Source organism: Oryctolagus cuniculus, chromosome 9 (genome assembly GCF_964237555.1).
Source record: "Oryctolagus cuniculus chromosome 9, mOryCun1.1, whole genome shotgun sequence".
In the NCBI taxonomy this organism is placed as follows: Eukaryota; Metazoa; Chordata; class Mammalia; order Lagomorpha; family Leporidae; genus Oryctolagus; species Oryctolagus cuniculus.
Window position 1 is genome coordinate 90,890,944 of NC_091440.1, and position 288,358 is coordinate 91,179,301.

At 44.6% G+C, this 288,358-nt stretch overlaps 4 protein-coding genes, 1 non-coding gene and 1 pseudogene across 29 annotated transcripts in view; 3 read left to right on the forward strand and 3 right to left on the reverse strand.

The window, feature by feature from the left end:
* Positions 1-14,650: 14,650 nt before the first annotated feature.
* ZMYM2 (zinc finger MYM-type containing 2) lies at positions 14,651-124,509 on the forward strand. 21 transcript variants are annotated; one of them, XM_070049122.1, is made up of 27 exons: positions 14,701-14,847; positions 15,943-16,011; positions 28,948-28,993; positions 51,804-52,305; positions 52,567-52,660; positions 58,709-58,994; positions 61,006-61,171; positions 61,818-62,030; positions 72,558-72,629; positions 77,320-77,470; positions 77,909-78,024; positions 81,288-81,404; positions 83,951-84,101; positions 86,833-87,005; positions 98,070-98,235; positions 98,803-98,837; positions 105,824-105,953; positions 106,655-106,770; positions 107,645-107,816; positions 108,957-109,082; positions 110,085-110,179; positions 111,724-111,892; positions 112,104-112,255; positions 118,975-119,089; positions 119,960-120,211; positions 120,510-120,630; positions 123,650-124,509. In XM_070049122.1, the coding sequence occupies exons 4-27, from the start codon at positions 51,814-51,816 to the stop codon at positions 123,840-123,842; spliced, it is 3,873 nt and encodes a 1,290-aa protein (XP_069905223.1). In that variant the 5' UTR covers positions 14,701-14,847; positions 15,943-16,011; positions 28,948-28,993; positions 51,804-51,813; the 3' UTR covers positions 123,843-124,509. The 21 variants fall into 21 exon arrangements, with proteins under 21 accessions (XP_051706025.1, XP_051706026.1, XP_051706028.1 ...); XM_070049119.1 differs by having other exon boundaries at positions 14,844-14,965; XM_070049118.1 differs by lacking the exon at positions 14,701-14,847 and adding an exon at positions 14,996-15,134.
* LOC127492195 (U6 spliceosomal RNA) lies at positions 108,096-108,203 on the forward strand. Its single transcript, XR_007921355.1, has one exon. It is a non-coding gene; the product is annotated as a U6 spliceosomal RNA (small nuclear RNA).
* A 41,200-nt stretch (positions 124,510-165,709) lies between the features above and the next one.
* On the forward strand, positions 165,710-167,748 carry LOC138843623 (ubiquitin-conjugating enzyme E2 variant 2 pseudogene; annotated as a pseudogene).
* A 13,186-nt stretch (positions 167,749-180,934) lies between these two features.
* On the reverse strand, positions 180,935-198,010 carry GJA3 (gap junction protein alpha 3). Of its 5 annotated transcripts, none has more exons than XM_070048415.1 (5): positions 197,503-198,010; positions 197,166-197,225; positions 186,214-186,290; positions 184,412-184,455; positions 180,935-183,376 (listed from the first exon to the last, which is right to left on the reverse strand). In XM_070048415.1, exon 5 carries the CDS (start codon positions 183,357-183,359, stop codon positions 182,034-182,036), a length of 1,326 nt encoding a protein of 441 aa, XP_069904516.1. In that variant the 5' UTR covers positions 183,360-183,376; positions 184,412-184,455; positions 186,214-186,290; positions 197,166-197,225; positions 197,503-198,010; the 3' UTR covers positions 180,935-182,033. The 5 variants fall into 5 exon arrangements, with proteins under 5 accessions (XP_069904516.1, XP_069904517.1, XP_051706033.2 ...); XM_070048416.1 differs by having other exon boundaries at positions 197,462-198,010; XM_051850073.2 differs by lacking the exon at positions 186,214-186,290.
* A 33,207-nt stretch (positions 198,011-231,217) lies between these two features.
* GJB2 (gap junction protein beta 2) lies at positions 231,218-236,031 on the reverse strand. The gene is made up of 2 exons (XM_008259938.4): positions 235,897-236,031; positions 231,218-232,496 (listed from the first exon to the last, which is right to left on the reverse strand). The coding sequence occupies exon 2, from the start codon at positions 232,472-232,474 to the stop codon at positions 231,794-231,796; it is 681 nt and encodes a 226-aa protein (XP_008258160.1). The 5' UTR covers positions 232,475-232,496; positions 235,897-236,031; the 3' UTR covers positions 231,218-231,793.
* A 38,741-nt stretch (positions 236,032-274,772) lies between these two features.
* GJB6 (gap junction protein beta 6) overlaps positions 274,773-288,358 on the reverse strand; it is a 14,529-nt gene continuing 943 nt past the window's right edge. Inside the window, exons 2-4 of the mRNA XM_008259937.4 lie at positions 287,565-287,634; positions 286,695-286,861; positions 274,773-276,278 (exon numbers count right to left, since the gene is read on the reverse strand). Coding sequence (XP_008258159.1) covers positions 275,478-276,263 — 786 coding nt within the window. The 5' untranslated portion in view covers positions 276,264-276,278; positions 286,695-286,861; positions 287,565-287,634 and the 3' untranslated portion in view covers positions 274,773-275,477. The remainder of the gene's footprint in view (positions 276,279-286,694; positions 286,862-287,564; positions 287,635-288,358) is intronic.

Genomic DNA, 288,358 nt, shown 5'->3' on the forward strand with positions numbered 1-288,358 from the left:
CTCTTTCTCTCTGTCACTGTCTCTGTCTCTCTGCTGCTTTGCCTTTCAAATAAAAACAAACAAATAAACATTTTAAAACAGGAATATTTATTCAAGTGTTTTTGCCCATTTTAAAATTTGAGTGCATGTCTCTTTGTTGTTGAGTTATAGGAGTTCTTTATATATTCTGAATAACAATCCGTTATCAGGCATATCATATGTAGATACTTCCTCCATTCTGCAAGTTATCTTTTCATCTCTTGATAATGACTTATGATGCACAAAAGGCTTTAATTTTGAAGAGGTTTAAATTGTCTATTTTTTCTTTTGGTGCCTATGCTTTGGTGTTACCTTAAGAAATTATTGCCAAATCTAATGTGAAACTTTTCCTTGTGTTTTCTTCTGACAGTTTTGTAGTTTTATATCTTCTATTTAGGTCTTTGATTCACTTTAAGTCACATTTTGTATATGGTGTTAGGTAAGGATCCAACTTCATATTTTTGAATGTGCATAGCCAGTTTTGCCAGTACCATTTGTTGAAAACATGAGTTTTCATTAAATGGTCTTGGCAGTCTTGTCAAAAAGCAGTTGACCCTATGTTAAACTAAATTCAGTAGGATATTAAAAGAGTTGTATGACTTGACCAAGTGTGGTTGGTTCCTAGAATACAAAGTAGGACAGAAAAATTGACTAATGTAATTTTAGCACATTAACAGAATAAAGGAAAAAAACTCACATCATCATCATCTCAACAGATGCAGAAAAAAGTGTAGCAGCATTTAGCACCTTCTCACACACATACACACAAAATCTCATATATATATATATATACACACACACACACACACACTCATATATATGGAATAAAAGAAAAGTGCTTTGTTGTACTAGAAGCTATAAATGATAATTTAAAGCTATATAAAACTCAGTGGTAAAAGATTTAATGCTTTTCTTTTCATATCAGGAACAAAGTTAATAAATGGATTCAGAAAAGTAACAGGATACCAAATCAACACACAAGAACATTTACAATTCTATATACTCACAATTAATACACTAAAAAGGAAATTAAGAAAATAATTTCTGGGACCCTCACAGTAGTACAGTAGGTTAAGCCTCTGCCTGGGGAGCCAGCATCCTAGATGGGTGGCAGTTCAAGTCCTAGATACTCCACTTCCGATATAGCTATCTGCTAGTGTCCCGTGAAAGCAGCAGAAGATGGCCCAACTGCTTGGGCCCCTGTACCCATGTGGGAGACTGGGAGGAATGTACTGGCTCCTGGCTTTTGATTGGCCCAGTTCTGGCTGTTGTGGTCATTGGGGAGTGAACCAGCAAATGGAAGACTTTTCTCTCTGTCTCTCCCTCTCTGTCTCTGTCTGTAACTCTGCCTCTCAGATAAATAAAAATAAATCTTTTAAAAAAATTTTTGTCATTATAATAGCAACAAAAATGTTAAATAGGAATAAACAACCAAATAGGCAAAATATTTAATACTGAAAACTGTAAAATGTTGCTAAAATAAATTAAAGAAAACACAAATCAATGAAAGGATATGCTGTGTTTATGGATTCAAAGACTTGGTATTGTTAAGATGATAACTGTACCCAAAGGGAGCTACGAATTCAATGCAATCTCACTTTCCCATTGATGTTTTTGCAGGATTGGAAAATCTATCCTAAAATTCATACACAATCTCAAGAGACCCTCCAAAAATACAATTTGTTTTGAAAAAAACATATTTGGAGGACTTAAACTTTCTGCTTTCAAAATTTACTACAAAACTACATGAATCAGGACCAGCGCTGTGGCATAGAGGGTAAAACCACCGCCTGTGGTGCTGACATCCCATATCAGAGCCAGTTCAAGTCCTGGATGCCCTACTTCCCATCCAGCTCTCTGCTATGGCCTGGGAAAGCAGTAGAAGATGGCCCAAGTCCTTGGGCCCCTGCAACCATGTGGAAGACCCTGAAGAAGCTACTGTCTTTGAATAGGTGTAGCTCTGGTGGTTGTGGCCATCAGGGGAGTGAACCAGCGGATGGAAGATCTCTCTCATTCTCTCTGCAACTCTGTCGTTCAAATAAATAAATAAATCTTTAAAAAAAAAACCCTGCATGAATCAAAACAACATGATACTGGTTTATAGATAGACATTTAGATCAATGAAATAGAATACAGAGTCCAGGTGTTTTTTTTTTTTTTTTTTTTTTTTTGACAGGAGGCAGAGTGAACAGTGAGAGAGACAGACAGAGAGAAAGGTCTTCCTTTGTCGTTGGTTCACCCTCCAATGGCCGCCGTGGCTGGCGCGCTGTGGCCGGCGCACCGCGCTGATCCAATGGCAGGAGCCAGGTACTTCTCCTGGTCTCCCACGGGGTGCAGGGCCCAAGTACTTGGGCCATCCTCCACTGCACTCCCTGGCCACAGCAGAGAGCTGGCCTGGAAGAGGGGCAACCGGGACAGAATCCGGCTCCCCGACTGGGACTAGAACCTGGTGTGCCGGCGCCACAAGGCGGAGGATTAGCCTAGTGAGCCACGGCGCTGGCCCAGAGTCAGGTTTAAACTCTCTTCAGTACTAATATGGCCACTTGATTTTTCACAGTGGTGCCAAGACCATCCTTGTAATTTTTAACAGAATTTTTGTGACTTAAAATTCTTCCAAAATTGATTTTAAAATATCTATTTATTTGAAAGGCAGAGCTACAGAAAGGTAGAGACAGAGGTAGAGAGGGATCTTCCATCTACTGTTTCACTCCCCAAATAGCAGAAACTGCTAGGGCTGGGCCCAGCCAGAGCCAGGAAGGATCTTCTTCCTGCCACATGGGTGGCTTGGGGCCATCTTCCTCTGCTTTCCCAGTGTATTAGCATGGAGCTGGTGAAAGTAGAGCAGCCAGGACTCATACCGAACTGGCACCCATATGGGATGTTGGCATCGCAAATGATGGCTTTACTGGCTATGCCACAATGCTGGCTCCCCCGAAATTGATTTTGACTGGGGGAGAAGCCAAGTGCCCTGTGCTAATTTACTATTGTTTTTAAAGGTTTATTTTATTTATTTGAAAGACAGAGTTACAAAGAGAGAGGGAACTAGGGTAGAGATCTTCTATCCACTGGTTCTCTCCCCAAATTGCTGCAATGGCTGGGCCTGGCCAAGCCAAAGCCAGGAGCCAGGAACCTCCTCCAGGTCTGCCACATGGGTGCAGGGGCCCAAGAACTTGTACCACCCTCTGCTGCTTTCACAGGTACATTAGCAGGGAGCTGGATCAGAAGTGGAGCAACTGAGCCTTGAACCATTGCTCACATGGGATGCCCACATTGCAGGCGGCACCTGAACCTGCTGTGCTACAGTGCCAGCCCTGCTAATTTACTATTTTAACAAAAACCCAGGTATAATTTGTTTTGTTTTATTAGCTGGTTTGCATCAAAAAAGCACAAGGTCAAGTGAAAACAATTTCTGATTCTTTAAAAGCTGATCATCTACAGCACAATTTAATATTATTTTTTTACTTTAAGACATTGCTGAGTAACAAATATCAGCTTACTTAATTTTGTGAGGCATATGATATCCTCTACAATGGTTAAAGACCTCTGTGCTATGAGTGAAATCATTGCTTCTTCTTCTTCTTCTTCTTCTTTTTTTTTTTTTTTTTTGTTGTTGTTGTTGACAGGCAGAGTTAGTGAGAGAGAGAGACAGAGAAAGGTCTTGCTTTTTCTGTTGGTTCACCCCCAAAGTGGCCTCTATGGCCAGCGTGTTGCGGCTGGCACGCTGTGGCCCAAGGACCTGGGCCATCCTCCACCGCTCTCCCAGGCCACAGCAGAGAGCTGCACTGGAAGAGGAGCAGCCGGGACAGAATTTTGCTCCCCAACCAGGACTAGAACTCGGGGTTCCTGCACCGCAGGCGGAGGATTAGCCTAGTGAGTTGTGGCACTGGCCCATTGCTTATTTTTTAAGATTTTATTTCATTCATTCATACATTCATTGAAGGCATAGCAACAGAGGGAGAAGGAGGGAGAAGGAGATCTTCCAGCCATTGGTTTATTCCCCAAAAGGCCTCCGCAGCCAGGGCTCGGCTAGGTCAATGTCAGCAGCCTGGAATCCATTTAGGTCTCTCACATGGTTGCAGGGACTCAAGCACTGGTGTCATTTCTACTGCTTCCCAAGCGCATCAGCAGGGAGCTGGATTGAAAGTGGAGGAGCCAGGACTCCAGCCAGCACTCCGATATGAGATGCCGGCATCATGAGTGGTGGCTTACCCACTGCACCACAATGCTGGCCCTGTTACATTTCTTGACTCCATGGTCCCTCAGTCACTTCAGCTCCTACACTGAGAGTTTCCTCACCATTTTTCCAGGTCAGAGTCGCTGCTCAATAACATGTAGCAATTCTTCCTGACATAAGATACAGAGTAACTTCCAAGGAAGGATTTTCCCATAGTCTTCTAGTTTCAAAGATCTGTTCAAGTGGCTGGCATTGTGGCACAACAGGTTAAAGCCCCAGCTTGCAGTGCTGCAGCCAAATGGGTGCAGGTTCAAGTCCCAGCTGCTCCTCTTCCGATCCAGCTCTCTGCTATGGCCTGGGAAAGCAGTAGAAGATGGCCCAAGTCCTTGGGCCCCTGCACCTGCCTGAGAAGCCTGTAGGAGGCTCCTGGCTTTAGATCAGCTAAGCTCTGGCTGTTGTGGCTATTTGGGGAGTGAACCAGTGGAATCAAAGACTTCTCTCTCACTCTACCTCTCTCGCCTTCAAATAAATCAAATAATTCTTGAAAAAAAAGGTTGTGGTCCAGAATTTTTTTCATGGAAATCAGAAATCACTTTATTATAATGGGTAAACAAACACCAATAAACTGTGTGAAGTGCCAGTTTCACCCTCTCCATAATCCTGTCAGCCTCAATCAAAGTAACAATAATTAAAAAAAAAAAAACAGTATGAGAGACTTTTTTTTCAAGATTTATTTATTTATTTGAAAGTCAGAGTTATACAGAGAGAGGAGGGGAGGCAGAGACAAAGAGGTTTTCCACCCACTGATTCACTCCCCCAAATGGCCCCCAAAACTGGAAAGAGCTGACCCGAAGCCAGGAGCCAGGAATTTCTTCAGGGTCTCCCACGTGAGTGCAGGAGCCCAAGGGCTTGGGCCATCTTCTACTGCTTTCCCAGGCCATAACAGAGAGCTGGATCGGAATTGGAGCATCCAGGACCTGAACCAGCTCTGATATGGGATGCTGGTACTGCAGGTGGCAGCTTTACCTGTTTTGCCACAGCGCCAGCTCCTCAAGGGTCTTTAAGATGACTTGTACTTGTTAGCTGGAAAGGGAGAGAGTTTCTTGCTAGCAATAAGAACATTTTTGAAGATCTAACTCTCTTCATGGCCTTTTAATCAATTTCCCAAGTAGAGCATATAAATGATACAACATCCAAATATAAGAACCTCTTTATAATGCTATTTTCTAAAAAGTAGCTTTTATCACCAGAGTGTTCATTTCAGACTTTTCCAGAATTAAAGGTTTGTGTGGAATGAGAATTTTTGACATAAAATAATCTCATAGCATGGACCTTACAGACAATAAACACTTTGGTTCATAAAATATTTTATTCCTTTCTGGTCATTTAACCATGGATAGTACTATTTGGAAACTTATTTTTAGAAGTGAATAAACCTAGAAACCAGGAAAAAGTACACCCTTTTTTCAAAAGTTGAGAAAAAAACTTAAAAAGAATAAATTAATAATCACTTAGGAAACATTTTCCTTCATTTTCTTTCCTAATATACTCATTGTACAACTTTACAGGTTTGCTAAAATATACTAAATGAGTTAGTATAAATATCCTCTCAGAAATACATGTTTTTGGATTCATACTATTTTATTAGTATTTGAGAGACAGAGAGAGAGAGAGCGAGAGAGAGAGAGAGAATCTCCCTTCTGCTGGCTCACTCCCCAGATGCCTGTAAGGTCCAGGGCTGGGCCAGGATGAAGCCAGGAGCTGGGAGCTCAATCCAGCCTCCCATGTGAGTTGAGCCATTACCTGCTGCATTCCAGGATATACATTAATTTGAACCTGGAATTGGCATTTGGAGTCAAAACTTGAAACAGTGATCAATTCGCTCACTATCATCTAAAAGGCTTTCAACTAACCATAAATTCATTCACTTAATTTATTTTTTTAAGATTTATTTGAAAGAGTTACACAGACAGGAGAGGCAGAGAGAGAGAGAGAGAGAGAGTGTGTTCTTCTATCAGATGGTTCACTTCCCAATTCGTCTCAATGGCTGGAGCTGCACTGATCCAAAGCCAGGAGCTGGGAGCGTTTTCTGGGTCTCCCACACAGGTGCAGGGGTCCAAGGCCTTGGGCCATCTTCTACTGTTTCCCAGGACATAGCAGAGAGCTGGATGGGAAGTGGAGCAGCCAGGTCTTGAACTGGTGCCCATACGGGTTGCCAGTGCTTCAGGCCAGGTCATTAACCTGCTTCACCACAGTGCCAGACCCCCTTATTCACACAATTTAAAATGACACCTGGGGCTGGTATTAAGGCACAGCAGGTTAAGCTGCCATGTGGGATGCTGGCATTCTGTATAAGTCCTAATACGCTCCACTTCTCATCCTACTTCCTGCTGATGTACCTGGGAAAACAACAGAAGATGGCCTGGTGCTGGTGCTGTGCTATAGTGTGTAAAAATGCCTACTGCAATGTCAACATCCCATATGGGCACAAGTTCAATTCCCAGTTGCTCTACGCTTCCTTCCTTCCTTCCTTCCTTCCTTCCTTCCTTCCTTCCTTCCTTCCTTCCTTCCTCCTTCCTTCCTCCTTCCTTCCTTCCTTCCTTCCTTCCTTCCTTCCTTCCTTCCTTCCTCCTTCCTTCCTTCCTTCTTCCTTCCTTCCTTCCTTCCTTCCTTCCTTCCTTCCTTCCTTCCTTTCTTCCTCCTTCCCTCTCTCTCTCTCTCTTTCTCTTTCTTTCTAAATATTTATTTATTTGAGAGGTAGAGTTACATACAGCGAAAGGGAAAGGCAGAGAGAAAGGTCTTCCATCTGCTGGTTCACTCCCCAGATGGCCGCAACAGCCAGAGCTGGGCCAATCTGAAGCCAGGAGTCAGGAGCTTCTTCTGGGTCTCCCACATGGGTGCAGGGGCTCCCTCTCTCTCTGCAACTCTGTTATCAAATAAATAAAATTAATCTTAAAAAGTCTGTGGAAAAATAGAATTAAAAGATAAAATTGTTTTTGACTAGCTTCTGTCTTTGTCAAGCTTCTCATCTTGCATAAATTGATCAGATTTGCTAACAATTTAGTATCTGAAACTTTTTTTGTGTCTAAATCTTAAACTAGGTCTCACATGTTTAGAAGCACCTTTCTCTGTGCCCTGTGTCCTGCCATCATTAACTCCAATTTCCTCCCACCCCCCACCTCTACTGCTACCACCTCATAGGAGGCCCCAACATCAATTCTTGCTCATTCCACTCAACAGCTTTCCAAATTCTACTCTTGCTATTGCATAACAATGTGGCCAGAGTTATCTTTACATTATATTGTGCCTTTTTTTTCCACTTAAATCTCCTCTTTATGGCTTCTTCATGTACTGTAGCAAATTTCTCACTCCTTAGCCTTGCCTACAAGGCCCTCCAGGATCCATTTCAGTGAATGTCCCTTTCCTGCTGTCCAGTACTGCACACCCTCCTGATTGCCCTTCACCTCCCAGGAGAAGGTTAGTTCATGATGCCTACTGCCCAATCCATTATTTCTCTGACTCTTCTTCTTCTTTCTCTTGTCTTTCTCCTTTTTCTTAAAAATGTATTTATTTAAGAGAGATAGAGAGAGAGAGAGAGAGAGAGTTTTCAGTCCAGGCTAAAGCCAGGTGCTCAGAAGTCCATCCAAGTTCTCCCACGTCAGTGGGCGGGGCCCAAGCACTAGGGACATCCTCCACTGCTTTCTCAGACACATTAGCAGGGAGATGGATTGGAAGTGGAGCAGCTTGGACTCTAACTGGCTTCCACATGAGATACAGGCATTTCAGGTGGCAGCTTAACCTGCTGTGTGTGCCTCAAGACCATTTTTATGTCACATCATGTAATGAGTAGTTATTATCTAATGTTTTCATTTTCTTACCTAATATGAGAATGCTGCCTATTCCAAGAATGTCACTTTTACATGGGTGGGTCCTTAGATTTGACTTCTTGAAGGAAGACTTCGCTCTCTGTCTCTCTCTCACTGTCTATAACTCTCTCTCTGTCTCTCTCTCTCACTGTCTAACTCTGCCTGACCAAAAAAAAAAAAAAAAAAAACAACAAAAACAAACAAACAAATAAGATTCGACTTCTTATCAATGTTTTAGTGGTAGATGGAAGCAAAAATGAAATTCTTTGTGTGGCTACATATTACTGGCTGCTTTATGTAACTCTTGTTAAAATTCTCTTACTTACATACAATAGCAAAATGAAGATGATCTCTTTATTCTCAAAGAGAATTTTATTTTTCTAGATATAATTAATTCTTATTTTTAAAAGATTTACTATATTAATTTGAAAGGTAGAGTTACAGAGATAGAGTAATCTTCCATCTGCTGGTTCACTCCTAAATGGCCACAGTGGATGGGGCTGGGCCATGCTGAAGCCAGGAGCCATGATTTTTTTCCGGGTTTCCCAGGTGGGTGCAGGGGCCCAAGGACTTGGGCCATCTTTCACTACTTTCCCAGGCAAATTAACAGGGACCTGAATCGTAAGTGTAGTAGTGGAGACTCGAACCAGCTCCCATGTGGGATGCTGGTGTTGCAGGCGGTGGTTTAATCTGTTACATTATAATGCTAGCCCCTAGATATCAAATGGGACCATCAGTTCTTTATAGAATCTTTTCTTTATTCCATGTAATAAAAAAATTAGCAAGATTTGGTCCTTATGTAATGAAAAATGTTAAAAATATTCTGTAGATGCTGTGACATAGTGGGTAAAGCTGTCACTTGCAACTCTGACTTTCAATATGGGTGCTGGTTCATGTCCCAGCTGCTCCACTTCCAATCCAGCTTCCTGCTGATACACCCCAGAAATCAGTGGGCAGTGGCCCAAGTGCTTGTGTCCCTATACCCATGTGGGAGACCTAGAAGAAGCTCTTGGCTCCTGGCTTTGGCTTGATGCAGCCCTGGCCATTCTGGCCATCTGGGGAGTGAGCCAGCCGAAGGAAGCTTTCTCTCTCCCTCTCTGTCACTTTCTCTCTGTAGTTCTGACTATCAAACAAATGAAATCTTTAAAAAATATTCCTTAGAAGCCGGCGCCGCGGCTCACTAGGCTAATCCTCTGCCTAGCGGCGCCGGCACACCGGGTTCTAGTCCCGGTCGGGGCACCGGATTCTGTCCCGGTTGCCCCTCTTCCAGGCCAGCTCTCTGCTGTGGCCAGGGAGTGCAGTGGAGGATGGCCCAGGTGCTTGGGCCCTGCACCCCATGGGAGACCAGGAAAAGCACCTGGCTCCTGGCTCCTGCCATCGGATCAGCGCGGTGCGCCGGCCGCGGCGGCCATTGGAGGGTGAACCAATGGCAAAGGAAGACCTTTCTCTCTGTCTCTCTCTCTCACTGTCCACTCTGCCTGTCAAAAAAAAAAAAAAAAAAATATATATATATATATTCCTTAGAGGATAAACAGTTATATCAAAATGTTTATATTGGTAAGGAGATGTCCCATACACCTATTAGAATAGTCAAAATCGAAAACACTAACAATACCAAATGCTTTTACCATACGATATGGCCTATTTGTGCTTCTTTGTATTTACCCAAATAAGTTGGATGTTTATAGCAGCTTTACTCATAATTGCCAACACTTGGAAGTAGCCAAAATGTCCTGCAGTAGGCAAATGTACAGATAAACTTTCCTTCAAGTGGGCAAGAGATATAATTCCTTAATTTTATTGAGGAAGAAACTGAGGTTCAAACTGGTTCTGGTTCACTGCCGTGGTTTGAATGTTTGTCCCTTCCAAAATTCATGCTGAAATTTAAATTGAAAAAATTATTTCAGAGGTAGGCAGACACAGAGATAGAGGCTACATTTGTTTATTTGAAAGGCAGAGTTACAGAGAGGCAGAGAGAGAGAGAGAGAGAGAGAGAGAGAGAGTGTCTCCCTTTCACTGGTTCACTCTGCAGATGGCTGCAATGGCTGGAGCTGGGCCAATCTAAAACCAGGAGCCAGGAGCTTCTTCTGGGTGCAGGAGCCCAAATGGAGCAGCTGGGACTTGAACTGGAGCCCATATGGGATGCCGGCACCGTAGGTGGTGGCTTTACCTGCTATCCCATAGCATTGGCCCCTGTCCTGGATCTTGGTGTTCAGTATATACCCTAGTAGTTTTCATGGCCAAGAAAGTTGATAAGCCACTGCTTTAGAACATTATTTAGTGGTTGTATTTTGAATTACCTAGGTATATGTTTAAGATTTGTGTTAAGAATGAGTTGCTAGAGAGGCAGCTTGATAGTGAAACCCGTTCTGGGCATGGATCTTGTCCATGAGTGCCCCTGACCACTTTCTTGCCATGTGACCCTGGGGCAAGTTCCTGACCTGTCTGCTTGCTTTCTCACTTGTTAAAATGTGACAGTATTATTGACTGCTTTGTAGAGTGACTATCATAACGTTATTATATGTTATTATTAACAATGAATACAGAGCATTCCCGCCACATAGTAAATACAATAGGTGTTAAATAAAACTTTACAATTGACTCATACTTAATTTATGAGGATGTTACTCTTTCTTCACCATGAACAAAACTATTATGATTTGTGATTTCTGCAGTACAAAATATTATTCAATATAAATTAGCAAATGTCAAGTATAATAAAATTAACTATTTTAAAATGTTAATTTAAAACATCTTATGGAAAGCACCCTAACCCAGGGGTGCTGTTTTTATTTTATAATAAACCATGTTAAGCTTGTCTCAGTCTCTGCTTCCTTTCCCCTAGAAATTTTTTCTCAGTGCTTCAGTGATTAAAATGTTCTGCTCTCAAATCTTCAGCCCCCAAACCATTCTTTCATCTGAACTTCTAGACTATATTGGGAAGGTGATAAAGATTACACTAAGCCCCGTTCCAAACAAAACAATACAAAAAATTCCAAACTTTGATTTGAACTACATTTCTTCCAATAGTACTTGATTGGATATGTTTATTGCAATTATTATTATTGTGTTTTGGATTATGCACTAGCACAGTATTGGTAGAGGATATGTTCATATGATTTTCACAAAATATGAGAAAGACTTTTACCAATATTCTGCTAATTGTGGATAACAAAAACTAGTATTTATTGAGTACTACAAAGTGTGAGATGCAAGCTTTATATGTGTATGCTCATTCAATCCCACTAACTCTGAGAGGAATTAATTATTATCTACATTTTACCCATGGTGAGCCTGAGAGTTAAACAAGTTGACACATGCCTAAAATCACCTAGCTGGTTGTGGGAAACATTAGAATTTAGACCTGGACAATCTGTGCTCGGAATCAATTATTGATGAACTTCTGGTTTTCAAAAAGGCAATTTTACTCAACATTTTAATATCACCCTCACAGGGTTTATTTGCAACAACTCTGTTCCTATTTTATTTTACTGATAAGAAAAGAAGTTTAGAGAGAAGGTAACTTTCTGAGGTTTTGAGTGGTCAGATAAGTATTTGAAATATGTCTTCTGCTCTGGTCTCTCTGTTACCTCTCTACCATGCTTAATATGCTTTCGTGCTTGGTGAGTAACTACACACACACTCTTTAAGTTACAGGTTTATCAAGATACTGTTCACATTCTGTGCAGTTCATGCAGTTACAACAACGTGCAGTTTAAAGTTTTGAATGCATTCAGGGTTGGGTGGTCATCAATTCAATCCATTTTACAACATTTCCATGTCTCCATAATGAAAACCCCTACCTTTCAGCCATTATTCCCTACTTCCTATTCCCCTGCAGCTGGCAGTTGCTAATCTGATGTCATCTCATACTTGCCAACTTTGGGTATTTCACATGAGCGGAATCATGCTAAATATCATCTTTTGTGTGTGGTTCCTTTCACTTAGGATTGATGTCTCCAAAGTTTGTCTATGCAGTAGGCATATGTTAGAACTTCATTCCTTTTTATGGCTGAATGCTATTCTACTGTATGGCTAATATCCCATTTTGTTGATCCACTTATTAGCTGATGGACATTTGGGTTGTTTCTACCTGTTGGAAATCATGAATAATGCTGTTATGAACATGGAAATGTTTATTTAAAAATACTTTTATATAAGATTAAGTCTAATTTGTATTTAAATTATATCACAGAAGCATTTTTTCCTTTTTAAACTCTCAACTAAAAATTTCTCTTATGTCAACATACTGGTTAAGTTTCATGGACAAATGGACTTGAATGAAGAAATAATGTGAATAATAAATACTTCGATAGTTAGTGTTATTGTTGCTAATCAATTACAAATCATGCTGAGATAGCAATATAGTGTCCTGCAATTGAATAGCATGTTGAAACTTATCACTTACATGTGACATTATTTTAAAAATTCTATTAATATAAAGATGAGTTCATGTAATTCATAGATACAATTTTAAACAGATTGTGTATCTCCAATTTATTTAATTATAAACATAATGAATAGAAGCTATTGCAATAGTTCAGGGTGGCAAAAAAAGGGATGGTGTAAGTTTATTATTACAATGTTAGCTCATGGCAACGTTCTGTTGTGATGACAGATACACATCAAGTATGTTCATGTAAAACAAAATATGTACCATAAAATCTTGGGATAGTTTAGTGTCCTGAAAGCGGAAAAATCTTGCAATTATGAAATAAAAAAATTTCTCGAAAGACAAAAGTGGTTTTTAAATTTGAAAATACATATGGGGGCTATTGTCCCGTTAATAAAAGCAGCATATTTGTGGTATTTAGTCCCAGGTGGGAGGATTTTTTTTTTTTTTTTTTTTTACTTATTTGAAAGGAGGAGAGACAGAGATATCTTCCATCCTTGAGTTCACTTCTCAAAGGCAGCAACAGCTAGGACGGGGCAGAAACCACGACCCTGGAACCAAGGGTGGCAAGGACTCTCTTGAGCCATCATGTCTGTATCCCAGGGTGGACATTAAGAGGAAGCTGGATCAGGAGCCTTGCTGAGACTCCAACCCCTGCACTCAGGCATCGGATGCCTGTTTCTCAAGAGGCATCCTAACCGCTGCCCCAAACACTTGCTCCTTGATTCAACTTTTATTGATAACGAATGAATCTCAAATTGCACTAGATTACGTTGCATTTATTAAATTTACACTTCAGTCTTCACAGAGTCCTTTATGGATGGTTAGCTTCATTAAAAACTTGATGTTCATCAATATTGTGTGAAACTTCTAAGTTGTAACATCACATGTCTATTAGCAGCCAGCGGTGTCAGACAATCGTGAAATTGAGGTCCAATTCCTGCTTCCACTTGGTGGAAAAGTAACCAACGCCACCACTTGTAATCCCACTAACAACCGCCAGGGAGAGACCAAAGAGGCATCACTTTCATCTTTACGTGGAGTCTTGGAAATCTCCAGCACCATGACGTCCCCCGAAGACGTAGGTGTAGACGAGGAACAAAAGACCCTCGTGGACGCGGCCCTAGGTCCGCCTCCCTCGGGCGCCGTCTGTCCCTGGCCCGGCTCCCGGGGGAGCGCGGGGGCCGCACTGGGTGGGCGAAGCGATGGAGCCTCCATCAACCGTTGAGGACAAGGAGATGGTGGAGAGGCCGAGGGAGGCCGGGGAGGGCCAGCGCACGGGTGTGCAAAGAAGACGGCAGCGCTGGGGGCGTCCCCAGGGCAGGCCTGGGTCCCATGAGCGGGCGGGAGCCCAGCTCCAGGGGAGCCCGCAACTCCCTCCATCTTGGTTGATGGAGGCGGGGAGCGGCGTCTGGGTCTCCCCACCGTCGCGCCCGCGCCCACCCCCCGCCACGGCCACGGGGCCGCGGCCGCCGGAAGCGGGGGCCGTTCCCTCGGCCGAATGGCAGAACCCAGTGCGGGCCGCTCAGGGCCAAGTTTCTGGGCCCCACGGGGTTAGGATTTGAAAGGGTCCCAAGTTCCCAGAGCAGTTCCGACAAAATGGAGGACGTCGTCTCCTCCTGCTGCAGCCATGACGGGAGGTGGGGGGACTCTTCCCCACGGGGGCGAGGCGAGGGTGGAAGTGTCCCCCTAGCCCTCAGAGCCTCTGGAGTCCCCTTATTCCGTGGCCCGGACCGCGCCCTCGGCCTCGCTCTGATTCCTTCCTGGGCTCGCCCCTCGCGAGGGGGATTCAAGGGACTGGACAGGGAGGGCGTTGGGGCATCGAGGCCGCGTACGTCCTCGGGCAGAGTCGTTAGGAGCCGCGGCGGCCTGCGCGTCCCGGTCCAGGCTAGGGCAGGCGTCGCCGCGTCAGCCCTCGGGCCGTCCCAGCCCCGGAGAACCCTCGGGTCCCAGGGGTCGAGCCGCGGCCCGTGCGGCTGGCCACGAAAGTCGGGCTCCTGACCCTGGCGGCCCCGGGGGTGGGGGCGGGGGCTCCGAGGGGAGGGGACGCGGCCGCCAGCCGAGGGCCGGCGGAGGGGGGAGTGGAACGGCAGGGCCGGGGGTGTGGCTCTCGCCAGACAGACAGGCTTTCGGACCACCCCACCGAGGGGGGTCTTGAAGGAAGGCGGACATATCCAATGGCAATCTCTCAAGCTCCTTGGCCCACCTCCGTCGCCTGCCAATGAGCGCGTGGAGGGCGGGGCCTCCCCGGGCTCGGCCGCGCTGCCGCCGCCTCCGCCTCCTCCTCCTCACCAGCGCTAAAGCCGGGACTGGACCGAGCGGAGTTGTGCGTGTCGCCGAAGGGGGGTGGGCCGGGGGAGGGGAGGTTCGTTCCGCGGAGCCGCAGCCAGAACCGGGTGAGGCTTCTCCCCGCTGTCTTTCCAGTCCAGGGCCGCCGAGAGTGGGGGTGGCTGGGAGCAGCGCAGCCTCCGGAGGAGGAGGCGGAGGCGGAGGCGACTGGGGAGGCGGAGATGGGTGAGGGCAGCCTCCGGAGCCTCCCACCGACCCGGGCTTAATACCCCGCGGCGCGGCCGCCGTCGCCGCTGCCGCGTCGGGGCCTCGGGGGCTGCTCGGGGCTGCGCTCATGTCACGGGCGCCTTCGCGTGCGGCCCGAAGGCTGCGCGGGCGCGGCCGGGCGGGCTGGGTGAGGCGGACGCCGGCGGCGGGGGTCGCCGGGCCGGCGGGGCCGCGGGGCGGGGGGTGCGGGCCGGCGGGGCGGTCGCGGGGTATTTTCCTTTCTCTCCTGCGGGGGTGGGGGGGAGGGGCGCCGGTCGGCGATCGCGCTCTCGGGGCTGCGCGCCCACCCTGTCGGCCCGAGCTGAGGTCTTCAAGTTTTTTCGGGGCGAGGGCTGCTGCCTGTGGCCCCGCCGGGTCCCCTCCTTCGCTCTGCTCTTCCCCGGCGCTGCGCTGCGCGGCTCTTGCTCCTCACGTATTGTTTGGCTGGGTCTCTAATGGCGGACGGGGAGGCAGCGCTGCCGGTCGCCGACTGCAGGGGGGGGCAAACCTCGGGCCCAGGGCAACAGCTTGGGGCAAATATGGGCGATATCTGCCCAGCAGTGACGTGAGCCGTCCCTACTTCCAAATTGGTGCTGAGAGTGATGGGAATGACGCTGGGTGGGCGAATTTAGGAGGGAATGCACATCCCTGGCTGGCATCGAGGCAACGTTTGCCCTTCCCCCTCCCTTTCCAGGAGCGGGCTTGGTGCCCTCGGGCCACTCTCTCCCCCAGATCTTGGCTTTCACGTGGATTATTGGCCCCCAATACATATTTTTGCTGCTGTTGCGCCCCACTTACGTTGGAAGGGGCTGTTTGCAGGGTGGGGGTAATAATAGAAGGGCCGTACTTCCTTGACCTCTTATTGCCTTTTCTGCCTCCTTCTGGCGAAAAAGGCTCGGTGTTCCCACCAGGTTGGGTATTCTTGCTCCATTTTCCATTTTTTCTTTTCATCCCAGGACCAGGAATCACCTACAGCCCTGTCTGGTGCATCTTTGGCAGAAAGTGAGGAGGAAAACACCCCCATTGTGAGTCCTTTGCTCCTGATTTTGCTGCTCTGTAAAGAGGATGTTGTCAGGTTGTAGAGGTTCAGCCTTGGGACTTGGCCCTTCCCGTTGTTTTGAGGGGGAGGAGCTTTCCCCTTGGGTGGCAGCTGCCCCCGGGGCGAAGCCCGGGTAATGGCTGTTGAGGCAGCTGGGAGTGGGCGCTGCTGTTTGCACCGCTGCAGACATCGCTCCTGCTGCTGCAATACCAACCTCAGCAACCAGACGACGGGCTTCTGCAGCTGCTCACGTTACTGGAGAGGAGGGGTGGTGCGAAGGAGGGCATATTTCTGGTGCCCTCTAGAGTTCCAAAGTGGGAATTCAAGTTACTTCATTTTAAATGCTATGTATGTATCCATTTTTGACATCCCCCCCCCCCCAATGGATCACTGATTTAAAGGATTGGGAGCAGTCTTTTAACTTTTTGGTTATATCCTGATCTAAAATAGAAATGTTATGTCCTGATCTAAAACACAAATTTTGTCTCTTATGGTTCATGAGTTACTAGATCTTTTTCATATTTTTGCTTGGGAACGGGCATGGAGGGCTGGCCTCTGATCTGTAGTGTCTTAGATCACCAGCTTGTATGCTGGTTCGACCAGTATACCGATCTAGTTACCTTTTCTCCCATCTAACGTGTTGGTCATTCTTAAGACGCATTCTTGATTTGATGCTTGTAATTTGCTGTGCAATCTTGGAGTGTGTTAGACAGTGAGATAAAGGTTACTGGTTAAATTGTACTTCAGTTCCTTGAAACTAGTTACAGAGTGTCAGTGAAGTCAGCACTCTGGATACATTATATCTCTTGAACCTGTTTACAGTTGATACTGTGACTTTCAGGGCTCTGGCAATGGTGGGACATAAGTGTAGTAGCTTATGACTAAATGTTTTGTCCAAGTGGGTCAAAAGATACTGAATTCAAGATAAGGAATTGTCTAATACAGATTGTGAAAGCTGATATGATGTTGGCAACTTAAATTGAATACACACTATTTTAGGTACAGTGGGACACATTTATGTGTTAATTTCCTTTAATCTTAGCAAGTATTGTGCAGAGTAATAAAAGCATTTATTGAGCTGTATATACCAGCCCAATTGTAAGCTTTTAAAAAAACTTTATTGTGGAAGCATTACAATTCCTAAGTGAGAATAGTATACTGGATGTCCATACTTCATATTCTAAAATTAACACATGTCCAAACCAATCTTGACATGTATTAAGTAATTTAATCATAACCCAATGATGGAGAGACTGTTTTTATTGCTAATTTGTAGAAGAGTAAACAGACATAGGGAGATACCCAACAAGAGTATTCAGTAGAGCGAGGATCTGAATTTAAGCAGTTTCTTTACAGAGGCTAAGTTCAGCAGCTACACTCTACTGTTTTAAAGTACATTAAATGCTTGTTTTACAAATTAGAAATTTAGACAGTGAAAAAAAATCCAAGGTTAGTCTTCTCAGTTTATTGTCTTTCTACTTAGCAAATGGTGTATAAACAAATAGAAAGTACTGTGCCTCATTGAGTACCTTTTTTTTTTTAAATAAGAAAGCTATAGTTATCAGTTACTTTTTAAAAAAAGATTTTACTTACTTGAAAGGCAGAGTTAGAGGGGGTGAGAGAGAGAAACACAGACCTTCATCTGTTGGTTCATTCCCCAAATGGCCGCAATGGCTGAGCCTGGGCCAGGCCAAAGCCTGGAGCCAGGCATTTCATATGGGCCTCCTGTGTGGGTGACACGGGCCCAAGTACTTGGGTCATTTTCCACTGCTTTTCCCAGGTGCATTAGCAGGGAGCTGAACTGGTAGTGTAGTAGCTGGCACATGAAGCAGTACCCATATGGGATGCCAGTGATGCAGGCAGCGACTCAACCCACTACACCACAGTGCTGGCCTCATAGCAGTTACTTTTTCATGCTAACTCACCAAATGCCTGCAGCAGCCAAGGCTGGCACAGCTGGAAGCCAGGAGCTGGGAACTCATTCCTGGTCTTCCATATGGGTAACAAGGGCCCACCTACTTGAGTCATCACTTCCTTCCTCCAAGGGTGTGTATTAACAGGAAGCTAGAATAGAGGGTAGGTCTGATAACTTGAACCCAGCCACTCTAATAGGTGATGGGTGCATCCCTAGTGGTGTCTCAACTGATAGGCCAATTTTACTGTGTCTGTATGATTTAGTCTGTAGTTTCCTAAATAATATAACTTGAATGAATATATGTTCATTATTTCTCTAATGAGTTTAAACTCTTTAGGCATTAGATCATCCAAATATGATAGATCAAGGATCACATCTTTTCAAATGGATGGACAGTACTTATTACCACATATTTTAACAAATGATTTATCTTTCCAGGATTATTTCTTTTGTTCTTGGTTGAATTGTTGATGATTGGTTAAGTTTGGTAAGAGATTTGGAGATGAGGGACTTAGAAAATGTATAGTTAGGATTTTTCTGAAATATCAGCATATATATTAATGGAATACAATGATTTTTTAAAAAACATCTATTTCTTTTGAAAGAGTTACAGAGAGAGAGGGAGAAACAGAGAGAAAGAGACTTTACATCTATTGATTCATTCCCCAGATGGTCTCAGTGGCCAGTGCCAGGCCATGGTGAAGCCAGGAGCCAGAAACTTTGTATGGGTCTCCCATGTGGATGGTAGGGACTTAAACATTTGGGCCATCTTCTGCTGCTTTCTGAGGCCATTAGCAGGGAGCTGGATTGGAAGTGGAGCAGCTGGGACATGATTTGGCATCCATATAGGATGCCAGTGCTGCATACAGAGGCTGTACCTGCTGCACCACAACACTGGCTCTGATTCTTTTAAATAATACCAAAATGTGGTTCTCATTTTGCTATTTAATGACTTAACTAAGAATTAAAATTTATTAGCAATTCCAACTGGTGGTGTTTTATTACTATATCTTATAGTAAGATGAAGATAACCTGACAATTTTTAATTGACCTTAACTAAATAAGTTGCCTTATTAGATTAGCATTTATTGTACATTTAATGTGAAGTGAGTGCTTTTAGATGTATTCACAAAATATTTTGACTTAAAAATACATTGTACACTTTTTGTGTCTTAGTATATTCTTTTTTTTTTTTTTTTTTTTTTTTGACAGGCAGAGTGGACAGTGAGAGAGAGAGACAGAGAGAAAGGTTTTCCTTTGCCGTTGGTTCACCCTCCAATGGCCGCCACGGCCGGTGCGCTGTGGCCAGCGCACCGCACTGATCTGATGGCAAGAGCCAGGTACTTATCCTGGTCTCCCATGGGGTGCAGGGCCCAAGCACTTGGGCCATCCTCCACTGCACTCCCTGGCCACAGCAGAGAGCTGGCCTGGAAGAGGGGCAGCCGGGACAGAATCCGGCTCCCCGACCTGGACTAGAACCCGGTGTGCTGGTGCTGCAGGCGGAGGATTAGCCTAGTGAGCCGCGGCGCCGGCTTTAGTATATTTTTTTTTTTTGAAAGATTTATTTATTTATTTGAGAGGTAGAGTTACAGACAGAGAGGGAGAGACAGAGAGAAGGTCTTCCCATCCACTGGTTCACTCTCCAAATGGCTGCAATGGCCAGAGCTGGGTGTATCCGAAGCCAGGAGCTTCTTCCACTGTCTCCCAAGAGAGTGCAGGGGCTCAAGTCCTTGGGCCATCTTCTATTGCTCTCCGAGGCCATTAGCAGGGAACTGGATCAGAGGTAGAGCAGCCAGGACTTGAACTCACCCTTATGGGAGCCGGCACTGCAGGTGGCAGCTTTACCCACCAAAATGTCAGCCCCTCACCTATCTTTTTAAATAGCTGGGGGAAAGATAAAAGGTGATCTTTACTTTCCCATGTTCTGCTTTTCTGAAACCTCATGTGCTGGACTTTTATACCTCATTTGGTAGGACAACTCTGAATCAGTTATCACACAGATCCTGATATAAATTTTTTACTTTTGTGTTGATGTAGAGCTTGTGATATCATTTGTAAATCATTATTCATACTTTTAGATATCTCCTATCTTTAGGCATTGATATTGATCACCACCATAGTTGACAATATTAGCATAATCTTACATTAAGAGACATTTTAAGAAGATTTTGGCATAATTTTTTTAAGATCTATATTTATTTGAAAAGCAGAGTTAGAGACAGAGTGAGAGGTCTTCTATCCACTGGTTCACTACCCAAATGGCAACAATGACAAGGGCTGGGCCAGGCTGAAGCCAGGAGCCAGGAGCTTCTTCCAGGTCTCCTATGTGGGTATAGGAACCCAAGCACTTGGGTCATTTGCTGCTTTCCCAGAAGCATTAACAGGGAGCTGGATCTGAAGTGGAGCAGGCAGGACTCAAACTAGTTCCCATTGTATGAGATGCTGGCATTGCAGGCAGTGGCTTTACCTGCTATGCAACAGTGTTGGTCCCTGGCATAATAACTTTAATGTGTTTTTTTCCAAGAGATGCAAGAAAAGCCCACATTAAAGTGTTTTCTCACATTGGATTCTCAGATGATCTTAAGTTAGGAAACAGAGATGGCTTTGAATTCATTTGTTTTCCTTTTTTTTTTTTTTAATTTCAGTTGATTAATTTTTTTCTATTGCTGTCCCAGCATAGACTCAAGATTTTAGAATTGTATAGACTTTTGAAGTTTTCAAATCTAAAACAATGTGTTAGACTCATAAAATTGTCACTAAGAATTTCTGTCAGATAAATCCATAACTTTGAACTATAGGGTTCTGCATAAATATTGCAGTTCATTTTTGTGTTTTATTTTGATTGTATACCAGTCAGGAAGTAATGTATTTGCAACCTGGTTTTTAAGTAAGTCACCTTGTAATCTTAGATTTCTTATAAAGGTGGGAAGAGGATCTTTGTGGAGGCCAGCAAAAAATACTTAGGTGATATGGAGATGAATTGTGTTAAAATTTGGATTATAACACTTTAGAACATGTCTGTTACTTTGTTACATATTTTAGGATATATTAAATTTTTGAAAGATTTATTTCTTTATTTGAAAACCAGAGTTTTAGAGAGAGAGAGGGAAATAGATTTTCCAACTGTTGGTTGATTCCTCAGATGGCCGCAACAGTTAGGACTGGGCCAGGCTGCAGCCAGGAGCCAGGAGCTTCCTCCAGGTCTCCCACATGTGTGGCTGAGGCCCAAACACTTGGACCATACCCTGCTGGTTCTCCTAGGCTATTAGCAGGGACCTAGATCAGAAGTGGAGCTGCAGCGAACCAGTGCCCTTATGGAATGCTGGCATCCCTCCTGGCAGCTTTACCCTGTATGTCACAACACCAGCCTAGGATATATTATTTTTTGGATCAAGTTTTACCTAGAACTTGAAGCATTTCTGTTGGACTGTAAAGTAAATTTGTGTAAATCACGGAAAAATCTTCTTTAAATAATGTGTAGAGAGGTTAACAAAATCACTTGGTCACGTGACTTTGGGTTGATTCTATTTTATTTTTAACTTAAGAATCATTGAAAAATGGAAGTAATCAAATTGAATAAAAATGGTGTTTAATTTGAAAGGAGGGATTGACTTGGATTTTTAAATGTTATTGAATTGATCAATATTCTGTTAAGTATTTGTGTTTGCTATTTTAAGAAGGAATTTGAGAGTAACCTTTGGATATTTAAAAGTAAGTAATGAAAATTTAATAGGTCTGGCTTTAAGAAACTTGCATTTATGTTTTATTAGTACCAATTATCTTGCTTTTGTTTGTTCTTTAAATACTACCAGATTATTGCTAGAGAATTTAGGCTGCTCAGGATTAGATTTTCTCTTACCTCTTTAGAGGGTTGAGATTTTTTTTCTTTCTAATGTTCCTAGTAAATTGGAGGGTCAGATTTCATTTTGTGCATTTATAAATTAGTCTAAAGGTTTAAAAATATTTTATCCTCAAATTATTATATTTTTAAGTATGATTTTGATTTTAAGGTAAACTTCATTTTTCCAGATAAATTTAGTAGAAACAGAATTACTACAACTTCGTAAAAAGTTGAGAAAGATCTGTTGCTATTCTTGCAGTACACTTTTTTTAAAAAAAGGTTTTATATGAAAAAGTTACAGAGAGGGAGAGAGAAATTTTCTTTTTAAAGATTTATTTATTTATTTATTTGAAAGTCAGAGTTATACAGAGAGGAGAGGCAGAGAGAGAGTCTGCCATCCACTGGTTTACTCTCCAATTGGCCACAACCACTGGACCACTGGACCACGACTGGAGCTGTGCTGATCCGAAGCCAGGGGCCAGGAGCTTCTTCCAGGTCTCTCACATGCGGGCAGGGGCCCAAGGACTTGGGCCATCTTCCACCACTTTGCCAGGCCACAGCAGAGAGCTGGATCAGAAGTGGAGCAGCCAGGACTGCAGGCGGTGGCTTCATCTGCTACGCCACTGAGCAGGCCCCAAGAAATTTTCCATGCATTGATTCTTTCCCCAAGATGGCTGCAACTGCCTGTGCTGGGCCATGCTGATATAAGGAGCTTCATCCAGATCTTCCACTGGAGTGGCAGGGCCCAAGTACTTGGGCCTTCTTCCATTGCTTTCCCCAGGCCATTAGCAGGGAGCTGGATCATCAGTGGAGCAGCCAGGACTCGAACCAGCATCCATATGGGATGCCGGGGATGCCAGTGTCACAGGTGGCAGCTTTACGTTTTATGCCTCAGCACAGACCCCAGTAAATTTCTTTCTAATCATACATTTAGATTTGATAAGTAAAGTAGTTAGTCATTTTTAAAAAAAGATTTATTTATTTATTTGAAAGGCAGAGTTACAGATAGAGAAGGAGAGACAGATTTTCCATCTGCTGGTTTACTCCCCAAATGGCTGCAACCACCTGGGCTGGGCAAGGCTGAAGCTAGAAGCCAGGAGCCAGGAGCTTCTTCTGGGTCTCCCACATGGGTGAATGGGATCAAGGACTTGGGCCATTCTCCTCGGCTTTCCCAGACACATTAGCAGGGAGCTAGATTGGAAGTGGGACAGCTGAGACTCCAACTTTAGCTATGATAACACAATGCTAGCCCCAACAAATTGGATATTATAACACCTACTAGATTTAATTTCAGGTAGTCAGAAAAGATATGTTCTGTTAATGGTTGGCTAATCAGTTTTTTTGGCTTTTTTATAGCCAGGAGGAGTATTTCATTTTGACTTTTGATGCTATACTATACAGGATCCTAATTAGGAGTTTGTAAATTTTTGGTTTTGCTCAATAATTATCAGATTAACTGTGATTCCATTTCTATAAAACTAAGTAAAGGTTTGAGTAGAAGTGAAGCTTTAGGGGCCAGCATTGTGGCGCAGCGGGTTAACGCCCTGGCCTGAAGCGCCAGCATCCCTTATGGGCGCTGGTTCTAGTCCTAACTGCTCCACTTCCGATCCAGCTCTCTGCTGTGGCCTGGGATAGCAGTAGAGGATGGCCCAAGTCCTTGGGTCCCTGCACCCATGTGGGTCGGCACAGTTCTGGCCGTTGCGGCCAACTGTGGAGTGAACTGTTGGGTGGAAGATATCTCTCTGCCTCTCCTCTCTCTGTGTAACTCTGACTCTCAAGTAAAAAAAAAAGAAAAAAAAGAAGTGAAGTTTTAGGTTAAATGAATTTTTTATTTTACCCTCTTTTTTTCTTTCAAGCATATCATATTTTGTTTGAATTATTTTGTTATTTTAATTGTTTTTGGCCCCAAAATGGTAAAGATTGAACATCCCTAAACTGAAAATCAGAAATCTAAAATGCTCCAAAACTCAAAACCTTTTTAAAAAAAGATTTATTTATTTGAAAGGTAGAGTGACTGAGAGAGGGAGAGACAGAGAGAGAGAGAGAAAGGCAGATGTTCCAGCCAGTGGTTCACTTCCCATGTGGCTGCAATGGCCAGGGCTGAGCCAGGCCCATTCCAGGAGCCTGGAACTCCATTCTAGCCCATCCTGAGATAGCAAACTGATAAATATTAGGGCAACACTTTTGTTTTGTTATAAGATTTATTTATTTATTTGAAAGAATTAGAGAGGAAGAGATAAATCTTCCTCCTGCTGGTTTACTCTATATGGCCACAATGGCCAGCATGGGGTTAGGCTGGAGCCAGGAGCTTCCTCTGGGTCTCCCATGTGGGTGGCAGGGGCTCAATTACTTGGGTCATCTGCTGCTGCTTTTCTCAGGCTATTAGTGAGAGCTGGATTGGAAGTGGAGCAGCAACCCACATGGGATGCCTGAGTTGCATGTGACTCGAGGTGTCACAACACCGGCTCCTATAACTTTGTTTTATTGTTAACAATTTCATTGAGTACAATTTATGTACAGTAAAATTTATGTTAAAAGCTTCATAAATTTTAATAAATGTATATGTTTGTTCAGCCAATACCACAATCTAGTTTTAGAACACTCCATCACCCAAAAGGTAGACTAGGGTAGATTTGGAATCTGTCATGTGAGAACTTTTTTGGGCAGAAAAGCTCCAAAATTAAGTTTTTAGCCTTTTAACCTCCTTCGTTCTCAGTAGTCCCTTTTCCATGTGACGTTCCCACCCACATCCCATGATCGCAAATTCAGAAGTTGTTACTAACAAGAAAATTCACCCTGAGAGCAAGGTATAAGTAGACTTTAGGACATAGGATGTGGTAACAGATGTTGTGTGGTCTTGTTAAAAATACAAAAGGAATGGAAAGGAAAAAAAATACTTAAGTTTAGGGAGAAGATAGAGAAACAGCCAGGTAAGGCCATTAAGATGAAAGGTCTGATATACAAATGGAGAGAAGATGGAATAATTTAAGTCAGGTGCATGTGTCATGGAAAACAAACAATCAAATAGAAACTTCTCAGAGCAGTGTAAAGCTATTTGGAGATATAAGATGAAATTACATAAGGCAGGATTAACACTTATTTGGAAACAGGAATGTACAATATGAAAATATTAAATGTACAATATGAAAACAGTATTTGATACTCAAAAATTGTAAAACTAAATTTCACAGTAATGATTTTGTGGATCTGATTAAGAAATGGGTGACAGAGAATCATGAACATAGGAGAGTTCAGGGACAGCTTGAGTACCCTGATCCAAAATGCTAGGGGCAGGTGCTGTGGCGCAGCATAACACCCTGGCCTGAAGCGCTGGCATCCCAGATGGGCACCTGTTTGAGACTTGGCTGCCACTTCCAATCTGCCATGGCCTGGGAAAGCAGTAGAAGGTGGCCCAAGTCCTTGGGCCCCTGCACCCATGTGGGAGACCTGGAAGAAGCTCCTGGCTCCTGGCTTCAGATTGGCATAGCTCCGGCCGTTGCAGCCAATTGGGGAGTGAACCACTGGATGGAAGACATCTCTCTTTCTGCCTCTCCTCTCTCTGTGTAACTCTGACTTTCAAATAAATAAATAAATCTTAAGAAAACAAAAAAAAACAAGACAAAATTCTAGAGACCAGAAGTGTTCTAGATTTCATATTTATTTCAATTTTGAAATATTTGCATCTATATACTAAGGTATCTTGAGTATGAGACAAAAATCTAAACATGAAATTCATTTGTGTTTCATATATAATTTTGTATATAACCTGAAAGTAACTTAGTGAATTATTTTTAGGGTGTCTGCATTTTGACTGTGATCCATTGCATGAGGTCAGGTGGGAAATTTTCCACCTGTGGCATTATGTCTGAGTTCAAAAGTTTTTTGGGGGAGCAGTGTTGTGGCACGGGGGTTAAGCTACTGTTGGAACACCAGCAAACTATATCAGAGTGCTAGTTTGAGTCCTGGCTACTCTTGCAATGCAGCTCCCCTTGGAAAAGCAGGGGATGATGGCAAGTCACTTAACCTCTGAATTTTAGTTTACTCTTTTAACAAATAAGTATAGTAATACATGCTTTCCTGAAATTGCTGACATAAACACTTAAAATTGTATAGGGTATGTGACTGGCCAGTAACTAGTTGGGTATTCAGTTAATAGCAGCTGCAATTCTTAACCTGTCTGTATTGACCAAACATGATGCTTGCTGTGGCTTCTGATACAGTAAAGGCAACATGTGCTCATCTAATGGTGGCTAGGAATTCTGTCTTTTGACCAACGTGTCTCTGCATGCTGTTACTAGTTTATCAGTATGCCAAGTGATCTTTCCTTCAGCATCTTTTTCATGCTACTCTATTATATATTTTTCCCATACTTTTTGAAAGACATTCACCATTCACTGCCAGTTTGTAATCTGTCAATGCTATACCAAATTTGCTCTTTTTGAAATCACTGGTACATAATTGCCAATTCCTTAACTGCTGATTTTTGGTTTTAATTTGGTAGTATTTGAAATTAATGTTTCAAATTTAACTTTTATTTAATTTTATTTATTTATTTATTTTTCATTTATTTGAGAGAAATTTTCCGTTCACTAGTTCATTCCCTAAATGGCTCCCACAGCCAACACTAGGCCAGCTGGAAGCAGGCAGCCGGGAATTCCATCTGGGTCTCCCATGTGGGTTGCAGGAGCCCAAGTACTTGGACTGTTTTCCACTGCTTTCTTAGGTGCATTAACAGGAAGCTGGATCAGAAGTGGAGCAGCCAGAACTGGAACCGGTTCTCTAGTATTTAGGGTACCTTAATCTGCTGTGTCACAACACGAACCTCTCAGATTTAACACTTAAACTCTTAACTTCTGGCACTTTGATTTTTTTTTTTTAAGATTTATTTATTTGAGAGGTAGAGATACAGACAAAGGGAGAGACAGAGAGAAAGGTCTTCTGTCTGCTAGTTCACTCCCCAAATGGCTACAACGGCCCAAGCTAGGCTGATCCGAAGCTAGGAGCCAGGAGCTTCTTCTGGGTCTTCCATGTGGGTGCAGTGGCCTTTCCCAGGCTGTAGCAGAGAGCTGGATCAGAAGAGAAGCAGCTGGGACTCAAACTAGGGCCTATATGGAATGCTAGCACTACAGGTAGAGGCTTAACCTACTACTTCACAGTGCCCGCCCTGGCATTTTGATCTTAATGTGGTCTCCTACTGCTGACCATCTTCTGTATTGCCTCTTCTTAGGGTGAAATGTTGAGATTTTTAAGTATCATTATTTCTTTTTTTTTCTTTCTTTTCTTTTCTTTTCTTTCTTTTTTTTTTTGACAGGCAGAGTGGACAGTGAGAGAGAGAGAGACAGAGAGAAAAGTCTTCCTTTGCCGTTGGTTCACCCTCCAATGGCCGCCGCGGCTGGCAGAGTAGACAGTGAGAGAGAGAGAGACAGAGAGAAAGGTCTTCCTTTGCCGTTGGTTCACCCTCCAATGGCCGCCGCGGCCGGCGCACAAGTATCATTATTTCTTAAGGTAGTATCTTTAGATCTCTCCTGTTTTGCTTTGTTCTTGAACCTTAACCCATTATGTTAGGAAGCAGGGAGTTTATTTGTAACGCAGTTTTCCTGTGGTCCACAGTCAGATAAATTTTTCCTAAAGCCCAGTCTGATCACATCACTTCCTTGGCAAAAATGTGAGGGATTCCTGTGGCCAGCACTGTGGCGTAGCTGGTAAAGCCTCTGCCTGCAGTTCCGGCATCCCATGTGGGTGCTGGTTCAAGTCTCATCTCCTCCACTTCTGATCCAGCTCTCTGCTATGGCCTGTGAAAGCAGTAGAAGATGGCCCAACTCCTTGGGCCCCTGCACCCACCTGGGAGACCTGGAAGAAACTCCTGGCTCCTGGCTTTGGATCAGCTATTGCAGCCATTTGGGGAGTGAACCAGTGGATGGAAGACCTTGCTCTCTCTACCTCTTCTTCTCTCTCAGTGTAACTCAGCCTTTCAAATAAATAAATAATCTTTAAAAAAAAAGTGAGGAATTCCTGTTGGCATATGAAACAAAATGCGAACTAAGCCTGGACTTTAGAAAGAAGAATTCAACTAGGAAGTGTGGTGTGTGTTTTTTAGGTAAGTTCGCACTACAATTTGGCAAGATAGTTATATAAATGAATAAATATGAACAATGAGGTACGGTTGGCAATATATAGAAATGAGTAACTATATGCATATCAGAAAAGGATAGTTATAAAAGACTATTTTGGTTCTAAAATTGAATATGATCTTAAACCTTCAAGCAGTAAAAATATGTGACAAAAATCAAAGTTACCCCATAGTCTCACTCTGAGGCCAGTTTTAAATAGTCTTAGAATTTTTTCCCAGATTTTTATACTCATTATATATATATATATATGATATGCTATCAACAATTGACATACTTGACAGTTTGACATTCTTATAATTCCTGTCCATATGTTATGAAAGTCTTCAGCTAATTGTTTGAATTCTAATGGTCAGTTCATAAGGCTCAGTTCTATTTGAGTAGGAGACATGTGATATAATGAAAAGTGTGTGAACTTTAGGTACAAACTCTGGGTCTGCCACTTAGCAACTGTGTGCCATAGGAAATTTGCTTGATTATATAGTGTATTCATTTGCAAAATGATATAATATATTTAAGAAACAATATTTCAAGGTAGTTGTGATTAAAGTGGTACCAAATGTATCTTTTATGAAGTTGGTAGTTTATGATCTTGTTAGATGTAATGAAATTCAGAGACAAAAAGTAGAACTCAAGGGATTGAATTGAGGGATTGAATAAAGGGAATAAGTAAATTAAAACTTAATATTTTCTTTACTTCAGATTCATTTTAAAGAATTTTAAGTATTCACTAGGTAAATAAATAAATTGGAAATCTGTAAATGATAGGGTAGTCTGTTTACTTTTGAAATTTGTTTATTAATTTTGTTTGATGTACTCCATATTCTCTTCCTTTGAATTTTGAAGGCATTTAGTGAAATACATGAGGAACACATCTCAAGGAAAAGATGGTATTAAACATTGTCATGGATTTTGAATCTTATGAAACATTTTATTTAATAACTGCATTAGAGAAATAGATTCTTGGTAGCTGAAGTCTAGCCTTTTTGAATCTGTGGTCTCATTTGCTTATTGATGCAAGTGTTATTGTTTCTTTAGGTTAGATGAGGTCTAATCATGGAGCATTTGAAGTCATGTAAAGAAGGTAAACTTTTTGAGCCCTCTATTCCATCATGTTTAAACATTGGGGGAGAATTTGTAATCAAAACATAGATTTGGGACACAAGTAGTCATAAGAATAAATTAATGTTTTGATGATTTGTTTCCAAATTAACATATGTAGTGGAAGTTTATTTGTGTTGTAGTTTTTTTTTTTTTTCTTAAGATTGATTTTTATTTATTTGGAAGGTGCAGTTAGAGAGAGATCTTCCATCCACTAGTTTACTCCCCAGATGGCGGCAACAGCTGGTTCTTGGCTCGTCTGAAACCAAGAGAAAGGAGTCTGGGTGCAGGGGCCCAAGGATGTGAGCCATCTTCCACTGCTTTCCCAGGCATGTTAGCAGGGAGCTGGATTGGAAGTAGAGCAGCCAGGACCCTAACTGGTGCCCATATGGGATACTGTCATAGGCATAACTGCTGACCTCATAGCCTTAACCACTATATGACAATGTCTTCTCCTTCCCCTTTGTTTTAAAAGATGTATTTTTATTTATTTGATAGGCACAGTTTCAGAGAGAGGGAGGGTGGGAGGGATGATAACCATTTAAGGGACTAAGATCGTATTACTAAGTGTAATTATGTAAATAATAGAGAAGTAAAGATAGTAGGACTGAGATTCTTATTTTAGCTTATTTCCTGTTTTATAATGGGGGAAACAAAGGCTCAGGGATGAAGTGATTGTACTGTGGAACACAGGAAAGTTTGAATTAGAATTCAGTGGGCTAGGGAAGAATTAAAAAATAAAAAACACAGAAAGATTATTCACTTTATTTATTAGGAAAAATATTCAGTAAATATTTATTTACTAGGACTTTTAAGTTTAGGGGATACAGCAAAAGACAGTAAAAACACAAGTCTTTACCCTCTTGGAATATGCAGTCTAATGAGGGATACAGATTACAAATTAATAAGTAAACATAATTACATATTAGATAAGTATAGTTGGGGAAACTATGCATTTTGATGTGAGAGTAGAGCAGGAGACCTAATTGAGATCAGGGATAGGTTAGTAGAGTGTTTGGCACAGAATAATCTTTGAGACTAAATTGATACTTTGGAAAGAATCCTGAGACAGGAAGGAACTTGGGCCTTTCCTTGAACCAAGACAGTATAGCTGAAGCTTTAGTAAGCAAGACAGAGAAAGAATAGTGTTGAAAGTGAACCTGGATTTTAGGCAGGGATCAGATGAGGTAAAAATCTCACATGTTGAGGGAAGAATCATGTTTTCTCTTAAGTGCTCTAGAAAACCATCTACACTAAACAAAGTAAATGGTGTAGTCTGATTAAATTTTTTTTTCTTTTTTCTTTTTTTTTTTTTTTTTGACAGGCAGAGTGGACAGTGAGAGAGAGAGACAGAGAGAAAGGTCTTCCTTTGCCGTTGGTTCACTCTCCAATGGCCGCCGCGGCCAGCACGCTGCGGCCGGCGCACCGCGCTGATCCGATGGCAGGAGCCAGGAGCCAGGTGCTTTTCCTGGTCTCCCATGGGGTGCAGGGCCCAAGCACTTGGGCCATCCTCCACTGCACTCCTTGGCCACAGCAGAGGGCTGGCCTGGAAGAGGGGCAACCGGGACAGAATCCGGCGCCCCAACCGGGACTAGAACCCGGTGTGCCGGCGCCGCTAGGCGGAGGATTAGCCTAGTGAGCCGCGGCGCCGGCCTGATTAAATTTTTTAAGAGTTCTTTAGGTATGCTAGGGACTAGAGTAGATAATGTCATTAATCCAGCATAAAAGTGGTGGTGGTTTTCTAGGGGTAGAAAGCTATCTGTAGAGATAGGTAAAAGTGAAGTTTCAAGATCTATTTTGAATGCTAAAAAAAAACTTCAAGAAAAATTTTACTTATTTATTTAAAGACAGAGTGTCAGAGGAAGTTTCAGAAATCTTTTATCTGCTGGCTTACTTTACAAATGCCTGCAGCAGCCAGGGCTGGACCAGGCCAAAGCCAGGAACCAAGAACTCCATCTAGGTGTTCCTTGGAGGTAGTAGGAACCCAAGTACTTGGGCCATCATACATTGCCTTCAAGGTATAGCTTAGAAGGACATTAACAAGAAGCTGGATCAGAAGAGGAGGCAGGATTTGATTCCAAGTACTCTGATAGGGGATAATAGTCATCCCAAGTGGAGCCCAACCAGTTGTGCTACAACTCCTGCCCCTTTTTAAACCTTTTGATCTTTGTCAATATAAGAGAAAATTGGTGGCCTTTAGAATTCGCGATTTTTTTTGGAGCAGGAATTAGCTTAGCAGCTAGGACTCCTGTACTCTACATTGGAGTGCCTGGCTTCCATTTCTGGCTCATGTTTCCTGATGTCTCCTGTTTGGAGAACTTCCAGACTGAATACATGGAAGTTTCATGGAGTGGTGTCTCAAAGAGGGCATGAGAACTCCTATCCTTTCTCACAAGCCCTGTTCTATGCATCTGATAATTTGTATCTTTTGTAATATTCTTAATGATAAATCAGTAAATGTAAATTAAGTGTTTCCTTGAGTTCTGTGGCCTGCTCTAGCAAACTGAAGTGAGATTTTCAGGAACCTTGATTTATTGGTAGTCTATCAGAAACACAGATAAAACAACAAAACCACCTGTGGCTTGCAATTGGCATCTGAAGTGGGAAGTCAGTCTTGGGACCAGGCCCCCAACCTGCGCTGTCTCCAAGTAAAGAATGTCTGGGAAGGGAATTAGAGGACACCCAGCTGATACTGGCTTTAGACTGGATTGTTTGCTTGCTGTGTAGTATTTTCACCTATATGGGTAAATGATCTTAAATTTCCTTTCTTTTTTCCTTTTTTTAAAAAGATTTTTATTGATTTATTTGAAAGAGTTAAATAGAGAGAGGGAGAGAGAGATCTTCCATACTCCGTGGTTCACTCCACAGATGGCCAGAATGGCTGGGGCTGGGTCAAGGTGGACCCAGGTGCCAGGAGCTTCTTCCAGGTCTCCCACATGGGCAACATGGACCCAAACACTTGGGTCATCATTTGCTGCTTCTCCCAGGCCTTTAGTGGGGAGCTGGATCAGAAGTGGAGCCTCTGGGACTTGAATCTGCCCATTTGGGATGCTGGCATAACCCTCTATGCCATGACACTGGCCTTTTTTTTTCCTTTTTAAAAGAAATTCTGGTATAAATACTAACATAAAATATACCATTTTTAAGTGCATACAATTCAGTGACATAGTGTTTTGCAAATATCACCACTACCCATTTCCCAAACTTTTTTGTTTGTTTAAAGATTCATTTGAAAGGCAGAATCACAGAAAGAGGGCAAGACAGAGAGAAAGGTCATTTCCCAAACTTTTATCATCCTAAAAGGACACTCTTGTAGATAAAAGAATCCCAGTCTCCCAGCCCCCTGTTTTCTGGTAACTTCTGTCTTTTTGTCTCTGAATTTGCCTGTTGTAAGTAGTGGAATAATACAATATTGTCCTTTTATGTCTGGCTTATTCACTTAGTATGCTATTGTCGAGGTTCATCTACATTGTACACATGTATAAAAATTCGATTCATTTTTGTGTGTGGGGAAAAACACTGAGTAATATTCTATTTTTTTTTAAAGATTTATTTGAAAGTCAGAGTTACACAGAGAAGGAGAGGCAAAGAAAGAGAGAGGAGAGAAAGAGAGTTTTTTCATCTGCTGGTTCACTCCCCAATTGGCCATAACAGCCAGAGCTGCACAAATCCAAAGTCAGGAGCCAGGAGCCTCCTCTGGGTCTTGCCTCACAGGTGCAGGGCCCCAAGGACTTGGGCTATCTTCTACTGCTTTCCCAAGCCATAGCAGAGAGCTGGATTGGTGGTAGAGCAGCCTGGACTTGAACCAGCACCCATATGGGATGCTGGTGCTACAGGCAATGGCTTTGCCTGCTACGCCACAGTGCTGGCCCCAGAGTAATATTCTTTTGTGTATGTATACCAACATTTTGTTTATCTATTCATTTGTTGATAGATACAGGTATCTATTGGAGTCTTTACTTTCAATTTTTTGGGGTATACAGCTTTCTATGTGACTAATTTATTTATTTGACAGATGGGGAGAGACAGATAGAGGTCCTCTCTGCTGGTTAACTTGCCAGATACCCCCAATGGCGAGGGCTAACTCAGGCCAAAGCAAAGAGCCAGGACTCCATCTGTGGTGTCTCCCACATGGGTGGTAGGAACAAAACTAGTTGAGCCATCACCTGCTGAGCCACAGGGTGTATATTACCGTAAAACTGGGATGGAGAGTAGAGTGGGGACTCAAACCCAGGCACTGTGATATGGATTGCAGGTGTCCCAGCTGGTGGCTAACAGCTAGGCCAAATGCCTGACCCTATATACGACTTTTTGAAGAACTGTCAGGCTATTTCCCACAATGCTATACCATTTTTAAAATTCAACCAGCTGTTCACAAAAGTTCCATTTATAGACATCCTCATCAGTATTTGTTATTTTACTTTGCCTTTTTTTTTTTTTTTTAAATTTATTTGACAGGTAGAGTTACAGACAGAGAGAGAGAGACAGAGAGAAAGGTCTTCCTTCCATTGGTTCACTCCCCAAATGGCTGCTACGGCCAGCGCTGTGCCAATCTGAAGCCAGGAGCCAGGTGCTTCTTCCTGGTCTCCCATAGCACTTGGGCCATCTGCCACTGCTCCCAGGCTCTTAAGCAGGGCGTGGGATTGGAAGTAGAGCAGCTGGAACTTGAACTGGTGCCCATATGGGATGCTGGCACTGCAGATGGTGGCTTTACTCACTATGCCACAGCGCTGGACCTTCTTTACTTTATTCCTTCCTTTCTTTTCTCTTTTTTATTTTTTTAAGGAAAAAATTCAATTATTTGAAAGTTAGTGTTACAGAGAGGAAGAGGGAGAGACAGATCTATCTTTCATCTGCTGGTTCATTCCACAGATGGCCAGTGCTGGACCAGGCTGAAGCCAGGAGCAAGAGCTTCATTTAGGTCTCCCATGTAGGTGGCAGGGACCCAAGCATTTGGGCCATCTTCCACTGCTTCCCCAGGCCATTAGCAGGGAGCTGTATCAGATGTAGAACAGCTGGGACGTGATCCAGAGCTATATGAGTTATGTGTGTTGAAGTGGCAGGTTTGGTGGCTTTACCAACTACTCCACAATGCCAGTCCCTCCTTATTTTTTATTTCTAATTGTAGTTTAAAAAAAAAATAGGGCCAGCACTGTGGTGTAGTAGGTTAAGCCTCTGCCTGTGGCATTGGCATCTCATATGGGCACCAGTTTGAGTCCTGGCTGCTCCACTTCGATCCAGCTCCCTGCTGATGGCCTGGGAAAGCAGTAGAAGATGGCCCAAGGGCTTGGGCCTCTGCATCCTTGTGGGAGACTCAGAAGAAGTTTCTGGCTCCTGGCTTCTGATTGTCTCAGCTCTAGCCTTTGTGGCTATTTGGGAAGTTTACCAGCAGGTGGAAGGCTTCTCTTTCTCTCTCTCCCTCTCTGTAACCCTACCTTGCAAGTAAATAAATAATTTTTTCTTTTCTTTTTAGAAAAAAGGACTGAACATTTGGCACATAGGTTCAAATTCTGCTTGGGAGGCCTGGGTCCCTTGTTGGAGTTCCTGGGTTAGAGTCCCACCTCTGCTCCCCATCCAGCTTCTTGCTAAGCATCATGGGAAACAGCTGGTGATGACTAAAGTACTTGGATCCTTGCTACCCATATGGGAAACACTGAGGGAGTTCTTCGCCTTGGTTTCATCCTGGCACAGCCCCAACTCTTGTGGGCATTTAAAGAATGAACCAGCAAATGGAAGATCTCTGTCTCCTTTTCAAAATAAAATAAAAATAAATAAAAAAGAAAAAAGAAATTTACCATCTTAACCATTTTTAACTGTACAGCAGTGGTAGCGTTAAATATGTCATTGTAACAGATCTTCTGAAATTTTATGTCTTGAAAAACTAAAACTCCAGGCTGGCGTTATAGCATAAGCCTGTAATGCCAGCATCCCAAATGGCTGCAACAGTTAGGGCTGTGCTGGGCTAAAGCCAGGAGCCAGGAACTCTGTGGAAGTCCATTTTGGTCTTCCACAGGGGTGGCAGGATTCTAAATATTTGGGTCATCTTCTGCTGCCTTCCCAGGTCCGTTAGCAGAAAGCTCAAATAGCTGGGACTCCAATATGGAATGCTAGCATTCCAAGTGGTGGCTTAACCTGCTGGGATACAACGCTGGTCCCTGGATTCTGTTTTTTTTTTTTTTTTTTTTTTTTTAAACAATATTTTTGATAGCTTTTTATGAGAAAGCTTTTGGAAAATCATATTCTTTTTTAATTTATTTGAAAGGCAGTTACAGACAGGGAGAGGCAGAGAGTGAGTTTCCATTTACTGGTTCACTCCCCAAATGGCTGCAATGGCTGGAGCTTGGCCAATCTGAACCTGGAGCTAGAAGCTTCTTCCAGGTCTCCCATGTGGGTGGAGGGGCCCAAGCACCTGGCCATCTTCTGCTGCTTTCCTAGGCCATTAGAGAGCTGGATCGGAAGTGGAGAGCTAAGACTTGAACCAGTGAACATGTGGGTGCCACAGGTGGGGCTTAACCTACTACACCACAGCGCCAGTCCTGGATTTTTTTTTTTTTTTTAAGATTTATTTATTTATTTGAAAGGCAGAGTTGCAGAGAGGCAGAGGCAGAGAGAAAGAGAGAGAGAGGTCTTCCATCCACTGGTTCACTCCCCAGTTTGCTACAATGGCCGGAGCTGGGCCCATCTGAAGCCAGAGGTAGGAGCTTTCTCCCACATGGTGCGGGGGCCCAAACATTTGAACCATCTTCTGCTGCTTTTCCAGCAGCAGGGAGCTGGATCGGAAGTAGAGCAGCCTCCCCCTTCTCCCCACTGTTTTTTAATTGTACCTGTCAGTCTCTTTTATAGGAGAATTTAATCTGTTTACATTTCAGATTTTGCTATTTTTTGTATGTCTCATGTTTTTTCTTCCCATTTCTTTTTTGTGTTAATTTTTTTCCTATTATCTTGATTCCTGTTTCTATATATTTTATTTTTTTTTTAAGATTTATTTATTTATTTGACAGAGTTACACAGAGAGAAGGAGAGGCAGAGAGAGAGAAAGATCTTCCATCTGCTGGTTCACTCCCCAATTTGCTGCAATGGCCAGAGCTGCACCGATCTTATGCCAGGAGTCAGGAGCTTCTTCCAGGTCTCCCACGCGGGTGCAGGGGCCCAAGGACTTGGGCCATTTTCTGCTTCTTTCTCAGGCCATAGCAGAGAGCTGGATCTGAAGTGGAGCAGCCGGGACTCTTAACTGGCACCCATATGGGATGCCGCCACTGCAGGCAGTGGCTTTACTGGCTGCACCACAGCGCCGGTCCCTATATATTTTATTTTATTGAAGATTTACTCCATTTATTTGAAAGAGTAGCAGAGAGAGAGAGAGAGAGAAAGAGATCTTCATCTGCTGGTTCACTCCCCAAATAGTTGCAGCAGTCATAACTGGACCAAGCTGAAGCCAGGAGTCAGGAGCTAGGAGCTTCTTCCACGTCTCCCTTACGGTGCAAGGGCCCAAATACTTGGACCATCTTCTGCTGCTTTCTCAGCCACATTAGCATGGAGCTAGATTGAAGTTGGAGCATTAGGGACTTGAACCAGCTCCCATATGGTATTACCAACACAGCAGGTGGCAGCTTAACCTTCTTTGCTACAGTGCTGGCCCCTCTGGAAATGTTTTAATTTCTCTTTATTTCGGGAGGAGTCTTTTGATGGATACAGGATTGTTGGTTGACAGATTTTTTTCTTTCATTATAGAAATAACTGACAATGTAAATTACCCTTTTGAGAGTCCTTTATATGTAATGGGTCACTTCTGTCTTGCTGCTTTCAAAATCATTATTTTTGGGTCCACAATATGTATCTCTAGACTTTATCCTGCTTTTTGAGTGAATTGAGCTTCTTGGGTGTATGTATCTTCAACATGTCTGGAACGTTTCTGACCAATCTTCAAATATTTTTTCTGTTCCTTTTTATTTACAATGTGGATGTTGGGAGCACTTGATGGTATCCCACAGGTCCTACTGGCTCTGTTCACTTTTTTTCTTTTTTTGTTCATTTTTTCTTTCTGTTCCTCAGACTGGGTAATTTCAGTTATGTTATCTTCAAGTTTAGGGATTCTTCTGTTTTGATCTTCTGTTAAACCCTGCTAGTAACATTTTCATTTTGTTATTGTACTCTTCATTCCCTCAAATTTTTGGGTTACTTTTTATAATTTTATTTATTTATATATTTTTTATTTATATTGTTCATCTTTCTGATTTCTTTTAGTAATTTGTATACATTTTCCTTTAGTTTGTTGAGCATATTTAAGATAGTGCATGTCTTTGGTAATTACAGTGTTTGGATTTCTCAGAGATGGTTTTCTTTCAGTCTTTCATTTCTGTGAATGAGACCTTTTATTTTTGTTTTCTTTTTATGTTTTGTAATATTTTTGTTGAGAATTAGACATTCTAAATATTATTATGTTTTGGTAGCTCTGTAAATCTGATTCTCCTAATGTATAGTTTGCTGAATTTTACTTAAGAAATTCAGCCACTCATGTGACTTTTTTTCCTAAACTATTTTTTCTTGCACAGTTTGTATTTTTTTAAAAACCTGACATCTAGAATGTGAGCCATTTTATATTTATTTATTTTAGCTATTTGTAAGGAGAGAGAGAGAGTGAGAAAGAGAGGAGATACAGAGATTTACCTATTGATTCATTAGCAGGAAGGTGGAATCAGAAGCAAAACTGAGACTTGTGTACTTCAATACAGGATATTGGTGTCCTAAGCAGCATCATTCCTGCTGTGCCAGACTTCTGCTCCACATGGTTTATATTTCTTGTTTTTTATTTTATTTATTTATTTATTTATTTTTGTGGTCATTGCAGTTTCTATTCTATTATTGCTGACAAAGATTTTCTTAAATGTCCAGATTGGGGAAAAAAAAAAAAAGATGGGGAAAAAAGCATTATGTCTGGTTAAATCTTCTGATAGATGCTCCAGGGGAAGCAGCTGTTGCCCAGAAGGCTGAAACCACGAGAAGTATTGGCGCTAGATCAACCCAAGCACACAATCCCAAATTTTGGTAGAAGATCTCACAACTGCTAGCCTTGTATCCAATCAGCTGCTCTAGTAATGTAGAATGAGGTGGAGTAAGGAATGGGAGCTGATGTCTGGGTTGTGCTAGTTTTATGAATAATCAGCAGCCTCTTTGCCTAGTACTCACTCGCCTGGTTGTTGCAAGTGTATTTAGGTTTCAGGATTGAAAGAAATTGGATCCTATTACTTTTTCCAACTTAATGGTTGTTTAGCTGGAAGTATCCATAACTAGAATTTCTCACTTCATTGTTTTGCCTGAAGTCTGTCTTCATCTAATTTTTGTGTGTGTTATATTTACAAGGGCCTTGCCAACTCCAAGATTATAAAAAATAAAGTATCATTATTTTCTTGTGATTTTTTTAATCCATTTTTGCCTTGTTTAAAAACAATTTTTATATTGAGGTTTTTTTAGTTGTTCAGCGCCAGCCCCCTTCAAGGTACCATTTTCCCATAGCTTCTTGTTGTTTCATAATACTTTACTGAAGAATTCATATCCCTGTTAAAATCACCATTGGATACTAAGTGTCTTCATATATTGAGTGTAAAGACTTTCTTATGTATTTTGCCTGTGGTCCATTTTCTGTACCTTTTATCTGTTTATTATAGCTTTATAATATGCTAATTCCTTCTAATATTAATTTCCTTTCATAATTTTCTTTTTCCTGCTTATTTATCTATGTAAATTTGAGAATCAGTTTATCTAATTAAAAATTTTGGTTATTTTTATTAGGATCAAAGTAAATTTGAAGATTAATTAGGGAAAATTGATATCTTTTATGTTATTGAATCTTCCTTTGTAATTAGAATTGCTTTTGGTGGTATTAGATCATAATCAACTCATGGATTTAAACAAATTCGATGCATTTTATTCATTGCAGTGATTTTTTTCTGCCATTCTTTCTTACTGGCCCATTTGGAGCTTATTCATATTAGCCCTGGAGTCCTTTAAACCTTTATTCCAACCCCCATCTCTGCCTCCAGTAATCACAATAGTTTATGTTTTAGGCTCATCTTGTGCATTTCTGGTCTCTGACCTGTAATAAACCATTTCTTCAAGGAGTTCTTGCTTTTTTAACACAGAGGAATAAGTTTTTCCTCTAAATATTTACTTTTTTTAAAAGTGTATTTATTTACTTGAAAGAGTAACAGAGAGAGGGAAAGGTATCTTCTCCCCAAATATCTGCAATAGCCAGGAATGAGCCAAACTGAAGCCAGGATCCCAGAACTCCATCAAGGTCTCCCATGTGGGTGGCAGGAACCCAAGTATTTGGACTGTCATCTGCTGCTTCCCAAGCTTATTAGTAGGGAGCTGTCTTGGAAGTACGGATTTGCCTGGATTGAAACCAGGTACTCTGGTATGGGATGCAGATGTCCCAAACTGCTGCTTGACAACCACTGCCTCACAACAGCCCCTCCATCCCATCCCCTGCATGTGCCGCATTTGTGTTTTCATGAAGGTAATCGTTCATACTTTTTCTTAGTTGATAATCCTTGGTTGTCTGTTCATAATCAGAAGTGAACTCCTAAGAGCTGTCTGGATATGCTAAGCCCTTGAGGGGAGTAAGGGTACTGTTGGATATCTTACTCCATTATAGATGATCTGAGTGTGTGTTTGTTTAGAAATCCCCATTTCTGGTATCTTTTAATGTTGTAGTGATGTTTCCCAGAAAAGAGTCTGCTTCTCAAGTGGAGAGATTTGTGGACTGTGATTTTATTTTTTTAGCTTTTATTTAAAAGGCAGAGAGATGGCCAGAGACAGATAGGAGGCCGGCTCCGCAGCTCAATAGGCTAATCCTCCACCTGCAGCACTGGCACACTGGGTTCTGGTTCCGGTCGGGGTGCCGGATTCTGTCCCGGTTGTTCCTCTTCTAGGCCAGCTCTCTGCTATGGCCTGGGAGTGCAGTGGAGGATGGCCTAAGTCCTGGCCCCTGCACCTGCATGGGAGACCAGGAGAAGCACCTGGCTCCTGCCTTTGGATCAGCGTGATGTGCTGGCCGAAGTGTGCTGGCCTCGGCTTCTATTGGAGGGTGAACCAACGGCAAAGGGAAGACCTTTCTCTCTGTCTCTGTATCTCTCTCTTCTCACTATCCACTCTGCCTGTCCAAAAAAAAAAAAAAAAAAAAAAAAAACACAGGGAGAAGGTTTGTTTTATATCCTACATTCAAATGAAATAAAGTACTTGGCCTTAAACTGCCAAAGTCCTTCTTCCTTCTTGTACTTTCTCAGTAGATTAAACCTCTGGCTGTACTTGAATGGGAAGGAAATATAGTACCTAATGACTTTTCAGCTACTTTTTACTTACTGCTTATGCAAAGCTCTAGTAGGGATATCATCTCCTTTGGGTCTTCTTTCTCTCTTTTTTTGGTTAGTTAGGCCAAAGATACATCATTGTTTTATTTTTTCAAATAACTCGCTTTTTGTTACCCTGATCTTTTGTAGGTATTTTTTTTTTTTTAAAACAACTTTTCTTTTTTTTTTTATTTTTTTTTATTTTTTATTTTTGACAGGCAGAGTGGAGAGTGAGAGAGAGAGACAGAGAGAGAAAGGTCTTCCTTTGCCGTTGGTTCACCCTCCGATGGCCGCCGCTGCAGCCGGCGCACCGTGCTGATCCGATGGCAGGAGCCAGGAGCCAGGTGCTTTTCCTGGTCTCCCATGGGGTGCAGGGCCCAAGCACTTGGGCCATCCTCCACTGCACTCCCTGGCCATAGCAGAGAGCTGGCCTGGAAGAGGGGCAACCGGGACAGAATCCGGCGCCCCGACCGGGACTAGAACCCGGTGTGCCGGCGCCGCAAGGTGGAGGATTAGCCTATTGAGCCATGGCGCCGGCTCTGTAGGTATTTTTTTTTGTTTCAATTTTGTTGATTTCTTCTCTAATTTTAATTATTTTATTTTCTCCTACTAGTTTTGGTTTAGGTTTGATGCTGTTGTTCTATATCCTTATGATATATTGATAGCTCATTTATTTGTTGCCTTTCCAATTTGTTAAGGTATGTACCTATTACTATAAACTTTCCTCTTAAAACTGCTTTTGTTGTATCCCATAAATTTTGATATGTTCTATCGCCATCTTCATTCGTTTCCAGAATTTTTTTGAGTTGTCCTTGGATTTCTTCAATGGCCCACTGTTCATTCAGGAACATGTTCAGTCTTCATATGCTTACATATGTTCTGGAGATTCTTGAGTTGATTTACAGCTTTTTCCCATTGTGGTTAGAGAAGATGCATGGTATGATTTTGAAGTTGAGACTGTACTGTTTGAAGACAACTTTTACTGTTAATTCTCATAGTACAGCTCATTAAGGACGGAGGTCCTACATGTGGAGCAAGTACACACAAGTGACTCCTGTTATTGATTTAACAATTGACACTCTTATTTATGACATCAGCGATCACCCGAGGCTCTTGTCATGAGCTGCCAAAGCTATGGAAGCCTTTTGAGTCCACAAACTGTCATTATTTAGACAGGGCTGTAAGCAAAGTGGAAAGTCTTTCCTCCCTTCAGAGAGAGATATCTCCTTCTTTGATGGTCCCTTCTTTCTCATATAGTGTCAGTTAACTCTGTTGTTCCTTGCTGAATTTCTTTCTGGTTGAGCTGTACGTTGTTGAAAGTGGAGTATTGAAGTCCCCCATTATTATTGTATTGGAGTCTATGTCTCCCTTTAGATCCATTAGCATTTCTTTTTGTCTGATACTAGGATGGCTACACCAGCTCTTTTTTGGTTTCTGTTAACATGGAATATCTTTTCCCATCCTTTCTCTCTCTCTCCCTCCCTCCCTCCCTCCCTCTCTCTCTCTCTCTCTCTCTCTCTTCCTTCCTTCCTTCCTTCCTTCCTCTTCTTCTTCCTCTTCTTCCTCTTCCTCCTCCTCCTCCTCCTCTTCTTCTTCCTTTTTTTTTTTTTTTTTTTTTTAATTTGACAGGCAGAGTTAGACAGAGAGAAAGGTCTTTCTTTCACCCCCCAAATGGCTGCTATGGCCAGTGCGTTGCAATGATCTGAAGCCAGGAGCCAGGTGCTTCCTCCTGTTCTCCCGTGTGGGTGCAGGGCCCAAGCACTTGGGCCATCCTCCACTGCCATCCCAGGCTACAGCCTAGAGCTGGACTGGAAGAGAGGCAACCGGGACAGAATCCGGCGCCCCAACCAGGGCTAGAACCCAGGATACCGGTGCTGCAGGCAGAGGATTAGCCAAGTAAGTTGCGGCGCCAGCCCATCCTTTCACTTTTAATCTGCATGTATTGTTGTTGGTGAGATATATTTCTTGTAGGCAGCAAATAGATGTGTTTTTGCTTTTTAATCCATTCAGCCAGTCTGTACCTTTTAACTGAAGAGTTGAGCATTCAAGGTGACTGTTGATAAATAACGACTTGGCCTTGCCATTTTCCCATAAATATTCCTATTGTTTACTTTCATTGTCTTTTTTATTTTTATTGGGAGTTTTTCTGGCTTTACCTTCTTTCATAGTGATGACCATGTTTCTGTGTATAGCACATCCTTAAGCATCTTTTGTAAGGCTGGACGAGTGGTGAGAAATTCTTTGTTTCTGTTTGTTATGGAAGGTCTTTATTTCTTTTCTTTTCTTTTTTTTTTTTTTGACAGGCAGAGTGGACAGTGAGAGAGAGAGAGAGAGAGAGAGAGAGAGAGAAAGGTCTTCCTTTGCCGTTGGTTCACCCTCCAATGGCCGCCGCGGCCGGCGCACCACGCTGATCTGATGGCAGGAGCCAGGAGCCAGGTGCTTTTCCTGGTCTCCCATGGGGTGCAGGGCCCAAGCACCTGGGCCATCCTCCACTGCACTCCCTGGCCACAGCAGAGGGCTGGCCTGGAAGAGGGGCAACCGGGACAGAATCCGGCACCCCGACCGGGACTAGAACCTGGTGTGCCAGCGCCGCTAGGTGAGGATTAGCCTAGTGAGCCGTGGCGCCGGCCTTGAAAGGTCTTTATTTCATCTTCATTCATAAATGTGAGCTCTGCAGGGTACAGTATTTGGGCTGTTTTTTCTCTTTAGACTTGGACTATGTTTTGCTATTCTTCCTAACCTGTAGTGTTTTTGATGAGAAGTCATCTGTGAGTCTAATTGGAGATCCTCTGAAGTTAATCTGATGTTTCTCTTGTGCACATTTTAGAATCTTTATGTTTTTCTGTGGAATATCTGACTACTGTGGGTTGTGGTGAAGATCTTTTATGGTGATGTCATTAGGAGTTATATGTGCTTCCTGTACTTGAATGTCCCTTTCTTTCTCCAAATCAGGGAAATTTTCTGTAGTTATTTCAATTAAAAAAAAAATCCCTCTAATCCGTTTTGTCTTTCCATGCCTTCAGAAACTCCCAAGACCCATACGTCGGGTCATTTGAAGTATTCCATAAATCTCCAGCACTGTTTTTTAGTTTTCTAATTTCTTCTTCCTTTTTTTTTTTTTTTTTTTTTTGTTTTTGGTCTGACTGTAAAATTTCCAGAGATTTGTCTTCTAACTTGGATATTCTTTCTTCTGCCTAACTGAGTCTGTTCTTAAGGCTTTCCACTGTATATTTTAGTTGTTCTGTTGAATTCTTCATTTCCAGTATTTTGTTTGTTTCTTTTCAAATTCTTAATTTTGTGGAAAAAATTTTCATTCATTCCATGTATGATTTCTTTAGTTAATGAATTTGCTTCTGATTACTTCTAAGTAATCCACAAGTTTTTGAATTCCGTTTCTGGTATTTTGTCAGTCTCTTCATCTTCACATTCTGTTATTGAAGTGTTGTGTTATTTTGGGAGCATCATGCTATCTTCCTTATTCTTGTTTCTTAAATTGCTGTGTTTATTATTAGGCATTTGTGGTGATACTTTTTTTCTCCTGTGATGGCTTTTATCTTTGGACTATGCCTCTGTAGCTTAGTGGAGTGTTTGCTGTTTCAGTGAATACCAAGAGTCTTGTGCTGTGTGTTGTCTGGTCTGGGAGTTCTGTTCAGTGCCCTAGAGTGAGGGGAGTGTCCAGAGTGGCATCCAAGTTGGGTGTGGTAAATCTCTTTTTTTTTTGTTTTTTAACAGAGGGGAATTTTGTTTTGTTCTGTTGGTGTATTCTCCTGATCACTTCCTCTCCTCAAAGAAGACCAATGCCTGGACACTGGCTCTAGTGTGTAGTTTTCATTGGCACTGCTGTTAAGAACCACACGAAGGATCCGTGTTGTCTTTGCTGTGAACACAGATCCTGCAGCAGTGACCTTCACCAGGGAAATCAGGAGTTCCCAAGCATATGGAGCTGCCTATGGTGACTGCCCAAAGTCCTAGCTCCCACAGTCAAGCGCTCCCAGTCCCCTGTCAGTTCTCCCAACCAGACTTAGTCATCTCCTCTTGGCTGGTTGCTGGGTGCAGGGACATAAGCTGACACAGCTGTCGCTTATGTTTAAAATGGCACTGGCTCTCTAGTTACAGGACATTGGTGATGGGTGGTCAATGGGAGAGAAATGTATCCCTTCTTTTTCCCTCTAGGTTGGCAGGTATAGTGTCTCCCACAGGGCTTCAAGCTGGACTCAACGCCAGCCTCTTCCCTCAGCTTTGTCACCAGTGGCTTGGGCTGCTGCAGTCTGGTCTCAACCTTACTCCAAAGCTGGTGCTGAGGCTTTCTGCTGCTGGGTTCCTGAGTTGTGTGCTTCCACACCCTCTACATAGTGTCCCTCTAGTTTGCTATTTTCTTCCAAACTCATCCCTGAGATTCCTCTCTCTCCACTTTTTTTAAAACTACCTTTCCCCTAGACAAGAGCAGTGAGCTCCCTCCCTATTCTGCCATCTTGAAAAACTCCATCAGATACATTTGTAAGTGAAAAAATGTTTTTGTCATAGAGCTTTGAAGTTTTTTCTTTGTAATTTTCTTTGAAGATTCATAAACTGTTTCAACAATTAGTATTTTCTTGTTATAAATACATCATTTATAGATTTATACTGCAACTGCATTGCTTTTGATGAGAATATCAACTGTTAATTGATTCTTATTGAATCAAAATTGAAAGCATTTATGATGAAGGAATATTACAAGTTAACTTAAAAAGTATTTGGAGATTTTCTGAAATCCTGTGGTACAGGAAAAGTTGCCTGGTAATTCTTTTGAAAGGAGTATGTGAAGTGGTGCTTTCATATCCAGTTATGTCTTTGAATTCCAAAAAAGCCTTGTGAATCATTTTTACATCATTTACTGTAGGAAAAATTGAAGCTGAGAGGTGATTTTTTTTTTGTGGCCAGTTTTAATAAGTAATTAGAATTTATTTGAGGTAGAAAAGTAGCTAAATTGAGTAGATTTTACTTGGAAAATAGGGAAGTGTCTTTATAGGTTTGTGGTTGAGATATAGTCTCAGTAATATGAGAGGTGACCAGATTTATAGTCTTAAGCTTGAAAACAGATGTCATCGTTGAATGGCTGTTCTGTATGAGAAGTAGGTTACTGCAGTGCGCAGTGACTGTGGTAATAAAGTCCTGCTATTTATTCTGTGCCCCACTGTTTTCTTCTGAGGAGACTGAATATACATGAACCAACCACCAGAGGGCACTGTGAAGCCAGTTCTGGCTTTTCTGTCTCATATTTTCTCCCCAGTAGGAAGTATGCTAAAACTTAGAAGGATCCAGAGAACTCACACATTAAAAGCATATACATTTTGTAATATTAGTAGCTGTTGCCTCATTTCTGTGAAAATGGTTTTGTTGATTAGAATATCTCTTACCTTATGAAAATGCTTAGCCACAAAGTTCAACTTTTTATTTTTTACTTTGATGATTTATTTATTTATTTGAAAGTCAGAATTAGGGAGAGACAGAGATCTTCCACGTGCTGGTTCACTCCCCAGATAGTCTGCAATGGCCAGGGCTGAGCCTGGCTGAAACCAGGAGCAAGCCAGGAGCTTCATCCAGGTCTCCTGTGTGAGTGGCAGGGGCCCAAGTACTTGGGCCATCTTCTGCTTTCCCAGGTGCATTAGCAGGGAGTTGGATTGGAAGTGGAACAGCCGAGACTCAAATTAGAACTCATGGGATACTGGCGTTGCAGGTGACAGCTTAACCTGCTGTGCCACAGCATTGGCCCCACAAGTTCAACTTTTAAAATTTTTAAAAATTTATTTATTTGATAGAATTAGGGAGAGAGTGCTCCCATCTGCTAGTTTGCTTCCTAATGGCTCTGTGCTGAAATTGGGAGCCAGGACCTTATCTAGGCTCTTCATGTGGGTGGGAGGAGCCCAAGGGTCCCTATCAGTGGAAATTGGGAATCAGAAGCTGGAGCTGGTGCTGGCACTGTGGAGTAGAAGGTTAAGCCTCTTCTGCAGGGACCCATGTGGGTGCGGGTTCAAGTCTTGGCTGCTCCAATTCTGATCTAGCTCTGTACAAATGCACCTGGGAAGGCAACGGGAGATGGCCCAAGTATTTTGGGCCTCTGCATCCACGTAGGAGACCCAGAAGCAGCTTCTGGCTTCTCCCTGGCCCAGCCCTGGCCATTGCATCTATTTGAGGAGTGAATGGGATCTCTCTCTCTCTCTCTGTGATTCTACCTTTCAAATAAAATAAATCTTAAATAAATAAATAAATAAAAAGCTGGAGCTAGGTATTGAAACAAGGTTGTATAATGTGGGGTATGGACTTCCTAACATCTTAAGTGCAAGTCAGTTGCCCATCCCTAGTTTATTAGTTATTGATTTTGAAAGGCAGAGTGACAGAGAAGGGAAGGGGGAGGGAAACAGATGGGTAGATATAGATTAGTCTTCCATTTGCTGGTTTACTCACTACCCAAATGGCTGCAACAACCAAGTCTGGGAGAGACCAAAGTCAGGAGCCGGGAACTCCATCTCCCATGTGTGTGACAGTGTCCAAGTTTTTGGACCAAGCAGAAAGCTGAATCAGAAGTGGGGTAGGTGGGACTCCATAGAATTTTGGCATCACAAATGGTGGCTTAATCCATTGCACACTGGCTCCATCTCATTATTTTTTACAATCTTTTAACTTGCCACTTTGGGCTTGATATTCCTTTCTTTTGAAGCTTGTATGTTTTGAATATTGATTAGGTTATTTAATTGAATGGCTGCAGTTAAAAGGTTGTATTATTTATCTTATTTAATACTTAATTGCAGGGGCTGGTGCTGTGGCTGCAGCCTGCAGCATTGGTATCCCACATGGTCACTTATTCAAGTCCTGGGTATTCCACTTCAATCCAGCTCCCTGCTAATGCACCTAGGAAACCATTGCAGGATTGTTCAAGTTCCTGGGTCCCATCATCTACGTGGGAGGCCTGGAAGAAGCTCCGGGCTCCTGGTAGCCGTGGCCATTATGGCCATTTGGAGAGTGAACCAGTGGCTAGAAGACCTCTCTCTCTCTCCCTCTCTTTGTCTGTAACTCTACCTTTCAAATAAATAAATCTTTAAAAAAAGTACTTCATTGCGTAATACATAGTAGTTATGAATATTTAAATTCTGACTTTGACTACTTCCTGGCTGAGGTCTTGGTAAGCTTTCATAACTTTTGAGATCTTTAAAAATAAAATCTGTAAATAGAGGTAATATTAATTCTGCTTCATGAGGTTGCTATAATGCTTAACTGTCTTGAATATTTGGCTTGTAAAAAGCATTATTTAAATGTTAACTATTATTAAATTGGCTGTACTCACATTTAAAACACCATTTTAACTGAATTGGTTATGAAACTTTTAAATCAATGTTATTTGATGTTTCAAATTTCTATAGCAGTAATATTAAAACATTTCACCTTATCTGAAGGTTTCACCTTTCATCTTATCCTTATTTCTAAGGATAGGAATGCTTCCTTGTTGTGTTTACTGATTTTTTTCCCCGTGTGTCTGAAAAGGTGTCTGTGCATACTAGGTGCATTATAAATCTGTTGAATATAACTAATGAATTTAATTGTTGGTCTGGGTGAATTTTTCTGCACCTATTTTTCCTTGTCATCTCATTCTCCTCTTCCCCTCCTACTATGTTCCCACCATATTGACTTTATTCTGTTGCTTAAATTGGACAACTTCATTTCCTATATATTTTTTTTTAATTTTAATTTTTATTTGAGAGGTAGAGTTATAGACAGTGAGAGAGAGAGACAGAGAGAAAGGTCTTCCTTCTGTCGGTTCACTCCCCAAATGGCTGCTACAGCCGGCACTGCACCGATCCAAAGCCAGGAGCCGGGTGCCTCCTCCCAGTCTTCCATGCCGGTGCAGGGCCCAAGCATTTGGGCCATCCTCCACTGCATTCCTGGGCCACAGCAGAGAGCTGGCCTGGAAGAGGGGCAACCGGGACAGAATCCGGCGTCCCGATCGGGACTAGAACTCGGTGTGCTGGTGCTGCAGGTGGAGGATTAGCCTATTGAGCCGTGGCGCCGGCCAGTCTTTATCATTTCTGTTTTTGAAAATTTAAATTTAGAGGCCCATGCTGTGGCCCAGTGGTTTAAACTGCATCCCATATCAGAGTGCTGGTCCTTCCTACTCCTTTCTGATCCAGCTTCTTGCTAATGTGCTTTGGAAGCAGCAGAAGATGGCTCAGATTCTTGAGTTCCTGCAACCTACATGGTAACCTGGAGTGGAGTTCCTAGCTCCTGGCTGGCCAGCCCTGGCTGTTAACAGATTATTTTGGAGTGAATCAGCAGATGAAAAATCTCTCTCTCTCTCTCTCGCTCTCTCGCTGACTTTCAAATATGTAATTCTTAAAAAAATTAAATTTAAAGGCAGGTGTTTGGCTTAGCTGTTAACTTGGGACACCTACATAGCATATTGGAATGCCTGGATTTGAGACCCAGTTTCTTGCCCTCACTTCCAGCTTTCTGCTAATGCACACCCTGGGAGGCAACAAGTGTTGGCTTAAGTATTTGGGTCCCTGTGACCTGACTGGTAGACTTAGATTCAGTTCCTGACCCCTGGTTTCAGCCTGACTCAGCCCTGGCTATTGTGGATATTTGAGGAGTGAATGATGGATGGGAGATCTCTTTGTGGCTCTGTCTCTAAGCGCTTCAAAATAAATTAAATAACTTTAAAGATTTAAGTTTATTTAAAAAATAGATGATAAATCATGTGGTCTAAAAATTAAGAAAATGCTTTAAGATAAACAACATTTTCTCTACTCTATGACCCATTAATCATAGTTTTTATTTATATTAGCCTCTCTCTCTCTCTCTCTCTTTTTTTTTTTTTTTATGACAGGCAGAGTGGATAGTGAGAGAGAGAGAGACAGAGAAAGGTCTTCCTTTTTGCCATTGGTTTACCCTCCAATGGCTGCCATGGCTGGTGCGCTGCGGCCGGCGCACCGCACTGATCTGAAGGCAGGAGCCAGGTGCTCCTCCTGGTCTCCCATGGGGTGCAGGGCCCAAGCACTTGGGCCATCCTCCACTGCCCTCCCGGGCCACAGCAGAGAGCTGGCCTGGAAGAGGGGCAGCCAGGAAAGAATCCGGCACCCCGACTGGTACTAGAACCCGGTGTGCTGGCGTCGCTAGGTGGAGGATTAGCCTATTGAGCCGTGGCACTGGCCTATATTAGTCTCTTTCTAATCCTTGTGAAGGGTGTTTCTTTTTTAAGTAAACATCTTTTAATTCTATTTTTCCATAAATTACTATTATTACTTTTTAAATATTTATTTATTTTACTTGAAAGCCAGAGTTACACAGAGAAAGAAGGAGAGGCAGAGAGAGAGAGAGAGAGGTCTTCCATCTGCTGGTTCACTCCCCAATTGGCTGCAATGGCTGGAGCTGCACTGGTCTGAAGCCAGGATTCAGGAGCTTCCTCTGGGTCTCCCACGTGGGTGCAGGGGCCCAAGGACTTGGACCATCTTCTACTTCTTTTCCAGGCCATAGGCAGAAAGCTGGATCAGAAGTGGAGCAGCAGGGACTCAAACTGCCACCCGTATGGGATGTGGGCACTGCAGGCGGCGGCGGCCTTACCTGCTACGCCACAGCGCTGGCCCCTGGCTCAGTGTTCTTAAGCCAGTGTTTAAGATCTGTAAAAACCCTGTTTCCTCACCTTCTCAATAATTTACTCTATGAAAATGAGGCTGACTTCCATTTCCCATCTTTCCATCTATGAATTTGCCTACAGTGTATACTCACTCTTCATTTTTTTCCTTTTAATTGTTTTTTTCCTTCTCTTTTAGTCTGTGAAAACAAAGTGACTTCAGGTCAGTGTTAGTCATACTGTCAGCTGTGCCCATTTAATATATTCCCTCCATCTGCTGGAGAACTTTGTTCCAGGCTCTTTGGCTTCAGCATAGCCTGGCACATAGTAGGTATACAGAAAAAAATAGATGAATATAGCAGAGTGATGAAGAGTTTGAACTTTTTGAGTTTTAGAGACCTTGGTATTCATCCTAGCTAGCATCTGAAGCTAAAATTTCTTATCATTAGCATGAAACAGAATTTATACCTATGTCAAGGGTTGTTTTCTCTCATAGTTTTGGAGGATAAAATCTATTTCATTGGGATCAGTCAAGGTGTCTGAAGGGTCATGCTTTCTTGGGAGGCTCTAGGGGAGAATCTGTTCTTTGCTTCTTTTCTGTGTTCTGGTGACCACCAGCATTCTTTGGCTCCAGTTAGCCCCCAAGGTCACATCACTTCTCTTCTTTTTGTAGTGTAGTCTTCTACATCGATCTTCTCTCCTCTCCCCTCGCCTCCCCTCCCCTCGCCTCCCCTCCCCTCCCCTCGCCTTGCCTCCTCCCACCACACCACAGCATTGGCCCCTTCTGTATCTTTCTTACAAGGGTATTTGTAACTGCATTCGGGGTCTACCCAGAGAATCCCAAATGATCTCTCTTTAAAATCCTTAACTTAAATCATATCTGCAAAGACCCATTTTCCATGTAAGATTACATTTATAGGTCCTAGGGATTGAGATGTGATATTTTTGGCAGCTTTGGTATAAAGCACACCGTTTAGTGCATGGCAACAAAGGATTTAGGCTTTTTAGTTAGGGTCAAGAAAGATTTTATGAGGTGGGCATAGTGATCCAGTGGGTTAAGCAGCTGCTTGGGAAACCGGCATCCCATATTAGAGTGCTTTGGATTGAGTTCCACTTACTCTTCGAATCTGTTTTCCTACTAAAATGCCTGGGAGGCAGTACATGATGGCTCAAGTTCCTGCTGTTCATGTGGGAGACTCAGGATGGAATTCCTGGCTCCTGGCTTTGGCCTGGATCTGCTTCTGGGGAGTGAACCAGTAGATGGAAGATCTGTTTCTGTCTCTTTGTCTCTCTACCTTTCAAATAAATAAATAATTTTAAAAAGGAGCAATTTCAAATTTTCAGAAAGATTTGATCATGTAGTTACATGGGAGCCTGGAGAAATGAGAAAAGGAGATTACAGGAAGATAGAATTTGGGAAATTAGTGATTAGGCTGAATCATTTTTTTAAATATAATGAATAAATGGGATAATATTATCAAAGTGCTGATCTTTATTGTTATATTTTGGTTTTCCTATTCAAATATGTAGAAAGATTTACTTATGTTTTTAGTGTTAATGTTTTTAAATAGTGTACTCTGGGAAGGAGGTGTGACAGAATATATTGCATATGATTACTGGCAATTAGATAACTGCCTTTCTTGTTATCCTATAATGCATGAAATGATTAATGAATGAGACGATCACAGAATGTATGCTGTATATTCCCTGGATATTAGATAAGAATTATTTTAATTTAGAATTAAAAAAAGAAAAGAAAATTGCCTTTTAAAAAATGGTTTCATTTGAGTAACATGAAATGTCTTATCCTGACATTTTTTTCTTTTTTTTGACCTCCTTCACAGGTTCTTTGGCATGGATACAAGTTCATTGGGAGGATTAGAATTGACTGATCAGACTCCTGTTTTATTGGGGAATACGGCCATGGCAACCAGTCTCACGAATGTAGGAAATTCATTCAGTGGTCCACCTAATCCTTTGGTGTCTAGATCTAATAAATTTCAAAACTCATCAGTGGAAGATGATGATGATGTTGTTTTTATTGAACCTGTACAACCTCCCCCACCTTCTGCACCAGTGGTAACTGATCAAAGAACCATAACATTTACATCTTCAAAAAGTGAAGAACTACAAGGAAATGATTCCAAAATCCTTCCTTCTTCAAAAGAGCTGTCTTCTCAGAAGGGAAGTGTAAGTGAGACAATTGTCATTGATGATGAAGAGGACATGGAAACAAATCAAGGGCAAGAGAAAAATTCCTCCAATTTTATTGAAAGGAGACCTTCTGAAACTAAAAACAGAACCAATGATGTGGATTTCTCCACTTCCAGTTTTTCAAGAAGTAAGGTAAATGCAGGAATGGGTAGTAGTGGTATCACCACAGAACCAGACTCTGAAATTCAGATTGCTAATGTTACAACTTTAGAAACAGGTGTAAGCTCTGTGAATGATAGCCAATTAGAAAATACTGACGGCCGAGATATGAACTTAATGATTACACATGTAACATCACTGCAGAATACCAACTTGGGCGATGTCTCTAACGGACTGCAGTCAAGTAGTTTCGGTGTTAATATACAAACATACACCCCATCTTTAACTTCACAGACCAAGACTGGAGTAGGACCTTTTAATCCTGGTAGAATGAATGTGACAGGAGATGTATTTCAGAATGGAGAATCTGCAACTCATCATAATCCTGGTAAGCAGTGAGAGATATTCTACCTCATCTAAGTGAAGTTAAAACTTTTGGCTGAATTTTTTTTTTTTGTAGTGATTGGGGCTACCTTGTTAAGTGTCTTTGACATGTGAAATATGCCAATTCTATGGACTTTGTTTTAAATTTGTCATCTTAACTAAAAGTTGTAAAACAGTGTTTAGTATTTCTGTGAAGACTGTTAGACAATTAATTACAAAGTGATTTATGTTTAAAGGATTAAAAAATATTACTCTACATTTGGTACCACCAATGTCTGATGGTTTCTTTATTATCTTGTTAATGTTTTTACTAGTGTTGTTTTAATATGTAAATTGGAGAACAAAAAGATTCATGACACCTGTAAAGAAAAATTTAATATTATATGATAATTACATTTGGCCTGGTTGTTTGACATGCTGGTTAAGATGCCTACATACCATATCTTAGTGCCTGGGTTTGAGTCCTGGCACCACTTCTGATTCCAGCTTCCTGCTATTGTGTGCCCTGGGGGTAGCAGGTGATGGCTGAAGTGTTTGGAGTCTGGACGGAATTCCTGGCTCCTGGCTTCTACCTGGGCTAATCCTGGCTGTTACAGGCAATTGGGGAGTGAACCTAAAAGATCCCTCTCTGTGCCCCCCCCCCCCCCCCCCCCGTCTGTCTTTCAAATAAGTAAATCTTAAAACAAATCAAAACAAAACAAAAACTAGGGGCTGGCATTGTGGTGCCTTTTGTGTCATTACCATCCCATATTGGAGCACTGGTTTGAGTCCTGGCTATTCTGCTTCTGATTCAGCTTCTGCTGATGTGCCTGGGAGGGATGTAGATGATGGCTCAAGTAGTTTGGCCACTGCCGCTCATGTGGGGGACCTGGAATGGGGTTCCTGGCTCTTCACTTTAGCCTGACCAAGTCCTGACTGAACCAGCAGATAGAAGATCTCTTTCTCTGCCCTTCCCTTTGTGTCACTCTACCTTTGAAATAAATAAATATTTTTTAAAGTAATGCACATTAAAAAAATTTGATTCAGATTACACTTCTGCTGTTTTTATAATTTTTATTAAGAATTTAAGGTTTTATTTTTCTTACTTTTGAAAAAAAGCCAAACATTCTTTTTAAAAATCACTTTACAGTTATGATCATGATGTAAAAGGCTGTGCATACTTAATTGCATACAGTTGTATGAGTTTGGAGTTCCTGTGTATATTTTTGACAGCCTATTTATATTTTAGCTTTTAATTAACATTTTACTTTTTTTTTCATTTTTGAAGATGGGTAGATTTCCTGCTTGTTTGAAAAATTTTTTGTAATCAGCCTTGGTCTGAGAAGACGTTACAATTTAGAAAATAGGGGTGAGTGAATGACTTAGTGGTTAAATTACCTGCATCCCATATTGGAGTACCTGGATTTGAGTCCTGACTCCATTCCCAATTCAAGCTTCCTGCTGATATGCAACCTGGAAGTCAGTTCAAGTACTTGAGTCTGCCACACACATGAGAGAACTGGATTGAGTTCCTGACTCCTGACTTTGGACTGGCCTAGATTGGTTGGTTGTTGGCATTTGAAGAGTGAACCAGCAAATGGGAATGCGCACTCTCTCTCATTCCCTGTTTGTCTGTCTTTTTGCCTCTCAAGGAAACATTTTTAAAAGGTTTAAAAACGTAGAAATTATAAGAACTATCTGGCTTTTTCATGACTCTGTCTGTGTCTGTCTCTCTTACTTCCCCACCTAAATCTGTGCACGCATGTGTGTGCATGCCTCTTTCTCATATACCTCTCCATAAGCCTATGTTATTTTTTCATTCTAATAACTTTATTAGCTTAGGAATTACAGAGAAGTAGGTAGTAACTAGAATCTAGGTAGTATAGAATGCTCTTTTGAGTGCTATTTATTTATTTAGACAATAGTGTCTAATTATTGAAAAATGTATAGCAGGTAAAGCCACCGCCTGCAGTGCCGGTATCCCATTTGGGCATTGGTTCAAGTCCTAGCTGCTCCACTTCAGATCCAGCTTCCTGCTAATGTGCTTGGGAATGCAATAGAGGACAGCCCAAGTGCTTGGGCCCTTGCAACCATGTGGAGGACTCAGAAGAACCTCCTGGCTCCTGGCTTCAGACCAGCCCAGCTTCACTCAGTGTGGCCATCTGGGAAGTGAAGCAGCGGATGGAAAACCTCTCTGTCTCCACATTCACCCCAACACCCGCTCTGTAACTCTGCCTTTCAAATAAATCTTAAAAAAAAAAAAGAGGGAGAAAATGCCATGTAATTTTACTAAGTAAAAATGACTACTGTTATTGCTTTCAATTTGTTTCTATATTTTTTAAGTTAATTTTAATTTTTAATTAGTTTTTAACATATTCAATGTGATTTGCAGATAAAATTCTAAGAACATAATGGTATTCCCTTCCTTCCTTCCTCCGTCCCTGTTTCTGTATTCTTTTAAACCTTGTACCCATGTCCCATATTTTGCTATTATAAGCCTGTGATGAACCCATCAGTTCACTTTCTATTTCTTTAGAATATATTCCAAGTGGTAAAAGTTACTGTACCTGCATTTATTTGGAGATTTTTATTTTTGAATATAACTGGTTTTTAGTTTTAAAAGAATTAGGCTTCTTATTAATCAGTCTTGAAATTTCTCAATATGTATATGTATTTGTAGGTATGTAGAGATATATTTGTATGTATATGGGTGTTGGTGGGTGTATGTATGAGTTTGTATGAGCATTTCTAACTTATAGAAATATATTGTGATGTTGCTTTCCAGAAGGTTCTTAGCAATATATATTGCCACCAGCCATTCATTAGAATGTTTTTAATTATAACTTTCTACCTTTGTATAAAAGTCTAAAAAATGATAATGTTTAAAGTAGTTTTAAAATGTTGTGTTTCTAATAAGAATACCAAAATACTAGAGTATGAAGAAGAAAATGACAGTTTCAACATTGAAAATTAATTACTTAAGGGTATGCATTCAGTTCTAACTTGAGATTATAATGTAGGTACAGTTTTGCAGCCTCTCCCTTCCTGCTGGTCCTTTACCTAACAATAGATCTTAAACTTTTATCCATATCACACATAAATGTGTGAAATCTGTTCTCTGTTTAGCTCAGTTACAGTTTTTCATATTTAAATACCTCTTTGAGAGTATTCTTGTGTGTATATATATTTTGGGATATTCAATTCCTTAGAAATATTGCTGGGTTAGAGGAGCTATATCATCATAAGAAATATGTTCCTGTTAAGCTTTTTTTTTTTAATGTATTAGTTTATTTGAAAGAAAGAGTTGCCCAGAGAGGTTTTCCATCCTTTGGTTCACTCTCCAAATGGCCACAATGGCCAGGGGTTGGCCAGGCCGAAGCCAGTAGCCTGAATTATCTGGGTTTCCCACGTAGGTGGCAGGGGCCCAAGCACTTGGTCCATCATCTGTTGATTTCCCAGGTGCATTATTAGGGAGTTGGACTGGAAGTGGAGCAGACAGAACTAGTATGGGATGCTGACATTACTGGCTGTGGTTTAACACACTGTGTCACAATGCTGGCCTCCTATTAAAACAAGGGAATCTATAGGCCTCATCAGAACAACTGAGAGCAAGCAGACATACCTCTTGTTCTAAACATTTATGAAGTGGCTCTTATGTTTATGTGCTGTTTTTATTTGTAATAGAGAATACAGTTCAAGAGTTATAAAATTTTGGCTAAAAATTTTCTACTTGTTATTAGGCTAATTGTAACTTGGGCAGATTTAAGTGCTATTCTCTTAATATCTTTTGTACGTAATTGGGGATTTAGACAAAATGATTAGGTGTCTTTTCTTTTGACATTGGGAGAGGTGAAAGGATGAAAATAAGGGAAAAGTTAAAAATATAGTTATTATATAGTTAATATTATAAAATATGATAGTTAAATGGTATATATATATAAAAGTTAAAATATAAATATAGGCCTTTATTTATACAGGGCCTAAATTGAATCAAAAAAGTCAAGGTGGTTGGCTGAAATCCTTAAATTTAAATAGTCTTCTTTAAGTGTATATTTAAATGTGAAACCTATAAATCGAAAATCCTTTGGAACTGGTATTTTTGTTGCAAAAAGCTATTCTTCCAGCATTTTTCAAACATAACGTTTGATTGAAGACCCTGTTTCTTTCATAAGATTTGTTTTCTTTGTTGATTTGTATTTTTACCTGTTTATTAAAACTCATAATAGCAAGATACCAGGATACCAGAATGTACTGTGTGTAATGTGTGTATAAAGTCTTGCTTGTTTGTTTTAATTGAGGGGTTATATGGAGTCAGGTAAAAATCTGAATAGCTGTGTATGTAACCCCTTAAAAAATCATTAGGTTCATGGAATGAATGACTCTGAACTAAGATATTGCTGCCCTCTTCAAGGTTTTGATAGTCATTTCCCTAAGCTCTGTTGTATTTGTATTTTTTTTTTAAAGATTTATGTATTCATTTGAAAGAGAGAGAGGTCATCCATTCACTTCTCATATGGCTGCAATGGCCTGGGCCAGGCTGAAGCCAGGGGCCTGGAGCCTCTTCCAGGTCTCCCCCGTGGCTGCAGGAGCCCAACACTTGGGCTGTCCTCCACTGCCATCCCAGGCACATTAGCAGGGAGCTGGATCAGAAGTGGATCAGAAGTAGCTGAGAATTGAACCAGCACCCATACGGGATACCGGAGTTGAAGGCAGTGGCTAAACCCACAATGCTGCTGTGTAGTGTTTATGTATGGAAGTTCAAAACTCAGAAGAAATTGAAAGGAAATTTTTTGAGAGATGGTAGTAGAAATTAGAAGTAGTGATGTGGGGGCCAGTGGTGTGGCATAGCAAGTGAGGCCACTATCTGCAGTGCTGCCATTCTGTATGGGTGCCAGTTCAAGTCTCAGCTGCTCTACTTCCAATCCAGCTCTCTGCTATGGCCTGGGAAAGGAGTAGAAGATGCCCAAGTCCTTGGGCCCCTGCACCCACGTGGGAGACCTAGAAACCCAGAGGAAGCTCCTGGCTCCAGGGTTTGGATCGGTGCAGCTATGGCAGTTGTGGCCATCTGGGGAGTAAACCACTGGATGCAAGACTTCTCTCTGTCCCTCTCTGCCTCTGCCTTTCGAATAAGTAAATAAGTCTTAAAAAAAAAAAAGTGGTGGTGTGGAAAATTTTAAAATGAAGAAAGTTTGTAATATTGTAACTATTACTTGAAGCTGAAGACATCTTGTTAAGTACTAAAGAGCTTAGAATGAAAGAGAATATCTGAATACTCTTTTATTAATAGTTACACAAACTCAATGTTGTGCAGTGCCTCTGTAGTGGTAGTAACTTGCAGAATAATGTTGGATTGGTCAGTATTTGTTACTGCATCATTTCTGTGTAATACTCTTCTGTGAGATTATGCAGTATATTTAGAGGGTCTAGAACTAAATGTATATGCAAAAATTTCAAAAGCTGTTTTGGAAATGATATTTTTATACAAATTTGTATAATCTGTGTTTGTCAAAAATTCTATTTGGTCAAGATTTTGTTACATGTTGATGTGTTCTTTGCCAAAAATAATATTCTCTAACTTCATGCATGTCATTGCTTTATTACCTGTATCATCTCATTTATTGTTTACTATTCATAGAGATTAGTACCATTTCCAGTTTAGAGAACAGTAAATTATAAAGTTGAAGTAGTCTCCCAATCTTGTAAAAGTGATAGAGCCAGAATAAGAACAATCTTTTTTAAATTAATTTTTAAATTTTTTTTAGAAAATTGACTGTTTATTGTATAAAACATGTTTTGTAATATATGTGTATATGTATATAGTGGAATAGCTAATCAAGCTGATTAGCATTTGCATTATCTTATACTCAGCCATTTTCAAGACTAGAATACTGGGTTGTGAAACATGTTTTTACTGTGAAACTTGTGCTATATAACTTTTTGCTATATGTTGCTGATGCTTTAACATCTTAAATTTACAAGATGGGAAATTAAAACTATTCTCCGGTATAAAATTTACTATGTGTAAATACCTGTTTCAAATGATTTTTTTTTTCTTGTACGTTTTGTTTTTAAGATTCTTGGATCTCCCAGTCAGCTTCATTTCCCCGTAATCAGAAACAACCAGGGGTGGACTCATTATCACCAGTGGCCTCGCTTCCTAAGCAGATTTTCCCGCCTTCAGCCCAGCAGCAACCCACTAAACCAGTTAAAGTCACCTGTGCAAACTGCAAAAAACCTTTACAGAAGGGACAGACAGCATATCAGCGCAAAGGATCTGCTCACCTCTTTTGTTCTACCACCTGCCTTTCTTCTTTTTCTCACAAACCTGCTCCAAAGAAACTTTGTGTTATGTGTAAAAAGTAAGGTTTGCCTCTCAACATTCCATATGGTTGACTATTGGTGACATGAAATTTTAAGAAAGTTGTTAGTAAGTCTCTTAGTGGTGATTTTCTTGTATTTTAAAAATGAGTAAGCAAGCTTGAATCTTGAAGCCAAACTTATAAGAGATAGCAATGGAAGTTTACCAGTCTAGGTGTTAATGGAGAAGAGGCTTCCTGTTTGGTTAGGTATTGAGGTTGATTTAGATAGGTCTTTATATCAATTTTATTGTAGTCTCCATTGCACTCTTTGAATTTATAAAAATATGTATTTATTTACTTCAATTGTAAGGTTTTAGTTCTATCTAGATAGAAATATTAAACATGAAATGCTTACATATAATTATCTCTGTGTTAATGCTATCTTCAGATTGAGATTATTTAAAATCAGCAACTGTGAATTTTATATATGTTTGTTTGTTCTGAACATTAAGGCACTGGTAAAGACTCAGGTATGATTTTTGCCTGCCTTGGAAAAAAGAATCATCTCTTGCCTCTTTTTGGGTCTGGCTACACTGGTTAAAAATAGCTGGAATGGTATATCATATGCAAGGTCAAACAGGGTGGATTTTCTATACCATGTCTTGAAGTAGCCAAGTCTGTGAAGTTATGTTTAGATCTTGGTAAACTCTGGAAAGGGCTTAGTGCTCTATACATGTTTATTACAGTTAAATATTAAAGCAATTGTTTTATAGGTTTTTGATTGCTTTATTAAGGTAGTTGACTTAAACACTGTAGTATGTAATCTTAAAATTCAGAATTAAAATCTTCATAGATTTGAATATTATTTCCTAACATTTCTAACATCTTTCTAGGAATGATGTATAGAATGGTGGTTGACATTATTTTGGGGTTGGATGGCAAAGAGGGTGGATTTACCTTTAGGCACCCCTCTGGGATGCATGCCACATTCCTGTGACCTTAGGTGTCTCATGTTTTCTGCTTATCTAGGAGCAAGAGGTGGGTGGAAACAAGGGATGAGGGAAATGAACAGGTACAAATTGAGAATCCCATAACCCTGAAGACCAGAAATCTGAAATGTTATAAAATTCAAAACTTTTGAGCACTAACTTGCTACAAGTGGGAAATTTCATATCTCACCTCTTGTGACAGGTTGTAGTCAAAATACAGATACTCTAAAATATTGTATAAGGTTATTTGTGTATATAAGGTATATGTGAAACAAATAAATTTCATGTTTAGACTTGGGTCCCCTGCCTAAGATATCACATTATGTAAGTACAGATATTCCAAAATCTGAATTCACAGTCAGAAACATTTCTCCTTCCAAGTGTTTTTGATAAGAGATATTTACCTGGATTATGCATTTATACCTCAATAAAATAGTTCTCAACATTAACTCCATATAGTTAATAACTTTTTTTTTTTTTTTTTTTTTGACAGGCAGAGTGGACAGTGAGAGAGAGACAGAGAGAAAGGTCTTCTTTTTGCCGTTGGTTCACCCTCCAATGGCCGCTGCGGCTGGCGCACCGCGCTGATCCGATGGCAGGAGCCAGGTGCTTCTCCTGGTCTCCCATGGGGTGCAGGGCCCAAGCACTTGGGCCATCCTCCACTGCCCTCCCGGGCCACAGCAGAGAGCTGGCCTGGAAGAGGGGCAACCGGGACAGAATCCGGCGCCCCAACCAGGACTAGAACCCGGTGTGCCGGCGCCGCAAGGCAGAGGATTAGGCTAGTGAGCCCCGGCGCTGGCAGTTAATAACTTCTTGTTTGATGTTTATGGGATCTGTAAGGAAGCCTTATTGAATTTCAAGATAGGTCAGGTAGTGGCAAGGATTTAATAGTATGAAATAGTGTTGCTTTTCAGTCTTTATTGCCAAGAGTTTCTCAATAGTAAAAATGATGTATTGGATCCAAAGATGGTGTTTAGTTTCCAGGATTTACTCTGTAGAGGTGAAAAATGTCAACTATTACTCTTAGATTTTAATTCTTTTAAAATGAGATTTTACTGTAAGTTGTCCATCTTACATTTCAGAGACATAACTACAATGAAAGGAACCATTGTTGCTCAAGTGGATTCAAGTGAATCCTTCCAGGAATTCTGTAGTACATCTTGTTTGTCTCTCTATGAAGACAAACAGAATCCTACTAAAGGAGCTCTAAATAAATCAAGATGTACAATCTGTGGTAAACTAACAGAGGTTTGTATTTTTTCAGTTGGTTCTATCTAAGAATCTTCTAAACTGTATTTAGCAGTTATTACCTACTCTATAACTATCCTACTATGTAATCACTTTCCCCTCTAGGGAGAGTGATTAAGAAAAATCACAATGTTAATTGCCTGTTTTTTTATGGAGGTTGTTGGGAGCACTAACAGATAAGGTGATACAGCACATGGTTGATTTTAGTCTAGAATGTTTATACAAGTAGGTCACTATGCAAGAAAGCCAATTTTGCTGAAAAGTTGAACAAGTGTATGCATAATGTCATTTGAATTATTTATATTATTTCTTTGGAGGAGTGTACTTTACATGTCATTTAGATTTGTCTGAAGATTTCCAATCTGTTTATGAAATTTAATATTAACACTAACTAAACTTGGTTGTTTTTCTACCATTTTTGATACCTCTAGAGAAATTTGTAGTTATGTAATTGGTGGAATTTTCTTTTTCTTGGAGCCATACATGGGTTCTGTGTGTATAAAAACAGTATAAAATAATTGTGAAATATATTTTGTTTCTCCTTTTCCTCAAACCAAATTGGGGCATCTTTGTTTCTGTTTGAACATCTGGATTTTTAGCTACTTTGTCAGACTGATACTTTTTTTGTTCATTGTTTTTCTTTTAGATTCGACATGAAGTTAGCTTTAAAAATATGACTCATAAGCTGTGCAGTGACCACTGCTTTAATAGATACAGAATGGCCAATGGTCTAATAATGAATTGCTGTGAACAGTGTGGAGAATATTTGCCCAGTAAAGGTGCTGGAAATAATGTTCTTGTGATTGATGGTCAGCAGAAGAGATTTTGCTGTCAGAGTTGTGTCAGTGAATATAAGCAGGTAATTCATATTCTGATCAAAATTTGGCATTCTTTGAATGTATTGGAAAGTTCTGTAATAGTTTTACGGTAATATTTTATTAACCAAGTGTACATTGAAATCTCATTTAATTCTATTAAATGTAATGTCATGGGCATAATCTACTTGAAATAAATGCTGTATGTAGATTATTGGAAATAAGGTTTTTGAATTTTCTCTTTTGACAGTTAGGGGTTAGGAATAGAATTTTTCAAACTGTTGAAACTTAGCTTGGCAATGATTATCTTGTTTAAATTTTAAGGTTAATTTTAAGATTTTAAAATTTATTTTTGTATTAAAACATGGGATTCAAAAGTAAACATATATAGAAAGCTATACTCAGAAAAGTTTAATGGGGCTGGTGTTGTGCCGCAGCATTAAAGCCCTGGTCTATAGCGCTGGCATCCCAAATAGGCGCCAGATCAAATCCTGGCTGCTCCACTTCCAATCCAGCTCCCTGCTATGACCTGGGAAAGCAGTAGAAGATGGCCCAAGTTCTTGGGCCTCTGTACCCATGTGGGAGACCTGGAAGAAGCTCCTGGCTCCTGGCTTCGGATCTGTGCAGCTCCAGCCATTGTGGCCATCTGGGTAGTGAACCAGTGGATAGAAGATCTCTCTCTCTCTCTCTCTCTCTCTTTTTCTCTCTGCCTCTGCCTCTCTAACCTGCCTTTCAAATAAATGAATAAATCTTTAAAAAAGAAGAAAGAAAAGTTTAACTCCCATTTTTATTTTCTGTTCTTGGCATTGTTTTATAGGTATCCCTTTTCAGTTCTTACTATTTTATATTTCCTGTTTTTGAAAAATTTAGAAAATACATTGTCATTGTTTTCCTTTTTTCTTATACAAAAGGCAGCTAATTACATAAGAATCGTATATCCAGATACTGTCATGCACTTAATGACAGGGATGTTTTCTGAGAAATGTAGAGGTTATGCTGTGAGAAATGGATCATTAGGTAATTTCCTGTGAACACTGTAGACTGTGAGGTATATTTACACAAACTTAGGTGGTACAGACCAATCACTTGAGGTATCCTATTAGTGCAATCAAGAGACGTGGTAAACATGAAATGTATGAAGCTGCTGAAGGTGTGATATCTTTTAGTAATTTAAAAAATTTATTTATTTGAAAGGCTGAGTGACAGAGAAGGTCGGCAGGAGGAAAAAAGAGATCTTCCACACTCACTGATTTATATCCCCAATGGCCAGGTTTGGACCTTCCTGATCTCCCACATGGGTGTGCTCATATTCTTGGGCCATCTTCTCCTGCCTTCCCAGATACATTAGCAGGAAGCTTAATTTTAAGTGGGGCAGCCAGGACTTGAACTGGTGCCCTGATACAATACATTTATTTTATTTGTTTTAAAGATTTATTTATTTGAAAGTCAGAGTTAGAGGAGAGGCAGATAGAGAGTGGTCTTCTATCAACTGATTCACTCCCCAAATGCTTGCTGTGCCGATTTGAAGCCAGGAGCTTCTTCCTGGTCTCCCATGCTGGTGCAGAGGCCCAAGGACTTGGGCCATCCTCCACTGCTTTCCTAGGCCATAGCAGTGAGCTGGATTGGAAATGGGGCAGCCAGGACTTGAACCGGCACCCATATGGGATGCCAGCACTGAAGGCGACAGCTCCAGCCCCTACATTTATTTATTTTAAAGATTTATTTATTTGAAAGGCACAGTTGCGGGAGGTCTTCCATCTGCTGTTTCACTCCCCACATAGCTGCAATGGCCTGAGCTAGGCCAATCTGAAACCAGGATCCAGGAGCTTCTTTGAGTCTCCCATGTGAGTTTAGGGGCCCAATTACTTGGGCCATCTTCCTCTGCTTTTCCAGGTGCATTAACAGGGAGCTGGAACGGAAGTGGAACAGCTGGAACTCAAACCAGCTTCCCATATGGGAAGCTGTGCTTCAGGTTGGGGCTTTAACTGCTGTGCCATAGCACCAGCCCCTGGCACTGTGGTATTGAATGCTGGTATTGCTAATGATGGTTTAACCTGCTGTACTGCAAGAGTGTCCTCTGTCCCTGCCCCCTGCCTTTAATATAACTAGAAGGACTACACTTCAAAATAATAATTAAAGAGTACAGTATAATGAATACATAAACCAGTAACATAGTCTCTTGTTATCCAGTGTTAGGTATCCTATGTAAATTGTTATATGGCTGGTAGTGCAGTAGGTTTACACAATTGTCACCATAAATAAGTAACACATTGTGCAATGACGTTATGCTATCAGTAGGTGATAAGCATTTTCCAGCTCCATCATTAATTTTTATGGTACCAGCATTGAATATGATTGTCATTGACTGAAACATTCTTATTTGGCACATGACTGTAAGTTAAGTCAAGATACAAGTTTGAGGGACCGAAACGCAATTGGCTTAGTTGGTAAAGCCACCGCCTGCAGTGCTGGCATCCCATGTGGACGTTGGTTTGAGTTCCAGCTGCTCCACTTCCGATTCAGCTCTCTGCTATGGCCTCGGAAAGCAGTAGAAGATGCCCAAGTATTCGGGCCCCTGCACCTGCATGGGAGACTCTGGAAAAGCTCCTGGCTTCAGATCTGTGAAGTTCCGGCCATTGTGGCCATTTGGGGTAGTGAACCAGCAGATGGAAGACCTTCTCTCTCTCTGCCTCTCCATGACTCTGCCTTTCAAATATATAAATAAATCTTTTTTTTTTTTTTTTTTTTTTAAGATACAAATTGAGCTGGTGCCATGGCTCACTTGGTTAATCCTCCACCTGCGGCGCCAGCATCCCATGTGGGCGTCGGGTTCTGGTCCCCATTGCTCTCTTCCAGTCCAGCTCTCTGCCGTGGCCTGGGAGGGCAGTGGAAGATGGCCCAAATGTTTATTTTTTAAATTTTTTTATTTGGGAATGGTATGTTTTTCATGTTTCAAACTCATCTTTTCTTTCCTGCAAATTGTTTGTTTCTTGATCTTTTACCCCTTTTTTTGTTTGGGCTTTTTCTCAGGTTTTTTTCTCTTTAAATCGAACATTTATTTAACGGTGAAAATGAGTATGTGATTTCTTCATGAAACACTTATCCATAAGCTACTACGCTCCAGACACTGTGGTTGTTGCTAGGAATAATATAGTGGAGATATAAAATGGACATAGATCCTACCTTCATAGAATTTACAATTGGCGTAGCATACTTCAAATTCTTGGAGATAGGGAGAGCTACATAATGATGGAAATGTTCAGACTTTTAAAATTCTTTGATTAATCATATTGTATGATGTTATTATTGATGTTGCCTTTTCTGTATTTTGATACCTAAAAGGTACTTTTTTTTTAGTTGTTGAGAGGCACAGAGAGAGCTCCCATAGCTGGTTTGCTTTGCAGATTCCTGCTGCAGCCACAGTTGGGCCAGGTTGAAGCTGGGAGAAGGGAATTAAATTCAAGTTTCCCATGTGGTTTGCAGAAACCCAGTCACTTAAACCATTACTCTACCTGCAAGTCTATTTCAATAGGAAACTGGAATCAGGAGTCAGAGACAGGAATTGAAGCCAGGCTTTTCAATGTAGGACCTGGGTGTCTTAACCATTAAGCTAAACACATACACTACCTGGATGGTTGGAGTACTGACTTCACAGTTAGTTGGCCTGGGTTAAAATCCTGGCCCCACCAATTATAAACTTTGTGATCTGGACAAATTACTTAACCTCCCTGGGCCTGGCCTCTTTTTGTCATCTGTAAAGTTGGGAAAATATTAATCCTTGGTTTATAGTTTTATTATAAAGTCTTTGCCTTTCATCTTGATTTTATAAAAATTATTTTATTTGGAAGGCACACAGCAGACAGAGTGAGAGCATCAGAGTCAGATTATACATAGGTCTTCTGTCTTCTGGCTCACTCCTCAAAAGCCCACAACAGCTAGGGCTTGGGCAGGTTAAGTAGGTAATTCAATCCAGGTCTTCCCTGTAGGTGGCAGGGACCCAGAATACTTGAGCCATCTACCAGCTATTTCCCAGGTGTGTTAGCAGAAAACTGGTATTGAAAGCAGATCTGGGACTTGAACCCAGGTACTCTGACTTAGAATGTGGGCATTTCAAGCAGTGCCTTAATAGCTGTACCAAAAGGTCTAACTCAGTCTTGATTTTCAAGAACTTCATTCAAGAAATTGAGCATTAACAACATTAACAACTTTCTATCTGCTCTTACGTCCTTGAACTTAACCACTTTATTTGACTAATATTTGATGAAGTTCAGCCTTGTTAGTATATTTACTGATATGGGATGCTAGTGTTGCAGGCTACATCTCAACCCATTGTGCTACAGTACTGGCCCCTAAATTCCCAATTTTAATAGAGTTTTATTGATTCTGAATTTTGCATCATAGGCTTTTCCTTCTAGGTTGTAAAGGAATATTTTCTTTTAATATTTGTAATGAAAATATTCAACTCAAATAACTTGCAAATGAAAACAAAAGAGAAGTAAATAAGGGTAGAAGTTAATAAAATGTAATACTGAAAGAATTTAGAATACTATCTCTGAAAAATGTCTTTGGAAAACTAGAAATGAAAACAATAATTAATCAGTCACAAAAAGAGGTTGAAAAATAAATGCAAAGTAAGGGCAAGTAGGCTTAGACAATATTTATCAGTATTAGCCCTAGTTACTAATTTGGACAATCCCATATAAAAATGATGCATCTAGATTAAGTGATTTTCTATGAAAATAGTTTCCCTAAATTGATTTCACAACAGATAACATTAAGTAGGTGAACTTCCACAGAGAAAATAGATTAAAAATAAAACTAGCCAATAATTTAAGTTTCAGATTGTTTTTTCAGGGAAATTGCATCAGATTTAAACAACACCTCAGTAGTATTTTTTTTAAAGATTTTGTTTATTTGTTTGAAAGATGGAGTTACAGACAGTGAGAAGTAGGGACAGACAGAAAGGCCTTCCATCCACTGGTTCACTCCCTAAATGGCCACAATGGCCAGAGCTGGGCTGGTCCAAAGCCAGGACCCTGGAGCTTCTTCTGGGTCTCCCACACAGATGTAGGGGCCAAAGGACTTGGACCATTTTCTACTGCTTTCCCAAACCATAGCATAGAGCAAGATAGGAAGAGCAGCCAGAACACGAACCAGCTCCCATATGGGATGGCAGGGCTACAGGCCCTAATTTATGTTTTGTCTCTCTGAATTTTTATATTCTATACATTTCATTATAGTGGGATTGTACGATATTTGTTCTGTTATGTCTGGATTATTTTACATGGTGTAATGTTTTGAGTTTTATCAGAACCTCCTTACCTTTTATAGTTGAATAATCATTGTATGTGTCACATTTTGTTTATCAATTCATTATTCATATGATGGAGACTATGGTTTTCCTACCTTTTGGTAATTATGAATAATGCTTCAGTGAATGCTAGCAGTTTAATATAACTGTGTCCTGGTTTCCCATTCTTTTGGTTACAAATCTTGGAGTGGAATTGCTGGGTTATATGGTAATTCTATTTGTTTAGCTTTTTGAGGAATTATCTGTTTTCCACAACAGCCACAACATTTTCTGTTTCCATCAATCCACAAAGCTTCTGTTATCTGTGTTTAAATTTTATTATTATTTCTTTTAGAGGTAGAAGGATAGGAACCCATCTACGGTTCATTCTCCAGTTGTCCAGAGCTAATTAGCTCAGATCTAGGGGCCAGAAACTCAATCCAGATCACCACTATAGGTGACAGGAAGCAAGTTACTTTAACAGTCACCACTCCTTCCCTTCCAGGGTTTGTTTTAGCAGGAAACTCATCTGTTGTCAGGAATCAGAGATTTTTTTTTTTTAGACAGGCAGAGTTAGACAGTGAGAGAGAGAGACAGAGAGAAAGGTCTTCCTTTGCCGTTGGTTCATCCTCCAATGGCCGCCGCAGCCGGCGCGCTGCAGCCGGCGCACTGCACTGATCCGAAGCCAGGAGCCAGGTACTTATCCTGGTCTCCCATGGGGTGCAGGGCCCAAGCACCTGGGCCATCCTCCACTGCACTCCCTGGCCATAGCAGAGAGCTGGCCTGGAAGAGGGGCAACCGGGACAGAATCCGGCACCCCGACCAGGACTAGCACTTGGTGTGCCGGCGGCGCAGGTGGAGGATTAGCCTATTGAGCCGCGGCGCTGGCCGGTTCATTCTTCAGTTGTACTCAACAGCTAGGTTGGACCACAGCAAAGCTCAGAGCCTGAAACCCAATCTGGGTCTCCATGTATGTGGCAGGGACTCAAGTACCTGAACTGTCATCTGCTACTTCCCAGGGTGCACTTTAGCAGGAAGTTGGATTGGAGGCTGAGTAGCTGGGACATGAATCAGGAACTAGGATATGGAATGTGGGCCAAATGCCTACCCTGTGTTGTTTATACTTTGGATGTTGAATTGTAGGGTTCTTCATGTATTCTGGGTATTAATCATGGTCTTGAAAAGTTTCATGGAAAATACGTATTATGAAAAAAAAACCCATTTGTGGATATTAATTTTTTTGCACCAAAGTAAATTTCTCATTTAATTTTATTTTTCCATGAACTTTTTGAAGCATTTTTGGAAATTTTATTTCCCATTCATTGGGTTGTTTATTTATTGATTGATTTTTAAAGATTATTTGAGAGGCAGAGTTACAGACAGAGTTTGTGTTCTTCCATCTGCTGGTTCACTCTACAAATGGCAGCAGTGTTTGGTGAAGTCTTAAAGTTATAGTCATCTTAATGTTATTGTCATTCAAATGTGGTGCTTTGCTCACATTTTTTGGTGATGCTATTGTAAACAAATCTGTACTGCCTTTCATATAACAGTATAGCGTGTAATTGTATATAGTTACTAATATTTGATAATAAACAACTATGTTAACTGAGTTATGTATTCACTATAGTATACTTTTTGTTACTATTTTATTTATAAAAAATGCTGACTGTAAACCTGTATGCTGCTTTTACAGTTGCAGCAGCCCAGATACCTCATGTTTACTACATCTCTTGATTTTACACATTTTTTTTCTTCTTGTGCTTCTTTTAATCTGTGGTGCTTTGTTCCTGATAGCCCCTAAACATACAAAATCCATTGTTATTGTTAGTGAGGAAAAGGCCACAAGTGATTGACCTGGGAATAGTATTAAAAGTGGTTGATTGAGCCGGCGCCACGGCTCAACAGGCTAATTCTCCGCCTAGTGGTGCCGGCATACCGGGTTCTAGTCCCAATCGGGGCGCCGGATTCTGTCCCGGTTGCCCCTCTTCCAGGCCAGCTCTCTGCTATGGCCAGGAGTGCAGTGGAGGATGGCCCAAGTGCTTTTGCCCTGTACCCCATGGGAGACCAGGAGAAGCACCTGGCGCCTGCCTTCAGATCAGCGCAGTGCGCCGTCCGTGGCGGCCATTGGAGGGTGAACCAACAGCAAAGGAAGGCCTTTCTTTTCTCTCTGTCTCTCTCTCTCACCGTTCACTCTGTCAAAAAAAAAAAAAAAAAAAAGAAGAAGAAGAAGAAAGAAAAAAAAAGTAGTTGATTGTTATGAAGGTGAAAAGTCAGTGATGGTTATGCCTCACCAGTTTGGCATTCTCATTTAAATAAAATTCCCATTCAAATTCTGAAACATTTTGAGAATATATCATTAGATGATTTCATCATTGTATAAATTTTTTTTTTTTTTGACAGGCAGAGTTAGAGAGAGAGAGACAAAGACAAAGGTCTTCCTTCCTTTGGTTCACCCCCCAAATGCCTGCTACGGCCAGTGCGTTGCACTGATCCGAAGCCAGGAGGCAGGTGCTTCTTCCTGGTCTCCCAAGTGTGTGCAGGGCCGAAGCACTTGGGCCATCCTCCACTGCCTTCCTGGGCCACAGCAGAGAGCTGGACTGGAAGAGGAGCAACCGGGACTAGAACCCGGCACCCATATGGGATGCCGGCACCACAGGCATCATTTAGATAACCAGAGCTAGCAATAAATTCAACATCACAGTCTGGGTAATATCTTTTTATTTCAACATTACAAACTTTACTCTGGTCATGATTCATCATGGTTCTGGGAAGGAAATACTTTTTGACGGCCTCCCTGTATGGATGATTTCAGAATTTTTGGCACTAAAATAAACACTTTCCAGTTAGATTTTTCCATGAACTTTTTTGAAGTTCCCTCAGTAGGTGTGTCATTTTCCTCCATAGGTTTCAAGATTGTTTTCTTTGTGCATTTTCAGAAATTTGTGGTGTATCTTGTTGTTTTATCTTTTTTTTTTTTTAAAGACTTATTTATTGTATTTGAAAGGCAGAGTTACGGGGGTGGGTGTTGGGCGGAGAGAGAGAATTTTCTATCTGCAATGGCCAGGACTGTGCCAGACTGGAGAAAGGAGCGTCCTCTGGGTCTCCCACGTGAGTTCAGGGGCTCAAGTTCTTGCTTTCCTAAGTGAATTAGTAGAGAGCTGGATCAGGGGTGGCACAGCTGGAGTCTAACGGGCACCCATGTGGGATGCTGGCAATATAGCCCAAGGCTTAACATGCTATATACAACAGTGCCCGCCTTATCTTTTCTGGGGTTTGCTTATCTTTTTCTATATGTATTTCCCCAGATTGAAGCATTTTCAGACAGCATTGTTTTAGAGAAACTTTCTAGTGCTGACCTCTTCCTCTTCATCCAAGACTCTAAAGTTATGTGACTTTAATTTTTTGTCACAGTTCTGCAGGTCCCTGATGCTCTGTGTTCTTTTTTTGCCCCACCTATTATGTTTTCTTTGTTGAGAGGAGGTAATTTCTATTATTATATTTTCCAGTTTACTGATACTTTCCATTTGAATCTTTATAACCTCTATTTCTTTGCTGAGAGTTTGGCTTCTTTTTTCATTGACTTTTTAAGTTTATTATTGTTTTCATCTGAGAGACTGAGTAAGAGAGCTCCCATCTTCCGGTTCATTCCCCAGATGCCCACAGTGGCCAGGACTGGGTCAAATGGAAGCCAAGCCAGGAACTCAGTCTAGTTATCCCATGTGGGAGAGAGGAAACTAACTACTGTGTCATTACTGATGCCTTAAGAATCTGCCTTGGCAGGAAGCTGGTACATGGAAGGTAGACCCAGGATTCAAGCCCAAGTGTTGTATAGGCAACCTAAGTGTTGATTGTCTTTTTGTTGGACATCTATTGATTATCATTTTTTTTGAAGTTGTGCTTTTCCTGCTTTTGTTGTAAATGATTTTTGGTTAAAACTTGAACTTCTGAGATACTGTTAAAAAATTCTAAATCTTTGTTTGAACCTTGTGTTTTAGTTGGCTACATATCAAATGAAGCCACACCTCATTATTGCCAGGTTGAGGCAGAAGACCATCCTCTTTGCTTGGCCTCTCTTGACAACATTGCATGAGAGAGGGAGCCCTCATTGTTGCTGAGTGGGTGTGGGAGTTCTCGGCTCTCTTCTGGGCTTTAGCTTCTTCCTGCCTGACTGAGAGCAATAGGAATTCCTTGTTACTGTTTCCTACAAAGCTTCCGCTGACGTCAAATGATTCTGTTCTAGTGGATATGGACAGTGTTCTTTGTACTTCCAGTAAATAAAATGAAAATTATTTTAAAATAATGTTTTATCTTTCATTCTTTAAAATATTATTTGCATGTATTTTATAATTCACATAACATGTTCATAATTCACAAATAAATGAATAATTGGGACCCTATGCATAATTTTTTTACTGATAAAGGGACCTAGTCAGATAGGTTTGGACATCACCTTGAGATATACTCTAGTGAATGTCTTATTTTTCTGCAGTCAGAGTACTAAAATTATATAGTGATAAATTTCTTATTTTTTCCTCCTTTGACCTTTGTCTCTAACATTTAACTCTGGCTTTGTTGTTTGTCCTCACTATTTTAATTATTTTCCAGAATATACTGGTTATAGCTAATTAATCTAGATTCTGGATATAGAGAATATATAATGCCTACTTAACCTTTTAGTAGTTTCTTTGATTGGGGATACTATTTTGACTTCCACAGAAAAAAGTAAGTATAGGTATGACTTCTTGAATGTTCTATAAAGATGAAAGATGTAAATTTTCCTATGCTGGAAGCTTTTTTTGCTATAAAAAAGAAATCCCAAAACAAACCATTTTGAAGATGATGAAAATTTCACTGTGAGCTCGAAATCATTTGACTTTTGAAAGTTTTAAGATTTCATTATAGCTATTATAGTTTAATTGGTTTAAAGAAATCTGTGCACACATAATGTAATCCAAGAAAAAGGATTCTTCTCAGAAGGAGGAAAAATTTTAAAGGTATATGTTCAATTCCTTACTGCATTATTATAGAACCTTACTGCATTATTATAGAAGTAGTTTATCATTACATCATTTTTTCTTTTGGAAATTTAAGTTATTTGGGTAAATTTTCTGTAGGTGTGACATAGGGACAGATTAGATAGGCATTTAAAAAAGTTGAAATGAGTTTGTAAGTCAAAAAACAAATGATTGAGAAGCAGCTTTTACAGACTTCTCATTTATCTTTCAGTCTACCAGCACTTCTTTATATGTTTTTATAAAGTTAAAAAAAATTTTTTTTTTAGGTAGGTAGCCATCCAAGCTTCCTGAAGGAGGTTCGCGATCACATGCAGGATTCTTTCTTACTGCAGCCTGAGGTAAGCAGGAATGTAGATGGGGTGTAGGGCCCTAACATTTTCAAGCACTGCTACTTATCTTTAATGTGTGATTCCATTTAGTTTGTATCTGGAAAGTCACATGCATGTTGAAGTACATTAAAATTTATGAGCTTAGATGATGAATGTTCTATCAAGATAGATACATTTTTATTTTCACTAAGTTTTACATGTATTTTCTTGTGTTATACTTACTTGCTTTTATATATTTATGTTCTTAAAAATTATTTGCAGATTTTTTTTTAAGATTTTCTTACTTATGTGAAAGAGTTACAAGAGAGAGAAGGAGAGACAGAGAGAGAGGTCTTCCATCCGCTGTTTCACTCCCTACTTGGCAGCAACAGCTGGAGCTGGGTCTCCCAAGTGCGTGGCAGGGGCCAAAGCACTTGGGCCTTTTGTTGCTGCTTTCCGAGGTGCATTAGCAGGGAGTGGGATAAGAAGTGGAGCAGCCAAGACAAAGTGGCGCCCATGTGGGAAGCTGGCAATAGGTGGTGACTTGATCCGCTGTGCCACAATGCTAGCCCCATCTTTCCACTCTTAAAACAGATAGCAACACAGGGTACTTTCAGTCTCTTATGTCCTTTGGGAGTTGTTTTGCCTATTTTTTTCCTGGTGGTTCCCTTGTTCTTTATCTGGCCTCAGACGGTTTCTTTCCATAAATACACAGCTCAATTTGGATTCTTCTGAAAATACCTGATTAGATACTCAGAGCTATTTTTTGTATCACTCCATTGTTTTCAATACTCTGCTTCCCAAATTCTACTTGCTCTGATCTTCTGTTTCCTTAGATCAGTGAAACTAGTAGGCTTTCTCCGCTATCTACCCAGCTGCCTGCAGATGTAAGCTTGTTGGCTGAAGAGCTCAATTAAATTTTTTCCCTTTTCTTAAACAGTCCCCGCCTACCTTGTGTACAAAGTTTGAAAACCATTGTTTCCTATTTTTTGTCTAGTTATCTAGTTGCTAAAGGTGGGAAGTTGAGTTAAATCTAGTTCTGCTAGTCTGTCATGGTTAGAGATGGAAAGTCTGTGCTGCATCAGTCTAAACATTTCCTTTCTTTCATGACCTACACATTTTGAGTGTTCCTTAATTTATGTTTGTCCAATATATTTTTTTAAGATCTATGGGCCGGCGCCACGGCTCACTTGGCTAGACCTCTGCCTGAGGCGCCGGCATCCCATATGGGTGCCGGGTTCTAGTCCCGGTTGCTTCTTTTCCAGTCCAGCTCTCTGCTGTGGCCTGGGAGGGCAGTGGAGGATGACCCAAGTGCTTGGGCTCCTGCAGCCACATGGGAGACCAGGAGGAGGCACCTGGCTCCTGGCTTGGGATCAGTGTAGTTCTGGCTGTGACAGCCATTTGGGGGGGGTGAACCAACAGAGGGAAGGCCTTTGTCTCTCTCTCTCTCTCTGTCTCACTGTCTAACTCTATCTGTATATATATATATATAAAAGATCTATTCTATTTTTTTTTGAAAAGCAGAGTTACAGAGAGAGGTAGAGACAGAGAGGTCTTCCATCTGCTGGTTCACTCCCCAAATGGCAACAATGACCTGAGCTGAGCTGATCTGAAGCCAGGAGCCAGGAGTTTCTTCCAGGTCTCCCATGCGAGCGCAGGGGCCAAAGCACTTGGGCCATTTTTTTTTTTTTTTTTTTTTTTACTGCTTTATGGGATTCTGGCACTGCAGGCAGCTTTACCTGCTATGCCACAGCACCAGGCCCCCTGCAGCATTAATAACTTGTTTTGAAGTAAAGTTTATCATAGTTATACTGAGTATCTGCAACAAGTATGATGTAAAAAATTGAGAAATTTTAAGTCACAGGTTCCACTAAGCTTATGTGGTTTGTTTGTTGTCTGCAATGAGAATGAAGGAGAGTGTTGCTTTTCAGGTAGATGTTAATAAATATAAAATAATACATTTTCCAGACAGTGTTATGGTCTCCTTGTTTAGTTGATGCCTTAAAACTGTTAATAATTTTTATTCATCCTGACAAGTCACTGTCAGAATCACAAATTTAAGTGATAGAGTCACTCAGTCAACTTGAAGAATGTTAAATCCAAGATTTGTACTTCATTTATGTTGGTAAAGAAGTTTCACAGGTACCGATCCATGAAGGCCTCACATATAGATAGTAGGAGCAGGTTTATCTTTTCTCTGTGTAATCTTACAGCACAGTGGCAGGTGTTCTGAATATTTTTCAGTATTCCTAATCTGTATTGTGTTTTCAAACATTTTGTTTTGTTTTTGAGAGCAGAGAGACAAAGATAGAGAGCTCTCATCTATTGGTTCATTCCACAAATGTTCACAATGGCTGGGCCAGTGTTGGAGCTGGGAACTGGGGATGAAATCCAGATCTTCCATTTGGGTGGCAGGAACAAAATTACTTGAGCTGTCACTGCTGCCTCCTAGGGTTTGCATTAGCAGGAGCTGCAGCTGGGTATGGAACCCAGGTGCTCTGATTTGTGATGTGGATGTCTTAACAGACGTCTTATCTTGTAGGCTAAATTCTTGCTCCCAGTTCTGGATTTTAAACATTCTTTTATCTCCCATCATTTTGTTGATCTGTTTTCTTTTGACTTTTTTCCAGTATAAAAACTTAATCATCAGTGAAGAACTCAGAAGATAAAACCAGAGTAATCTCTCTTTTCCTTGTACCATTGGTAGGGTCGTAATTCGACATAGTATGTTTGCAGGCATCCTTTTCTGTTAGTATTTTTGCTGTTGTTAATTAGGGCTTCCTTTGTGAAAAATTGAATAAGTGAGGAATAGGCAGCATGTGTTTTTGTTTTCTTTTTGTATTTTGAGACTAAAACATATATTCCTGACATATAAATTAGTATATCTTTCACAAGCCTATTGTATTTGTTGTATGCTAAGAAAGCTGTCACTGGGGCCCAGTGCTGTGGCATAGCTGTTAAAGCAACTGTCTGCAGCACTGGCATCCTATATGGGTGCTGGTTTGAGTCGCAGCTGCTCCACTTCCAATCCCGCTCTCTGCTATAGCCTGGGAAAGCAGAAGATGGCCCAGGCCCTGCACCCATGTGGGAGACTTGGAAGAAGCTCCGATTCCTGGCTTCAAATCATCCCAGCTCCGGCCGTTGCGGCCATTTGGGGAGTGAACCAACAAATGGAAGACTCTAATCTCTTTCTGTCTCTCTCTCTCTAGCTCTCTCTCGCTCTCTTGCTCTCTTGCTCTGCATCTCTGTAACTGCCTTTCAAATAAAATTTTTTGTAAAAGAAGGCTGTCGTCTTATTTATTTTGATGTTGATGTTACTTTTTTGGGTCATTATTTTTACCTTCAATGTGTTTTTGGGGTGTGTGTGTGTGTTAACATCCTGTGTATTTTAAGGGAACTTCATATGTAGTTTATCCATTTCACATGTTATTTTTGGCCTTACTGTCATCTCCCTGGCATCTGTTGTTCATCCATCCATGGAACATTTTCAGACCTTCTTAGATCTTTATGTTGTAGAAGATAATCTCAGGTATTAAGATAGAGTTAAATAATCTCAGAATCACGCATGTACAATTATTTTGCAACATGATTTCTGATACTAGGTTTCAACTTCCTTATGACAGAAAAAAAGGGAATTAAAATTGCAGTAAAGGCTTGCTTTTCCTTATGGTTGATTTTGTGACCGTCAAGTTAATTTTTTTAAATACAGACACTAGTTTATCAGAATTACGTTTTTGTAAGACAATGATAATACTTTTGTTCTGTCAGTTTTTAAAAGTCTTGTGTTTGTATTCTTTGTATCATTTATTTGAGGTACCTTGTTGGCAGATAATCAGCTGGCAGGAGGACTATTAATTTTTATAACTAGAAATCTCTTAATGTGCTTACGATTCTTTTTAATTAAAAAAATTTTGTATTTTGTGGTTGAATGAGGTCTCTGTTTTTTGAAAAGTAGGTATTTGAGAGAGCTCCTGTCCTCTGGTTCATTTCTCAAATATTCACAATGGCTGGGGCTTAGCTGACTTGAAGCTAGCAGCTGGGAACTCAATTCAGGTCTGCCACATGGGCAGCAGGGACCCAATTACTTGTTTTATTAACCTCTACCTTTCTGGATGTACTTTAGTAGAAAACTAGAATGGAGAGCAGAGCTGGAACTGGAACCCAGGCACTTCAGTATGAGATTACAGGCATTTTAACTACTAGGCCAAATACCTGCCCCGTGAGTGAGGTTTTATATGTTGTGGATAGGTGACTAATCATGTTTAAAGAGAAATCTCAAAAGTGCTTGGAATAATAGCAGTTCAATGAAAAAAATATTAAAAGTCTTAAATTCCTTCTTTCAAAGTATTACAGCCTTTTGATTAAGGCTTGTGTTTCACATTTCCATTTTTATTTCTCTTATCAAATGACAAAGAAGTGTATCTTCATTGTAAACAAGAAAACTGAATTTTTTCTAGATTTTCAATATTTACTTACATGTAGGGATTCTGTTGAGCTAAACTAAAAAACACTTTAATTTTAAAAGAGACTTAGCTTTGATCACTGCTTTGTTTGAACTTGATTTTTAGCAGTTGTTACAATTAAACCTTTGCATTCATACAAAGAGTTTTGGCTCTTTTAATAGAATTATTTTACAAAGACAAAGATGCCATAAAAATACAACTTTTTTTCTAATTAAATTGTAGCTTTAAAATTTTCCTTTTTATGTTTCAAATTGTAGAAATATGGAAAACTGACAACTTGTACTGGTTGCCGAACACAGTGCAGATTTTTTGATATGACTCAATGTATAGGTCCTAATGGATATATGGAGCCATATTGTTCAACTGCTTGCATGAACAGTCACAAGACAAAATATGCAAAATCACAAAGTAAGTTTCAGGTATTTGGCAAGTTAAACTTTAATATCATCATTACTTTTTACACAAATAGTATGTTACCTTTTCTCCTTTGCTTTCTAACTGCTTTTATTTTCTTATCACACTGAACTTTCCCACCTCAAAACTGTTTTGGTGAATTTGATCATTATATACTTTTTAATTTACTTCCCAATTTTTTTAAAGTTACTGATTTTCTATGTTCTTAGCTAAAATTGTTGTTCCTTCCAAAACTTAATTAATTGGATGTATTGTATATGTTTAGGATGTAATACCAGAGTTGCATTTCATGACAATATTTTTTAAGCTGCAAATAAAAGAATACAGAAGGTTCTTTTAAAAGAAAAATCATCTCAGCATTCAAGATTTTTAAAAAAAAAAACTTTAGTTGCTTTATGAAGAAATCAGATATGTGTACCTTTTATCTCCTAGGTTTGGGAATTATTTGCCATTTTTGTAAGCGAAACTCCTTACCTCAATACCAAGCCACAATGCCTGATGGAAAACTGTATAACTTTTGCAATTCCAATTGTGTGGCTAAATTTCAGGTTTGTTATTTATTTTGTATACCCTCCAATCCTAATAAAAAACATAGAAAATAAACTGTAATTAATGTGCTTTATCTTATTAGTTAATTTTAAATGTTATTTTGAGGGTCAGATTGATGGGTGGAGATTTTAAAATGAGTACCAGATGACCTGGTTTCACTGTCTACTTAGCACAGATAATCTGACTTTTGAATTGTTACAGTGATACAAATTTTCAAGAAAAATTTAATATAATTGAGTTCAGTACTTGAAGTAGTCTCTTCTCTTGTTAGATGGTTTGGATAAAGCATGAACCTTATGGAAAACCTACTCCCTGATAAATGAATGAAAGACCTAGGTGTATGTACCCAGGAAGTGATGAGTATACATGGTTTCTTCATAGAAATCATATAAAAATAGGATTTGATGTGATAGTAGGTTTTAATTTAATACAGATCAGTGTCAGGGAGATATTTTTCATTTTGGTAAATGTGAAGAACTTTCATTCAGAGATCTGTGTTTCTCAGGAGGTAGTATTACTGGAATTGTTCAAACTTAATCTGTTGACCATTAGGAAGGAATAATTTAGAAGGGATTCAAGCATTAATAAGGTAGTAACAGAAGGTTTACTTGTTGTATATTAAAGTTTCAGGGTACTACCTAAAGGTTCAAGCCAATGCACAAAATTTTGCTTCATGAGTTAATTCATCCAACCTTTCTACTTTGCTCCAGGTTCTATGCTCTTATGTAAATTTATTTAAAATGAAAATATAAGTCTCATAAGTATGCTGTGATAGTTGCTATAAAAGATATTAGTGCCTTTTTTAAAAAAGATTATTTTTATTTATTTGAAAGGAAGAAAGAAAGGGAGAGACAGAAAGAGATCTTCCATCCACTGATTCACTTCCTAAAACACTGCAGCAGCCAAGACTGTGCCATGCCAAAACCAGGCACTCAGAACTTCATCCAGATCTCCCAGATAGACAGCAGGGGCTGAAGTATTGGGCCATCTTCTGCTGCTTTCCCAGGCACATTAGCAGGGAGCTGGATCAGAAGTGGAGCATCTGGTACTCAAAGCAGGTGCTCCCATATGGAATGCTGCATCAAAGGTGGCATCTTAACATGCTGCTCCACAATGGAAGCCCCAGTTATTAGCATTTAAATTGAGATGGTTTTGAATTTAGCCAAGTGACTGTCAAATTTATTGACTTTTAGATTCCTGCTGAACTTAGGTGATAAACCACATTCAAGTCTAACTTTTATTTTAAAAATTGAGATCATGGCAATTGATATGACTATGGTAAATACTGTTTCTACCAAGTTAGCTTTTTTGTTTTTAAAGATTTATTTATTTATTTGAAAGAGTTATACAGAAAGAGAAGGAGAGACAGAGAGGGGTCTTCCATCACTGGTTCACTCTCCAGTTGGACACATGGCTGGAGCTGGGCCAATCAGAAGCCATGAGCCAGTGATTAATTAGAAGAGAAAGACATTGTCTGTTGCATGCTGTATGTCAGTTCTTGAACTTTTATTTTTTGATTTTGTTGGGTAAAATGAATTGATTATTGGGAATGTTTTAACTACCTTTTTGATTTAATTGAAACTTATATTGCCTATGATTTAATGAGCCCCTCTGTGTATGTTTACATTAATATTTTAAAGAATAACTTAGGCTCTTAATTTTGAGAATTATGTCCAGATAAGTTTGTAGCCCGCCTCAGCAGAATGTCTGCACAGGTGATAGGATAGTGTTCTCTTAGTCCATTTAGACTGTTGTAACATAATACCTTAGACTGGGATTCTCTCAGTCCTGGAGACAGGGAGGGATAAGATAAGGCTCTGATAGATTTGTGTGTGTTGAGGACCTTTTCCCATAGATGGTATCTTTTCCCTGTACCCTCACATGGTAGAATGGGCAAATATGCTCCCCCAGCTTCTCTCAGATTATCTAAACCTCACTTAGATCATGAGGGTGAGTTGTAATCTGATCGCCCCAAGTGCCCCTACCTCAAGGTTTAGGATTTCAATATGAATTTTGGGGGATTACAAACATTCAGACTAAAACATATTCCATTTGATTTGAAAGAATAGTTAACTTTAATGGAAAGTTTCAAAATTTTGGAATCTCTAATGGTCATGTTGATTTTTGTTTTAAAAAGTTATTCTTAGTAAATGTAAATGTCAAATATATATGTTTTATTTTTCATAAATGTGTTCTCTTTAGGAGTTTTAAACATAAAGGTTTCTTTCACCATTGTATTACATACATATATAATTATATATAATTTGTAATAGAGTTGTAAAGAATGATCATTAAATAGCATTGTACTCACTACTGTGTTTAGGAATATTAAAAAACTCAGGGGCTGGTGCTATGGCATCGTGGGTGAGGCCACTGCCTGTGGCACCAGCATCCCATTTGGGCACAGTTCATATGGAAGTCTGAGCTGTCCACTTCCTATCCAGCTCCCTGATGATGCACCTGGGAAAGCAGTGGAAGATGGTCCAAATGAATGGTCTCCTGCTCCTATAAGGGAGATCCTGATGAAGCTCCTGGCTCCTGGCACAGCCTTGGCCATTGGGGCCATTTGAGGGGTGAACCAGTGGATAGAAGACCTCTCTCTGTTTCTCTTTGTCTCTGTCTTGTCCTCTCTGTAACGCTGATTTTCAAATAAATAAATAACTTTTTTAAAAAATAAAAAATACTTTTAAAGTCCATATTTGCTTATATCCTATCTTACCTTATTTTATTTAAAAAAAATTCCTAGTATGAATTTCTTTCTCTCTAACTTTGTTGAAGGACTGTAAAATTTTAAAAAGTAATATAGGTTTTCAGTGATGGACTTGGAGTGAAAATGTGACAATGATACTGTGGGACAAATTGTTTAAAAATTAGATGCCTTATGGTTATTGGAGAGGGCAATAGGTGGCAAATGTTTTTAAACTTTCATGTGCTAGTTCAGAATTTGGCAAGCTTCCTATTGTTTACTTATATTTGCTTTAAGTAAAAAAAAATCCATAGTTGTACTATAAGGTTTTTTCATACTGTTTTTGGTATTTTTGGTGAATAATAGTTAATCCTGTAAAAATATTGAATTTTGATTTTATAAAACTAACTTAGAATGCCACTATAATTTTAAATATAAAATTCAGAAATGTAATTTTATATGATGAAAAATATTTATATACATATTGTTTTCTAGAGATAATACACATTTAACAGTAGTCACAAGTAGAAATTCTAAAATATATATGAGCTACATATATTTTGTTTTTTTTCCCAGGCTTTAAGCATGCAGTCATCTCCCAATGGTCAGTTTGTAGCACCAAGTGATATTCAGTTGAAATGCAACTACTGCAAGAATTCCTTTTGTTCAAAACCGGAAATCTTGGAATGGGAGGTAAGTCATGTTTTATTACATATATTATTTAGTGCTAAAATGAAAAGTCTGGTGAATTACCTATAATATTTCCTTTTTAGTAGATAGGAACAAGCTTTTCAGGTTTTGTGAAGAATGGATTATTTGCTTTCTTATGGCTGTGAAACCAACAGAAGATCTGTTTCTTTGCAGATTAGACAAAAATCATTGATGTCATACTCAGAATATATTCATAGTAGTTATACAGGATGCTGTTATCTTTAGCTAGGGTCCCTGGTGTGACTGTAAATTGTTTTTCCTCCTGTCCTTTTAAATACTACCTGTGAAGTATAATATCTTCTGTCACCAGTACTTGTAAAAGTGAGAATTTCTTAGTCATATATACCACATTGTGTTTTAATGAAATAAGAGAGCCTTATCCCAATAAAAGTTTCTTTTATTTAAATAAGAGTGCTAACTTTTACAAGTTTACTAATTTACTTTGCTCTTAGCTGCTACTCTGAGCACTGGGTTTTGTTTCCATTAAGGGAGCAGTCATGGATAGATAGATGGCTTGGGTTACTGGTTACCTGTTGCTTTCTTGAGCTATACTCACTTTGGCCATTATTTCTTTTCACTTTTTTTTTTTTTTTTTGGAACGGCTAGAGTAGGGATATGAGGCATGGAATATGTAATAAAATGGTATACAAGATGTAGTTAGTACTAACAGACTATTCATGGGTCAAAATTTATTAGTGTCGTGGCAAATCCCTCAGTATGTAAGTTGTAGGCTAAAAAGCTCATACCCAGAATTGGACTGTGATTTCTAAAGTACTTTGGAAATATGAAATTTCATTATCTTAACACCTTACTGCCTGGAAAATTTTTAGCTTATTTAGTTTGGTGCTATCTCCAGAGCATTTAAACCAGTCATCCTTTGAGACTGCTATTGGCATCCAGTGATGATTTTCTTGTGAATAATAACCCTGTTTCAGCAAGAGCAGGAATAATGTTGGATGCCTAGTAAGAGAAGAAAGAAATGAAATGAGAACAAGTAAGGACTGGCACTGTGACACAGCGGGTTAAGCCATGGCCTGCAGTGCTGGCATTCCATATGGGCACCTGTTCAGGTTCTAGCCGTTCTGTTTCTGGTCCAGTTCTCTGCTGATTTGCCTGGGAAAGCAGTGAAAGATGGCCCTAGTGCTTGGGCCCCTGCACCCATGTGGGAAACCCAGAAGAAGCTCCTGGCTCCTGGCCTCTTATCGGTGCAGCTCTGACAGTTGCAGCTAATTGGGGAGTAAATTAGTGAACGGAAGATCTCTTTCGCTGTCTCTTTCCTTCTCTCTCTCTGCAACTCTGGCTTTGAAATAAATAAATAAATCTCAAAAGAGAATGAGTAAGGAAATCCATTAGCAAGCACATGGAATAGTGTCATGTAGGAAATGAAGATCCTGCATAAATTGAATTTTGACCATCCTAGATGAAAATGAGGTCCTTTCCAGCAAGAATGTGTCAGTATTGCACCACTTTTGTAGCCTTGTTGCTGTGTTGTTTTTGTTAACATGAAGGTTAAGTGTTGGAAGCAGTTGAGAGACTGTCATACTGAATGAGAGTTGAACGCACCTCAGGAGATTGGAGTTTCTTACTCCATGGTTGACAGTTGTAGTTCCCTTGTTGCCTTTTTCTGTTGCCAGTTAGTTATCATGCGGCAGCTTTCACCTAATGATAGCCTTATTAGTTGAGTTGATTCCTGTATTTTGTCACTGTCTTTATTCTGGTCTTCAGCTGTCTTTACTATGTTTTAGGTTTAGTCTGTCTTCACAATAATTTGGGTTTTAGAGCCTGCTTTCTTGGAAGTTTTAAATTGTTCATCACTGCTTGGCTGGATATGAGGAATATTCAAAAAGTTCATGGAAAAAAGTGTGTTATGAAAACTGAATGGATTTTCTACATTTTGTACTTTTTATTCCATATTCCATGAACTTTTATGAAGTATTCTTATGTTTGAAAAGTAGCTTTGGTTATTGTGAAATAACTTTGGTTACAGAAGAATTAAAGTTCTAGCCATGTTCTATTTAAGGGAACCAACTCAGTCTCAAGTTCAGTAGCATACTGTGTGATGGCACCAAATTGAATACTTTTATCCATGATAGATCTGTTAGGTGTAATAGGAATGTGATTGAACCTACTTGCCTGTCCTCAACAAGGAATTTTTTTTTTGACTGAAAATGTTATTGCTGTCATACTTCTCATCTTTGCTTACCTGTGTTATATTTCCCATTGCTTTTTCCCCATTTCTCTAATTCTCTTAGCAATATCAAACTGCCATTTTATTTTAGTGATACTTTTGCTTTTACTGAGTAATTTCAGAGTAGTTAATAGTGTTGAGTTCTGTGGCACTATTTACATTTAGCAGTGAACTGGTTAAACTAGGTGTCCATGTACCATAGCAAGTATGTCCCAAAGGATCATCACATTAAGTAGGTAAATGATTTAACTTTGTTTCTGTAAAAGTGGCTTGTTTATTTCTTAAACGTGTTCTTGAGGTGGTTGTCATTTACTTACCAAGGTTCCCATTGTGCATTTAGAACAAAGTGCATCAGTTCTGCAGCAAAACTTGTTCAGATGACTATAAGAAGTTGCATTGCATAGTTACATATTGCGAATACTGTCAAGAGGAGAAGACTCTTCATGAAACAGTAAATTTCTCTGGCGTTAAGAGACCTTTCTGTAGTGAAGGCAAGTGTATATACAGTGTTGTTCATAACTTTTATTGATATTTAATGTTTTTTTGCCAAAATATTTCTAAAATACATAAGTATATGTCCAGAGTAGCTGCCAATTTTAATGTAGCTGAACTAAAAAAATTAAGTTCACCTTTCTACTGACTTGCTTTGTGATTTTGTATGTTTCTGTAGATCTCTAAGACTCTAAAAATTGGGTAACCTCTTTTTTTCCATTAAAAGGAAGTTCTGAAAATTAAATTAAAGCATTGTTATTATACCATGTCATCTCTAAGCCTACACATTGTGATTTGAAAGTTGGTTTTCCAAATAGATGAGAATGGCTTCCCGTTAGCTCCATTTTTCCCTGCTCTCTTTACTGCTTAACCTGCACAGGTTTTCAGTAATTGAACATTCCTAATTGAACAGATTGAACATCCTAATCCAAAAATCTGAAAATAAACGGCGTTGTGGTTTAGTGGTGAGCATAGCTGCCTTCCAAAAATCTGAATATAGAAAATCTCTTACTGCTAACATGATTCTTAAAATGTTTTCGATTTTGGGGCTTTTATGGTCTTTAGGTCAGAGCTATTCAGTTGGTAGTCTATGCAAATATGCCAAAATCTAAAAAAAACCAACCCTGAAGTCTAAAATACTTGCTGTCTCAAGCATTTCAGATAAAGGATACTCAATATGTTTCCTGTAGCAGTACTACAATGGGAAAATGCTTCTAAAGTTTCAGTTTGGGATATCAGGAAAACATTCAAGGATTTTCTTTCTTCTCATCTATACTTTTGCTGCTGTGATTCTAGGATGCAGATTATAGAAGGAACTCTAGTTCTAAATGTACTTCTCCAGTGATAGGAACCAAGATCGTAACTATGGGTTTTGGGCTTTTGTTATTTTTTCTATTCCCCAAATGTCATATCAAATTCTAAGCTGGCTTTCAGTTTCTGTTCTTTCTTTGGCCCTTGTCACTGAACTTCCACCAGCTTTCCTATTTGCTGTCTTCACCTGTTATTTTTCCAATGTGGAATTAAAAAAATTTTTTTGGATCTACTTTTTCTATAGATTTCTACTCTAGTTTGGGGTAAGAGAAATCCTTAATGCCGGTAGTGGTAGGGAATGGCAGCAAAAATAAAAGATTTATGAATCCATTCAGTTAGTGTCTCTGTTAGTACTTTCCACATGTGATAAAAAACTATATATGTAAGAGTGTGCTGTCTATAAACCAAGGCATCCTATTTAGGTTTAATTAGTACATTTTTACCTGGAATTAAAGGTAATCACATTTTACTGTTATTTAAGAGCCAAACCGTGCAAGTGACAAATCCTAAAAATGTCTCATTGGAAAAATTGATTCTGAATTAATTTAATTATCTTCCTATACCTGAATTTTTGTGTAATGACAATCTTATTGATTGATAAGTCTGAACACATTGATACTAATTGCATACATATATGATTTTGTGCTATTTAGATTACAGTCATGCATCATTTAACAGTGTGAAATCTGGGGAATGCATCTCAATTGTTTTATGAACATCATCGAGTGTATTTAGACCATCTAAAATAGTTATGTTACTAGACAATATAATCTTACAGGACCACTGTTCTATATGTGGTCTCTTGTTGGCTAAAATATTTAGTTTATAGTACATCACTGTATATGGATTTTACAAAAATGGATAGATAGTGGTTAGTAAATAGCATAATTTTCAACTGGTGAAACTTGAAAGTTTAGATAGATAATGAAAAGTTAAATTCATACAACTTTTCTTGTTAGATATGGCTTTTGCTTTCTTTTACTGCACCTAGTTCTCTTGTAGGACCTATCTGAAATAAGAAAATAAAATATTAAAAATTATCAACAAAACCTGGTTGCATAAAGCAACAAAGATAAATTTTTCAAAATGTTTTACAGTATATTTCAAGGTATACATATACACTTATGTATAAGTTCATATACATAAGTGATTCAGATAAATTATATGGAAAACAATTGTAATTCATGTTCTTAAAATTAGTTTCAAGATGCAGTGTTTCTGGTGGCATTGTAATTTGAGCTCCTTATTACAAAGATTGATGAGACATTATAAGTCATTCTACTTATATGACCCAGCAAGAGTAAAGGCATGGAAGAGTATTTATTTAATCCTCATAGATATTTTAGGGAATAAATAAAATAGATATGTAAAGATATTTAAAATAACATATTTACTTAGTAGGTAGAAGAAATATTTTCTTAAGGAAGAGATGAGCAAATATTTTCTTTGAAAAAATCCATAAACCAGTTTTACTTCCCTGAAGGGTGAGGTAAGCTGGAAAATTTGGCTACAGTATCTACTTAGCTGAAGATTTCTGTAAGTTTATTTTATTTAGCAGTCTACATTGTTTGGTTTCTCTAAAATATCTATTTGTGGTGTGCTTATTCTTATACTGCAAGATTTTACTAGACAGAACAATGAAAACAGTTAAAACACTTTAATAGATTTTAATGTCTTAAAAAAGTATTTGAAACCACATGCTAGAAAATATTATCTAGTATTCATCTTCTGTTCCAGTTTTTACAGGTTGATGTTGATCTATAGTTTTTCCAGCTTTGGTCAGGCAACAAAAGATAACTTTATTTAAATATATAGGATGCTTTCTAAAGCTAATAATCAACTCGATCTAGAAGATCTGTGTCAGCTCAATAATTAGTTTTTGATTTTTTTGTTTTAATATTTAAATCTTGTATTTTTCAGGCTGCAAACTATTGTACAAACAGGACTTTGCCAGACGTTTAGGATTGAGATGCGTTACTTGCAACTATTGTTCTCAGCTCTGTAAGAAGGGTGCAACTAAAGAACTTGATGGTGTAGTGAGAGATTTCTGCAGTGAAGACTGCTGTAAGAAATTTCAGGATTGGTATTATAAGGCAAGTAACTCCAGATTTTCACTATGGCAGCCATTTGAGCAGTCTTAAAAAACTTTAGCTATTTCCATTATCAATATGGTGACCCATTTATTTTTAAAATGTATACATTTTAGGCCTAGCCTCAGTTATACTATCTTTTCAGTTCATTGTTTAAAACTTTAAGTAGAATTTTCACTTTCTTAAAAAAAAAAAGTTATGCAATACTAAAGACGAAGAGACACCTATACTCAATAAATGTAGTTTAATCAAATGGATTATTTCCCTAAATTTGCTGTTTCTTTATCTTACTAAAAAATTATTTGAGGGGCCGATGTAGTGAGTAACGCCACTGCCTGTGATGCTGGTGTCCCATGTAGGCACTAGTTCGTGTCCCAGCTGCTCCACTTCCAGTCTAGCTTCCTGCTAATGGCCTGGGAAAAGCAGAGAAAGATGATCCATGTGTTTGGGCCCTTGCCAGACATGTGGGAGACCTGGATCAAGCTCCTGGCATCAGCCTCATCCAGCACTGGTCATTAATTTGGGAAGTGAACCAGAGGATAGCAGATCTCTCTTTCTCCTTGTCTCTTCTGTAACTCTTGACTTTCAAAATAATAAATAAATCTTTAAAAAAATTATTAGAGAGCTCACTTCTATTCACTGGTTGATTAACCAACTGCCTACAGTTGTGTTGGGGCTAAAGCCTGGAGTTGGGTACTCAGTCGAGTTTGCTCATATGAGTGGATGGTAGGAACCCAATTCCTTGGGTCATCACCATTGCCTCCAAGGGTCAGCATTAGCAGAAATCTGGAGTCCGGTAATGAATCCAGGTATTTTCATTTTTAATTTTTTAATTTTGGAGACTTTGAAATGGGGAAGATACTTAATAGAGATTTAAAACATTTCATTTGAAACTGTGTGTATGTATGTTTTTAAAATCCATGTTTTTAAAAGTAAAGATAAATTCCTTTTAGTTCATTGCATTAGTATGTTTCTGGATAAGAAAATGTGGGGTATAAATATGGATGTTGGGTAGTCAGATATTACCCAAGAAACAGTTGTTAATTCCTGTGTCAATAACATGGAAACTGTCTCAGGGCTGGAGCTTCATTGTGAATAAAATTATAAAGCATGTGAAAATAGGCTTGATAGTAACATCCAAATTATGAGATATCTATAAAGAATGAAAATAGAAAGGTTGAAAGATGGAGAATAATACTATTTATTTTACTTTTCATGATTAAGGTTAAAATGATACTGCTAGGAGAGTTTATCATTTTTTGAATATCTACAACTCAATATGCTAACTAGGATTTTGTAAATTAAAAGAAGATACTTCCTTAATTGTCAGAAGTAAAATAATTAGCTAAAAAGTTTGGCATTTACTTTTTTAAAAAAGTTGCTTTATTATTTTACTTTGGATTCCCAATGATTTAAGCCTTCAACTTTAGGTTAAATTTTAAAAGTACACAGAGGACAAACTTTACTCTCTCTAACATGGATTCCTTCTCGTCCGAACCAACATTTTGTGGTATTGTAGATGACATTTTGAGAAATCCCTCAGAAAAATGTTACTTTGGCTTTTGAAGCTTAATTTTAGTTTAACACACATAAATGCACCTTTTTCCCCATGGTTTAGGAAGTTTTGTTTTTGAAAAATTGTTTTGAGAGACTGGTGGTGTGGCATGGTAGGTTGGGCTTCCACCTCCTGCGCTGGCATCCCATGTGGGTGTTGATTCAAGTCCTGGCTTCTCCTGTTCCAGTCCAGCTTTCTGCTGATGCACCTGGGAGGGCAGGAAAGGATGGCCCAAGTTCTTGGGACACTGCACCCACACGGGAGACCTGGAGGAGGCTCCTGGCTCCTGGCTTCAGATCAGCCCAACTCCAGCCATTGGCGGCAATTTGGGGAGTGGATTAGTGGATGGAGGACCTCTCTCTGTCTCTCCCACTCTCTGTAACTCTACCTCTCAAATAAAGAAATTAATAAATCTTCAAAAATGGTTTCGGGCTGGCGCCGCGGCTCACTGGGCTAATCCTCCGCCTTGCGGCGCCGGCACACCGGGTTCTAGTCCCGGTCTGGGTGCCAGATTCTGTCCCGGTTGCCCCTCTTCCAGGCCAACTCTCTGCTGTGGCCCGGGAGTGCAGTGGAGGATGGCCCAAGTGCTTGGGCCCTGCACCCCATGGGAGACCAGGAGAAGCACCTGGCTCCTGCCATCGGATCAGCGCAGTGCGCCGGCTGCAGCGCGCCGGCTGCGGCGGCCATTGGAGGATGAACCAACGGCAAAGGAAGACCTTTCTCTCTGTCTCTCTCTCTCACTGTCCACTCTGCCTGTCAAAAAAAAAAAAAAAAAGGTTTCGAATACTGTCACAACAATAAAGCTATTTAATGACCACCAATTTGGAAATCACATTGTATTCTTATACTTATTATCTTAATGTTTGAGACAGAAGTTGTTAGGAACGTGATTATGAAGATTTCTGCCTGATTCTGAATCTTACAATTTTAATATTTTAAATTAATCTGTTGGTGGATTTTGTTTTTTGTACACAGCACACAGTAAATGTGTTTGGCTTTCTTTTGTTTCAGTACTTCCTGTTTTATATTATTTTTAATTAAAATGGAGAAATCTGTTGGCCTCTTTGTTGAGGAAGCAAAAATAATGCTTTTTGACAAAAGACTGTGGTTAGCTGAATAAAAATTCAGTGAAATGGTATGTTTCAGAATATATAAAAATAAATTAGTTTAGTATCTAGTTATAATTATATAATTGTGTTTAATGTAAACCTTCTGCATAATGAACATATTTTTGCCATTCATTGCTTGAAGATTTTAAATAAGAAATTATATAACAGCCAGTGCCGCGGCACTCTGGGTTCTAGTCCCGGTTGGGGCACCGGTTCTGTCCCGGTTGCTCCTCTTCCAGTTCAGCTCTCTGCTGTGGCCCTGGAAGGTAGTGGAGGATGGCCCAAGTGCTTGGGCCCTGCACTCGCATTGGAGACTAGGAAGAAGCACCTGGCTCCTGGCTTCAGATCAGCGCAGTGCTGGCTGTAGTGGCCATTTGGTGGGTGAACCAACGTAAGGAAGACCATTCTTTCTCTCTCACTGTCTAACTCTGCCTGTCAAAAAAAAAAAAAAAAAAAAAGAAATTATATAACATAACATATACACAATTGCATTACTACATATTTTGCTAATCTCAGGAATAAAGGTAAGCAGATTTTTGTCAGATGGTAGGAATTTTTTTTGTTTGTTTGTTTTTGTTTTTGTTTTTGTTTTTGACAGGCAGAGTGGACAGTGAGAGAGAGAGACAGAAAGAAAGGTCTTCCTTTGCCGTTGGTTCACCCTCCAATAGCCGCCGCGGCCGCCGCGCTGCGGCTGGGCACCACGCTGATCCGAAGGTAGGAGCCAGGTGCTTCTCCTGGTCTCCCATGGGGTGCAGGGCCCAAGCACTTGGGCCATCCTCCACTGCACTCCCTGGCCACAGCAGAGAGCTGGCCTGGAAGAGGGGCAACCGGGACAGAATCTGGCGCCCCAACCAGGACTAGAACCTGGTGTGCCGGCGCCGCAAGGCGGAGGATTAGACTAGTGAGCCGCGGCGCCGGCCAGATGGTAGCAATTTATAAAACAAATAACAATTCTGATTTTTCTATGCAATACAACTTCTGAAGAGTTGCCTCTTCCTAATCTCCCTAACCTCTGTTTTAAGCAGCTATTACTGAAATCAAAGAGCAAGTTTATCCTACCTGGTTTTCACTGTATTTTTTGGAAGTATGATTTATTTACTTAATTGGTATCTCAGGGTGAGAGAGAGAGAGATTTTCATCCGCTGATTTATTTCCTAAATGGTGGCAGAGGCTCAGCATCTGGATCTCCCACATGGGTGGCAGGGGCCCAAGTACTTGGACCATCTTCCTCTGCTTTCCCAAGCACATTAGCAGGAAGATGGATTGGAAGTGGAGTAGGCAGGATTTGAATCAGTTTTCTAATGCGGGGATGCCGGCATTTCAGGCAGCAACATAGCCCGCTGCTCCACAGTGCTGATCCCTCTATTTTCTTATACCTCTCAAAAATCCCTTCTGTTTGCTGCCACTATCACCAGGATCATCACCTTGAGAACAGGGTAAATTAACTCTCTACTAAATATATGTTCTTTATAAATGTACTCATTCTGTAGTTTATCTTTTTATTTTAAATATTCAAAATTTTAAATTTTACCCTATTAAAAATACTGACCCTTACAAGTAAATCCAACTTTAGGTATATAAACTTCAAACTCCTCAACAGAAGTACTTCATAGGTAAACCTCAAAAACAAGAGCCAGCCAATTCAACTGTTGTTATTCTAAGTTTAGTCATGAGCATTTGCTGTACACAATATTCTTACTTTGTCTTATCTTTGTGTTTCATACTGAGAAACTAAAAAGAGTATATATAATTTTTACATTTTTATTTAAATATTTACTGTGCTTCAAAAATCTGTTTATATTTCTTTTACTTGATTATTTTGAATGATATGTGTTTTTTGGCCCATGTAATAGCTTGCTCTGAGTTTACAATAGAGGCTTATTAAATATTTCAAATTAGAATAAAAAAATCTTTGACATCATGCAGCCAGAACATTCTGAGAATAAGATTAATATCTTTTTCTTCTTCTATATAACTTTTTGGAAGGAAGTAGATAGATGTTTCCTTAAAGTGATTGTTTCCAGGCATAATGTGAAAAGCTAAGTGGGAGGATAGTTATTTAAATTTTTGTATGTTTAAGATTTTTCAAAGAAAAGGATTTAACGTTGAAATGAAATAATAGCTAAAATGTTTGTTAATATGTTAAAGATAATACTTCAGAACATTCACTGTTTCCCAGCTGTATGTGACCATATTTTTAATAGAACTAAGCTTTTCTTTTAAACTTTCAACTTCAGACTGCAGTTTGTTAGCACAAATTTTTACTTATTTTATATACCATTAGAGTGAATAATGAAAATAATAAATTCTTTAATATGAATATCCTGTAATAGTGTGACTTACGAATTTTAACTGATAATTAAACATATAAATTTTTTCTTTGGGGGCCAGCATTGTGGTACAGCAGGTTAAGGACCTGCTTGCCATGCTGGCATCCTATATCAGAATGTTAGTTTGAGTCCTGGCTGCTCTGCTTCAGATACAACTCCCTGATAATGAACCTGGGAAAGCAGCAGCAGATGACTCAAGTACTTGGGCCCTTGCCACCCATGTGCAAGAAACAGAGGAGTGCCAGGCTTCTGGCTTTTGGCTGGTCCAGCCTTGGCTGTGTGGCCATTTGAATAGTGAACCAGCAGACTCCTGGAAGATCCCTGTCCCTCTACCAAATAAATAAAATTAATCTTAAAAATTTTTTGTTTCTAAACTGCTTAGGTGTATTGATTTTTAGAAAATTGTTTTTGAAATTAATGTTAGAAATAGTGCCCAATATTCTCTCGTTAAGTGTGCTTTTTGGAATGCTTTGCATTGTACCCAGTAACCTACTGTTTTATCACTGAAATCTTTTTTTGGAGGCAGTGAATCATTTCCTTTGACTCAGGATAGCTACATTGGGAAGTTGTAAAAAAATTATTTTAAAAATGTCTGTAAAATACCACTATTTCATTTGTATTGATAGTCCCTCCCATTCCCTACAAAATTAGGTTTGTTGAAATGGAGAAAAAATGGATAGGAAAATTGTAAATATGTATACCCATGTATTAATCAGAAATGAGGAGTTGAAACTATCTATGAAATACAAAAGATTGTCAATATAGACCAAATGACCTTTTTATCAGCTTTTGAAAAGTAATATATACTTCTGTTTAGCTGGTAAGTTGGATTAGAGTTTTCGAATTCACAAACAATTCTTGATTTACCATGATACAAGGAAACCGTGAAATAGATGATGATGTACTATTTTTAAATTGGAGACTTATGTCAAGCTTTGCTAAATATTCTCTCATGGATGGGGCTAGGCTGGAAGTTGGAGTGGAATTGTTTTTTGGTCTGGAATGGTAGTCATTTACAATGCTTTTAATTTTTCATCATAATTTATCTCAGTTCCAAACATGTTGCATGAGTGGATGTCAAGGAAACAAACAAACAAAAGTTCACAACCTTCCAAAATTTTGATTATGGCTTTAAGCATGCATTTATTAGTATTGAATTCTTACTCTCCTTTTCAGCCTGAAAAATTTGGTTTCCATTTGTAAATTGGCATTAATCTTGTCCTTTGTTGTTTGGATAAAGAAAAGTCATCTAAATTTGTTTTGAACATTCTGGAAGAAAGGAGCTTCACGTATTGTTTCTGCAAAAACCAAGTGTCAGTAATTACAGAATGATGAGGTGATTTGATTGTTCAGATTCTTTTTGTGAAATGTTTAGTTTTATGACCTTGACCTTCTAAATTATTATATAAATGGACGTATTATATGCTACGAGTTAGTTAGTAGTACTTGGAATAACTTGAATTTATGTTTTTGCTATTAAATTGAGAGCCTTCTTACAGTATTTTATTTTGATTCAGAGTTTTACTACTTAGTCATTTATGGTAACTCATTTTGTCTTTTCATTTTCTTTATAACTTAGTATACAGGATAAAATTCAGGTCTTACTCTTTTTGTTATTAGATGGCATGGGGTTGTGCTGAGAGATAGTAAAATTGCTCCCATCCACTGGTTTACTGCTCAAATACCCATAACAGCAAATGAGGGAGCATACTGAAGCCAGGAGGCAGGAACTCAATCCCAGTCTCCCACGTTTACTGCAGGAACCAATCTACTTGAGCTATCACCTGCTACCTCCCAGGGAGCACATTAGCAGGAAGCTGGAGTTGGAAGTAGAGCCGGCACTCTGGTATGAGATGTATGTGTCCCAAGCAGCAATGTAACTGCCATGCCAGGTGGCTGCCCTGAAGCCCAAGTTTTGACTGGAGTTGTCTGCTTTGAATCCTGTCTCTTTAATATTTGACCTTAGTTATTTATCTTTTGGACCTTAATTCTCAGTACCCACTTTTTTATTTTTTTAAGATTTATTTATTTAGTTGATAAGTCAGAGTTATAGAGAGGAAGCGGGGGGCGGGGGAGATAGAGATAGAGAGAGATCCACTTTTTTTCCACTAGTTCACTCCACAAGTGGCCACAATGGCTGGACCTGGGCTGATCCAAAGCCAGGAGCCAGAAGCTTCATCTGAGTCTCCCAATTGTGAACAGGGGCCCATGTACTTGGGCCATCTTCTGATGCTTTCCCAGGTACATCAGCAGGGAGCTGGATTGGAAGTGGAGCAACCAGGACTTGAACTGGCACCTATATGGGATGCCATTTCTGCAGACAGTGGCTTTACCGGCTATACCACAGTGCTGGCCCCTCCAGTACTCATTTCGAAGCGCCGTTGTAAAAATTATAGGGAGGAGATATAAAGCATTGGGTTTTTATATCAGATTCTTTGAGATAGTTTCTGCGCAGGTTTACTTTTGCTTTTTACTTCCTCTATTCAGAATTATGTTCACTTCCTTTTTTTTTTTTTTTTTTTTTTTTAAGATTTATTTATTTGCTTGAGAGGCAGAGTTCAATTCCTAAATAGCCACAATGGCCTTAGTTGGGCCAACCTGAAGTCAGGAGCTTCTTCCAGATCTCCCACATGGGTGCAGTGGGCCAGTTACTTGGGCCATCTTTTGCTTTCCCAGGAAGATCCAGAAGTGGAGCACCTGGGACTTGAACCAGTACTCATGGGCTACCACAGGCAGATGCTTAAGCTACTACATCAATGTGCTAGCTCTACTTCCATCTTTTTTTTTTTTTTCTTCCTGACAGGCAGATTTAGACAGTGAAAGAGAGAGACAAAGAGAAAGGTCTTCCCTTTTCCCACTTCCATCTTCTTTATTATTATTATTATTATTATTATTATAATATTTATTTTTATTTACGTATTCATTTGACAGGTAGAGTCAGACAGTTTGAGAGAGAGACACAGGGAAAGGTCTTCCTTCCATTGATTCACTCCCCAAATGGCTGCTATGGCTGGAGCTACGCCAGTCCGAAGCCAGGAGCCAGGTGCTTCCTCCTGGTCTCCCATGTGGGTGCAGAGTCCAAGCACTTGGGCCATCCTTCACTACATTCCCAGGCCACAGCAGAGAACTGGACTAGAAGAGGAGCAACCGGGATGAGAACCTGTTGCCTATATGGGATGCTGGAGCCACAGGCAGAGGATTAACTTTGTGTGCCACAGCGCTTGCCCTAGATTTTCTTTATTTATGCTTTTGTCTTTTCTTTGAGAATAACTCATAGAAAGAGAAAAAAAGAATTGGATCCTGGAACATTTCTTTTTTTTTTTTTTTTTTAAGATTAAATAAATTTATTTGAAAGAGTTACACAGAGGAGTGAGTGGCAGAGAGAGAGAGAGGGGGGGGGGGGTCTTCCATCCAATGGTTCACTCCCCAATTGGCCACATTGGCCGGAGCTGCGCTGATCCAAAGCCCGGAGCCAGGAGCTTCTTCTAGGTCTCCCATGTGGGTGCAGGGGCCCAAGTCCTTGGGCCAACTTCTACTGCTTTCCCAGGCCATAACAGGGAGCTGGATCGGAAGGGGAGCAGCCGGGACCCGAATTGCTGCCCGTGTGGGATGCCAACGTTACAGGCTGGGCCTTTAACCTGCTGTGCCACAGTGCCAGCCCCTCTTTTTTTTTTTTTTTTTTAAAGATTTATTTATTTATTTGAAAGCAGAGTTAGAGAGAGGCAGAGGGGTCTTCCATCCACTGGCTCAACCCCAAAATGACCACAGTGGCCAGAGCTGGGCTGATGTGAAGCCAAGAACCTGGAGCTTCTGGGTTTCCCATGCATGTGCCCGGGCCCAAGGACTTGGGCTATCTGCTGCTACTTTCCCAGAACATAGCAGAGAGCTGGATCAGAAGTGGAGTAGCTGGGACTTGAACCAGCACCCATATGGGATGCTTGCACAGCAGGCGACTACTTTACCTGCTATACCACAGCGCCAACCCCCTTGGAATACTTCTGTGGTGATTTCTAGAGCAGTTCGCTGGTAAGAATTTACACAGGGACTTTTTACTATGGAGTAAGATGTGACTTCAGTTGTGCTAATGTTACTGAGCTTACCACATAATACTACCAGCAATGTAAAATTTGGGCTCCAAGGTTTTTTTTTACAAGAGGTGTAATATCGGAATCACTGAGTGGTTGTAATTCATGCTACAATTCTTCATTTAACATCTATTCAGCAGGAGACATGCCTGTCTTGGAGGTGGGAAAAAGCCTGTGTTCTAATCTTAGGGTGTATTTGTCATGTAAGATCTGTTTGCCAAAATGGTATTTGCTGACATCCCTGACTAGGAATTTCAACAGTGGTGGTTTATTCATGGAATTCGTTTGATATATAAAAAGAGATTTCAAAATCTGCACTATGAAATTCTAGATTCATTTAGAGTAATAAAGGAAAAACCACATCCACAATTAGTATGCACTACAGAATGCTCAATATTTATTACTTTATCAAAAATTTCAAAGGTGGCAGCCAAACCAGATGGTAGTTTCTCAAAGCATAGTGTTTAAAATGAATCACATCTTTTTGTCCCTTCACTGATTATGATGTTAAGAAATAGTGAAAATGAGCAAATATAAAGGAAAGTGGAATTTCTAAAATGTAATGTGTGAATGTTAGTGGGTCCCCCCTGCTCCCAATATTACATTATGGACCAGTTAGGGCTGATTCTTTGCCTAGATGTAGGTCAAATTGGTTTTCTTAAGATAATTATGATTTTTAAAGAGACAGAGGAGGGAGAGATCTTCCACCTGCTGGTTCATTCCCCAAGGGGTCGCAACAGTCATGGCTTAGCCAGGAGCTTCTTTCAAGTCTCCCACATGGGTGGCAGGAGCCCAGACATGTGGGTCATCTTTCACTGCTCTCCTAGGTGTATTAGCAGGGAGCTGGCTTAGAAGTGGAGCAGTCAGGACTTGAACCAGCACCTATATGGGATGCTGGTGCTGCTGGTGGTGACCCAATCTGCTGTGTTGCAGCAGCAGCCCCCAGAATTGGTCTGTTCTTAGATAATTAGCCTGAGAAATCTTTATTAATCAGAAATTCTCAATATTATTGTAGTCAGCTTACATGAGTATATCATTATGGATCTAAAATTATTTTAAAATAGTTTGATCTACCGATGTTCTTTTATTTATCCTATCTTTATAACGCTGGCCTTTGACTTCTGGTAAATATAGAAAGGTGCTTTGTCAATTAGATTAATTGATTCATTTTCCACCTACTTTTATTTATTATTGATTTTATTGTCTGTGCTTCATATTCTGTTTTTCCTTTTTAAAATTTTTTTTAAGTTTTACTTATTTTTATTTATATGAAAGGCAGAGTTATAGAGAGGCAGAGATAGAGAGGTTTACTTCCCAAATGACTGCAGTGGACTGAATTGGGCTGATCCAGAGCCAGAAGCTTCCTCCAGGTCTCCCTTGTGTACTCAGATGTCCAAGGACGTGGCCCATCCTCTGCTGCTTTCCCAAGAGCATTAATTATCAGGGAGGTGGATCAGAAGTGGAGCATCTGGGACTCGACCTGGTGCCTATATGGGATGCTGGCACTGCAGGCTGGGCTTTAACCTGCTGGGCTGCAGTGCTAGCCCCTATAATTTTTTTTTCTTTATCAGATATTACATTTGCTAATATGTGATAATAAATTGGAGAAAATAGTTTTTTTTTTTTTTTAGAAAGCCGATGGAAGACCTCTCTCTCTCTCTCTCTGCCTCTCCTCTCTCTGTGCAACTCTGACTTTCAAATAAATAAATCTTTAAAAACAAAAAAAGGAGGGAGGGCGAGACATCTTTGCTGTTTCAAGCCCTTGGGTCATGCTTTGCTTTCGCAAATGCTTTAGCAGGGAGCTGAATTGGAAGTTGAGCAGTAGAGACTAAGAACTGGCGCTCACATGGGATGCTGGCATCGCAGGTGACAGCTTAATTGCTGCACCATAGTGCTAGCCTCAAAGATAAGCTTTTAGAAGAATCTTTTAAAATGGTTATGCATACGTGATATTTTAAATCTTCTAATGTCTGAAACTTTTTTTTAAGGCTGCAAGATGTGACTGTTGTAAATCTCAAGGGACTCTAAAGGAGCGAGTGCAGTGGCGTGGCGAAATGAAACATTTCTGTGATCAACATTGCTTATTACGTTTCTACTGTCAGCAAAATGAGCCCAACATGACCACTCAGAAAGGACCTGAAAACTTACATTATGGTGTGTAATAAATTAGGTGTAATTGAAAAACCCTGTGTATTAGTCTTTATTTTCTTAGTTTTGAATCCAGGGCATTGATAGTGTATAGTTGATTTTGGAGATTATTTAACAACAAATTCTTCCTGAGATTCATTGGATACTCTGGATTAAGTACCCTATATGATAGTTTTATAGATGCATTGCTTTTCCTTGTATTTCCTTTTAAAAATTAAATACTAATTGAAAAACAGGGCCTGAAAAAAAATTTTCATTTTAAATGAAAACCATTTTTAGCAAGTTGTATATGCTCAGGATAATTGGGAATAACAGCAGCAACCCTTAAAAGCTGTGACTTTTTATTTAAGAACTTTCAGAAGGGGCAAAGTGAGCAAATGGTTAATTCTACTTACTTAGTTCTGTGTTTCCAAATTTTATATTCCAATTTGAGATTTTTTTTTTTAGTAAAAATAGTTTGAAATATTTCCTTCAGTAACATTTGTTAGAAAGCAGTGAAATTTAATTGAGAAATAGAGATACAGAAAATTCTAAGGAAAGTGATGTTTGTCTTATTTTAAATTTGTTTTTTAGATCAGGGTTGTCAGACGTCCCGAACCAAAGTGACAGTAAGTATTGCTTAAATGAAGTGCTAAATTGTGATTTTTATAATATGATACGTAATTAGTTTAATTTGATCTGATTATAATTGTTAAAGTATTTTACTTTCCTCTTTTGACAGTGGAGGTATTCAGTGGAATTGTATTAATATCAGAGGCTTTCATACATGCTGGCTAAAATAAATTGAATTAATTATAGCCTCTTACATGGGAGTGAGACATCTATGTAGTATTTGAGTTGATAGATGCATCTTTGTGACAATAGGTATAGTATGAATGAAATGATTGACTGTTATCTTTTCCTAGGACAAGCTTAGAAGGTATCACTGGTAAAAACAATTGGAAATCAGACTGAAATAGTCTGGGTCACATTATTAATGGCTTTATACATTCATTTCTCAAGTACAGCTCTGAAGATCTATGCTAGCAGCTAAGATTCATGAGATTTCAAATTTAGTGTTTTGTGTAATACATTAAATTCTGCTTTTTTGCTAGTATTTTAAGAGTTTTTGGGTTGAAATTTGCCATGTATATGTATCATTACAGTAGGTCTTTTGTCACACTTTTAAAAGCAGTGAGGCACTGCCTTCTCTCTCTCTGTGTATGCTGTGCCTGAAACTCATCACCAGTATCGAAACATTGGTATATCAGGCCTCCATTTGCAAGGGACGTCATTCAGGATTATTTACAGCAACACAGAAAGCCTGTGGGGCAGTTCTTGTTGTGGCTATGCATTAAAATCACCTGGCAGGATTGTAAAACCTTGAGATGCCTGGGCCTGAGCCCAGAAATTCTGTATTTTTGAAAAGTTTTTTAAGTGATTCAAATATGTAACCAATATCACTAATATAGTCAGCTCTCTGTATCCACTGGTTCACAGCTACTGATTGAACCAATATAGGATTGAAAATACTGAGAGGAAAATAACCAAAATGGCAAAAATGAAATCTTGAAATTGCCATGAAACAAGCATGATGCTGAATCCATCGAACACACCCTGCTGCAGCCTCTGCCATCAGCCCCTCAGTCTCTCCTCAACACTTATTTGAGCAGGTTGCATCCTCTGATTTGTGTGCTGTGAAGTTAGGCCTACAATGTTTGCATCTGTACTGAGCATGTACAGACATTTTTCTTGTTATTATTCCCTAAACAGTACAGTGTAACAACTAGTTACATAGTATTTGCATAGAAGTAGGCCTTATAAGTAATTTAGAGATGATTTAAAGTCATGGAAGGATGTATAGATTCTTTGCAAATGCCATATCATTTGTTATATGAGAGACTTGGGCATCTTTGAATTGTTGTGTCTAAGAGAGTTCCTGGAACCAACTATGCAGCCGAGTTATCCTACTTTACTACCGGACATTTTTATCCACAGCAAAGAGGATAAATCATTATTCCTATTTTGTGTTTTTATGCAGCCGTAAGTCCAACCTTGTTTCAAAGATGTAAGCTTTTGAACAAAACTTTAAGAAACTCCATCTCCCAGCACAATGTTAAATATTTTTTTCCCTATATCCGTTGAACTATATTACAATGACAAAAAGATGGAGGGTGGGTGCACTATTAGTAGGAAAGGAAGGTCAATTTTCCATTGCAGCTGTTGCCTTTGTCTTATAAAGCCCTCTCTCATCTTTTCTTTGTAAATTTTGTGGGATCTTTTAGTTCCCCATCCATAAACCTCAAAGGATGAGAGAGTTTGGCTGCATAATTTTTTAAAAGATTCATTTATTTTTTTAGAGTTACAGAGAGAGAAAAGAGAGGTCTTCCATCTGCTGATTCACTCCCCAAATGGCTGCAATGACCAAGGCTTGGCCAGGCTAGCTAGGAGCCAGGTCTCCCACGTGGGTACAGGGGCCCAAGCAATTGGGCCATTGTCTGCTGCTTTCCCAGGAGCATTAGCAGGGAGCTAGATCAGAAGTTGAGCAGCCAAGACTCAAACCAGCACCCATTTGAGATGCTTGGGCTGCATACGACAGCTTAACCCACTATGTCACAGCACTGGCCCCTGGCTGTGTAATTTTGAGGAATTTACTTCACTATGTTTCTCGTGTTTCATTATTTATACAATAGTGATGACATTGTTCTCCACCTCAGTGTGGTCATATAGTAAATAATAAACCCACAGTAGCTGTTTTGATCTAGATCTCATAGATACAGTATGCATAGTGGTTAAGAACATTGGCTTTGACCTTTGATGTATTTTTTTTGAATCCTAATTATAGAATTTTAGGTCTGTGACCCTTGCCAGTTTGTATAATATCTGAGCCTCAGCTTCCTCACATATTAAATGAGAATGATAAAAAGATGTACCTCTTAAGATGTTAGGAGGATGAAGTAATAATGGGTCCCTTGTGTATAGCAGGTACTGAACAGATGGGATTTTTTTTTTACTATAATTTTCATTATTTGTGATCCTTCCACAGCTTTGAGCAATACCAGGACATCATGATTTTGGAGATCTCATCTAATTCTTTTTTGTTTGTTTTCTTTTAAATATTTCTATATTTATTTTGAAAGTCAGAATTGGAGAAAGAGAGAGCTTTCTTCCCCTTCATTCAATCCCTAGCTAAAGCTGCTCTATACTAGGCTGAAGCCAGGAGCCAGCAGCTTCATCGGGGTCTCCTGCATGGGTAGCAGGCACCCAGAACAGTTGGACCATTTTCTGCTACTTTTCCAAGGCCAGTAGCAGGGAGCTAGATTCGAAGTGGAACAGCCAGGACAGAAACTGCTTGGTGCCCATAAGGGATACCGGCAATGGCTTTACTCATTGAGCCACCATGCTAGCCTCAGCCCAACCCATTCTAAAATGGGGATATTATTTTCCAGTTCAAAGTTGCCCAGTGCCCAGTTATAGTAGTTACTGGTTGTTATGTTATTATACAATTAGGAAAATTGAGACTTAAGAGATTGAGTCACTTGCCTGATGTCATGGTCCAGTAGCATTAAAACCTAATTACTTGGCTCATTTTTCAGGACTGTGTGTCTAGTAGCTGATGAAGTGTATGTCATTTGAAGTTCTGATGAGTCTGGAATAAGCCCATCCTAGTGCCAGACTGCTTGGCCATATTTATGAGACAGCTTGTAAAAAGTTTTTTTGTGTTACTCTTTGAGACATTTTTTAAAATACACAGATGAGGTTTTTTATAAGTACAGTTGATCTTCCTCTTCATGGATTCCGTATTTGTGAATTTGCCTACTTACCAAAATCCACTTGTAACCTTTGAATCATTGCTACACTTTCACAGATGTGCAGAGGGGTAAAATTTTGAGAGGTTAAGTGTGCATATTCCCAGTGAGGTATAGAATCTGATACCATACCTGGTTTCAGCGCTCATCTTATGAACAGTTGTCCTTTTTATGGTCTACTTAGCACCATGTGTTTGCTTTTCATTGCACATGATGATTTTGCTGTTTACCTTGACCCACAAGTGTCATGCTAAAGTGCCATCTAGAGTACCTCAGTGCAAGGAAGCTGTGATGTGCCTTATGGAGAAAATGTGTTAGATAAGTGTCATTCTGTTACGGTGCTGTTGGTGTGAGTGTAACATCAATGAGTTAACAATATAGTACATCTGGAAAAAGGAAGAAGAAATTTGCCAGTTTGTATACAAACCTGCTCCAGATGTTGAGGTATCATCTCTAGTATGTGGTGAAGCTATGGAAAAGATGCAGTAGCACCTAAATTTGTAAATTCATAAGATTATGGCCAATTTTTTTAGGTTTATTTATTAAGTTGAAAGGCAGAGTTAGAGACAGAGGAGAGAGAGATCTTCCATCTGTTGGTTCACTCCCCAAATGGCCCCAATGGCCAGAGCTGGGCCAATCTGAAGCCAGGAGCCAGGAACTTCATCCCAGTATCCCATATAGATGGCACGGGTCTGGGCACTTGAGCAGCTGGGACTCGAACCAGCACCAATATGGGATGCTGGTGTCGCAAGTGGTAGCTTTACCCACGATACCACAATGCTTGCCTCACCAGTTTTTTTTTTAAAGTTTTATTTATTTACTTTGAAAGTTAAAGTTAGAGAGAGAGAAAGATATCTTACATCCACTGGTTCACTTCCTAGATGGCTGCATCAGCCAGTGTTGGGCCAAGCTGAAGCTTGGTCTCCCATGTGGGTGACTGGGGTGCAAGTACTTGGACTATCCTCTGCTGCTTTCCCCAGACCATTAGCAGGGAGGTGGTCAAAAGTGGAACAGCAAAAAAAAAAAAAGAAGAAGAAGAAGAAGGCCGGTGCCGTGGCTCTAGGCTAATCCTCCACCTAGCGGCGCCGGCACACCAGGTTCTAGTCCCGGTTGGGGCGCCGGATTCTGTCCCGGTTGCCCCTCTTCCAGGCCAGCTCTCTGCTATGGCCCGGGAGTGCAGTGGAGGATCGCCCAAGTGCCTGGGCCCTGCACCCACATTGGAGACCAGGAGAGGCACCTGGCTCCTGCCATCAGATCGGCCGCGGCAGCCATTGGAGGGTGAATCAACGGCAAAAGGAAGACCTTTCTCTCTGTCTCTCTCACTGCCCACTCTGCCTGTAAAAAAAAAAAAAAAAGAAAAAGAAAAGTGGAACAGCTGGGACATGAACTTGGTTCCACATGGGATGCCCGCCTTCCAGGTGGCAACTTTACCTGCTGTGCCACAATGCTGGCCTTAGATTGTTGCAAATTTAAAGAAGCTTAGTATACAGCATTGTTGAGACTTTTAGCTCCCAACATTACCCAGGTTTAGGAAAATGTTAAATCATCTCCGCAACATTGGCTAGTTCACATATTTTACGGCAAAAGGTGTGAAAATATTAAACTTGAAGGTGAGGTGCTAATCAGGGCACTATGGAAGAATAACTGCTAAGCGTTATACAAGTAAAGGATGTATAGAAAAACTATTTCAGTGCTAATGACAGTGGCTTGTTTTTACAAGGTTGTTGATAAACAAACTCAGTGGTCTCCAACATCCCTGGCTTTAAATCATTCAAATACTTTAAGTTATTGAAAGACTGTGCAACCTTGCTGTTTGCACTTTTAAGTGCAAATTTGTGATGATACATAGATCTCAAAATCCATGAGCACATGTCATTCCATGAGAGGTGGGACAGACAAACTGAGTGTCTCTGGCATACTTTGAGATTGATAACAACATTGCATTGTCCTAGAAGCTGTGAATATAATCTCCATGGTGAAAACTTTGCCTTCATGGTTTTACTACTGGGTAATACCTAAGTTTGTTGTTGTGAAGACCCAAAATACTCATCCTAATGTAGTTATTTTCATGCCTGCAAATATGTTGTCTCTTATCCAGCCCTTGATCAGGGCATACAATGCCAGGGAAACTACCATGATGGACTACTGAAGTCAGTCCTATGTGCAGTGTACTGATTATGTTGACACAGGCTATGAGGAGTGATGCAGGCTCCAATCCATAACTGGCCACACTGAAAAATTTCCAGGACTTTGAAGATGTTACAGAGACCATAAAAAGCAATGTTAAAAACAGATGTATATCACACAGAAAATGAGTGGAGAATGCTTTAGCTATATGAAGAAAAATGATAATAGAATGGAATTCTACCTTGGGGAAAAATTGTCAATGACATGGGAAAATGTGACCTTATGCTTAAGGGCAACCTCACATTTAAGCATCACTCTGACAAGCTGTACCACAAGATAGATACTTAAAAGATTTGAGATGGAGACAAACAGATAAGGATAACACAGTTTTTAGAGCCAGTATGTGACAGAAAAATCATTGATAATTGTGAACGAGTTGCAAGAGCCAATTCTACCAACATTTTCTTTTGTTCTCATAGTGCACTCCTAGGTTGAGAGTTAAAAATGTTTTTATAAAACTTTAAATGCTTAATCTTTGTTTAATGTATTTTTTCAGGACTTTGTTTTACTGTGTAGCATATAGTATATGTATAGTTTTGAGTCTACTATGAGTACTGTACAGTATACATGTGCTATGTGTGTTGTTGGTATGCATGTACTGTATGAGTATAGTATGTGTGTGCTGTATGTGAGCCCTGCTTAGTATTTATACACTATATTATCTGTATACAGTATGTGTGCATGATGGAGTTCGAGTTAATATCATTAATTGTATTTAATCTCAACACAGTACTGTGTATTGCACAGCAATGCTGTAATAGGAATATTTTATTATAAAGCAATTACTGCATATAATTATTTGTAAAAACTACTAAATAAAGTGCCTTTAAATAGAAACATGCTTCTGTGTTGATCAGTTGATGAAAAGGTGACCAGAGGTTCACAAGAAACCTAGCTAACCCTGCATTTCTTCTTTTAGCAGTGGTTTAGTATTCTCCAAGTTAGTGTTCTGAGTGATTATGTAGAACATAACTGCTGTGAATAGTGAGGACTCATTGTGTTAGTATTCAGTACCTACCCTTCTCCCATATCAATGAATTGTATGGAGAGTACCATACCTCTAGTCTTATGGACAGACCTTCAGCTTATTTCAGATTTTTTTTATTGTGTTTTTGTTTTGTTTGTAATGCAAATAAAACTGCTGTGAACCGTGTGTACAGTGTTTATGAGACTGTTTCTGTAGGACTGCAGTTGGCTCAGTCACAGGAAATATACAACTTAAAGTTTGATAATACTTTTGGTAATTCTTTAATTTATAATTTATTTAAATCTTCTTTTTCCAGTAGAGGGAGCTAGAGTATCAGCCATAATGTGAAAATTTTTTTTCTTTCTACAAAAGTAAATTTAGAAGAGCCTGCTTATTTTCAGTTCACATTTGCAGCTTTGATTTTGTGCTTGAAAGATGACACAGATCTAATTACTTTACCAGTAGTTAGGATAGATTCAGATTGACCCTACCAAATTAAGATATGGTAAACATAGTGACAATATCATGTTTCGTTTATCTCTTCAACTTTTTCATGTTTCTTTCTTAGTACTTGGAAACTACATATTCATTAGCAGCAGGAAGTAATGAAGATTAAAGGCAAAACTAAAAACTTTTCTTTGCTTCTCTGTAGGGTTCAGCACCACCCCCTTCTCCAACACCTACAAAAGAGATGAAGAACAAAGCGGTTCTTTGCAAACCTTTGACAATGACAAAAGCTACGTACTGTAAACCTCATATGCAGACCAAATCTTGTCAGACAGGTAAATTAGGAAAATTTGACTTCCCATACTTCCTTATATTCCTTATACTTATGCCTCATTTAATTAAATAGACAGCTTTCTTGAGTGACAGGTTACAGAATAGATTCCTTTGGTTGTTTTGACATTTGCCTTTGATTTTTGCTTATCTGATTATAGATATTACCTTGAGAATATTGCATATAATTTAAAATATCAATCTCTGATAAAGGCCTACAATACAAATGATGTCAAAAGTGAAGCAATAGCTATCAAAAATTTCCTTGGGGTTAATTACAGTGTTCTCTCTGAGAAAATCATCTCTTTATGTGTGATTTGTAATGATAACAATTGTGTTTCCTTCCTATTGGAATGAGATGAAACTATTTAGATATGTATTTCATTAAGTTTACAGTGTTATCTCTATTCTAGTTTGAGTAAATAAAACTTTGTAGGGGTGAGGAAGGTGTCTCACTGTATAATGTTTTAAAGAATGTTTTCTTTCTTTAAGAAAAAAAGCCTAAATTTTATTTGAGCTGTCTTTAAGTTAGAAAAGTTGCTGTTTTCTGTTCTGTTCTGTTGTTTTATATGATCTAATCTTATAAAAGCTGGAGTTCTGAAGTGTAGTTTATTTTTTTCTTGGTTATCAAATTATTTTAACATTGAGCAGGTGTGTATAAATGCTAGTTGACTTTGCTCCATAGACATGTGTATTGTGTTTTTAGATGATAATTGGAAGACCGAATATGTCCCAGTGCCTATCCCTGTGCCTGTGTACATTCCAGTACCTATGCACATGTACAGTCAGAATATTCCTGTTCCTACTACAGTTCCTGTTCCTGTAAGTCCAATTTTAAGCTCTTACTCATTTTGAGATTTATTTGGCACAAGTGGGAAAACAGTGTGTGAGTAGTTGGGTTTATTAGCTTAGTGAAGCTTGTAAAACTGTCTTTTGCCTTTAACAGCTAGATCTGGTTGTATCTCTGTTTCCTTGATTGCTTTGTGTTTAATCAAGTATATGTTTGTCCTTGAGAATGAAGTTTAGCAGATGTCTGCGTTTTCTGTATGCATATTGTGTTTTATATTTGAGTTCATTTTCAAAAGAAATAGTTGTGAAGGCATGAGATTTAGAACTGAAGCAGAGAAAAACATTTCTTGTAAAAGAACATTACATTATTTCATCCCAGATCACTTAGGATATTTATGTGTCAGAACATGGCTATTGTAGGCCCCTGTAGGAATGAAATACCTCAAAAATTCTTTTCCCTTTATTTCAAAAGGTTGACTTTTTTTTTTTTTTTAAACTTCACTTGAAAGGCAGAGAGAACAAGATATATGGAGACAGACTTTCCATTTGTTGGTTCATTCACCAGATGCTTATAACAGCCAGGTCTGGGCCAGCCTGAAAAGAGCAGGCAGACTGAAACCTGGTCTCTCCTATAAGGGTGGTGGAGACCAAGGTACTGGAGCCATCATCTACTGCCTCCCAGGGTGCAAAACACTGAGATCACGAGCGGGGCCAGGACTTGATCTCATTCCAAGCAATATTTCAAGTGCTGCACTAGATGCCTGTCCTTACATTTTAGTTTTGATATGTACTCTTGCCAAAGTTTTTATCTGTTTTATATAGTAGATCATGTGTCAGAGTAACTTTTAATTTAGAAAAATACCTTTAATGCTTAGTAAACTTAACACTAAATACTTTGGTTAATTAGGTGCCGGTTCCTGTTTTTCTACCTGCTCCGTTGGATAGCAGTGAGAAGATCCCTGCAGCAATTGAGGAGCTAAAGAGCAAAGTTTCTTCAGATCCTCTTGATACAGGGTTGCTTACAATGACCGATATCATGACAGAAGATGAGGGGAAGACAGAGGCCACCAGCATCAACAGTGAGCTCCTCTGTATTACCTTTTGTGATAAGTTCATTGTTGATTGTTTACAGGTGTTGCAATACTTTCAAGGCATATCACTGTGTTTCAACTTGATTTGTGAGTAGGGAGGAGCATTATAAAAAGAATATATTTTATATTAAGAGTTCCATATTCTATCTAGCCAGATGCCTTCTCATGCCTCACCCAGTCACCAAAACAGGAACTTGTATGGTCTCTTTTAACAGGATTTGATTCAGAAAAATCAGCTTAATATAATGCTTGTTAAGAATAATACTGGTGCTCGCTTTGGCAGCACATAATACTAAAATTGGAACGATACAGAGAAGATTAGCATGGCCCCTGCGCAAGGATGACATGCAAATTCGTGAAGGGTTCCATATTAAAAAAAAAAAAGAGTAATACTGACAGAAACTAACTTGTAGTCTGCTTTAATAATGATCCAGACTTTTATTTTGTAATTTTTATCTCCAGTTTTTCTTTATTGCTTCTATCAATCATTTACATTGTGTAGATCAGGATTTATCATAACCTATATGAGTGTTTTGTAGGTGGTTCCAAGTCTCTGAGGATATTTATTCCTACCCTTGGCCCTCTGGTAATACCCAGAGTTCTATTTCAACCATGAGATACCTAATTTCTTCTGCCCTAGAGGACAATCACAGCATGTAATTTTCTAAATATTTCATAATGTGACAGTGTTTTTGGAACATTGTGTTAATGAGTTGAGAAACAGAGAGAGATCTTCCATCCACTGGGTCACACCCCAAATGGCTGCAAGGGCTGAGAGTGGACCAGGCTGAAGCCGGGAACCTGGAACTCTATACAGGTTTCTCATGTGGTGGCAGGGGCACAACTACTTGGGCCAGCTTTTGCTCCTTTGCTGGATGCATTAGGAAGCTGGTTTGGAAGTGGGGAAGCCAGGACTTAAATCAGTGCTCCAGTAATGGGATGCAGGCATAACAGGCATAGGCTTATCCCACTGTATCATTATGTTGGCCCTTTATGCTTTTTCTTTTTGTGACCTATTGTTTCAAGTTTTTATTCTTATATCACATTTACAACTAATTGGCTTCTTTTTGCCAGCTACTTTTCAGATTTTCTATTTTGATTTCTAATGATTTTGTGACTTTATTACAGGTGTGATTATTGAAACAGATATAATTGGTTCAGATATCTTGAAGAACTCTGACTCAGAGACACAGTCCAATATGCCTGATGTACCCTATGAACCAGATTTGGATATTGAAATAGATTTTCCCAGAGGTATTCAAAATACTACTTTATGGCTTTAGCAACCAGTTAAGGAGTCATAACTGTATTTTATGATTATTGACTTTAATGTTTCTTAAATGAGGCATAGATTCGGATTATAGAGTTTAACAAGAATTTCTCAGAGCTATACAAAAAGAAGATTTTTCTTTTAAAGATTTATTTATTTGAAAGGCAGAGTGACAGAGAGAAGGGGAGAGACAGAGCTCTTCCATCCATTTGTTCACTCCTCAAATGACTATAACAGCCAGGGTTGGCCAGGCTGAAGCCAAGAGCCAGAACTCCATCTGGGTCTCTCATGTGGGTGGCAGGGGCCCATGTACTTGGACCTTCTTCCCCTGATTTCCGTGGTGTATTAGAAGGGAGCTAGATTGGAAGCCGGTACCCAGGACTTGAACTAACACTCTATTTTGGGATGCCAGCATTGCAGGTATCAGCCTAACCTGAAGTGCCACAGTGCTGGTCCCAATAAATCTTTTTGAAAGTAATTTATTATGGAATGGTTTCAAGATAGAGGAACAAATTAAGGAGATTTTGGTGCCTTTTTAAAATATTGATAGAATTAAGTTTACCTTCAAAGGGGAAAATTTATTTTCAGGTCTTTTGTAAAAGTAATGTGTTACTGTTTGTCATGATTTATTTTCTTAATCTAGATGACTAGTGGACACATTGAATAGAATATTAAACATGTTTTTAGAAAAAGATTTAATAGATTGACGCAGATTTGCACTGAAAGTACTTAGATCTTATGATTGAATTTCAGGTTGTAATGATTTTTCTGATATCACATATTTCCATGAAGATTCCTTTTTAGGAGTTTAACAGGATTTATCAGAGCTCACAGGTCATGTTAAGATGGCAGCAATTCATTCACCATCCCCCCAACCCAACTCAGTTTATCCCTATGTACATGTTAGTGCTTTGTTGGCCTTGTTTTATGTAAGTATGCTTGTGCTGTTTCATTTGGAATAACAATTCTTTTGATTCATTTGTCAGCTGCTGAGGAGCTTGATATGGAAAATGAATTTTTATTACCACCTGTTTTTGGAGAAGAATATGAGGAACAGCCTAGACCTCGAAACAAAAAAAAGGTATAAAAGTCAATCGTAGACTTGCATTCACTATTACAATACTCCAGGATAGCAATATCTTTGTAGGCACAGAGACAAATACAGTGATCTTTTGGTATCTGAAGATTTGGGAAGATAGTTTATTTTCTAGGTTGTAAAAGATTTCAGGTGGTAATTTATTTTTAACTAATGTCTCAGATTTATAGTTGTTACAACATAGAAAAAGAGTGAATATTATTACCACTTAGTTTTTCTTTATAAATTGTCTTTATACAAATAGAAATAAAAAAACTTCTAAGAAAGCAATTTCAGTTCTTTTACAGGAATTGAGAGCTGTTCTAGACAGCTGTTTTTTTCTACCATTATATTTGATGAGGATGAGGTATACGGTTTATTATATCATCTATTTTAAGCGTGTGGATGCATAAAAAGACAGGTTTGGAATTTGATCACGTGTTAACAGGTGTAATTGTTGTAATATTCTATCAACAACTTTGTGTTTCTGATTTTCAACATAAAAAGCAAGAGCAAAAGACACCTTAAAAAAAATGAATTTCATAAATTAAGCCAAAAAGAAAGAAAATTGAAAAAGGAGTACCTGCAGTGTAATCAAGGCAAACTCTGATTTGACACCAAACACAAAAATTAACTTCAAATGGGGTAATAGACCAAAATGTCAGAGATAGAAATATAAAACTCTCAGAAGAAAACATAGACCTAAATCTTCAGTACCAGGGCCGATGCTGTGGTGGGGCATGTTAAGCTGCCACTTGCAGTGCCAGCATCCTAGATGGGTGCCTGCTCCTGTCCCCACTACTCTACTTTCAATCCAGCTCTCCACTAATATGCCTGGGAAAGCAACAGAGGACAGCCCAGGCCTCTGCACTCTCTTGGGAGATCTGGAAGAAGCTTTTGGCTCCTGGCTTCGGCCTGGCCCAGCCCTGGCCATTGGGGCTATTTGGGAAATGAACGAGCAGATGGAAGATCTCTGTCTCATTCTTTCTCTCTAACTCTGCCTTTCAAATAAAATCTTTAAAAAAAAAAAAAAAAACAGCTAAGAAAAATCTTCAGGGCTTTGGGTTAGGCATAATTTCTTAGGTTCAACACCAAAAGCAGAAGGAAGAAAAGGACAAAAACAGATACATCGTATTATTATCAAAATTGAAAACTTACACTGCAAACAATACCTATAAAAAGTGAAAAGGAGTTGAGTGTGGTTTGCCCTGTAAGGGAAATATTATGTTAATATTTGGAATACTTTTATTCTAAATTGTTAGTTTTTAAATTATCTTATTTTTAATTGTTTTCTCACTGTACTGTCTCTTACAAAAAAATTTTCTATGATCTTCTTTTGCAAAGTGATTTGTGTAGAAACATGACATTCCCTGGAGTTGTATTTTTAAAAATGTTATAGGTAACCAGCTATTGTCTGATTGAGGATAACCAATTGGTTTAAACAAATAGATATTTCCTTTTAATTGGCCTTTGCTAAGTGATGGCTTACATAAAGTCATGAAATAATGTAAGTTTAAGAAAATAATTTCGTAATGGTATTTTATTCATAGGGAGCCAAGAGAAAAGCTGTGTCAGGATACCAGTCTCATGATGATAGCTCTGACAATTCGGAATGCAGCTTTCCTTTCAAATACACATATGGGGTAAATGCATGGAAACACTGGGTCAAAACTAGGCAACTTGATGAAGATCTGCTGGTATTAGATGAGCTAAAATCTTGTAAGTTTTGATTTTTTTCATGTAAGTCTTAAAATTGAGATTTCTGTTATTGATTACCTTTAACAAAAAAACCATATGTGTAACTTAAAACAATTCTGAGAATGTTTTTTATTTTACTTTAAAGTTCATGTAAAGAAGAAATTAATTTCACAAAGTTTTGAAAGTTGTAACAATAAATAGTAACAACTACTGACTTTTTCTTTCTTTTTAGCTAAATCAGTAAAATTAAAAGAAGATCTACTCTCTCACACCACAGCTGAACTGAACTATGGGTTAGCCCATTTTGTCAATGAGATCCGACGACCAAATGGAGAGAATTATGCACCTGATAGCATCTATTATCTTTGCCTTGGAATACAAGAGGTTAGTAATTTGATGGCTGCTTTCAACAATAATATGTTGTGCTTCCAGAATATTAAAGGGATTCCTGAACCTTTATTGCTTTGCCAAGAAAGACTGGAATTTAATCTGTTGGGAAATACCAAGATACTATATGGATGTTCTTAGCTACTTTGAACTTCTGCTACAATGCAACATATATGTCCCTAAAAACTTCAAAGTTTTCTAGAACTGTGTACCAAAACCAAAAAGGATTTATGGGAAAAATAGGGTACAGACAGGCCACTTAAAACTTGTGCATATTTTTCACTATTGCTAGTATGGTTTGAATATTGCTAATATGGTTTGAATACCTTGTCTTCATGTGTTGAAATTTAATCCCCATTGTGAGACATTAAGAGGGTGGAAATTTAATGAGACTATGATACTTAGAGGTGGAACCTTTGGGAAGTATCAGATTAAAATGAAACTTAATAGTGGCAGGCACCTCCATGATTGAATCCTGGTGTTTTTTTAAGAATAAAAAGGAAGAGATACACATATACAGATGTGTGCTCCCTGTCTCCTGCCATGGGATGCTGTGCCCCATCCTGGGACACTGCCGACCAGAAGGCCATCACCAGAGGAGGCTCCTAGATTCCATACCTCTAGAACCATGAGCCAAAATAGATTTTTTTTCCTTTGTTAAGTTGCCTGCTTATGGTCATCCAGTATAGTAATAAAAAGTAGACTGATACAAAGTCTAATAAATATTCTCCACCTATACGTACATATATACCTACACACACATTCATCTATGTGATAATTGGAGTGATACAATTTTTTCCTTATCAGTTACAAATAAATGAATTCACAGTATTACATATAGCCACATTTGACTATAGATGCTTACTGATCTGCCTGTAGAGAGTATCTTAACCTCTGTGAATATTTGGTCTGTTTCATTATCTGCTTCTGTTGTATTTCTAACTTGGGTAAAATAATATAACCACCTGTTAATTTGAAATCTCATAAAAACGGCTCATTATCTTTAGGGATAACCTTCATCCACTTATTAATGACTCTTGAGTGTTTTCCTGACAATCAGCTTTTTAAAAGTGATGACCTGCAGATTTGAATAAGTTCTAGTGGTTTGAGCCATATGTATTTTGAAATGTATGTTACAGGGAAGATCTTTAGTTAATAGTCCTACAATTGAATGCTGTGCTGCTAACAATAGATAATTAATGAAATAAGTTACTGAAACAACTAGAATTGTCTTAATTTGTATGTAATTTATTTAAGAGCAGGGATTTTTTTAGGGGAAATAGTGCATAGCTGTTAGTTACAGTATACTGAAGGGTCATCAAATATTTTATAGTAGCAATCCAAAAAAAATATAATAGATTTTACCTTATTCCCCTTTGCTAGATATACATGTACTTGGAGCTTCATGCTTAGATGGTGGTATAGGTTTGCCATTCCCAAATCCCCAAATCTCTGAAAACAGAAATTTTGTCCTTTAGATTTTCATAAAAATGCATTTGAATTAAAATTTGACTTTAAGAGTTGTGAAGCTATTATTGTCTCTTGGTTATGTTTAGTGTTAATATTTATAGGATATTAGAGAATTTGCTATAGAATATTATATAGATAGGTGCTTATCTTGTATTTCCACTTAAAAAATTCAAAAAATTGTTAGTGATTCTAGCTCTGGGATTACAGAACTGTGTGTGAATTTCTTCCCTTCCTCTTTTATTAAACCTATCATAAAAAACAGTGGGAACAACACTGATAAATACAGTACCAGATAGAGATGAAATCTTCTAAATCCTTTTCAGAACAAGCTATTTACATATAAATCTCCTTTAGAGCAAATTGGAGCACACATAATCATTTTGTCTGTGATTCAGGACAGTTTTATTTCATCTACTCTGCATGTCATTTCTTGGTTATTCCATTAGTATTCCTCTTCTACAATGGTACAGTGCTGACTAGAAATAGTGAAAGCAGAAGCCCTTGCCTTGTATCTAGTCTTAGGAGGAAAATATTAAATACAGGCTACCTCTAGGATTTCTTGTATCTTCTGTTACCAGGTTAAGGAGGCTTTCTTCTATTCCTAGTTGACACAGAAATTTTTAAAAAACTTTCTATTTTGTTGCTGAGAGTTGTTATCATAAATGGGTATTGAACTTTGCCAACATGCTTTTTTTATATTGAGAGGATCATGGTGTTTACTCCTTTAAACCATTAATAATTGTATGTTATATCAGTTGATTTTCTGATATTAAACTAGCCTGACATTTTTGGATTAGACTCTCCTTAACAATGGTATATTACTCTCTTTATGTAGTCAGATTAGATTTGGTAGTGTTTTATTAGCAGTTTTTACAGATAATACATGAAAGATAATACACAATTTTCTTGTGTTGACCTTAGTTTTAGAGTAATACTGGTCGTTAAAATGAGTTGGGAAATGTTCATTTCTCCTGTTTTCTGAAAGAACTTATTTGAATTGGTGTTATTTCTTCCTTAAACATTTGATAAAATTCACCAGAGAAGTCATACAGGCCTGGGATTATTTGTGTTTGTTTTCTTGGGTGCCTGTGTATGTGTGAGGTGGGGGTAAAGAGGGCTTTAAGTCACTAAATCAATCTCTTAGTTAACATAGGACTATTTAGATTTTATCTTTCTTCTTAAATTGGGTTTTACAATTGTGTCTTCCAAGAAATTTATGCGTTTCGTCACAGGTTGTCAGATTATTAACATAAATTGATCCTTGTAATGTGTGTGGGACATGTTAATCCTCTCATTTAAAATGTTGAGAAGTTGTACTTTTTTGTCAGTCTAGCTCAATAAACTAAATAAACTTTAAATTAAAAGGCCATGTAATGATAATATAAGCTTTGCAGACCAGGAAATAACTAGGATATTATATGCCCACTTAGATAACTGCTTTAAATTAACCATTTTTAAATGTAAAAAAATTCTTATTCACAAGATTTTTTTAAAAGATTTTATTTATTTATTAGAGAGGTAAAGTTACAGAGAGAGGGAGAGACAGGGAGAAAGTTCTATCATCTGCTGGTCCACTCCAAAATGGCTGCCATGGCCGGAGCTGGGCTAATCCAAAGCCAGGAGCCAGGAGTGTCTTCTGGGTCTCCGACGTGGGTGCAGGGACAGAAGCACTTGGGCCATCTTCCATTGCTTTCCTAGGCCATACCAGAGAGCTGGATCAGAAGAGGAACAGCTGGGACACGAACCAGAGCCTATATGGGATGCTGGCACTGCAGGCGGCAGCTTTACCCACTGTGCCACAGTGCTGGCCCCATCAATAATTTTGATGAGGAAGTCAAGTTAAGTGGATGCCCAAGTTGCACAGCTAATACATTTTAAATCTGGTGAGCAGTTTGTCTTAATAGGTACTAAAAGGTGCTCCACTCAAGGATTTGAAATATATACACAAAAAACGTATTTAAACAATGCTGTACTCATGGTTAGTAGCACACAATTGGGACTAATTCCACCTAAGAATGTAATTTGGACAAGACATTCTGAATTGAGCTTTATAGTACATTATAGAAATTCATTAGGCAGGCCCTTGTGGCAGGTTAAGTAGCTGTCTGCAGTGCCGACAATCCCATATGGGTGCCAGTTCAAGTCCTAGCTGTTTACTTCCAATCTAGCTCTCTGCTATGGCATTGGAAAGCAGTAGAAGATGGCCCAAGATATCATCTGCTATCTTCCGTCCTTCCTGCATTAGCAGCATACTAGAATGGAAAGTGGAGCTGGGACCTGAACCCAGGCACTCCAGTACTAGATGCAGGTATCTAACTGCTGTACCAAATGCCCACCCAGGTGGCCTTGTTTTTTATAGATTAAAAATGCTTTGTAGGGTAAAACAGCACATTGGTACAAGTCTGTTTACTTAAGTGGAAATTAAGGTACTGGTATTTGGAGAAGCAATGAAAGTCCCTTAAAACATATTTAATAGTCAAAAAGCACATATTTTAGAGAATATGTTCAGACCCTTAATCTGTTCAGATACGTATTGTCACAAATAAAACAAACATGTTGGCAATGAATGTTTTGGCGAGCTAGCTAAAGCTAGAAAGTTCTGATGTGTTACAAATGTATACAATAATTTGTGACATGAAAATAAATGTGAGAGGCCAGCGCTGTGGCACAGTGGGTTAAAGCCCAGCTTCCAGTTCAGGCATCCCACATGGGCACCTGTAAGTCCCAGCTGCTCCTCTTCTGATCCAGCTCTCTGCTATGGCCTGGGAAAGCAGTAGAAGATGGCCCAAGTCCTTGGGCCCCTGTACCCACATTGGAAACCTGGAAGGCTCCTGGCTCCTGTCTTCAGATCAGCTGAGCTCTGTCCATTGTGGTCATTTGGGGAGTAACCAGCAGAATGGAAGACCTCTCTCTCTTTCTCTACCTCTCTCTATAACTCTGTCTTTCAAATAAGTAAAATAATTCTTTTTTAAAAAAAGAAAAGAAATGTGAATATTAAATAATTGGAGGGCTACTGGATATATTTAAGCAAGTCTACTCTTAAAAAGTTTCTACAACTGGTTAGTTTATTAAATGTTATTCAAATAGTTTCATTAAAAATTGCGTAAAATAATCCACCAGTAATTTGGCAACAAGCCAATAGTTCTACACAGCAATTTGTTTTAACAGTAATATTTCAGTTTTCACAAGTCTGCATTGGAAATCTGTGTACTTGTTTCTCTTTTCTCACCCTTCCTGCCTAGCGATTTTTTTAAAAGATTTATTTATTTATTTGAAAGCAGAGTTAGAGGCAGAGAGAGAGAGAGAGTTCTTCCATGTACTGGTTCACTCCCCAAATGGCCACAAAGGCCAGAGCTGGGCCAGTCCGAAGCCAGAAGCCCAGTACTTGAGTCCCTGCTGTGCATGGAGATCCAGATGGAATTCTCAGCCCCTGGCTTTGGCCAGGCCCAGCCTTGTCAGTTTCTGGCATTTGGGGAGTAAACTGGTGGGTAGAAGACCTCTCTCTGTCTCAGTCTCTGCCTTTCAAAAAAAAAAACAGAACAGGGCCTTTGAAATGAGACTAGTCTGAAATGAGAAGTATCTATCTGAGCATTAAATACAAGATATCAAAGGATTTATATTTTTTAAAATGTAAAATCTTGGCTGTCGCCACGGTTCAATAGGCTAATCCTCTGCCTTCAGCACTGGCACCCCGGGTTCTAGTCCTGGTTGGGGTGCCAGATTCTGTCCCGGTTGTCCATCTTCCAGTCCAGCTCTCTGCTATGGCCCGGGAGTGCAGTGGAGGATGGCCCAAGTCCTTGGGCCCTGCGCCCGCACGGGAGACCAGGAGAAGCACCTGGCTCCTGGCTTCAGATCAGCGTGGTGCGCTGGCCGCAGCACTCTGGCCCCCAGTGGCCAATAGAGGGTGAACCAATGGTAAAGGAAGACCTTTCTCTCTGCCTTTCTCTCTCACTGTCCACTCTTCCTGTCTCCCTGCCCCCCAAAAAGTTAAATCTCATCAAGTTTTATATTATGATATGTAGAAATTACATATTTTAGATATATTAGGTTAAGTGAAATATTTGAAGATTTATTTATTCATTTGAAAGGCAGAGTTAGAGAGAGAAGGAGAGATAGAGAGAGGGAGCTTCCATCTGCTGGTTCACTCCCCATATGGCCACAATGGCTAGGGCTGTGCCAGGCTGAAAGCCAGGAAACCTGGAGCCTCCTCTGGATCTCCCGTGTGGGTGCAGGGGCCGAAGCACTTAGGCCGTCTTCTACTGCTTTCCCAGGCACATCAGCAGGGAGCTGGATTGGAAGTGGAGCAGCCAGGACTTGAACCAGTGCCCATGTCAGATGCCAGTGCCACAGGCTGCAGCTTAACTCTGCTGTGCCACAGTGCTGCCCGCCCCCCAATTTTATTTTTATTGTTTAATACTGTTCTATACGATCATTCTAAAATTAAGCATAGAAGTCTCATTTTCAAAGAAGTTGTAAGTACAATGAGAGTACAGTAATCTGTATATTTTAATAAGATACTTACTAAATGAAACAATTTTTTTTTAAGATTTATTTATTTGAAAGAGTTACACAGAGAGAGAAGGAAAAGCAGAGAGAGAGGGGGCAGGGGGAGGTCTTCTCTCTGCTGGATCACTCCCCAGATGGCTGCAGCAGTTGGAACTGCGCCGATCCGAAGCCAGGAGCCAGGAGCTTCCTCCGGGTCTCCTATGTGGGTGCAGGAGCCCAAGGACTTGGACCATCTTCTACTGCTTTCCCATGCCATAGCAGAGAGCTGGATCAGAAGTGGAGCAGCTGGGACATGAACTGGAGCCCACATGGGATGCCAGCACTGCAGGCGATGACTTTACCCACTGTGCCACAGCGTCAGCCTCCAGACTTTAGTCTTTTTTTTAAGCCACAATTTAATTACTCTGAAATTTTCAGTATTTTTCCATGCAGTACATAATAAACACTAGAGTTAGATAATTTGTTTTGTCTGACAGGCTGACGATTCTCATCTAACTTTTACATTGTGGATTCTGGGGTGTGTATTTCAACTTTGAGTGTTTTAGCAACAGATTAATTGGTAATTTTTGATTATGATCTCTGTGTATACACAAAAAGTTAGTGATCCCTCATGCTTTATTTTAAGATACTTTTTTTTAGGTATAAAGTTTTCTTATTTTTTCTTAAGAAATACAATAGGTTATATTCACTCTTTATGATAAGCTGGTTTTCCTTCAAGATTTTTATTTTTTTTTTTGTAGTACTTGTGTGGTAGTAATCGAAAAGACAACATATTTATTGATCCAGGATATCAGACATTTGAGCAAGAATTGAATAAAATACTCCGAAGTTGGCAACCAAGCATACTTCCAGATGGTAATCCTATTTTAAAAATAAAGGTGTTAGTAATTTGTTACTGGGATTGTTATTTTTATAGAAAATATGTTAAAAATAATGAAGAAATTAATTTAGAGTACTCTTGAGTTCATCTGGTCGTGTCTTACTGAATTAGAAATGTATATTACAAATAGCTAATTTTCAGGCAAAATTTTCTAAGAAATGTGATTGCCTTCTCTGGAGTAAGATACTGGGTGGTTACAGTGGAGATTCTGGTATTAAATTCTCTTAAAGCAGTTTTAAAAATAAGAAAAAATTAATGTATATGGAAATCACCTTTTTTTTTTCAGGAATTTTACAAAATCTTTAAAAGATTTATTTAAAAGGCAGAGTTACAGAGAGGCAGAGAGAGAGAGAGAGGGAGAGAGAGGTCTTCCAGCTCCACCGATCCAAAGCCAGGAGGCAGGAGTTTCTTCTGGGACTCCCACGCATGTGCAGGGGCCCAAGCACTTGGGCCATCTTCTGCTGCTTTCTCAGACCATAGCAAAGAGATGGGAAGTGGATCAGCCGGGACTCGAAACGGTGCCTATATGGGCTACCAGCACTGTGGGCAGCGGCTTTACCTACTACTCCACAGCGCCGGCCACTTTATAAATTTGATTTCCTTTCTGGTTGATGGCTGCTTGTCCTGCTGAAGAATACAAGCAGACCTCCAGTCCCTGATTCTAGAGGTGATGGTTCCTAGCTTCTGTATTGCTAAAGAGCTATGTAGGTAATTCTGAATTTGTTCCTGTTGAGCTGCCTTGAATGGAGGATTAGTATAGATTTGTTCTTAAATTAACTTTATTTCTAGATGGTTAAATAAAAACTTTTATTATAATTCTTTTAAAATAGTTTTCTCTATTTAAGGGTCAATATTCTCTCGAGTTGAAGAAGACTATCTCTGGAGGATAAAACAACTAGGATCACACTCTCCAGTAGCCCTTCTGAATACCTTATTCTACTTTAACACTAAGTATTTTGGCCTGAAAACAGTGGAACAACACTTAAGACTTTCCTTTGGCACTGTGTTTAGGCATTGGAAAAAAAATCCTTTAACAATGGAAAACAAAGCATGTCTGCGATACCAAGTGTCTTCCTTATGTGGAACAGATAATGAAGGTAGTGTAACTCAAATTGTTTTCAGATCGTTTGTGGTGGGCATATTTAAATCTTGCCTTACTAAAGATTGTTTGGGTTACTTGTTAGGAACCTAAGGCTTGTAATTTTCATGGAATAAGATAACCTGTATCTTCTTAATATGTTTCAGTTCCTTTCTGAAAAATTATGCCTGAAGCCACATCTTAACATGCTGAGGCAGACCCTAGATCCCATTCTTTCATTGTAACAGACACTGTGAGTGAATAGTTCTGCCATTCTTCAAGGTTGGTTTTATGAGATTTATTTTTCATTTTTTAAGATAAAATTACTACTGGAAAAAGAAAACATGAAGATGATGAGCCAGTATTTGAACAAATTGAAAACACAGCCAATCCTTCTAGATGTCCTGTGAAAATGTTTGAGTGTTACTTGTCTAAAAGGTGAGTGTTAATGATACTTAAAGTTAAAAAATGATAGTATAAATTGCTGGTTTTCAATTTAACACTACCAAGAAGTGACATTTTTCACTTACCCTTTTCTCATTGAAATCCATGTCCATTCAGTTAGAATTATACTCCCATTGTAGTGAAATACCCAGTTTATACTTGATATACTAATGTTTTCTCATGTTAAGAAATCATTCTCTACTAATGAAATTACTGCTGCTTTTATTTTCTTTTAAATTAGAGCAGTTTGAATGACTGCAAAACAGGAGGCACAAAGTGTTTTTGTAGAGTCAGATAATAAATATTTCAGGCTTCTTAAGCAATAGGGTTTCTATTGTAACTACTGGTTCTGTCTGCTGTTAGAACTGGAAAATAGCCAAGTAGTATATGAGGCAGTTTCAGAAAAGTTCATGGAAAAATTCACATTACTTTTTTGATCCTTTTTAAAAATTATTTATTTGAAAGCCAGAGTTACAAAAAAGAAGAAAGGGTATGGGGAGAGGGAGGGAGGGATGGCTCTTTCATCTGATGGTTAACTCCCCAAATAGCTGCAATGACCAAGGCTAGGCCAGGCCAAAGCCTGGAGCCTGAAACTCCATCTGGGTTTTCCACGTGGGTATAGGGGCCCAAGCTCTTCAACCATCTTCCTATGCTTTCCCAGGGCCATTAGCAAGGAGCCGGATCAAAAATGGAGCAGCCTGGACTCAAAGCAGTGCTCGTATACGATTCCAGCACCACAGGCGTCGGCTTAACCCACTGTGCCACAATGTTGGCCTCTCACATTACCTTTTAATTCTGTTGGTTCTCAAACATGGCTGTGTTAGTAAAACTTTACAGTTTACTGACTGTAAAGAAATATTCAAAGTTAGAATAGATAGATGGAGATGAAAAGTACTTAGATTTAGCAGAAAATAGTCTCTTTTTTCTTTTTTAAAGATTTTATTTATTTATTTGAAAGAGAGGGAGGAGAGGCAGAGAGAGAGGGCGGGGGGCGAGGTCTTTCCATCCGCTGGTGCACCTCCCAATTGGCTGCAACAGCCAGAGCTGTGCTGATCTGAAGCCAGGAGACAGGAGCTTTTTCCAGGTCTCCCACATGGTGCAAGGGCCCAAGGACTTGGGCCATCCTCTACTGCTTCCCAGGCCTTAGCAGAGAGCTGGATCGGAAGTGGAGCAGCTGGGACTTGAACTGGTGCCCATATGGCATGCCAGCACTGCAGGTAGCGGCTTTACCTTCTACTCCACAGCACTGGCCCCTCTTGGCACCTCTTTTAAAAATAGGTTTATTTATTTACATGAGTTAGGGGGGGGGGGCGGGGAGGAGAGGAGAGTCAGAGAGCTCTCTATCTGTTAGTTCACTCCCCAAGTGGCTGCAACAGTCAGTTCTAGGCCAGGCTGAAGCCTGGAACCAGAAGCTTCTTCCCGGTCTCCCATGTGGGTGTGAGGGCCCAAGGCTTTGGGCCATCCTCCACTGCTTTCCTAGGTACATTAGCAGGGAAGCAGAGCTGCCAAGACTCAAACTGGCACCCATATATGAGATGCCAGCATAGCACTCTACGGCTTAACCTTCTGCACCACAGCACCGACTCCCAAAAATGGTCATTTAAGAGGTCTGAAAGATACAGTAGTGTTCTGAGAATACTATTTATTTCAGTACTGTTTTCTTCAATATGAGACCAGCAAGCATTTAAAAGATATTTCAAACCAGTGAAATGTTTAGGAACAATAGATTATTTTATGCATTTCCTTTGTTTTAAATACTCTATAATATTTTCAAAATATTAGCACCAACTCAGAATGTACTTACTTACATAACAAAAATTTGTAAATCACAGTTAGGGCCGGGATAGCTTTTAGAAACTCCTAAAGCCCCGTCTATACAGTGATAGCTATTTTTGACTGTGATTTAGGGGAGCTCTGTCAATATCAAGGTCTTCCAGTAGTAGTAACTCTTTGTTAGGTAGATATTTGTGTCTCAGAAATTTATTATTTGTTGGTATTTTATTTTACTTTATTTTAAAGATTTATTTATTTATTTGAAAGTCAGTGTTACACAGAGAGGAGAGGCAGAGAGAGAGGGTCTTTCATCTGATGGTTCACTCCCCAGATAGCTGCAATGGCCGGAGATGTGCCGATCCGAAGCCAGGAGCCAGGAACTTCCTCTGGGTCTCCCATGTGGGTACAGGGGCCCAAGGACTTGTGCCATCCTCTACTGCTATCCTAAGCTACAGCAGAGAGCTGGATTGGAAGAGGAGCAGCCAGGACTGGAACCGGTGCCCATATGGGATGCCGGCACCTCAGGCTAGGGCGTCAACCCACTGCGCCACAGCACTGGCCCCTATTTGTTGGTATTTTAAAAGTTAAGTCTGGGGGCAGGTGTTTGGCCTGGCAGTTGTGATACCCGAGTTCAGTGCCTGCCTCTGCCTGTCAGTTGCACTTCCCTGCTGACGTGGACCTGGAAAGGCATCTGCGGTAGCTCCAGTAGTTGGGTTCTTATTGCCTATGGAAGAGTTCCAGCTGCTGCAGGCATTTGGGAGTGAACCAGTTTGATAGGAGCATTCTCTGTTTCTCTCTGACTCCTTCTCACTCTGTCAAATGAATATTTAAAGATAAATAAAAATTATGTATCATGCTGTAAGGATTTCTATTATGCGCTGCCACATTTCATCAGTTCTGAGATTTTTTTTTTTTGCATTTGATTGCATTTTTCACATTTCACCTTCTGAAACTGGGGTCCTTAAATTGGTGCACATTAAAATTACAATTGGCTGTGTTTAACTTACTTCATGGTAACAGTAAAATAATGTCTACCAATGGTGTCTTGGATTCAGTGAAATGCAGAGTTTACATTATGGTGGGGAAGTAATCGAAATTAACTGAGACATCATGTTGGCAGTGAGACATAGAGTGAGTATAAACTGTGCTCAGTGGGGTCTGAATTAGTCTTGAAAGAAGAGGAAAGTTGTGGGAAATTTTTTTTGTTTTCTGGAATTGACTCTTTTTCCTTTCCCCCAAGTCCACAGAATCTCAATCAGAGAACGGATGTTTTTTATTTGCAACCAGAATGCTCTAGTTCTACAGATAGCCCTGTCTGGTACACATCTACTTCGCTTGACCGAAACACCTTGGAAAATATGCTTGTACGGGTTCTTCTAGTAAAAGATATTTATGATAAAGACAATTACGAACTGGATGAAGACACAGACTAAAAACGAACGTTTCAGAAGCAATCGGGATAAAACAGCATTAGATAGTCGTGCTGCTAGTCTTTATTATGGAAAACATTTCAAGTTTACTCCTTCTGTTTTGAGTTTTGTAGCAGTGTACCCACACTGGGTATTACCATGTAAATAATCCGTGAGTGAAAGTTGCCATTATTCTATGTAGTGGTTTTAGAATACTTAACAAATACATTCAAATTCTTTTTTTATTATTATTTATTTGATTAGGTATGTTTGTAACTTTTTACATTACAAATATGAATGAGAATGTGCCATGTATAATTTTTTTCTTGTAGTAAGAAACATCCCATATTGCACAACTCTACTGTTGCAAAGCTTCCTTGAAAGGGGGCTCCTTTACTGGGTTCTCGACCAGATGGTTGTGTGTGGGTAGCACTACTAAAGTTTAGAACTTGCAGTGTCTTTCAGAATTTTTAAAATAAACTGTAAACTAATAGGCTTGGTTTTTTGGGTTTTTTTGGTTTGCTTTACGTTTTAGTTATTGAAGCCTTACAAAGTTATGTAGAGAGATTCCATCTTCTGTACCAAAAATAGACAAGAGAATGCTGTCAATACTGGTGTACTGTAATGTGAATCGATACTGGTGAAAACAACTTTTTGTTCCCTTTATTAAAACCTTAGTGTCCTTTTCTCATTTGTGGCTTTTCTGCATCATCCCAATCAATAAGATAGGTATACATACATATACATTCAGATGTATATGTATATATAGAGAATGATTAAGTTGAAAACAAGAACATCAAGACATTTTCATTGTAAAATGTCTGATGAAAGCTTAAAATTCTGTTTTTCTTTTGTGACACCCATAAGTTTCTGAAATCTTCATTTATATGAACTTGATTTTTTATTTATTTATTTTCCCCTTCTTAAGGGTACAGATCATGCTGAAGTATTAACTGTGTAATACTCTAAAACTTTACCAGTTTTATTAGAATTCTCACGCCTGCTTCCAAATGTGACTGATGCATACAGTGGATACTTTTAGAAATGCCACTCCTGAAGTCATTTTGCTAGAAAGTCAAGCTACTTTGGGTAAGATAGTGTCACATTTTACTATGAAGATTACCAGTGTAGTGATTCTGATATTTCAGATTGAAGAACAGAGAAAAACTGATGGATGAAGTCTATCTCAGAGGAAATCACGTTCAATGTTAGATTGTTTGGCTATTAAAATATAATTACTTCTTATAGAAGAATGCATTAAAAAAAAACTTTGTGCTTCTGCATAGCAATTTATCTGTTCAGACCTTTTCTTTTAAAATAAGGCAGTTTATTTCAAATTCTGCTTTCAAAAGACCGAGCAAAGTGCTGTCTGCAAATTATCATAAAGAAATCATTTGACTAACTTCATATAGCATGTGTATAATCATGTTGTTTTTCTTTTTCTAATTCCTGAATTGCCATAGTGACATTAGCTTGTAAAAATTGTTCTGGGGGACATAAATTGGGCTAATTTCCACAGTGGGTAGGCAGTATCCTCATATCCCTTAGATATTTCATTCTCCCTTAGGGTAAGTGTTAGTATAAAAGAGAAATTTTCTTGAACAAAATTTGGAAAATTTCAGAGGTTGTAATCACTGTATATTTAAGCAATAAGTATCTGAAATGTTTTTGGCATAAAAATTAATTTATAATGCTCTAACTTGTTTTATAAGTTTAAATAACTTTTCTGTCCCTTGATTTTGTATTTGTTGAATGATGAACAGACTGACATTAGCAAATCTGATACTACTTTACTAAGATAGATTGCTGATTGTCTGTTTAATAAAGTGGGTACATATTTAAAACAGATAATACAAAAATTTCCTGACTTAACCTTTTCCAGAACTACTTCTTTAGACACTTTTCCTATAAATGCATATTGTTGATTAAAAGGTGGTTAATCCTAACCATCTTTTCTTCTTCAGTGGTGCTTATTCCATCAACAGCAATAATGTTTTCCCCAAATGTCACTTATGTATATTTTACCAAATACCATAATTTCCTGCCATGATACTACTATTAAGCTATTTACGTTTCCTTCCTTTTGTACATTTTAGCTCTTCAAAGTGCAAATGTCTACATAATTTTGTTCTTAACATGATTGAGGATTTAGAGCTCTTTGTCTTGATTGCAATCCAATGGATTCTCAGGGGGAAAAGAAAAAAAATACGTATTGTATGAGAATGCTTTGTTCTGTGAAAATTACTTCACCTAGAACACGTTTCATTGATTCCTGGATCTCCTTAATTTTTGTGGTCTCTTTTGTTGAGAAAAAGGACAATGAAATGATTGCAGTGTACTTTTGCTTCTTGGTGATTTCTAATTATAGATAGCATCCTGTAAATATAACTTTATTTCTTGAGAAGTCTATTGAGATGCTATATTTTTCTGTTCTAAGAAGATTTTGCCAATTAAAATCGCCCAGTGAGAAACATTTACCTATTTTGAGGGAGATGGATTTCACATGCAAATGGAATCTTCATTAATGCATTTTTAAGGGTTTTTACTGTATTAGATAACAAGATATTAAAGGATTTTTCTAGGCAAGAAGCTCATTTTTTTCATAAAAAATACTTTTTGCTTAAATAAGAATTCATGTTTTTCCTTTATTACATGGAGTTGTTACCAGTGTGTGAAACATATTGAAACAGGAGGATGCATATTGTACTATGCATTTACGTTTATTATTGTTTCTCCCTGATGGAATTTCTCTCTGTCCTGGCAATTTGTCATTTGGGAAGGGGTTAACTCATTTATGCATAGAATTTAAGGATTACAGCATTGGAGAGGTGGCAAGTTTTGATTTGCACTATAATGTGGTCCATTTAATCTGAGATCTTACACCTATTTCAGTCTTAATTACTATAAACATTTACATTTTACCAATTATTTCCAAAATGTATTGTTATACATATGTCACTTGTGTTCTAAGCTAACATTGACTGTAGGATATAATCTCCTTGTTCCCCTCAAAATAGTCATGAAAGTGTACATGAAAATATTTTTCAAGAATAAATTTCTTTAACTAAATTACAATACTTTTGGATTTTCCCCCTTAATAAGCCCTTTACACACTTTGAAAAATGATTTTGAATATCATTTATTTTACTGTACTATTTTCCCTGGATTAGACTAGTTTTAATGTTGTTTTTCACTGTTTGAGTGATTTTGTGCTGCTGTTTCTGTGTGTGTCAACTACTAACACATTCTTAGAAGTCTAGAAGCTGATGTCCAGACATGTTAGCTCCATCAGCCTGAGTCTGAGAATAGAAACTGGCATTCTAGTTTGTAATTTTTTTTCTTTGCTTGGAAGCTAGGTGTTAGAATAACACCCCAAATAAGTGACTGTGGTTCCTTACCCTTTAATGAACTGGAAAGGCGATGTCCTTAAAATCTGGGCAGTTGATGTCCTCATTAAATACTGAATTCAGTTCATAACTTTGGGCTTTTTGAGAAAGAGAACCAAAGAGAAGCTGAGTTTTTTTGGGTTTTGGAGCATTTTGGATTTTTAGGATAGGGATGCTTAATTGATGAAGTCTATGCATATATTCCAAGATCTGAATAACTCTGAAATCTAAAATAGTTCTGGTCCCAAGCATATCGGATAAGTGATAATAAACCTGTATTAAGAACAGAACCAAAGAAGAGGACAGAGACCATGAGTTGTTGATGGCAGGTATAAATGCTAATGGCATATTTTTCTTTTGTAATGCAGTGAGAAAAACAATTATAAATCTTGCCAAGACTTTAGGTACTTTATTCTATCTGGGCTTCAGTTTCTTTATAAAATGAAGGCATAATTAGTTAAATTTACAGATTCACATTTGAATCCTGATTTATTCAGAGACATATTCTTGGAGAGGGGGAACATGTTTTAGATCTAGTGTTCTAAAAGCCCAATTCAGGTAATTCCTTGGAAGTAAACTGCACAAGTAAAAATTCATTATCACAAAATTCACTGTAGTGTTTGTTACATATTTCCTCTGTGTCAAAGAACTGGTGCTAACCCGGGTAGTTAGGGAGGAATAGAAAATTAAAGAGGAAGAGCGTGGTTGTGTTAAGGCTTGTAATTTGTACATTTAACCCCAAAGGAATATACAGAGGATGTGTTCATGACAGTTTAGAACAGTGAATATTTGTGGACACTTAAGTACACTAAAAGGCTATTATGGTCTAGGATGGTTTTCAGAGAGGACTACCACTACCTGTGAGAAGGTAAAACATGAGATTCTTCTAACTTCAACATGGTTTATAGCTGTGTTACAAATGGCTTGTAGAGCAATTTCATTTGTTTTGATGCTATCATTTTTTGGGCATCAGTCTTTATCTCTGGCTTTCAGCCCAATTCAATACAAGAAGGGTTAGGAGTATTCCCCAGAAGAGTAGACAGAACACCCATCAGGGTGAGTTACCCAACTTTTGGCTTAATGTAGTGTGGAGAGGACAAAATTCAGCATCTTGAAGCTTATTAGAACTCTGTACCAAGGATTTTTTTTCATAACAGTAGATTTTGTAAATAGAATTTCTCAGCTGTCCCAAGCTGTGGATGTGATATTCTTAAGCAAGATGAAACCTTTCCTTTTGTAGTATGTACTGTAGTTCCAAGCTGGTGTCAGCAGATGGCAATGGTGCATAGCACAAGGCTTTCATTTTGATACTACATGCTACAGTCCTTTATCTGAAACCCTAAGTGGTTTCAGGAATTCAGTATTTTCCTCCCTTTTCAAACATGATACATACATGCTGTAGATGACATAACAGTGTCTGGGGCAGCACCCCATCAACTGGAGGCTTCTGGAAAATTTGCATATTAGACTAAAAATACAGAGATACTTAGAACAGGCATACATAGAGGGCAACATAGAAGCATTAAATACTAAAACAAAAGTAAACTTTGCTTTTGTTTACTTTCCATCTTGCTTTGATAATTTTTGAAGAGCTGCAGTCATGTCAGAGTGAATCATTTATCCATTCAACACATAATTGAGTGATTATTTCTCTAGGCGCTAACCTGGATGCTGGGAACTAATAGGACGTAAGACCCAGCCCCTCTCAAGGATTTAATCTTACTGGGGAGAAACTGGAGTATGATGAAATAGAAGAATGAGATGGATGTGGAGCCTTACTGAGCACAATCACTTATATTTGAAGATGAAATAGGACAGGTGCAACCAGCTGTATCTCCCAACCAAGGTCCCAAACCTCTGTCATTCCAGTCTGTTTCCTGTTCTGGAAAGGTAGAGGTGCAGACTGGAAAATAGTGAATATCTACCCCTAGAATGTAATATAGGGAACATTTTTGTTCCCTGCTGTATCCTAAGCATCTAGGCTGGTACCCAGCCCATAATAGTTGTTAATAAGTGTGTTGAATGAGTCAATGATTGTAACTATTTACAAGTTAAGAGAAAATACAGGCAGTATTGGAAATGAGACCTATGATCCATGAAGTGCATCTGAGACGTCTTGCAGAGTTTGATGGCTTGTGGTATAAAGATGCAATAAAATTGGAAGAATAGAATAAAGGTATTTTCTTCATGAGACTCGTTTCCTATTTGTGTGCATTGGCTGGCAAGTGTAAAATAGATTTTTGTTTTCGGAGTTGGAGAAACCCTCCCCTGGGAGACTCAGAGAAGTTCCACGCTGTGGAAGTATTTGGTGCTGTTCTCTGTCTCCCATTATTCATAGACCACTTCTGAACTTCATCTACACTGAGCTCCAGAGTTGTGAACTGTAGGGAATACATGCAGGTAAGTGACTAGTCAAAGCTAGCACAGTGGAGTATTTGAAATACCCACTTCTCTGCTTGCTTGCCATTAGATTGAGGCTTCTTGGGGAGGGGGCGGGGGCAAGAGTTGCTGTGGGAATAAGGATAGTAGTTACTGAAGTGTTTTCTGTTTGCTAACCCAAAATGCTTTGTTGGTATTACCCCAATTTAAGGATCAGGGCCACACACTACTACATGTCAGAGCCAGGACCCACTTTAGGTCTTTGCTTGAGAGGCTGTGTGTGCTCCTGGCTGTTTCTAGAAGAGTCTCCCAGGCTACCCCTGTTGCTCGTGGACCTGTTCTCACATGCTGAGACACTAATAGGTGAGCTTGCAGCAAAGTTGGGGAAGGGAGAAAGCAGACGAATGAGCACCAGCGCCGCCTGCCCACCTCACAGCCACCACTGGCTGTGACCACAGAGCAGAGCTGGCAGTGGCTGCACTACCGTTCCAGACATCTCCAGCCCCACAGCTCTAACATGTCTGCCACCCTTAGATTCAGGAGCCACTAGTCTGTGAAGGACCAGCAAGTCAGTATTAGGCTTTGAAGACAAAGGAACATCAAGAGCTTTACAGAGGCACCTAGGATTTTGTTCACAAAATTCCAAAGACAGTACAAGTTTTTCTAATACAGGTCTGTGACTGAGAAGGATGGGATTGATTTTTATTATTTTTTTAAAGATTTATTTTTTTTTTATTAGGCAGAGAGAGAGATCTCCCATTTGCTGATTTACTCCCCGAATAGCCACAATGGCTGGAGCTGCGCCAGTCAGGAGCCAGGAGCTTCTGGGTCTCCCATATGGGTGCAAGGGCCCAAGGATTTGGGCCATCTTCTGCTTTCCCAGGCCACAACAGGGAGCTGGATCAGAAGTGGAGCAGCTGGGACTCAAACCAGCGCTCATAAGGGATGCTGGCACTGCAGGCGGCAACTTCACCCACTACGCCACAGAATGCTTTTTAAAGGAGTAGCTATTTTGCTTAATTGAGGTTCAAAGTTATTAATTCACTATCAAGATTGATTGCAAATGTTCATCTCTAAGAATTTAAGTATTTCATTTTGAAAATGTCTTTTCAAACAGGTAGGCACTGCCAAATACTGGTATCCATCCATGAGCATGATTTTAATCAAGCATAATTATCTCTCAGAAGGCATCGGTATAAAACTGTTTCTTTTCTTGATCTTTTCCTCTCAGCATGTCATTATGTTGCAGATTAATCACAAGTTAAATGAAATCTCAGTTGCACAATTAAATGCTTTTGAAATTCAGAAACTTCATTTACACGGTTGTGCTCTAAAGTACACTGCTGGAACTGTTTGAGATTTGCCAATGTGGGAATGGGATGTTGCTTTTAACTTCCGACAGCATGGAAAGCACACCAGCAGCTTGATGTTAGCTTGTGATTCAAGCAGCATTAGTAGTTGGAAATAGCTGCGGTATGCCTTGTGTATTAGTACTCTTTTGCCTTGTAATTTTAGACTTAGTTTGTAAAGAGATGTTATCTATCAAGTCTGCAACAAAGAGCTTATTTCGAAGCTGTTCAGTAATAGTGGTTGAGTGTAATTTGCTCATTCAGATATGGTCTTGGCACAAAACAGTACAGTGAAACCTTCTCACTGGTAAGCTGTGGAACGGTGTGGGAGGGCGATTCAGGTTATCCGTCTTGAGAAATTCATAGACCTGATGGTGACATCCACAAGAGGGAATGAAGTTCACCCTTGGCACTGCTGGTTCAGTAAGAGATATTTGCTGCACGGTACCTGCTGGTGCAGACTACTGTGAGCACCCTTGGGCTTTAACCACTTACATGTCAAGTAAGACTTTGCCTGCTTTGTATTTTTAACACCATCAGTTGTACCCATCTTAGCAGACTCTACTTTCAGGCTTTACTGAATGTTTTCTCCACTTGGAGATACTCTAGCCTGTAGTTACCTACAGATCTGTTCATCAAAGCAAATTCTTCTTGACATTTGACTCTTGGGAAAGACAACAGTCATATTGGTAAAAATCTTCGGACTCATCGAGAGTGAAGAGAAACCATTGGAAGACATCTGCCTTGTTTTTACATTTCTACAATGACTCTTAAAGCAACTTTTATTGCCAAAAGGCCAGTAATGTTACAAACAAGCTTATTTTCTCTGGATATATTTCTTTGGCTACTGCAATCAAATATAATTTATTTTACCATCATTAAACCGCTTTCCTTACTCAGCTAGCAAATAAGCTACTTGGAAACTTTGAGTTAAAGCCTCATTTGAAGTTTTCATTTTTCGAGGAAATTCTATTGGAATGAGTATGTATTAAATTTCCTAATTCTGACCATTGCTTTCTTGTCAGTTGGAGATCTTGAGATGGGTGCTTCATTTCGTAATGTTGATGGGTAATTGTGTTCTTTTAGCATAGCTAACTCTGTCACATAAACCCATCCTCCAATATGTGTTAACAGGTGACATCTGAAGTACAATTTTTTTTTTCTAAGTTTTTGTTTGTATTAAAGGTTTGTTTATTTATTTGAAAGGCAGAGTTACAGAAAGTTCTTCCATCCTCTGGTTCACTCCCCAAATGTCTTGCTTAACAGCCAGATCCGGGCCGGACGAACTCCATCTCTGTTTCCCACACGGGTGCAGGGACCCAAGCACGTGGGCCATCTTCCACTGCTTTCCCAGGTGCTTTAGCAGGGAGCTGAATCAGAAGTGGAGCAACTGGGACTCGAATCCACACCTGTATGGGATGCTGACGTCTGAGGTGGTGGCTTAATCCACTTTGCCGCGAACACAGGCCCGGAAGAATACTTTAACTGTTTTGACGTGAGGTCATTGGGTTGGTGAAAATAACAAAATGTTGGTGTGCAGCAACCCATATGGCACTTGAAACACTGTCGTGTTCTACCATCACTGCCATTGGTAGTATCCTAGCGCACCAAGCCATCGTGGGCACCACATCCTGCGTTGTCCCAAACATTCAGCCTCACGCTGGTAGTGCAGAAGCAGCCATCATTTCTTCAACCTTTTAATAAACATGGAAAGCATTGTTGCTAGTGTGCCATGCAGGAATAGAGGGGTAAGACCTGGCCTGCAGCCAGTAGTTTGCCAATCCCTGCTTAAGTTGCTGACCTTGCTTTCTACTTCAGTGGGAAAATCCATGCGGTTTTGGAGCAGTCAGAAGGGCTTCAATTGATCCCACCGTCACGCACACCTGTGCCTCAGCGTTAGTGCACTAACAAGCTGAACGCTGTTTTAAACTATCTCCCTCCATCTCACTCTCCCTTTAGTAGCAGAACTCCTCAAAAGAATTGTCCTGTCTTCATGTTCTAGTTCCTCTTTTGTTTTAAACTTCAAGAAGATTTTTGACCCCATGCTCTGCTAACTGCTCTCACCAGTCACCCCTGACCTCCATGTGGTTAGAGCCAGTGGGTAGTTCTTCCACCTGTTCCTAGCAGCATTCAAAACTGTGAATCATGTCTTCCTTTCTGAAACATACTTAAAATGTGGTTTCCAGTATTCTATTTTCTCCTAGTTCATAAATGTCCTTCTCAGTATTCTTTTCTGATACTCTTTGCCCTCTGATCTCTACAGCTAGTGTGTGCTATGAGCAGAGTTCTTGGGCCTCTTATTTAACTTAAACATTTGGGCTTCCAAGCAGTCTCAAGCCATCAATATACTGAAAACGCCACACATGTATGAAACGTGTTTCCAGCCTGAGGAGTGACCTTGTTTTGTGTAGTGCTTTGCCGGTATTAGTAAGGCAGAGGTCACAAAACATTTTTATAATGAGGGCCAGAGAATATTTTAGGCTTTGTGGGCCTCTTGATATCTTGTTGCATGCTCTTGGAGTTGTGCTGGATTTTTTTAAAACAGTCGTAATGAAGTTGTAAACATTCTTGACTCATTGGCGCTATATATATACATCAACAGCCTATGGACCAGATTTCCCCCCGGCGGCTGTCGTGTGCTGACATCCGCTGTAACTATTACAGGGCATTTGTGTCATCATCCCTCTTTCATAAATGGAAAAACTGAGGCACAAACAGTGTAAATAACTTGCCCATGCTCACCAGCAACTAGTGAAACAAGGGTTTTGACAGACAGTCAGGTTTAATCACCACTCTGCCTGGAAAGCTAAAATATGTCTGCAAAAGAAAAGCTCGCTACAGCAGAAATCTACTGATGGATGCGCCAGAACTCCGAAAAGTCTCCAGCATGGGCAGGATCAGGTACTCCTGCAGATGGGGCGTAGGAGATTGTTTAAAAGACTGTCCATTCAGTCCTTTCCAAGGTCCTCTCCCCAGCCTTTCCCCACACTCGGCCTCTAGCAAGACCGCAGCAGGTGTGGAAGTCTCCCCCTGGGAGGGCAGCAGGCAAGTCAGTAAGCTAAAGTGAGCTTCAGTCTTGGGCCAGGCTTCTGGCCCGTCAGGCAGAAGAAATGAGGATTGCTGTGGGCTGGGGTGAGGGGACAGACCAGGACGGGACAGAGATGCCTCGGTGGCTGACATCACAACCCTGCCCAGTGACCCCACAGTGACCCGCAGCAGTCAGCAAAGCCGCCCAGGCCCACCGAGCTTCCCCCCTCTCCACGACGGACTTGAGGAATGCTCTCTGTGGCAAAGTTGGAGGTAAACTGAGTAAAAAGTGGAAGAAGGCTGCAATATGTAGGAGGCAAAGCAAAGCTTTAAAAAAAATAGATTACATGCAGAAGCAGTTAGCAGGGGCTATGGAATAGGGATGCTAAGAAAGACTGGAAAACTTATGAGAGCAGAAATAAAGATTTCAGTAGACTGCATGACAGGGTTGGGAAAGTCTTACATGAAGTTGGGACAAAGTATGGAGGGGGAGCTTAGGATTCAACCCTGGAAATTCAGCATCAAACAACGGAAGTTCTAGAGAAAACAAAATACACAGGAGGAAACTGGCAAAGAAATAACATGGGAACGCTTCCTTGTGAGAAGAACAATCCAGGACAGATCATGAAATTTCAAAAATACAGATGTGAAGGAAAGAATCCAAAAGCCATAATATGGAAGAGGTCAGGAGTCCGGGTGGTCATTTGGCGTGGCAGTTAAGATGCTCCAAGAGACACTGGCCTCCCATATAGCAGTGGGCTCTACTTCTGATTCCAGCCTCCCAGTAATACACACCTTGGGAGCAGTGGGTGACAGCTCAAGTACTTGGCTCCCTGCCACCCATGAGGGAGACCCAGACTGAATTCTGGACTCCTGGCTTCAGCCTGGTCCAGCTAGCTGTTGTGGGCATTTGGGGAGTGAATCAGAGGATGGAGGATGGAGGATGGATCTCTCTCTCTCTACCCCCTCCCCCGCCTCAAATAAAATGAAAGTAAGGGTTTTTTTGTTGTTGTTTTGTTTTTTTAAAGATTAGGAATCAGACAGTCTTTGAGCTTTTTAATAGCAGTGCTGCAAGTTAGAAAATAATGCCTTTAAAACATTGATGGAAGGCCAGCGCCACAGCTCACTAAGCTAATCCTCCGCCTGCAGCGCCGGCACCCCGGGTTCTAGTCCCAGTTGGGGCGCCGGATTCTGTCCCGGTTGCTCCTCTTCCAGGCCAGCTCTCTGCTGTGGCCCGAGAAGGCAGTGGAGGATGGCCCAGGTCCTTGGGCTCTGCACCCGCATGGGAGACCAGGAGGAAGCACCTGGCTTCGGATCGGCGCAGTGCGCTGGCCGCAAACACCAGCCGTAGCGGCCACTTGGGGGGTGAACCAACGGAAGGAAGACCTTTCTCTCTCTCTTTCTCTTACTGTCTAACTCTGCCTGTCAAAAAAAAAAAAAAAAAAAAAAAAAAAAAAAAAAAGCCGGCGCCGTGGCTCACTAGGCTAATCCTCCGCCTAGTGGCGCCCGCACACCAGTTTCTAGTCCCAGTTGGGGCGCCGGATTCTGTCCCGGTTGCCCCTCTTCCAGGCCAGCTCTCTGCTGTGGCCCGGGAGTGCAGTGGAGGATGGCCCAAGTGCTTAGGCCCTGCACCCCATGGGAGATCAGGAGAAGCACCTGGCTCCTGCCTTCGGATCAGTGCGGTGCGCTGGGGCGGCCATTGGAGGGTGAACCAACGGCAAAGGAAGACCTTTCTCTCTGTCTCTCTCTCACTGTCCACTTTGCCTGTAAAAAAAAAAAAAAAAAAAAAAAGCCTCTGATGGAAAATTATTTCCAGCCTAGAATTCTGTATCTAGCCAAACCATCACGGGGAGGAAGAGCATTTTCCAAAACGCAAGTTTTCAGAAAGTGGACCTCTGAGATGCCTTTGTCAAGGTTCGCTAAAGAGGGGTCAGTGCTGTGGTGCCGCCACGCCATGTGGGCAGAGCTGCTATGAGGACCCCAGCAGGCAGCAGCCCAGTCTCGGCCTCAGCCCCTGTTCCCCCGTAGGCGCCTGTCTCCCATCTTAAAGAGAGCAGCTGTTCTCCATCCCTACAATGGCTGCATTCCTTACAGTTCTTTCTATTCCTCCTGGGAGTTCACTCCCTGGTTACTGGTTAAGCGTCCTTTATATTAACTTTTCTTTGTCAGTGTCACTGGTGTGGTTTCTGTCTCCTGCCTGGACCCTGACTGATCACAGATTGCTATCAAATGCCTGCAGCAGACTCACTGAGACCACAGCAGAAGGGAGACTGTGCATGTACAAGGGCCGTGTGGATGCCGGAGAAACTGCTCTTCCACAGTGACGAGTCAGCAGTTCACACAAAAGTTGAAAACTGGCACAGAGGATAAGACCCTGCTTGGGAGGCCTGCACCCCACATTGGAGCATCCAGATTGGAGTCCCATCTCTACTCTCCATTCCAGCCTCCTCCTAATGCATACCCCGAAAGGCAACAAGTGATGACTCAAGTTGATTGGGTCTTTGTCATCCTCATGGGAGACCTGGATTGAGTTCTAAGCTCCTGGCTTTGGCTTGGCCCAGCTATGGCTGTTGTGGATATTTGGAAAGTAAACCAATGGATGTGAGCTCAGTCTTTGTCTCTCTGCCTTTAAAATAAAATTTTTAAAAACATAAGTTTAAAAATAATCATTTTTTTAAACTCAAGAACATGCACTACTCTACAAGTATGTTTAGAAAAATGTAAGTAATGACCAGAAGAAAGAGCTAAATAATAAGACACTTACTGCCTCTGGAGAACAACAGGAATGGAATCAGGAGTGAGCCAGAGGCTGTTAGTTTGTTAGATGCCTTTTAGTACTACTTCATTTGTAAATTTAAAATGTATTACTTAGGGGCTGGCGCTAGCAACACCAGCATCCCTTATGGGTGCTGATTTGAGTCCCTGCTTCCCCACTTCCCATCCAGCTCCGTGCTGCTGCACCTGGGAAAGCAGTGGAAGATGGCCCAAGTGCTTGGGTCCCTGCACCCGTGTGGGAGACCCGGAAGAAGCTCCTGGCTCCCAGCTTCAGCCTGGGCTAGCTCTGACCTTTGTGAGGTGAACCAATGGATGAAAGATACCTCTCTCTCTTTCTCTCTCTGTCTCCGTCTCTGTCTCTAACTCTGCCTTAGAAAAAGGAAAAAGAGGGGCTGGCGCTGTGGTACAGTGGGTTAACGCCCTGGCCTGAAGTGCTGGCATCCCATATGGGCGCCAGGTCAAGACCCGGCTGCTCCATTTCCAATCCAGCTCTCTGCTATGGCCTGGGAAAGAAGTAGAAGATGACCCAAGTCCTTGGGCCCTGGTACCCACATTGGAGACTTGGAAGAAGCTTCTAGCTCCTGGCTTCAGATTTGCACAGCTCCAGCTGTTGCAGCCATCTGGGGAGTGAACCATCGGATGGAAGACCTCTCTCTCTGCCTCTCCTCTCTCTGTGTAACTCTTTCAAATAAATAAATCTTAAAAAAGAAAAAAGGAAAAAGAAAAAAAGTATTCATGGTAGCCAAAAGGTGGAAACCACCCAAATAACAGTGAACAGGTGGATATGCAAAATGTGGCAGGTAACACAATGGGATTTTTTTTAACTTTTATTAGTAGATATAAATTTCCAAAGTACAGTTTATGGATTACATTGGCTTCTACCCCTCCCCCCCTGCAATGACTTCCCTCCCACCCGCAACCCTCCCATCTCCCGCTCCCTCTCCCATGCCATTCACATCAAGATTCATTTTCAATTATCTTTATATACAGAAGATCAATTAAATATATATTGAGTAAAGATTTCAACAGTTTGCCCCCACACAGAACACAAAGTGCAAAATACTGTTTGAGCACTAGTCATATCATTAATTCACATTGAACTACACATTAAGGACAGAGATCCTACATGAGGAGTAGGTGCACAGTGACACTCTTGTTTAAGGCATCAGTAATCTCCCCAGGCTCTAGTCATGAGTTGCCAAGGCCATGGAAGCCCCCTGAGCTCACCGACTTTGATCTTATTTCGACAAGGCCATAGTCAAAGTGGAAGTTCTCTCCTCCCTTCAGAGAAATCCCATCAAGGTTGCATGTACCAATGCCATCTCACTAGTCCAAGTGATCAATTTCTGGTCACAATAGATCATAATGATAGGTCTAATAGTCAAAGGGATCACATAAACAAGATTAGTGTCTGCTAATACTAACTGATAGAATAAAAAAGGGAGAGAACGATCCAACATGGGAAGCCGGGTACACAGCAGACTCATAGAATGGCAGATGTCCTAAACAGCACTCTAGCCTCAGAATCAGCCCTTAAGGCATTCGGATCTGGCTGAAGAGCCCATGAGAGCATTTTAGGCATGGAAAGCCAAGACACTCCGGCAAAAAAACAAAACAAAACAAAACAAAAACAAAAACAAAAAACCAAAAAACCTAAATGAAAGATTTCTGTGAGTGAGACACCAGTGGAAAGAACGGGCCAAAGAAGGGATTTTTTTTTTTTTTTTTAAGATTTATTTATTTGAAAGGGTTAGAGAGATCAATCCGATGGTTCACTCCCCAGATATCCTCAACAGCAGGAGCTGTGCCAATCTGATGCCAGAAGCCAGGAGCCAGGAGCCAGGAGCCAGGAGCCTCTTCTAGTTCTCCCATGTGGGTGTAGGAGCCCGAGGACACGAGCCATCTTCTACTGCTTTCCCAGGCCACAGCAGAGAGCTTGATGGGAAGAGGAGCAGATGGGACTAGAACTGGCACCCATATGGAATGCCGGTGCCTCAGGCCAGGGCTTTAACCCACTGTGCCACAGTGCTGGCCCCCACAATGGGATATTGTTTAGCCTTAAAGAGAAAGGAAATCCTGACATGCGCCACAACATGCATGAATGTTGAGAACATTATGCTAAGTAAAATAAACATATTTTGTCAGAAAAGGACAAATGCTGTATGGTTCCACTTATGTAAATAGTCAACTCAGAGAGAAGTGAGCTTCTCCTCTCTCAGCTCCCAGTTTTGACTTGGCCCAGTCCTGGCTGTTGTGGGCATTTTGGGGAGTGAACCAGCGAAGGGAAGATTTCTTTCTGTCTCTGTGTTTCAAATAGAAAAGAAAAACACACCCTGCTAGAAAAAAATACAGTTAACATGGCAAACTTCGCATGCAAATTTTTCCACAATAAGAAAAATGTAATAAAATCATTGCATTCAAAATGATTGACTCCTAGAAAGAACATCAATTCATACCTCATGATTTGCAATGTTAGCATCTGTTGAGTAAGTTAGGCATTAGCTGGGCAAAGACATTTTGGGTATTTCATTTTATTTATGATTTCCTCTCTATCTTATGGAGTACATGGCCACTCCCTTGCTTCCTTTGTTTCCTGCATTATCTACACCAGACAAGAACACTTCTGCACAGAGAGGTTTTCAGGTCGCTGCACTTTGGGACTTGCTCAGGGGACACGTTAGCCTGCGACGATCCAAGGGCCTCCTGTGTGGCAGGAATGAAGAATCCAGCCTCAGATCATCCTCTGCTAATGGGAGAGACGGGCAGAACCAAAGGGCCCGAGGGGCAGAAGCCTGGGATGGACGAGGGGGTGCCCTGGGGAGAGTCGCTGTGTTTGAAGCCGGGCTCTCTCGGCCTCTGTGGGACACGCGTCCTCCCAGGCTCATTCCCACGCCGATGGCCCCCGCGGCTCCCCAGCACCGGCTTGCCCCGGCCTGGGATGCGCAGGTGCTCCCGAGGGACCGAGTGGCCTCACCGGCGCTCGTGGAAGGGGTGGACAGGTGCGCCCCCACCCGGTAGCCTGTGCTTCGCAGCTGTCGGCAGACCTGCAGCTGTGGCTGTGAGTGCCAGGAGGCCCCTCCGTCCCCGCCAATGGCTCTGCTGCAGCCCTGTCTCTCCAGGTCGAGAGACGTGCTGTCCTTGCCGCCGCTCCGACCGCGGCCGCCCTGTGCCCACCCTGCGGCCTCTGTGGGCGCCCTTCGCGCTCCACCCCGCCGGGAACCGTTGCGGCAGGGTTGGTCCCTGGCTGCCTATTTCTTACCGCAGAGGGGTTTGTAGGATTAGCTAGCATCTTGGCAGCTGGGAGTTTATGAGGCTGAGTTGCCAGCTGGGAAGGAAAGGAGCGTGCGGTACAGGTCCTGGGGACTGAGCCGCAGCCCCAGCTCGGAGAGGGGCGGTTAGCACAGCTGGCTTTGAGCTGCTCAGGGCTGCAGCTGTGTGTGTGGGTGGGTGGGTGGGGGCCACTAATTATCTGGCACCTCTTTAAATAATATATATATTTTTTAAAGATTTATTGTATTTATTTCAAAGACACAGTTACAGAGAGAGGTAGAGACAGAGAGAGATCTTCCATCCTCTGGTTCACTCCCCAATTGGCAGCAACGGCGGGAGCTACACTGATCTGAAGCCAGGAACCAGGAGCTTCTTCCGGGTCTCCTACACGGGTGCAGGGGTTCAAGCACTTGGGCCATCGTCTACTGCTTTCCCAGGCCTTAGCAGAGAGCTGGATTGGAAGAAGAGCAGCTGGGACTAGAACCAGCTGCCCATATGGGATGCCAGCACTTCAGGCCTGGGCTTTAACCCGTTGCACCACAGCACCAGCCCCTAAATAATATCTTTAAAATACTTGCTCAATTTTTATTTAATAAGTGATGCTGACCTGACGCTGGTGACAGTGAGGGCTCATCCTCTCCCTAATGATCTGAAGGCCTCTGATTTGCACATCCCACTCACAAATGGCTCCAGGTTCACCTGGGTGCGTGGGGGGAACCTTCCACTATGCTGTAGGTAGCCCTGGGGCCTCACCTTCCTTCCAGATGGCTGATGAAAGTCTGCCTGCCTTCTTTCCTTCCTCCCTCTCTTCCCCCCTTTCTTCCTTTTTAAAGATTTATTTATTTTAAAGACAGAGAGAGAGAGAGATATTTTTCATCCCTTGATTCACTGCCCAAAATGACTGCAGAGGCCAGGGATGAGCCAGGCCAAAGCCAGGAGCCTGGAACTCCATCCGGGTCTTCCATGTGGGTGACAGGGGCCCAGGCACTTGGGCCATCTTTGGCTGCCTTCCCAGGCGCATTAGCAGGGGGCTGGACAGGCAGCAAAGCAGCTCCGATGCTGGGGTCGCTTGCACTGATGAAAGCCCTGCTTCCCACCACTGTGCTACTCTCAGCTGGAAGGGGTCCCGCCAAGGTCAGTGTCCTCGCTGCCTGATTTCTGGTCCTGTCTCAGCTCCTTTCCTTAGCATGGCATCCTGCAGCCTGGCTGATGGCTTGCTTCTGGCTCTGGGGGAGGAGTCTGGCTTTGTGGCAGGTGACAATACCCAGCACACAGTCGCAGCACTTCAGGGCTACCAGCTGTTCAGGAGGTTGACTAAACTCACAGAATTCTCTAGATGAGAGTTTGCAAGCGTGAAACTGTGTTCTTTTTCCTGAACCTGAAGGGGGCAAAAATGAAATAATCTAGGGAGTAGGGGCAGGTGTCTGGTCTAGGGGTTAAGATGCCAAGTGGACATCGTGTCCCACGCCATAGTAACTGGTCCCATGCCCAGCTCTGGCTCCCGACTCCAGCTTCCTGCTAATGCAGACCCCAGAGCAGCAGTGCTGGCTACAGTGATGGGGCCCCTGCCCCCGACGTGGGAGACCTGGATTGAGTATAAAAATAAAGAAGCATTATCTTTTGTGTCTTGAGCCCCTCAGGGTCTTCTTGAGTACCCTCCTTTGGGTCAGAAAACAACGTTTGATGCAAGCGGCTCCACATTGAATGCCTTGTGTAGGGGACTTCGAAACATCTGTGGACAATGGAATTGAAAGATGTTTATTTTGCTGCAAAAATCCATGCATGGCTGTTTCTCATAGCAAGCAGTTTCCGTGAAGACCCCCTACTGTGTGTGGCTTGCACAAATTCTGCAGCCCAAGTAAACCCCCTCTCCGAATTCCATTCTCCATGGACTTTTCCAAGAGCCCTCGTGTCGGTCAGACTTGATTTTCACTATCTTTCCCCAGTGCTGGCGGGCCCTCTGACCGAACCGTGCCGGCTGCCAGGGACTTGGGGGCGTGGCCACGCCCCCTCCCCGCTCCCTGGAGGAAGAAGCAGGTAACTGTAACTGAAATCTCAGCTCTCTGGGAAGTGCCAGGAGCAGCCAGATCTAGGAGTTTTGCTCAGAGACTTGCGTGTGAAGAGCCAGCCCTTGTGAAAGAAGAGGTGGCAGCTTCAGCTCTCTGCCTTCTCTCTTCTTCTCTCCCCACAGTCTGGTGATGCAGCCCAGAAGCTTCTGTGTCGGCGCGTGGTTGTGCTCACGCAGAGCTGAGCCGCGAAAGGCTGATGGAGACACTTTCTGGCGAAATGCAGGGGATCAGGGCCACGAAGCAGAAAGAAAGGAAAGAGCTTTGTGCGGGGGATGGTGGGAGTCCCGGTGACTTTATGGAACTGAAACATCAGCTTTCTGGACCTGTCGGTAAAACATTTTTCTTTCTCCTTCCTGTCAATAAAATATTCTGCCTTGAGATTTTAAATATTTCAAGTCTTTTTTTTTATAAAACCAGTAAAGAATGTAAATGGGAACCAGAAAGGAGACACATTTTAATACAGTGAGCATGGCTACAATTTCGTCCCCTGGGGATGTCAACATTTCCTTCATCTGCTTCTTCTCCATTACTTGTAGCTAAATAAAATCATCTCTAATCCACCTGCTCCCAAGTGTGTTTCATTTTTATGTAGTTTCTCTGAGGAGTTCTGATTATCTGAAATACTTCCATAATTTACTGAGATGCCCTATAAAAGCTTTTGTTTAAGTGTGTGAGGCCTTTGGGCAAAGGCTGCCACTCTGTGTTTCTCTGATATTATTTTATTTATTTATTTATTTATTTATTTTAATTTTTTTTTGACAGGCAGAGTGGACAATGAGAGAGAGAGACAGAGAAAGGTCTTCCTTTGCTGTTGGTTCACCCTCCAATGGCCGCCGCAGCCAGCGCGCTGCGGCTGGTGCACCACGCTGATCCGATGGCAGGAGCCAGGAGCCAGGTGCTTTTCCTGGTCTCCCATGGGGTGCAGGGCCCAAGCACTTGGGCCATCCTCCACTGCACTCCCTGGCCACAGCAGAGAGCTGGCCTGGAAGAGGGGCAACAGGGACAGAATCCGGAGGATTAGCCTAGTGAGCCGCGGCGCCGGTCTCTGATATTATTAAAATGAACCTGGGGGCTGGTGCTGTGGCTCACTAGGCTAATCCTCCACCTGCCGCACCAGCACCCCGGGTTCTAGTCCCGGTCGGGGCGCCGGATTCTGTCCCGGTTGCTCCTCTTCCAGTCCAGCTCTCTGCTGTGGCCCGGGAGTGCAGTGGAGGATGGCCCAAGTGCTTGGGCCCTGCACCCGCATGGGAGACTGGGAGAAAGTACCGGGCTCCTGGTTTCGGATTGGTGCAGCGCGCTGGCTACAGCGGCCATTAGGGGAGTGAACCAACGGAAGGAAGACCTTTCTCTCTGTGTCTCTCTCTCTCACTGTCTATGACTCTGTCTCTCTCTCTCACTGTCTAACTCTGCCTGTCAAAAAAAAAAAAAAAAAAAAAAAGAACTTGGGGCCAGCACTGTGGCTTAGTGGGTGGAGCCATTAACTGCAGTGCTGGCGTCCAATGTGGGTGCCAGTTCAAGTCCCGGCTGCTCCACTTCCAATCCAGCTCTCTGCTATGGCCTGGGGAAACAGTAGAAGTTGGCCTGAGTCCTTGGGCCCCTGCAGCTGAGTGGGAGAGCTGGAAGAAGCTCCTGGCTTCTCATCTCATTTCTTTCAGATAGTGATTGGGCAAGGCACTGAGCTGTACTGTATTAGCTTCTTTTTGTCACCACAACATGAATACCTAAAGAACCATTCTGACCAAGAGAAAAGGGATAAGGGGTTGCGCTGTGGCACAGCAGGTTAAACCACCATCTGTAGTGCTGGCATCCCACATGGACCCTGGATTGAGTACTAGCTGCTCTGCTTCTGATCCAGCTCCCTGCGAATGTCCTGGGAAAGCAGCAGAAGGTGGCTGCTGCTTTCTCCTACACCTGCGTGGGAGACCTGGAGGAAGCTCCTGGCTCCTGGCTTTGGATTGGTCTAGCTTTTGCTGTTGCAGACATCTGGGGAGTGACCAGCAGATGAAAGACCTCTCTCTCTCTCTCTCTCTGCCCTTTAAATAGATAAATCTTCAAAAAAAGAGAGAAAAAGAAAAGGGACATTTTGGCTTGTGGTTCTGGAGGTTCAGAGTCCACGAATAATGGTGACGATGTTGTTGCTGGCGGCTGCCTGGGTAGTGCAGAACAGAACACGACAAGAGGGAGCACGTGTCTGTCTGGGTCTCTCCTTACAAAGTCCCTGGGATTCATCATGGGGGGTCCCCTCCAACAACGGAACCCACTATGATCACTTCTCAAGGGCCTGCTCCTTTCAACACCAGAATTGGATTAGCCCCTACTCTCCTAGTACCATTACTATAAAACTTTGGAGACCTTGCCTTAAGCACTTGGGCCTTTGAGGAACACTTACACTCTATCCAAACCATCGGACACGTCGTCCTGGGGCACTCGGTGCCTGCCCTTGAGCGCTCATCATCCGTGAGGGGAGGCTCCTGCCACACTGGGCACCAGGTTAGCCACGTGGCAGGAGGGACCTGCAAGCAGGTGAGGAGTCTCTGGTCTACAGAGGACAAAGGATCTTGTTAGACCTCAGTGATTGGGGAGATAATCGTGGAGGGACTGGGCTTTTAATTGGAGTTGGGGACCCGCGAGGGAAAGCCAGAAGACGCTGTCTCATCAGGAATGGACAAAAGTGAAGCTGCTGATGCAGGGAAGCGTGGGGCCTGGGAGAAGAGCAGCGAGCCCACGTCAGTGGAGGGGCAGAGTTCACGCGGGCAGCCTTGGGGAATGGCGCAGACCAGGAGCTGCAGCGGGTACTGGAAGGCCAAGAAGCTGCATCGGAGACTCACCGAGGGTTTGTAAATCACTGAGTGACCAAGATGGTGCTGGAGAATGTTCATCTGGCCAGCTGGGTTCCAGGTGGGCCCAACAGGGGTGGTGTGCAGGCAGTGTGCGTTAAAAACAAACAGACCGGGATGCGGGTGGCAGTATTAGAGCCAGGCAGAAGGATTTGAAGGGATTTCGGGAAGTTCGTGGAAAAGTGGAATTAAGTAGGTTTATTTTGGCACACACAAAAAATTGGAAGTCCGTGCATAGTTTTTTCATGATACGCGTTTGCATGAACTTTTGGAAGATCCCTTGTAGTTCATCCAGAAGAGCCCGTGGAGAAGTGGCCAGACATGGCTCTGTCCTGTGCATCCCCCGGGAGCAGTGGTGAGGGTCTGTGGGCTGCCCTTCTTCATCCCGCCACCCAGAAGCAGATTTAACACACCTGCAGACTGGAAGAGTTACCCCTGGTTATAGAGCCGTACAGGAGCTCAGTAAGGCTGAGGCGGATGCTAACGGCCACACCGACGGAGGGAACAGAGCCCCGAGTCTGGCTCGCTCTGACTGCTGCATTTTCCTGGCTGATGCACAGCCCCTGCCTGCCCTGGAGCCTTGGCAGCTCTGCTTCTCCTTCCACCTCACCCTAACACCTGCTGGTATTGGGCAACGTATGTCCCCAATGCTACACGTCCCGAAGTAACAGATTCAAAGACTTCCGGAGTCAGATGGGGCCTTTGAGGCGACTGAATAGAGATCATGAACAGGGATTGGCAATACAGCGGCCCTCTTTGGTCAAGAGGTCTGTGCAGCCACACGCATCTGTCTGCATTTTCCCTGTGGCTGCTTCCAGAGACTGGCAGCACGTAGAACTTGCATCAGAGACCCCTGGGCTTGCACCATCCAAAATACTTACCGTGCAGCCCTGCATGGCAAAGGTCCGTGGGTCTCTGCCCCACATGGCTGCCTAGCGAGCTGTGCTCTTGCTGTGGACAGATGGGTCTTTCTCTTTCAACCTGGGCTAATCATGATGTTTTTAAAAAGCACTAAGAATACTTTTTGGAAGTCAGAGTTTTCCATCAAGTGGCCTTGGCAAGATTCCAAGTCTCTCTATTCAGTTAGCCCGAGCGCTGGACAGGGCACATGGTAGCAAAAACAATTCTCAGACCCCACTTTTGTTTCTGCTCAATCCCTTGTCCTTTTCACACAGCACAATAAAAGTGCTTCTGTCAGCAGGGTCAAGTAGGATAACCAGAGAGAAATGTGAAAGTGAGATTAGGGGCTTTGGTTAGCGACTGGGACGTGTGCTGAATCCCCGGGAATCACGTGACGCTGAACTAAGGCCACCATTTATCATAAAACAAACTGGCCAGCTCTAGGAGGCAGAGAATAGATGACAGCTGCATTTTAAAGTGTTTTGTTCGAGTAAATGAAGCATAGTCACTTTGGAAAACGAAGCATAAAAATAGCTGAAAGAGGTTTAAAATTTTCGTGGTTTTGTGTGTGTGTGTCTGGGGATTTTGGTTACCTTTATTCTTTAGTGAGATGTGAAGTGGGGCTCTTCCACCAGCATTGGGGTCTTCGGTTGTGGAGTGCTTGCAGAAAGAAAAGTGAGTTGACATTTGTGCGGGAAGTCCGCCAACCTATGGCTCACTGACTTTAGTGGAGTGAAATTAGAATTCTCCCCCGTGGTGCCAAAGAGGAGCCATCCACACGATCTCTTTGGAAAGAAGTATGGCAAAAGGCCTCCCCAAACCTCAGCCGTCCATGTTGTTCACCCCAGAAATGCCACTTCTAGGAATCTGTCCCAAAGAAATAATCAGTGTTGTAGAAAAACATCGATGTACAACATCGATGTACAACATGTAGTACTTTAAAATCGCAAAAAATTGGAAATAACGCCGGCGCCGTGGCTCAATAGGCTAATCCTCCACCTTGCGGCGCCGGCACACCGGGTTCTAGTCCCGGTTGGGGCGCCGGATTCTGTCCCGGTTGCCCCTCTTCCAGGCCAGCTCTCTGCTATGGCCAGGGAGTGCAGTGGAGGATGGCCCAGGTGCTTGGGCCCTGCACCCCATGGGAGACCAGGAAAAGCACCTGGCTCCTGGCTCCTGCCAGGATCAGCGCGGTGCGCCGGCTGCAGCGGTGGCCATTGGAGGGTGAACCAACGGCAAAAGGAAGACCTTTCTCTCTCTGTCTCTCTCTCTCACTGTCCACTCTGCCTGTCAAAAAAAAAAAAAAAAAAAATGGAAATAACTTACATATCCAACTGTTGTATTTTCTGCTGAAGGAAATTGTCACACATTTATGCAGTGGAATGTCGTGAAATTTTTCTAATTTTGATTTTAAGAAAATGCATTAACATGGAGAAATGTTAATCATATATTATATAATACATGTATTATATATGAGATCCTCATTTTGTATGAGTATACACTTGTAAAATATCTCAAAGAAAAGAAATCAAAATGTAAGCAGACATTACCTCTGTAATGTAGAGAAATCCCTTTTACATTTGAATTCACACTTGGGTGTTTGTGCTGTCGCTAGAGTGTGTCCAGGGTGCCTTTGGTTGGTTGTTTTTGTTTCTAATTTGGGATTCATTGGATTTTGAACCTATGGGAGGACGTTTTATTGATCCCTGTGAATTCTCAGCTGTAATGTTTTCTGTTCTTTTTTTTTTTTTAAGATTTATTTATTTATTTGAAAGACAGAGTTACAGAGAGTTAGAGAAAGAGAGAGAGAGAAAGAGAGAGACAGGTCTTCTATCCGCTGGTTTACTCCCCAGATGGCTGCAGCAGTTGGAGCTGCGCCGATCCAAAGCCAGGAGCCAGGAGCTTCTTCTGGGTCTCCCAGGTGAGTGCAGGGGCCCAAGGACTTGGGTCATCTTCTACTGCTTTCCCAGGCCACAACAGAGAGCTGGATCGGAAGTAGAGCAGCTGGGACATGAACTGGCGCCCATCTGGGATGCTGGCACTGCAGGCAATGGCTTTACCCGCTATGCCACAGCGCCAGTCCGCAGCTGTAATCTTTTCAAACGCTGTCTCCTTGTCTTTCCTGGCTCCTTCTTTTCAGTGTATGCATTAGACACACGGGAGACCTGCTCTCCATCCTTTGTGTCTCCGGATCTCCTTTCACACTGCCCATTTCTTTGACTCGCCATGCTGCTTTCTAGATAATTCCTTCAGCTCTGTGTTAAATTCATCCATTGAGTTTTTAATTTTGATTGTTAATATTTTTAAATTTGGTCACTATACATAATCCCATGTTCTCTGTATATATTTCTTCAGTTTTTCATTTTAAGAATATTTTAACATTTTGACACACAATAATTGTACCTATTAATGGGGTACAATGTGACATTTCAGTCCAGGTACATGATGAGGAATAATCAGATTGGGGCACTGGCATATCCATTACCTTAGACATTTATCATTTCTTTGTGCTGGGAACATTCCAAATGCTCCCTACTAGCTACTCTGAAATATTCAATTAATTGCTTTCAACCACACTCATCCTTCTGTGCTGTATAACCGAAGTTCTTCCTGCTATCCAGCTGGAATCCTGTACTTGGTAAATATCTTCTCTCCATCCCCTCTGCACACGTTTCTTATTTTTAAAGAAATTATTGTATTATTTATTTAAAAGGCAGATTGACAGACACAGAAGGAGAGACAGAGACAAAAATAGATCTTCCATTTGTGGGTTCAGTCCCCAAATGGCCGCAATGGCTAGAGCTGGTCTAGACTGAAGCCAGGAGCCAGGACTCCATCCGGGTCTCCCACATGGTGGCAAGGGCCCAAGTGTTTGGGCCATCTTCCACTGCTTTCCCCGGCACATTAGCAGGGAGCTGGATAGGAAGTGGAGCCGTCAGCAGTGAGGACTTGAAGTGACCACTGATCTGGGATGTTGGCATCACAGGCTTTACCTGCTGTATCACAATACTGGCTCCTGTACATGTTTCTTTAACTTTTTTTTAATTTGAGAGAGAGAGAGGAAGCCCCCATCTGCTGGCTCACTCTACTATGTCCACTATGGCTCGGGCAGGCTGAAGCCAGGAGCCGGGAACTCAATCCAGTTTTCCCACATGGGTGGTGGGGATTCAACGACTTGAGCAACCACTGCTGTCTCTCAGGATGTGCATTAAAGGGGAAGCTGGAGCCAGGAGCCAGAGCCAGGCTCTCCGACATGGGATGTGGGCTTCCAACCAGAGTCTTGGCCGTTAGCATAAATGCCCACCCAGTGCAGTTATTTCTAATCCTGTCTTCTCGATCTTCATTCTCCATTCTGTGTCTGAGAGTTCTAAAATCTGAAGTCTTTGGGGGTCTATTTTGACTCTCTCTTGTGTGGGGAGCAACTCGGACTAGACTAAATTACTGGAATTAAGACTTATTCTATGCATCTGCTCTCCCACAATATGGCGCTGGGAGAGGAGGCAACAGCTTCTACCCAGCTGCCTTTCACCAACTTGACAAGCTGCAGGAGCTGCTCCTGATTGGAGGAGAGCAGCGTACTCGGCGTGTGGGTAGCAGAGTTGGGATTGGTGGAAGAGGACTATAAAGGAGGAGAGAGACAACATGCACCAGGAACATCTAAGGGGAACACCTGAGGAACATCTGAGCAGCCCCCGAGAGAGCCGGCCGGCGGTGTGCCGCTCCCCCGCGGAAGTGGGGAAAGTGGCCAGGGGGAACCGCCCTTCCACAATGCAATGGACTGTCAGCTCAGAAGCATAGCTTTGCCTTTTTTTTTTTTTTTTTTTGACAGGCAGAGTGGACAGTGAGAGAGAGAGAGAGACAGAGAGAAAGGTCTTCCTTTGCTGTTGGTTCACCCTCCAATGGCTGCCGCGGCAGGCGCGCTGCGGCCAGCACACCGCGCTGATCCGAAGGCAGAAGCCAGGTACTTCTCCTGGTCTCCCATGGGGTGCAGGGCCCAAGCACTTGGGCCATCCTCCACTGCCTTCCCTGGCCAGAGCAGAGAGCTGGCCTGGAAGAGGGGCAACCGGGACAGAATCCGGCGCCCTGACCGGGACTAGAACCAGGTGTGCGGGCGCCGCAAGGCGGAGGATTAGCCTAGTGAGCCATGGCGCCGGCCCGAAGCACAGCTTTAACAATGACTTATTAGCAGGGCCTCCTCAAGCTCCTCACTTCTCCGACCTGGCCAGTGGCCGTGACCCCGCGCGTCTCTGCCCTCAGATAGCTCCACTCCCCCAAAGCTTTTCTCCTAGCCGCTTTTCCTGCCAGAGGTCTATTTCCTATAGAACAATTTATCTTCCACAGTTTTTCATTTGTCAGGAATGAGGTAGCTCTAGTGAAACTTGCCCACACTGCTGGTGGGGGTGTAAACTGATAAAACCACTCGGGCAAAGAGTTTGCAGTTTCTTTGGAAAATGAATCTACAAGGTGGGCTTTCGGCTCAGCAGTTAGGGTACCCTTGTCTCACATCAGAGGGCCTGGGTTTGAGCCCCACCTCTTCTCTTGATTCTAGCTTCCTCCCCACCCCACCCCCCCGCCCCAAGGTTTATTAGAATTACAGAGAGACAGAAAGAGAGAGAGAGAGAGAGATCTTCCATTCACTGGTTCACTCCCCAAATGGCCACAACAGCCAGAGCTAGGCCAGACCAAAGCTAGGAGCCAGGAGCTTCTTCCAGGTCTCCCACGCGGGTGCAGGGGCCCAAGGACTTGGGCCATCCTCCACTGCTATCCCAGGCCATAGCGGAGCTGGATCGGAAGTGGAGCAACTGGGTCTCGAACTGGGTCTCGAGCATATGGGATGCTGGCGCTTCAAGCCAGGGTGTTAACCCTCTGCACCACAGCGCCGGCCCCTGCATGAACTTTTTGAAGACTTCTTATGTGCTTGGATTTCAATCTTTTTTTTTTTTTTGCACCAAGATAAACTTAACTTTTAATTTTTGTTTCCTGCAAGCTTTTTGAGTACCCTTATATGTCTCCACAAAGACTTGTAAGCAAATGTGTGTGTTAGTCCAAACTAGAAAACACTCGTGATGGATAATTTTATGCGTCAACATGACAAGGCCCAAGATGCCCTGACTTCCTGGTCGAGCATTATCCTGGGTGTGTGTGTCCGTGAGGAGTCTCTGGATGAGACTGACAATTGAATCCGTGGACCGGGTAAAGCAATGGCCCTTTCTACTGTGGGAGGGGTCTCGTCCAACTGCTGGAGGCCTGAACAGAAGGAAAGCCAGGCCCTCCCTCCAGTAGGAGGCAGTTTCTCCTGCCCCACTGCCTTCCGGCTGGGACACTGTTTTCTTCCTGACTTCAGACTTGAACTGAAATATCCGTTCTTCCTGGTCTCCAAGTCCGCTGGTCTTTGGACTTGGAACAGCCACATCGGCTCCCTGCATCTCCAGCTTGCTGATTGCAGATCTGGAGACTTCTCAGCTTCCAAATCATACATTTCCTAACCATCAGTCACTTCCTCCCTCCTTCCCTCCCTCCCTCCTTCCCTTTTTCCCACCCCACCCCCTCAATTCCTTCCTCCCTATCCATCCGTCATCCACTTGCTATTGCTTCTGTTTCTCTGGACAATCCAATAGCCTACCCCAAAGCTCATTAACTCAGATGAATGGGTAAACAATAGGATTCCCAGCAATAAAAAGGAACAGATGGGCTGGTGCTGTGGCTCACTTGGTTAATCCTCCACTTGCGGTGCCAGCCAGCATCCCATGTGGGCGCAGGTTCTAGTCCCGGCTGCTCCTCTTCCAGTCCAGCTCTCTGCTGTAGCCCGGGAAGGCAGTGGACAATGGCCTGGGTGCTTGGGCCCCTGCACCCACATGGGAGACCGGGAGGAAGCACCTGGCTCCTGGCTTCAGAGTGGTACAATGCTGGCCGTAGCGGCCATTTGGGGGGTGAACCAACAGAAGGAAGACCTTTCTCTCTGTGTCTCTTTCTCACTGTCTGTAACTCTACCTGTCAAATAAAAAAAAAAAGGGGGAACAGAATACTGAAATATGTAACAACAAGGATGAATCTGGAAGATGTTACGTTGAGCAGGGAAAGGAAGAGGCAGACACAGAAGACCTAGAATGCATGACATTCTAGAAAAGACTAAACTACAGTGTCAGAAAACTAACCCGGGATTGCCTGCAGGTGGAGGAGAGGAACACAAAAGAAATTTAGAGTGATGGAAATGCTGGTGGTGCTGATGGCTAACTATGTATCTGGAATACACGTTTGGCAAAAGTCAACCCATCTAGCAATGGAATTGATTAGTTCCTGACAAGGACCTAGCTTCTCTGATCTCAGATTCTTTGTCGCCCCCATCTGTTGTCAAATGAGGTTCAAGTGTACACTTAGAACTTAAACCAAGTGGTGCTATGGTTGAATGTAGTGTGTCCCCTCTGAAATTCATGTTGAAAGTTAGTCCCCATTAGGAGATAGTCTGATGTGGGGCCAGGTGGAACCTATAAGAAGTGGTTGAGAGGGGGCCAGTGTTTTGCTGCCATGAGTTAAGCTGCGGCTTGCATCGCTGGCATCCCATGAGGACTCCAGCTGCTCTGCTTCCTGCTAATGAGTTTGAACAGACAGTGGACGGGCCCTGCCACCCATGTGGGAGACCTGGATGGAGTTCAGGCTCCTGGCTTTGGCCTGGTCCACTCTGGGCCATTGTGGCCATTTGGGGAGTGAATCAGTGGCTGGAAGACCTCTCTCTCTCTCTCTCTCTCTCTCTCTCTCTCTGCTTTTCAAGTAAATGTCTTTTTTTAAACAAATGATAAATTCCAAAATCTTAGTACTGTCAGCTGTTTTGTGCCTTATCCTAATCAGCCTCACCCCATCTAATAAACATAATCATAAAAGGATAAATTTTGCAGCCAATGTTCATTGGGGATCTTACCTTTGCGGTTGTGGAATTAGCGTCCTAATAGTGTTTTCAGTAGCATTAAAATTTCCTACCAGGGTTGGGCGTTTGGCCTAGTGGTTAGGGTGCCTGCCTACCACACTGGAGTATTTGGGCTTCAATAACTGCCTCTGTCTCCTAATTCTAACTTCCTGTTAGTGCAGACCCTGGGAGTTGCAGATAATAGCTTGAATACTTGGGTTCCTGATGCTTCTGATAGAGATCTGGATTGAGGTCCTGGCTCCTGGCTCCTGGCTTCAGCCCAGCTCAGCCCTGACTGTTGGAGGCATTTGAGAAGTGAACCAGAGGATGGGAGATCTACCCATCTGTGTGTCTGGCTTTCTGCCTCTCAGATAAACTAATCAATCAATAAAACAGCAATGGCCTCCCAGATTTGAGAACTCATTACAGAAGAAGTGCTTGATCACATAATCAGTAGCCCGAATTTTGTCAAAAGTACTGTATTTAAGGGTAGGTGTTTGTGCAGGGGTTAAGATACCACTTGGGATGCTTATATTTCATACTAGAGTGTGTGGGTTCACGTTCTAGCTCTGCTCCTGATTCCAGCTCCCTGCTAATGTGCACCCTTGGAGGCAGCAGGCAATGATGGCTCAAAACTTGGGTCTCTGCCATTCATGTGGGTGACTTGGATTGAATTCCTCACTCTTGACCTTGGTCTGGCCCAGCCCTAGCCAGAGCAGGCATCTGAGGAGTAAACCAGTGGATGGGATCTCATTTTCTCTCTCTCAAGCAAATGAAAATGGCAATTTATTGTTAAATCAATCTATCATCTATCTATATTTCTTCATCATCTATCATCTATCTATATTTCTTCATCATCTATCATCTATCTATATCTATCTTTATCTATCTATCTATCTATAGACTGTATATAAACTTAATTTTAAATAGAAGTCATTGTCCTTACTGGGGGCTTTATGTTGGGCCCTCATGGAAGGCAAAGGCACTGCTCTGTCAAGGTCACAAGCATCACCCTGGGGACATTCTGGCCAGCCAGACCCTCTTGAGAGATCTGAGAACCAGCCCTGCTCTAGTTTGAACAGGATTTTGCCCTGAGCTGATGCAGGGCTTTAAACCCAAGAGTTGTAGGTTAATGACACCTGGATGCTGTGTTGTCAGGAGGTGGGCCTGGGTGTCGCTGGAGCATGCCCTCCAGAGGCAGTTCTTGTGAGAGGGTTGTCTCACACGCTTAAGTTTGGGCCCAGCCTCTCTTCCTCTCTGCTTCCTGGCTCACTGTGTGATCTTTCCTCTATACACACACACCATCTGCCATGGGGCTCTCACCAGAGCTAGAGCCTGTGCCACGCCGTTGGGATTTTGAACCTCCAGAAACTGTAGGCTAAGTAAACCTCTCTCTCTCTCTTTTTCAAAGAAACGTTTTATTTTACGAATACAAACTTCATGCATTTCATAAGTACAACTTTAGGAATATACCCATACCTGCCCTCCCACCCCCACTCCTACCCCAACTCCTCCTCCCTCTCCCACTCCAGCCCCATTCTCCCATTCTCCACTAAGATCCATTTCAATTAACTTTATACACAGAAGACCAACTCTATACTAAGTAAAGAGTTCAACAATTTACACACACACACACACACACAAAACTGTTCCTCAACAGTCAAGACAAGGGCTGTTCATAGTCATTGCATCTTGAAGTTAATGTCACTTCTTTTTTTTTTTTTAAGAAACTTAACTAACTTTAAAGAAGCATCCAAGAATGATGCTTTTTTTGCAAGCACTTAGACATAATTATAATACAACTCTTTGAAGACAGAGGTCCTGCATGGTAAGTTAGTGCACAGTGACTCGTGTTGTTTATTTAACAATTGACACTCCTATGTATGATGTTAGTGATAACCCAAGACTCTTGACATGAGATGCCTAGGCTATGGAAGCCTTCTGAATCCACAAACTTCACAAGTATTTAGACAAAGTCATAAGCAAAGTGGAAGTTCTCTTCCACCTTCAGAAAAAGTACCTCCTTCTTTGATGACCACTTCTTTTCACTGGGGTCTCACCCACTAAGGTCCTTCATGTAGGACATTTTTTGCCACAATGTGTTGGCTTTCCTTGCCTGAAATGCTCTTGTGGGATTTTCAGCCAGACTAGAATGCCTTAAGGGCTGATTCTGAGGTCAGAGTGCTATTTAAAGCGATTGTCATTCTATGAATCTGCTCTGTGGATTGCTTCCCATGTTGGAGTATTAACTCCTTTTTAATTCTATCTGTTATTATTACCAGACCCTTAATCCTATCAATATGATCACTTTAACACTTAAGATGATACTTTTTACCACCCAGCTTAAGGGGATTCAGGATCCCATGGCAAGTTTTAAAACTGTACCAACTGTACTAACCCTGTGGTGTAGTATGCTAAGCCTCTTCCTGCAGTGCCAGCATCCCATATGGGCACCAGTTCAAGTCCCAGCTGTTCCTTTTCTAATCCAGCTATCTGCTATGGCCTGAGAAAGCAGCAGAAGATGGCCCAAGTCCTTGGCCTCTGCACCCACGTGGGAGACCCTGAGGAAATTCCTGGCTCCTGGCTTTGGATTGGCCCAGTTCTGGCTGTTGTGGCCATTTGGGGAGCGAACCAGTGGATGGAATACCTTTCTCTGACTCTCCCTCTCTCTCCTACTCTACTTCTCAACTAACTAACTAACTAACTAATTAACTAAATCTTTCAAAAAAGAAATATTGGAGTCCAAGCTATAGGCAACATGATGGAAAATAGGCTAAAAACTGACAACACATGAAAAATTGAGCAGGAGGGAACTGTGATTATAGATTTCATATAAATACTGAAATTATTTGTAAAACAATTAGGTAATAAGTGTGCTATTGCTAGAACAAACTGTAATACAGTGGGGCCACTTGGGAAAGTTCAAGGAAAGAGTAGAGCAATCGTGTCTCATGCTAAGCTATTGCGTTCCTATAACAATTTCAGTGGTGCTGTGGATAAACTCGATTGGTTGGTTTCCAAATATTCCATCTCTATTGAAGTTTAAAAATGGTATTGGCTTTTTTAACTTGAATAATTGATACACATATTGCAGATGTAAGAATTATTCACAAATTTGTGAACAAATACAAGAAAGAGCTCCTCAGTTCATTGAATTTCAAGAGACATCTGCTTAGCCTACTTAAAACAATGCCATGAGAAACCATCAAGAGGAAGAAAGCATAAATACTTCCAGACCTACATCTGTCTAAGATGGTATCAGATTTGACATGGGAAGCCATATTTTTCTCAAATGGCAAAAATAAAGATGATGCTAAATTGTGAAAAATGTAATGTAACCCTTTGAAGTATTTTGTTCCTTTCCACAAAAAATAATTTTTGGGGCAAGCATTGTTATGCAGTGGGTTTTGTTGCCACTTATGATACTGGTATCCCATACTGGAGTGCGGGTTTGAGTTCCTGGCTCCTCCCCTCTTTTTTTTTAAAGACTTATTTTATTTATTTGAAAAACAGAGTTACAGAGGTAAAGAGAGAGAGAGAGAGAGAGAGAGAGAGAGAGAGAGGTCTTCCATCTGCTGGTTTACTCCCCAGATGGCCGCAACAGCCAGAACTGGGCTGATCCGAGGCCAGGACCCAGGAGCTTCCTCAGGGTCTCCACGTAGGTACAGGGGCCCAAGGACGTGGGTCACCTTCCACTGCTTTCCCAGACCATATCAGAGAGCTGGATTAGAAAAGGAGCAGCCGGGGCCGGCGCCGCGGCTCACTAGGCTAATCCTCCGCCTAGCGGCGCCGGCACACCGGGTTCTAGTCCCGGTCGGGGCGCTGGATTCTGTCCCGGTCGCCCCTCTTCCAGGCCAGCTCTCTGCTGTGGCCAGGGAGTGCAGTGGAGGATGGCCCAAGTGCTTGGGCCCTGCACCCCATGGGAGACCAGGAAAAGCACCTGGCTCCTGGCTCCTGCCATCGGATCAGCGCGGTGCGCCGGCCGCAGCGCGCTGGCCGCGGCGGCCATTGGAGGGTGAACCAACGGCAAAGGAAGACCTTTCTCTCTGTCTCTCTCTCTCACTGTCCACTCTGCCTGTCAAAAAAACAAACAAACAAACAAACAACAACAACAAAAAAAAACAAAAAGAAAAAAGAAAAGAAAAGGAGCAGCCGGGACTAGAACTGGCGCCCATATGGGATACCGGCGCTTCAGGCACGGCTTTAACCCACTGTGCCACAGTGCCAGCCCCACTCTGCACTCTTGATCTAGCTTCCTGCTAATAATTCACCCGGGAAAGCAGTGGATGATGACTCAAGCATCCACCCATGTGGGAGACCTGGATGGAATTCCTGGCTCCTGGTACTGACCTGGCCCAGCCTTGGCTGTTGCAATCATTTGGAAGTGAACCAGTGGATGGAAGATCTTTTTCTTTGTCTCTCTGGCACTCTGCCTTTCCAAATAAATAAATAAATAATCAACCAGTCGATTGACAAGTTATGAAAGTCACTTCTTTGTATATTGTGTAAAATGTGAAAGGATATAATTTTTTTGCCAAATGTGCTATTTATAGGATGGCTTATATATATGTCCCATCTCCTACTTATAGGACAATCTGTATTTTCATTATTAATGATAATACAGAATATATAGGCTCTAGATTTTGATTTCCAACCTACTTTAATACATTTTATTAAAATAGTAATTGAGTTGAAAATGTGGGATTTTTAGAAAGTTTTTTATTTATTTGAAAGAGTTAAAGAGAGAAGAGAGAGAGAGAGAAAGAGATCTTCCATCTGTTGCTTCACTCCCTATATGGCTGCAATGGCCAGGTCTTGAAGCAGTGCCCACATGCCACAGTGCCAGCCCCAAAAATGTGGGGCTTAGGGGTTAAACTCACACTAGGATGATAACCACACTTTTTTCACCCTACATTGTCCACACATTTCTGCTAAATCGGGCTCACAAAACCCAAACCTCTGGCCACACCCAGTGGAGCTTCTTCTAATTTGCAGACAGCACACTACCAGATTCAAGAGTTGTGAACAAAATCAGTAAAAAGTAGATGAAGCTGGCCGGTGCCGCGGCTCACTAGGCTAATCCTCCACCTGCGGTGCTGGCACACCGGGTTCTAGTCCCGGTTGGGGCGCCGGATTCTGCCCCGGTTGCTCCTCTTCCAGGCCAGCTCTCTGTTATGGCCAGGGAGTGCAGTGGAGGATGGCCCAAGTCCTTGGGCCCTGCACCCCATGGGAGACCAGGAGAAGCACCTGGCTCCTGGCTTCGGATCAGCGCGATGCACCGGCCGCAGCACGCTGGCCGTGGTGGCCATTGGAAGGTGAACCAATGGCAAAAAGGAAGTCCTTTCTCTCTGTCTCTCTCTCTCTCTCACTATCCACTCTGCCTGTCAAAAAAAAAAAAAAGTAGGTGAAGCCACCGCTTGTAGCGCCTGCATCCCATATGGCGCCGGTTCAAGCCCTGGCTGCTCCATTTCTGATTCAGCTGTATGCTGTGGCCTGGGATGGTCCACGTCCTTGGGCCCCTGCACCCACGTGGGAGACCTGGAAGAAGCTCCTAGCTCCTGGCTTCGGGTCTGCCCAGCTCTGGCCGTTGTGGCCATTTAGGGAGTGAACCAGCAGATGGAGGATCTCTGTGTCTGTCTCTCCTTCTCTTCTCTCTGTAACTCTACCTCTCAAATAAATAAATAAATCCTTTTTTTATTTTTTAAAAAAAGCTACTTAGTCTTGAAGACTCCATTTGTTGCAATGTGACAAAGATAACTCATGCTGAAGGGAATTCAAGTTCATTAACTGAGCTCAAGCATACAGGAGCTTGAGGCACGGTGGCTGGCACCAGGAGCGGCTCATTACGTAGGCATTTCCTCCTTGCTCTCTCCCGGTGCCTTCCCGGCGCTCTCCTCGCATTGTTCACAGCCCTGAGGCCTCTCACAGCATCCTTCCAGCAGAGTAAGGAGTGCAGCTACACAACCAGCAAGCCGGCTGGGGCGGGGCTTCCAGGGCGAGGTCAGGAAAGGCGGGCAGCCTTGCTCCCTCAGGTTGCTTGTGTCAGGAGCACCCTCCAGCAGCCCTCTGGAGAGACCCCCACCGGGAGGAACTGAGGCATTCCACCAGCAGCCTGCACCCACTTGTCAGCCGTGAGACAGCGTGGAGGCAGGTGCTGCAGCCTTGCTCCAGCCCGATCGCCATCCTAGCTGATACCTGACTTCAACCAGATGGGCACCTCCAAGCCAAACTGCCCAGTTGGGTCACCTGGGGCCCGCAGAAACCAAGCCAGATGCTAGCCCCTACTGTTTCAGGCCCACGTGTGAGGTGAGCTGTGACGCAGCTGTGAGACTAACACCCTCAGCGCCTTCCTTCCGGGAGCCCTAGTGCTCAGCACTGCCAGGTGTTCTCCACCTGCGGCTCTTCCCTGGCCTTGAGCTTCCGTTTGCTTTCTGATGCCTTTCAAATTTGTATCTCCAACTCTGCTGTCTCCCTGAACTCAGGATCATATATCCGAGTTCTTGGATAGTTGGTGTCTAATAAGAATCAGAAACTGAGCAAGTTCAAAGTAATCCACTGATCCAGTCGTCAAGACCACTCTCCTTGCAGTCGTCCTGGGCTTCTCTGTGTCTCACATTCCACATCGCTGTTAGCAAACCCCATTGGCTCGATTGCCATGCAATATCCAGAATCTCTTTATTTCTCACCATCTCCACCCTGGGCAAGCCACCATTGCTTTTGCTTGTTTGTTTTGGTTAAATTTCATAAAATGTTAGTAATTATGAAAAGTAATTGGTGACCTGTGGTTATTCATTATGCTAATCTCTATATTCTTGTTTTATTTGAAATTTTTAACAATGCAAAGCAAAGGGGCCGATGCTATGGTGCAGCAGGTTAAAGACCTGGCCTGCAGTGCCCCCATCCCATATGGGCGCTGGTTCGAGTCCTGGCTGCTCTACTTCCGATCCAGCTCTCTGCATTGGCCTGGGAAAGCAGTAGAAGATGGCCCAAGTCCTTGGGCTCCTGCATCTGCATAAGAGAGCTGGAGGAAGCTCTTGGCTCCTGGCTTCAGGTCAGCCCAGTTCTAGCCATTGCGGCCTTTTGGAGAGTGAACCAGTAGATGGAAGATCTCTCTCTCTCTCTGTAACTCTGCCTCTCAAATAAATAAATTTCTTTTTTTTTTTAAAGATTTATTTATTTATTTGAAAGTCAGAGTTACACAGAGCGGGGAGAGGGAGAGAGAGAGAGAGAGAGAGAGAGAGAGAGAGAGAGGTCTTCCATCTGATGGTTCACTCTTCAGATGGCCGCAACGGCCAGAGCTTCGCCAATACGAAGCCAGGACCCAGGAGCTTCTTCCAGGTCTCCCACATGGGTGCAGGGCCCAAAGACTTGGGCCATCTTCTACTGCTATCTCAGGTCACAGCAGAGAGCTGGATCGGAAGTATTGCAGCCACGTCTCAAACCGGCGCCCATATGGGATGCCGGATCTTCAGGCCAGGGTGTTAACCTGCTGCGCCACAGCGCCAGCCCCAATAAATTTCTTTTTTTAAAAAAAGAGAAAGAAAGAACATATCTGCTTCAGTTTTTGGGGAAGCCTACCCAGAAGTGCTTGCTGGATCATATCGTAATTCTATTTTTAATTTTCTGTGAAATCGCCACCCTGTTTTCTTCAGGGGCTGTACTGTTTCCCATTCTCACCAACACTGGGCAAGAAATCTGATTTGTTCATCTCCTCACCCACACTTGTTATTTCCTGGTGTTGGTTTTTTGGTGTGTTCAATAATAACTGTCTCTGAGAAAAACACTACTTCTTTATACACACACAACAATTCTGACACAACAGGTGTGGCCTTTCTTCCTTCCTTCCTTCCTTTCTTTCTTTCTTTCTTTCTTTCTTTCTTTCTTTCTTTCTTTCTTTCTTTTAAAGATTTTTTGTTTATTTATTTGAGAGGCAGAGTTCCAGGCAGTGAGAGGGAGAAACAGAGAAAAAGGTGTTCCTTACGTTGGTTCACTCCCCAAATGGCCACAATGGTCGGAGCTGTGCCGATCTGAAGCCAGGAGCCAGGTGCTTCTTCCTGGTCTCCCATGCGGGTGCAGGGCCCGAGCACATGGGCCATCCTCCACTGCCTTCCCGGGCCACAGCAGAGAGCTGGATTGGAAGAGGAGCAACCGGGACTATAACTGGCGCCCATAGGGAATGCTGGCACCATAGGTGGAGGGTTAACCTACTGCACCATGGTGCCAGCCCCAGGGGCTTTTCTATATCAAGCCATTCTCCATTTTTCTGGAACAAGCAGTTGTCCTATAACGTATCCTGTTCTGACACTCTCCTACCTGGAGGAAGCTTTGTCACCTACTGAATACTGCAAGGAGCTCAAGGGTTTTTACTCTATTTTTTTTCTATTTCAAGACCCTAAAAGCACCTGGTTTTGTCCCAAGTTGTCTTCCTCATTACTGTATCGCACAGACGATGTTAGAGCATGTTTCCAAACCGCGCCTGCGTGAACCCGTACTGGCCCCTGCGTGTGATGACAAGGACATCCGCTCTCACTTTTCCTCCTGACATCAGAGCCTCCTGTTTTCCCTGCCTGAAGAGGCTTTGGCTATGGTTCCCTAGGCCCTCCTCTTTTGCCCCCAATAAATGACTCGGCGTGACACCTCCTCCCTGCACCTTTCTTAGAACTCACCAGGAAGTGGACCCACAAATTTAGGCGGGCAGACATGGGCACCCCAGATGAGACACTGCCCCTCAGGGGGTCCTAATTTTCTTTACTTTTAAAATATGTATTTATTTATTTACTTGAAAGGCAATGATAGAGAGACAGAGAGGTCTTCCATCTGCTGGTTCACTCTCCAAATGACTGCAACAGCCAGAGCTGGGCTGATTCCAAGCCAGGAGCTTCTTCTGGGTCTCCCACGTGGGTGCAAGGACTTGGGCCGTCTTCCACTGCTTTCCCAGGTGCATTAGCAGGGAGCTGGATGGAAAGCAGTGCAGCCAGGACTTGAACTAGAGCTTCATTATGGGACGCTGGTGTCCCAGGTGCCGGTTTACCCTGCTGTGCCAGAACCTTGGCCCCAGTGCTGGTCTCCTGCCTCCCTGGTTTCCACAGGACAGAGTAGAGGGCAGCAGCAGGCCCAGGCTAATGCATGCATGCTACTGGGAATCGGGAACTGGGTCCTGCTGCGGTGTATCCCCTCCTGCTCGCTGCCCCCTCAGAGTCCCAGCAGCTGCCCTGAGCCTCTTTATTAGGAGGCTCTCTTGGTGGAGGACGGAGGAGCTGGGCCCATGGCGCCTCTGCAGGAGTCCTGTCTTTTTTGTCTGGCAAAGTCAGTACAAGGCCTGACTTCTGGAATCTCTGGACCATGCAATCCAGCCAAAGGGACCCCCCGCCTTGGTGTGGCCTAGCCAGTCTGTGCTGGGCTGCAGAGAGAGTCCCCTTAGCTGTTCCCAGCAGGGACCTCACAGCGGGGAATCGTCCCTCCAGAGGCACTGAGAAACTTCCTGCCCTGGGTGGTTAAGAAAGCTGCCGGCTTTCTTTTCCTTCTTGGAAAAGTTTTTCATTTGTTCAGACCAGCCTCAGGGCAGGTTCTTTCCCTGTGTTCATGCTCTTGTATTCCAGCTCTAACTCTTTTCCCTCCACTCTTATTCTTTTCACTGCTGGTATTCGTGGCCCTTGGGGAGTTGAAAACAAAAGCCTGAGAAAGGGCCCTGGGATATGGGGGGCAGGGCAAATTCTGTCCCAGAGGAGCACCCATAGGTTCCTGTTAACCCAAGGGCCCATGAGCTCCTGCCACACAGGATATCCTGGCCATGATATTTGTTAGAGGGTGGGGAAAGCTGGCCAGGAAATGGGACTTCACCTTCTAACACCATATTGCAACCTGACTTGCATGGTAAACGGATGACGAGGCGGAAGGAGGAGCAAGCATTGTTGGGCAGCAGGTTGAGTCGTGGCTTAGGATGCCCGGATCCGGCATTAGAGTGCTGGTTTGAGTCTTGGCTATTCCACTTTCAGATCCAGCTTCCTGCTAATGCATCCTGGGAAGCACCAGATGATGGCAAAGGGTTCCTGCCACCAACCTGGGAGACAGGGATGGAGTTCCTGGCTCCTGGTTTCTGCTTGGCCATTGGGGAGTGAGCCAGCAGATGGAAGCTCGCTCGCTCTCTCTCTCTCTCTCTCTCTCTTTCTCCCCCTGCCTTTCAAGTAGAAGAAAACAAATAAACACTTTAAAATTTTTTTTTTTTGCTTTCTATCTTATTTAAAAAAAAGTATGGGAGAAAATTCTGGCTTCAGAGCCTTATTCCAACAAAAAGAGGGATTGCAGAGAAAATGTAGAATTTGTAAACCAAAGCTTGAGACTACAAGTTCCTCCAGAGTATGAGGAATTGCTCTTCATACTCACGGGCTAGAAGTATGGGACCAAGGAAAGCCTGCTGTGGGGTGCTCCCCACTTACCAGCTTCAGCCTGAGCCCATCGCAGAACCAGCTGTCACCCCGAGAGGCACGCACCCCACGCCCCTGATACCTTGACTACACTCTCACTACAGCAGAAGGCCATGACTCCAGCGTCCCCGACTCCCGTGGATTTGAGGCCAAATCCTCTGCTGCCCACTGGATGGGCTCCCCTAGGAAGCAGCTGCAAGCCTGGGACAAGCCTCTGACACAGCACCTGAGGATGTGGGGAGGTTGTGGATGTCCACGTCCCTTCTCCACCACCGACTGAAACAACTGGAGATCAACACAGCAGAAGGGATCTTTTTCCTATGCACAGTCCCACCTGGGCAGGTATTCAAAGCCTGGAGTTTCCTCTCCTCCCGATGGAAACCCTGCGACTTTCCTGCAGAGGCTGTGTACCTGCCTCTGGCAATACGCACACTGGGACCCTGAGACCCAGGCAGTACTATTGTTCTCAATACCCACTGCATAGCTCGCAAGCACCAGACGTCCGGAGAAAGCTTTAGAAACTGGCTCAAGGCCCTGATCCCAACTCCTCTGTAAGCGGAGGCTGCCTGTCCTGTAGTTAACAATGGAGATGTCACTGAGACAGAAACAGCAGACAGAAGCAGAGATAAGCTGTGCCGTTAGCTTTAGTCTTCCGGTGTGGCCGACGTCTCATCCGAGGGAGAGGAAGAGGACATCAGGCTGAGTGACCCGGTCCCCACCCAGGGACATAAATAAGGCCACCAGCACAGGTCGGGGCTACTCGATGTGTTTGCAAACAGGGAGGGCACTGGAAGCAGAAACGCCTGCACCACCCTGGAGAGAGGAGGCCATCAGACACGCCTGAGTGAGGTCTGCTTCCTTTTGATGGAGGTTGCTTGGGTTGCTAGGGATGGTGCTGCTACAGGAGAGGGCTGGTGGGAGGTTCTTATCTTCCTGCAAGAAAGAAAGGATTAGAAGTGAGACAGAGTTGGAAATGGGTAGCAACTGTTACGAAAACAGAACAGAATCAGTGGGTTGTTTTCTTCAGCTCAGTGTAGAAATAAAAAGCCCAGAAATGGTTGCAAGAAGACAGCAGCTTTATTGTGCAGAGCAAAAGCAAAGCATCTCGTCAGAGAGGGGATGAAATGGGTGCCCGAGCGGGACGCTGGTTTTCAGGAAGTGCACCCAGGGTTTTAAGGACTTGCTGTTTCCTTATGGGGTCCTCCTATGGGGCGCCTGTTGGAGGGGGGGCTTACACAATGTGTGCTCATTGACTTGGGGCCCGTGGTGATAGTGAGGTCTTTTGGTGACGGCCTGATTGGGGTTTCCAAGAGCCAGCTTCCTCCTTTGGTGGCCTCAGCCCTCCCTGTTAGCTCAGAGTGGAAAACCACAACTCGCTTGAAGATGTGGCAAAAACCGCAGGCTCAGACACAAACAGGATGTTCAAGTGGGGGCAAAAATTGATCTATGTTAAACTGAGGTGGGGGTGCTTAACAGAGCCAATAGACTGCTTAGGAGAAATAAAAAACTTGGGTAAGTGGGAGCAGGGAGAGATAAGAGTAAGTAACTAGAGTAACTCCATCTTAGATCAGGCCTCCCTATCACAGCACATCACAGTGTGGAGCTGGGCTGATCTGAAGCCAGGAGCCAGGAGCTTCTTCCAGGTCTTCCATGTGGGTGCAGGGGCCCAAGCACTTGGGCCATCTTCTACTGCTTTCCCAGGCCATAGCAGAGAGCTGGATTGGAAGTGGAGCAGCTGGGACTCGAACAGGTGCAGCGCCCTTGACGGCACTGCAGGAGGTGGCTTTACCTGGTACACCAAAGTGCCAGCCCCTCCAGTATTGAATTTAAAAGTTGCTTTTTTCTGCATCATGTTGGATTCTGAATGCAGGATTTTTTTAAAAATTTTATTTGAAAGGCTGAGTAACACAGAGAAAGGGAGACAGAGAAGGAGAAAGAGATTTTCCACTTGCTGGTTCACTCCCCAGATGACTGCAATTACCAGAGCTAGCCAGGAACTCCATCCTGGTCTCCCATGTGGGCGGCAGGGGCCCAAGCACTTGGGCCCTCTTCCACTGATTTCCCAGGTGCATTAGCAGGGAACTGGGTTGGAAGTGGAGCAACTGGGACTCAAACCAGTGTTCTGATATAGGATGCTGCCAGCCTTGCAGGCACAGGCCATGGCTTCAGCAGCTGTGCCACAACACCAACCCCAGGAGAAATTTGATTTTGAATGCAGGACCCAGGACTTAACTACAGGATTGTCTTACTCCAGGGCTTTAAAATCTCTCTACTATCTTTAGGGGGAAATCCTGGGGCAGGATTTAGGGAAATGAAAAGTAAAGCAGAATCCTGTCGTACAATATGTAGATGACTTTTTTTTTTAAAAAAAGATTTTGTTTATTTATTTGAGAGGCAGAGTTACAGTCAGAGAGAGGGAGAGACAGAAACAGCTGGTTCACTCCCCAAATGGCTGCAACAGCAGGAACTGGGCTTATACAAAGCCAGCAGCCAGGAGCTTCTTCTGGGTCTCCCATGAGGGTGCAGGGGCTCAAGGACTTGGGCCATCTTCTACTGCTTTCCCAGGCCATAGCAGAGAGCTGGAAGGGAAGAGGAGCAGCCGGGACACGAATCGGAGCCCATATGGGATGCCAGCACCACATGGAGTGGCTTAGCCTACTGCACCACAGCACTAGATCCTAGATGACATCTTGATAACCAGCTTCCTAAGGAAATCTCTTATGAGAACAGGGTAACAAGTTAAACTTCCTAGCCAATATGGGATATAAAGTGTCTAAAGAGAAGGCTTCACCTCCGATGCAGCTCCCTGCTAATGGCCTGGGAAAGCATGGTCTCCCATGCGAGTCCAGGGCCCATCCTCCATTGCACTCCTGGGACACAGCCGAGAGCTGGACTGGAAGAGGAGCAACCGGGACAGAACCTGGCGTCCCAACCAGGACTAGAACCTGGGGTGCCGGTGCCACAGGCGGAGGATTAGCCTAGTGAGCCACAGCGCCGGCCCAGACTTTATTCCAAAAATAACATCTGAGCTGCATCACGTGGCAGGAGTGAGTTTTCTGCAGGACTGAAGTTCCTGTAATTTTTGTTTGTTGGAAGAACTTGAAGAACAAACAGGAGTAGGCAATGGCTGTAACAGTCTTCAAGGCTGGGGCCTTGAAGACAAGGTAGATAATGACACCCACAAAGTGGGCAGACGTGATTACTGGGCCACCAAAGACAAGTTATGAAAACTGAATAAATAAATAGCCTGAAAGTAGACTGTGGACCCAAATACCCAGAAGCTCCTTCATGAGTTCGATTTGTAACAAAAATTAACATGAAAGCAACAAGCAATTCCAGCGGCATGGTGGGTGCATGGAGCACACCAGTGTTAGCAAAATGGCAAAATTCATACAACAGTAAAGTCGTACTTCAAGGGCTAAGATATCTGGTGCCGTCCAAAGAAAACATGAAGCTTCTGTCGCCATTAAAAGGGCAGATCTATAACAATAAATCATCGTGGCTCTCAAACTCGTCTTCATCATCAACCTTCTCCTCATACTAACGTGTTGCTTAAATATCACAGTGCGAAACACCTGCACATTAAGTAAAGAATTCCAGCTTCCGTATTTGTGTTGTGGCCTGGATATTCGTAAGAACATGTTCCATATGCATACATCCATTATGTTTCCTGGTAATGGGATGAAGAATGTAGCACAGTTTTTCCTTCTCTTCTTGCAGTGCTGTCATTTACACATCAACCTGGAATAAAATCCAGGAAGAATGTGGGAATTGACAGGCACTAGTGAGTGGAAACGCGTGTCTCTGAAAAGTAAAAATCGAGGAAGGAAAAACAAGCAGCATGCTCTACTCATCGTGTTTGGAGAGCTGCGGCTGAAATAGTTTAAAGTAGCAGTTACAGAGAATATTGTACCAAATTGTGTTATTTTTGAAGTAGTGTGGGTGCCAACTACAAGTAGTATAAAAATGCATCTGATACCTGTATTTGTGATAAAAACTGTGGGGAGGGTCTGTGAATTCCTGTTAAAAGCTGTTCCTGTGTGTTACATGTAACAGACAGAGTAAATATTGGTTTACAGTCTTTGTTTAACAAACCATGCATTTAGGTTTAAATGAAGCCAACAAAAAGGAAGCTGGTGTGTGGATATGCTTGAGATTACAATTAGTCTTCTTTAAAAAAACACAAAGCAACTTATTTTATCTATTTGAAAGGCAGAATTACACACAGAGAGAGAAACAAAGAAAGATCTCCCACTTGCTGGTTCACTCCCCAAATGAACGCCAACAGCTGGTCCCAGCTGAAGCCAGGAGTCTGGAACTCCATCCAGGTCTCCCACATGGGTGCAGGGGCCCAAGCACTTGAGGCATCCTCTGCTGCTTTCCCAGGGGAATTAGCTGGGCGCTGGATTGGAATGGGGCAGCCAGGACTCTCCCGGGATGCTGGCATTGGAGATGGTGGCTTCACTCACTGTGCCACATCTGTGGCCACTATGGTTAGTCCTAAAGTGTGAATAAAATGTGGAACCTGCCCTTGAGGGAGAAAAAAAATTCGGTCCTGAGACCTTAATGATTAAACGAGGCTACAAACCTCATGGAGGCTTCAACCCACTGAGAAAACTGAGAGGGCCAATTGAATTCTTTTTTTATTATTATTATTATTTTATTTTTTGACAGGCAGAGTGGACAGTGAGAGAGAGAGAGACAGAGAGAAAGGTCTTCCTTTGCCGTTGGTTTACCCTCCAATGGCCGCCGCAGCCGGTGCACCGCACTGATCCGATGGCAGGAGCCAGGTACTTATCCTGGTCTCCCATGGGGTGCAGGGCCCAAGGACTTGGGCCATCCTCCACTGCACTCCCAGGCCACAGCAGAGAGCTGGCCTGGAAGAGGGGCAACCAGGACAGAATCCAGACCCTGACTGGGACTAGAACCCGGTGTGCCGACACCGCAAGGCGGAGGATTAGCCTAGTGAGCCGCAGCGCCGGCCAAGGCCAATTGAATTCTAAAGAAAACTTTGGCTAAACTGCGTGGGGACGTGGGGATGTGGAAAACTGGCTAAAGTTACCCCCTACCGTCCTCACTCGGGAAGAGGCAGCTCCAGAGGCTCCGCGTTAATCACTTAGTGATTAATTTAATCACTTAGATGCACTTAGTGAAGCCAAGTCACACCCATTGTAGCTGGATGTTGTGTTTATCTTAAGACATGGTGCTCTGATGTACTGGGCAACGATGCTGCCTGTGGTGCTGGTGTCCCATATAGGTGCCAGTTTGGGTCCAAGTTGCTGTACTTCCAATCCAGCTCTCTGCTATGGCTTGGGAAAATAGTGGAAGATGACCTGAGTCCCTGGGCCCCTGCACCCACATGGGGCAGCAGGTCAGATAGAGCTCCTCAGGGCCAGCCTGGGGAGCTCCGGGGCCTTGCAGGGGGCTGAGCAGGATGATGAGTGTCGGCGGCAAAGGAACCACACCAGAGCCGGGAGATCAGTCAATGCCCAGGGCACAGCCGGGTTCTCCACTTTATTGGGAGGGGAAAAGCTTTTATAGACACAGAAAGGGGGCTGTCCAGGGCACAAGGGAACCGAGCCAACCAGCTGAAAGGTAAGGCAGGACAGGAGCCGGGCACGCCCTCAAGGGCCTATCACAGCCGAGGACACATACTGTTCACGAATACGGAAGTCTCCTGTCAGGCTAGGTACCTCCCCCCGGGAGGCCATCTTGGATTGTTGGAAATGCTGTCACTGGGATGCGGAAGTGCAGCAAACTCGAGCAAAGTCTTAGCGGCCTAGTGGAGCGAGCGAAAGAAGGCTTAGCAACTTTGTTTCCTTTTCGATTGGAGGCCCATCCCCCCCCCGCCCCCCGACTTCATATTGGCTCAGCTCCATCCCTTGTGGCCATTTGGGGAGTGCATCAGTGGCTGGAAGACCTGTCTTTCTCTGCCTCTGCCTCTGTAACTCTACCTTTCAAATAATGCCAGTGTTGGGGCACAGAGAGTTAAGCCACCAGCCTCCCATGTGAGTGATGGTTCAAGTCCGCTTGAACCACTTCCGATCCAGCTCCCTGTTGATGTGTCTGGGAATGCAGCGGAAGATGGCCCAAGTGCTTGGGCCCCTGCCACCCATGTGGGAGACCCAAAAGGAATTCCTGGATGCTGGCTTCAGCCTGGCCCAGCCCCAGCCGTTGTGGCTATTTGGGGAGTGAACCAGTGGATGGAAGAGCGCTCTCTCTCTCTCTCTCTCTCTCTGCCTGTCTCTTCTTTCTCTGTAACTCTGCCTTTAGAAAAAAATAAATCTTAAAAAAAGAAAACCTAAACTGTAGGGAGCTGCACCCTGGGTTCACTCAGGAGTAGAAGCCATCCACACCAGAACAACGAACAGAATCACTTACAGGTGCCTGACAAGGCTCAAGTCTCCTTTGAGTCACTCTGATCTGAAGCACCTGTCTTGGTGACACCCTGAGAATAAGTGATTCTGTTCCTATAGTGAGAATAACTTTCCTTAGTGCTTTGTGGGTGATTTTCAGACTCACTCCGTGTGCCCCTCTGGGATGCCCATCACCAGGGGCATAGGCCCTTCCCATAGAGCTCAGCCCTGCTGCAGGAGGAACGTGGAGGTGGCCGCGGGCGATGGAGTGCCAGCACAGGTGCACTAAGTACAGTCCTTGGCGCTCTTGTCCCCAGAGCGTCTCAGCAGGCCAATTTCTTTACAGTGTTACCCAGGACATGCGAAGGCTTGGCGTTTTCCTGATGACTGGTTTCATATGTGGAACTTTCTGTTCTTTATACCCAGGGCACCCTCAAATAGATTGTGTTCTAGGGGGGATTTGCACCTGAGACACGTTCTACTGTTAAGTGCATGCCCAAATGCACGTTGATCTGAAGAACTTCTTAGTAATTTGGGGGGCATCAAAATGAGTTACATTATTATTAACGTTTTAAATGTACCCTTCTTCCTGTGATTTCTATGCCACTGGTTTTGTGCTATTCATTTATCTGTTTAATTTTACTTTAAGGGGAAGTCATTCAGTATATTCAGATACATTTCTGCAGAAGCAATAATGATATTAATAAATAATTAATAAATATATATATTAATAAATATATATATTAATATATATTAATAAATAATATAATAAATATATATAATATATATTATATTATATATATAATTATATAATGATATTAATAAATAAAAAAATAGAAACTAAATGAGAAGGCCTATGTAGCCAAAGTCCATATTTCCAAGTGGATATTTATGTTGGCTCATTGCACGACTAGATGTGATAACTTTGAGTGTTTCCCAAAGATTTCAAAATTACTTTATAAACTGTAAAATGTATGCTGAGCTAATTCCTTTATTGAGCACGTGTTTAATGCAGGTCTGTTATGTGCCAGGCGTGTGTGCGGTGCTGGAGGAAGAGCAGTGCAGCTCCGTGCTCCTGCCCTCATGTTTTGTTTAATTGGCCAAAAAAAAAAAAAGAAAAAAAAAAAAGAAAAAAAAAGAAAAAGAAAAAGAAAAAGAAAAAAAAAGAAGAAAAGGCACAGGTCAATTTAAATCACTCATGCAGTATGCTGCATAAACATGTGTAGGAAACATGTGTAGGAAAGCAGACCTGGGGAGAGGCCCTGTGGACACTCAGGGGGAGCGAACCAGCGGATGAGCCCTCTCTCTCTGTCAAACACACGACTAAATAAATGATTAAGAATGGGGTAGTCTGGCCGGTGCCGCAGCTCACTAGGCTAATCCTCCACCTGCGGCACCGGCACACCGGGTTCTAGTCCTGGTCGGGGCGCCGGATTCTGTCCCGGTTGCCCCTCTTCCAGGCCAGCTCTCTGCTGTGGCCAGGGAGTGCAGTGGAGGATGGCTCAAGTGCTTGGGCCCTGCACCCCATGGGAGACCAGGAGAAGCACCTGGCTCCTGCCATCGGATCACCGCCGTGCGCCAGCCGCGGCGGCCATTGGAGGGTGAACCAACGGCAAAGGAAGACCTTTCTCTCTGTCTCTCTCTCTCTCACTGTCCACTCTGCCTGTCAAAAAAAAAAAAAAAAAAAAAAAAAAAAAAAAAAAAAAAAAAAGAATGGGGTAGTCAGGAAAGTGACATAGGAGCAGTGACTGGGAGAGGGGCAGACAACTCTGCAGGGATGGAGGACCTGAGAGAGGGGCCGCGGGGGCTGGGGAGGGAGGCTGGGGCTCCAGACCAGGGGCCTCCTGGGCCTCTGTAAATGTAGGTTAATCCTCCGCTTGCGGTGCTGGCATCCCATATGGACGCCGGTTCATGTCCCGGCTGCTCCTCTTCCGATCCAGCTCTCTGCTATGGCCTGGGATAGCAGTAGAAGATGGCCCAAGTACTTGAGCCCCTGAACCCGTGTGGGAGACCGGGAAGAAGCTCCTGGCTCCTGGCTTCAGATCGGTGCAGCTCCGGCCGTTGCAGCCACTGGGGAGTGAACCAGCGGGTGGAAGACCTCCCTCTCTGTCTCTCCCTCTCACTGTCTGTAACTCTACCTCTCAAATAAATAAATAAAAAATCTTAAAAAAAAAAGTGTAGGCCCTTCCTGTCTCCACAGAACAGGAGGGCCCACCCTGGGCACTGGAAGAACAGGAGGGCTCCTGTCACTATCTTGTAGCCCTGTGACCCCCGAGCTTCAGTGTTGTGGCTTTCATGGTACGTCCTGTGCTGCTGCAGCATGCACTTAGGACCCAAGTGCAGGTCCTAATCTCAGTCTCTGTGCAGATTCATTTAGGTGGGTTCTGGCTGAAAGTCCTGATGGCAAGATATTTTGGAACTCAGAGTCCCCCATTCCGTCTTGGTGTCAGTGAGCTACTTAGCAACCACACCTTCAGAATCTTCTTCCACTTTCGGATACAGAAGCTGAGGAGTCCAAGGTGGAGGTGACTTTCTGACCACTGCACTTTTTGGATGAATTGTGAGGACCTTGGAAATGAAAATTTGTAGCTCAAGGATGCTGTTAAGAACACCCTGCTTGGGGCCAGAGCTGTGGTGTAGCAGGTTAAGCCTCAGCCCGCAGAGCCAGCAGCCCATATGGGCATCAGTTCAAGTCCCAGCTGCTCCACTTCCCAGCTAATTCCCTGCTATGGCCTGGGAAAGCTGTGAAAGATGCCTGAAGTGCTTGGGCCCCTGCACCCACATGGGAGACCTGGAGGAAGTTCATGGCTCCTGGCTTCGAATTGGCTCAGCTCTGGCCGTCGTCGCTATTTGGAAAGTGAACCAGCAGATAGAAGATCTCCCTCTGTCTGTAACTCTGCCTCTCAAACAAATAAATAAATCTTTTTTTTTTTTTTAAGGCTGCCCTGCTGCCCTCTGTCCCACAGTGGCCAGCAGACACTGCCAGGTGAGGTGGAGGCTGGGAGCCCCTCTCCCACGGTCAGCTCTCCCTCTCCCCATTTGACCCTGTGTGGTGCTCCAGCATGGCCAAAGCACTCACCATCCATGGAGGCTGGGGTAGTGATTCAGTTTTCTGAAAGCTTCCTGAGTTCACGACAGAGAATGACTTTGAGGGGTTACTTCCCGACACCCTGTTTACTTTGCTTTAAACTTAGGGGAAAATTAATAGGAAGGGCACCTCCTATTTTCCATAAGACAGTCTCTGTTTCCATATTTGGAGCCTGATGGGAGCATTTGGAAGCTGTGGGTGGCTCCCACCCCACCCCATATACCAGGCAATAGGATCTGCAGCTCCTTGGGGAGATGGACAATGTGGGATCTTGCATGTTCTGCACGTTCGGGGTGAGCAGTTGCCAACTTCTCCAGGCACAGGCAGGGCTGGCTGGGGCCTGCAGCTTGTCTGGGCAGTGAATGATCAAAACTGTCAGAACCCAGTGGCGCTGAGGTTGCAGGGTTTGATCCAATGGGCTGGTGTGTCTGTTTGGCCTCCGTGGAGTCTCATGAGGTAGGCATTCATTCATTCACCCATTCATTCATTCATTCAGCACACAGTTACTGAGACTGTCCATTGTTCTATACCCCAGGGCAGCTGACAAAAATGCCATCAGGCTAGAGAGGGGGAAGTAGACAAGACCCCCCCAAACCTAACTTTGAAGATGGTGAGAAGACAACATGTGTGTGGTATGGATAAAGGAGACAAGTGGGGGCAGGGATAAGAGGGCCCCACTAAGAAGGCTTGGAAAATTTGTCCTCTGGCATAAAAATCTTCCAGAATGTTACTGGTTGTGAAGGGGAGAGATGTTACCAGAATGGATCCGTGGGTTCTTTTCAGCTCAGTCTAGAAATAAAAATTTGGGAAACAATTGCAAGAAGACAGCAACTTTATTGTGCAGAGCGAAAGTAAAGCAAATCTCATCCTAGAGGAGATGAAACGGGTGCCCGAGCGGGACGCTGGTTTTCAGGAAGTGCACCCAGGGTTTTAAGGACTTGCTGTTTCCTTATGGGGTCCTCCTATGGGGGCGCCTGTTGGAGGGGGGGCTTACACAATGTATGCTCATTGGCTTGGGGCCCATGGTGATAGTGGGGTCTTTTGGGGTTTCCAAGAGTCAGCTTCCTCCTTTGGTGGCCTCAGCCCTCCTTGTTAGCTCAGAGTGGAAAACCACAACTCGCTTGAAGATGTGGCAAAACCGCAGGCTCAGACACAAACAGGATGTTCAAGTGGGCCAAAAGGCCGGCGCCGCGGCTCACTAGGCTAATCCTCCGCCTTGCGGCGCCGGCACACTGGGTTCTAGTCCTGGTCGGGGCGCCGGATTCTGTCCCAGTTGCCCCTCTTCCAGTCCAGCTCTCTGCTGTGGCCCGGGAGTGCAGTGGAGGATGGTCCAAGTGCTTGGGCCCTGCACCCCACGGGAGACCAGGAGAAGCACCTGGCTCCTGGCTTTGGATCAGCATGGTGCGCAGGCCGCAGCGCGCCGGCCGCGGCGGCCATTGGAGGGTGAACCAACGGCAAAGGAAGACCTTTCTCTCTGTCTCTCACTGTCCACTCTGCCTGTCAAAAAAAAAAAAAAAAAAAAAAGTGGGGCAAAAGTTGATCTACTTTAAACTGAGGCGGGGGTGTTTCAGAATGTTTGATGGTGATAAAACACACGTGACAGAAAATGTTCCACAATGACCTTTGTTACTTGTACAGCCAGCAGCACTCGGCGCATTTGCAGCTATAACCACCCTCCACCTTCCCAACCTAGGGCCCCTCCGCCTTGGCCTGGCCATGGAGTAGCACCAATTTGATTGTGGCAACTGGGTGTCATCTTCGTTTCGCCAAGGGGACACTGAGGCTCCAAAAAGACAACTGGCCAGGAGTCACTGGGCGACATGTGACAGCCCCAGGTCTGGGCCTTCCTCCCTCCAGAGCCCAGGACCCTGTTCACCTTTACAACACAATGGTTTTTTAATGGGTGTTTGTTTATTTTATTTATTTATTTTTTTGACAGGCAGAGTTACACTATGAGAGAGAGAGACAGAGACAGAGACAGAGACAGAGAGAAAGGTCTTCCTTCTGTTGCTGGCTGGTCTTAGGGTATTTAAATACCCATTTTATGATTGGACAGGCCTCAAAATCAGAAAATGCAGCAAATACATTATCACCCTCCCTTCTTAAAAAAGATTGATTTTTGGCTGGCACCGTGGCTCAGTAGGCTAATCCTCTGCCTTGTGGCGCCGGCTCACCGGGTTCTAGTCCCGGTTGGGGCACTGGCTTCTGTCCCGGTTGCCCCTCTTCCAGGCCAGCTCCCTGCTGTGGCCCGGGAAGGCAGTGGAGGATGGCCCAAGTGCTTGGGTCCTGCATCCCATGGGAGACCAGGATAAGCGCCTGGCTCCTGCCATCGGATCAGCGCAGCGTGCGGACCGCGGCAGCCATTGGAGGGTGAACCAACGGCAAAGGAAGACCTTTCTCTCTCTCTCTCTCTCTCTCTCTCACTGTCCACTCTACCTGTCCAAAAAAAAAAAAAAAAAAAGATTGATTTGTTTGAAAGGCAGAGTTAGAGAGTGGGAGGAGAAGGAGGAGGGGAGAGAGAGACAAAGATCTTCCATCAGCTGGTTCATTCTCCAAATGGCCATAATGGTGGGAGCAGTGCCAGGCTGAAGCCAGGACCCAGGAGCTTCTTCTGGGTCTCCCACATGCATAGCATAGGCCCAAGTATTTAGGTCATCTTCTGCTGCTTTCCCAGATGCATCACTGGGGAGCTGATCAGAAGTGGAGCAGCTGGGACTTGAACTGGTGTGCACATGGGATGCTGGTGTCACCGGTGGTGGCTTGGGATGCCAACTCCACCCTCCCTGCTACTGTCAACCCGCAGACATGATTTTCGGTCTTGTTAGGTGGCAGTGGCTGAGACGGTGCTCCAAGTTCTGCCTCAGCAACACTGCAGGTGTGTGGGCTGTTTCCCTGGAAACCGAGCAAAGCATGTGTGTGTGTGTGTTTCCTTTTTTTTTTTTTTTTTTTTTTAGCAAACACACGGGCCCCACTGAACCTCATGCCCTTCCCTCTCATTCCCTTGGCCACCTCCACCCCGCTTCCGCTCCCTGTGCGTCTGACTGCTCTGGGGGCCTGCTGTACGCGGAGTCACACTTTGCTGTCCTTCTGTGCTGGCTCGGTTCCCTTAGCATCAGGTCCCCAGTGCTGGTCCACGCCTAGCATGTGTCAGAATTCCCTTCTGTTGTAAAGCTGCATAATATTCCATCATATGTCAGAAACGATTTTTGTTTTAAAATAAAGGTAAAAACATAAAATCTATTGGCCCACGGACATTTTGGCCAGCTTGCAGATTCTTTTTATTTTGTGTACACAAAGGTTTGGGTTTGTTAAGTGGCACCATGGTCAGGCACTATGCAAAGTATTCTCAGTTGCCCCTGGCAACCTTGACTCCATTGTTCAGGTAGGAAAACTCCTCTATGATGTCAAGGAAGTTCAGTAACTTCCCCAAAGTCACACAGCTGAAGAGGAGGGGTGGAGATTGTGGTGCCGCCTCTGGGACCCCAGAGACCATGCCTGAACGCTGGCATGGAACTGCCTGTCCTTCGGGATTGGCACTGGGCCCTGTCTTCTCATGGAAAGGACTATGTGAGTGACAGGGTACCACGATGACCTTCAGGTGCACTCGAGGCTGCCGGTCTGGTGTTGCAGCTCCGGCAGGGGTCACTGGGCCCATGGACTGCACTGTACCTTTCTGTTCACCTTGTCCCCTCTGCAAGGCCCCGCCCGAAGCCACCACATGAGGGGCCTCCTCCCTCCCCTCCCCCTCTTTTCCTTGGGGATTTCTCAGATTTATGTGCCCATGATGGCTCTCTGGGGGATGCTTGGGGTACATACACCTTGTCTAGGAGTGTTGGGGCATCCAGATGCTGTATAGTTAATGGTCTGGAATAAGGCAAAGTCTCACTTATTGTGTTTGATGGAGCTGTTTTTAATTTTTATTTATTTGAGGAGATATGAGAGATTGTCCATCTGCTAGTTCACTTTCCAAGTACCCACTATGGCTAGGGTGAGGCCAGGCCCACGCTGAGAGCTCAGAACTCTATCTGGGTCACCTTTGTGGGTGGATAGCAGAACCCAAGTACTTGAGCCATTACCTGCTGCCTCCCAGGTAGCAGAGTTAGGAACCTGGAGCAGAGCTAGGGCTTGAGCCCAGGCACTCGAATGTGAGATGCGGGTGTTCCGAACTGTGTTTTAGTCACTGTGCCAAACCCTCGTCCTGGGGGCTGAATTTTTGAAAGTTGTACTTTCTGGAAGCCTTCAAAGCCCCTGGCTGCTTTGTTTTTGCTTTACTGTGACCCTGAAAATTATGTCCTATATGGGTTTATAAAGCAAGGACAGTGTCAAGTGTCTGATCAAAACCAGAAATGAGTGCATTCTAGGTACTGCCCAGAGCACTGTGCAAAAAAATGTATGTGCAAAATAGCCTTCCCTGGAGCCATCAGTTCGAGCCTCCCTCAAGGAAGGAGATCTCTGGCTCTGCAGGGCTCTGCGGCTTTGCAGGACTGTGGGCAAACAGAATACCTTCTAGAAGCAGCCTTGGAAGAATTTTTTTAAAAAATATTTATTTATTTATTTGAAAATCAGAGTTACAGACAGATAGGGAGAGACACAAAGAGTGAGAGTGAGAATGCGAATGAGAGCAAGAGTGAGTGCAAGAGAGGGAGAGAGAGAGATCTTCCATCTGCTGGTTCACTCCCCAAATGGCAACAATGGCCAGTGCTGGGTCAGGCTGAAGCCAGGAGCCAGGAGCTTCATTCGGGTTTTCCATGTGGGTGCAGGGGTCCAAGGACTTGGGCCTTCTGCTGCTTTCCCAGGTGCATTAGCAGGGAGCTGGATTGGAAGCAGAGCAGACAGGACTCAAACCAGCACCCATATGGGATGCCGGCATTGTAGGAGGCAGCTTAACCCACTGTGCCACAACACTGTCCCCCCTGCTAGGTTAATTTTTACAAATTTATTTACTTGGACCAGGATGAAGCCGGGAGCCAGGCACTCAATCTGCTTCCCACAAGAATGACAGGGACCCAAGTACTTGAATCCACCTGCTGCCTATCATGGTCTCACAGCAGGAAGCTAGAGTCCGGAGCTGGAGCCAGGGACAGAACCAAAGCAGTTCAAGCACTGGGACAAATACTCACTCCAAGGTTAGCTTTTCATAAAGTGAAGTTTAAATTATATTCAGAGATCTCGTTTTAGGTATTTTGTATGTGAATACTAAGACCTCTCCACTTACTTGTCCAGATCAAAGAAAGCTGGGCTCTATCAGAAATAAGCAGTTTTGCCCTTTATCTCTCCTTTTTAAACTTAAGAGTTTCCTTCTCACATCTTTTAAGATTTATTTTTATTTATTTGAAAGGCACAGTTACAGAGAGATAAAGAGAGAGATATACACACACACATGAGAAAGAGTGAGAGAGAGAGAGAGAGAGAGAATGTCTTCCATCTGCTGGTTCACTCCCCAGATGGCCACAACAGCTAGGGCTTGGCCAGACTGAAGCCAAGAGCCAGGAGCTTCTTCCTGGTCTCCCATGTGGGTGCAGGGGCCCAAGCACTTGGGCCATCTTCTATTGCTTTTCCAAGCCGGCGCAGCAGCTCAATAAGCTAATCCTCTGCCTAGCGGTGCCGGCACACCGGGTTTTAGTCCCGGTCGGGGCGCCGATTCTGTCCTAGTTGCCCCTCTTCCAGGCCAGCTCTCTGCTGTGGCCCAGGAGTGCAGTGGAGGATGGCCCAAGTGCTTGGGCTCTGCACCCCATGGGAGACCAGGAAAAGTACCTGGTTCCTGCCTTTGGATCAGCACGTTGCGCGGGCCGCAGCGGCCATTAGAGAGTGAACCAATGGCAAAGGAAAACCTTTCTCTCTCTCTCTCTCTCTCACTGTCCACTCTGCCTGTCAAAAATAAATAAAAAATTTTAAAAAAATTAAAGAACTATTGCTTTTCCAGGCCATAGCAGGGAACTAAGTCAGAAGTGGAGCAGCCGGGACTTGAACAGGAGCTCATATGGAATGCCGATGTCGCTGGCAGAGGCTTTAACTCGCTATGCCACAGTCCCAGCCTCCCATTTTTGGTCAATTTTAAAGGAAAAAAATCCTTAGAATAAAGCTTAGGGAATAGAAAGTGAGTGTTAACATACAAAATGTTTTAGAATTTTTAGAAATGGTTGTGGGTCCATGAAGACTCCAGCTCTGCTTTGACCACCATTGTAGACTGTGCTGGGGCCGGCAGGTGTCGCACTTCTCACACCAGGGATGGAAGGAGTGCCGGCACTGCACACTGCAGATTAAAACCATGTGTACACACATCGTGGGGATGCTGAGTTTTAAAACAAGTTTTAAATCAAGATAAAAGTAATTTCAGTGAAATTTCCAAATAATTAACACACTAGAAAAAGTATGTCTGGATTCTTGCCCACAGGGAGAGGCAATTTCTATTTTTATTACATATTTCAATGCTTAAAGTGATTGGTTCAATAGCGGGCCATTCCACATTGGCAGGGGAAGCAACCGCGCCTTCAGGATCATGGATACCTCTCATAGCTGCAGGATGCAAGATACGCCTCCACCCGACCTGGATTGAAATCAGATTGTGGCACTGTCCTACTATGAAATTCCACGTCTTTAATCGCTGGTTTTCAAATAGTGAATCTTATTTTACACTCCTGTCCGTGCATGATAGGAGCCAACTAGAATCTGGTCAATTGCATTCTACTGGTATTTGCATGAACATACTGTGAATAAAATTCAATTTTTAAAATTTATTGATTAAGAGGCAGAGAATGACAGAGACATACCCAGACAGAGGCAGAGAAAGACAGAGACAGATACAGGCAAAGAGCTCCAACAAGCCTGCAACAGCTGGGGCTGGGCCAGGCTGAAGCTGGGAGCTGGAAACTCAATCCGAGTCTCCCCATGTGGGTGACAGGGATCCACATTCGCAGGAAGTGAGAATCCGGAGCAGAGCCAGGACTTAAATCCAAGCACTGATGTGGGATTCAGGCATCCCAAGTAGCAGCTTAACCACTAGTCCAGACTGCTCGCTCCTAAAATCAACTTAAAAAGGCAAAAACTAAATAGAATTTCAGTTCTCACTCTTCCTCTACCCCTCCCAAAATCAATTAGGGCTACACAAGAGGCTGCTTCTTCTTGCTCATATTTGTTATGGTAGAACGTGAAGAACCAGGTAAGTGTTCACTTCCACTCTGTGAAATGCAAGGCACCTGAGCTCCGTGATGACAGCCATAACATTTTCTAAAATGACCAAAGCTTTTCAGGATGCTTTTCACGCTAGGATTTTTAATGCCGGGGCTCACTCAGGGGAACGAAGTCCTGCTGCCCTGAGCCTAAAGCATCCACTGCACATGAAGAGTTAAGTTCCGAGAGAAGTTACACGTTCCGTGCCTGCAGCCAGAATCAAGATGAGTCACTCAGATAATGTTCCCAGGAGCTCAATGCTCTTCCTCTTTAACCTGGTTGAGAACGACTGCGGGGATATGTGTGGAATGTTTGTGGCGTTCCAGCCTAGGTGACTGGCCGAGGCATCCCGCAGCAAGCAGAAGGCACTACCAAAGTATTTCCCTGGACCCAGATCCACTCACACACGAATCCGAGCACTGGAAATGGCGTTCTTTTCATCAGGGTGTTAGTGGACGATCCCTCAGGACATAAAACAGGAGGGAGGGTGGGTACGGTGGGAAGAATCACTATCACTATGAAATGCATGAACTTTGAAGACCTTAAATAAAAGGTTCCTGGGGAAAACAAAATTACCAGAAAATTATATTCCAGCCAGAGAATAGTGCCCTGTGGTAAGAATGGCATAAGCTTATGCACAGAATATATACATTGATGAATGAGCTATTTTACTATGCAGGACAAAACCAGTGAAGGTTACAATGTTCCAAAAATTGAGACATGATAAACTACATGGGCCATATTAACCATATGACTGTCTCAAGTCCATAGAAATGGACTTTTTGTGGAATATCTTGCTAGAGAGAAAGGTTTTATTTTATTATTGTTCAGAAGACTGGTGTTTTCTTTCTAATCAAATTCTTAATGGTTAAAAAAATAAAACAGAAGTATGTTGTTGAGTGTGGCCACAGATGAGTCACCACGAACTTAATTCACAGAAAGACATGAATTAAATGGGAAAGTTCACGGCCTTTTGCTGAATCTGGTGAACAACCCTCAGTGGAAGTCGGAGGTGAAAAAGTTGAGTAGAAATAGGACCAACCTTACCACTGTTTCTTAGCGAGCGGCGTGTGTATGCCCCACGGGACATTCTAGCCACACCCACACACAGCCACAGCTTCCTGTCAGGGGGGCTCTTGTGTGGACTGAAAACAGGACGCGCAATGAGCACACGGTCTGACACAGGAGTAAAACCCAGACACTTTTATTTACATTTTAGAAAGCAAACAGGCTACCCACAAAGAAAGCCGAGGAAACTTGAAGCATTTTCTTTTGCACTTTGTTGTTGTTGTTAAAGTGTAGATCATCATGGTTTCTCTGCATAAATTTTCCTGGCAAGAGTAGCTACCTTTGGATCTCTCATTCAAAAACTTCACAACTTCAAGTATTTGAAATGCACTTAAATCCCCCCTCCCTGCTTTTAACATAGATAGTAGTACCTTCTCATAGTAATTTGCTGGCTCATGAAATCGAAAAATTTCTTAAAAAAAAAAAAAAAAAAAAAAAGCCCGAACTCGTTGCTGATGTGTATTAGGATAAATAAGTATTCTGGACTTTTTTTTTTTTTTCATTTCTTCCAAAACTGGGGGAGAAAATGGGCACACCTGTACCATTCACATCAAAGCACAAAATATTTAAAAAATAAATACCTAAGGCATACCGGACACACTGTCATGTCAACTCGCGCAGCCGCTTAAAAACCACCCCGAGTGTGCTGCCCGGCCACCTGGCTCCTACCCAGCACCCTCCGCGGCCTCGGCCTCTGCAGGGTGCCTGCTCTTTGTCACCTGTCATGAAGCCTGCAGCCTGATAGCCTGGCCTTCACATGCGATTTCAGAAACTCAAATGACACTCCGCGGCCTCGCTCTCAATCTTTTTTTAGTGCAGTTTGGCCAACAGCCCAAATGAAATTCAACTCTAAGTTAAAAGTATCAAACAGAGATAGAGCTAAGTGTGTCTGCGTCCCCCCGGGGCTGCGCAGAGGCTCCGGAGAGCTCAGGAATGGAGAACCTGATGGCCCCCGGGGCTGGAGGGGCCGCCGACGCTGCCACCCCCTTCCCCAGCTACCTACAGGGGCCGCAGAGCTCCGTGCCACCGGCGTCGGCGTCACCCCCAGGGGAACTCACAGCGTCAAGAACAGCAAAGCACTAAACCCGGGAGCCCGGTGCCTCCGTCCGCCGGGGACGCCGGAGCGCTCTCACCTTTCGGGCAGTCTACCTGCCGATTCGAACTGGTACTTTGGTGCCTAGAAAAAGGTGGTTACAAAGCTGTCTTGGAGAGACCATCCCTAGATGGCCAAGTCACTCGGTCTGGCCCGACCGCCGCTGGCTTTGCTGCACCTGCCCGCGTCCGCCTCGAGCAAGGGCGGCGCGTGCATCTCAGCCGCGGTGGTCACGGCCGGCTCCTCCTCTTCCGGCGTCGCCCCCAAGGGCACCTCCTCCGAGCCGCTGCCGCTCGCGTCCCCCAGCAGCAGGGGAGCCGAGCCCCCCGGCCCGGCTTCGGGACGGGGCGGCTGGCTGCTGGCGCTGCTGCCCGCGGGGCTCGGGGCGGCCGCGCTGGACGCGGCCGGCGATGCCTTCCTCGACGACGGCTGCCCCTCGGCCACTGGGATGGGGGCCCAGTTCTGCTCGGTCGTGGGCAGGGCCTGGCCCTTCCCGCGCTCCTCGGCCGCGGCCGCCGCGCTCAGGCCAGCGGCGGGCGGCGAGGCCCGCGCCGGTCCTTGCGGGAGCGCGGCGGCATGCGCGTAGCTGGGCGGGAAGCCGATGGCGACGGAGGGCGGCCCGGGGCGCTCCGCGAGCGCTAGCGGGGGCTCGGCGGCGCCCAGCCTGACCTCGCAGGGGTCCGGGCCCAAGTGGTTGGTCACGCCCTGCTTCAGCTTCTTCCAGCCCAGGTGGTAGATCTCTATCACGTTGAGTACGAGGGACGCGCAGGCCACGGCCAGCATGAAGATGATGAAGATGGTCTTCTCCGTGGGCCGGGAGATGAAGCAGTCCACGGTGTTGGGGCAGGGCCAGCGGTCGCAGCGGTAGAGCGGCTGCAGCTTGAAGCCGTACAGGAAGTACTGGCCGGCGATGAAGCCCACCTCGAACAGCGTCTTGAAGATGATGTTGAAGACGTAGGTCCGCAGCAGCGCGCCCGCGATGCGCACCTTGCCGCGGTCGTCCCGCACCGGGGCAGCGGGCTTGTCCTGCGTGCCCGGCGAGCCCAGGGGCTCCTGGTGGCCGGCGGGCACGCAGAGCTCAGCGGCGTCGTGGTGCGGGTTGTCCCTTCTCAGCTGCTCCTCCTCCCTCTCTTTCTTCTTCTCTTCCATGCGCACGATGTGCAGCACGTGGCCCAGGTAGATGAGGGTGGGCGTGGACACGAAGATAATCTGCAGCGCCCAGAAGCGGATGTGCGAGATAGGGAAGGCACGGTCGTAGCACACGTTCTCGCAACCGGGCTGCTGGGTGTTGCAGGTGAAGTCAGACTGCTCATCGCCCCACACCTCCTCGGCCGCGGCGCCCAGCACCAGGATGCGGAAGATGAACAGCACCGTCAGCCAGACCTTGCCGATGACCGTGGAGTGCTCCTGCGCGTTCTCGAGTAGTCTCCCCAGAAAGCTCCAGTCGCCCATTGCTCCAGATTCCTAACCTGCGAGGGAACACACTGCGGTTAACACGCAAGGGACGGCCTGCGGTGGGGACGGTGCTGAGACGGAGCTTTGCCGTGTGAGTGTTCACTCACAGCCAGCCCTCCCATCCCGCGGACCGCGGATCCAAAAGGGTTCTGTGGGAAACAGACAAACAAATGAAAACTCCATCCCTACTGAACACGCACAGACGGGCTGCTTGTCACTGCCCCTAATCAACAGGGTTCCGGTGCTTGTCATTTACGGTGTACATTCTGAGTGGGACGCTTTAAGGTACACAGGAGGGAAGCGCCTAGCCTCTGAAACTACCAGTGAATACCAGGTTCACTGCACCAGTATCAAAGCGGGACCTTCTCCATGTCACCAGCAGGATGGGACTAGAGTGGATACATCTCGCTGTGGGACTCAGTGTCAATTCACATCCAACCTAAAATCCCACCCATCACCTATCAGGTACCCTCACAAAAGCCCAAATGGAACACCCGGACAAAGCTGCATGGGTGGTGGATGTGGGCATGGTGGAATCGAAGAGGTGCTGGGGGCCCAAGGTGGTGCCCTGGGTGACCAGGGCTCCAGCCAGGCACACTGGGGCCTGCTAAGACTGGTTAACCTACACAGTTCAGCAAAGGAACAGGCTGCAGGGCTTTGCCCTGCTAGGGCCCAGCTGGGCTGGAGTGCCCAAGGGCACTGGGCTCAAAGAGGACGCCTGGTGTGGGCAGGGCCCAGGCTGCAGGCCCAACACTGGGAACAGGAGCTGGAAGGTGTTATGATATTGTTACCACCACTCTCTGCAGCCTGGAAAGCTGTCTCAGCTGTGAGAGTATGGCCAGGTCTTCAGTGGAACCAATTGTGAATTTAAATGTTTTTTTAAATACTGCTTTTTTATGAATGAATTGCAAGGCAAATAAAACAAAACAACACTTGTTAGAAAGTCTAAAGAAGCAGATAAAATGTTAACCCTCTTTTAGAATAAAACTGCAGCTTTCGCTCTGGTCATTTGAGATCTGTAGAGAAAGCTTACTATTCACTTATCTTACCTGGCTCCTTGTCCCATGCTGCGATTGGCATCCTTCCGCGTGTTCTTAGAAGGTGAGACATTTTACTTTAGAAATGTAATGACTGTACGTGAAACAACCCACTCCTCCTGGTGAAGGAAGTCAGGGAACCCTTCTAGGTTGCCTCCTGCTTCTCCAAGCTTATTTATTCATATTTATTAGAGGGAGCACTTCCAACCACTAGTTCTCTCCCTAAATGCACAAATAGCCAGATCTGGACCAGGCCAAAGTCAGGAACCAGGAACTCCATCTGAGTCTCCCACACGAGGGCAGAGACTCGAGTACTTGCACCTCTCTGGTGCATTCGCAGGAAACTGGATGTGGGAGTCGATCCCAGGCACTCCAGTGTGAGATGCAGGGATCCCACATAGCAGCTTAACCCACGGCACCACGAGGCCCACTCCCATCAGTTCTGACTCTTCACTCACCTCACCCTCTGACTATCACCAAGGTCCCCAATGGCAGCTCTGCCCTTAGACCACCTCCACTCTCTGCAGTCTGCTGGAGAGCTAACACACTGCACAGGACAAAACCCACGCACGGCAGGCAAGGTCCATCAGTGTTGGTCCCAGCACTGGGCACATGGAGCTGCTTCCATCCTTCAAGCTACCTCTATGCCTTTGCCCATGCTGCTTTTCCAACCTGAAACTCGCCATGCAATCCAGGGTCTGTCCTGTCCACCTCTCATTGTCTCTGCATTACCGTTAAGGACAGCCCACTCAGGCCTAACGAGTGCCCTGGGCTCTCTCTTGCTCCTCGCCATGGCCTGGGACCGCTCTGTTCCAGGAGGTTCCCTCCATCCTCCCACAGGTGACCTCTCCCCTGGCTGTCCCAGGACGTTCATGGCATGTGGTCTGGAGACCACCTGGCTGCTGCAGCCTCTCCCCCTGCTCCATGGTCCACGGGCCAGGAGGGTTCCTACCTCTCACAAGGCCAGCTGCACCCAGCACAGAGAGCAAGGGGAATTCTCTACTTGTCACAAAAGGACTGTACTGTTGGCATTTCCCTGGAGATCCAAGGAGGCAAAATATTCTGGGGCCGGCGCTGTGGCATAATGGGCTAAGCCTCTACCTGTGGGTGCCAGCATCCCATATAGGTGCCAGTTCAAGTCCCAGATCCTCTTCTTCTGATCCAGCTCTCTGCTATGGCCTGGAAAAGCAGTGGAGGATGGCCCAAGTCCTTGGGCTCCAGCACCCAGGTGGGAGACCCGGAAGGAGCTCCTGGCTCCTGGCTTTGGACTGGCCCAGCTCCGGCTGTTGTGGCCATTTGGGCAGTGAACCAGAGGATGGAAGACCCTTCTCTCTCTGTCTCTGCTTCTCTTTGTAGCTCTGCTTCTAAAATAAATAAATATTTTAAAAAATATATTCTGCAATGCTAGGGGAGACTCCACAGTGAATGTCCCCGAAATGCCCACTGTGCACCTGCTGAGAAACATTACTTATTCAGCTAGTAAAGTCACCGGACGGGGACATGGGCACTGCCTGCAGCCTCTTTCGGCTCCTCTGTGCTAGCCTGGCTCTCTCCAGACCCTTTAGGACCAGGAGCTCAAAATACTCAAATATTCGGCCTTGGACGAGTGTAACCTATGGGAATGATGCCATGTTGCCACCCAGAGGCTTTGCCTGTGCTCTGGCAATGGCCACAGCTCGCCAAGTCCCAGAGGTGGGACCACCAGGAGTGTGTCCACAATGGACACACACTTTGCAAGGTAAGGCACTTGTGGGTGAGGTATTTCCAGAAAGAAGGCCAGCAGCATGTGTAAGATGTATACATGGAACCATTACCTTTGACTTTGAATTCCATCAGGACGTCACACTAAGGAAGCAATCCGAGGTTTGGATGAATGGATGCACATGGTTTACTGTAAAGTTACAAGTAACAGGAATGTCCACTGAAGGTTGATGGCTGACCACTCACAGTGGGGCCAGCTGTCCCCACAGCTGACGTGGCAGTTTGGCCAGCCCAGCTCCATGGTCACCTCTTCCCCCTGGCCTGCCTCTGCTGTGACTGGGCAGGGACATGCTTGCTGCTCCCCCCACACTCCCTGGGGCTGGAGGTGACATGAAGGGCAGTTTGGTCCAGTGAGGTCTAACAAGTCTGCTGGGGCCACAGTTTGGATGTGTGTCCAGAGTTCACTTGTCGGGAACTCCATCCTCAAATTCATTCGTGAATCGAGGTAGGGCCATTGGGCGTTAGTTAGGGTCAGGTAAGGTGGTTAGTGGTGTTACAAGGAGAGCGGGAGACCTGAGATGACACTTTGGCTCTGTCTTGCCATGTCCTCCACCAAGTGGCGATGCAGCAGGAGGGCCCTCCCCCCTAGATGCTCTCAGACTTCCATGCCTATAGAAGCCTGAGTTGAACAAGCTTCTGTTTTTGTAAGTTACTCAGTCTCTGGTATTTTGTTATATGCCAGCAAACTGAGCAAGGCAGCTAGGGAACTTCTGGGAAGCTTTGGTCTTCTAAGAGAAGGGCAGATGCTGCTTGTGCTGTCCTTTCCCGCTTCTTTCTATCCTGAGTCCAGATGTGATGACTGACACTGTGCAGCCTCTTTGCAGACGTGAGTCAGTATGCATGAGAGAATGGTCAACAAATTCCTAAGCCATCTGCTTTGACGTTGTGGAGCTGAAGAGTTAACCCCATCAGCTACCTCCAGACTTCCTATGTGAGGGGTGGGGGGAACCCTGTTGTTCACTTAGCGTTTCTGTCTCAGACAATTCCTAACTGATACACTACCTTACATTCTTTACAGAATAAGGCCAGGCACGCATGAAAAGCCACAGTGCTTTCAGATCCTCTAAAATATAAAGTGGCCATTAAATATGATTTTAAGAACATTAATGAAATAGGCTATAATGATAAACGACAAAAGCCTGATACCAGGTGTTGTACACACAGCCACACACCCACATAGAGGAAGGAGAGATGCTACTGAAATGCTAGCAGTGGTGTTTCTGATGCTGTTGGTCTCTCTCTGTGGCCGATTTACAAATAACACTTTCACAGGGATATACACAGGTGCAGGGAAAACCCGGCCTCAGTGCAGACAGGATTCAGTGCTGTTTGCGGTTCCAGGTACCCACTGGGGAAGCTGGGACACGTTCCCTGTGGGCCAGGGAGACTGAGACGGCAGTATCACTTTGCAGTCACATCCCATGGCCACATCAGCAGGTGTGAACCATACTGGGCACAGTGACACTCTGCTGGGAGCGGTTAGTACCGTGAACGGGCACTGAGGGACTCCAGGATCCACGGGGCTGCCATGGAGCGGGAAGAGCACACAGGGCCGAGTGAAGGAATGCCTGGTGCTCACCGGGGACTGGGAGGGCTCAGGGCGGGCTTCCCTGACGTTATGAGGTGCACGTGGTCTACAACAGAATGCCACACACGTTTTAGAGGCAGTCACACACTGCACCGCAATGTTCCCATGACAGGCTGCAGGTGCAACACTGGTCCCCTAGGAGGAGGGCATTGCCTAGTGACGTCGGATGGAAGGTCTCCCCTCTGTCTGTCTCTTCCTTTCTCTCTGTAACTCTGCCTTTCAAATAAATATTTTTTTTTTTAAAAAAGGAAGCTACATAATAGACATGAGGGCATGTCAAAAAGCTTGTGAAAAAATGGAATCAAAAGCTAAGTTTAATTTGGTGCAAAAAATTTCGACACTCATGCATAGATTTTTATAACAAGTATTTCCCATGAATTTTTTGAACATATGTATGACTTTCAGAAATTTTTTATACTCCATAAACTTTATAAGTCACATACACACACACACACACACACAGAGGGAGAAACAGAGAGAGAGAGAGAGAGAGGAACTCCATGTAGGTCTCCCACAAAAACCTAGGACCCAAGCCCTTGGGCCATCTTCCATTGCTTTCCCAGGTGCATTAGCAGGAAGCTGGATTGGAAGTGGAGCGGCTGGTCCTGGAACCGGCACTCTGATAGGAGATGTGGGCATCTCAAGTAGTGGCTTGGCCTTCTGGGTCACAATGCCTGCCCCTAAATGTACCTTTCAATTCCATTTTCCATGAACTTTGGGAAGTGCCCTCACTTGTATGCACAGGGATTCCAGAGCAAAGGGTTACTAATAGTAACACAGGTAGCCAGGGCAGGCTTTGTGCAGAGTAGGATCGGCGCTGGGATTAGCTGTGGCTTTGGAAAGGAGGGAGAAATCCCCATGGAGAGGGGAGTGGGGGTTTCGGGTCAGAACGCAGTGACTTCAGCAGGCTGCTTTCGGAGCAGCAGAAGCAGGCTTTGGCCACGCTTGGCACACAGCAGACATTTGCGGTCCAGGTGAACCAGCCAGCTGAGAAAGAGTTTTGAGAGGGGAGAGGTGTGAGGGGCATTGAAGCAGAGGGGCCCAGGGCTCAGGGGTGAGTGTTGAAGGCCATGGGCTGGGTGGCAGGGACAGAAAGGGACCAGACACTCTGCAGGCAAAGACAGAGCAGGATACGGGGGCTTAACCATACGCTGCCAGCTCTAGGCCGGTCCCCCCCGGGAAACGCTGGGCTGTGCTGGGATGAGACTGGGAGGAAAGGCCAAGGCTTTGGTTTCAGGGTGGTCGGTCTGTGTTGGAAGTCACGGCAGGAGGTCCCGGCGAGCAGCTGGGTTGGGGGGGACACCAGAGGCCAGCAGGGGTCTGCAGCTGCAGCTTCTCCCCACCCGGAAGCTGACAAAGTGCACAAGCGACAGAAGAACAGCAATGCAGGGAGACGGCCCGTGACTCCTGCGTGTGCCTCGGGGAGGGTCTGACAGCCACATGGGGGAAGGGACTGAAATGGAGCCGAGTCCCCACAGCCCCGCGACCGCCTCGGGTTAAAGCTGGACAAGTCACAAAGTTAGGCTTTTATTAGCTTCTTGGAATCTGTGCTCTGAAGAGTTATTTGTTCCACTTCTTATTACATTTCACTTTTTGTCAGCATCCTTTTTCTCTCAGTAGCATAGCAAAGTTACTTTAGAACTTTCTACCTTTGGGGCGGGCATTGTGGTACAGTGGGTAAAGCTACCGCCTGCGGTGCCAGCACCCCATAAGGGCACTCGTTCAAGTCTCGGCTGCTCCATTTCCAACCCAGCTCCCTGCTAATGGCGTGGGAAAGCAGCAGAGGATGGTTCAAGTGCTTGGGCCCCTGCACCCACGTTGGGGAGCAGGAAGGAGTTCTAGGCTCCTGGCTTCAGCCTGGCCCAGACCTGGCTGTTGAAGCCATTTGGCAGACAATGTGAAGCCAGGAGCCAGGAACTCCATCTGGGTCTCCCACAGGGTGTCAGAGGCCCAGGGACTTGGGTCATCGGCTGCTGCTTTCTCGGGTGTATTAGCAGGAATGCTGGATCAGAAGCAGAAGAGCTAGGATGAGGATTGGCACCCCAGTCTGGAACACCTGTGTCACAAGTGGGCTTAACCCGTTGCATCTCCACGCCAGCCTCTGTCCACGAACGTTTAGAAAAGCCCTAGCCCTCATGATCGCCCTGCCCCTCCCAAGCCTGCCCCTCCTCCGGTCTCCCCTTGCAGTAAAAGGCGGTTCCACTGCTTCAGTTTGGTCCTGAGCTCCAGCATCCTCCTGGGCCCCTCCTCGGTCCTCCAAACCCCAGTCCAGCGCATCCCACAGGCTCCGCCTCCAGCCTGGTACAGGCTCAGCTGTCCCTCACCGCTGCATGCTCACGGGATGCTCTGTGCCTGCCCACCATTTCCCGCTAGAAGGTTCTGAGCGCAGCACCTCGGTAGTCCTGGAAACATGCAGGTCGGACGGTGCTGCTCTGCTGGGCGCCCCCAGGGCCGTCTCGTCACTCTGGAAGTCAGAGCCCACATGCTCGGGGCGTGTGCCGTGGCCGCCTCCCGGCCTCCCCTGCCTGGCTGAGCTGCCAGGTCCTGTTCTCTCACTGTCCTGTGGGGACGGACGCTGCCACCGAGCCCTTGCCTGCCTCCCAAGTGCTTCGTGCCCCCTGCCTCTGCCTCTGGCTCCCTGCCCCAGAGCACGTGGTGCGTCTGAGAACCCTGACTTTGCCTGGTTCACGCCTTCTGCTAGGCCAGGGCCAGCCGCCCCCGGCCGGAGTTCTGCAGTTCAGTGCGGAGTCCTCGGGCCTGGGAGAGCCCCTGGCATGGGTGGCCTCATATGGCCTCACCTGAACGGCTGCATCTTCACGGTGGATGTGGAGCCTGGTTAGGGGTTGGGGGAACGAGGCGCAGGTGGAACCTGGCGTCTCTCATCCTCTCTGCTCATCAGGCTCTCTCTTCTTCTCAAGGGCCTGAGGCCTGCCCCCCACCCCCAGAGTGACCTCCCTTTTGACCTCACTGGCAAGAGTCTTGTCAACACTTTCGAGAGCCTTTCCTCCCACGCCTGCCCTCTCACCTCCCTCCCCAGCCTGCCTCCTCCCCCCCGGCCTGGCCCCACTCTCTCTGCTGCCCGGAGTCCTGTCCAGAGAAGAACTCCATGGCCTCCACGCCCTGAGCCTTCTTCCACCTGTGCGTGATTCTATCCTTACCGTTCTAGGTTCATCAAAACAAGTGTACCTCTGTTCACCCCACAAACGGCCTCTGCCTATTCCCTGGAAGAGCCCAGAGGCCTTGTCTTCACTCCTGGGAGCCTGAGGGAGTGTTGAGCTGTCAGTCACTCCTGCTTCGAAGACCTCTCTGGTGGTGGCAGGTGTGCGAGGGTGCTCCCCGGGTGTGTGTGGGGGGGTGCTTTTCACTGCCAAGTCCCTCCCAGGTCACTGCGCACCTGCCAACCCTGTGGGAGACCCAGATGGAGTTCCTGGCTCCTGGCTTCAGCCTAGCCCAGACCGAGTGGTTGTGGCCATTTGTGGAGTGAACCAGCAGATAAAAGCTCTCTCTCTCTCTGTCTCTTTCTCTCTGTCTCATCTTTCCCTGTATCTCTCTCTCTCTTGCCTTTCAAGTAAATAAAGAGATCTTTTAAAAACAAAGTTTGTAGGAAAGTGGGGTTAAAAGATAAGGTTGTTTTGATGCAAAAATAATTTGGAATTCATCCACAGTTTTTTTTACAATGCACACTTTCTGTGAATTTTTTTTGAAACCCCCCCATGTGCATGGATTGCAACATATTTTGCCCCCAAAATAAGCTTATTGTTTATTCCATTTCCCCACAAACCAGATGCCAGCTGAAGTTAAGACTACAAGGGAATCAGCACCCCAAAAAGTGTGTGGTTCATCCCCCAAGGGCAGCAGCAGCCAGAGCTAAGGCAGGCTGAAGCCAGGGACTGACAATGTAGGAATCCAGCTACCTGGGCCATCTTCTGCTGCTTTCCCAGCCGCATTAGCAGGAAGCTGGATTGGAAGTGAAGTAGCAGAGATTTAAACCAGTGCTCAGATATGGGATGCCAGTGTTGCAATGGTGGCTTAACCTACTGTGCCCCACCACTATTTCCTGGAACACTGTGAGAAGGATTGTGACAGCCATGTGCGGGCTCAGCCAGGAGGAGTTTATGTCCAATTAGCAACGTTTGCTAATGGGGGCAGTGGTGGCTGAGATGGTAATTTTTGTCATTGCTGATCTGCCACATATCAAAAAGACATTGTGGCCTGAAAGAGTCACAGATTTTGATACAATGAAACATAGGCTTACTAAGTTAACTCTTTAGTTAGTGGAGAGACGGTTTTTCCATTACCTTCTTTCATCCTTTGCCTGCCTATTTCAATCTTTCACTTTTAAGACAGGACAGTGAGCCTCTATGCCTATGGCTGCTAAATTCACAATGCAACCAACCTGGGACAGAAAATATTCTCATAAAAATCTGCATATGTGTTGAAGATGCACAGAATTGGTTCTTGTCCTTCCTCCCCAAACAAGACAGCATAACAATTAATACCGAGCAGTCAAATTATTTCCATTTCAAGTTTCAGACTTATTTCAAAATTATTCATGGCATTTTCTTATGGCTTAGAAACTGTATGGTATTTGTAGTTAGAGTCTTATGTTTCATTCTAAAGATTGCTTATTTGAGGCATTTTGAATATTAGCATTGCTAGAAGTTTTTCTTTAATTCTTAAAGAATCAAATTTGGTATGTTTTATAAAGAATCATGGTTTAGTTTGTTATTTTTTCCCAATGTCTTAACAATGAATTTTATATTCATTATATATAGGAAAAAATCTACAAAATATACCTGTGGGTCTTTTTAATAAATAATGCCAACTTTAGTGTTTACACATATTACTATAAAAGGGCACTTTTGTCTGAGTGTAACATTAGGAATTGTATGGTTCCAGGAGTTCTCAGTTCTAATTTGAAAGCGCATGGATTCTACTAGTTAACTTTTCAGTATTCTCCAGCTTTGTCAGGAAAGATGACCCTCATCCAGAACCAACTGTTATAAATCACGAAATTTGTAAGTTTTTATTACTAGTTCTAAAGCACTGATAGGATTATTGACTTTTAATTTTAAGGGAAAAAAAAAAAAACCTCCAGAAACACAAGACTGTTTTTAAACTGTATTAGTAACCTGCCCACACACATTACTTGTGAAATAAGCACGAGCAGAAAGCACTAGTAATAATTCCTGCCACCTACGTGCTCTTATTACCAGCACCCTATTTCCCTTTCATGTGGGGGTTTTAGCCATTTATGAGGACCTGGAGAGTCACCTGCCCCCAGTCTTTATGTGACGAAGGTAAGCCTGGGACATACTTTTCATGTCACATCAAAGGGAAGAGCTCACCAGTTTTTTTCTCTTTTGACCTCTCGTGTGACTTAAAAGCTTCCATTTGACACTGATGGAAACAACTGCGCCAACTGAGAAGCAAGCATCTTCAGAATCAAGGAAGGTCAAGTTAGAAAACACACCTGATGCGGTGGTGCAGCGTCTTCTCTTCTGGAAACTACTGAATAAAATGAATATGCCCTCCAGGACTTGAGTGTGAAGTCCCCATTTCCCCAGGCACAGCTGCGACATTAAGTGGGGACATTAGCAGGTGGTCTTCCTGCAGCTCCACTGACGGAAGACATGCAGGCAGGTGCTCCAGGGCCCTCCATGGCCAGCCTGTTGGGGTTCCCCGGCTCCACTGCCCGGAGCCTAGTCCCCTAGTGTCCCCTGCCAGCTGTCAAATGACATCGTTAAGTTTTGCAAAGACTCCGCCAGGATTGCTGAAGCGCCACACTCGCATGTCAGACGTGGGGGTGATGTGTTCGTTCAGCACACTCGGCGTTCTTACTTCAGCCTGAGTGCTGAGTTTCCTAACTGAATGATGGGGAAAGAAAAAGTCATGACCCTCCCAGGAAGATGGCCCTGAACAGTCCCCTACTTTCTGACGGGACTTGGGGCAAGGGCTGTTTATCCAGTGGAGACAATTACAGGGGTGCTTTAGCACAGCCGAGACCTGCGCAGGCTCGCTCACCTCGACCCTACAGGAGTCAGGTTTCTGAAGATGTGTTGGGTGTTGACCTCATAAACAGAGGATGGCCAGTTAAAAGGTGATTTTCTTACACAAAGCCAAGCGACATCCTTCAGGAAGCTCACTCATTATCCAGGGAGAAGTGAAATCATAGCATTTCAAAGCTGGGAGAACCTCAGAAGTGGTCTGGTTTATCCTCATAGACCACAAAATGGAGCGCCAGAGAGGGTTTCAAGGCTTCCTCATGCTGCACAGCCCACGGTGCTGGAGCCGCCCAGAAAGCCCCGGCCTCGGCTTCCCGGTCCACCTTTCCTTCCCATTTCCAATGGGTTTAGGCACCAGGCAGACAGCACTGATTGTGACGGCTGCCTTTTGCTCCATGAGGCGCTCTCACACACTGTATGTTTCAGAAAGTATGCAGGAAGTGCACGATTTTTTCATCATGGGTGTTTTCTGTGAACTTTCTAAACACCTCTGAATGCATGACTTTCAAAATGTTTTGCACCAAAATAAACTTATCTTTTAATCCCATTTTCCAAAAACTTTTTGAAGTCCCCTTGTGTGCTGAGACACATGGGTTGGAGCACCTTTTAAGCTTTTACTCTTTCCTTCCAGTCCAAAGTGTCCAAAGGGAGCATTTTTACCTTTTATAAAAATTGCTCAGAGGGGCCTGCACGGTGGTGTAGCGGGTAAAACTGCTGTCTGCAGTGCCAGCATCCCACATGGGCACTGGTTCAAGTCCTGGCTGCTGCACTTCCAATCCAGCTCTCTGCTATGACCTGGGAAAGCAGTAGAAGATGACCCAAGTCTTTGGGTCCTTGCACCCACGTGGGAGACCTGGAAGAGGCTCCTGGCTTCACATCAGCCCAGCTCCAGCCATTGTGGCCATTTGAGGAGCGAAACAGCAGATGAAAGACCTCTCTCTCTTTCTGCCTCTGCCTCTTTGTAGCTCTGCCTTTCAAATAAATAAATAAATTTTTAAAAATATTTTCTGTTTTGTAGAAATCATCATTTCTATTGCAAAAATGTAATCTCACTTTTCCTATCTTGATCTCCATGGAGGAGTGTATAACTGGACATCTTGTCTACATTCTAAAATAAAAGATTCATTTTGAAGCTAGCAGGAAATGGGATTTCATGGATAAACGAGCCATACCTTATTAAGGTAATCAGGTGGGCTGAAGGAAAAAAAAAGGGAGTGATTTTTAGAATGAGTTTCATGGGCTTGTTCACAGTAAATCTGAAGTAAACCACGAATTCTTCAAATTAGAGAAGACAAAATGTGAGAGCACAGAAAAGTCTGTGGAGGCAGGGAAGAGACATAAAATCAAACAAGCAGGAGAGGACCAAGCTCGCTCCCACGAGGAAGGATCCCGCCCCTTTAAGAAGGGAAGTGCGGGTTAAATTGCATTACTACATGGTGCTTGCCCTGAAATCACAACACCCATCACCTGATGGACCGAACTGTGCGCTGCTGAGGCCGCACGTGCTGGGTTTCCCACCATCTCCAGCTCAGCAAACACAGCTCAGAGCCCGGCTAGGCTGTGGCACTCTGCTGTGCGCTGGAGGCACCCCAGCGGCCACACTGGGTCCTTAGCTCCAGGAGGTTCACCTGCAGTCTCAGGGGAGGTGGACTTGTGAGGAAGGAAGGAATTGAAACAGAAGTGATAGCGGTGAGACTGCAGGGAACTTGCAAAAGTGCGAGGGAAAGTGGAATTCAAAATATTTTAATACACATTTGTGTTGGTGCAAAACCTGTGAAGTCCATGTAGGCTTTTTTCATAACGTGCATTTTCATGAACTTTCTGAAGTCCCCTGGTAGCCAGGAGCCAGCAGAGCAGGGGCCCAGATCAAGCCTGGGAAATCATTTGCTCTGGTCCTGGTCCTCAAGCTCAATACATTTTCTAGTTGATAATTTTGTGCAGTCTGGAAATGATGTTACAAATATCCAAACGGCCCTTGGCAGAAAAAAAGGCTCCCCAGCCCGGCTACAGGGAGGAAGGAAGACTGTTCACCACCCAGCAAGCAACTGAGTTTGGCTGAGTCTCTTCACCTCCATCCAGGGCAAATCGAGTCTCCTCCAGGCCTCTGCTTTCCATATCAATATCTTAGCACATTACAAACCCGACTGCATCATTCACGTATGTGCATAAGCATATGTAACGGCTGATGTCTCATCCTAACAATATTCACATCCTACTTATTGTGTGCTGGGTCCATGTTCAGATAACGACAGCCTTTACGGAACGGCTGTGGCAAATGCACAAACCTACTTTAAAATCGAATGCAAAACTAGACATAATGACTAAGGAAACAGAACACAAGGATTTAAAAAATGGAAGTAAGAAGGAAATTGTGTCCAAAATTGTTTTCTCATTGGCAAACAACGAACATTTGTTAGCTGCCAGTATTTTAGGAGTTTTCAGCCAGTTCGCACGTCCTAGATCGCACTCATAGCACATTCTCATTTGCTAGCGGTACAGTTTTGTGAATTACTCCACACTGTACACGTGCACGGCCCTTGGCCCGCGCTTATCTCAAAGGGAACCGAACTGGTGAGCCAGTAGACCTTGTGCCAAATTAGCTGATGTTTACCTGGCACATTCGGAAAATAAACGCACACCCTCCCCCCTTTCCTCTTTAATCTCTAACGTTTGCTTTGCGGTACGTCTCTCGGCCCACGCAGCGACCCGCGTGAAATGATGGCGCGCATCCTCAGCACCCCCGTTCTGAACTCGTGGATATCAGGGCCACGGCCAGTCACTTCTCACCGAGGAGGCGAGGTCGGTCGCCCGACTGGCGCGGCCGCGGCAGAGCGCGCACTGCCCGCTCCCTAGCGCGGCGCCGGCTCCTCCAAGAACTCCGGTCAGAGTTTTTCCACTCGTGTCAATTCTGTACACTTACACACACCATCACGGCATACAGGCCAACAAACAAGAGCGTGGAATTAAGCTTAAAGTACTGCCGGAAAATAAAAACCCAAAACTTAAAAAGTTTCTTAAAACAATGTGGGCGAATCCATCTCCTTTCCACGCAATCCCAATGCAGGTGCAGCGCGTGGCTGCCAGGTCCCCTCCAGAGTGTTCAGCTACACTGCAGTCCTTAAGACTGAAGGCTGGAGCAGCCCCGGGCGGGGACACCCCCAGGAAAATCGCTCCAAGGCAGACTTGAGCCCTCCATCCAGGCGAACGGGCTCTCCGCCGAGAGCGGAGAAGGAAGGGCAAGAATCCTGAACTTCCCCGGCGGCCCCGCTGTCTGGCCCTGCGGCTCCCACATCCTTGCCCAGAACCCCGAAGGAATTGCTTGGGTCTGCGACCCGCACACGTGCGCGCTCTCGCCTTCGGGCTCCTTGTGCCCCGCCCGGCGCCGGTCTCCCGGGCGCCCCAGCCCGCTTACCCCGCTCTGCCGCGGCGGCGACCCGGGCGCGCTCCTCCCTGAGCAGGGCTCCAGGCCGCTCTGAAAAGGAGAATTCTTTTTACACGTGCGGTGCAACTTCACGCGTGCGCCCCGCGCCTGGGCCCGGCCTCCCAGCCCCGGCCGCCATCCCCGCCGCCCCAGTGCACGCTGCGCTCGGGGGCGCCGCAGCCCCGGCCGCCGCGCCACGCCCCCGCCGCCTGCGACCCAGTCCCAGGCCTCCCGGGGGCGGCGCCAGGGCCAGTGAGCCCCCATTCCGCTCTCGCCGCGCTGCGTACCTGCGGCCCCACCTGCGCTCGGCCGCATCCCCACTCTGTACCTGCACGTGCACCTGCACCCTTAGTCCGCGCGTCCTTACACCCTGCGCTCGCAGCCGCACCCCGCACTCATGCCCACTTCCCCACTGCGCACCCACACCTGCACCCCGCACCGCACACCCTAGCTGGCCTAAGGGCTCGGCCACTAGGGTGTGGAGACGGGGGGCTCCTCCCAGCCGCTCCACACCCTTCGGAGCCGTTCCCACCGCCTCGGATGGGAAGAGCTGAGAGCCCGGGCTCCTGGCTGTCCTGCCTCGGGGAGACCCCCTCCGCATGTAGGTGCGCCCTCCGGCCCGCTTGCGCGCGTCTTAGACCCCCGCATTGCGCGCCTCTAGTAGGGGCGCGTGGGCGTCCGGGCTCCTGGGTCTGCAGCGTGCGGCAGCTTGGACGACGCAGGCCCTGGACATGGATGGCCGGGTCGGGCCGAGGCTAGGGCAGCCGAGCGGGGCGCCCGGGCCAGCCAGAGAGGGCCCAGTGGAGGAGCCCTCATAGCGCGGTGCTGTGGCGGCGGGGCGCCCGGCGAGAGGCTGCTATAAATAGCGGCCCCCGGCCTGCTTCCCGTCAGACACACTTAATTTGGCCGGCAGTCATACGGATTCTTACTTTTTTTTTTTTAAAGGACGAGTTCCAGTGCCTTTGGAACTTGGCCCGGCTTGCGATGGTGGGGAGGTGTTCCCCTCCTCGAGTCGCTGTTCCGGGGAGATGCGGGGTGCCGCACCAGATGAAGTAAATGAGCTGCCCGACAGAAACCCGCCGCTGTCTGCTATTGTCCCCACTCAATTCAGGCAGGACACAGGAGCCCTCTGCCTCCCAGCGCCTGGCTCGGTTTGCTAGACATGAATGAACGTCGAGGATTGCTCTGAAAGCTGAAAGCCGTTCAAAACTTCCCTTTAGGAGTGATGGATTAATTGCATGGATGAGGCAGACTTGGAGCCTCTGGGTGCCTGAACAGTAGAGCTAAGATCCACTCTGATTGGCAATCAGCTCGCCCCAAAGAAGTTACTTGTCCTGTGGCGATCTGAGTTCAAGGTCATTCTCAGCAGAAAGGAAACCAAGTTTGTGAAGGCCCTTGGAGGTGTGTGTAGGCGAGAGGTAGCAGTTGTGCAGACTTAACTTGTCTTCAATTGAGAAAGTTCACCCTAAAAGGTCTTCAAATACTTCCATTTTTTCTTCATTTCTTATTCTCTCAGAGCACAGGAACGGATTCTATTTGTTTTTTTCTTGATCACAAAAGCACTAAAAGTTCTTTCTTTCTTTAAAAAAAAAAAGATTTATTTATTTATTTGAAAGAGCTACAGGGAAGAGAGGCACGCGGAGGGGGCCGGGGGAGTGTTGGTCTTCCATCCACTCCCCAGATAGCTCCAACGGCTGGAGCTGGGCCAATCTGAAGCCAGGAGCCAGGAGCTTCTTCCAGGTCTCCCACGAGGGTGCAGGGACCCAACGATTTGGGCTGTATTTTACTGCTTTCCCAGGCCATACCAGAGAGCAGGATCGGAAATGAAGCAGCCAGGACTGGAAGTGGTGCCCATATGGGGTGTCAGCACTGCCGGCAGTGGCTTTACCCACCACACCACAGCACCAGCCCATAAAAGTTCTTTTTTTTTTTTTTTTTTTTTTTGACAGGCAGAGTGGACAGTGAGAGAGAGAGACAGAGAGAGAAAGGTCTTCCTTTTGCCGTTGGTTCACCCTCCAATGGCCGCCGCTGCAGCCGGCGCACCGCGCTGATCCTGGCAGGAGCCAGGAGCCAGGTGCTTTTCCTGGTCTCCCATGGGGTGCAGGGCCCAAGCACCTGGGCCATCCTCCACTGCACTCCCTGGCCATAGCAGAGAGCTGGCCTGGAAGAGGGGCAACCGGGACAGAATCCGGCGCCCCAACCGGGACTAGAACCCGGTGTGCCGGCGCCGCAAGGTGGAGGATTAGCCTATTGAGCCACGGCGCCGGCTAAAAGTTCTTAATACTCGTGGTCTCTGCCAAAAACTATTATTGAAACGCCAAGGGTTAAAAAATGAAAGTAGACTTTTGTGATGACTTAAAACTGTTCATGAAAAATGCAAATTGAGGTGTAGGCATTTGCCCAGTCATTAAAACGCTGGCATCTCACATCCAAGTGCCCGGGTGCAAGCTCTGGCTCCAAGTCCACCTTCCTGCTAATGCACACCCTGGGAGACGGCGGCGAGGGTTCAGGTGGTTGGCTTCCTTCTACCTGCATGAGAGACCTGGCCTGAGTTCTCAGCTCTCCGCCCAGGGCTCCCGTGTGCATGTGGGGAGTGAACCAGTGGATGGGAGTGCTTGCTTGCGTGCCCCCTCTCAACTATATTTGATAACCCAAATAAATATCTGATTTACGGCCATGTTATTCATAATAATCAAAAGGTGGAAACAATTCACTTATCTCTTGATGAAAGGATAGATAAAACCAAATGTGCATACACTGGAATATTGTTTAGCCTTAAAAAGGAAGGAAATTCTGATTCATGCTACACCATGGATGAAACTTGAGAACATATGCTAAGTAAAAAAAGCCAGTCATAAAAGTTACAAATAGGGGCTGGCACTGTGGCTTAGCAGGTAAAGCTGCTGCCTGCAGTGCTGGCATCCCATATGGGCGCAGGTTCAAGACCCAGCTGCTCCACTTCCCATCCAGTTCTCTGCTGTGGCCTGGGAAAGCAGTGGAGGATGGCCCAGGTCTTTGGGTCCTTGCACCTGCATGGGAGACCTGGAAGAAACTTCCTGGCTTCAGATCGGCACAGCTCCAGCGGTTGTGGCCAATTGGGGAGTGAACTAGCAGATGGAAGGCCTCTATCTCTCTCTCTGCCTTTGCCTCTCTGTAACTCAACCTTTCAAATTGAATAAATAAATCTTTTAAGAAAGTTACAAATAATGTATATCATTCCACTTACGGGAGGTACCCAGAGTAGGCAAATTCATGGGGAGAGAGGAAAGTATTGCATGCCAGGGGCTGGGAGAGGAGACCAGGGGAGTTAATGTAAGTGGGACAGAGATTCCGTTTAGGAAGATGAGGCGTTCTGGAGGTAGGTGGTGACGGCTGCATGACAGTGTGGCTATACGCAGTGCCTCAGAACTACACACTCAGACATGGCTAGAATGCAAGGTGGGCATTTGGGGCAGTGGGTAGCTAGCCTGCTCCTGTGCTGGGATCCCAGCTCTACCGCAAAGAGGTGGGCAGTAGAACAGCTGTTCCAGAGCCTCAGAAAGGCATGAGCAAGGGCGGGACGCAGACGGCGTGGTTCTCAGGCACAGGCGCAGCTGGGCAGCAGCAGTGACTTCGGGTGTGCTTGGCACAGGAGGATATCCATGGTTGACAGCAATTAACTGAGGCTTTCCAAATAGCCAGGAGAGAGGATTTGGGGCTGCCCACGTGGTGTATTGTAGTGCTTGGCTCGAGTCCCAGCTTTTCTGCTTTGGCTCCAGTTTCCTGCCAATGTGGACCTTGGGAGGCAGCAAAGATGGCTCAAGTACTTGGGGCCAGTCCCCCGATGTGGGAGCCCCAGAGTGAATTCCCCAGCTCCTGGTCAACCTGGCCCAACCTATCTATTGTGAGCATTTGGGGGAGTGGACCAGTGGATGGGAGATCTTTCTCTCTCTGTGTGATTCAAGTAAAATGAAAATAAAGAAATATACTTTTTAAACAATATGGCTAAAATGGTAAATTTTAGGTTAGACATATTTAACTAAAATAAAACAATGCAAAATGATATTGTGTAAAAACTAACTAGTAAAACTGAGAAGATATTCCTTTACACTTGGTAGTGTAATATATTTTCCAGATAGGCTACGAAGATGTTAATCATATGGTTTAATTTTTATTTTATTTATTTATATTTTTAAAGAAGAAAGAGTAGGTTTATTTATTTTTTAAAAAAGATTTATTTACTTGAAAGTCAGGGTTACACAGAGAGAGAAGGAGAGGCAGAGAGAGAGAGAGAGAGAGGGAGAGAGAGAGAGGTCTTCCATCTGCTGGTTCACTCTCCAGATGGCCACAATGGCCGGAGCTGCGCCAATCTAAAGCCAGGAGCCAGGAGCTTCTTCCAGGTCTCCCACGCAGGTGCAAGGGCTGAAGGACTTGGGCCATCTTTTACTGCTTTCCCAGGCCATAGCAGAGAGCAAGATCGGAAATGCAGCAGCCGGGACTCGAACCGGCGGCCATATGGGATTCCAGCACTGCAGGCGGGGGCTTTACCCGCTACACCACAGCGCCGGCACCGGTTTAATTTTTAATTGTAAAGGTTGGTGGCTTCTCATCAAGAAAAATGGTTTAGGATAATTTCAGGGAGAAATACATGTTTGTGTACATATGCAAAAATCAGAGTTGAATTCTTAGCTGATGGAGCCACATTTCCATGTTCTGGTAACATTTGTAGCAAAGAAAGTCACATGGAAAAGGGCTGCCTGTGGTCGCTCCTGGCTTGGAGCCAGGAGCCTGGGCACCCAGGTCTGCAGCGCTTGCTACCTGCCGCTGAGATGTGCTTGTCTCGGTCTCCCTCTGGTGGCAACAAGAGTAGTTGCCTCCCAGGGCCAGAGAACATGAAGGACTCTTGCTGCTTGGTATACACTTAACGGGCGTTCAACACATTGGTGCTGACTGCTTATGTCCTGTCTCAATGCGGCAATGCAGAGTAAACACAGAAACCTTATGTGTGACCATGCTAGAGCAGGATTTAATGGTGGTTTTCTTTAAGCACAAAAGTTTCCCAACAGGGCAGCTGAAGTCCCTCCAACTGCTTCTGATAGGACCATACACGTCCCCTCACATGTTGTTAAGACACGCGATCCGTGTGTGGAGGAGGCGAGCAAAGTGGCCTTTGCTAAGTCAGGGGCAGGCTTTGTTTCTGTAGGAGCCTGCCTTTGTGTAGCCGCCTGTTGAATTTTGTGACCATTCTGTTGTAACCCCTTGACTTAGCGTCATGTTCTCGTTTACAAACTGCCCCATCTGGATTGCGTGAGAGTCACGTCCAAGCATCCAGGGTCACCTGTTGCAATCCCTCCCTGGAGCAGTATTTCCCAAGCGCCTTAGGGGCAGTCCCCATCAGAGCCAGTTGCATCAGTGACCGGGGAGCCTGCCCTACTGGTCCCTAGTCCTGGAGAGCTACTGGGGAAGTAGCAGTGTCTGTATCGACTGAACGCCGCTGCTGCTGGCACTTTACTGTTCCTTGAATAGTTCTTTTGCAAATGTTTTCACGTTTAATGCACACAATTGTATGTGTTTTGGGGGCACAGCGTGACATTTCACTATACACATAGCGTGTAATGATCAGAGCAGGGTAACGGGAAGATCCACCACCTTGGACAGGTATCATTTCCATGTGTTGAGAACATTCAAAATCCTCCCGCTCCTAGCCATTTGGAAAGCCTCAGTTAATTGTTGTCAACCAAGGATGTCCTCCTGTGCTAAGCAGGTTAGAAGTCACCCTGCTGTCTGCTGTGCCTGTGGGCCTCCCTGTCTGCCTCCTGCTCTTCCTCACACCTTCTGAGGCTCCGGGAACCACTGTTCTACTCTCCACCTCTTTGAGGTGGACTTTATAGTTAGCACACGGAAAGAATCTTCAAAAAGTTCATGGAAATGCATCTTGTGTAAAAACTATGTATGGTTTTCAAGGTTTTTCTTTTTGCACCAACAGAAATTCATCTTTTAACTGACTTTCCCATGAACTCTTTTAAATACTCCTGTAAACGTGTAAATATACGGAATGTGTCTTTCTGTGTCTGATTTATTTCACTTAGCATCGTGGTCTCCAGTTCCAGCCACGGTGCTGCGAAGGACAGAATCTCATCTTTCTTCTCTATGGCTGAGTGGTATTCCGTTGTGTCTATACACACCACGCTCTCTTCACTCCAGTGGAACCTGGAACTCTGCAATCCAGGTTCCATTCATCTTTTCATGGAAACCTGGCTGGAGTTCGTGCCTTGGCTTTTGTGAATGAAGCAGCGGTGACTGTGAGAGTGCAGATGTTTCTCTGGGGCCCCGCTTTCACTTCCCTTGAAGGCACACCCACTGGGAGGATTGCTGGCATGTGGCGCTTCTCTCTCTAGGTCTGGAGGGGCCTCCATTCCGCTGTCCACAGCAGCTGTGCCGGCTGACAGTGCTGCCAGCCCTCCAGCCTTTGTTGTTGTTCGTGTTTCTGATATCAGCCGTTCTAATGAGGTGGGATGATGTCTCGCTGTGATTTGCAGTCCCTTGATGATTAGTGATGTTGAGCGCCTGTTCACACTCTCACCATCACATCTTGAGATCTCAGGTCATTCATCCATTTCTTAATTAGACTCTTCTTCTGTTGATTTCTTTTTGAGTTCCTTTTAGATCCTGGAGACTAATTCCTTGCTGGATGAAAGCTTGCAAATATCCACCCCTCCCCCATTCTGTTGGCTTTCTCTTTGTTCTGTTGATTGTTGCCTTTGCTGTGCAGAAGCCCTTCAGTTTAATGTGATCTCATTTGCCATTTTTGCATCTTTTTAATTTCTTTATTTGAAAGGCAGAGCTACAGAAAAAGAGAGGCAGAGGCAGAGAGAGAAATCTTCCATCTGCTGGTTCACTCACCAAACAGCCACAATGGCAGGAGCTGCGCTGAGCCAAAGCCTGGAGCCAGGAGCTTTTACCAGTCTCACATGGATATAGGTGCCCAAGTACTCAGGCCATCTTCCCCTGCTTTCCCAGGCTATTAGCAGAGAGCTGGGTCAGAAATGGAGCAGCCGGGACTTGAACTGGTGGGATGCTGGCACTGAAAGCAGCAGGCTAGCTACGGCACAGGCCCCCATTTTTTGCTTTTTTTGACCTGTGCTTTTGGTATCATATCCAAAAAATAATTGCCATGCCAATGTCCTGAAACTCTCTCTATTTTTTTTAAAGATTAATTTAATTATTTGAAAGTTAGAGTTATACAGAGAGAGGAGAGGCAGAGAGGGAGAGGTCTTCCATCCACTGGTTCACTCCCTAGATGGCCGCAATGGCCGGAGCTGCGCCGATCCGAAGCCAAGAGCCAGGGGTTTCTTCGGGTTCTCCCACGTGGGTGCAAGGACTTGGGCCATCCTCCACTGCTTTCCCAGGCCACAGCAGAGAGCTGGATCGGAAGAGGAGCAGCCCGTATGGGATGCCGGCGCTTCAGGCCAGGGCGTTAACCCACTGCGCCGGCCCCCTGAAACTCTTATATTTTCTTTATTTTTTATTTTTATTTTTTTTGACAGGCAGAGTGGACAGTGAGAGAGAGAGACAGAGAGAAAGGTCTTCCTTTTGCCGTTGGTTCACCCTCCAATGGCCGCCACGGCTGGCGCGCTGCGGCCGGCGCACCGCGCTGATCTGAAGGCAGGAGCCAGGTGCTTCTCCTGGTCTCCCATGGGGTGCAGGGCCCAAGCACTTGGGCCATCCTCCACTGCACTCCCTGGCCATAGCAGAGAGCTGGCCTGGAAGAGGGGCAACCGGGACAGAATCCGGCACCCTGACCGGGACTAGAACCCCGTGTGCCGGCGCCGCAAGGCGGAGGATTAGCCTATTGAGCCGCGGCGCCGGCCCCTCTTATATTTTCTTCTAGTAGTTTCATCATTTGGGAATCTTACATTCAAGTCTTGATTCAATTTTGAGTTGATTTTTGTATATGGTGAGATACAGGGTTGCTTCTTTCTTGTGCATTTAGACGTCCAGTTTTCCCAGCATTATTAATTGAAGAAAATTTTCTTTCTACAATATGTGCTCTTGCTGCCTTTGTGAAAAATCAGTTGGCTTTAAATATGAGGATTTATTGCTGGGTTCTCCATCCTCTCTTATTGGCCTGTGTTTTTAGTTTTCTGCCAGAACCATGCTGTTTTTGTTGCTATAGTTCTGTAATATGTATTTGTAAAATTTTTAATATGTTTATCTGAAGCGGTGGGGAGAGAGAGAATTCTCATCTGTTGGTTTATTCTGAAATGGCCCCAGTGGCAGGGACTGTGCCAGGTCAGAAACTGGGAGTCAGGATCTCCATCCAGGCCCCAGTATTTGAGCCGTCACTGCTGCTTTTCTGGGTCTGCATTAGCAGGAAGCTGGAGTCAGGAGGCAGGGACTGAACCCAGGTGCTCTGCTCTGGGGTGTGGGTTACCTTAATTGTGAGACTGAATGTCTAACCCCACAGAGTATTTTGAAGTCAGGTCTTGTGATCTAGCTTTTTGTTTGTTTGTTTGGTCAGGATTACTGTGGCTATTCAAGGTCTTATGTGGTTCCGTACAGATTGTTGGAGTGTCTTTTCTCTATGCATGTGAACAATGTCACTGATACTTTGATAGGAGTTGCATTGAACCTGTAGATCGCATAGGGTTCTATCTTGGAGGAGTTCTTGGGAAAGAGCCCAGATCTTAGCAATTCACCACATAAGGAATGAGTGGCTTCAATCCGTTCTCATGTTCAGGATTTTAAACCTGCGTGGTGATGCTGACAATTTTCTGCTCCTGTCCCCACTCCCCAGCCCTCCAGCTCAGCTCTTCTTCCCAACTCACTGTATAGCCAAGGCCGGCTTCGTGTGGGGTGGGCGGGCTTCGCACTTGCTTTCCTGATGTGATTGGTGGGTGAGTAACGGACAGGTCCAGTCTCCTTTTTATACTGAAAAAAGGAAGGGATATTATCGGAAGCTTTGGCTTCGAATGGAGCCCTGCAGCCATCTGGGGCTTTGGGGGTGGTGCTCAGTCTTCACAATCCCCCAGCAAACCCCACAGGCCCAGCCAGACACCTCAATGACCTCAGGTCCTGTTTCACCCTGAATTAGTTCTTCGGTTTCCCTGGGACCTATCTTCCTTCCCAGCTTTCAGGTTAGGAGAATCCATGAGCTAATTTCTTCTTTGGTTTAAGATTTATTGATTTGGGGCTGGTGCTGTGGCATGTGGGTTAACGCCCTTTCCTGAAGCGCCAACATCCCATATGGGCACCGGTTCGAGTCCCAGCTGCTCCTCTTCCATTCCAGCTCTCTGCTGTGGCCTGAGAAGGCAGTAGAAGGTGGCCGAAGCCCTTGGGCCCCTGACCCTGCGTGGGAGACCTGGAAGAAGCTCCTGGCTCCTGGCTTCAGATCAGCTCAGCTCTGGCCGTTGCAGCCAGTTGGGGAGTGAACCATCAGATGGAAGATCTTTCTGTCTCTGCCTCTCCTCTCTCTGTGTAACTCTGACTTTCAAATAAATCAATAATTTTATTTGAAAGTCAGAACTACAGAGAGAGAGAGAGTGAGCCCACCGATTCACTCCTCTAGATGACCACAATGGTCAACGCTAGACCAGGCCAAAGCCAGGAGCCAGGATTTTCATCCGGGTCCCCCATGCAGGTGCAGGGGCCCAAACACTTGGGCCATCTTCTGCTGCTTTTTCTAGGGCACAGCAGTAGGGAGCTGGATTGGAAGTGGAGTAGCTGGAATAGGAACTGGCACCCATGTGGGATGCCAGTGTCGCAGGCAGAGACTTTACCTGCTATGCCACAATGCCGGCCCCAGAAATTTTTTTTTAAAAGATTTATTTATTTGAGGGGCCAGCATTGTGGCATAGCAGGTTAAGCTGCCACCTGGGATGCTGTCATCCTACATGGGAGCCTTTTGGTATCCTGACAGCCCCACTTCTGATCTTCAGGGAGTGAACCAATGAATGGAAGATCCCTCCTTCTCTGCCTCTCCCCTCTCTCTGTGTAACTCTCCCGTGGAGGCTCGGCTTGGCTGCAGCCCAGGACGATGGTGAAGCTGCAAAAGAGATGCCTGTTAAAAGGCATGCACGTAGCTTCCTCTTTGATGAATCAGGGCTGCCCGGATCCTTATGGGGTGAGAGGTGGTATTGATGGGAACACCTTTGCCAGCAGAAGCAGCAGCAGGCTCCCTGAGGAGCTGTTCCCAGTGCAGGGGACATACGTCGTCTCCAGATGGCCGAGAGTGTGGCTGGGTTCAGACAGAATCTAGAGAAAATCTGACCTGGTTGGACCACGGGACCCAGTTGTTGATGGAAGGGGACCGGCTACAGATCACAGCCCGTGAGGAGTGAAGGGGGAGGATTAGAGGGACCACCATGAAGTCCACGGAAGATGCATATTATAAAAAGCACCACACATATGTAGTTTTTTTGGATCAAAAATAAACTTATTTATGTTTTAATTCCATCTTTTTTAAAAAATTAATTATGTATTTGAAAGGCTGTGTTATAGAGAGGCAAAGGCAGAGAGAGAGGTTTTCCATCTGCTGGTTCACTCCCCAAATGGTCTCAATGGCCAAAGCTGAGCTGATTGGAAGCCAGGAGCCAGGAGCTTCTTCCAGGTCTCCCACATGGGTGCAGGGGCCCAAGGACTTGGGCCATCCTCCACTGCTTTCCCAGGCCATAGCAGAGAGCTGGACCAGAAGTGGAGCAGCATATGTGGCGGGCAGGGGGGGGCATCACTGACAGAAACATGATGAGGATGACTGTGGAGCACCAGCAGGTGGACAAAACCTCTTTCTTTCTCTCCCACTCTCTGCATTCTGCCTTTCAAATAAAAAAAGAATTTTTTTTTTTAAAGAAAGGACAGACCATGAGATCTCCCCACCACAAGAGGAACAGAGGCCAAGGCTGTGGTTATCTTTTTTTTTTTTTTTTTTTGACAGGCAGAGTTAGACAGTGAGAGAGAGAGAGAGAGAGAGAGAGAGAGAGAGAAAGGTCTTCCTTCTGTTGGTTCACCCCCCAAATGGCTGCTACGGCCAGCGCGCTGCGCTGATCCGAAGCCAGGAACCAGGTGCTTCCTCCTGGTCTCCCATGCGGGTGCAGGGCCCAAGTACCTGGGCCATCCTCCACTGCCCTCCCGGGCCACAGCAGAGAGCTGGACTGGAAGAGGGGCAACCGGGACTAGAACCGGCGCCCATATGGGATGCCGGCGCCGCAGGTGGAGGATTAACCAAGTTAGCCACGGTGCCAGCCCCCCCCCTTTTTTTTAAGATTTATTTATCTGAAAGTCAGAGTTACACAGAAAGAGGAGAGGCAGATTGAGAGAGAGAGAGAGAGAGAGAGAGAGAGAGAGAGAGAGAGAGAGGTCTTCCATCCTCTGGTTCACTCCCCAATTGGCCGCAATGGCCAGAGCTAAGCTGATCTGAAGCCAGAAGCCAGGAGCTTCTTCCCGGTCTCCCACTTGGGTGCAGGGGCCCAAGGACTTGGACTATCTTCCACTGCTTTCCCAGGCCATAGCAGAGAGGTGGGTCGGAAGTGGAGCAGCCAGGACTTGAACCAGTGCCCATATGGGATGCCGGCACTGCAGGTGGCGGCTTTATCCACTACACCACAGCACCGGCCCCACCCTGAATATTTTCTGTCTGCAGTTGGTTGCGTGTGTGTGGATCCAGATGGCTGATTGTGTATCATTTCTTCTCTTGCTCAGTCCTCAGAGCCGGTTGCTCTTCAGTAGCAGTCACCAGCCTTTCCACATCCGGTTCCTTGCTGTTCCTCCTTTTACCCGCTCCGTGCCGCTTGTGCTGGGCTGAGCGAGCAGAGATGGTGCAGGACAGGCCTCCCCTGTGAATTCCTGCCAGCGAAGTCCCATCAGCAGCAGTTGTCAGATAAGTAATAAGTATGTTCTCCAGAATTCCAAGAACAGACACCATCTGGGTTCAGATCCTAGTTCTGCCCTTGTCAGCTGTCTGCGTTGGCCAAGTGCCTCCCTCACTGACCTTGGGCTCATGGACTGAAAGTGGAGATAATGTAGTTAGAATCGTTGTGAAAATGAATCAAATATGACCAAGTGATGAAGAAGCCAGTAGAGGGCTAGTGTTCAAAAATCAGTACTCCCGGGGCCGGCGCTGTGGCGTAGCAGGTAGAAGCTGCTGCCTGCAGTGCCGGCATCCCATATGAGCACCGGTTCAAGTCCTGGCTGCTCCACTTCCAATCCAGCTCACTGCTGTGGCCTGGGAAAGCAGTAGAAGATGGCCCAAGTCCTTGGGGCTCTGCACCCATGTGGGAGACCCGGAAGAAACTCCTGGCTCCTGGCTTTGGATCGGTGCAGCTATGGCCGTTGCAGCCAATTGGGGGGAATGAACCAGCAGATGGAAGACCTCTCTCTCTCTCTCTCTCTCTCTCTCTCTTTGCCTCTCTGTAAACCTGTTTTTCAAATAAATAAATAAATAAATCTTTTTTTTTTAAAAGATCACTACTCCTTGTTAGGGCTTAGAAATGTATAGAACATTTGATATTACTGTGACATATTACAATTTACCATAGTGTTGGCCCTCAAGAGATTGGGGAAAAAATTATTTCACTACCAATATCATTATCCTCCCTTCCACTTTTTTTTTCTTTTGCAAAAGATACCTAATAGGACAGGAGGCATTTATGTCATCAGAGAATTTCTCAGATGTTGGAAGAACCAACTGCACAATAAATCTCCTGTTTCCTTTTTGGGGCAGAATAGGCAGGAAGAAATGAAAATTCCTTGCTTCTATGGAGCCTCCCCTTCCTCCTTTTTGAAAAATTTTATTATTATTATTACTGCTTTTGAGAGGCAGAGAGAGAGAAACACAGACAATTGCCCACCCACTGCCTTTCTTCTCAAATCCTGTGACAGCGGGGCTGTGCTGGGTGAGAACTGGGAGCCGGGAACTCAGTTTGGGTCTCCCATGTGGTAGCAAGGAACAATTACTTGAGCCATCATCTGTTGTAACACACTCCAAGGCTGTGTGTTAGCAGGAAGGTGGAATGGGCAGTGGCGCCAGGACTCACAGCCCGGTACTCTGATATGGGTTGTTTTGAGCATGCTAACTTCGTCCAACCTTTAGGACACACCTCTCTCCCTGTCTGCATGTCTGGGAGGCATCAGTTCTGTTCTGGAGAATTTGTGCTCACACACCGAATTGCTTCCTTGGTGCATTCAAGCCGTGTGAACCCAGACCAGGAACTCAACGTCCCCTCGCAGGAGGCCAAAGTTGATCTCTGCTTATTCAAGATTCACTTTATTTGGTATGGAGTGGCAATGTGTTTAAAAGTGGTTAGTAGCTATTAAGACTCTAGAAGGTGTCATTTTCTTACCAGATAAGATCAGCAACCCCCTAGAGAAAGAAACTGACATCACTTTCCAAAATGGTTCTTGCTGAATGTCCCTGAGGCACATTGTGTGGTCACATCACAGGGGCAAAATGAAAGGCTTGGTGTGTGTAGATTCCAGCACACAAAGACCTTCTGTTTGGAAAAGCCAGCACAGGTGCTTGCCAAGGCAAAGAAAGCATAAGCCTATGGGTTCTCAGGATGGTGCTTACTTCGCTTTTTCCTCTAAAAGATTGAGGTGTGCATAATCCTTTTATTTCTATCAGACAGCACAGACCAACCCAGTACTAGATTTTAATCTAGCTTAACTCCTGCACACAAGGCAACTGTCTACAAACAGGTAGCTCTGGCTAGGATGTATTTTGAAGACATAATGCATTTGCCAGGTCCTAGTTTATCAATATGAATGGATGAATGGATACCAACCCATTGGCGCAAGTGTTAGGCACAGTGGGTTGAGCTTCCTTGTATCACAGCGCCTGGGTTTGAATCCTCCTCTGTTTCTGATTCCAGCTTCCTGCTAATGTGCACCCTGGGATGTAGCAGTGATGTCTCACGTGAAGTAACACCTTGACAGTAGGGGCTCCATTTTGGAGCACCTGAGACTCCATCTTAAGAAAAAGCACTACCCCTCTCCACCATGAGACTCTGGTTTGAAACTATGATCTAAAGCACTCAGTCAACAGCAGTCACCTACATCATACCTGGCAACCTGCATCACACTTGGCAAAGCATAGAAACCTTCTAGTATGATTGCTCAAGCTTAAAAACAGATAGGCTGGGGCGGGCGCTGTGGCATAGCGGGTAAAGCTGCCACCTGCAGTGCCGGCATCCCATGTGAGCACCAGTTTGAGTCCTGGCTACTCCACTTCTGATCTAACTCTCTGCTATGGCCTGGGAAAGCAGTAGAAGTTGGCCCAAGTCCTTGGGCCCCTGTACCCACATGGGAGACCTGGAAGAACCTCCTGGCTTCTGGCTTCGGATCAGCGTAGCTTCGGCCATTGCGGCCGACTGGGGAGTGAACCAGTATATAGAAGACCTCTCGCTCTCTGCCTCTCCTTCTCTCTCTGTGTAACCCTGACTTTCAAATAAATAAATAAATCTTTAAAAAAAAAAAAAAACAGGCTACACCTGGGTTAATGATAAGATTGTAATTTGTCTATGTCCCACATATGATTTAGGCCAATACCTGGATTAATCCTGATTATAATTGAAATTGTTAAGATTGTAACTGGTATTGTTAAGATTATGATTGATATTAGTTTCACATAGGCTTTAGATTAGCTTGATCCCAGTAACCATGTATTCCCTCTGATCCTAGCAACCATGTATTCTTCTCCCAATTTTTTTTTTTTTTTTTTGCCTTTATAAACCCTGTTGCTTTGAGCTTTGGGGTCGAGAGTTCTTTAGGGCAGGAGCCCGCTCTCCACCACCGGCAATGAAGGACCATCACGTTTTATCTACAGGTGGTGCTTCTCTGTTTGCACTCGCTCAGGTACAACACAAGTACCTGGGCCCCTACACCCACACGGGAGATATGGGATGTCTGCATTGCACATGATGGCTTAATCCACTGCACCATAGCGCTGGCCCCTAAAGTTGTTTCTTAATGAATATGGAATTTCTGTTTGGGAAGATCAAAATTTCTAGAGATGGATGATAGTGATGGCTGCACAAAAATGAACTGTACTCAGACAATGGTGAAGATGGTAAGTTTTCTGTTACATGCATTTCACCACCACCACCACCCACCCACCCACCCCCACACACACAAACACACACTGATAATGCCCATAGATCCAGCAAGAGACCACTGGGGATGGAGTGAAGAATTTCTCCAGGAAGCCATGAAAGACAAATTTGGAGTGTAGACTGGGCCCTTGGATGATAAGCTGTTGAGGAATGACTTCATTTCCAGGCAATGGGAAATCCTGGGAGCAACCTCACACCCAGTCAGTGGGTCTTCGCACATTTTAGAAAGAGGAGTTAATTCTCTCTCTTTATGTCATGGGGTTCAGAATCAATAGAAGAGAGATCCTGTCCCACCGTCCATGCACCTGGGCCCCTGATGTGAAGAGCTAGAAGAGCTAGAATGCATTCATCTTCCCGGAAAGCAGCAGGACTCAGAGCCTGGACTTCCACGTGGGTGAAAGCACTCTCTGGGAGGGTTGGTGATGTGCCCTGGGAATCCGGGAATCGCAGGCAGCAGGCAGATGTGTCTGGAGGCCAACAAGGCTGGGGAGTAGGTGGCAAGGAGTGAGGCAAGGAGGGACTGGCAGGTGGGCAGGATAGGAGGTCCTCAGGAGCAAAGGGGGATGATCCTAGGGTTGCAAAAGTGGGAGCAGGGTGCTTGGGTTTTGTCAGGTGTCTGCCCTGTGACGACCAAGAGCATGCTAAGTGGTTTAGGCCAGGCCAGTTCCAGGGGACAACTTGTGTGGATGACAACAGGGAAGGGGACTATATACTTGTCCTTAAGATCTATCTATCTATTATCTATCTATCTGAAAGGTGGGGTGGGGAGAGGGAGAGAGAGAGATTGATCTTCCATCTTTTGGTTCTCTTACCCAAACTGCTGAAACAGGCAGGTCTGAGCCAGCCTGCAGCCAGGAGCTGGGAGCTCCATCTGGGTCTCCCAAAAGGGTGGCAGGGACCCAGGTGTTTGGGCCATCTCCTGTTGCTTTCCCACACACATTAGCAGGGAGCTGGCTTGGAAGTGGAGCAGCCACACAGCTGTGTAACCCACTGTGCTGGCCCAGGATGGAGCTGTTTTGGAGGCTGAATCTCTTGCATCATTTGCTGACCTCACAGGTACAATATCTCAGTGAGAGGGTGAAGGATGCTCACCTCCTCAAGCCCTAATGGCCCAAGAAAGGGTAGCCGGAGGTCAGCACTGTCGCAGCACACAAGGGGCTGTGACTCCCCTTGCAATGGGAATCTGTAAAGGCCAATGTGCAACCCAGACAAGGGAGAGAGCACGGGGGAAGAGATTCTCCCGACCGGCTCAGCGAGGGGAGCTGGGAAGCATTTTGTCAGGTGTGGAGTGTGGCAGCATCACCTATGCACACAGCACCTCCATCTGCACCCTGCCTGCAACGAGTACTTTTTGCATACAACTTGCTTAATATGGTAGCGTTGTTCACCCAGCATCCCAGCAAGGCCACACATCCACTGCCTTGGGCTCTTCTGAGCACGCGAACAGGCAGTAGGGGGTCTCTGGCCACTAGGGTGTGGAGGTTCCTCGCTCCTGATGGATTTGGGATGGGTGGAACGACTGGTCATCAGAGATGGGGGACCTGGCCGGTTGGGAGGGGCTTGCGAGTCCTGTTTCTATGCCTTCTCAGAAGCAGCCACCAGCTCACATCTGTAACCTTCAACCAGGAGGCTTCGCCCTCCCATGCTGGCGGAGGTGGCTGTGGGGGGTCCTCTAGCACCAGGCAGCGCCAGCCGTGGGCCCACATGACCTGGAGGCTGCAGCAGGCCTGAGAAGCAGCATCTGTGCCACGGCGAAGCCAGGGCCCGGCAGTAATCCCACCGCCTTGGAATCTCCCACGTGATAGGGGAAGACCCAAAAAGACTCTACCTTCCGGAAACGGTGGAACTTGACCTTGGGTGAGTAAATGCACTGAGGAAAGTCGAGCGGCTGGCAGGGGCATGAGGCCGGCTGCGGGCTCCTGGGGAGAGTGCAGGAGGCGAGCCCGGCGTGGCTGGGGCGGGGCCTGGGAAGTTTGGGAGGACGCAGCCCACTGAAGCAGTTCTACCCTTCCTCTCCTCTCCTTCCGCGGCCCTTGGGTCATCCCGAGGCTCCCCAGGCACCTGAGGCGGGGCCTCCTCCCGTCTTTGCTCTGCAGGTACAGATTCAACTGACACCTGGCGCTGCCTCTGGAGGCAGAGGTCTGTGCCCATGGGGCCTTCTGCCTCATCCTGGATCTGCGGCTATGTCAGGGCTGGGGTGGGGGAGGGGGAAGGGGCAATGCCGGGCTCCCCTCCCAGGCTCAGGAGGAAGGAAGGAGACAGGACAGGAAATCAAAAGGTTTGCTCTGAAAACTCAGGACGAGGTGATTTTTGGTCCCTCTTTCCACACAGCAGCATGAACGATGCACCTGCTCACAGATGCCAGTCTCTTCTGCAGGGAGGAAGCCCCCTGGGAACTGGTAGGGGGCAGGTGCCAGAACAGGATGCTTGCTGGCCACAGGGGAGAGGCCAGGGGAAGCTGAGCCCCACAGGGCCCATCCCAGCTCCCAGGCTCCTGAGTTAAATTTCTCCCCCTGTCATGGAAAGGAGTGAGCAGGATGGTGCAGGGGGAGAGAGAGAGAGAGAGAAGGGATTGGGTGCCATTCTACCAGGAGCACCCTTGTGGAAGCCGCAGTGTCGGGATGGAGCACCCCTCCCCACCGGAGGCGGATCTCACAGGGTCTCCACTTGACCTTTTATCTGAAAGTGAGCGTCTGGCAGCAGTCAGCTCTTGCCTCACTGGCCTCTGCTCCTGCATTCAGAGGACAATGGGGTGCTTGACCAATGCGCAGCTGGCCTGGTTTTGCTGCTTGATGCAGTGGCATGGGCAGGGGACAGGGACCCCTTCTGGAACACAGGGAGGGGGACCCCTGACTCTTGGGATTGCTTGGTGAGTCTGCTTAGTGGGCAGGGTGTCCTCTCACCCCAAGGGAGTCCTCCTGGCCTCCTGGGTTGCTCTGTTTCTGGCTTTTAGCTCCACACAGTCTGGCCCTTGGTGTCCGTTCACGCTACCCCTCAGGGCTGGTGGCCAGTGCATGCCCCTCATTGGGTGGTGCCTGGGACTCTGAGCCCAGGTGCTGTCGGTGTAGCTGGCCCCAGCCATTGAGATCCCTTGCACTCTGAGTTAAAGGCCCCAGCGTATTATTATCTCTGCCCTATTAAGACTCCTCTGCTTTCTAACAGGTTGCTGAAGATCAGGCCCCCACACCCTTCATAAAAACCTGTCCTGACCTGGTCTTGGCCCTGACTCAGAGAGGAGTCAAAAGCATTGCTGAATCACCAACAAGCACTCCCCGAGGCACCCTAGCAATTTCATTAATTACGGCCGCCCTCCACCCCTGAGTCACACTGCAGGATCTGAGGGCGGGTGTGCGCCCTCCCCCGCATCCCAGCAAGGATTTACCAAGCTCCAGAGCTGGTCGTGCACCTCCTGACTTCTGTGCAGGAGGAAGTAAGCGCATGCGGATTAGTAGATCATTTTTCCTTCTGTTTGTCTTGGCTTGAAGCATTGCAGAATTCAAACACGCGTACCCTTGACCCTGCAATGGTGGAGTTTTGCGATTCAGCTCCAGGCTGATGGCGAAAATACTTCCTTCTCTAGTGAGCTTTAGGTAAAAGCCACCAACCTGGAAAGACAAAGTCTCCTTATCTTGGATTGCAAGCCAGCTGCTGCAGCCCTGGGAAAGTTTTAAGATGACTCCTCAGTTAATAGATGCTTTCTTGGGCACTTATTCAGATTGAATTATAAGTTGAGTTACATGCAACAAGAAAGGCTAAGGTCTTTCAGATCTCACCTGGACCCCCTGTTAGCCGTTTTCGGCCCAGCTGTGGGGTTCTTTGAAGCCCAGTGTGCCCCCCTATGACATGGGGAAGGTCGCACCTGCCTTAATAGAGGATTCTTGTAAGACTTAAATGCAGAGGTAGGGGTGGCCGTTTGGGACAGTGCTTGAGACATCAATTGGAATGCCTGCATCTTTTTTTAAAAATAGATTTATTTGAAAGAGTTACAGAGAAAGGTAGAGACGGAGAGAGAGAGAGAGGTCTTCCATCTGCTGGTTCACTCCCCAAATGGCCACAATAGCTGGAGCTGAGCCAATCTGAAACCAGGTGCCAGGAGCTTCTTCTGGGTCTCCCACATGGGTGCAGGGGCCCAAGGACTTGGGCCATCTTCTGCTGCTTTCCCAGGCACATTAGCCGGGAGCTGGATAGGAAGTGGAGCAGCCAAGACTTGAACCAGTGCCCATATGGGATGCAGGCACCGCAGGCCAGGGCTGTAACCCACTGCGCCACAGCACCAGCCTGGAACGCCTGCATCTTGCATCAGGATGCCTGGGTTCAAGTCTCCACTCTCTTTCTGAACCTGTTTCTTGCTAATGTGGACCCTGAGAGGCAGCAAGTGTTGGCTCAAGTATTTGGGTCCCTGCCACCCACAGGGGAGACACGGATTGAACACCATGCTCCTGGCTTACCTCTGGCTCAGCCCTGCTACTGTGGGCATCTGAGGAGTGAATCAGCAGATGGAAGATCTCTCACTGTTTCTGTCTCTATCACTCTATCAAGTAAATAATTCTTTTTTAAATGTAGAGGCAGGGCACAGTTGTTCGGCGCAGTGAGTTAAGCTGCAGATTGCAATGCTGGCAACCCATATCCAAGTGCCTGTTCCATTCTGGCTGCTCTGCTCCCGATCCAGCTTCCTGCATTTGAAGGCAGCAGAAGACGGCCCAGGTCTTGGGCCCCTGCCACCCATGTGGGAGACTGTGACGGAGCTCCTGTCCCAACCCTGGCCATTGTGGCCCCTTTGTGAGTGACTCAGAGGATGGAAGATCTCTTTCTCTCTGCCTTTCAAATAAATACATCTTTTTAAAAATGTAGAGGTCAGGGTCAGTGTTGTGGTGTAGCAGGTTAAGCCACCTCCTGTGACACCAATGTCTCATATGAGCATGGTGTTCTGGCTGCCTCACTTCCATTCCAGTTCCTTGCTGATGGCCTGGGAAAGCAGCTGAAAATGCCCCAAGTGATTGGGCCCCTGATGACTCCCCGATGTCCTCCATGTAGGAGACTGGATGAAGCTCCTGTCTCCCAGCTTCAGTCTGGCTCAACCTTGGCCATTGTGGCCACTTGGTGAGTGACCCAGAGGATGGAAGATATATCTCTCTCTCTTTTTCTCTCTCGTTTTCCCCCGCTTTCTGTAACTCTGGCTTTCAAATAAATAAACAAATCTCTTAATATATTAAAAACACATAGCGGTAAAGGAGCTAGGCAAAAGTTATGAAACAGGTTACAAATACTGGCCATTGACCACGGACATTGGTGGTGACGTGGCTCAAACCACCGCCTGCAAAGGATCTCTGCAGGTTTCCTGGAGGGTGCTGCCTTCCCATCCGGGCGAGGCAGTTACTCACCGTGTGCTAGGGTATCTGTGCTTCCTTGTATCTGATCCAGACTCTAAAAGCACTCTGATTAGATCACACTATCAATTTTAAAGAGGACTTGGAACCAAACCCAACAGTGCCGGCTGCCCCTGGGGCTGCCGTTCCACGTTCTGGAACTGGAGCTCTCTGAACACTAGCACGAGTGCTCGTCATGGCTTCTGCTTTTTTGTTCTTAAGACAAAAGATGCTTTGGGATCTTTTATCCCAGAGCCCCGATCCTTGTGAAAGAAACTAAAGTGGCTACTGTTCAGGTGACCTCATTCTACTCTGCATAGTTTGTACCACGTGTTGCAGTCAGTCCAAGAAATTGTGAATAGCTTCAGCATAGCTGAGACCTGGCAAACAGGTGGGGTGCCCTATCCAGGACAGAGGAGGGGCTTAAAGGGGGCAGGGAGGGCGGGGAGAGAGGGGCCCTCAGCTGACAAGTGACCCTCGCATTCTAAAAAAGAAGCGCTGTGTCTCACCATATCTCCTCCTTGAATGTGGGGTGTGCAGAGCCACTCCCAAACCGGGCGCTAGGAAACCGGAGCAGCTGAAGCTGAAGTCTTCAAGGAGGACCCTAGCAGGCCTCTGTCGCTGGGAAGGCCTGGCCTCAGTACCAGCCTCTGTGCTCCTTGCTTCTGGCCCTGTCAACTGGATAAGCCCAGGCTGGACGAAGTTGGTCCAAGCTTAATGTATCAGTGAACACACAGGCACTTTACAAAGTTCACGAGAAATGGAAATCCAATCATAAGTTTATGTTGGTGCAAAAAAACTCAGAAATCCATCTATACGTGGGATTTTCATGAAGTTCACAAACATGTGTATTATGAAAAAATTATGCATGCATTTCAAAACCTTTTTGCACCTAGACAAATTTATCTTTCAGGCTGGAATTGTAGTGTAACAGGTAAAGCCGCCACCTGCAGTACCAGCATCCCATATGGGCACCAGTTCAAGTTCTGGCTGCTCCACTTCTGATCCAGCTTCCTGCTAATGGCCTGGGGAAAGCAGCAGAAGATGGCCCAAGTGTTTGGATGCTTGCCACCCATGTGGGCAGCTCTGATAGAGTTCCTGGATCCTGGCTTCGGTTTGGCCCTGCCTTGGCCATTGTGGTCATCTAAGGAGGGAACCAAGAGATGGAAGACCTCTCTGTCCCTCACTCTCTCTCTGTAACTCCGACTTTCAAATAAAAAAAAAAGCTTTAGAAAATAAAAATAAATTCCATCTTCCTCCCACTTTTTGTGGTCGCCTCCTACTATGTTTTTTGACTACCCAGAGGAGTGCATGGGTACCAAAGTTGCCGTGTTTTGGGCGACAGACTAAAGTGTAGATGGTCTTGGCGCATGTCAGTCACCCTGGCCTCCGCGGACAACAGCTCCGCCTCCAGGCTGCCAGGCCCTGGCTAAGAGGGGTACGGCACTCAGTTTTAGCTTTGTTCGGGGGCCTGACGGGTCTGGGAAGGGGCTGTGCAGCTGCTTCAGGTCCTCTGAATAATTTGCAGCCCCGCACCTCAGGGGCTCCCGCAACAGGCTGGGAGGTGTCCTACCCGCCACGGGCTTCCTGCTCTACCCTGGGGGGCACCGGCTTGGGAGACTGACTGCAAGGCCGCCCCCGCACACCGGCATCTTGGGAGCGGGGCGGTGGGGGTGGGGTGTGCAGGGCACTGCAGAGAGGGAGGGGAGAGCTGCCCAGCCCCCCACTCTGCTAGCGCAGGGGGGTGGAGAGGGGGTGCTGGAGCCTGGGGGATGGCCTTGCCCAGCAACACGGGGAGCCGCGCGTGCGCATCAGGGGCCAGACTGCTGGGACCCCCTTCAACTCCGCCTCCCTTTGGCCGCTGCGCCTGCCATCTTTATTTTTGCCTCTTACTATTTTTTTCCAAGTTACTTTCTTTTTGATCAACACATAATTATAGCTACTTAGGAATACAGTGTGATGTCTCCAAACGTGTATAGAACCTGCAGTGGTAAAATTGGGGAAATGAGGGTCTCTCTGGACTCACATTTCTCTGAGATAAGGACATCCAGAATCCTCCCCTGCAGCTGCTTACACAGAGAGAAGGAGAGGCAGAGAGAGAGAGAGAGAGAGAGAGAGAGAGAGAGAGGTCTTCCATCCGCTGTTTCACTCCCCTGTTGGCTGCAACGGGCCGGAGCTGTACCGATCTGAAGCCAGGAGCTAGGATCTTCCTCTGGGTCTCCCACATGGGTGCAGGGACCCAAGGACTTGGGCCGTCTTTTACAACTTTCCCAGGCCACAGCAGAGAGCTGTATCGGGAGTGGAGCAGCCAGGTCTCAAACCAGCAACACCGGCTTAACCCGCCATGCCACAGCGCGGGTCCCAGCTACTTTGAAATACACATTATTGTTTGCTGCTGTCACCCTCCTGTGTCGCTGTAACTTTGTACCTCCTCAGTCTTCCCTCACCCCCCTCGCCTCTCAACCTCCAAAAACTACTGTTTGGTGTCCTCGCAGCTCCTATGAGGCCAACTTTTTAAAAAATATTCCTTATGTAAGTGAGTTTAGGCAGCATCTGGTTCTCTCTGGCTAACGGAGTGATCTCTAGTTCCATCCATGTGGCTGCGAATGAGAAGATTTCACTGTTTTTTGATGGCCAAATAACATTCCATGGCATGCATGCGCCACATTGGCCTTCTCCGTGCACCTGCTAGGGGACGCTTAGGTTGTTCCAGTTTTACAGACTGATGCCCGTTCCTTCGGGTACACTCCCCTGGTTGGAGGGCACCATCTGGGACCTCGAGTTCTCCTTTATCGAGGAAGCTCCGGGCTGCTGTCCACGGTGGCTGTGCCGGTGGGCACCCCCCACCCCACCCCCATGGTGGGTAAGCGTTCCCCTCCCTCCGCGTGCTCCTCTGCCATTGTTATGGTCTGACTTTCCCATGGTCACCATTCTAACAGGTGGAGGTGATGTCTCCTGCGGTACTGGTTTAAGGCGGGGCGGGGGGGGGGGATTCCCCGGTGGTTAGTGATGCGGCGTTAGCTCCGCCCCTCCGCCCTGCACCTGCCGCTCACCGCTGACTTCGGCTTTCCGCTGAGCTCTGCCACCAGCCCCCGGAGGCCTCTGCCTGGCAGCCTTGCCTTAAGATAACGGCCTGTCCCCGCTCGCTGAAGCTTTATTAATGATTGATTGATTGGGGGGGGGGGCGGCACACGTCTCTCCGGAGCTTCTCTGCAGGCTGCTCCTGGCTCAGTGAGGCCCCCTTTACCCTCCCCCCACTGCCTTCCGCAAGTTGCAAGCACTCAGCCCTGTCTCTGAGTCTGGTCTGCGGGCTCTCCGACTCCCAAGGACATGGCCTTGCCCTTGGCTTTCTGACTGGTTCCTCACAGCCGGGACCGGGGTCTCCCTGTCACCCCCGCCCACCGCCGAGCCTCCCCCCCCCCCCCACCACTTCGCTCGTTGTCCTTCACCTGTCCTGAATCTGCCGGCTCTTGGCGCCTAGAACTGAGTTCTAGAAAGCTCCTAACGCATCAGTCATGCCGTCGCTGCATGCTCCCGAGTTTTCTCCTCAATCTTCTGGCCTTCCCCGTGCTGTTCTCTGGATGAACCCAATTAAATCATTTTACAAAACTCCGAACACACACAAGGAACCCCGAGAATTCAAGAGCTGGGCACTTGTGGCTTCTCATCTGTCTTCTCTCCTCCCTGATGGGAAAGCACCAAGCGACAGCCAGGGACTTAGGGAAACCGGAGCCTTTGAACGCTTGCTATGGCGCCCTTCCTTTCCTGAGAATCACGGCATTAGAATGACTTGGGATCAGGAAAGGTCTCCTCTGGAGCACCACGTGAACTCGAGGCAGAGTGATTTTCTAGTACTTTTTCCCTAAATAACTTGATCAGACTTGAGTGTGGTTGTTTGTTCACAAGGTAGGGTAAGACTTCGCGCTGTGCTCAGACTTGTCCTATTAGTTTAATGTCTATGCTTAATCTAAACGGGCTTAGGGATTTACTTTGGTACGTTACGGTGCTAATAAAATAGGAGAGTGACGTTGGCAGTGTTTGATGTGTGTCTGAGGTCAGAACACATCTTAGCATGCTTATAATCACCATGCCTCCAGCGCAGACCAGCCGTTGACTCCCGCGTCGAGAAAAGAGATGCCCTTTTTTCACTTCAGAAAATTGACGTAAAAATATAGATACCACATGAAATTTGGCATCCTGAGCTTTTTTTTGTTAACTATTTTTTTTTTTTGACAGGCAGAATGGACAGTGAGAGAGAGACAGACAGAGAGAAAGGTCTTCCTTTTGCTGTTGGTTCACCCTCCAATGGCCGCCGCAGCCGGCGCGCTGCGGCCGGTGCATCGCACTGATCCGAAGCCAGGAGCCAGGTGCTTCTCCTGGTCTCCCATGTGGGTGCAGGGCCCAAGGACTCGGGCCATCCTCCACTGCACTCCCAGGCCATAGCAGAGAGCTGGCCTGGAAGAGGGGCAACTGGGACAGAATCCGGCGCCCTGACCGGGACTAGAACCCGGTGTGCTGGTGCCACAAGGTGGAGGATTAGCCTGTTGAGCCACGGCGCCGGCCATTGTTAACTATTTTTTAAAATGTATTTGTTAGGGGCTGGCATTGTGGTGTTGTGGGTAAATCTACCACCTTTGACACTGGTGTCCCATGTGGGCACCAGTTTGCATTCCAGCTGTTCCACTTCCAATCCAGCTCCCTGCTACTGGCCTGGGGGAAAGCAGCAGAGGATGGCCCAAGTGCTTGGGCCCCTGCTACACACAAGGAGACCACAGTAAAGCTCCTAGCTTCAGCCTGGTTCAACCCTGGCTGCTATGGCCATCTGGGGAATGAACCAGTGGATGGAAGACCTCCTCTCTCTCTCTCTCTCTGTGTAACACTGACTTTCAAAATAAATAAATAAATTTTAAAAATACATTTGTTTTTAAACTTTAAGTTTTAACAATGTTTAGCATTCTGCCATATCCACTTCATATATAGACAATAAGATCTATATATACTATTTATACTATGTATATATGTGGTATGTGTTTACTATGTATATGATATGGTATGTATATACATAGTATAAATATGCATAGTGTATACACATATATACTATTTTTTCTTGAAACAGGGATGTGAATATCTGAGATGTAGGAATCATGACTGTGACCATAACCCAGGGAAAGAAGGGTGTAACATTATGCCTCTATTGTAATTCAGTGAAACAATATTTATAACTATATATGACATCCACACAATTTTTATACTCTTTCTCTCTATGATCTCCACAGCTATCTTTTTGTTACAAATTTTTTTTTATGGCTGAGTAATATCATATCATATCATATGTACATACTACATTTTATTTAACCAATCACCAACTGATGGACATCTAGGTTGATTGCGTATCTTTTTTCTTTAAGATTTTATTTATTTATTTGAGAGGTAGAGCTACAGACAGTGAGAGGGGGAGACAGACAGAAAGATCTTCCATCCACTGGTTCACTCTCCAAATGGCTGATCTGAAGCTAAGAGCCAGGAGTTTCCTCTCCCACACAGGTGCAGGGACCCAAGCACTTGGGCCATTTTTTACTGCTTTCCCATAGCAAAGAGCTGGATCAGAAGAGGAGCAGCCGAGGCTAGAACCGGCTCCCATATGAGATGCTGGTGCTGCAGGTGGAGGATTAACACACTGCGCCACAGCACTGGCCCCATGATTGCGTGTCTTTGCTATTGTGAATTGTGCTGCTGTGTGAATGAGAGTGTAGGTCTGTCTTTAGTATGCTGATTTCCCATCCTTTGGAGATTCTCTCAGAGGTGGGCTAGCCGGGTGATCCAGTAGATCCATTTTTAGTTTTTTGAACCATGCTGTCACCGCGTATCAGAGTACCCTTTTCTCCACAATCTCACTAGCATTTGTTATTTTTTTGATTTTTTGGATAATAGTCATTTTTACTGGAGTGAAATAATTCATTGTGGACTTCATTACTCTAATCATGTTTAGGTGCACAGTTGAGTGGCATTAAGCGCAATCACATTGGGGTACAAGGTTCACCACCATCTATCTCCAGAATTTTCCATCTTCTCAAAATGAAACTGTGTACCCATTAAACTCTAATTCCTATTCTCCTGGCAGCAGTTTGATTTTTCTGTTTCTATGAATTTGACTGCTCTGGGTACCTCACATAAGTAAATATACAGTACTTCTCCTTGGTGTCTGGCAGTTGCTCCCACTATTAGGCTATTGTGGATACTGCTGCAATGAACTTGGGTGTAAAACGTGTTCAAACTGAGACCCCTCTCCTTTGAAAAAGGCAGGCCTGTTGGGGGGAAATAACGCTTTCTTGAGTTTTTTTTTTAAGATTTATTTATTTGGAAGTCAGAGTTACACAGAAAGAGAAGGAAAGGCAGGAAGAGAGGGAAAGAGGGAGAGAGAGAGGGAGACAGAGAGAGAGGGAGGGAGGGAGGGAGAGAAAGAGAGAGAGAGAGAAAGTCTTCCATCCGATGGTTCACTCCCCAACTGGCTGCAATGGCCAGAGTTGTGCCGATCCGAAGCCAGGAGCCAGGAGCTTCTTATGAGTCTCTCACAGGGGTGCAGGGGCCCCAGGACCTGGGCCATCTTCTACTGCTTTCCCATAGTGACTAGTTGTGTACAAACTGGCTACATACTCCAGAGAGCTGGATCGGAAGTGGAGCAGCTGGGATTAGGACTGGCACCCATATGGACACCGGCACTGCAGGCAGCGGCTTTACCCACTATGCCACAGCGCCTGCCCTGTCCCTCTTTATTTTGAGGGGAGGGTTTATATATTCAAATTGCTCAGATGCCATGCTGAAGTACTTGTTCTGCCAAAATGCTTATTTCCTAGGGAGCCAGCCCCACTTTGACCCAAATAAACTCCTTTATTATAAAAACAAAATATAGAGAATTAAAACCAAATAAGGTTGAATCTTTACAGAACTGTCATATTAATATTGATGACCATGTTTAAAAACATGGAATTTTCCCTCCTTCTGTATGAAGACTGAGTAAGAAAAAAAATCTAACCCAATGCCATGTATGGTCCTGAAAAGATTTCAAAATCCAAGTGACAGCATAGAGAAAACCAAGGGAAAGCCTCAATAAGGACTTTGTAAAAAGTCACTAATGCCGGCACCACAGCTCACTAGGCTAATCCTCCACCTGCGGCGCCGGCACACCAGGTTCTAGTCCCAGTCGGGGCGCCGGATTCTGTCCGGGTTGCTCCTCTTCCAGGCCAGCTCTCTGCTGTGGCCCCGGGAAGGCAGTGGAGGATGGCCCAAGTGCTTGGGCCCTGCACCCCATGGGAGACCAGGAGGAAGTACCTGGCTCCTGCCTTCGGATGGCGCAGCACGCCAGCCGTAGCGGCCACTTTTGGGGTGAACCAATGGAAGGAAGACCTTTCTGTCTCTCTCTCTCTCACTGTCTAACTCTGCCTGTCCAGAAAAAAAAATGTCACTGATGATAACCATGAGATTATGGAAGCTTGAGAGTGTTGGACTTAGCTTGCTTGTTGTACAGTTTATAAGAAATGACCTATGTTTGTGTGGGCTTTGTTTTTAACTCTTTATGGTTGTTCTCACAAAACCATAGTGACTAGTTGTGTACAAACTGGCTACATACTCCAGAGAAGTGGAAATGCTGGCACTTCATGGAGCATTCAGGCTGTGGCTTTTTAGCCCGGCAAGTTCAAGGTGCTAACTGGTGGCTTCCCAGCTCCTGGGCTAGAATGAGACCCTGCAGTGACTCCTTATAGACAGCAGGTGGCAGCGGAGAGAGGCATTACACCTTATGGTGAGCTCTAGGTTTGACCCATGTGTTTTGTGAAACATTGTAGCCGGTTACACTAACAAGTGGCAGAAGGAGTAGTTGGTTAAGTTATTTAGCTTTTAAACGACACCTAACTGACCAAAGCCTCCAGTCTTTTCCTGCCATCTTTCATGATTTAGCGTTCAGGAAGCTGTCCTGAAGCCTTCCTTGCCTTGGCCGCTTGGGCTTTGGTACTTCTGTCCTATCCAGCCTGCTGTGCCCTGCCCTGCTGTGAGAAATCACTGCCTCCAACGCACCTGCCGTCTGCTGTGTGACCTCTTTTCACATCGTTGCGCTGGCCGGAGGCATGTAGGATCCCAGCACATGTGTTTTTTTAAATGGCTCATGAAACCGTAGACACATTTAGATAATTTGTGCCAAACACTTAACCATATCCGCCATGATCTCCTTAGTATTAAAATGGAAGCTTGCAACCCAGATGTGGCAGTCCTTAAAACTCCGAACTCAGATCGTGTGAGTACAAGAAGTGCCTGGGTGGTGTTCCTTGATCAATATTTGTGTTGGCTTTCATGACCCCAGAGAAAGCATGTTCATTAAGCTGATGGGTGCCACGAAGCTGGGAGGAACTGCTAATAGACTGCACACAGAGTTCACAGAGAGCTGGGCGAGCCGGAAGGATGAGCCACAGCCAGCAAGAGGAGACAAAGGAAAGCCTGGCGTTTAGATTAGAAACAGCGATTAGGGGCCGACGCTGTGGCGCACTATGCTAATCCTCCACCTGTGGCACCGGCACTCTGGGTTCTAGTCCCGGTTGGGGCACCTGTTCCAGTCCTGGTTGCTCCTCTTCCAGTCCAGCTCTCTGCTGTGGCCTGGGTAAGCAGTGGAGGATGGCCCAAGTACGTGGGCTCCTGCACCCATGTGGGAGACTAGGAAGAAGCACCTGGCTCCTGGTTTTGGATCAGCCCAGCTCCGGCCATTGCGGCCATTTGGGGAGTGAACCAAAAGAAGGAAGACCTTTCTCTCTGTCTCTCCCTCTCACTGTCTGTGACTCTACCTGTCAAGTAAATAAATAATAAAATCTTAAAAAAAAGAAGAAGAAGAAGAAACAGCTACTGGATGTGTGCTGTCTGGGAAGTCTGTAGGAGGCACATCCTAGGGAGGGTGGGAGACCACATCCATATCCCTCATGGAGGGGCAGGTGAAGTAACTCATAACTCAGTCAATCTCTGGAATATGGTACATCACTCAGAGACCACATATCTATACATACAGATCTGGGAAACATCCAAGAAGCTATCATGGAAAAGTGGCATAAACATGCAAACTATATATATAAACACATATATGAGTGTGTGTATGTAAGCACAGGTGACCGGTGATGGAGTTATGTTCTGATCAGTCCATTGTGCATTGAAAATATTCTCAGTGGAAAACAGGAAATTGGATCCACCCAAGCTATCACGCCTCCTGTCCCAGCCTGGCAGAATACTGCAGAGGGGTAGCTGCACCTGTGTATGGCCGTGGGGCTGCCTGGGAGTGGTGATTGGTGCCCAGCACGGCTCAAGGTGGGAGAGCAGAGCCAGCCTCCACTGTGCAGTGCCCACTGAGTGTGTGTCTTTCTGGCACCGCGGTCCAGTCAGAGAGTTCCAAGTCGGATCATTGCTGGCCGGGGGCTGTGTGTACATGGGCACTCAGAAAGTTCATGGAAAATAGAATCCCATGATAGGTTGATCTGGGTGCCAAATGATTTTGAAATCTGCGTGCAGTTTTCTCGTAATACCCATTTTCCATGACATTGCTGATGACCCCTGTTACGTGCAACTGTGTGGGAACAGACTGCAAGGAGCTACATTGTGATGTGAGTCTGGGTATTTCTGATGGGAGTGGAATGAGGCTTTCCCTTCGGACCTTGTCTTCCTGCGTGTCATTACGTTGCAATGAGAATGCACTTACAGATTCACCCGAGCACTACACAAATTGCTCTGGTTGCCTTGTCCTTTCCAAATGGTGGAGCAGTTAAGATACCAAGCCACGCTGGACAGCGGAGCGGAAATGGTGCATCCAGAACCGCGATCCTCTGCGGCATCCCACGGCGCTGCCACACTGGGCCCCACCTCTCCCTTGTAGCTCACAGATGCGCTGATGAGCATGTGGGTGCCTGGCGTGGTTATCACTGCTCAGCCATCAGAGCGCTATCCTTTGTTAGGGAAGCAGAGGACAGTGGATACGTAGCTTGTACCTAGCAAGCAGGTGCACAGTGGTTGCTCAGGGTCTACTGGGTGCCTGAAGAACCTGCAAGGGAAGGCGAAGCTGTGCAGGTGGAGCCCGAGGTCTGGGGTGAACTCGGATCTGCTCTCAGCTGGAAAACAGACGGACACTGGGTCCAGCGGAGGACAGTGCAAAGGCTGGGGAGCGGGTGCCAGAAAAGAGCACATCTCAGCACACACCAGGGTGCTTCAAACCTTGCGAGGAGGAGGGAATGGAAACTAAGTGGATTCTGGTGCCCACAGGTTTGAGTCCATACATAGCTTCTTGATACTATGCACTTCCTGTGAATATTTTGAAAATTCCTCTATGCATTGCTTCCAAAGATTTTTTTTACACCAAAATAACCTTAACTTCCAATTCAATGCTTCACAAACTTTTTGAAGCCCGCTTGTAAGTGACAAATCCTCTCAGTGGCCTTCAAGGCTTGTGCCATCTGTACCAGCCCCCACTCTTTGGCCCATGTCTCCCCATCTGTATTCAGGGCATACGGGTAAGGTCTTTTTTTTTTTTTTTTTTTTGCAGATTTATTTTATTTATTTGAAAGAGTTACAGAGAGAGGTAGAGACACAGAGAGAGGTCTTCCATCTGCTGGTTCACTTCCCAAATGGCTGCAAGGGCCAGAGCTGCTCCAATTCAAAGCCAGGAGCCAGGAGCTTCTTTTGGGTCTCCCACGTGGGTACAGGGGCCCAAGGACTTGGGCCATCTTCTGCTGCTTTCCCAAGCCATAGCAGAAAGATCAGAAGTGGAGCAGCTGGGACTAGAACCGGCGCCCATATGGGATACCAGCGCTTCAGGTCAGGGCTTTAACCCACTGCTCCACAGTGCCGGCCCCATTGGGTGAGGTCTTGTCAGTGCTCGTCGGATGTTTTTTAGCTGACTGCTGAGTCAGGGACAGTGATGAGGGGCAGCTCAGGCCTCAGGCCCCTGCAGAACATTCCGGATCCCCCTGAGTGGACTTGACTCATTCATGTCAACTGCCATCCATCTAATTTTTTTTTCAATTATTTTTTATTTGAGAGGCAGAAAGAAAGAGAGAGAGAGAGAGAGAGAGAGAGAGAGAGAGAGAAAGCGAGCCCTCCCATTGCTGGTATGCTTCCCCAGTAACTGCAACCACTGGGACTGGGCTGGGCTGAAACTGGGAGCTGGGAATGCAATCCAGGTCTCCCATGTGGGTGGCAGGGACCCAGTTACATCTGCTGCCTCCCAGGGTCTTCATTAATAGGAAGCTAGGGTCAAGGGTCAAAGCTGGGAATTAACCCAGTTAATCCGATGTGGGATGTAGGTGTCTTAAACCTCTAAACACCAGCTCCTGCTACCCATCTTTAACAGGTGCACAGCTATGAAGAGTTGTTGGAGACCACGTTTTCCAGTTTGCTACCAGGCATTGTGCAGGCACAGTGAGCAGCAGCTGGGCTGTATTCACGGCTCCTACACCGCCCGTTCCAGAGACTCATCTGGTGGGAGTCCCTCCTGAGTTGGCTGCTGTTCACCTTGTGCCAGCTGCCAGTGAATGATCTGGGAGGCAGGCTCTGGGTCTCATCTGCAGCTGTAATTTTCAGGCACGCAGTCAGAGCCCTCGGTCAGTGGTTAAAAGTGCTCGGGAGCAGCCTGTAATTAGTTTTGCCCTGTATTTTAATGCCGTAGAGTAATAATCTTCATAGTTTGTAAGAACACATGCAGCTATTTAAAAATCCCATGTGTTATTTTCACAGGCTATGTGCAGGACACCTTGGAGAGTGGGTGGCAGCCACTGCCCCTTTGCTTCTATGGGTAAAAGTGGAAGTGAGTTTGGTTCTTTGAAATCCATTTAAAAAGCATGTGGCCTTCGGTTCCATTATTGGTGTGTAAAATGCTTCGAAACCCTCGGATGTAAATCTTGTACTTTGGGCACAGAGCCGATGGTGGCTGTGTCTGGGCAGGCTGCTGCACGGGGCTGGGCAGGCCACGGGGTCTAACCTGGCAGGTGTATTCCCCATGGAAGGGGTACTGAGGAATAAAGTGGAGGTTCACAAAAAGACCAGCTTTGGGGCCACACTAATAGACATAAAGTCCTATTGAACAGACCATAGGGCTTTTCCTAAAACATTTTAGAGTGTCAGCTCTCAGGGGCCAAATTGGGCACGTCACCACAACTCAGCATTCCTTGAGCTCTGTCTCCTGTCAGCATCCTATGCTGCTCTTGGGTTTCAGTCCATCAAAAACCTGTCAGAGGTGAGCATGGGGTTGGGCAGAAATAATCTTTCTCTCTCCCTTCCCTGCCAATCTTTCTGGCGACAGAGACTTCCCTATAACTGGGGTGGAATGGCAGACAGACAGACAGACAGATTCCCTGTTAACATACCCATTGAGTGTTGGAAAAATATGGATGCAAAAATGGCTATAGATGAAATTAAAGCTCGCCATTCTGTTAAAAATGTATCACATTTTACATAGTTACCATAGGAATTATATTTTAATACCTGAAATGATATTTGAGACATTGCAAAATTATGTAACTATGTAACGAAAGTGCCTATTTACTATCACAAAATGGCTTTACCATGCTATTATTCTTGGCAACAGGAAAACTCTTATCCTCATGCAAGTATGCAGAGCATCATTTTTGGAAATGCTGTCAAGCCTAGGAGTGATATTAGGGTTCATTTCAAACTGCTAACTATTGAAACTCTAGCTGTATTTTTTCAAATGTCTGCTAGTTCTATTTTTTAAAAGATTTATTCATTTATTTGAAAGTCAGAGTTACACAGAGGGGAAGAGGCAGAAACAGAGAGAGATCTTCCATCTTCTGGTTCACTTCCCAAATGGCTACAGTGGCCAGGGCTGGGCCAGGCTGAAGCCAGGAGCCAGGAACTTCATCAGGATCTTCTACCCGGGTGGTGGGGCCCGAGGACTTGGGTCATCCTCTGCTGCTTTCCCAGGCACATTAGCAGGGAGCTGGATGGGAAGTGGAGCAGCTGGGTCTCAAACCAGTGCCCATATGCGATGCTGGCATTGCAGGCAGAAGCTTTACCCAATACGCCCTAGCACTGGTCCCCAGTGGTTCTATTGTATGCCAAAGAGGGAAGCAAACAAAGCTTTGGTGCAGACAAAACTCATGTTTAATCAGCAGAATGGGGAGCCCTGCCTTTCCCTCACTTCTTTCAGAACTCCCCATCGCGTTTTGTTCTGCACCCTGGTACCACTGTGTCAGTCAGGGCCTTTTGCATGGGGTCCCTTCTGCTGCTGGCCACTGTGCACGCCTGTAATAGAAAAGGCAAACGTTGGTGGGGGAGGGGTCTTGAGCCAGCCTGTCGCTGGTGCTCGGTGGTGCACCTGGTCGGTATTTATTAGCAAACTTACACTGGAGGTTTTGACACGAGGATCTCTGCCATCTCAAGAGATTGCCAAGAACTTTCAGCCCAGCTCACATGAGGCCGCTGCCATGGGGTGGCCTGTGCTTGCCACCAGTAACACAGCAGGTGGCTGTATGGGACGATGGTGTCTCATTACACATCACTCACGCACCCCAATCTGAACCTTTGCAACAGGAGAAACACAGAATGGTTTCCTGGATATCTTTAGAACCAAGGAACCTATTTATTTTAAAGTTTTCATTAAAAAAAAGTGAAACAGAGTTGGAAGCATTGGGTAGGCAATGTTGTCTATAGCCAGAGACTAAAACTTAGAAAGCACGGCAAAGAACCAAGATTCTCTACGTGGGGCTTTATCTCGGGGAAGCAGGTGCCAAGGGAGACCCTCGGGCTTCCTCAGCAGCCTCTTTCCAACCGGGCCGTTCTTCCCTTTTCCTCAGAAACAGAGAAGCAGCCGCCAGCATCCTTGGCGTAACACAAGAGTGTTCCTCCTACAAAGCATCCCTAACAACGGGGGTCTCATTGGAACTAACTCGGTGACAAGTCTGTAACAGACAGGGAGCCAGACCTCGGCTGGGAAGCCTTTAGCAGAGCAGCACTGCCGAGGTGGCCCGAGCCGCCCGGGGGGCCTACAGGGATTGCCAGTGGTTGCTTTGGAGATGAGAATCTTTGTCTCGGGGACATGCTGCTGACTGAAACTTGACAGCTAAGCACAGGTTGCCTCACCCTTCCGTGCTGTCATCTTTTTATCTAAGGCCCCTCCCCCTCCCCTGCCGTGTTATGCTGGCTTTTTGGATTTTCCGGAACAATATCTGATCAGCAGATAGCACAGTTCGGTGACATTGAGCAGGATGCAAATTCCGGACACGGCGATCATGAAGACGGTGAAGACCGTCTTCTCCGTGGGCCTGGACACAAAGCAGTCCACCGTGTTGGGGCATGGCCAGGCATTGCACTTCACCAGGCGCTGCATGGAGAAGCCGTTGTACATGATGTAAAAGACGTACATGAAGACGGCCTCAAAAATGACGCGGAAGAAGATGCTACTAGTGTAGGTCCACCACAGCGAGCCTTCGATGCGCACCTTCTGGCTTTTGATCTCCTCGATGTCCTTGAACTCGTTCTTGGTCTCCCCCTTCATGAACTTCCTCTTCTTCTCGTGTCTCCGGTAGGCCACGTGCATGGCCACCAGCAGCGCCGGCGTGGACACGAAGATGAGCTGCAGGGCCCAGAGCCGGATGTGCGAGATGGGGAAATAGTGGTCGTAGCACACGTTCTTGCAGCCGGGCTGGAGGGTGTTGCAGGTAAAGTCGGCTTGCTCATCTCCCCACACCTCCTTGGCGGCCACGACGAGGATCATGATGCGAAAGATGAAGAGGACGGTGAGCCAGATCTTCCCGATGCTCGTGGAGTGCTTGTTGACTCCGCCCAGGATGGTCTGCAACGTGCTCCAATCCATCCTCCCCTCTGCGCGGTGGGCACTGGAAAAGACCAAGGGACACAACACGGGAGCCATGAGTCGGGGCAGAATCGGGGCGGTTCCTCTGCGCTGGGGGGTGGGTGAGTGCCGTGCAACCTCTTCTTGGGCAAATACCAACTCTTACGCAAGCACCCCCGAAACGGCGAAAGCAAAACCAGGTTAGTTCGCAGGCAGGATTAGAGGGCTAATTCCCAAACCGTCCTGAACATGTCTGTCTGCGTTTTCTAGTAAAGAGCAGCTTGTTCACCCACTCCTTCAGAATCTCCTAAAAATCGGGGTGCAGCCAAGTACTTGGTACAGCCTAAGGACACTCGCTAGTTTTGAGTGAGCCCACTGATGACTCTGCACGTACTCCTTGCGTCTCTGACTCCGCGCAAACATTCAGCGGTCCCACTTATCTGTAGCTCCAAGTTTTGGACTATTCCCGGGGGACTGACACTAACTCGGGGTAACACTGCCCATTTATTTATTATTTATTTGAAAGCCGGTGTTATATAAATGGAGAGAGAGAGAGACAGACAGACAGAGAGACACAAACACAGAGAGAGATCCATCTTCTATTGGCTGGTTCACTCCTCAAATGACTTCAACGACCAGGGCTGTGCCAGGACAAAGCTAGGAGCCAGGAGCTTCTTCCAGATCTACCACATGGGTGCAGGGGCCCAAGCACTTGGGCTGTCTTCCTTTGCTTTCCCAGGCCATTAGCAGGTAGCTGGGTGGGAAGTGGAGCAGCTGGGACTCAAACTGGTATCCATATGAAAGGCTGACACTGCAAGCTGTGGCTTTACCCATCATGCCACAGCGACAGCACCCCTAACCTTGCCTTTAAAGTCGAGCAGCCAGGCAAAAGTGAGTCACAAAGTGAATAAGCCATTTGTAGGAGTCTACCTAATCCAGTGTTAGCAGTGAAATGGTTGTTAGCCAGGGGTAAGTTTACACTTGAGCTCCCCAGTTTAAATTCCACAATGAGCCATGCTTCCTTCTTCTACGCGAGAAGCTGGTGAGGAGTGGTTGCTGGCGAAAAAGCCATCCGGTGTGGGGTTTCTGTATACACTTTGTACACAGGTAGGTGGTCCCGACTGCCATGTCGGGAGTTGGTTAGTATTCAGAGTATTTGTTTCAGTAAGTATTGCCATGGTGCCTTATTTATTTATTTATTACAGTGGGCTAAGGTTTTAACTTCTAAGTCTTTTTTTTTTTAAAAGAGATATAGTTCAACTCAGGGACTCGCCAGTTCCCTGCCCAACAAGGTGCCCTCCCTGTATTGGAGTTGTGAGGCGAAGCATGCAGGGGCCCCGCCCTCTGGGTCTTGCACGCCTTCCCTAAGGTGGGTGTGCAGGGGCCCTGCAGCTCTTCCAGGAGCCAGCGGCCTAAATGCCAGGAGGCGAACTGCCCTCATTGATTCATAGTTGACACCCGTCTGTCACAATCAGCCCCTCTTCTAAACGCGATTCCACCCCTCCACAATCTTGATGAGTCATCTGTTTTCCACCCCTTCTGAGCCACAGTGAATCCTCCTTCCCTGACTTAAAAGCATCCTCCTCTCTTGTCAGGCAAGTCGCATCCTGTTTCCGGCTGGACTCAGACTCAGAATGAGTGTCTTTCATTACCCACCGCGGCTGCTGTGGGGCGCCAAGGTCTGGCTGAACCACCCCACCCCCACCCTGCGCCACCTTGGGTAGAAGAGGCAGGAGAGACACAGACAGACTTCTGCACCATGTAACCATGTCCAGCTTGGAAGAGAGAAGCATCATTGGAAAATCAATGGGCTAGTTGGGGTTCAGCCCTGACCCATTTACATAAATCCAGGCTGTGTGGGAGGGCATCAGTGAGCCAGTTGTCCAGCTTGCAAGTCCCCAGCTCGGGACAGTCCCGCCCTACCGCAGATCCTCCAAAGCAATGACAATCAGACTTTGGCAAGTCCGTCTTGCGGAATCAGACCTTCCAGGTCTTCACTGGAAGTCACCAAGGGGAAAACAGGACAGGCAGGGGCACAAGCCTCAATATACTTGGCCAAAAACACGGGCGTGGGGGTGGGGCTTATGCTTTTACCCCGCATCCATGACACCCCGTGCAGGCCCCACAGCCCTTCTGCAGAACACTTCAGTTCAAAGTAAGCCCCGCATGCAGTTTCCATAGCGTGAGACCTGCAGCTGGCTACCTGTTGCACAGCTCCTTTGAGCGACAGCGGGAAACTAAAGCTTGACCCCCAGCGGGATGCGCTAGCAGGCTGAGCAGATCTGCCCGAGCTGCCCGCCCCTCTTCCCAACCCTGAGCCTTCACATGCAAGCTCCTCAGAGGCCCAGCCAGCCTGCAAAGTGCCTGGAGCAGGGCCGGGTAGTTGAGTTCGTTCAGTTCTTCGCGGGGTCACTCACGGGCTTCCAGAAAAGGCGGAGTTCCTTATCCCTGAGCTCACCCCTCGGGTGCCTGGTGGTGGGCCTTGAGCAGCTCCCCCCACCTTTCTCGAAAGGCTGACTGAGCACCAGTTTCAAAAGACTCAAAGGGCAAATACCGTCCCAGGACAGCCCCGGTCAGCGGTCAGAGGCCAGTTCTCAGCACGCAGATGAACGTCCCGGCCCATTGTCCTCAGGCGGGCCGCCCTGCAAGGCCACCGTCTCCGGCGGCACCCGATTCTCAGCCGCGCAAGGCAGTCACCAACCTGGGACCTAAAAGCTTTCCTTCCAGCTGCGAACACCCCTGGAAGCAACGCTCTAGGCAAGTTTCGCGGAAAGAGGAGCGGCCGAGCTCCGGGCCAGGCCGGGGGCTCCGGTGTCCCTGTCCCGCGTCGCCTGCGCCCCCGCCCCAGCCCAAGGGGCCGCTCTCGGGGGACTAAAGGTCACTTCCCTCCAGAGCAGGTTTCCTGCATCGCATACGAAACCCAGGGCTCTTTCTAAGCTTTCGGTTAATTTAAAACTTTTCGGGGCTGCAAATAACGCAGCCGGACGGCCGTAGGGCAAGTCCTCCGAGGCAATGTCACAGGCTGTCGCCTTTCGACTGCTGGCGGCGGGACGAGTCCTGTTCCTCCCGCTCCGAGGCGCAAAGCGCCCAGGTTCCGCGCGGCCTGTGTGCCTTGCGCGTCCGCCAAGCTCTCGGCTTCGCCCCTCGAGCCCCCTCGGGCCCCCGATTCCCGCCCCAGAAGTTCGTTCCAGCCACTCGCCAGACCTCCCCTACCCCTGCCCAGGTCGGCGGCGGCGACGGCCCTTCTGGACCGCCAGGGGGTCCGGGCATTCGGATCCAGTCCTCCGAGAATGCCTGGCGCGGCCCCAGTTGCCCCGGGTCCCCCTCGTGGTTCCCAGGTCTGTCCGCGAGCCATGTCTCCTTTGCCCGGGCTTTCCTGGGCGTTTCGAGTCGGGCCCGGGCTTCCTGCTGCGCGACCCGGACGCGGGGCCTGGCAGCCTCACCTGCGTCGGGAAGGAGCGTGCGGCGCGGCCGGGAGGCGAGGGGTGTCGGGCGGCGGCTGGGGTGCTCTCGCTGGTCGGGGCCGGGCGCCGCCGACGGGCTCCGAGTCGGAGAGCGGAGCGCGCCGGGCGCTGCGGGTCTTGAGCACCTGTCCCCGCCGCGGCGCCTTTTAACCGCGCCCTACACCCCGCCTCTGCCTGCCCGGGAGTGGGAAAGTTACGGAGGGGGCGGCTCCTCCTCTCGGCCGCCCCCAGCGCCGCAGGCGGGGCGCGCCCGGCCTCCCCCGCTCCGGACCTTCTCGGACCCAAGAGCCCTCGAACCCCTTAGCGCCCCCCGAGGTCCTTGCGAGTCCGAGGTCCCCGCGAGAACCCTAGGGCGGCCCGGGACGGAGCGCACGGAGGCTGAGTGTCTGCACCCTGCGCGCACCCGGAGCCGGGTGCTCAGCTAGCTCCTTGTCTTGGGGGTTGTGGATTGGGGAGGTGGTGGTGGTGGTAGTTGAAGGATGATGGCTGCCTTGGTTGTTCTTTCTACTCCGACTATTTCAAAAGTCCTACTGCATTGGAAGCTCGGCTTTATTTATTTATTTATTTAAATAGGCGTTCGGGCGGTGCAGGAACTTTCTGTGTAGGCCTCGAGGGCTCTCGCGGAAGGGGCCTTGTGGGCTCAGGACGGGCGAGGAGAGGCAGCCACTACTGCTCCCCTCACAGCCTTCCTCGGCCAGCCCGAGCAGAGCAGAGGCATCCCGACTTCCCCATCCGACCCGACCGCTTCCAACAGGGTGCCGGGGGCTTAGCCCGGGGGCGGGGGAAGGGCAGGTCTCGCTCCTGCCCGGGACGTGGCCGTGCTTCCAGCTTGCCTGCTCCCTCGTCCACGTACAGCTGGGAACTTGCAAGAAGCCTTGCTCAGTTGGTGTGTGTGTGTGTGTGTGTGTGTGTGTGTGTGTGTTGGGGGAGGCTTAATTCAGAAAGGAAAGGGTGTGAGACGTGCTGTCCCCCTTGCGCCAGGGGCGCACACACCGCTCGCTTCCTTCTCGCTCCGCCAGGCTGCGCCCAGGACCAGGAGGTCTCAGTGCGCACCTTTGGTTAGGTGATTCGCTGTCCTGGGCGGGTGGGGGGCAAGAGACGGGAGGTGGACAATCGCAGAGCCAGCGGACGCGACCGGCTGCATCTGGGGACGTGGTGTCCGGCCTCCTCCCACCCAGGGGCCGGCTCCGGGATTCCCGCAGAAGGGGCCGGCGCCCAGATGCGGGCCGTGAGCCCCAGGTCAGTGTGGTGTTCTGCGAAGAGGATGACTCATCCTGACGGGGCGGATCTGGCCCGACACATGGATTTCCCATGCTTGCCACCAGGAGCGTGAAGCTGACGCCCCCCGCCCTGTGCCAGCCTGGGCCGATCCTGCACGGGCGAGCGGGAATGACCCCACCCTCCGGCTCCGGGTCTTAGCCTGCAGGGAGTGTCTGTTCATAAGCCAACAAAGGACCAAGAGCGGCTCCAGGCCCTGTGCGGCCCTTCTGCCTGCGGGAGGTGCTGAGTCGGCGAAGTCAGGTGGGGTGGCGCCGACTTCCTGGGCCTGAGCACACCTTCCGCGGGGTGCCTGATGTCGTGGAGGTGGGGAGAGTCTGCTTTGAGTTCCCCAGCCGCTGAACTGCGGCGGAGTCGGGGGCTGAAGTCCTGTCTGGGCTGAGACCAGGACTGACCTGAAGATCCAGGCCATGCGAAGGTGATTCAGTTTCCCCCACTGAAAAATTTCACCTTGGTTGCATCAGGATTTCAGGTTCAGCTTTTCCCCCTTGCGTGCCCTGACCTGGTTCTCGGATTTGCACCATTTTTGTGTATTGTTGGCTAATTTTCACAACCACTTAGGACCTCTAGCTTAAGCCCCCATAGCTCTTAAGTCTGTCCTCACCCTTCAACACCTGCTTCTGTTCGGTGATGCCCAGTTTCTGCTGTTTTCCTAGGGATACCCTAGAGCAGCAAGGTGTACATGAACTAACTCTCTCTCTCTCTCTCCCCTCCAGGGGAGGAGAAAGGGGAGAAGTGAGGAGAAAGAAAGATGGGGAAGCTTAGACATGGATCCACTTAGCAGGCCACACCAAACATTCATGTTTTATAAATAAATCCTGTGATTATCATGTAAATAGATTGATCAGAGGGCTACATTTTCTTCTGTTAAAAGCGTTACTTTTGTCAATGGACGCGTTGGAAATCAGCCCATTTCTTCTCACCTTGTTTTCACATTCTTCATCTCTCAAGGCAACCCCACTCTCCCCCCAAGAAGTTGGACCCCCAACTCGGCCACCCTCCAGGGCTGCCTTCCCTGCACCGTAGCACCAAGGTCCTGGCTGCTGGCAAAGCAACTCTGATCGCCATGATTTTGTCTCACTATCCTGGAGGGGTTGACCAGAGAGAATAGTTAGCTCCGTGGAAGGAAAAAAACCAAAAAACCCTCACGGGTCTCCTGGGTGATTGTGAATGAGCTCCTGGAGAGGACCACATTTCAGGGAAGAGGGAGCCTTCACCAAGGACCTGTTGATGATGGACTGATGAGCCTCTGTGGCAGCCGCACCTGGTTCCTCCAGGGTATCAGAGAAACACATGAGAAATATTTCTACAGATGTGCTCAGCGCCACGCAGGTGAAGCCCAGGTGACTGTGAGTGAGCTGAACTTTTGTGCAAATTGCTAAAGTGACCCACTTGTAAGGTTACCAAGTGAAGATGCTCCTGTCTAAAGCGATTTGGCATTTTCACCTGACAGTTGTTCTATACATAACCCCAAAAGATGAAGTTACTATTGTGTAAGAAATCTGTGTGAGGCAAATCCTATTTCTTCACATTTTGACAAATGATTGCTTGCCAGCTGCCTGATGGGGCAGAGTCTTGAATTCCCCCTGGGAAGGTCGGGCACAAGTGACACAGAGATGATGGCAGAAAATGTTGCAACACAAGGAGACACCTGTGGGAGATGGAGCCTCTGCCACTTTTAAGACAAGTCACAGCGCTGTCCCTTCAAGAGCCAGCCGCTGTTGGGCCACACCCATGTTTCTTGACTTTACTGTAGAAATATTAATCCTATCAATGGTTGGGGAAAAAATACAGTAAGTTCAGCTTGTCTCAAGATAGCAGCTGGAAGCTGCCGAGACTTAGCCAGCATCTCTGGGTAAGAATGATGACAGATGATGTAAATTTCATGGGGTGTAATTTAATGTGGGGGAGACTCTGCTCTGGTCCTTTTCAGTCTTTGTGGGTCAGTATGACAGGAAGTCCATTTCACTGCAGTTTCTTTCTGCATTGGTGAACTACACACTCACGCATGTTTTCTGAAAACTGTTAGCATCAAAGCATTTGCGGAAGACAACCGTTGTTCTGAAGAGCAAAAAAAGTCCACGATTTAATTATTCTCTTCGCTTTCGAATTAAAGACATGTCATAAATATTCCAACTTTTAAGTTGTTATGGCACCTGTTATAAGCACATGCTTTTTTTTTTCATTCTTTGGTTATTTTCACAAATAAAATATTTGAGAGGAATTGGGATTGCTGACTGTGTTTTAGGGGACGGAATATGACATCTTTGGATTCAGAAATTGGCTCATGTGTTAGTTTTTCATCTAGGCTTCTCCTTAAATGGTTTCAGAGCCATTTCCACTTGAGGGGAAGAGTGCTATCTGTGTTCTCTGATTTAATCTCAACCTTCACAAAAATCTCTGCCAGAAAAAAAATAAAAGAGGCACTTGCAATACCCAGAGTGTACAGTAGATGGCACTGGGAAGACTTGCCAGGAAGTTTGAGTAACATGCACTCCGCATGGGTCATCTTGTCTGGTGTTGCTTGTCCTGACCTCATTAGCCGGCTGGGAAATAAACGTCCTTTCTTTTCTTATTTAAATGAAACGAAATAGGAAAGAGAACATCAGAACGGGCTACTCTTAGCCAGGGTGAGTAACGCTTTGTGAAACAGTAGTTTCACCTGTGTGTTTTCCTGAACTCATGAATACCCTAGAGCCTGTATAAAGGGTTTCCTGCTTTAAGTCTCTGTCCCCCAAAATGTGAACAGCCGCTGTTCTATTCCATTTCTAGAGCGACAAACTGTACCACTGTGGCTGCGGTGAGTGGTGTCACTACAAGGAGAGACTTGGGGGGCCCTGTGAGCCACCCAGCCCTGCTCTGTCTTGTTCAAGCTCAGTTCCCAAAGCCGCCAGCCACCCTAAGCTGCAGATACCGTGTGGGCGGGCAGCATGGGACCCGTATTTTAGTGAGTGTGTAGGATGTCCCACCATCCGACTGCTTTTCCTGATCTGAGAAGCAATAGCGACATCTGGCTAGGTCTTTTACTAACCTAATAAAATTGTTGGCCTACACAGGCTGCAAACAGCACTTTGGATAGCTAGTGTGATCCAAAGTCACGAGTCAGCAATATTAATGGATTATGTATTTAAAGAACCAGACAGAGTCTAATGCCAACAGTTGGACAATTACGCTTTGGGAAAGAGGAAGCAAGAAACACAATGCTGTTTATTGTCTCTCGATTGGCTTTGAAATGAATCTGCAGTGGTGGGGAATTTGGGGCACTGGGCCATTGTCGGTGGTGCAGAGCTTACTTGGGGCCAGAGGTGGCATCTGGTGGTCAGACTAGAGGGTCTTGGTATTATCATCTCAATCCTGTCCGATGGGAGATGTTCAGATTCTTCCAGATTACATGCATTGCACATTGGTTACTAGCCGAACAGGCTTTGGAAAGACACGGACCCTACTTACCATTTACCAAAGGGAAAAACACACTGTTGTAGACGTCACGATTGACTGGCTAATTTAGACTGTGGAACTGACACATAAAAGCGCATTGAGAGATAAAGGAATCTCTGGCTATGACTCACTCAAAGGCCGCCATGTTAATCATTTACCTACACCTGGATAATCCGAAATATGCTGAATGCTTTGTGTTTGTTTCCTCACATAACTTTATGAAGGAAGCAGTTAAAAAATCATTTTATGGGCCGGCGCCGCGGCTCACTAGGCTAATCCTCCGCCTAGCGGCGCCGGCACACCGGGTTCTAGTCCCGGTCGGGGCGCCGGATTCTGTCCCGGTTGCCCCTCTTCCAGGCCAGCCCTCTGCTGTGGCCAGGGAGTGCAGTGGAGGATGGCCCAGGTGCTTGGGCCCTGCACCCCATGGGAGACCAGGAAAAGCACCTGGCTCCTGGCTCCTGCCATCGGATCAGCGCGGTGCGCCGGCCTCAGTGCGCCGGCCGCGGCGGCCATTGGAGGGTGAACCAACGGCAAAGGAAGACCTTTCTCTCTGTCTCTCTCTCTCACTGTCCACTCTGCCTGTCAAAAAAAAATAAAAATAAAAAAAAATAATTAAAAAAAATCATTTTATGGGGCCAATGTTGGGGCATAGTGGGGTAAACTGCCACCTGTGTTGCTGGCATCCCATATTGTATCTGGTTCATGTCTTGGCTGCTCAACTTCCAATCCAGCTCCCTGCTGACAGCCTGGGAAGATTAGCAGAAGATGACCCAAGTATTTGGGCCCCTGCACCCACATGGGAGACCCAGATGAAGCTCCTGCCTCCTGGCTTCATCCTGGCCCAGCCCTGGCCATTGTAGCCATCAGGGGAGTGAACCAGTGGATGGAAGACTTCTCTCTCTCTCTCTCCTTCTTTCTCTTTTACTCTGACTTTCAGATAAATAAATAATTCTTTTAAAAATATCATTTTACACATATGGAAGTTGAGTCTTAATAGTAAAACTTCAAAAAATTGCAATGAAGAAACAACTTTTATACATTCCTTTTGTGTATTTTCCATATAGACTGCCCCAATTTAAGATGGTTCCTCTTACGATTTTATAATTTATTTATTTATTTGTTTGTTTATTTATTTATTTTTGACAGGCAGAGTTAGACAGTGAGAGAGAGCGAGAGAGAGCGAGAGAGAGAGAGAGAGAGAGAAAGGTCTTGCTTTTTCCGTTGGTTCACCCCCCAAGTGGCCGCTACAGCCAGTGCGCTGTGGCCGGTGTGCTGCGCCGATCTGAAACCAGGAGCCAGGTGCTTCCTCCTGGTCTCCCATGGGGTGCAGGGCCCAAGGACCTGGGCCATCCTCCACTGCACTTCCAGGCCACGGCAGAGAGCTGGACTGGAAGAGGAGCAACCGGGACAGAATCCGGCGCCCTGACAGGGACTAGAACCCAGGGTGCCGGCGCTGCAGGTGGAGGATTAGCCTAGTGAGCCACGAGGCTGGCCAATTTTATAATTTTTAAAAGATATATTTATTTACTTGCTGAAAGGCATAGTGACAGACAGAAGGAGAGAGCGAAAGAGAAAGAAAGAGAAAGGGGGGAGGGAGGGAGAAGTATCTTCCATCTGCTGTTTTACTCCCCAAATGGCTGCATAACCAGGCCTAGGCTAGTAGCCATTAACCAAGAACTCCATCCTGATCTCCCACATGAGTGGCAAGGCCCAAGTATCAGTCATCTTCTGTTGCCTCCTCAGGCACATCAGCAGGAAGCTAGATTGGAAGCAGAGCAGCTGGGGTTCAGACCTTGGATGCCCGAGTCACAGGCAGCAGACTAACCTGCTGCTGGACGGTGGCCTCCACTCCACTTAGGATTTTTTTTTTGCATTATGATGATGCAAAAAGCAATCTGCATTCAGTAGAAACCATACTTTGAACTTGGCTCTCCCCCAGGGCTAGAACCGTGCAGCCTTATCTGCTCCCACATGCTCCAGGTCAGCCCCTTGGTCTACAGTGTGCTGTGTGGCTGAGTGGTGATGCACAGTGGGTTAGGTGTCTTACATGCATTTTCCATGTAGGATAACTTTAATTTGTGATAGGCTTATCAGGCTCTAGCTCCATTGTCAGTATGTAGAAATATGATATGAACCTACATTTATTTAAGTCTGTAGAAATATTGATGACTTCTTTCCACCACCTTTTGCACAAAAGGTAGAATATTACAAAATGTTTTCTTTTAAAAAGTTTATTTTTATTTATTTGAAAGGAAGAGCAACAGGAAGGAGGTGGGAGAGGGCGAGACAGAGAGAGAAGAGAATCTTCCATCTACTGGTTCACTCCCCTAATGCCTGTAACAGTTGGGGTTGGGTCAGGCTGAAGCTAGGAGCCAGGAGCTCTATTTGGGTCTCCAACATGGGTGGCAGCACCCACCTACTGCTGCCCTCCTAGAGTGAGCATTCGCAGGAAGCTGGATCAGAAGTAGAGGTGGCACTTGGTCCCAGGAACTCTGATATGGGCCGGCGCCATGGCTCACTTGGTAATCCTCTGCCTGCAGTGCCGGCATCCCATGTGAGCGCGGGTTCTAGTCTGCGTTGCTCCTCTTCCAGTCCAGCTCTCCGCTGTGACCCAGGAGGGCAGTGGAGGATGGCCCAGGTGCTTGGGCCCCTGCACCCGCATGGGAGACCTGGAAGAAGCTCCTGGCTCCTGGCTTTGGATTGGCACAGCAAGCTGGCCATGGCGGCCATTTGAGGAGTGAACCAATGGAAGGAAGACCTTTCTCTCTGTCTCTCTCTCTCACTGTCTAACTCTGCCTGTCAAAAAACAATTACAGAAAATAGAATAAAGTGGAAATCATTTTTCCTGTGGCAATCACTGAAGAATGTACAGAGTGAGCTTTGATGGACTGAATTGCAGGGAGTAGCGGTGAGCAGAGTCACAGCTGTTCCCATGTGTCTGTGCAGGAAGGTGGAGATGCAGGTCTCTGCAGATGAAGAGGCTTCATCGACTCAAGAGAAAGTCAACCAGGACTTTAATAATAGTGTGGTTTGCCAGACACGTTGGAATTTAGAAATGATCCAAATGCAAAAATAAGATTCTTTAGCTCAGCAATCACCCCCCTCACCACCACCAACTTCATTGCAAAAGTGACAGTGGCACCAAGGCTGAAGAACAGAGAATTAAATAAATTCATAATGTTTGAATTTTGAAGCATGTTGGAATTGAATGCAAGGTGAGTCAAAATATATTAAATCTGGATCTCAATCTCCTTTTAGCTCAAACACCAGAAAGGCCAAAGAGACTGGCCATCTAACAGTGGAGGTGTGGGAAATTGAGGTGGGGCTGAGGGGGCAAAGTGAAATGTCGTTTCTATCAGATATTGGAGATACACTCAATTTAATTATCACTACAGCTCAGTCTCAGCTCAGCTTGACTCTTGATAAAATCTGAATTACCACATTTTCATTCCAGCCACTTGATAGACAGAAAGGGACTTGGGCTTACTGGAAAACAAAAACAAGCAACACACCTCTGGAGATCGTTTATGTGCAATGCCCAGCATTCAGTAAAAAATTACAAGACACATGAAGAAAGAGGAAAATGAGACTAAATCAGGAGGGAAAAACAGGTGATATGGGGCCCAGCACTGTGGCATAGTGGATTAAGCCTCCGCCTGTGGTGTTAGCATCCCATATGGCTACTGATTCAAGTCCCGGCTGCTTCAATTCTGATCCAGCTCCCTGCTGATGGCCTGGGAAAGCAGTGGAAGATGACCCAAGTACTTGGGCCCTTGTGCTCCCATGGGAGACCTGGAAGAAACCCTCAGCTCCTGGCTTCAGATGGGTCCAGCTCTGGCCATTGCAGCCATCTGGGAGAGTGAATCAGCAGATGAAAGACTTTCTCTCTGTCTCTCACTTTCTCTGTCTGAAAAAAAAAAAATACAGATGGTAGAAGTTACTCACAGGTAAACCAAAAGTAAAAGGGTGAAAAAAAATATCAAAAAAACAAGAAGAAAAGGATGGGAAAAACATGTGGAAAGATACATAATGCAAACCAAAATCTCAGGGGAACTGGAGTGGCTGTGTCATATAAAATATCCCTCAAAAAAAGTACATTACCAGAATGAAAGAGATGATTCAAATGGCAAGAGGATCCTTTCATCAAGAAAATGTCAATCTTACACATGCATATACTAAATTACAGAGCTCCAAATACATGAGGCAAAATTGAAAGTATAAAGGGGAAAAAATGACAAATCTATTTTCCTAGTTAGAACAACCGAGTAATTAATAGAATGTGTACATGAAAATCAGTAGGGACATAGAAGATCTAAACAATCCTATCAATTAACTTGGTCTAATTTATATCTACAGAATACTATACGTAGCAACTGCATAATACACATTTTTTTCAAGTGCATATGGAATGTTGGTTGAGGAAAAACATGTTGACCCATGAAAAGTCTCAATTCTTTAAGGTAGAAATCACACAGAGTATATGCTCTGACTATTGCAGAAGTAAATTACATATTTAGATATCTAGAAAACACCAAATATTTGGAAATTAAACAACAAATGGGTAAAATAAGGAATCATAAAAGATACTTAAAATATTTTAAATAAATGAAAATAAAACCACAAATATCGAAATTTTGAGGATGTACCTGAAGCAGGGCTGAGAGAGAACAAGTTGTTTTTAATATATGTATTAGGAAAGAAGAAAGGTTTAAAATCAACTACTTACATTTTTACTTTAAAAACTTGGAAGAAAAAAACTAATGAAGCTCAATGTAAGCATAGAAATAACAATATAAGAAATCAATGAACTGCGAAACAAATAGAGAAAATCAAAGTACTTTGAGGGGCCGGTGCTGTGGTGCAGCGTGTTAAAGCCCTGGCCTGCAGTGCCGGCATCCCATATGGGCACAGGTTCGAGTCCTGGGTGCTCCACTTCCAATCCAGCTCTCTGCTATGGGCTGGGAAAGCAGTGAAGACCTGGAAGAAGCTCCTGGCTCCTGGCTTCAAATCAGCTCAGCTCTGGCCATTGCTGCCATTTGGGAAGTGAACCAGCAGATGAAAGATCTCTCTCTCTCTCTCTCTCTCTGGCTCTGCCTCTCTCTGTAACTCTGTTTATCAAATAAATAAAATAAATCTTCAAAAAAAGACCTATGAAAATATGAATAAAATCATTAACTCCTTGTGCTAGCTTAAGCTGCCGTAACAAAACCCTCGGCTGGGCATTGCTTTCCTCTCAGGTCTGGGGGCTGGCAGTTCGAGATCAGGATGCCAACACGAGGGCCTCTGCCTCCCTTATAGCTGATAGGCTGCTGCCGATTCTGCGCTCACAGGGCCAAAAGCGAGAGGAGCACAGATTCTCTGATGACTTCTTTTCTTAAAAATTGTTTATTCATTTGAGAGACCATGTGTGCCCACGAGAAAGAGCAAGATAGAGAAGGTTCACATTCACTGGTTCACTCCCACCAAATCCCTGCTGTGCCTGGGACTGGGCCAGGCTAAAAACAGGAGCTGGAAATTCAATCCTGGCCTCTCACATGGGTGGCAGGGACCCAACTACTTGAGTCATCACCTGATGCCTTCCAGGGTTCATATTAGAAGGAAGCCAAAATCAGCAGAGCCAGGGCTTGAACTCAGCGCTCCAATATGGGATCCGGGCATCCTAATCAGTGTCTGTTAGACCATAGCCCCACCCCACTGTCTTTTCTTTAAAGGCCTCTGGCCTCTCTGCCATGACTTCATCTCAACCTAATTATCTATTAAAGACTCCATCTCCAAATACTATCACATTGGGGTGGGAGAGTAGATTTCAACTTAGGAATTTTAGAGGGTCACAATTCAGTGAGTTCTAGGAAAAAAAAAAAAAAGAAGAAGAAACCAAGAAGAAGGAAAGAAAATCATTGTTTTCAGAAATAAAATAGAGAAAATAACTATAGATCCTATAGATGTTTAAAAAGTTAATAATGAAATGTTAGGAACAATTTTATGCAAAGAAATTTGATAATTTGAAAATATAGCATCAAAATGGACACAAACACTAGAGAATATATTTGCTAGGAAAATTGGATTTTTTAAAAAGATTCATTTATTTATTTGAAAGTTAGAGTTATACAGAGAGAGGAGAGACAGAAAGACAGAGAGAGGTCCTCCATCTGCTGGTTCACTCCCCACTTGGCCGCAATGGCCGGAGCTGCACCGATCCGAAGCCAGGAGCCTGGAGCTTCCTCCGTTCTCTAACATGGGTGCAGGGGCCCAAAGACTTGGGCTATCCTTCACTGCTTTCCTAGGCCATAGCAGAGAGCTGGGTCGGGAGTGAAGCAGCTAAACCCAGCCCTAAACCTAGCAATGAACCTGACACCAATAGCCCTAACCCTGAGCCTAGCTTTACCCTAGCCCTGACACTAACTAGAACTCTAACCATAGCTCTAAGTCCTAGCCGTAACCCTAACCTTTGCCCTAGCTCTAAACCTAATTCTAACTCTAACACAAGCCCTGAACCTCATTCCAGCCCTAACCATAACCCTAGTTTTAACCCTAGCCCTGATCCTAAAGTTGAACCTAAATCAAACGCTCAACTTCTTGGCCTCACTGATGAATTTTATTAACATAAAGTAGTAAGTACCAAATAACATCTTAATGATTTAGCTTGCACACATGTCATTTTGCACATATGCATGTACTTCTGGGGGTAAAATCCTCTCAACCCCCTGGATTTGCTGGGTCAAAGGGTATGTTCACTTATGATTTCTATGGATACCCCCACAGTGCCTGCTGTGAGGACTGGGACAATGCACACTCTTGTCAGCAAGGAGTGTCTGTATTCTTAGCTTTGTCAACAGGTTTATAACAGTTTTAAAAGTCCATTAAAATTTTCACTGGTACATATAACACTTAATGGCTGATAGGATTTTTCTTGCTGACCAATCCTAGGGCTTTTATTTTCAGAAAAAAAAATTTAACTTCTCTGAGTCCTTTGTGTTTTTCCTTGTTAATGGTCCAAAATTTCCTTGTTAAAGGTCCAAAAATTAAAATTATGATGGCAAAATGGTGTGTGTGTGTATGTGTGTGTGTGTGTGTGTGTGTGTGTGTGTGAGATGCTGGGAAGAAGTACAAAGGAGAGGATTTCGGGGCCTTGCATTAGAGACCAGAACCAGGTTGTGGTAGAGCGGATTAAACAATCACTTGGGATTCGGCTACTGTGCTTCCGATCCAGCTTCCTGGGAATGTGCATGGGAGGCAGAAGATGATGGTTCAAGCACCTGAGTTCCCGCACTCACATGGGAGACCCAGAAGGAATTCCTGGTTCTGGCTTCGGCCCGGCCCAGCCCCAGCTGCTGTGGGCATTTGGATGGAAGTGAACCTGTGGATGGAAGATCGATCTCCCTCTCTAGTCACTCTGCCTTTCAAATTAATAAAGAAATCTTTAAAAAACAAAGAAACAGAACCAATCTCCTCTTCTGGAAGATGTTTATGACAACCTCCATGTGGAGAATCCCACAGGAATCCCGGATCACCACTTACCTGAAAAGAAGATGAACTGTGGAAACACAGTAAAACATTGAGTTAAGAAGTTACCACTAGCCACAAAATAAAAGTAAAGTGGAGTTTTAAGTCAGGAGCTGAGGCAATGCCTAACGTCTGTTAGGGAGACGCCCCTAATTATACAGACATCTCTGGTCAGTCAGATAACAGTGCGCTATGGACAATACCCTCCTACCCACGCTGACTGGACAGTTCAAACACAAGTAAGGTGGGAGCAGTATTGACTGGACTGTTCAACTGCAAGCAAGGAGGAGACAGCATTGACTGGACAAGTTGGAGGATGGCGAGCTGGAGGACTGCCGGAAATGAGGATAAAAAGGGAGCCCTTGCACCACTCTCCATCCTCTCGGGGATCATGGCCCAGTGTGTGTGAACCTCTGGATCTCCACACATCTGGAGTCGAAGAGGCAGCCCGCTACTCTGCATGGAGCAGGTAGCGGCACAAGCTGACCTGCAGAGCTGTCCCTGAGCTGTAACCCCACTGTCTGTGTGTGAGTGTCTGTGTGTTTGTGTGTGTGTGTGGGGGGGGACCCAGTGTGAGTGAACCTCTGGATCTCCTCACACTTGGAGCCGAAGCGCCAGCTCACTAGCCCCCTTGCTAAGTGACACAAGGCGACTACGGGATCAAAACTCCAGCCGAAATGCCGCCTCACCGCCTTACCTGGACCCCTTATCAGCCTGCTGCCAGACCTGACCACAAAGCCGGACCAGGCCTCTCAGCAGGGGACCTCTCCAACTTCTCACCTGGCTGTCCGCCTGGTAACTTTGAGCCTACTTCCCAGAGTGACAGCCTTCCCACAACTTCCTGCCTGTAAGTGACTGATCCAAGATCCGTCTCTGCCGAGACATGGAGCTCTGGACCTTAAACACTGACACTCTTTTTCGTGACCGTGATACGAGCCTTGAAAACGCAGCTTTTACAAATAATGTTAGTCATGTGTAATATCATGTAACTATGTTTTGACCCTATGCAAGGTATCTGTAAATAATGCTGGAGACCTTGAGGGACATATACTATTATAATTAGATAGCCCTCAAAATTACTTTAACATTGTGTACTGTGAACTATGGATTAATGAATAAGTTCAAGTAGTATTGCTGATATTGATATTAATGGTGTTGATTCCAGTAGTCCTCTAGTCATTAAGAAAATAGTGTTACTCTGATAGTGAAGTATTATAGTAAGTAAGTTAAGTAGATGATAAGTAGTTATGTTAAGCTAAGTAATTCAGTAAGCATGTTAAGTTAGCTATAAGTTATGATAAGTGATTATTGACATTATTGATAGTGATATTAGTGATATTGGTAAGTGTGTTACATAATTATGTTGTTAGGTGATTAGGCCAAGTAGTTAAGCTAAGTAGCTACATTAAGCTAAGTAGCTAAGTTAAGTAGTTAAGTCACATTAAGTAGTAGTGTTAAGTTTATTGATAAGTGTATTAATTAGTATAGGTTGATAAGTATATTGATACTGATAAGTGTATTGACCTCATTGAACTTGCTGATGAGTTGTGTGATAAAAAAAAAACCCTGGAGTGTAAGCAATAAAGTCTCTCATTGGGAAGACAGTCTTGTGTCCTGGTGCTCCTTTCTTCCCCATGACTGACAAGTCTTAATGTCGCACTTGCTACTTCGAGCTGCGTGACAGTAGGCGCTCGCAACACTCCATAAATAGGAAGGTTGGCAGTCCTGAGTTTTATTTCACTTACAGAAATATTAATACATAGGGGAAATAAATAGAAAAAGAAAGGATAGGGCCAGCGTTGTGGCATAACAGATTAAGTTGGCATCCCATATGGACAGTGGTTCAAGTCTGCTCTACTTCCAATTCAGCTCCCTGCTGATACACTAGGAAAGCAGTAGAAGATGGCCCAAGTCTTTGGACCCTTGCCCTCACGTGGGAGACCCAGAATAAGCTCCTGGCTCCTGTCTTTGGCCTGGCACAGTCCTGGCTGTTGCAGCCTTTCAGGGAGTGTATCAGCAGGTGGAAGAGCATGCTCTCTCTCTAGCTCTCTCTCTAACTCTTTCAAAATAAATAAATAAATAAATAATTTTAAAAAAGGGGGCCTGCGTTGTGGTGCAGTGGGTTAACGCCCTGGCCTGAAGCACCAGCATCCCATATAGGAATCAGTTCTAGACCCGGTTGCTTCTCTTCTGATCCAGCTCTCTGCTATGGCCTGAGAAAGCAGTAGAAGATGGCCCAAGTCCTTGGGCACCTGCACCCGTGTGGGAGACCCGAAGGAGGCTCCTGACTCCTGGCTTCGGATAGGTGCAGCTCCGGCCGTTGTGGCCAACTGGGGAGAGAACCAGCAGATGGAAGACCCCTCTCTCTCTCTGTGTAACTCTGACTTTCAAATAAATAAATAAATCTTTTTTAAAAAGACAAAGGAAAAAGAGAGGCAGGTATGTGCAGTGGTTCCCGAGGATTCATAGGGAATTGTGTCTAAGACTACGCCCCGAGTCACTTCCATAAAATGGTGAAGGATTTGCCCAGAATCATCGTCTTGCAGATTTCCAGTCATCTCTAGATGCTTGTAATACCTCACACAATAGAAATGTTATGTAAATACTTGTGTTACTGTGTTATTTGAGGGAATCATGACAAGAAAAACAAGTCTACACGAGTTCAGTACAGACACGGCCACCATAGGCCTGACGGTACAGCAAATGAATGAGATGCGTGGCAAACGGTGCTTTGTGAGTCCTGGACACAGAGAGAACCTGTGAGAGGCAGCGGCTGCCGCAGGTGCCACACCTCATTCATGGGGATTCCGTATAGCGCTTGGTGCCTGACAACTGCTTAAAAAAAAAGATTCATTTTTATTTATTTAAAAGGCAGAGAGAGAGAGAGAGAGAGAGAGAGAGAGATGGAGAGAGAGCTCCTACTATCATCCATTGGTTTACTTCCCAAACGGTCACAACAATCTAGGATGGACCGTCCTGAAGCCAGGAGCCAGGAACTTCTTCCGGGTCTCCCATGTGGGTGCAGGGGCCCAAGGTCTTCCCTTGCTTTCCTAGGCACATTAGCAGAGAGCTGGATGGAAAGGACTTGATCTGGCACTCTGATGTTGGATGCCAGCATTGCAGGTGGTGGTCTAACCCGCTACACCACAGCACAAGCTCTGGTGCCTGACAGTTCAAGTTTTGATTTCTGAAAGTTTCTGGCATTTTTTTTTGCAAAGGTTTTTGATATGTGGTTAGTTGAATCCACAGATATAGAACCCACAGAGGACCAATTGTATTTGATCACCATTTTTCGATACCTAGGAAAGGCTTTTTAAAATTAATTAATTAACAAATTAATTCGAGAGATGGAGAGTGAGAGACACAGAGAGATCTCCCATGTGTTGGTTCACTCCCCAGATGCTTGCAATGGTGGGGGCTGGGAAAGGACCAACACAGCAGGAACTACATCCAGGTCCCCCATGTGGGTGGCAAGGATCCAATTCCTTGGGCCATCGCCGATGCCTCTTGGGCTCTTCATTAACAGGAAGCCTGGGTCAGGAGTCAGGTGGGTATTGAACCCTGGCACCTGGACATGGGACATGGGCACCTTAACCAGTGTCTTAATCTCCAGGATAAATGCCTGCCCCAGGGAAGGCTTTTAAAAATAAATGAATGTGCAAGACTCTGGATTCTTGGGAACTGTTCAGAAGATATGTCCGGATGCCTTGGACTTCTGCCCATGTGACCTATTCCCCTTCAAGCACAATAATTCTTAGCAAGGTATCATATAAAAGTAACACTTGACAGCTGGGTAACAGGTGTGAAGACAGGGAGGTCCCAAAGAGAGAGAACCGCAGGCCAGCAATGCAAGGAGAAGAAAGTGAACTTCTGTGACGACCACAGCAGGCTGAACCTGAACGTGGAATACACAGGATCGGGCTAAGGGTTCCTTCCTCCTGGTGGGCATGGCCTTTGCTTCTGGAAGGCGATGGGTGGGAGAGGGAAGTTGGAGCGCCTTTGAGTCTTGGCTTTGGTCTTGGTGAGCGGTGGCCTTCTTCCAGGTGACGTGCTCCAGGTAAGTCCTTCCAACGTCCAAACAGAAAGGCTGGGGAGTTTACTTTGGTTTGTTTGCTTTCTGGTTTGCAAATTGGCAAACATCTTCTTTCTCAGCTCTTCCTGTCTGTCTGGGATCTTGGCCCTTCAGGCCTGCTACTTCCTTGATGTTTTCAAACATGTCTTGTTTGTATTGTCAACCATCCCTTGTCCTCTGCAGGGATAAACCAGTCCGTCATTACTGGAACCAGAAATAACCTGCTTGGTTATTTAAAACTATTTGCCAAATGATCTTAACAATTCTTATCGTACTTTCTTTCTTTTTTTTTTTTTTTAAGATTTATTTCTTTACTTGAAAGGTAGAGTTACAAAGAGAGATAGAAACAGAGAGAGAGAGAGAGAGGTCTTCCATCCACTGGTTCACTCTCCAAATGGATGAAACAGCTGAGCTGGTCAAGTCCGAAGCCAGGAGCCAGGAGCTTCAACCAGGGGCTCATGAGTGCAGGGGCTCAAGCACTTGGGCCATCTTCCACTGCTTTCCCAGGTGCATTAGTAGGGAGTTGGGTTGGAAGTGGAGGAGTTGGGACTTGAACTGACGTCCATATGGGTTGCTGGCACCCAATGGCGGCTTTACCCATCATGCCACAGCTCCTCCCTCCTTTATCATACTTTCTAAGTATTTTTATTTCCTTTACAAATATGACTTATAATTTTAGACATTTTTATTACTCCAGATGAATTACATGAAACATTTATGATAGATTTGTAAGTTTTTCCTCATTAAATGTTCTTTTACTATGCTGTGAACTTTGATAGAAAATAATTGCTATTTTGGTAATTGTGTACCTAAACTATCTTTTTTTTTTAAACTAGGGCTGTTCTTTTTTTATTTATTTATTCAACAGGTAGAGTTATAGAGAGTGAGAGAGAGAGAGAGACAGAGAGAAAAGTCTTCCTTCTGTTGGCTCACCCCACAAATGGCTGCTATGGCTGGCCTTGTGCAGATCCAAAGCCAGGAGCCAGGTGCTTCTCCTGGTCTCCCATGGGGTGCAGAGCCCAAGAAGAGCAACCAGGACTAGAACCGGTGCCCATATGGGATGCTGGTGCCGCAGGCAGAAGATTAACCAAGTGAGCCATGGCACTGGCCCTAAACTATCAACGACATGTCTTTGAGTGTTGTTTTATCTAAAGACTGAATTACTAGCAGTAATGAATTGCTGTTGAACACAATTTTTTATTTTTAAAATATAGATTATTACTGATTCTTGTGCAGTAGCGAAAGTGTTCTAGCCTATTATGACTTTTTCTGGGTATCAGGAGATGCTCCCCACTATGACTCACTGTCCCCTTCCTCCTACAGATTGTGAAGAAGGCCATTTTTAATGTTTAAAAGGAGCATTAAAAATGATCAATCTGCTTTCTATGCCTGAAGATTCATTTTTAATATTCTATTATATATTATTCATATATATTGGCCTGGAGCTTGGGCGATCCAAAACCAGGATCCTGGATCTTGTTCTGAATCTCTCACACAGGTACAGGAGCCCAAGGATTTGGGCTTTCCCAGGCCACAGCAGAGAGCTGGATCGGAAGTGGAGCAGCCAGGACTTGAACCGGTGCCCATATGGCACTGAAGGCATATGACCCGTTATGTCATAGCGCTGGCCCTGTGTGCAGTTTCTACACATACACTGCACCATAAGGGACTGCAGCACCCATGGATTTTGGTATCCAAGGGGGTCCTGGAGCCAATTCGCTGTGGATAATGAAATACAGTTGTATTTGCTTACCAGCTAGCACGGACACAATTTGCTAATCCAACAAGTAGCATGGCTATCCCTGCTGCTATTGTTGAGTGATATTGTGCCTTAGTGCAAATAAAACTTCTTTTAAGGATAAATTAATTCAGCAAGTTTTAAAGGAATAAACAAAAGCCTCGAACTGTAGAACAGTGCAGTATAAAAGTGAAAGCTGGGGCTGGCATTGTGGTGCAGCAGGTAAAGCTGGTGTCTTCCATGCTGGCATCCCATGTTCATGTCCCAGCTACTCCAGTTTCCTGTTTGGGCACCTGGGAAAAGCAATGGAGGATGGCCCAGCTGCTTGGGCCCCTGCACCCACGTAAGAGACCTGGAAGAAGCTCCTGGCTCCTGGTTTCGGTCTAGCCCAGTCCTGGCTGTTATGGCCATCTGAGGAGTGAACCAGCAGCTGGAAGATCTTTCTCTCTGTCTCTCCCTCTCTCTTGCAACTCTTTCAAACAAACAAATAAATCTTTAAAAAAAGAAAAGTGAAAGTCTTCCCTTCCTATGAATAGTTTTGTGTGAGACCATCTATTATTTTCTTCTGTGCCTTCACACACACACACACACACACACACACACACACACCCCAGTTCAGCATAAGTGTACATTTACACAAGGGGTCCTAACACGTCTTGTTGCCACATCATTGTATACGGATGTACCCTGTGAGGTTTAGCAACTGCCTATTACTGCATAACGTAGCTATAATTCACTTCCCCATTTCCCTATTAATTGTGAGAAAATTCTGACCCTGGAAAGAGTGCAGTCCAGGGCTTAGCCTGCTGCGGGTCAGCCTGACTTGTGTGCCCCACGGGGAAGGGCTCAAGGATTTTGGAGAACAGAAGAACAACTCATTCTCTCCCGCTGACTGTGGCTTTATTTCACCCTCTCTTCCTTCTCTTTCTTCTATCAATCTGTTTTCCTCCCTTCCCCCACTTAAGACAGTCCAACATCTGTTCTTCACATAAGTGAGCAAAAGTTTTGCAAATAATAACTGACATCTGTGGGTTACTCTATAGTGATAGGTATATACATTGTTCCCTTTGTTTTTGCCGTTATAAATAATTTTGCAAAAGCATCCTTTCACCAGGACACTTCAGAACGTCTGTGGAGTGGCTGGTGCTGTGGCGTAGTGGGTTAAGCTTCCTCCTGCAGTGCTGATATCTCATATGGGCACCAGTTGAGTACCGGCTGCTCTACTTCTGATTCAGTTCCTTGTTAATGCACCTGAGAAACAGTGGAGGACGGCCCAGGTGCTTGGGCCCTTGCAACCACACGGGAGGCTTGGAAGAAGCTTCTGGCTCCTGACTTCAGCCTGGCCCAGCCCCAGCTGTTGTGACCATTCGGGGGAGTGAACCAGTGGATGAAAGACCTCTCTCTCTCTCTCTCTCTCTCTCTCTCTCTCTCTCTCTCTGTAACTCTGCCTTTGAAATAGATAAAACAAATATTTTTTAAAAAAATTCTTGGAAAAGTGAAACTAAAACAGAAATTTATTGTGTTGCAAGATATTTTGAAATCTGTTCTTTTTTTTTAAAGATTTATTTATTTATTATTTGAAAGGCAGAGTTACAGAGAGGCAGAGAGAAAGAGAAAGAGAGGAAAGAGAGAGAGTGAGAAGAGAGAGAGAGAGGTCTTGCATCTGCCGGTTCACTCCCCAAATGGTCTCAATGACTGGAGCTGGGTCAATCCGACGCCAGGAGCCAGGAGCTTCTTCTGGGTCTCCCACATGGTTACAGGGGCCCAAAGACTTGGGCCATCTTCTATTGCTTTCCCAGGCCATAGCAGAGAGCTGGATTGGAAGTGGAACAGCCGGGACTTGAACTGGTGCTCATATGGGATGCCGGCACTGCAGGTGGCTTTACCCACTGCAGCACAGCACTGGCCTGCAGTTTTTAATAATACACATTTTCCCGGCCGGCGCCGCGGCTCACTAGGCTAATCCTCCGCCTAGCGGCGCCGGCACACCGGGTTCTAGTCCCGGTTGGGGCACCGGATTCTGTCCCGGTTGCCCCTCTTCCAGGCCAGCCCTCTGCTGTGGCCAGGGAGTGCAGTGGAGGATGGCCCAGGTGCTTGGGCCCTGCACCCCATGGGAGACCAGGAAAAGCACCTGGCTCCTGGCTCCTGCCATCGGATCAGCGCGGTGCGCCGGCCGCAGCGCGCCAGCCGCGGCGGCCATTGGAGGGTGAATCAACGGCAAAAGGAAGACCTTTCTCTCTGTCTCTCTCTCTCTCACTGTCCACTCTGCCTGTCAAAAAAATAAAAAAAAAAAAAAAAAAAAAAAAAAAAAAAAAAAAAAATAATACACATTTTCCATAAGCTTTTTGCAGACTGCTGTATGCATGGATTTAAAAAAAAAGTTTTTTGCACCAAAACAAACTTACCTCTTAATTCCCTTTTTCCACAAACGTTTTGAATCCTTCCGCTTATGTGTCTTTGTACACTTAAGTGTTTCCTAAAAGTGGACCACTGAATCAAAAAGCAAATGTTTTACAGGTTTGGCAAGTACCTTTGGAGAGAATTTCTGAGGATAAATGAAGCAAACGGTGATAGGCAGGTGGGACACATACTCTTGGACCAGGAAAGAGGGTTCCTCTGTGTCCCCGAGGGGTCATGTCCAGTTTGCTTGGCCTACTTCCCGCCCTAGGTCTGAGCACTGGGACGTGGTGTGGGAAGGCAGAGCCTCAGCTGCACCTTGGACTTTCTAGAACAATCGTCTGGGTGCCTCTCTGGTCATGTGATGGGGGACAGCCAGGGACACTGGGGTCTGAGTCCTTGCTGCTTCCCCCTAGGAACTCAGTGGCCTCGAGCCGAACAGCCCAGCTCTCACAGCTGTTTCCTGTGTGGCCAATATTGGGCATTGCCTAAAATAGTCCCTGACAACATGGTGCCTGGCGGATGTTCGAGGGACATGTTTGCAGCTGCTGCGGTTAAGCCACGTAAGATCGGACCACCGGCAGGGATAGGTCCGCTTTAGTTCTGGACATGTGGACAGTGCATGATCCCTATGCTTTGCTTAAGATGCCCCTGTGCGTGGTCCACCCACGCCTGCATGACCTTTTCTCTGATTGGCTCCCCTACTGCACATGTCTTTTGTAAGCCTTATAAGCCTGTACACTTCCTCAATACAACAGTTCCTGCTTCGACTGAACTCACGGGTGCTTGCTATGTTCTTGACCCGTCGACCTTACCTTTCCCGTTCGCCTTGTCGGGAGTGCTCGTATTGTCCCCTGATGGTCAGGGGCCAGCCTCAGGCTTAAGACCCCAACAGCCAATGCTCAGTGCCTGGCTCAGTGCCTGGTGTACCACAGTGGATGCTTGAGAAAAGATGATCTCCAAATTAAATACGTCCCTGTGCAAAACCAGTGGAGGAAGGAGGAACGCCCGGAAGTCCCCCTGCCTTCAACTTCAGAGAAGGTGGAATTGTCACTGTCGCTGAACTCACTGCCCGCTGGCCAGGTGCGCGTGGTGGCCACGTCCAAGGAAGGCTCTGTCCGCTGGAGAGGCACAGCCGCTTGGCCCAGAGCAACTGGGGACACTTGATTCTTGCCTTGTGATGGGCTTGGCTCCTGCCCTGTTGTTGGTATCAGAGAAGGGAGAACATTTGGAAAGAAAGGAGGAAGATGATAGCCATAGGCAAACAAAGCAACAGCACTGGCAGAGAAAGCGGCCTGGTCTGTGCAGCAAAAGGAGCAGGGGCAGATAAGCCTCGTGGGAGAAACACGGCAAAGTGGGTCCCCAAAGCTGTCTTCGATGTGGTTTCATTTGTGAGGAGGGCGTGTGAAAGAGCGTCTTCTCCCACTTGGCTGAAGGCTGCAGACCACGGGGATGCCAAGGAGTCCCAGGCTGGGGACGCCCAGGGCGGGCAGGCCGCACATGGCTGGCTGGGTGGTGACATGCGGGCAGGACTGGGCCTGCCTGCCCCCCACCCCCGGTCCACTCCCTGCAGGGCACAAGTCAGGGCTGACAGGGGGAATGTACAGTGCTGCTGTGCCCGTTTTTACCATCCTACGAGTGAAAGTGGTGCAGACTTTGCAAACACAAGTCCAAAGTGGAGCTTGCTCTTTTTTTTACTGAGAGAGAGAGAGAGAGAGAGAGAGAGAGAGAGAGAGAGAGATTGGATATATATATATAGAGAGAGAGAGAGAGAGAGACAGACAGACAGACAGAGTTTCAAGGAGCTTGCTTGAAATGACAGGTGTCTGTCAGTGTTTCTGAGGTTCAATGTGTGGGCATGATGACCCCCAGGGGAAATTTGTGAAAATTCAGATTCCCAAGTCCACCCACACTGGTCAAATTAGACTCTCCCAGGGTGGACCCGGGACACAGCAACTGACCCCACAACTTAACAAGTTGTGTGTGACAAGTCGGCTTGCACCGTGGGACCCTGCAATGAGGCGGACTGTATACAAATCAGATCTGATGTTGATTAACAATGTTTTCTGGGCTGTGGGATCAGAAATTCTGAGCCAGTAAGTTTGGAACCCCAAGATTGTTACGACCTTGTCATTAAATGAAGCCCTTGTTATGTGTCCAGTGTTTGTGTCCCCACAAATTCATGCTGAAATCCTAAGCACCAGGGTGATGGAATCAGGGGGTGGGGGTGTCCGGGAGGTGGAAAGGTAGAATGAGATTGATCCCTTACACGAGAGAGACCCTGTATCCCATCTGTGAAACAGGAAGCCGGGCCTTCACCGGGCGCCAAGTCTGTAGGTGCCGTGTCTGGACTTCAGCCTCCAGAACGGTGAGAATACATTTCTGTGGCTTATAAGCCACTCGTCTGTGTGCACTGTTGCAGCAGCCAGAGGCGACGGAGCATTATTTTGACAGCTGTACTTTGGGGGAGACTGAAGTGCTCAGCCCATTGACATTAGCGCCACCGGGGAAGCTGTGTGCCTCCTGTTTGTGTTAGGACTGCCGTGCACAGGGAGGAGACACACACGGCACAGGTTCACATCCCAAGCATCTGGGAAGTGGGCTGGAGGCTGCGGGCCATTTCCAGTGGGCTTAGTGCCAAACCCCAGTACTGGGTTTTGATGAGGGTCGAACAGCCACTTATGAGCAGTCTAGAAGGCCATCATTCGTAGTTCTGTCTGAGGGCTGGGGTTCCATCAGAAACAATCCATTTCCCCTTTCCAGTCAGAAAAAAAAAACTGCCTCTGGTTGTATTAACACACTAAAAGATTTTTTTTCTAAATTTGGGGGAGAGAGGGAGAGAGCGAGTGCATGTGCAGGTGAGTTCTCATCTGTTGCTTCAATTCCCAAATGCCCACAGCAGCTCCTCTGGGGGCCAAAATAGGGAGTCAGAAATGCATTTCAGGGGGTATGCATTTCAGCCAAATGCTTGAGCCCTGAGCTGCCGCCTCCCAGATTCTCCACGTGCAGGAAGCTGGAAGGTGGAATGAGAGTCAAGCGTTGAACCCCAGCTCTTCAAGGCAGTGTCCTAACTGGCATTGCAACTCCCAGGTCAAATGTCTGTCACCACATTTTGAATATATTTAATTAATTAATTAATTATATTAAAATATAATGGGGCCTTGTCGCTTAGCTGGTTAAAGCACCTGTCTAGTAATTATATTAAAATATAGTAGGTTTTGAATAGGAAACTCATCTAACCAATTACACAAAAGAATAACGACTTACAGTTTTGTGTTAATCATATGTTGAAATAGCACATTAACCTTGAATCCATACATTTAAAAATTATTTTAGGCAAAAGCTAGAACTCTAAGTACTTAGAACTAGCTTAGGTTAACAAGCACCTGCAAGGTTTCTGAGGCTGGTTAACATGAGCGTGCGCTGTCTGTAGTATTAACTTCAGCGAGATTCTTGGCAGTTGTTTGTCAGTGAATTTAATTCCGCATCTCAGTGAGTTTTCCCAGTGCACTTTGCCATCTGGATGCTTTCAAGGCACTCTGTTGCTTCACCAACTCTTTTCCTTGTTAAAATGACCTGAAAAGCCTTGGCCAGCTCCACCAAGTCTGTCCATCAGCATTCACCTACGCACTCCCCCGGGTGGGAGAAACCATGGCAACGGAACTTCTGGCCACCAGCGGAGCTGATCACAGGATTCAGGAAGCCACTCGGGGTCCCCTGCAGTGAGGAAGCTGATGAGCCTTCTTCCCTTTGCAACAGCCACGCCACAAAGTCTGGAGAAAAAGGATCATCGACAGTCGCGCATTTGTTCATGTCTATGATACGAAGGGACATCGTGGGGCAGGGGCAAAGGGAATGAGTTTGGCTTGCCTCTCTTCAGAAGAAGCAGCAGAGAGCATTCCAGAATGCTCAGAGGGACCCTGGAGGGAGCGGCTCTGCAGGGAGTGTGGCAAGGAGAGTTTCCAGAAAGAAGCTGTGAATTGGCCCAGAAAGACAGGTGGAAGAGGGACAGACAGGCAGGACGTACCAGGACGGAGAGTTGTGCAATGCCGAGAGGTGGGGATACATAAATGGCCATCTGGAAATGGTGCGTGCTCTTGGGAAGCTCAGGAATGAGAGTATAGAGACACGAGTGGCACTTCCACCGGGAAACCCACGGTGATGGCATAAAGTGTGGGAAGCCAGAGATCCAAAACATCAGTGAGTACAGACAAAGCAAAAAAAGCTAGAACAACCTTCTGTCTACACTCAAAGAACCAGTAAAGGGGAAGCCCAGCAAGAGGGAACAGCTTCAGACAGTAACTACTCTACTTCACTAAGCAGCCCAGAGATGCCTGTGTCCTCACCAGCAGCCACGCCACAAAGGCCAGACAGAGAGCCTAGACTTCTGACTGAGCGAGACTACAACTGAGGACCCCAGCACCCCACTGGGATAGTGTCAGAGAAGACTAAGTAAGGAGCTAGGACTTTTCTCCCAGCTGGTAACAGGGCTCCTTGTCCCCCAGTGTCAATGGAGACCATATGGGGAGTTTGGGATTGCACTCCCACCTGGCTGTAATGGGCATTACCCCCCACCCCACCCTGAGGGTTGTTGTGTCAAAGGGTCCCTAGTGGAGAATCAAGACTTTCAGTCAAGAGTTTCACAACTGCCCACTGGTAATGAGACCGTGCAAACCAAGGTGTTGGTAGAGATCACACAGGGAGCTGGAACACCCATCCATGTTCAGCAGTAATGGGGAGCCCCTCTCCTTGGGTGTCCAGCACAGGCCACATGGAAAATCTGGACTTCTACCTCTATTTGACTGTTACAATGTGGGACCCAGCCTCCTTCCCTGTGGGGAGCGGCCAGACAAAGCCAGCAAATCAAAGAATATGTAAGTGAGATTCAGAGTCTGCTAATATAACACTCCCCAAAACTCCTTATTATACAAAGAACCAAAGTGATCTCAACTTCCATTAATAAAAATAGACGCTAATTCCAAGATGATAGAAAGTTGGAAGAATCTGTCAATGATTTTAAGAGTCATGATACAAATGCTTCAATGAGCAGTTACGCACACTTCAGAAGCAAGGGGGAGCATAGAAAGCCTCAGCAAAGAAACAGATGACACAAAGAAGAATCAAATGAAAATGTCAAAATTGAAGAATGTTATAACTAAAATAAACATCTCAGTGAGTGGGATTAACAATAGGTAGGTACAAAGAATCAGTGGACTGAAACAACAGAAACCACAGAGAGAGAGAGAAGAGCGAGAATACAGATTTTAAAAAGAAAAGCAGAAACCCAGGAGCCTGTAATATTTTAACCATGAGCCTAATTTTTGTGTCATCAAAGTTTTAGATATTCAGGAAAAATATACAGAACTAAAAAATACTTGGAGAAATAATAACTGAAACATTTCCACATTTTGCAAGAGACTTAGGTCTACAGATCCATAGAATTCAATAAGTGAACTTTAAATCAGATCAATCCAAAGGAATCATGCTAACACACATCATACTTAAACTTCTGACAACTAAATATCAAGAAAAAAAATCTAAAAGCATCCAGAGAAAAACAACAATTTACTTGTAAGGAAAAACAACCCAAATGATACAGGATTGCTTACTAGAAATCTTGGAGGCCAGAATGAAGCAGCACAATATTTTTCAAGTCAGTCCAGAATTCTATCCCCAGCAAAAATATCCTTCATGAATAAAGAGGTAATGAAGACATTCTCAGATAAAACTGAGAAAATTTATCACCAGGACCTGTGATAATTGGCTAAGAATTGTGATAAGAAAAGGAATCTTAGAACATCAGGAAGAAAGGACATGCTATCAAAAATATGGGTTGTTGTGCTTTCAAAATTATATTTGATAGTGAAACAAAAATTATATGCTGACTGATGTGGTTCTAAATGTATGTAAAGGAAATACATTAAAAAACTATGAATGCAGGAGACAAAAGAGATGTTATGGGAAGTAAGATTTACTATGTTACTTGAACTGGCAAAATGATGATATCAGTAGACCATGGTAAGTTATGTATATGTATTGCCACACTTAGAACAACCACTAACAAAGCTATAGAAAGACATACACAAAAATACTAAATAAATAAAAATGGATTTTTTTAGGTCTCCATTTTCTTTTATTTTTTAAAGTAATCTCTGTTATTTACAATGTGTTATCACACACGTACACACACATGCTGTATGTGTGTGGGCACACACACAGAGGTAAAAATGGAATTTTAACAAATTTTTAAAATTTGTGAATTTTTACAAAAAGATTTTATTAACCCAGGACTGGATTGCTTCATTGCTGAATTCTACCAGACACTTAAAGAAGAACTAACTCCAATTCTTCTCAGGCTATTCAAAACAATTGAAAGAGAGACAATCTTCCCAAATTCCTTCTATGAAGCCAGCATCACTTTAATTCCTAAACCAGAAAAAGATACAACAGAGAAAGAGACCTGATGAACATAGATGCAAAAATCCTCAACAAAATATTAGTTAATTGAATCCAACAACACATCAGAAAGATCATTCATCCAAACCAAGTGGGATTTATCCCTGGTATGCAGGGATGGTTCAACATTCACAAATCAATCAATGTGATACATCACATTAACAAACTGAAGAACAAAACCATATGATTTAGATGCCGAGAAAGCATTTGATAAAATACAACACCTTTCCATGATGAAAACCTTAAGCAAATTGAGTATAGAAGGAACATTCCTCAACACAATCAAGGCAATTTATGGCAAACCCATGGCCAGCATCTTATTGAATGGGGGAAAGTTGGAAGCATTCCACCTAAGACTTGGAACCAGACAAGGGTGCCCACTCTCAATAGTGCTATTCAATACAATCCTGGAAGTTTTAGCCAGAGCCATAGGCAAGAAAACAAAACCAAAAGGATACAAATTGGAAAGGAGGAAGTCAAACTATCTCTATTTGCAGGTGACATGATTCTATATATAAGGGATGTGAAAGACTCCACTAAGAAACCATTGGAACTCATAAGAGAGTTTGGTAAAGTGGTAGGATATAAAGTTAGCATACAAAAATCAATAGCCTTTGAATACACAGACAATGCCATAGCTGAGAAAGAACTTCTAAGATCAATCCCATTCACAGTAGCTACAAAAAGAATTAAATACCTTGGAATAAATTTAATCAAGGATGTCAAAGATCTCTATAAGGAAAATTACAAAACACTAAAGAAAGAAATAGAAGAGGACATTAAAAAATAGAAAAATCTTCATGTTTATGGATTGGAAGAATTAATATCATAAGAGTCCATAGTACAAGAGCAATTTACAGATTCAATGTGATCCCAATCAAAATACCAATGATATTCTCAGATCTAGAAAAAATGATGCTAAAATTCATATGGAAACACAAAAAACCCTGAATAGCTAAAGCAATCTTATATAACAAAAACAAAGCTGGAGATGTCACAATACCAGATTACAAGACATACTACAGGGCAGTTATCATCAAAACAGCCTGTTACTAGCACAAAAACAGACTTGTAGATCAATGAAACAGAATAGAAATCAATCTCAGAAATCAATGCACACACATCTACAACCAACTTTTCTTTGACAAAGGAGCTAAAATCAATACTTGGAGCAAGGACAGTCTCTTCAACAAATGGTGCTGGAAATCTGGATCTCCATGTGCCTAATTATGAAACTAGACCCCTACCTTACATCTTAAACAAAAATCCACTCAAAGTTGATCAAAGGTCTAAATCTAGGACCCAATACCATCAGATTGCTAAAGAACACTGGAGAAACTCAGTAAGACATTGGCATAGGACAAGACTTCTTGGAAAAGACCCCAGAAGCACAGGTAATCAAAACCAAAATTGATAAATGGGATTACATCAAGCTGAGAAGCTTCTGCACTGCACAAGAAACACTCAGCAAAGTGAAGAGGCAGAATAGGAGAACATATTTGCAAAATACACAACTGATAAAAGGTTAATATCCAGACTCCATAAAGTGCTCAAGGAATTCAGTAACAACAAACCAAACAACCCAGTTAAGAAATGGGCCAAGGATTTGAACAGGCATTTTTCAAGAGAGGAAATTCAAATGACCAACAGATATTTTAAAAAATGTTCAAGATCACTAGCCATCAGGCAAATGCAAATCAAAACCACAATGAGGTTCCATCTCACCCCAGTTAGAATGCCTTTCATATAGAAACCAACAAACAACAAATGCTGGTGAAGATGTAGGGAAAAAGGTACCCTAATCCACTGTTGGTGAGAATGCAAACTAGTCCAGTTACAGTGGATGATGGTATGGAGATACCTCAGAAATCTGAATATAGACCTACCATATGATCCAGCCATCCCACTCCTGGGAATTTACCCAATCTAAAATAAATCAGCATATGAAAGAGTGGTCTGTACCTGCCAAGTTCATTGCAGCTCAATTCACAATAGCTAAGATATGGAATCGGCTCAGATGTCCATCAACTGATGACTGGATAAAGAAATTATGGTATATTTACACTATGGAGTACTACTCAACTGTAAAAAAAAATGAAATCCCATCATTTGCAACAAATGGATGCAAATGCAAACCCTTATACTTAGTGAACTAATCCAGTCCCCAAAAGACAGATGCCATATATTTTCCCTGATCTCTGGTAACTAATAGAGTATCTAAACTGTGATATATTGGAGTGAAATGGACATCTTGAGCTTCGATGATTATTTGCAGCCCTTGTCTCTTCTGTTGAGGAACAGCATCTTTTTCTTCATACTACTTGTTGAACTATTTACTTAGTGTAGGGTTAACCTTATCATCATTAAGTAAACTGAAAGTAGATTTTTGTAAAAATTGAGAGTGGGAATAGGAGAAAAAGAAAGAAGAAAGGTTGGAGCATGTAGGGGAGGGAGATAGAGTGGGAAGTACCACTATGTTCCTAAATCTGTATATATAAAATACATGAAGCTTGTATAACAAATAAAAATTTTAAAATTTGTTAAAAAAGAAAGAAGAAACTAAAAAAAGATTTATTTATTTATTTTAAAGGCAGAGTTACAGAGAGAGAGAGAAATAGAGACTGAGAGAGAGAGAAAGATCTTCCATCCACAGATTCACTCCCCAAATGACTTTAATAGTAGGAGCTGGGCCTATCTGAAGTCAGGAGCTTCATCAAAGTCTCCCACATGGGTGCAGGGGCCTAAGCACTTGGGTGATCTTCTGCTGCTTTCCCAGGCACATTAGCAGAGAGTTGGATTGGATGTGGAGCAGCTGGGACTCGAACTGACATCCACTACACCAGAGCACTGGCCCTAAAAATGGAATTCTAAAATAATTAAGCAAACCATAGGAAGGCAGGAAAAAGAAAATAGAAATGCAAAAAATAAAGAAGCAAAAAAATAACAAGTAGAAAATAAAAAATGGTAAACTTAAGGATTAAATATTAACAGTTATGGTTAATATAGTTGGCCTAAATACACTATGGAGTGTATTTTATTTACCAGGAGTAGACCTGGTTTAATGGTTAAGATGCCCACCTACCACAGAGTACTGAGATTTGCTTCCCAGCTCTGGATCCGGACTCCAGCTTCCCACAGGTGCAGACCCAAGGAGGGCCTCACTGATGAGAGCTCAAACCATTCGGTTTTCCCACCTACTTGGAAGACCTGGGTTGAGTTCCCAGCTCCCGGCTTTGGCTTGGGTGAGCCCTAGTCATTGTAGGCATTTGAGATGTGAACCAGCAGCAGATGAGAACACACACACACACACACACACACACAGTCTCTGTTTCTTTGAATCTCAAAAAAAAAAAAAAAAAAAGATCAAAAATCATGATCCAAGTATATGCTATCTATAAGAAATTCACTTCATATTTAATGATATAGGCAGACTGAAGTGAAAGTCTAAGAAAGACATATCATGCAAATAGTAGTCAAAGGAAAATAGAAGATTATATATACAATATACATATACAATATGCATACTATATATATAATTCAGAATGGAGAAAATAACCGTAAGTAGATCATATAATGAAATGCTTGAAGTGTCAATTCACTGAGAAGTCTTAGCAATCCTAAATCCTATATGTACCAAATAACAGTGCTGAAAAATATGTGAGGAAAAAAGTGCTACAGAGCTGAAAGGAAAAATAGATATATCCATAATTATAGTTGGGCTCTTCAACTTCCTTCTCAAAAACAGATAGAAAAACTAGATAGAAAGCCAGCAAGGACACAGAAGAACTCGGCAACATGATCAACCAACAGGATCTAACTGATCACCCACCAACGCCATCACATACATTCTTTTCAACCACCTAAGGAACATAGGCTGAGATATACTACATTTTGGGTTATTTAAGAACATAGCCAGAATTTAAAATTTTTAAAGGATTACTTACTTATTTATTTGAGAGCTAGACTTACAAACAGAAAGAGGGAGAGACAGAGAGAAAGGTCTTCCATCTGGTTCACTCCCCAAATGGCCGCAACAGCTAGAGCTGAGCCGATTCTAAGTCAGGAGCCAGGAACCTCCTCCAGGTGTCCCATGTGAGTACAGGGTCCAAAGCAATGGGGCCATCTTCTACTGCTTTCCCAGGCCATAAGCAGAGAGCTGGATTGGAAGAGGAACAGCTGGGACACAAACTGGAGCCCATATGGGATGCTGACACCACAGGCAGAAACTTAACTTACTATGCCACAGTGCCAACCCCCATGAATTTAAAATTTTAATTAATTAAATTGAGAGAGAGAGAGAGACATAGAGAGTGAGTGCAAGCACTCCCTTCTACTAGTTCAGTCCCCCAACTGTCTGCAGTGGCTGGGGCCAGGCTGGCTTAAAGCCAGGTGCCAGGAACTCAATCCAGACCTCTGAAGTGAGTGCCAAGAACCCAATTACTTGATCCACCACCACTTCATCCAGGGTCTGTATTAGCAAGAAACTGGAGCCAGGGACTGGAGGTGAGTATTGAACCCAACCCCTCTGATATGGGACATGGGCATCGTAAGCTACATCTTAACTGCTAGGCCAAATACCCAGCCCCAGGATTTGCTTCAGTTGGATATGTTGAGTCATATAGGCATGGAAATGACATTATGAAGGGAGATGTTCCTAGTCACAGTTCTCCAGAAACAGGAGGTGTGGCATGCCGCTCACAGGAAGTACCTGAGTCAACCAGGAAGCAAGGGGAATGGGACAAACCAAATAAGAGCCTCTGTGTGTTTCTGAAGAAAAGCCAGGCCAATTGCCTTACCGGTATTGTGATTGGTTAATTTGAATCATCTTCGTAGACTCTGACACAGGGGCTGGGACCTGGCCCTTGGGTGATTAGGCAGGTGCACAACAGCCTGGAGTGTGAGACACTGATAAAGGTGGTGGTTTGGGGTCTGGGTTTCAGATTGATTGGTCTGCTTACAATTGGTATACACACTGGAAAGTCATTTGCTCTCTCTCTAAGTTAGCTGGCCTGGGAGAGGCTGACTCCTCAGGGTCATAAAGCTCAAAGATGTCAAAACACCAGAATAAAAAGGTGTGGTTAATTCATAGGCTACAAAGAAAACCTCAACACATTTCCAAGAATTGAAATAATAAAGAGTATGTTCTCTGACCACAATGGAAATGCAATCAGAAGTCAATAACAAAGATAATAGGGAAATATCCAAATTTTTGGAAACTAAAATTCATTTTCAAATTAATCAATACACCATATTGGATAAATATAAAAATATGACATTAAAATGTCTTAGCCCAGCTAAAGGAGTGCTGAGAGGGAAATGTCCAGCCCTGAACATGTACATTAGGAAAGAAGACTTAAATAAATCATCTAATTTTCCACTTCAAGAACCTAAAGAAAGAAGGGCAAAATAAACCCAGAGCAAAAAGAAGAAAAGAAATAATAAGGGTAAAAATAGAAATCAGTTATATTGAAAACAGAAAAAGAATAGAGGGAATTAATTAAGTGAAGAGCTGGTTCTTTGAAAAGACCAATAAAACTGATGAACCTCTAGCAAGATGGGCAAAAGATGACACAAATGACTAATGTCACGAATAAAGCAGCATATCCCTATGCACCCATGGACTTCCAAGCAATAATAAGGGAATAATGCAAATGACTTTTCAACTTAGATAAAATGGACCATTTCTTCAGAAAATACAAACCACAGCCCACTGAATATAAAACAGATGATGTGGCTATAATCACTAAGGAAATTAAATTTATAATAAAAGCACCGCTCAAAAAAGAAATGTCCACTTTCAGAGTTTCCTAGAGAATACTATCAAATGTTTAAAAAAGGATTGCCACAAATTCTGCATGATCTTTCTGAGAAAATACTACAGAAAATAATTTTCTGAGAAAATTACTTTTGTGAATCTTGTATTACCCTGATACCAAAACCACATGGAGATAGTGTGAAAACAAAATTAAAATAAAAATGAATTGCAGACCAATATCCTCCCTTAATGTAGCCCAAAAATTCTCAGTATTAACAAATGGGTTTCTTTTGTTATAAAGGAAATTATACACCATCACCAAGTGAGGTTCATTCTAGGAATGCAATTCTGGATTAATATTTGAAAATCAATCAGTGTAATCTTCAATATGAACAGACTGAAGAAGGAAAATCACCAGATTGTGTCAATTAATGCAAAAAAAAATTGACAAAATTCAACACCCATTCATGATTCTTACATCTCAGATAAATAAGGAGAGGACTTTCTTGATTTGATAAAGAGCATCTACAAAAAACACTTATCATTTTACTTAATATTGTGAGACTTCCTTAAGATCAGGAACAAGAGAAAGATTTCTGCATTTTTTAAAAAAATATTTATCTATTTAAAATACAGAGTTTCAGAGAGAAAGGGAGAAACAGGGAGAGGAAGAGGGAGAGAGGAAGAGAGAATCTTCCATGAGCTGGTTCACTCCCCAAAGCCAGGAACCTGGAGCTTTTTCCAGGTCTCCCCCATGGTTAACAGGGCCCAAGCCCTTGGGCCATCTTCTGCTGCTTTCCCAGGAGCATTAGCAGGGAGTCAGATTGGAAGTAGAGCAGCTAGGACTTAAACCAGCGCCCACATAGAATGCTGGTGTTGCCAGCAGTTCCTTAACCCATTACACCACAATGCTGGCCCCAAGGGTTTCTGCTTTTACCATTCCTATTCAACACAGTGCTAGAAGTTCTAGCCAGTGCAATATGAGAAGAAAAGGAAATAAAAGACATACAGTTCAGAAAGGATTAAATACAATTTTTCTTTTCTGTTGATAGAATTATCTACCTAATTAACCCCAGGAAATCTATAGCCATCTTGCAGAACTAATAGATTAGTCTGGAAGATCACAAGATACAAATAGACACAAAAATCAAACTTATCTCTCTAAACTTGCAATGAACACGTGAACCCTGAAATTAAAACAATTCTGGTTATAATTACTCAAAGAAAATTAAATAAAATATAAATTTAACAGAACATTTACGTTGTATGCTGAAAACTGCACAATGCCAATGAAAGAATTAAAACTGATATAAAAAAAAGACTACCTGTATTTGTGTATAGAAAGCTCCAACATATCAATTCTCCCCAAATTGATAAACACATTTTATACTATTCCAATCAAAATCCTAAGTTTTTATAGACATAGGTAAGATTATTCTAAAATAATCCATTTAATGGATCCATACAGAAAACGGTAAGACAAAGGAAATGGAATAGTCAAAATCATTTTGGAAAAGAATAAGGTGGACTGAGCACTCTGGCAGATTTCAAGATTTATTGTACAGCTTAATTGAGACTAGCACTGGTGGGGGTTACACACCAAATGTCATTGGAACAGAGCAGAGAACACAGAATAGACCCGTGTAAACATGGCCAGTTGCTTTGGGACTAACATGTGAAGGCAGGAAGGGCAGCCCTCTCATCAACTGGTGCTAGTGCAACCGAACTTAGAGGCCAAAAAGTGAACTTCAACTTCAATCTCAGACCTATAAAAATTAACTCAAAATAGACCACAGACTCAAATGCAAAATGCGAAACTATAAAACTTTCAGAAAAAAATTTAGGAGAAAAACTTAAAGATCTAGGACGAGACAAAGAGTTCTGACTTAAAACCAAAAGCAGGACCCAGAAAAGAAAGAGTTGTGAGTTGTGCTCCATTAAAAGGAAAAGCTTTTGCTTGCCAGCACTGTGGCATAGCGGGTAAATCCGCCACCTGCAGTGCCGGCATCCTGCGTGGACGCTGGTTGGAGTCCCGGCTGCTCCACTTCTGATCCAGCTCTCTGCTATGGCCTGGGAAAGCAGTGGAAGATGGCCCAAGTCCTTGGGTCCCTGCACTGACGTGGAAGACCCAGGGGAGGTTCCTGGCTCCTGGCTTCGGATTGGTGCAGCTCCGGCCATCAAGGCCAATTGGGGAGTGAACCAGTGGATGGAAGACCTCTCTCTCTCTCTCATTGCCTCTCCTTCTCTCTTCGTGTAACCCTGACTTTAAAATAAATGGATAAATCTTAAAAAAAAAAATAATAAGCTTTTGCCCTGTGAAGCCCCTGTTAAGAAGATGGGGGAGGGGGTGGGGGCGGAGGGCGGGAAGCTGCAACAATGATGCATTTAATATGTGTGTTAAAGCTACAGAGGGAGATGATCTTTGCAAATGACATGCCTGTCCAAACTGGTATCTAGAATAAAGAACTCCTGTAACTCAATAGTAGAAAGACAAACAATCCACTTAGAAAATGAACAAAAGACAGGAAGAGGATTTAGTGACAGCATGGATATGCAGGAAAAGATGTTCCACTTCAGCAGTTGTGGCTGGGGGCGAGAGTGCAAGTTTAAACCCCTGTCACCCTGGCTGAAATAAAAAGTACAAATGCCAGTGACACCAAGTGCTGGTGAGGGGGAGCCAGTGTCAAAAACAACGCAGTAGTGTGCAGGATGGCCCAAGCCCTTGGGCCCCTGCACCTATGTGGGAGGCCGGGAAGAAGCTCCTGGCTCCTGACTTCAGATAGGTGCGGCCATCTGGGGAGTGAACCAGCAGACTGAAGATCTCTCTGTTTGCCTCTGCCTTTCTGTAACTTTGCCTTTCAAATAAATAAATAAATCTTTTTAAAAAATTAGGGAAAATGCGGTGTACACATACAATGGAGTGAACTGAACAGGTGACAACAAGGATGAGCTGAACAGCATTACCCGAGTGAAATAAGACAGATGCAGAGAGGCTGGTGCTGTGGCATAGTAGGCTAAGCCTTTACCTGCAGTGCTGGCATCCCACATGGGCGCCAGTTCGAATCCTGGCTGCCCCTCTTCCAATCCAGCTCTCTGCTAATGGCCTAGGAAACCAGTGAAAGATGGCTCAAGCTCTTGGGCCCCTGCACTCATGTGGGAGACCCAGAAGAAGCTCCTGGCTCCCAGCTCCATTGCGGCCATTTGAAGAGCGAACCGGCAGATGGAAGACCTTTTCCTCTGTCTCTCCCTCTCTCTGTCTGTAACTCTGCCTCTCAAATAAATAAATAAAATCTTTAAAAATGTAGAGGCAGGAGCACAAACACCACAGGATTCCTTATACAAGACATCTAATGTAGCCACCCTTAGAAGCAAAAAATATAATAGTGGTTTCCTGTGCTGGGGGTAGGGCTTGAGGAATTAGGGAAATTGTAACTCAACAATGCTGGATGAAATTATATATATATAAAATGTTTACGATGCACCACACAGTGTTGTATACTTCACAATTTGTTAAGTAGGTGCATCTCATATTAAATGTTCTTGCAGCAGAAAACAAAGAGACACAGGAGACTTTGGGGGATGATGCATGCGTTCACGACCTTGATCACGGTGATGGGGTCACAGGTGTTTGCATAGGTTCAAGCTCATTCCCTTAGACACACGAGATGTGCACAGGTCTCTGCCAATTATACCTCAAGAGAGGAAGAAAGGAGGGAGTGAGGGAATGAGGGAGGGACTGAGAGAGACGGAGAGAGAGACGGAGGACCGACTGCAGCAGTCCTGAGGGGGAAAGGTGGTCCCAGGAGCAGGAGGAGTGGCACGGGAAGGAGCCCCCGGCACATGGAGTGGGATGGTGCCGAGCAGGATGTTCTGCCCCTACACTTCTTTCCTTTCTGTTTGTGGGCCTCATTGAATACTAATTGAATGAGCTATTTTAAAAAAAATCATTTGAGGCCAGTGTTGTGGGTTCCAGTTTGAATCCTGGATGCTCCACTTCTGATCCAGCTCTCTGCTATGGCCTGAGAAAGCAGAAGAAGATGGCCCAAGTCCTTGGGTCCCTGCACTCACGTGGGAGACCCGGAAGAAGCTCCTGGCTCCTGGCTTTGGATGGGCTCAGCTCCGGCTATTGTGGCCATCTGGGGAGTGAACCAGTGGATGGAAGACCTCTCTGTCTCTCTCTGTCTCTCTGTCTCTATCCATCTCTCTGCCTCTCAAATAAATAAATCTTTAAAAGAAAAAAAGATTCATTTATTTATTTGAAAGGCAGAGAGAGAGAGAGAGGAGAATCTTCCATCCAGTGGTTCACTCCCCAATTGGCCAGGCTGGAGCTAGGAGACAGGAGCTTCATCCACATCAACCATGTGGGTGGCAGGGACCCAAGCACTTGGGCCATCCTCTGCTGCTTTTCTCAGGCCATTAGCAGGGAGCTGGATTGAAAGTGGAGCAGCCAGAACATGAGCTGGCACCCACTCGAGATGCTGGCAGTGTTGCAGGTGGCAGCTTAACCTGCTGCACCACAAGCCCTAAGAAAGCTATTTTAAAGGGAGAAGTATAAGGCCCAGCGCTGTGGTGTGGCAGAAAAGGCCGTTGCCTGCAGTGCTGGCATCCATATGGGTGCTGGTTCGAGTCCTGGCTGCTCCATTTATGATCCAGCTCCCTGCTATGGCCCAAGAAAGCAGAAGATGGCCCAAGTCCTTGGGCCCCTGCACTCACGTGGGAGACCCAGAAGCAGCTCCTGGCTCCTGGCTTTGGATTGGCCCAGCTCTGGCCATTGTGGCCATTTGTGGAGTGAACCAGAGGGTGGAAAGACCTCTCTCTCTCTCTCTCTCTCTCTCTCTCTCTGCCTCTCTGTAGTTCAGCCTTTCATATACATAAATAAATCTTGAGAGAGAGTATTATCACAGGAGAATCAGGAATTAGGAATGCTGACTAGATTTGTGAATTTAAAAGGTTAGTCCTGGATTTTTATAGATGAGTACTAAAATTGTGATGGATGGAAGGCTATGTCCAGGATTTGCTTTACACTTGATGGAGAGAGGCTTCGGAAGAATGCCTTTAGTGACAGCGTGCTCTGTGAGGCCCTCACCTGTGTTTGCTACTTCACCGGGTGTTCCCACGTGCCAGACACCCTGCTGACCGTGCCCCCTTCCAGGGCTGGGGAACCTGTTTTCTGCCAAGATCCCTCTGAACATTTATAGCATCATTCGCAGGCCCTACAAATTTATCAACTTAAAAATGAGCCTGCTCTAAGTTTATTCAGTTCCAAGTCCTGCCTGCAGTTGCCTTGGCAGGGCCAGACCAAATGGTTCCCCCGGCCTGCTACAGCCTGCGGGCGGGACATTCCCCACCCCTGCCGCATGGAGGTTGTGTTCACGTGTGTCCTGGAAGTGACCTGCTTAGACCTGGCCCGCCTGGGTAAACCTGGAGACAGGAGGATTTCCCCCCTCGCTGGGTGCAAAGCTGTGAGTGCTTCTCTCCAGGCCCTGAAGGGTGCAGGTGAGTCCTTGGAGGCCAGCTTTTTACGAGGCGGCTGCTATGGCTTGGGGATGGCTTTTCTGTGACCCCAGAGGGCTCCTGCACCAGAACCTTGGTCCCAGCGTGGCAATGCCGGGAGGTAGTGGGACCTATCAGAGGATGGGTCTAGTGGGAAGTCATTAGGTCACGGGGCCTCCACCCAGGAAGGGAGTGATGCTGATCTCCCTGGGAAGTCTTTCGAGAGCAGATGTTTAGAAGCCAGCCTGGAACCTTCCTTGAATCGCTTGCTGGTTTCCCGTCTTGTTCTGGGATTGCTCTCTTACACACGCACTCCAGCCAGTAGGCCATCGCCATGCTGTGATGTAGCCAGGAGGAGCCAGTGGATGCCAGCATCATGCTCTTGAACTGTGGGCTAAGTCAACCTCCTTCCTGCACGTTCCTTAGCCCCTGCAGGCCTTTGTTACAGCAACGCAAGGTGGGCAAGGACGGTGGTTTAAGCCCTTCCTCATCTCCAAGGCTGGGTGCTGTGCAGGGCATTTTCCTGGAGTCCCAGCCCTCTGCAAGCTGACACACAGGCAGGCTCCTAAACTCCACCTCCACTCATCCAACGTCAGGATGCAAGGGGTCCCTGCTGAAGTCCAAGGCCCCGCCTTCCACAATAACTGGTGTCCTCCCCAGCCAAAGGAACCCAAGAACTCATCACACCCCCGGGATGGGGCAGAAACCCAGGATGCACACAGAAGTCTGGGCAAGGGGCTGAGCTTTATTGAGGCAACCCCATTCCCGTTTCCCTTGTCCACAGTGATTGGCAAATAGGCGGATGTTAAAAAAAGCTTCCCATACCCATACAGCTCTGTCTCCACTCAGAAAGCAGTAAAAATCCATTGTACAACAAACGCGTCCCACCCGAAGAGTATCAAGGCCCTTCACAAAGTCATCAATAGGCAATGCAAAACAGTATTTACAGGGTAGACCCTTGTAAGTCCAACATTTAGATACTTGTGGTATACATCTAAAACTAACATCACCTGTTTTTCCAGGTAAGGAAGGCCAGTCGTTACAAAAATACTTTACAGAAATTCAAAATCAGAACTAAAACATTCAATTCTATAAAAATATCTTTTACTAATAAAAGTAGCGATTTCTAGGTAAATGTTCTGTATCAATAATGGTGACATGTGTGTTCAGAAAGTAGGTCAGCTGGTCCACGTAAAAGGAACTTGGGAAAGTGACTTCGAGGCTCAGTTGTCATCCAGTGTGTGGCTTTCAGAGATGGACCACGCATTCCATAATGCTGCAATGTGCATGGTGCAAGTATTCTACGAAACGTGAACTTGGCTATCTATTTACTGCAAACGTCATTCATAAAGACAAACTGCAGCCTAGAGAGAGGGGATTTGCAAGTTGGCATTGCTGTTAGGACTCCACCACGTTTGACCTTGAAACGCTTAACTTGGAAAACCTGTGATGGCATTTTGACCGCTATCTGAAATCAGCTCGTTCATTTCATTCTGCTTGCTCTCCTTGAGGGCATAGTTGGGGTGATTTCTTTGTGCCTGGGCTCTCTTGGATCTCCTAAAACACACTTTTAGCAGCAGGTAGCACAACTCGGCCACGTTCAGCAGCATGCAAATCACAGAGGCAGAAATCATGAAAATGGTAAACACGGTTTTCTCTGTTGGCCTGGAAATGAAGCAGTCCACAAGATTGGGGCAGGGCTCGATCCCGCACTTCAGCACCCAGGGCAGGTGGTACCCGTTGTAGAGGAAGTAAAAGACGTACATGAAAGAGGCCTCGAAGATGATCCGGAAGAAGATGCTGCTGGTGTACGTCCACCAGAGCGAGCCCTCGATCCGAACCTTCTGCTTCTTGATGTCCTCCAGGTCTTTGAATTCGTTCCTCTTCTCTCCCCGCCGGAACTTGCGGGCGGTTTCGTGCCTGTAGTAGGCCACGTGCATGGCCACCAGAAGCGCCGGCGTGGACACGAAGATCAGCTGCAGGGCCCAGAGCCGGATGTGGGACACGGGGAAGAAGTGGTCGTAGCACACGTTCTTGCAGCCGGGCTGCAGGGTGTTGCAGACGAAGTCTTCCTGTTCGTCTCCCCACACTTCCTGCGCGGCCACCACGAGGATCATGACACGGAAAATGAAAATGACTGTGATCCAGACCTTCCCGATGTTGGTGGAGTGCTTGTTTACACCCCCGATGAAAGCGTGCAAGGTCCCCCAGTCCATCGTGCTGGCTTATTCCTAAACAGGCAGAAAGGAGCAGAAGAATCGGTGAGTGGAAAGTGCCTTTGGTGCACCTGCCAAGCACTACAGTGACGTTAGAGCCTCAGGCGTCTCTCTGACAGCCGGCTGTGATGTCTGAGAACCACAACCCCCAACCTGCTGGTGGGAGTTTTCCTGAGAAGCAGCAGCCACTCTGAAAACATCCCAGCATTTCTGACCAAAACCACTTTCTTGGAGAGAGGTTTAAGGTCATCCTCACTGAACTAAATTCAGATGATAAACATGGACTTCCCAAGGTTCATAGAAATGGACTTAAAAGCTATTTATTTTGGTGCAAACAATTTTGAAATGCATGCATGTTTTTATCATAATACCCATTCTCCATAAACTTTTTTTGAGGTTACTTTTCTCTTTGCTGTTTATTGAGATTTGTTATTTCTTTAATTTTTAATTTTTTTTGATTTGACAGATAGATTTAGACAGTGAGAGAGAGAGACAGAGAGAAAGGTCTTCCTTCCATTGGTTCACTCCCCTAATGGCCACTATGGCTGGAACTACATCGATCTGAAGCCAGGAGCCAGGTGCTTCCTCCTGGTCTCCCATGCGGGTGCAGGGCCCAAGCACTTGGGCCATCCTCCACTGCACTCCCTGGCCACAGCAGAGAGCTGGACTGGAAGAGGAGCAACCGGGACTAGAACCCAGCACTCATATGGGATGCCGGCGCCACAGGTGGAGGATTAACCAAGTGAGCCACAGCGCCTGCCCCTTTAATTGTTTTTTAACAGGGTCAAGGTTTGTAGATAGAATTCTAAGAACATAAATACTAACTGATAGAATAAAAAAGGGAGAGAACGATCCAACATGGGAAGCGGGATATACAGCAGACTCATAGAATGACAGATGTCCTAAACAGCACTCTGGCCTCAGAATCAGCCCTTAAGGCATTCGGATCTGGCTGAAGAGCCCATGAGAGTATTTTAGGCATGGAAAGCCAAGACACTCTGGCAAAAAAAACCAAACCAAACCAAAAACAAAACAAAAACCTAAATGAAAGATCTCTGCGAGTGAGATCCCAGTGGAAAGAATGGGGCCATCAAAGAAGGAGGTACCTTTCTCTGAAGGGAGGAGAGAACTTCCACTTTGACTATGACCCTGTCGGAATAAGATCAAAGTCGGTGAACTCAAAAGGCTTCCATAGCCTTGGAAACTCATGACTAGAGCCTAGGGAGATTACTGACGCCATAAACAAGAGTGTCAAATTGTTAAGTCAACAACAGGAGTCACTGTGTACTTACTTCTCATGTGGGGTCTGTCCTTAATGTGTTGTCCAATGTGAAGTAATGCTATAACTAGTACTGAAACAGTATTTTACACTTTGTGTTTCTGTGTGGGTGCAAACTGATGAAATCTTTACTTAATATATACTAAATCAATCTTCTGTATATAAAGATCATTGAAAATGAATCTTGATGTGAATGGAATGGGAGAGGGAGTGGGAGATGGGAGGGGTGCGAGTGGGAGGGAAGTTATTGGGGGGGGAAGCCATTGTAATCCATAAACTGTACTTTGGAAATTTATATTTACTAAATAAAAGTTAAAAAAAGTTAGTTTTTATAACACAATCTAATGTATAGTGCATCCTTTCCTTTATTCTTGTCACTGGATATTGTCCAGCTATCTTGTGTAATTCACAATTATTCTTAGCAACCTAATTATTTTGTTAAAATATATATATATATTCCAACTTTTATTTATTTATTTATTTTTTTTATTTTTTTTTTTTTGACAGGCAGAGTGGACAGTGAGAGAGAGAGACAGAGAGAGAAAGGTCTTCCTTTTGCCGCTGGTTCACCCTCCAATGGCCGCCGCTGCAGCCGGCGCACCGCGCTGATCCTGGCAGGAGCCAGGAGCCAGGTGCTTTTCCTGGTCTCCCATGGGGTGCAGGGCCCAAGCACCTGGGCCATCCTCCACTGCACTCCCTGGCCATAGCAGAGAGCTGGCCTGGAAGAGGGGCAACCGGGACAGAATCCGGCGCCCCAACCGGGACTAGAACCCGGTGTGCCGGCGCCGCAAGGGGGAGGATTAGCCTATTGAGCCACGGCGCCGGCTCCCAACTTTTATTTAATAAATATAAATTTCCAAAGTAAAAAAAAAAAGAATTCTAAGAACATAGTAAGAATCCCTTCCTTCCCCTTTCTCCCTCCCATCCTTTCTTCTCCCTTTTTCATTTTTCATTTTAGTTTTTGAGATAACATATTTTAAATTTACCTTACAGTGATAGGGCTTCATACTTCACCAAATAAGAAGTTTAACGAGTAAAAAGAAAGACCTAGTTTAGTGGAAATGCAGACAATGGCTATCAATAATAATTGAATGGAAAAATGACCATTTCACTGGTGCCCCATAAACTCTTTAAAGACCCCTAATATATGAGATGGCTGTTTGCCATTAGAGCAGGAACATAGGTAAACAAATTCATTTCCAAGATCCCTTTTGACCATTATGTAAATACACATTATAACAGTTTGATTTCCCCAGAGGGCTCACAAAACTTCCACAATAGATTTCATTCATTAAATGGTTGTCCAAGAAAAAAAAAAAAAATCATTCATTGAATGAGCTCATTTAGTTTACCCAGCAGACTAAGAAGGGAAAAAAGAAACCAAATACTGCTAATTTACTCTATACAATATATTTATATTTGTTTCTAACTTGAAAGACATCATCTGCTGCGATCATGTGTTCTCAGGAAATTTAATATCCTCTACTACCCAAGGAGTCTCTTCCAGAAGAGAATCACAAGGTTTTGCAAAAAATCACCCTGTTGTTCTCCAGTGTAACCAGGCCCAAGTGTTGGCTTTCGCTCAAACCCAGACGCCGCTCTCTGCTGCCCAGGGCCCCTTTCCCTAAGTCCCCTCCCAGCTCAGGACTGATTTACCATCCCTAAAGCAATGATGTCTGCACGTCTATGAAAAACTTTGCTGCAATTCAAACAGCATCCTTCTTTTCTTAGCATTGCCACAGAAGCCCTAAGAATTGGTCAGCATTCTCCTTCAGCAAACAAGGGGCAGGGCGAGTGGCCGAGCAGGCAAGATGCTGCTCAGGACGCCTGCTTCTTACGTGCGAGTGCCTGGGCTGGAGTCCCAGTTCCACTTCCCATCGCAGAACCCTGCTGATGCACATCCTGCACGGCTCAAGTATTTGTGTCCCTGTCACCCAGGTGGGAGCCCTGGCTTGAGTGTGGTCCAGCCCCAGCTGTGGGCAAGCATTGAGGGGTGAACCAGCAGATCTCTGCCTCTCTGTGCCTTTCAAATATAAATACATACATAAAGAAACAAATAAAAACAAAAAAGAACCCCAAGGACAACAGGATGAACCCTGCACTTTGGAACTCTTTGGAAGGTGGGGGCACCTTATCCTCGGGGGTGGGGTAGGGGGGTGGGGAGGATGTGTTCCAGCAAATTTTCAAGGTTGCTGTGGGAAGACGCAGTCACCAAGGTCCTCTATCCAATGCTCTGAGCAAGACTTCCGTGTCCCTGACTGGGTGGGGGTCACGGGACAGCATTCCCCTCCCAGGCCAAATCCCCGGGTCTCACCCTTGCCCCCAGTCCTGCCCTCTCCGGAGCAGGTGCGCAAATGGAGGCAGCATCCTGCCTTCCGGGAGGACTGGGCTCCCTGCACGGCCCAGCACTCTCCCTGGACTGAGGAGATCAGACAGTGCCCAGAGCAGGAGTGAAGCTGGAAGCTTCCACAGCATGGATGCAAGTGTTTCTTCTCTGCCTCGCCTCCTGCCCGAACATACAGAACCGCATCAGGAGGAAGCGCCTCCCTTCCACCACACTGCACAGCCTCTCCTAACAGTGCCACGGCTCCCATCAACGCTCACTGAGCGTCTGCTGCGTGCAGACGTTGGCCACGGCCTCCTGGGCTCCCCAGATGCACTCCAGTGCCTGGCAGGGGCCTGGAGGGTGTGCATTCCTGTCCTGTGGAGTTGAGGAGGGTGCCACGTCACCATGGCCCACGAGAGCACCAGACATCCCAATGAGACACGCAAGGTGGCACCTGCACTTGTACAGAAGAGTGAGGCCACTAAAGCCAGGAAAAGTGTAAGTAGAACACAGGATTTCACAGAGTCCGCATTCTCTCCCTGCAAACAACCCGTGACCCCATGTCCCACAACCTAACAGCAGCCAGCGCCCTCAGACGACCCAGGGTTTCCAGGCTCGGAAGGCAGGTGGCTCACGAGAGAAGTGGAAGCTGGCGCTAAGGAGTCCCAAGAGATACTTCTGGCTCAAACTGAAGGATTTAGCATATACTGGTCTGCAAAGAGCTAATGGAAAATGAATGTTGTGAAGAAACTATACATGGATTTCAAAATTGTTTCCACCAAAACAAGCATCTTTTAACTCCATTTCTGTGAATTTCTGAAGTTCCATGTATTTCGGTTCCGCTGCCAGGAAAACAATAAGGATTTCAAAATGTTTATAGCTCTAAAAGTTGCTCAAATAATCTCAGGTATGAAATTTCTTTTTAAATATTTGTTTATTTATTTTAAAGGCAGAGTTTTAGAGATGGAGAGAGTGAGGGAGAGAGAGAGAGAGAGAGAGGTCTTCCATGTGATGGTTCACTCCCCAATTGGCCGCAATGGCCGGAGCTGTGTTGATCCAAAGCCAGGAGTCAGAGATTCTTTCTGGTCTCCCACACACATGCAGGGGCCCAAGGACTTGGGCCATATTCTACTGCTTTCCTAGGCCACAGCAGAGAGCTGAATCGGAAGTGGAGCAGCTGGGACTCGAATCAGCGCCCATATGGGATGCCGACACTGCAAGTGGCAGCGGCTTTACCCACTATGCCACCGTGCCAGCCCCAGTATGAAATATTTTTAAAATAGAGTATTCTAAGATCATCTGTGTTCTTAAATACCATTTAAAATTGAGCTAAAGGCTCACATAGCTGCACTAATGGGAAAATTCAAATTATGGTTTTAATTTAGTCTTGACTTCAGGGGAGTATATTAACTTTTGGGGGGGGAATTTTTTTTTTTTTTTTTTTTTTTTTTTTTTTGACAGGCAGAGTGGACAGTGAGAGAGACAGAGAGAAAGGTCTTCCTTTGCCGTTGGTTCACCCTCCAATGGCTGCCGCGGCCGGCGCACCACGCTGATCCGAAGGCGGGAGCCAGGTGCTTCTCCTGGTCTCCCATGGGGTGTAGGGCCCAAGGACTTGGGCCATCCTCCACTGCACTCCCAGGCCACAGCAGAGAGCTAGCCTGGAAGAGGGGCAACTGGGACAGAATCCAGCACCCCAACCGGGACTAGAACCCGGTGTGCCGGTGCCGCAAGGCGGAGGATTAGTCTATTGAGCCACGGCGCTGACCTAAACTTTTAAAATTAAAACAGAAGAGGGGTAGGAGTCCATAGCTGAATGCTGGAAAGAGGGGACAAGGGCTCTCCTGGGACACACCAACAGTTATGAGGGTGTCAGATGAAGGAGGCAGGGACTGTGGTGCCCTGAGGAGCTAAGCTTTTAAAGCCACAAAAAGATGGGTGGTGACTCAGCTCATCACACACAGGTAGAGTGGCCAAAACCTGTAAAAACATTGTCATGAAGTTTAAAAGCTACACGAGTGCGGCCGGCACTGTGGCACAGCAGGTTAAGCCACCACTTGCAGTGCCAGCATCCCATAGTCATGGGTTCAAGTTTTGGTTGCTCCATTTCCAAACCAGCCCCCTGCTAATGCACCTGGGAAAGCAGTGGAAGATGGTCCAAGTGCTTGGGTCCCTGCATCCATGTGAGAGACCCAGATGAAGCCCCTGGCCCTGGCTTTGGCTTGGCTCTGCCCTGACTATTACAGTCATTTGGGGAGTAAACCAACAAACCAAGGACCTCTCTCTCTCTCTGCCTCTGCCTCTCCCTTTCTGCAATTCTGCCTTTCAAATAAATAAATAAATATTTAAAGGAAAAAAAAACCTACATGAGCTGAACTCAACAAAAACAGAAAAATTTAAAAAAGAGCAGGGACATGAAAAGGAAGGAAAATAAGACCCTGGAGCCCAAATTAAAAAAAAAAAGGGGGGGGGGTGAGCATTGTCTTTGGATCCTATGGCATAATTTTAGTTGGCAACCAATAAAAGGCAAAGATTCTTATTCTGGCTCCCTTGCTTTATCAAAACCAGGTTATTTCTAAAAACTACCTCTGGAAGTGAGAGACAGCTGGGGAGCTAAATCCCAGGATCCCAGCAGGAGCTCTGCTCTCCCCTGCCTGCACCAGAGCCTGGTGGGATTGGAATGTTTTCCCACATACCAGAAGCTTCCTTGTCTTTCGTGAGGCTGCTAAAGTATTGTTTAAATGTACATAAAATTTACATAAATATAACATAAAATATACCATCTTAACCATTTTCAAGTTACAGTTTCCGTAGTGTCAAGTACGCTGACGTTGCTGGGAGACAGAGCTCCTTTGCATCCCCCATCCCCAGCTCCTGGTAACCATCATTCTGTTTTCTTTTGCTTAAACTGAGGACCTCCTGTAGGTGCAATCAGACACTATTTGTCTTGTTGCCACCCGCTTATTTTACTTAACATGAGGTTCTCAAAGTTCATCCACATTGTAACGTGTGTCAGAACTTCCTCCCCTTTTAAGGCTGAGTGACACACTCCATTTGCCCACATAGACCACATTTTCTTTGTCCATTTATCTGCAAATGGACATTTGGGTTGCTTCTACCATTTGGTTATTGTGAGTAATGTTGCTATGAATGTGAGTGTACAAATATTTGATCGACAAGGATTGCTGGATGATGTGATAATTCTGTTTTTAATTGTTTGAGGACTTCCACACATCAGAATATTACCATTCAAAATGAAAGAGAGGCCCAAAGCCCACAGAAGGGCAGGTATACTGATGTTCAAAATAAAGGACAGTCAGGGCAAGGTTGTGCCACTGCAGCCTAGACCACCGCCCGCGACATCGGCATCCCTTATGTGGGCACTGGTTTGAGTCCCAGCTCTCTACTTCCGAATCATCTCCATACTAACGGGAGAGGCAGCAGAAGATAGCCCAGATGCTTGGGCCCCTGCAACCCATGTAGGGGACTTGGATGGAGTTCCTGGCTCCTGGCGTTGGCCTAGACTAGCCCCAGCTATTGTGGCCATTTGAGGAGTGAGCCATGGATATATCTCTCTCTTTCTCTCTAACTGCCTTTCAAACAAATAAATTTTTTAAAAATGAGTAGATAAAAGACAATTTGTGTGTGTGTGTGTGTGTGTGTGTATATATATATATATATATATAGAGAGAGAGAGAGAGAGAGACTGGGGAACTTTCTGTTGAACTCCCTGCAAAGTTTTAACACTGCCTCATTAAACTTGTTCTTAAGAGTCGGGCAGGGGCCAGCACTGTGGCGCAGTGGGTTAATGCCATGGCTTGAAGTGCAGGCATCCCATATGGGTGCTGGTTCAAGACCCGGCTGCTCCACTTCCCATCCAGCTCTCTGCTATGGCCTGGGATAGCAGGAGATGGCCAAAGTCCTTGGGCCCCTGCACCTGTGTGGGAGACCTGGAAGAAGCTCCTGGCTCCTGGCTTCGGATTGGTGCAGCTCTGGCCGTTGTGGCCAATTGGTGAGTGAACCATTGGATGGAAGACCTTTCTCTCTCTCTCTCTCTCTCTCTCTCTCTCTCTCTCTCTCTGCCTCTCCTCTCTCTGTGTAATTCTGACGTTCAAATAAATAAATCTTAAAAAAAAAAAAGAGTTGGGCAAAAGCTACCATGAATGGCAATGGCACAGAGTGTTTTAGTCTTCAAATAGCATTTACAGACACCTCTTGCATATTCAGTAAGCCGCCTGCAGGTGCCTACCTGTGGGATCAGTCCTATTTGTTTACAAAATGATGTTCTTTAATTCACCAACCACCATTTCCCATGGCAGCTTGGTCAGTAAAATGCCTAATCCGCAAGCTTTTGACTTATACATGAAAGATTTACATCTTTCCACATGCGTCAGAGTTCACAGAATTTAAACTCCCCCGCAGGTAAAAGGGTTGTTTCCTTTCTATGCCATCATGATGGGCCCATCTGCAGTCACCTGTTACCCGCCCTGGCTGGCCCTGAATGAGCTCTGAGAGGCTAAGTCACAGCAGAGGTCATGTGGCCTCAGATTCCCCACAGGAATACCACTGGTCCCAGCTTGGAGTTCTGCCATGGTGGGCTCTTCCCTCTTAAAAGACAGGGACAATTATGATAGCTGGAGCTTGGTTTCTTTTGACTTTTTCTGGGTCCCCAAGTTACTCAGTCTCAAGGGTGTTCTTTCAGAGTAACCAAACTGAACAGGAACTCATCTATCCCAAAACACTTACTGACTTTGCTACTAATAAAATTCACCATTTATCTGTGCCTTTCTAGGAAGACGAATTGCTAGGAAATAAAACAGCTGGGTCCCTACGAAAAATCAGATTAAACCAAATATGAGAGTGCTTAGAAAATTTCATGGCAAAATAGAATTAAAAGATAAGTTTTTGGGGCAAGAAAATTTAAATCCATGCATGTTTTTTCATAATGAACATTTCCTGTGAACTTTCTCTGACAACTCCCATATGCATGGACTTCAAAACTTTTCTGCACTAAAGTAGACTATTTTTCAACTCCATTTTCCACAAACATTGTTTAGCACCCTCAGCTGAGTTTAGGTGCTGCTCTCTCCAGACAGCTAATCGGGCTAGAAACAAACCCTGTTTCAAAGTGGCTTTCCTGCAAGAGTGACGACGGTCCTGCTGTCTCCAACAGCAGAAACCAGGGAGAGGCTGGGCTGGTGCTCCCACCCTCCACAACCCACCCCGGGGGGCGACACCATGGGCCAGCGGCAGGTGGGAGCTGGAGATTCTTTCAACTGGTCCCCATCGCTCCTGAGGGTCACCATGGAAGCCCTGGGTATCTGTCCCATTTGCATTCCAGGGGGGCCAAGAGATCATCAGAGATGGCGGGGGCGGTGGGCAGCCATGGGGACACATTGTCTCAGTGACTGGCAAGGCTGCCTCCCAGAGACTTTCAGCACCCAGGGAGGTGTGGGAGGATGCAGGGGACTGACACCGAAGAGTCCCCAGGTTTAAAGACAGACACTTGGCCCCAAGTCCCTCCTCCTGCCCTCACGGCCACCATGAGGACAGAGGGGCCCAGAGGAAGGAGCAGAGGGCGTGGAGGACGAGACAGCCCCAGCTCTCGTCAAAACAATAACCCCGGGGAGGGAGCTTTAGTAATAAGCACTTCGGTTAGAGAAGATCTGAAGGCTAAATACTGTTTAGGAAGTGGTCGCTAATTTCAAATTGCTTTCCAAAATAACCACATCCACCCCAGCCCTTTTGCAACTGTAGGAAACGAAATGCCTCTTTCCTTTCCTGCTTTCCCAGGGCTGGGGCCGGTGGGAGGAGCTCTTACTATAAAAAGTCAACTATTAACTCGTCCTTTGTAAACCACACAGGTGCATTTTAACAGGCGCCTTTCTGGCTTTCCTTTAAGGAAAGAATAGATATATTCTGTTCAGGTAGGCTTCACCTTATAAGAATGTGGCTACATTTAAACTTGGAAGAATTAGCTGTATTTGGTTTGGGGCCTTTACCTTTATGATTACAATGAGTAATTCCATGACACTTTTTTTTTTTTTTTTTTTTTTTGGCAGGCAGAGTGGACAGTGAGAGAGAGAGACAGAGAGAGAAAGGTCTTCCTTTGCCATTGGTTCATCCTCCAATGGCCGCCGCGGCCCGCGCACCGCGCTGATCCGATGGCAGGAGCCAGGTACTTATCCCGGTCTCCCATGGGGTGCAGGGCCCAGCACTTGGGCCATCCTCCACTGCACTCCCTGGCCACAGCAGAGAGCTGGCCTGGAAGAGGGGCAACCGGGACAGAATCTGGCGCCCCAACCGGGACTAGAACCTGGTGTGCCGGCGCCGCAAGGCAGAGGATTAGCCTGGTGAGCTGCGGCGCCAGCCCACGCCATTTTCTAAAGCTCTTGTCCTAAAGGTCGAGCCCTAAAAATAAGCAAACCATCGACCTTACTTCTGAGGAAATCCAGTGCTGTGAAGATCGATTCTGTTATTCTTCCCTTTTTCAATTCAAATAATTGCAGCTTATCAGCCTTTGAAAGCAGCAATGTAACTTCTTGATCAATTCAAAACTTCTTATATAAGAATCAATCACAAGTTTGTTTCCCAACGTTGTTTTATAATGATGGAACCCAAACTAGAGACCTAGAAGTGCGTTTTATCCCACAGTATACACCAAAGCGTGGAAAGCACATTTGCTACTTGATGGTTCTATTCCCCTTGGACCCACGCATCAGCTACTTGACAGATGGGACAAGAGACACACTCCTCAACACGTCCACGTGAGCTTGGGCTAGCTGAGTCTGCAGGGAGACAGAGGAAAACACAAGCAAAAGGAGCAAACCTGAGCCTTATTTCCAAGGGCGGACAGGACGTCAGGCAGGAAGAATGAGAGCCAGGCCCCTGCGCAAGGCCTCGGGGCTTCGCTCTTGGCCAGCACACGCCTGGAGGCCAGCAGCGCCCGGTGATGAGATGAACCCAGGTCACAGATCTTTGCAGTGAGGACGTCACCTGGGGGTGGGGAGGGGGGGAAAGGAGTGACTGTCATATTCCTTTAACTCCTCCTGCACCTATCAGTTGAATGAACTTTGTGGTTTTTCTTCATCCCTAGAAGTATGATGGGGTAAGTGTGGATACTGCCAGTCTCCTGCCGCATCATACTTAACACACACACACACACACACACGCACACGCACACACACAATCAAAATTATTCTTCTGTAGAAATTCTTTTCTCTATGGCAATAGAGAAATGGCAACTAATAATGACAGTAGTACCCCACCCCAAACCTCAAGTCCACTCCTGAGTATTAAGGAAGTGCAGTGTTGAGAATTTGAGAGATTGGGCAAATCCTTACTCTCAACACAGCAGTTAAAAAAAAAAAACCAAATTCTTTCATTCATCAAGAAGAATCTATACCGTTTGTTTCTAGAAATCTCAGCTCGCCCAAGGGACACCCTGACAGCTGACTTATACTTCTCATGATGTGTAACTCCAGGAACTGTCCTTTCAAAATACAGACTAGTAACAATGAATTTAGGATTCGTTCACTTCTTCAAAAGTAACTTGGAAAAAAAAATTTTTTTCTGTCTATGGAGTCTACCAATAAAAATGGAAAAATCACAGAATGATAGGTTTCTGATTCCACTTAGGAATTCAAAGAGTTAAAGTAATTTCTATTAAGCTCAGCTTCCCTTCTCTGGGTCTCCTTACCAGTGTCTCTTCTTCCAAGCAAGGCTGCGTCCTTCCCAGACACTGACGCACAGCTAGATTGAGATTACCCCTGGAAATAAAAAGTGAGAGGGGTTCTGGGGGGCTCGGTCCCACTCTTACGGCTCACGCCACTCACACAGCAATCCTCTAAACCACCAGTGACATAGCCACTGTAGGGCAGTATCCTCCTGGACCAAGGAACCTGAGTGGAAAATGATGTCCCCTCAATTGTACCCTCTCTAACATTTTAGCTAATGCTCACAAACGACTCCTAGCTCCTGGACTGGACCGACGATGGCACAGGGAGGACCTGCAAGTTGGAGTTTTCCTTTCGCCCTCCTGAACTTGTTGAGCCAGACCTTTTGTATTTCTTTTCCTGCTTAACTGGCTTAGAATTCAGTGGGGGGAAAAAAAGTAAGAAAAAATAATGAAGTCACCATGACCTGTATCAGAATTTGTCTTAAACAACTGACAGAACAGGTGGCCTGACCGTGTCTTCCGATTCCAGTCACCATGGTGATGGGAGAGCGAGCCCTGCAGCCCCCCAGTTTCGCTGCTGCCTGGAGGCCGGGTGTTCTCTCTGCCACGCCGGCCTCCAGCCAACACCCCCCAGCACTCAGCGGATCCCAAGGGCAGACAAAGCTCTCCCCAGGAGCAGTCTGGGGCAGCGGCTTGCAGTTCTTAGCACAGGACATTTCCTTCCAGAACACTAGCTAGCCTCGGCTAGAACTGGGGCAGGACAGAGGGCTGGGGCATGAAGTCTATTTGAGGGACAAGAACAAGGGCGCACGGTT

Bases quoted from the DNA above. Each gene is read 5' to 3' on its own strand.
- ZMYM2 (XM_051850065.2), top strand. From the start codon at position 51,814: ATGGATACAAGTTCATTGGGAGGATTAGAATTGACTGATCAGACTCCT. The intron at 78,025-81,287 runs GTTTGTTATTTA...TTTTTTTCCCAG, and splicing joins ATTGTGTGGCTAAATTTCAG to GCTTTAAGCATGCAGTCATC. The intron at 110,180-111,723 runs GTATAAAAGTCA...TTTTATTCATAG, and splicing joins GACCTCGAAACAAAAAAAAG to GGAGCCAAGAGAAAAGCTGT.
- GJA3 (XM_051850073.2), bottom strand. From the start codon at position 183,359: ATGGGCGACTGGAGCTTTCTGGGGAGACTACTCGAGAACGCGCAGGAG.
- GJB2 (XM_008259938.4), bottom strand. From the start codon at position 232,474: ATGGATTGGAGCACGTTGCAGACCATCCTGGGCGGAGTCAACAAGCAC.